We start from the raw sequence: 243,319 nt of genomic DNA on the forward strand, positions 1-243,319 counted from the left end.
CTTGGGGGCTACTGGGTTCAGACATATATAGAACCCCAACTTTCAGTTATGACAAAAGCCCTCTATGAAGCCACAAAAGGGGGAAAATGGGATCCTCTTATATGGGGGTCAACTAAGCAAAAGGCCTTTGAGGACATTAAACAAGCACTCACCAGTGCACCTGGATTAGGGCTCCCTGACCTCACAAAGCCTTTCTTTCTGTATGTCTATGATCTGTCTGGAGTAACTGTGGGAGTTTTGACTCAGATGCTGGGGACATGACACCGTCCAGTGGCCTATTTGTCCAAACAGCTGTACTTTATAGCCCAGGGCTGGCCACCATTTTTGGGGGGGCCCTTGCAGCCACAGCTCTTCTGGTATCGGAAGCTGATAAACTGGCCATGGGACAAGAACTGGTTGTCAGAGTTCCTCATTCAATTTTGACATTGTTAAAATATAAAGGACAGTATTGGTTGACTAATGAAAAATTGGTCGAATATCAGGGCATGTTATGTGAAAACTCACATATCTATGTTGAGGTCGTCAGAACTCTAAACCCAGCAACTTTGCTGCCCATTGGACCTGGAAAACCTGATCACAAATGTGTTGAGGTCATTGTTGAAATGTTCTCCAGCAGGCCAGACCTAACAGACCAGCCTCTCGAAGATGCTGATGCAGAGTACTTCACAGATGGAAGCAGTTTTATAAAAGATGAGGTATGTTTTGCTGGATATGCAATGGTCACTCTGGACTTTACTGTCAAGGCAGAATGTCTGCCTCAGGGAACTTCAGCACAAAAGTAGAACTTATTGCTTTGATTCAAGCACCTCAGTTGACAGCAGGAGTCTGTATGGATATTTATAGACTCAAAATATGCGTTCGCTACCTTCAGGTTCATAGAGCCTTATGTAAGGAAAAGGGGCTCATTAACTCAGGAGAAAAAAAAAAGGCATGATGTATGGGCAAGGAATTCTTAAACTTTTGGATGCACTGTGGGCTCCCAGGAAAGTTGTGATTATATATTGCCAAGGTCATCAAAAGGGAAACACTGTGGTTTTTCAGGGCAACCCGAGAGCTGACAAAAAGGCCAGGTTAGCTGTCTGCAAGATACGGGAAAAAAATCCAGTCCCAGGTTTAAATGCTGCCCTTCTGCCTGGCCGACTAGCTAACAGAATGGGAGCCAACATACTCCCAACATGAAAGTAAGTGCTTTAAGACTGAGCAAGAAAATTTTCTCCCAGGTGAATGGTGGAGATTTTCTGATGGCTGGAATAGCCATCCGGAGTTTCTAGCCCCAGCCTTTATCAAACAGTTTCGCAGGAAAACATGTTGGACATACAGCACTTGAGACAGTTCTGAGTCAACATTTCTATGATCCCCAGCTCACAAACATCACCTGGATGATCTGCAAACAATATGAGGTTTGTGCTCACAACAATTCTTGTCAGGAGCCAAAGCTTTCACCAGGAATCCAAATTATAGGAGGAACACCTTTTAAAGACTTGGAAGTAAACTTCACTAAACTACCATGCTCATGGGGCTATAAATAACTTTTGTTTTTTTGTGAGTTCATACTCCGACTGGGCGGAAGCCTTTCCCACCGGCACTGAAAAGGTTAAGGTGTCCCAATAATTATTGGCTCAGACAATGGGCCAGCTTTGGGGCAGAAGTGATACGATTACTAACCAAGAGTTTAAATATTAGATGAAAGTTATGTACTGCCTATAGGCTGCAGAGTTCTGGTAAAGTTCAAAGGAAGAACAGGACTTTAAGGCTCAATTGGGTAAGCTATATCAGGAGACTTACATTGTGATGAACTTCTCCCTATCACACTCCCACTAAGAGGACTGGATTCTTTTCTTTTGAGATAATATATAGGAGGCCCCCACCTCTTATTAGGGGACTACAGGGAGACTTAAGAGAGATAGGAAAATTAACCCTGAGTCGACAGCTTCAGGTCTTAGGGAAAACTTTACAGGTTCTCAACCAATGGGTTAGAGAAAGATTGTCAGTGAATTTGACCCAGGTGCACACTCCTTCAAGCCTGGAGATTGAATCTGGGTCAAAGAATGAAATATTCAGCCCCTAAACTTCTTTGGAGGGGCCCTTTTAATGTTATTTTATTCACCCCAACTGCAGTAAAGTTTGCAGAGATAGGTCCCTGGATTCACTACACCAGATTCATGCCTGCTCTCCAGATGCTGCTACGCCCTTGAAGCTACCCTGAAGAAAAAGGAGCACCGGAGAAGCTTTAGGATCAGAAGGACAACAGCCCTGCTCCAGTCACACCGGAAGCTGACTGGTTTACACACGGCCAAAGTTTGAGGAGACTACGGCTCTGTTTCAACCACACAGGAAGGACTAACTGATCAATACATCGTGAAAGATAAACTTCCCACCAGGATTAATGAACTCTTTCAACCTCTGAGATAGTTCTTATACAGTAATGCATTGCCACTCCTTGCTTCTAGGTATATACACAGTTCTCTGTTTGGTTTTAACTACTGGTTTGTTAACAGTAACTCCTAACTGACTGGACTCTGGGTAACAAAATTTCACTTATATTTTTTTTATCTTGCTTATATAATTTTCCTAGGATTTGTTTGGTGTTATTAGTTTGGCTTTGTTAATTCATGCTGTTTAACCTATGCTAACCAAAGTGTTAGTCTATTATTTAGTTTGGTTTCCTTTGATAACCTTAAGAGGTTCTGCCCTACTCCTATTCCAACCATGGAGATCATGTGAACCTTGTGTCAAGACAATCTACTATATCTAAGAGGTGGTAAAACATATATTTAGGACCTGTCCCACCAGAGGTATGTTATAGATGGATGACGGTTTGGAAAGGAAAAGGTCCATTGAAAAGAAACTTGATTTAGGAGGTCACCAATCTTGAGGGGAAGGTAACTGGCCACCCCAGAGGATTATTGCCACTTATGGTCTCACTACCTGGGCACAGAATGGCAATTGAAATTATAGAACTCCTATTTACATGTTAAACAGAATTATTCACTTATAAGCTGTACTAGATATTATTATTAATAAGACTGCCACAGCCTTTGACCTCCTAGCTATACAACAGATCAGATGCAAGTGGCTAACTATCAAAACTGCTTGGCATGAGATTACCTACTGGCTAAGGAAAAAGAAACATGTGGAGAGTTCAACAGCTCAGATTATTGCATCCAAATGGATGACAATAGCCAACCACACAAGAGAGCTAGCACATGTGCTCATTCATACCTAGAAGGGCATTAAAGTTTGGGTCCCAAACATGCTTTTGGGAGATGGTTTTCAACTCTTGGTAGATTTAAAAGCTTAACTGGTGTAATGGGTATTCTGCTGTTAGCCTGTTCATTGCTCCCATATTTGGCTCCACTGTGCATTAAAACTATTGGGTCCACTGTAGAAGCTGCTGTTAAAAGGATGGCAACAACTAAGGTTTTGACATTGTATAAGACTTTAAGCCAAGATAATGGTAATGATGCTCTTAAATTTAAAGGATTAAATTATGGGGAGCATCATTAAAGGGGGGAATTGAAGTGGCACCCCTTTTCTCCACAGAAAAGCCCTCTTCACCATGGCTAATTTTAGGACTGTCAGCAGAAGAGTCCATTGTAGATAAACTTCCTATTTTCGTGTCACCCTGTTTACTTAACCACTGGCCGAGAAGATACCAGCACTCCAGGTGCTGGGCACCCCCTTACTAGTTTTTCACAAACATGTATCCAGTATAGTACTTTGAAGAAATGTGCAAACAAGGCCTCTGGCCTTGAGCTGGGCTTCACAGGGATGTCTACATTTTTAAGATAATTTACAAATGGGCTCCATGGTAACAGCTGGCAGGGGGAGGAAAGAAAGGGGAGAAGCTCTTCCCTTCTCAGGTGTTGTTCTTGAAGAGTTAACTTGCCCAGAACAGTGAGAGCAAAAGCTGCTTTTATGTGGACTTCAGCAGACTGTGAACTTCTGAGCCCCTCCCCTTACACACTAGGTATAAAACTCTGAAACTCCTTGAACTCGGGGTTCAGGGGATTGATTGATTACAGCAAAGGCTGTACACTCTGAGCCTGGCTGCAGCCAAATAAAACTGTTTCCTGCTATCTTGGGTACCTTGCCTCATTTGTCCCTATAACAGTAGTTTCTAAATAATAACTTTGTTTTTCTATTATGCAAATAGGAGTCTTTATTTATGTAGCATTTAGTATAAGAATGCCTTCCAAATCACCAACACATCCTTTCACGAACCATCTTTGATGAAAAATTAAACAGATACTAAAAGAATTCATAGCTAATGGACAGATAGAAATGCATTCAGGAACCTGAATCAAGTTGAAAATTTGCATTGGAAAAAGTGCACCTTTCAAAAATCTGATTATGAAGTAATGTGAATCATTGAATACTACATAGAAATGAATGAGGTATATCTAGACATGAACATGCAAACATACTTATTTTTCAGAATGTTTGTGTATGTGTGTGTGTGTGTGCACGCATGTGCACACATGCATGCATGGGTTTAAAGCATCTTATGATATGTTAAAGGGATCCAGAAAGACAAACACAAAGATCTATAGAAGCCAAGCCTGTATTGAAAATGCAGAGGGCCATGTGTGGAGGAGAATAGGTGCTAAGCAGTTTATGTTGTGGTTACCAGTGTAGCTATGAAACCTTTTAAATCATTGAGTGGGTCAAACAATAAAACCAATAGACTGGCAATATCCAGCACCCAGTGGTTTTATTTTTTGTGGATAAGTATCTTTTTAAACCAAACTCTTTACCTATTTCTTTACATATATATGCTTGTTCATATATGAGAAGTAAAACATCTGTAAAGATAGATATAAATTGTTTAAAATTCGGACTGTTAACTGGTGCTTACCTTTGAGAAACAAAATCCACCAAGGAGGATTGGTGAGAGAGTGTTAAAAGGAAACTTGCATGTGTTTCTCTATTGTTCTATTCTCCACTTCTCTATTGTTTGACCTTTACAGTGGGGACGAAGTCACACATTAAAGAGAATTGTGCTTTATAAAAATTAAAATGTAATTCATAAAGTTTGAGGAAAATAATGATAAGAATAGATAAAAATCACCCTCAATCACAGGTATAACAGTTGATCACTGTCTGAGTGTGTTTGGGCTGCCATAACAGAATACCATAGACTTTGACTTAAACAACACACATTTATTTTTCACAGTTCCAGAAGCCAGAAAGCTCAAGGTCAGAGTGCCAGTAAGATTGGACTCTGGCAAGGGCCCTCTTCTAGGGGGGTGGATGGCCACCTTATTGCTGTGGCCTCACATGGTGGAGGGAGAGGGAGCTTTCATGTCTCTGCTTTTTCATACGTAGATACTAACCACATCATGAGGCCCCCCACACTAGTGACCACCTTCAAACCTAACTACCATTCAAAGGCTTCACCCCTTAGTGCCATTCACATTGGGGGTGTAAGCAAATTTTCTGTGTGTTTGTTGAGAGGGAAGCCAAGGATTGAGCCCAGGGCTTTGCATGCACTAGGCAAGTACTCTACCACTGAGCTACCAGCCCCCCACCCCCAGCCCTCAACATAAAAATTGGGGGGGGGGCTGGGCACAATAACATTCAACCTCTAATAATAATTTTTGGTATATGTTGAGAGCCACAGCCGAAGGGGGCTCCAGCAAAACTTTCAGACTGCCAGCTGATGATTGGCTCACAGCGCCCCAACAACTTCTAGCTGATTGGCTCCTCTGCGGTGATGCTCATTGGGCTGTTTCCCTGCCCTTTTAGACTAAGGAGCTGCTCATTGGGGGACTTTTTTTGGCTCCGCCCACGCGACCCAGCCAATCCGCCTCAAGAGCAGGAGGATTGTGGGAGGTGGAGAGGCTTGTGGTTTTGGGGAGAGGCTTGTGGGAAGCCGGTGGTGGCAGTTGGGCTCTGAGGGTTTTTCCTGAGGAGCTGTTTTTTTTTGGCATGTGTAGTTCTAAAAATAAAGTTAGTTTCTTTTGACAAGTGGCTCCTGATTGTGCCCAGCCCGACTGTGGCAGGTATATTTTCTTCTTATTTTTTTCTAAGTATATTTAAAACAGTTTAGATAGTACCATATGTACATAGTTTTAAATTTATTATGCATTATTTTGTCTTCATTTTAGTGTATTATTAGTATAGATTCATGTCAAAGAACATATCATTTGAAAGAGTTTTTATCCATATTGCTAAAAAGCTTTCCAACAGGGTTGATTAGATTTCCAGATCTACCAATAAGTATGTAAGGTAACTTGTTATACTGTACCTTTGCCAACAATGAGAATTATCAATTTAGAAACTATAAAAGATGCCATCTGATTATTTTAAAACTTTAAAAATGAAATATGTAAAGATACACACAGAGAAGTGTATGGTTGTCCCAAAGCAAGTCCACCTGAACAACCAACATCCAGAACACCATACTCAGAAATCCCCCTGGGCCCCATTGTCACTACTCCACCAGTAAAACCACTACTCTCACTGTTTTCTTTCCTGTTTTAGTATATTATTCTACTTTAGAAATCCAGTATATCATGTGTTTATCTAGTCTAGGACATTTGGATGGCTTTCAATTTTGGACCATGAACATTTCTGTGATTATATGAAGATATTTTTGATGGGCATACATATAGAGGTGAAATTCCTGGACCACAAGGTATGCCTATGTTCAGCTTCAATAGATACTGCCCAACAGTGATTTCCAATATAGTTCTTTAATTTAGATTTTTCCCAGGAGTGAATAAGAATTTTAGCTTCAAAAAATTCTGGTTAATACTCTTTTGCATCTTAGCTAGCTTGCTATGCTGGTTTATCATTGTGGCTTAATTTGCATTTCTTGGTGTTTAATTCTCATTGAACTCTTTTTTGTAAAGTTACTAGCCATTTGTAGATATCTTCTTTTTAAATTACTTGAATATTTTGTCCACATTTCTATTAAGTTGTCCATCTGTTATTGAACTGTGTAAGCAATTTTTATATTCTAGATTTGACTCCTTCTTCTGATATGAAATATCTTCTTCTACTGTTTGTCTTCTTACTCTTTAGGGATGTTTTTGATAAAATGATATACAGCTTAATAGACTCTAGTTTTTCATCTTTTTCCATTCTGATTTATGCTTATTGTGTCCTTTTGAAAAGAGTCTCTCTCTACTCCAAGATCCTAAACATATTCTGCTTTTATTAAATATGCATTTTTTGATATTCACTGAAATTGTTTTCCTTTTTTAAAATTTTATTTTGGTCTTTCATAATTTCATTGTCAACTCTTGTTTTTTTGTTTTGTTAACCAGAGAGTGAACCTAGGGGCGCTTAACCACTGAGTCACATCCCCATCCCTTTTTGTATTTTATTTAGACAGGGTCTCACTGAATTGCTTAGGACCTCACTAAGTTGCTGAGGCTGTCTTTGAACTTGTGATCCTCCTGCCTCAGTCTCCCAAGCCACTGGGATTACAAATATGTGCCAACCCTTGTTTTTTATAGGCATTGTTACAAAAACACATTTGTATTTTTTATAAAATATGTATATAAGAAAAATTTTGCACATTGGGTCCTAGTTTTTTGTAACTTGTTTGCTTTGTAATTATCAATAATAAATAGTAAAGTCATCAAATCATATTATCTTTTGTGACTTTTTCCGTTTAGTTTAGGTTTAAAAAGTTTTTATTATCTAGTTTTTAGAAAAAATGTTTTTGCTTTGTTTCATTTTTATTTTGTTTTTCTTCTTTAAATTTAGTTCTTTGTCAAAACCCAATTGAGTCAAATGTATGAAAGATGATATATTATGAGCTCTGTAATGTTTTGAACAATCAATAAAAAAAATTTAGTTCTTTGATTCATGTAGGACTTTTTCTGGCTGATATATAAGGTGAAAATTCTAAATTGATTTATTTCCTCCTAGACTTTTAGAGGAATTTTCCCTTTATTAATAGGGTAATTCTTTTTTGAACTGATTTATAATGCCTCCTTTATAATAAGTTGAGTTAGTTTATACACCATAATTAGCTTCTTATATATCTGCTCTGATCCAGGATTTATATATCAATTCTAATGCTATCATATAGGTTTTCAAAATTTTGTGTGGCTTTATTTGTTTTTCAGAGTTTGTTTTGGCGAGGCATGCTTTCCTATTATTTTTCAAACATTTTGATGGTAGTAATCTGTTTACTCTTCTGGATCAGCTTTAGAATTATTTTATTTTTTAGCTCCCCAAAAAGTTCTTTGAGATTTAAGGTTAGAATACTTTAAATTTATGAGTTAACTCATGGAGTCTATTTCCTTTTCCTCTCAATATTTAGTCTTCTGTACCAGGATGGTTTTTATACCTCTACAAAGCCTCTCTCTATGTGTATAGACAGTTGTATGTATATAGGTATAGATTCCACGATAATTCAATTTGGATATTTTTTTGATTTATTGTTGACTCTTGATCCACTCCCCTGCTAAATGCTAGCACACTGAAGTTCCAGAAGGCAACTCCTTCCCAGGCAGGTGGAGGCAGCAAAACCTTCCCAGTGGGATGCTTGCTCACCAGTGTGCTAGTTCCTGGAAATGATCCTCTGCCCTTGAGTTCCCAGCCAGACACAGGACCAAGAATGGTCACCATCAATATTTAAGGTAGAGTGAACAACTGCAACCAGTTGGCATTGACCCCAAACCAAGCAGTGAGATCAGATTTGAATGGAGGCAAGAAAATCCAAACCAATTTGCTTGGACTCACTCCAGTCGCTTTACTAACTTTGCTGTAATTCAACCCATATTTCATACAGTTGAAATTTTCGAACCCGTTTATTGTGTTATGGCAGCATATTACATATATCTAGCAGAGAGCTGACTTCAATTGGCTATATTGCAAGTATAAATATTAAATACACAGATAAAAAGTAATTTCTATATTTGGGTGAGGGAGAGAAAAAAACACACCTGATTGTTTGCACCACAGTTAATCCTCAAATTCTGAATTATGTAGACATGTGTGGTTTATGAGAGGACATGCATGATGCTCTGTCCCACGAGCTGATGTCAGATGACAGCCACTGCCCTTCTCCTATAGAAAGGGATCAGCTCTGTTCTTCAGTGTCTTACATCACCACTTTCCATGCACATTATCTACTTTACTGTGCCAGGTACAGAGTTAGGATTGCTATACCTGTGCTGCTTCGAGAGTACTTTGTAAAGATGTGTCAAATACAGGGGGTGGTGAACTCCTTTGCCCAATCTGAGAGCCCTCAGAAAGACCCTTACACATACCTCATTCTACTCAGGTACTACAGGTTTCACACTGTTAGAAATCAATTACTTTCATGGGCTAAACATTCCTCTTTCTTTTCAGATGCCATTTAACATATAACTTGTTTTAGGAGGTATAAAGTCATTAACACCTTACTTGGAAATAGTTCCACAAAATTAAAGAAACTGAGAAAATGTGAATGCTTAAGCCCTGGGGGATGGGGAAGTCCCCTGAAAAGGGCTGAGGAGGAGCAACGAGAAGTATGTAAAGGTCAACTATTTTGTGATTTTGCCAGGCATAGGCCTTAGGTTTAAAACCATGACTTTATATAAGTCATATATTGCTGAGGGCCATTACCAAGTAGGAATGACGCATCGAAATTTCCTTGCCAGCGTACCCCATGTTAAATGGACTTGCCTTGGAAATTCGCTATGACATTGCATGTGTGTTTGAGAAAGGTGACCCTGCTCAAGGACCAGGGTGGATCCAGGTTTAGGGTGTATCCTGCAGGTTTTAGGAGGTATCCCGCTCCTTGGGTTTAAGGCATTCCCAGTTTAAGACAAGTTTAGGGCGTTCCTAGTTTAAGACAATCTGGGTTTAGGGAAGTTCCAGGTTTAAGGTTATTCCTGCTGGGAATAGGGCGTGTCCTGCTGCCTGAGTTCCCGTTGAGTTCTCGTAGAATTGAGAAAGTATTTGGGACCTGAATTGTGCGGGCAGAACTTGGATTTCCCCAGAACATGTTTGTACAGGGCCGGTGTGAGTTCTGGAATAAAGAATTGCTGTTTGAATCTACAAGGTGTGAGTGGCTCGTGATCTTGTGCCCAGCCAGATTGCGGCAATATATATGTTTATTGGTGCTATTTCAACATAGTTTATATGTTTACTTAACATGATGAATAAAACTTTAAACATTTTTATGTCCCTTTATTTTTAATTTAATTTTATTCCTTCCCCACCAAGAATTTATTGACTATTATTGTAAATCCTTTATATTTGAGAAAACTAATGTATTAGTTAGGTTTATCCAGAGAAACAGCTGTGTGTGTATATATGTTTGGCAAGAAAGATTTATGTTAGGGATTGCCTCACAGTTACAGAGGCTGGCAAATCCAAAACATACAGGGCAGGCCATCAGGCTGAGACCCAGGAGGAGCTGATGCTGCAGTTCATGTCTAAAGGCCATCTGCTGCAGAATTCCTTCCTGTTTAGGTGTGTGTGTGTGTGTGTGTGTGTGTGTGTGTGTGTGTGTGTGTGAATCTTTATACTACTAAGGTTTTCAACTGAATGGATGAGACTCATCTACATTATTGAGGGTAATAAGCTTTATTCAAACTGAGTGCGGTGGTGCACATCTATAATCCTAACCACTAGGGAAGCTGAGGCAAGGGGATTGTGAGTTTAGCCCTAGCAAAAGCAAGGTGCTAAACAACACAGTGAGACCCTGTCTCTAAGTAAAATACAAAATAGGGCAGGGGATGTGGCTCAGTGGTCAAATGCTCCTGAGTTGAATCCTTGGTACCCAAAAAAAAAAAAAAAAAAAAGCTTTATTCAAAGTTTGCTGATTAATATGTTAATGTCATCTACAAAAAGCACTCTCAGACGTACTAGAATGTTGGATCTAACATCAGGGCACCCTGGCCCCACCAAGTTTATACATGAAATTAACCATCACAACAAATTTCCTAAGTCCTCCCTAAATTCTCAAATTTAACATAATGCATACATAAAAAAGCTGAAGGCTTGCTTGAGTTCACAATGCTGGTAATGGCCAAGCTTACTTATTACCTAAGTGAAATGATGCTATTCACTATAAATTCAGAACAACTTCGATCTCTCTTTGTTAAATTAATGATTTTCAATTTCTTAGGTCACAAGACTTCCTTACACTAAAATCATTGAGGACTGCAAAGAACTATTGGTTATATAGGTTAAACTGTATATTTATCACACTTAACAGTAATACTGATAAACTTTTAAATATTACCCATACATATAAAAATAATAAACTCAGAAAATATCAGCATAAACATTTTTATTTCCCCAAACCAAAAGAAAAAATTCTGAGAGGAGTGACACTATTTTACATTTTTAGAAATCTGACTCAATGGAAGGCAACTGAATTCTCATTTCTGTTTCTGCATCGAATTTGTTACTATTCATTGTTTTGTTTGAAAACAATTGGGTTTTTGCACAGGTATGTTGTTAAACAAGGAAAAATATTTTATTAGCCTCTTGGGATACCAGGATATTCTCCTGCTAGACTGTGCACTGCCAAATAACCATTGTTTTTCTGCCAATATTTCTTTTTAAGTCAAAATAATGTTCCAAGAAAAGGTGGCTAGTTTCGCTCACAAGGCAACAAACAATCGCATCGAGTCTGCAGAACATGCTTGAAGAACCTCTGTGCAGTCCTGGCACAAAGGAGGAAACAGTGGGGAATGTGGCCAGAGCATGGTACCCATGCACACTCTCATATAGCATTAAATGGAGTGGAAGTCTAAAAGGCTGGTCATGCTGTGGTGATCAGCACATGCCCCCTCCTCCTTGACTTCATATCCCTCAGTGCTCTTTGACTCCTCCTGACCTGTTAGGTTTCCACAAACTGCTTGGCAAGACCAAGATTCCAAGACCTTCTCACCAGGAACCGGATTTTGAACTTGGCCACCTTCTTCAAAAAGAAGCTGGATTGGAGCTTATCCAGCTTCTGACCCCTTCCTTATGACAGTGTCACTTGGATTCTCATGGGCTCTGTGATATTTGAGCCCAGTGTGCAACAATTTTTTGGTTTTAGAGATTTTGTTTTTTAATTTTTTGGTTGTGGATGGACACAATACCTTTATTTTATTTATTTATTTTTATGTGGTGCTGAGGATCAAACCCAGTGCCTCAAACATGCTAGGCAAGCACTCTACAACTGAGCCACAACTGCAGCCTGTAGAGGTTTTTTTTAAAAAAGAATTTGTGATCCAGAAATGGAAAGACATAATAGTTCTAAATGTGGCCAGTTCCCATCTTTAAATCTCCAAATAGCTAAACAAAGCAAAACAAAACAAGCAAACATACAAAACAACAACAACAAAGAATCCTGCCCAATAAATAGCATCTTTGGTGATATGGGAAAAAAAATTTTGCCTTTCAGTAGAAAACACACATTTTCTGTGATGTATCCTTCCAAGGTATTGGATTATAGTCCTGTTTATTGTCTTTGTAAGTTATAGATAAATGATAGATACACAAATTTTATCCTGTCAGCTAGTATTTTAATTGGCTTCCTCCTCCTCTGGAATATTAATTTTATTTATATTTGCAATAATTCTGTGATATTATAAATGTTCCTTATTGTTTAGACTGCGTTTTCTATTACTTGCAGCCAAAAGCTGCCTAACACATCCCCTGTGAATGGGGTCATTAATACTTTTCTGACTATTTCACGGGACTGTTCAAAAGCTCTTTGAAAGGTATTTGATGTATAATAAGTGTCAGGTATGATACATTAGTTTACTGAATGCTTAAATATCCACCTCTTTGTGTCCAAAAATTAGAAAAGAAATTAGTTCATACTTATTCGTTCAAGGCTTTAACATGGCTGCAGTTTCTGTTTATGATGCTAATCTATAAAACCTAGGCTCACTCACCTACTTGTATTTAACTGACTATTGGAATTCAAAGAAAAAGTGTCAAGTAGAAAGGCCTTTATTGAATGGAATATTAAAAACACAGTGATCAATACTGCAAGATTTAATTTACCCTGGTATTACATTACTGGCATATCATCATGTTTGATTATTTGTCTCAGTACTGCAAGTGGTTGAGTTTGTAGCTCACTGGAGAATTGAGTACTTTTTTGTAGCCAAGTATCAGAGACACTTCTGTTATCTCTGAGTCCACAGACAAGTGACCATTTATTAAATCCCTTTTGAAGATGACAGTTACTGTAGAACCCTTCTCAACTCCCATCCCCAAATTTGGAGGCATTTGGAAATTAGAGCTTAAACCTTCTTGTTTGTCTAAGTATATTACAAAACATGGGTTTCCCTTTAGGGTGACAAAATGTGTCCTTATTGTTTAGACTACATTTTCTGTTAATTGCAGCCAAAAGCTGTCCAACACATTCCCTTTGAGTGGGGTCATTAATAGTTTAATTGTTGTTGTTGTACAAAATTGCAAATGTGGTAAACATCACTGAATTATACTCTTAAAATGGTTAAAATTATAAGTTTTACGTAATGTGCATTTTATCATAATAAAAATAATAACTAAAATAAACAAAACAAAATATTTTAACTTGCAGCTAGTTTGAGAACACCTACATGAGAAATACAGAGTACATCTAGGAAATAATGAATTTCAAGATAAGAGTTGAGATATCCAAGCTTGATCTAAGGATGATCTTCCAGTTCATAGAGAAGGGTAGGTGTTCTCTGTCAGCAGATTGTCCTCTGGTCAAGCACTATGGGTAAGAACTCTAAATCTTCAATAAAAGAGCATCTTCAGCCAGTTAAACTAACGACTCCTTTGCTACTGGGATCCTAGTGTGCAAAGCTGCAAAACTCCTCAGAAGTGTAGGCAGCCTGTAGCTTGTGTAGGTCACCCTGAAGGACCATGGAGACAGCCCTTTCCAAAACCCATTCCTGTCTCTGATCCTATGCTGTGTCCTATCTCAGGTCTAGACAGGTATGCAGGGTACCTTTGGGGGAAGTTCCAGAGCATGATGGCCAGAGTTCACACTGGCCAAGTCATCAGTTCTGCATTCACCAAGCTGCAGAACAAGGAACATGTGTTTGAGGCCCTTCTCAAGGCCAAGTCTAAGTTCCTTGGCCACCAGAACATCTACATCCCAAATTGGTGGGCTTTACCAAGTTAATACAGGTTAATTAGCAGACATGGTGGCTAAGATGGTTATTTTATCAAATATTCCCAGTGGTAGAGCCTGCACTCAAGAAGACTTTCTCTGTGTTGCCCCTTTCTCACTCAGTCCAACAATAAATCCTACTTCATGTCCAAAAAACTAAGAAATAATAATAAATAAAAGAATAAACACAAACTGGAAGAATGCAATTCACAGTGACCCTGAAAGGCTTTGACGGATTCTTCCTCTTCAATTCCTATTGAAGTACAGAATGAAGAGGAAAGGCAGATACAACAACAACAAACAGAAAACCAACCAACAAAACTATCAGAATCAGAACAGAAGAATGGACTCCAATGAAGATCTAATCAAAGGAAGACTGGGCAGAGGGGTTCTGCTGGAATGACGGCAAATGGGAGAGAAATAAATGAGTCTGGAGGACAACTCTAAAGTCCTAACAACCTTATAATAGGTCATCCAGAGATTTAGAAAAGATGAAAATAAACAGTGGGATGCTTTTTAGACCTCTCGAGCAGCTTTTTAGAGACATCACTGAAGAAATGAGAGTCTTCTGTTCTAGAAGGGTCCTCCGAGAACCAAGCAGAAGAAGTGAAAAAATAAAAGCAGCCCTTGACACATTCTACTGAAAAGTCTGAGCTGTATGAATAAAGAGTATGCCCTGAGACCTTACAATCAGAAAAAAAGGGAGCAGATTACCTATATTGATCAGAACTACCAACAATATACTGTAAGGGAAAACAGAGCAGTTCTTTATCCAGCCAAGCAAAATCAAGAATGAGAGAAAAAATATTTTCAGATAGATAAGGACTTTAAAAATTGATCTCCACAGACTCTATGTGAAAGAATAACTTAAGGTTGAAGTTACCAAAATAAACAATAAATCCAAGAAAGAGACAGTCATGGGATACAAGGAAAAATGAAAAGAAAGCACCAATAAAACTTAAATTGAAGTTCCAAACAGTTCTTGAAAATATGGATAAAAAGCTTAAAGCAATTGCTAAGAAATTACTCCTAAGAATATAAAGTCATTACATTAAAGATAAAAACTACTACTACAACCCATAGCAGCACTGTTCAGTAGAAATATAATGTAAGATGTAAATATGAGTTACGTAAATAATTGTAAAAAGTTTTTTGAGGAGCTCTATTAAAAAGAGCAAAATAAACAATTTGAATTAATTTTAATAATGTATTTTATTTAAACTAGTAAGCCCCAAATCTTATCATTTCAAAATTCAATCAGTGTAAGAATTATTAACAATATATTTTATTTTGTGTTTGAAATCCAGCATATATTTCATATTTACAGCACATCTCAATGCAGACCAACCACATCTTCAGTGCTTCTGAAGAGCTTTATGTTTGTCTAGTACCATAATATTATATATCCTGGATCTAGTGTTAATAATTCAGGTGATTTTAAGAAAATAAAGATATAAGTAAGGAGTTAAAGTATGCCAAGAGTCTTATCTTATTCTCAGGACAGGCAGCAAAATAAAAATCCTGACAATGTTAAAAATTAATATTAACCAATATAAATATAATATGTAAGTTCTAATGCATTAGAAAATAAAGCACAACCAATTTAATAAAAGAAAGTGAAAATGAAAAAAATAAATCATGTCCGATAGTTGTAAAAGTCTAGTTCATATAAACTTTGAAATACTGTGCCATAGTTAAAAAGAGTGAGGTGTACCATGTGCTAGGCATCTCTGTTGGTGCCCAGTGAGCCTTGCTCACTAGCATTCACGTCCTTGTGTAACACTTCCTCCTCAAGAGTAGGTTGGACCTGCCAATTGTCTTCTGATAAACAGAATATGAGAGAAGTGATAAGGTGTCACTTCCAAGATTAGGTAACAAAAAGACTGGTTTCCATCTTAGGTGCAATCTCTCTGGGAACATCACTTTGGGCAAAGCCAGCTGCCATATCCTGAGTCAAACCACCAACCTGTGTGTGGACCCATGTGGCAAAGTACAGAAGCCCTCCAACAAGCACATCCATGAGTTTGGAAGAAGACTCCCATCTCACTGTCATCGAGCCTTCAGATGAGACCACAGACTCAGACAAAAGTTTGGCTGCTACAGCATTGAGAGACTTGGAGTCAGGGTGGCCCAAAGAAGTTGCATCTGAAACTCATCCACCCAATCATGCAGTAGTAATGCTTGATGCTTTAAGCCCCTAAGGTTTGGAGTAATTTTTGACAGGAATAGATACTAATACAGTATATATGAACATTAAATAAAAAGCCAATCGCTGTTTAGTACATGTAGTAGGATCCTATATATATTGAAAATGTAGAAATAAAATTGGATGCAAGGTAGACAGAGAAGGATTTATTACAATGTGATTATTCCTACCTTTCCTCAAACTTATTCTCCTTCCACACACTAAGGGTTTAGTTGCCCAGGCAGAGGATGGAAGCTGCAAGCATTAGCGAAAGAATGTGCTTGTCTACACAGTGAAGAGAGAAAAGAAGGAAGGAGAGAGGGCAGAGAAATACACACAAACTGGGGCAGAAAAAGAGTCTTGTGATCTCTCACATGAGACCTCTCAAGCAGCTTGAGAAGTATAGCATGTGGTGTGCATTGAGGGCCATTAAGGGTTTTCAAGAGATGGGTACAAGGACCAGAAATGCTTTCTAATTAATATTTCATGGATCTAATTAATATTTCTTTGACTTTAACTTTATTCACAGACTGGCTCTATGGAGAATTGAATTTTATTAGGATGATGTATGTGCATAAGTAAATATCGGCACAAGAAAACCTTGTAAGAGGGCTGGGGATGTGGCTCAAGCGGTAGCATGCTCGCCTGGCATGCGTGCGGCCCGGGTTCGATCCTCAGCACCACATACCAACAAAGATGTTGTGTCCGCCGAGAACTAAAAATAATAAATATTAAAAATTCTCTCTCTCTCTCTCTCTCTCTCTCTCTCTCTCTCTCTCTCTCTCTCTCTCTCTCTCCTCTCTCCTCTCTCACTCTCTTTAAAAAAAAAAAAAAAACCTTGTAAGAAAGCAGTGAAGGACCGTCTAGTCTATGTTACCCTGTATTTGCAAGTTCACTAGCAACCCTGTATTGATAAAAACCTGAAGGAACCATCACTCTAAAATCTCTGTGATGGGTCAATAGCACAAAACAGCATCAACAAATACTATATAATTCTTACTGATTGCTGTGACACAGGCAGGGGTGCATGCTTGTGGTGCCAGGGTTGACATGGACAATGTGAGACAGAAGAAAATGGGGGACCATGGGTAACAGAAAGGCCTTTTCTAGGGACATATGAAACATGTCAAATTCATGGAGGATACTTGAGGGGTGCTGGAATGTCAGCTATTGTGTATTGTGGAAGAATCAAAGACACTTGTTTCTTCAATGACTTGTGACCAGTTTAATCCAGGATTGCAAAGCCTGCAGAAATAAGAATGGCACTTTCATAGGGTTACTGACAACCCTTATGATCTCCTGACAATGATCCGAAGGCTAATAATAGACTATGTCAGTTCTAGGGGCAGAGAAACGGGAACTCTCAGGCACTGCTGATGAGAGTATAAATTGTCAAAAACAGAAGTACTTTGTAGTATTGGGCAGGTTGACTTTTTAGTTCTCTGGAGGAAAGTAATTCTTCTTCCACACTTCCACTCCTACATTCCCCAAACATCTTAGCCACCCTTTGCCCATGAAGGTCTGAAAAACCCCAGACGCATTTAGTTTTCTCTGGTATAATAACAATTTGCTGAGTATCTCCCTTCTGCCTGGCACATGGCATTCAATCATCCTACAGTAAATGTCCCTGCCCATTAGTTATTATGCTGGCAAAGGAAAGAAAACCCATCTAGTGATCAATCAGTGACAGTGTTGGGCATATTGCTGATGCTAGCTACTACTATCAAAATACAAAACTGCATAGTCCAGGAAAACTTTTCTTCGTGTGTGTGTGTGTGTGTGTGTGTGTGTGTGTGTGTGTATATATATATATATATATATATATATATATATATATATATATATAGAGAGAGAGAGAGAGAGAGAGAGAGAGAGAGAGAGAGAGAGAGAAGAGAGAGAGAGAGAGAGAGTGTCAGGGTCTGGCTATGTTGCCCAGATGGCTCTTAAACTCCTGAGCTCCAGTGATCCTTCTGCCTCTGGCTCCTCAATAGCTGGACTACAGGTTACACCACTGCACCCATCTTATCCATTTTTTCTTTAAAAAATATGTTCATCGTGCACTTACTACATGCCTAGCTCTGCCTAGGTTCTAGGGGTTAAAAAGGTCAGCGAAAATCCCATCACTCAAATATCTTCAAATAGGTACATGATATAGATTAAGCAGCCATACAAATTAATATAAAAATTAAAATATTGATATAGTGAGAAAGGAAAACAGTGTTATGAGGCTTTAGAACTTACTAGTACATGGGATTCAAATCTAATTGGACTCCACTTGCAGCTCCTCTTACCAACCACACTTTGCCTCCTGCAAAGTAGCCAGAATCATAACCTAAAGATGCTATTGCCAATCTTCCCTCTAAAATTCCCTTTTCTTCTTTGAAGTTGCAGCAGAGGTCTCTCTTCATGCATCACAGTTCTCATTGCTGATATAGCAGCATGACGTGAGCCTCAGATTCAGAGATCCCTGTTCAAATCTGCTTTGTTACTTTCTATCTCTGACAAAGCCATTAGACCTCTTTTGGTTCTCGGCATCCTCACCTTGTAAGACAGGAATTATTTATAGTACACGTCAAGAATGTGGAACATAATATACATGCAATAAACAGCTATACTAGTTGCAGCTGAGACTGTTGTTGCCTGTAAATATGGAATCCTTATCCCAGGAAAATAAGGTAGTCTGTCCAGAATTAGATCCATATTTGATGTTTATATTAGAATTTTATATCTGATGTTCATGAATTTTTTCTTGAGATAAGAAAAAAGCAATGAAAAACATATATGTATGAAAGGGAAGGACAACACCTTTGGTGCTTGTTTATAGAGCCATTGTTTTCTGCTAAAGAAATCCATTTGAGACGCTTCCAGCTCAAGCACTTTGGCTGTATGTTTTGGCAGCAGTCGAGGGAGTGGTGTTGGGGCTCTTAAACATCCTGTGTTTCTGGAAAGCTGGAGTCAGGGTTTTTGTTCCTGGAAGAGTGACGTTAGATTGTCCATTTCCATCCACTAAGTCTATTATCCACTGATTGCAATGCATCTCAACCCTCTGGAGATATTTGGGCATCACTTCTATTACATTCTTGGCTCCTGGCTACTGCTTTTTCAACACCTCAGCTTTATCCAGATAGCAAGTGCTGCAAATAAATCTACATAATTCTGATCAGTTCTTTGGAAGGAGGATATGGTACTGCAAGTGGCTCGTCTAACAAAATGGTCAGGGGAATCCTAGACCCCTCAAGCTAGAAAAAAATGATAGTGTTTATACAAGGTCTAAATTCTGCCAGTTGCTCCCTGGCTCTGCAAATTACACTGCTGACCAACCTCTCTAAATTTCAGCCTTTTTATCTTGGTTTGCCATGCCTGACATTGTTTTAGGTGTTAATACTGTAGCATAGGTATTATTTCCCCCATTTTCATATGGAAAGAGTGAATGCGATTCAGAGTTTAAGCTCAAGGCCAATATATTTGTTTAAACTAGTGTTAAACAAGTGTTTAAACTAGGGTTTCTCAACTTCAGGATTGTTGACATTTTGCACCAGATAATTGTCTGCAGAGAGGGGGTACCCTCTATTGTTTAGCAATATTCCAAGTAGATGCCAGTAGCATCTACACTGACAATCCCCCCCCCCAGTTTTTTTATGCTTTAAAAAAAATCTGTTCTAATTAGTTATACATGACAGTAGAATTCATCTTAACACATCATACATAAATGGAGTATAACTTCTCATTCTTCTGGTTGTCCATGATGTAGAGTTACACAGGTCATGTAATCATATATGCACATAGGGTAATAGTGTCTGATTCATTCTACTATCATTCCTACCCTCATACTCCCTCCCCTTTCTTTACTCCTCTGTCTAATCAAAGTACTTCTATTCTTCCCTAGCCCCCCTTATGTGAATTAGCATCTGCATAGCAGAGAAAAATTCAGCCTTTAGTTCTTTGGGATTGGCTTATTTTGCTTGGCATGATGTTCTCCAGTTCCATCCATTTACCAGCAAATGCCATAATTTCATTCTTTATGGCTGAGTAGTATTCCATTGTGTATATACCCCACAATTTCTTTATCCATCCATTTGTTGAAGGCCACCTAGGTTTGGTTCTATAGTTTAGCTACTTGTGAATTGAGCTGCTATAAACATTGATGTGGCTGCATCATTGTAATATGCTGATTTTAAGTCTTTTGGGTATATACCTAAGAATGGGATAACTGGGTTCTATTCCAAGTTTTCTGTGGAATCTCCATACTGCTTTCCATAGTGGTTGAAACAATTTGCAGTCCCTCCCGCAATCAGTTTTTACAACCAAAAATATCTTCAGACATTGGCCCAGTGTTCCTGGGGATCAAAAGTGATCCTTTTACTCAGGTGGAGAAGCACCTTTTTTTTTTTTTTTAATCTAGGTCTTTTGGGCTCCAAAGTTCATGGTCATTCCACTATATTGTGTTATCATTCATCTATACTATGTGATCTCTTTATTTTCATTTTTTTTGTCTAAAATTCTATTTATTTTTTATTGTTAGTTGTTCAAAACATTACAAAGCTCTTGACATATCATATTTCATACATTTGATTCAAGTGGGTTATGAACTCCCATTTTTACCCCATATACAGATTGCAAAATTACATTGGTTACACATCTACGTTTTTACATACTTTCATACTAGTGTCTGTTGTATTCTGCTGTCTTTCCTATCCCCTACTATCCCCCCTCCCCTCCCCTCCCCTCTCTCTACCACATCTAAAGTAACTCATTTCTCTCTCTTATTTTTTCCCTTTCCCCTCACTTCCTCTTATATGTAATTTTGTATAACATGAGGGTCTCCTTCCATTTCCATGCAATTTCCCTTCTCTCTCCCTTTCCCTCCCACCTCTCGTCCCTGATCTCTCTATTTTCTAAAAGAAATTTAAGATCTGGGTTGTAGCTCAGTGGTAGAGTTCATGCTTAGCATACATAAATCTCTGAGTTTAATTCCCAGCATCAAAAAATATTTTTTTTCCAAAAATAATGTATCATAGTTTAGCTATGAGGTGTCCCCCAAAACTCCTGTGTTAATGCAGGAATGTTTGGAGGTGGAATGATTGGGTTGTGAGAACTGTAAGCTAACCAGTTCACCTTAGTTGAGGGCATGATGTCCTGCCTCATCTTGGGCCCAGAGCAATGGAGTGGGCCAGCTATGGGCTGAACCTCTGAATCCATGAGCCCCAACTAAACTTTTCTCCCTTTAGTTGTTCTTGCCAGGTATTTTGGTCACAGTGAGGCAAAGCTGACTAACACAAAATGTAAACAAGTTTTTTTTCATGTTTTAAAATAGTAGTCATCTATTATTATCAAAAATGGGCTTAAACCTAACTATGAAGTCAGTAAATATTGTCTTTGGTTATGTAGTTACCCCCCTTTGATCTTTCAGTCTTTCCGTGATCCCCACTTTGATTTCTTTCTACTTACTCCCATACTAGGTGTCCACTTTCCAAATCAGGGACAATACTTCTGGGCCAATATGGCCAACATCCCTGCCATGTCACTGTGTTGTCTCTGTATGTTTGTCAACAATATGGAATCTCCATTTCTCCAATATGAACATTAAATACAAACGTGGTCTCTCCCACAGCAGCAAAAGCTACATTGAACTTATTTTCTTGCTAATTATTAAAATATGAGCAAGTGCTTAAAAACATGACCCCTTTGATTTATATTTCATGATGATAGTGACAGTTATGGGGAAGTCAGAGAACTGAAAAGAGATGACTATCAAAATGATATACACTGTTGAAGAGTAGGACTCCTTTAAATAACAGTGGATATTCTGTATTGACCTATATGGTAGCAAATAGACTAGTGAGCACTAGTGAGTTAGTTCTAATGACATTGCACTGTAAATGAAAAATACACGCTGCATTTCAAAGTTTTAGTATCAAAAATAAATAGTGGCTCATCAGGATATTTTATTTGACTACATGTTAGAAAGACAACTTTTTGATATATTATATAAAATGTTTAAATTTTTTTAACAAAAAACAGTGAATACATGGAGTCATTATTGTTTGGTTTGACCAAGCCAAGCTCTCACTGACATGTTGCATTTAATTCATTTTCCATTACTGCAGTGAAACACCTGAGGCTGGGTACTTCATAAAGTAAAGAAGTTTGGCTCACAGTTTTGAAGCCTGAAAGTCCAAATAGGTCTGTGGCAAAGACCTCCCTGGCTGCATCACATCATGACAAATGTGGAAGGACATGTGAGAGGGAGTGATAAAAACATGTCAAGACTGGAAGCCAGAGAGTGAGACACAGGATTAACTGGGGTACCATGAGAAGTGCAATAATCTCTTCGTTGGACAAACTCCCAGTGGCCTAAGGACCTCTTACAAGACTCCCAGTCTTAAAGCTCCCACTCCTCTTTACATTGCAACACTGGCAACTAAATTTCCAATGCATGAGCTCTTGCAGAACAAACCACATCCAAATCATTTCCTGTGCCTTGGGCATACTTTGAGCAGCCCTAGGAAGTTTTCTACACCTGCTCCCTCAGGCTAACTAAACATTTCCCATCAAAACATTTTCCTGAAAGAAGCTCTGTGAGTTCTGCCATGAATACACAGCCAAGACCATAAAGACATCCTTGAAAATACATGTGCTCAGCCTGCTGTTGGCAAGGGAAGAATGAGTTTATTGATCAAGAGGGTTAATGTGTAGACAAGCATTTTTCAAGTATAAAGAAGATATGCAGAAAAGAGTGGCCCACCTAAGACTCCCATCTTTAGAAAGTCTGGCTTGAGTGGCATCTGGGAATGGAGATGTAGGGAGGGATTCCACAATTCCTTCAGTGCTCAGAGTGGTGTGAAGCATTTGTACAAAGGAAGTTTAGGCTGAGCATTCGCCAGTCCCCCCACTGTCTACATTTGCAAACCAAACTTTAGGTTTTTCATTTTTGTTTTGTTTTCCAGGCATGAACCCTACAATCTAAATCAGTCATGGCAGCAATTTCATCTTGGCCCAAGATGGCTGTTAAGTATGAATGTTCATGTGACCAATTCTGACCAATAAAACACAATGATGACCAGGGTGGGGGCTTCTGGGAGAGCTGCCAGACTTATAGAACGGATTCAAGGAAAGGGGTTGCTTTGTGCCTCTGGTATGATAGTTTTCTGGACATGTATCTTTGTGATTATTTCATCTGTATCCAATTCAGACTGAGGAGGAGCCCTCACAGTGAACTGAGCAGAGCCCGAAGTCAGAATCTCAGTCTCTTGCTGACATGTTTGAGCCACCGAATAAACCAATGCTGAAGTCACTGGATCTCCAGACTTGGTGTGTGGCATAGCATAGCCTCTTGTTTAAGTGTTTATTTTTTTAACTAAATTTCTCTTACTTACCGTCAAAGTATCCTAGCAGACAAGGAAAATGTGATTCTACGACCTGTCAAGTGAATTTAGATAGTAGTTTTGAGGAAAGTATACTTGTGCATATGTTCAACAAATAATTTATGGAATGTCTTTTATGTCAAGGAAAGACATCCAAGAAAAATAATAAAATAGAAAAAGAGCTTATAATCCAGATGGGATATAAAATGAGTTTGCAAATAAATGAGTCATCCTGAATCATATGAGATACCACAATATAATGTTGCTGTTATATAAAAACATTCTTTTATTACAAACATTACTCTGAGTTTAGGTTATTAAAGATATAAGTTATTCAAAAGCCTCCAGCAGAGAAATCATCATGTTTCACTGTCCAGAATTGGGGCACATGCCCATTCTTATTTATTTATTTATTTATTTATTGGGGGTACTGTACATTGAACCCAGGTGCACTGAACCACTGAGCCACATCCTCAGTGCTTTTTATTTTTTATTTTGAGACAGGGTCTGGCTAAGTTGCTTAGGTTCTCACTAAATTGCTGTGGTTAGCTTTTTGTTGTCATTCTTTTTAGTTATACATGACAGTAGAATGTATTTAGATATATCATACATACATGGGGTGTAACTTCCCATTTTTGTGGTTGTACATGATATGGAGTTACAAAGGTTGCATATTTTTATTTGAACATAGGAATGTTATATCCAATTCATTCTACTGTCTTTCCCATCCCCCCCCCCAATTACCCCTGTCCAATCTGGAGAACCTCTACTCCTCCCTCTCCCCTACCTATTGTGAGTCAGCATCCCTATATCAGAGAAAACATTCTGCCTTTGGTTTTTTGGGGGGATTGGCTTATTTTGCTTAGCATGATAGTCTCCAGTTCAATCCATTTATCAGCAAATGCCATAATTTCATTTTTCTTTAAGGCTGAGTAATATTCCATTGCATACATGTACCACATTTTCTTTATCTGTTCATCTGTTTAAGAACACCTAGGTTGGTTCCATAGCTTAGCTATTGTGAATTGAGCTGCCATAAACACTGATGTGGCTATATCACTATAGTATGCTGATTTTAAGTCATTTGGGAATATGTCAAGGAGTGGGATTACTGGGTCAAATGGTGGTTCCATTCCAAGTTTCCTGAGGAATCTCCATTCTGATTTCCAGAGTGGTTGCACCAATGTGCAGTCCCACCAGTAATGTATGAGTGTGCCTTTTCCCCCACATCCTAGTGAGGTTGGATTTGAACTTCCAGTCCTCCTGCTTCAGCCTCCTGGGATTACAGGTGTGTGCCACTGCAGCCCACCCATTCATATTTAGAACAGTTGATACAAAAGGTCAATACCTGCCAAGACAGACTGAGCTTCTGGAAGCAACCAGGATGGAGCTTGTAAGATCCAAGTGTTTTGGGTCTGCTTCTTATCCTGAAAGGAGTATAGCTATCAGAGGTAGCTGGTCTCAATCCTTAAAGTAACACCTACTTATGGTTCAGGAGCACTCTAGCCATAACCTGGTAGACACAAATGGTCCAGTGCAGAGTGTGCCCAGAGCTAAGGCTCCTTCAGCATGTGGTCATATTATGATTTCCTGTTTACTCTTAGTTGGAAAGTGGTTGCTCAGATACCATCCTAATCGAGGAAGAAGTGATTTAAGCTTATGAGATAAAGAAGCAGGTTTTCAGACTCTTATTAGCTCAGTATATAATTATTATACATGTCCCTTAGAAATGTGGCTCTGTAATGTGGGAGAGGATGGGGAGAGTGATAGGCTCCAACATCACTATAGCTACTTCCACTAGTGCAAAGCTTGAGGAAGCCAATTTTCAGGATTGTAGACATGCTGAATATTTTAACAGAGTAAATCCACCTTTGAGAAAATAGATGCTTCATTGTAACATGATTAAAATAGAGATCAGTTAGTTTTTTTTGGAGAAAGGAAGGCTTATTGAAAGGGGAATTATTTTAAAAAATAAATTTATATAAATATTTTCCTTTCCCTGGGAACCTGACTCAGCTGATCACATTATGACTTTCAATTCCTTTAGTAATTATGAGGCAGCTACTATGAGCTATGAAGCAAAAATCTAGCAAGTTCAAGTTACTTGCCTAAGAAGAAAGAACTACTAAATGGAAAAGGTAGATTTAAATCCAGCTCTTTGTATTCAAAGTTCAGTTGTTTCCATGATGATACAAGTTTAATTGATATCATAATGTTTTTCAAGGGTTTTCACAGTCTTTACGATGATCATATTAATGAATTCATGAAATTCAGTTCATAGTTATAGAACATTAATTAGGAAAGCATATACAATAACATATCAAAAATAGCATTCGTGTATATGGTCCCTAAAATTACAACTGCATGAAAAAATGTTAGAAGGAAACTTGAATAATAAAAACAAAAAGAGTTTTTCATAGTTAATGTGATAAGCAGCTTCATTTCCTTGAATTTCTATTATTTTTGTTTTGCTGTTATTATTTTGTCATAAAATTGTTTTTGCAAGAAATACTGATGTAAATCAAACACTGGAATCAGACTTTCTTCCCCCATTTCATAGTATCTGCAACTTGTATTCATTTGAGAGGTAAAGAAAGGATTGTTGGTATTGGTATGCCTCATATTGAGTATATTGTCTTCACAGAAAAGTTTATTTTCAGTTCCCAAAATTCTCTTCATTACTTTAACAGTTCGTAAAAGCCAAGCAAGACAGGTGCAGTTTCTTCCCCGAAGTGCTAATTTCCTCTGGGTGTGATATTCCCATTGCTGTGGATCAGTAGGGAATTGTGGGTCAGTAAGAAGTATCAAGGAATACAGAACTTTTTTTTTAAATGAAACCATAAGATATAAGTCCTATCAACTCTATGGAGAAATGAAGAGCCTAACACAAAGGTGAAACCCCACTGCAAAAAAAAAAAAAAAGCAAAATATGTATACCCAGGTAGGATTTCTAGTTTTCATTTCACATAGGGAAAGGTTGATAGGAACCGGGCTATAGCAGAGTAGAAGCAGCCAAACAAAGCTCACTTCTCAGGTGTCTTTTGATGTTTGGCAGAGTTGAAGTTTGCCTTCTAGGGAATAGGGAAAAATGTTGAAGTGCAAAAAAGACAAAAGTTAGTTACTTGTGGCCATGGTGATCATAAAGGAGATAGCACCTATCTGATGTGACGTTATTATTAGATCATCTCTAGGACCTGGCCACTGAGCAGTCACTGCCCATTGGGCCTGGCATGAGCACCCACCTCTAACTCCTCACCCAGCTACCATCAAAGTTCATTCTTTGGGATTCTTTTATCTTTTCTTTCTTTCTTTTTTTTTTCAACTAATATATGAAGGCTCACTAGCTGCTAGATATTGAGATGGATATTGGAAGATTAAAAGCGTATATAATCTTCTAACTTGTAATGCCTATAATCCAGTTAGGAGACAGAAATTAACCAGAAAAATCACAAAAACAAATAGAATATAACTTTGGTAGGTCTACTAAATTTTGCTCACCCCCCCCCCAAAAAAAAAGAAAACCAAAACATTTCAACCAGGGCAACAATCAGTTCAATGGACTGATTGTTGAAAGTCAAGGAGGACTTCCCTGAGGAAGTGATGGCTGAATGAGACTTAAAAGATGAGCCAGCATCAACTGAATGAAAAGAAGGGAACAGCACATTTGGCGAAGGGGAAGGGAACATCATGTGCTAGGGCCCTGTGTCAGGACAGAACAAAGTTCTAGGGGCAGGTGATGTGGAGAGGAAGGGCACAAGCTGAAGCTGGTAGATGTCAGGGCTCGTGGGATCTTGAGAACCATGTCAATAGTCTTGTCTATATCTTATGAGCAATGGGAAACCATGAAAAGGTTTCATTATCAGATTTAGGCTTTTTAAAAAAAATCTCTTTACTTCAGAGTACAGAATGGCTTATAGAAGGGCAAAAGTAATTCCTGGTCTTTTACAGTTTTCCAGGCAAGAAATGGTGTTCGGATCAGCATGGTAGCTCTTGTGGGTACAAGAGATGGGAACTTGGAGGGATTCATGAAGAACTAGGTCTTCTGAGTTAATCTTTACAAATTGAAACACACTAAAAAGGATGTTATGTTTGGTGAGGTATCCCCCAGAAGCTCATGTGTGAGACAATGCAAGAAAGTTTGGAAGAGAAATGATTGGGTTATGAGAGCCTTAACCCAATCAGTGAATTAATCACTTGATGGGGTTGAGTGGTAACTGAAGGCAGGTTGGGGGTGGCTGGAGGGGGTGAGGCAGGGAGCATGGTGTGGCTTTGAGGTATACATTTGTATCTGGTAAGTGGAGATCTCTCTTTCTCTCTTTCTCCCCGCCCCTCCTTTCTGATCATTATGTGAGCTGCTTCCCTCTGCCACACTCTTCCACCATGATGTCCTACTTCACCTTGAGCCCTGAGGAATGGAGCCAGCTGTCTACGGACTGAGATCTCTGAAGTCTTGAGCCCCCAAATAAACTTTTCCTCCTCTACGGTTGTTCTGGTCGCGTCCTTTAGTCTCAGCAGGGAAAAAGCCGAGTAAAACAGCAGATGTAAAATATATAACCTTTTTCTGCCAGCGTATTTGTTGAAGACTTGGAGGAAAAGACACAGTGGGTGCTGTGGCTTGGCTCACTCAATTTCTAATCCGACTTCCCTCTAATGTGTCTTCACATAGCACAAGGGCTGGGAAGATAAAAAGTGCATTTCCTAGCCTTCCTTGCAGATAGATTTGCAGATGTGGTTTGGAGCATACCAATCAGAGGCATTCGTGCAAAACATGAATTTTGAAATGATGTAATAAGGGAGAGCAAGAGGCTTCGAGGTGTATGTTTTGCTGGTGTGGCTTGTAACAGAGGGGTATGCAGTTCTACCAAATCCTTCTGATTTTACAGGCAGACTCCTGATAGCAGTAGCAATCTCAGCAGCCTAACTTGACAGTGGCCTAGCTTTCTATAAGTGGGCTCTTATTATACTTAGTATTTATAGCAGGTAATAGTATAGAATGTGCATGTGCTTTAGAGTTAGTACTTAAAGATAATTGTTAGCCTGACTTTTAAGGTAGTTTGGTCCTGAAGGAAATACTATCTCATGGTTTAATGCATATGACATGATATTCCTCTGCCTGTGTTATTTGATTTTACAAGTATGCTACTGTAGTACAACATGCTTAAAAAACTGGTTCTGTCTAATGGTTTGGAGAAAGCTAGCCTATTGTTTCTAAAGCAATCTAGAACATCCCAGCAATTTTAAACATCTGACAAAAATGACTCATTTAGAATTAGAATGAACTGTGACCTGTAGGTTCACCGATAGCCGTTGTGAACCAGGAAACCTAACAATGTGGCAACTTCCTTAACAAGTAATAAATTTTACTGTAATAAATATGAATTTTTGATCAAAAGTTAAAAATGTCAACAAAGACACGGAGGAAGTGACTCTTGGTTCCTAGTTCTCAAAATAATTTCTCCTTTCTCTGAACACATTTTTGGTACCTTTCTTAGGACATTTTCCATTTTTAAAAAACTTGTATTATAGTTATTTATATCCATGTTTGATCTGCCCCAAAGATGAAACTATAAAAGCAAAGAGGGCAGGAACACCCACTGATTCACCTTTTGATCTCTTGACGTGCCTGCTAAGAATGGCTGCTCATACAAAGGTAGTAGTCAATCTATATTTAATCAAGGAATTGATGAGTTCTTGTGCAGTTCTTGTCGTGAGCTTACTAATACTTTGGAAGACTGCTTCCAAGGTATTCCTGTGCAATGAAATGCTTTGATTCATTTTTGTAGATACAGTGAAGGAGGGAGATGCGTGGGAGTGTACAGCATGGGGGGAGGTGGTATCACTGCTCCAGACATGGCAAAAAGAGGACCGCTTAAGACTGTAGGAGAGCCAGCCTCAGGGTTGTATGATTATGCTCAATATGTTGGAACTCCCTGGGCCTTGGTCCCCTACTCCTCTGTAAAACAGGTTGATGAGGTAATGACTATAGTTCCTTCTTACATGTAAAATCACTATTCCAGAAAATTGAGAGTATTAGAGATCTGAAAATTCTCTAGCTCTGGGATAGCAATGTAGCATCCTCTTAAATGCTGATTCTTATCTATCAGTAATGGCTTCTTGGAGCACTGTATTGAGAAGGATTTAAAGGCCCTATCTGAACTTAGTGAGAAGGTCAGCCTTGACTTAATAATGTTGTCTTCCATGAGGCAGGGAAAGGAGCAGCAGCAAATAAGTCAAAATATGCCATTCCTCATCTAGCTCAATGCCTTCTCTTCTTGAGAAGAAAACGAAACAAGAAGCTCATGTTCTGAGCTTACCATGTGCCAGGCACCAAGCAAATGGTTTTTACACAAGATTTTTTACTCCTAGACAATTAGCATTATCAGAAGCTAGCATTATTATGATTCCCATTTTACTGCTGAGGTTTAGGGAAGCACAATTTGCCAGAAGTTCATACTCCAGAAACTCACAGCCTTAAGCAATTGCTTATACTGCCTCCTAATCTGTGGGTTTTGCTAGGTGCCACATCCTCAGCCAGAGAACATCTGGCAAAATCTGGAGACTTTTGGTTGTTACAATTGGAGAGAAGAGGGTTTTTCTTCCAAGTAGTGAGTGGAAGCAGGGAGGTGGTTAAATGCACAGGACAGCCAATCACACATCAAAGAACCATCTGGCCCAAAATGTCAGTAGTGCTGAGTTGAGAACTCTGTGCTAAGCTATGTGGCAATTGTTTTTAGATAGATGATCAAACTCTGTAGACCAGTAGGTACAATTACGGTCTCCACTGTACGAGTAGAAAAGGTAATTTCAGAATCAGGAAATAGTGATGATGTAAAGATAGGATCCCAGGCAAGTCGATTCTAGAGGCCTACACTCCATTATGATCAGTTTCCTTTACTATCAAAACACACAAACTCAAGCAGCACCTGCTCACCTATTTTGAGATTTCAGATGCTAAAAATGCTCAGCCAACTGTGAAAAATTCCCACCACTGTGGGAATGTCTCCAAAGATAAACAGTATTTGTCCAATAGTTCAAAGAAGAAGGGACTCTAAGAACTCTTACTATGCAACCATTGATCTTTAGTAGATATTCAGATCATTGCTTTAAAATGAAACTGAGGAGAAAGCTAATTTTAGGACATTAACAAGCTTTTTCAAGAATAATTAGCTCTACGTGGGTTTCAACTTTAATTTTTTTCCCCTTTTGATTGTAGGAGCTGAAGAGCCTAGAAGCTTATTTAGGAGTAGAAGAAGAAATGAAATTATGAAAAGACACAGAAAGTTCCTTTTTTTTTTCTTGGAGGCAAGACACAACCTGAATAACTCTTGCATCCTGTCCAATTAACTGTCATAAGTACCAATAGGGGAAACACACACACACACACACACACACACACACACACACACACACACACACACGCCATTTGAAAGAAACTGAAGAAAAAGCCAAGAACAGGCTGCTAGTTTAAACAAGGTCCTACAAATAAATTCCTTTTGGACATAAGCTTGGTCTCCTGCAAAAAAAAGAAATGCTGATGGGGGAGGTGGATGTGAAGAGAGGAAAAGAAAAAGCAAAAGGAAATAGCTTGACTGAGGAAGGGGGCGGGAACTGGGACTGAGCGAGTTTCTAAAAGAAGTGTTATTGGAAAAGAAAAGGAAGGTTGGGAAAACACGATGTGAGCAGCTGGGGTGGGCAACGTGCCTCCTTGAATTCAGCATGAATGGTTCACATGCCTGCCAGACACGTTCTTCGACCTGAGTTCCTCAGGTGTTGGGGAGTGCTTTCGATACTTCCGAGTCATTCAATTTGAAAATTTCTCCAACGTAATTAATTCTTCGTGTGCCAACGCGGGCAGCATGACCGTTCTGCAACATCTCAACATCTCGGGATTCCCCTGTGCTAGATCGCTGCTTGCCAGAGGGCCAGACAGTCCCAGACGTTACGCGACGGCGAAGGTTCCAGAAAGCGGAGAACCGAACATGATGAATAAAGTGAAGATAGCATAGCTGCAGGAAGAGCCTCAGAACCTTACTTTGGGGTCAGTCTGGGGACTGGAAATGTGCTGGTGGAGATTGGAAACTGAGTATTCTGGAACCTGTCAAGAGCCCAGCCTAGCGAGCCACAGGCATTGCTCAGCTCTGTGAAGGAGGCCAGATAGGTCCACGGCAAGGTTAAATACCTTGCACTTGCGGTACCCTGTACCTGGAATGCTCTCCCGGAAGACTGGAAGCGGTAGATTCTTTTCCTACCTCAAGAATCTGCATGAAAGCTACCCTTGCTGTCCAGCTCCCCATCATACAGATCACTACTTTTGAAAGCTCTACATGGCCTTCATCCCAGTGCTAATAGTTCATCAGCATTCTCTTGTTTTTAAATATATGCATAGTCTCTTGTTCATTGTCTGCCTTCGCACTAAAATGTAAACTCCCTGAGAAAGGAAGCCTGGTGTGCCTTTTATCACAGGTGCAGGGCCACCACTGCTCCTAGCACATAGCAGGCGCTCAGTAAGTGCATTTTCCTTGCCAACCCCGCCACCTGCGGCACCTGATGCGTGTGCAGTCTGCAAACTGACCCCAAATTATCAGTTGCTTGCATTCGAGCTGGGATGAAAGGAGGCTGAGGAGCAGTTAAATCGGGTGGACTTCCCGGTCAATCAAGAAGCTCCTGCATTTCAAATTGCAACCGTAACGCAACCCGCGCCCCCCCAACCCGACCAAACAACCACTCTCTCCTCAAGCCTCTCCAGGCACCCAGGTGCGAATTGCATGACTGCCTCTGTAGGCAGGGTTATAGTCTCTGAGCCCAGTGTCCCACACCAATTCTGTCCTTCGACACCGGTGCCTACCGTCCTCCTCTCATCACGTATTTTTTTTCCCATTCTTTGGCTCCCTGCCTCAGTCTGACTTTAAGTGATCAGGTGTTTGACCACCAACGTCTCCTGGAATCTTCTTTACCAGTGCCTCCACATCGACCTCATTCCTCTCTCTTTTCATTGCCCGGAAACGACATTTGACCAACATTTATACAACGCCTACGACGCGCAGGCACCGCGCTGGGCGGACGAGAGCCCCCGCCCCGCCCCTCTAAAGCTTTCAACGCCCTCCGCCCTTCCTACTTGTCCAGGTCCCCAACTCCCTCTACGCGTCAAGAAATTTGCCCGCTTCTTCCCAGGGCATTGCCCCACCTCGTTTCCCGGAGCGACTCCTGATTGGTGGTAGTGGTGTTATTCCGTCGTCCCTTACCCTCTCCATTTGGCCCCGCCCCCAGGGCTGACCGCAGGCTCCTCCTCTTTGCTCTCGCCTCTTGCTGGCTGCTCAGACTAATCGCCAGGCTGCGCGCTAGAAGTTCTGGGCAAAGTACTGGGAACTGATAGCGCGTTCTCATTGCCAGCGAACCTCCCCGGACAAAGGGACCTCAGCGCCAGACGGCCAGTGCGCAGCTAGGCTTTTGGTCCTGCTATCAGTCCTCAGTGGCGGTCGGCGCCTGAGTCTCCTAGGCTGATGCGGCAACTGTCAGCTGCTTCTTGCCGGGCGACTTGAGGAGCTGGATTTGCCTCCTTCCCGGTTTGTGAGCAAACCCTGGAGCGGGGCACCGGGGGGACGAAGCGGTGTTCCCGGCGGCAGAGCGCGCAGGTAAGCGGTGGGGAATCTGCTTGAATGGAGCTGGAGGGTGGTGGGGGTCCGGCGGCGGCGGCGGGTACAAGAACCGTTGTAGTTTCGGGGGTCGCTGCCAGTCCCAGAGGACCGCAGTGTGTTTCCTGTTGTCTGGGTAAGAGCCATCCAGTGGGATACACCTGAGACAGGGAGATCGTTCTTGGTGTCGGCTGTAGCCACCCCCCCCGGGGGGGGGTCGGACCCAGGTGCTGTCCTCTTAGTTTTCCGTCAAGGGACAGCTTCTGTGTGATTGACGGTGAGAAGGAGCTGAGCGCAGGGGACTGCGTGTACTTGCTGGAGGATGCGGTGCAGGGAAGCTGTCCCGGGGAAGGGCCAGGCGCCGCTCCGGGGCTAGAGGCACCGGAAACCTGTTTAATTGGGCCAGTCGCGAGGCTTTACCACATCCGTGAGTTGGAGCGCGGCAGGCAGACCCCAGCGACGCCCCACCGCCTTTCCACCTCGGCTTGCTCCGCTCCCCAATGCCTAGGTTGGGGACCAAGGGACTGGTCCCTTCGGACTAAAAGGTGCCTCGGGGAGCTTTTGTAGCCTCTGGAGTCGCTGATGACACTGCCATACATCGCCCAAATAGTTCTTAAGTCAGACGCCCTCCCTAGATTCTCTTAGCTGAAAGGGTTGTGAAGTTGTCACTTCCCATGTGCCTGGGAACTATGCTGAGGCGTTGGAGTCTCCATAGATGTTGCATTAACCCCGCAGGTTTTGATTACTGGGATGGGGCCGTTTAAAAATACTATATTTTAAATTATAGCTGCTAAAGATATACTTTTAGCGGCAGAAAAAAAAGCACAGGTCTAATATCTATCTGATCATCCACAGTCCACCCTCAAGCATCATACAAGTTGAGGTCCCCCTTCTGACCAAAGTAGACTAGCCAGGTAGGCCTGGGCTGCAGTGCATCTAGGCTAAATGACCTTCTCCTCCACCAACTCCAAGCCACCCTGTTTGCTATTCCTTCTCCCTCCCTCTCTCTCTCTCTCTCTCTCTCTCTCTCTCTCTCTCTCTCTCTCTCTCTCTCTCTCACTCACTGAAATGATCTTGGTTTGTTTACTGCCTTCCCCTTTGAGAATGTAAGTTCCAGGAAAGCAGAGACCTTGTCAGTCTTGTTCATTACTTAATCCTCAATGTCAAGAATACTGCCTGACACGCAGGTTTCCAGTACATTTTTATGGAATGAATAAGTGAAAATTTCTCTGTAAATATGAGAAAAGGTGATTTCTTAGCTGATGATGATTCTCTCTTTTTTTTCTGTTGGGAAAATTAACAAATAGCAGTAACTATTATTGAAGAGCAATAGTAGTTAACTTCCAAGATTCGTATGCTAGGAACTTGGTGTAGATTATCTCATTAAACATTACAGTAGTCTTATTAGCTAGGTATTTTTTATTGATGCATTATAATCACACATAATAGTGGGTCTCATGCCATATTCATATATGCATTTAACATGTTTTGATCCTCATTTCCCAATACCTTCCCTTTTCTTCTCCTCCTCCCTCCCCTGATCGACTTGCTCTACATTACTGAACTCTCCTCTATTATTATTACTATTATTAGTGTAATTAGTACTATATGATTTTATTTACAATCAGTAGGATTCATAGTAGTATATTTTGAATCAGATGGAAAATTAAGGCTTCATCAAGTTAACCAATTTTCCCAAAATCATCCAGGCAGAACCAGGATTCTAGCCTATTTATTATCTCTTTGTTGTGCTGGGCCACTTCCAAGAAAACTAAAATATGGTTTCCACCATTACAGTCAATAGGCATTTAGCTATTTATTTATTTATTTATTTATTTTTGGCATTTAGCTTTATTTATAACAAAAGCTATTGTCAGCCAAAAGATTTGTTCTTTTATCTTTGAGCTATATTTTCAATAATAACTAATAGTTATGTTGTAGGCCAGATACTACCTGGCTGCCATAGGCTATATTATCACATTTAATCATCACCTTCATAGACAGAGTTGTGGTATTATCTCTGTTTTTTAGGTGAAGAAACTGAAGCTAGGTTCAGGAATTTACCCAAGGTCAATACTAAATTGCTGAGCTAGATTTTATTAGTTTTTCAGACTCTAATCCCTTAGCTCTTTCCACTAAATTATTATGTCTCTTGTCCTACTATTTAATTGGATGTTAACTCATACTCATAGAACCCAGTGATAAATTGTATTAAAGCTGTCTGAAGTTGGGCTGTAAACTTTCTGGTGGCAATATCAAGTGTCTAGGTGTACTGTTTTCTGAGTGTTGAGATTCTTACTGCCATTGATTTTTGTGGTTAAGTGTATGGTTTGTGGGCCTGTAGATTGGAGGCTTTTAATAGGGAGGAAAGGAAATCCTCCTTTCACCTAATCTAAAGAGAAATCAGATTGCTTTTACCCACTGTGGTAAATGAATTCTGAACAGTGGTGCTTTTTACCTTTTAGGGGAAGTATTGGAAAGCCATATGGAGAACAGTTAGAGACCATTAATTCTGTAGCAGCCTTTTAGTAAAATAGAAGCATTTTAGTGTTTTCTGCTCTTATGTTGAAACTGAGGGTTGGAGAAGTTGGGAAAGAGTGTCATGGTTACCTCCCAAAGGGCTAATGGCAAAAGAGGGCACGGGGAAGGAAGTAGAGATCCCTTTTTCTTCTACTTCATTCCAACTTTGGGGGTTAGTACAATGTTTTTCCTTGTACCAAGGTCTGGATAATCCATTTTTATTTATAATGTGCTTCTCAGCAGTACTGTGGTTTCTGATCTGTCATTTCCATTTCCGGAGTGCTCCAGGGAGGGCTGGCATAGAATGCCCATGGAAGGTGAGGGCGGGTGTGAGACACTAAGGAAGATGGAAGTTCTTAAGAGCCTTAATTGTCAGTTGTTTTTGTTCCCTGCAAATTTCTTTCCTATCTGCATCTATCGTCAGCTTTCTGGCCCTCTCTGGAAACTTCTTTCTAGACTTTCCAGTTACTACTATTGAGATCACATTCAGGTCAGTGTCTTGCACATGGCTCCTTTTCTACCGTACCTGTATCTTAGTTCTGCCTCTTAGGGACTTTGCTCTGCTCTGAGGTTGCCTACAGTAGGATTTTTCCTACCTTTCTCTCCTTCATGGCATGCATGATCAGATAAATTCCTTAAGTACTAAAATATTATTAAAAAATTATTGGGTGGCTTATATAGTTCATAATAACAGCAGCAACAGTTGCTGAACTTTCATGTGCTAGATGCTAGCCTAAATGTGAATTTGTATTACTACATTCAATCTTGAGAGTGACATCAAAGAAGGTGCTACTAGACCCTTAGTCTCCAGATGAGGCTAGGGAAAGTTAAGCTTATGTTCACTTGGCAACCAATAAATGTTGGAGCTGAGACTCAAACCCTTAGTGCTTCTCTGTACCCATTAAGTGGACTCCTTGGCCTAAAGTCAGGATTTAGCATCCTAGGCTCAGCATCAGCCTTCACTTCATCATTCTCTCAATCTTGTGTCAGTACAGTCTGAACTTCATTCCCCAAACATTTTGCCTTTGTCCATGCATTTTTGTTGCCTAGAAAGCTCACTCTCTCTCTCTCTCTTTCTCTTTCTGAAAACCTAACTTTTTCAAGGCTGAACTCATTAACTACTTCTGTCATTATAATTTCTCTGAACATTAAAAAAAAAAATGAGTCAGAGACCCTTATCTTTCATTCTGAACAAAAATCAACTCAAAATGGATCAAAGGCCTAGGGATCGGACCAGAAACTATGCAACTCCTAGAAGAAAGCATAGGGTCAACACTCCAGCATATAGGCACAGGCAATGACTTCCTCAGTAGGACCCCTAAAGCTCAGGAAATGATGCCAAGAGTTAAATCATGGAATGGCATCAGATTAAAAAGATTCTATGATAAGTATATGAAATAAGTATATGAAAAGAGAAATAAGAAATATGAAAAGAGAAACTTACAGAATGGGAGAAAATCTTTACTAGCTACTCTTCTGACAGAAGATTAATATCCAGAATATATAAAGGACTGAAAACTTAACACCAAAAAAAAAAAGACTCTAATTAATAAATGGGCAAATGAATTAAACAGACACTTCTCAAAAGAAGAAATACAAATGGCCAGCAGATATATGAAAAACTGTTCAACATCATTAGCAATTAGGGAAATGTAAATCCAAACTACACTGTGATTTCATTTCATAGCAGTCAGAATGGCAGTCATCAAGAATACAAACAACAATAAATTCTAGAGAGGATGTGGAGTAAAAGGAACACTACATTGTTGGTGGGATTATAAATTAGTACAGCCACTATGGAAACCAGTGTGGAGTTTCCTCAAAAGACTAGGCATGGAACCAGTCTGACCATAGGACTACCTTATGCCACTCTCAGTGTTTAACCGAAAGAATTAGTCATCATACTATAGTGATACATGCATATCCCTGTGTATAGCAGCACAATTCACAATAGCCAAACTGTGGAACCAGCTTAGATGTCCATCAGCACATGAATGGATAATGAAAATGTGGTATACATACACAATGGAGTTTTATTCAGCCAGAAAGCAGAATGAAATTATGTCATTTGCAGGAAAATGGATGGAATTTGTTAGTGAAATAAGCCAAACTAGGTCAAGGGTCACATTTTTTCTCTCTTGTGTAGAAACTAGAGAGGAAAAAGGAAGAGAAAGGTGGGGAGGAGTGTCATGAAATTCAAAGGAAGAACAATAGAGAAAGGTGACCTAGAGGTAGGAGGAGGGGAGAGACAGAGGGAACAAGTGCTGGGGAGTGATATTGGCATGTACAAATTATATTGTGTGCATGTACAAATACCTAACAATTGATCCCACCATTATGTACAATTTATAATGCACCAACAAAAAATGCAGAAAAAGAAAAAATATGAGTCAGTCCTTAGTTCCATTTTTTTGATCACTGAAGGTGTCCTTCAGCATTTTGTACCTCCCCTCCTCTTGTCCTTTTGCTTAGTTTTTTATTCAAATGAACCCACCCTTATAGATTTTGCCCTGAAGGCAGAGGAAATGTGTATCATTCATGTTTCTATCCCTCCTATCACTAGGCCTAGTGTTCTACCCATAGTAGGTACTCAATTTGAAAAAAATATTAAATAATTATATTTGGTTTCATTCTGTTAGGAAAAAAGTGGTTAGAATATTCCATTTTTGTTTTCTATTTGTTAATCCACAGTATTTTAAAGTCTTCATCAGTTTATGATGAAGTAATAGAATTCCTGATTAAATCCATGGAAAGCACTTATTCTGGTTGTCCTCACCTTTGGACTTTGGATATATTGTGAGGGAATCACAAATTCTTATATGTAACAAACATTGTAGAATAAATATCTGTGGTAATGCTATTATTTAAAATATATTAAAACTCGTGTGAAATTCAAACTAAATTTTTGTGTTTGATCAATTGATTAATGAGTATTTTACATATTTCATTAGACATATAAGATCTTGAGATCTCTCTGAATCAGCTTCAGATTCTGGCTTCATAATCACCACTTATCATTGATTCTGTTTTTTCCAGTCTTGTTGAACTAAATGCAGCAACCCATCCCTACCCTCAGGGCCATGCTGGATGGGCTTTGGCCCCATAGTTTTTGCATGATCTTTTGTCCTTTTCATAATCTTTTCCTCTTCACTCATATCCTTCCGTTCATTTCCTCTCTCATATCACATTTTAGCATGGAATACAAAATGCAACCTGTAGGAACCTTCCTCTACCTCCTGCTGACTTGGAGTTGGAGAATGGCCACTGTGTTCTGTGCCTACCCATTTAATGCATAGCAGTCATTGTACTGTTTTGTAATCAACTGTTGGTCATTTGTCTGAATCTTGCCCTAAACCACCGTTCTTCTTTGGTTATTTTTGCATTCTAGTGATCTTCTTTGGTTATTTTTTAATTTTTTTTTTATCTGCATGGACCCTACTTCCAAAGTTTCTGGACTTGGGGTGAGGAGGGTTGGTGACTGGAATTTTTTTTAAAGGAGTTTTATCATTTTGATCAGTTTTATAGCTGGATATTATTCTTTTTTAAAAAAAAAATTCTGTAGGTGTAGATGGACAGCATGCCTTTATTTTACTTGATTATTTTGGTATGTGGTGCTAAGTATGGAACCCAGTCCTCACCCATGCTAGGCAAGCACTCTACCACTAAGCCCCAGCCAGAGCCCCAGATGGACCGTATTCTATTGTGTGAACATAATATACTTTATTCTTCTACTTCTATTTTTAAAAATATAGGTGTTTTGATAAGTAATCCACATATCACATAATTCACTCATTTAAAGTATAGGATGCAACGATTTTTAGTACAAAATCAGAAAGTGGTGCAGCCATCACCATAATTGACTTTTGAACATTTTTTTTAATTTTTAAAAAAATTAAAAATTTTTTTTTTATTGTTGGTTGTTCAAAACATTACATAGTTCTTGATATATCATATTTCACATTTTGATTCAAGTGGGTTATGAACTCCCATTTTACCCCATATACAGCTTGCAAAATGACATCAGTTACACTTCCATTGATTTACATATTGATATACTCATGTCTGTTGTATTCTGCTGCCTTTCCTATCCTCTACTATCCCCCCTCCCCTCCCCTCCCCTCCCCTCTTCTCTCTCTACCCCCACTACTGTAATTCATTCCTCCCCCTTGTATTATTTTTCCCTTTCCCCTCACTTCCTCTTGTATGTAATTTTGTATAACTCTGAGGGTCTCCTTCCATTTCCATGCAATTTCCCTTCTCTCTCCCTTTCCCTCCCACCTCTCCTCCTTGTTTAATGTTGGTCTTCTTCTCGTGCTCTTCTTCCCTAGTCTGTTCTTAGTTAGTCTCCTTATATCAAAAAAGACATTTGGCATTTGTTTTTTAGAGCTTGGCTAGCTTCGCTTAGCATAATCTGCTCTAATGCCATCCATTTCCCTCCAAATTCTATGATTTTGTCATTTTTTAATGCAGAGTAATACTCCATTGTGTATAAATGCCACATTTTTTTATCCATTCGTCTATTGAAGGGCATCTAGGTTGGTTCCACAGTCTTGCTATTGTGAATTGTGCTGCTATGAACATTGATGTAGCAGTGTCCCTGTAGCATGATCTTTTTAGGTCTTTAGGGAAGAGAAGGGGGATAGCTGGGTCAAATGGTGGTTCCATTCCCAGCTTTCCAAGAAATCTCCATACTGCTTTCCAAATAGGCTGCACCAATTTGCAGTCCCACCAACAATGTACAAGTGTACCCTTTTCCCCACATCCTCGCCAGCACTTATTGTTGTTTGACTTCATAATGGCTGCCAATCTTACTGGAGTGAGATGGTATCTTAGGGTGGTTTTGATTTGCATTTCTCTCACTGCTAGAGATGGTGAGCATTTTTTCATGTACTTGTTGATTGATTGTATGCCCTCCTCTGAGAAGTGTCTGTTCAGGTCCTTGGCCCATTTGTTGATGGGGTTATTTGTTATCTTATTGTCTAATTTTCTGAGTTCTTTATATACTCTGGATATTAGGGCTCTATCTGAAGTGTGAGGAGTAAAGATTTGTTCCCATGATGTAGGCTCCCTATTTACCTCTCTTATTGTTTCTTTTGCTGAGAAAAAACTTTTTAGTTTGAGTAAGTCCCATTTGTTGATTCTAGATGTTAACTCTTGTGCTATGGGTGTCCTATTGAGGAATTTGGAGCCCGACCCCACAGCATGTAGGTCGTAGCCAACTTTCTCTTGTATCAGATGCGGTGTCTCTGATTTGATATCAAGCTCCTTGATCCATTTTGAGTTAACTTTTGTGCATGGCGAGAGAAAGGGATTCAGTTTCATTTTGTTGCATATGGATTTCCAGTTTTCCCAGCACCATTTGTTGAAGATGCTATCCTTCCTCCATTGCATGCTTTTAGCCCCTTTATCAAATATAAGTTGTAGTTTTGTGGGTTGGTTTCTGTGTCCTCTATTCTGTAACATTGGTCCACCCGCCTGTTTTGGTACCAGTACCATGCTGTTTTTGTTACTATTGCTCTGTAGTATAGTGACTTTTGAACATTTTATCACCCTACTTTGTATCTGGGTGGTTTGCCTTTTCTATAAAGGAAGTTATACAATATGTGGCTTTTTGTTTCTTCTTCTTTCACTTAACAGGTTGTTTTCAGGGCTCATCCTTATTGTAGCAGAAGTTAGTGCTTCATTTATTGTGTGTGTGTGTGTGTGTGTGTGTGTGTGTGTGTGTATAAAATAAATATACTAATATATAATACAATAATATATAAATTATAAAAATATCATGTTGGATTTACCCATCTGCCATTTGGTGGAAATGGTTCTTTTTTTTTTGAAAGTTTCCCTGAGTACATGAGCTTACGCATACACAATGAAAACTAAATTGGAAATTCCTTTGAGTCTTGTATCTTGGAGCTAGAACCATGCCTGGCACAACATAAATGTGTAATAAATACCTGAATCAATAAAACATTTTACTAAAAATAGGACTCTTTTGTTGGGATTTTTAAAAACAAAATCTTTTTTCTTTTTTTTCCTTGTGATGCTGAGTATCAAACCCAGGCCTCAGAGATGCTTTAAGCAGGCACTGTACAACTGAGCTACATTCTCATCTCTAAATCTTATCATTAAAAAGAAGTCCTGAGAGTTGATTGCTTAAATCCCAGTTTGAACAAACCAACTGTTTCAAAACAAACCAAAAAGAAATAATCAAGGAAATTTATGAATATGGATGGAATGTTACAATTTTTAGAATTTGCTTCAAAGTGGTCCGGGGGTAGGGAGAAATGATGGAGGAAACAAGGCTGTCCATGAGTTGATGATTGCTGAAGCTGGACAACATATTCTGTAAATTTAATGACCTTCTTTTTACTGTCCATAGGTAGTCCTTGGCTACGTGTGGCCTTTGAGCACTTGAAATTTGGCTAGTAGTTATTGAGAAGTGCTATAAGTGTAAAATACACACTGAATTTTAAAGATGGGATGTAAAAAAGAATGTAAAAACATCTCAATGTATTTTGTTGATAAAATGTTGAAATGATATTTTGGATCCAATAATATATAATCAAACTAATTTCACCTGTTTCCTTTTACTCTTTTTTATTTAGCTACTCTGAAGTTATATTTATATAGCTTGTAATACATTTCTATCAAATAGTGCTGTTCTGTATTTTGTGTGTGTTTGAAAACTTTCATAATGAAACGTTTCACAAATCAAAGACATAGGAATTTGTTTAAAGAGTCTCCTTTGCAGAAGCTAAGAGTAGGCAGGCTATGACTGTCCATGCTCATTGCCGGGCTTATTTTATCTATGTGAAAATTATAAAAATGTTTTACAATAAATGGAATAGTAGCTTAAAAATAGAAGAATTAATTCATTGGTTATTTATCTAATTCTTTTGTATTGAAGTTGATGAAATATTTCCTTCATCTTGGAAAAGTATAGAAAGTTGAGTGGTAATTTCATTGTATGTAGACACACAGTTGAAACTGAATTTCTCCTGAAACTGAATTTCCCCTGGACTAGCTTTATAATTGCCTCTACCTAAGTAATCTGTTGTTTGTTTGGGGGCCTGAATATGATTATTTCTAAACTGCCTCAGACCCACTTGAGTATGAGTGGAATGTGGTTCTTTAATAATAGTGTGCAGATTTAAAGCTGAAAACCAAATTGTGTTCACATAAAATTTCTTTAGATGAAAATTATGTTGCTATGTGGATATCTACATTTACTCACAAAATAACAGCAGGAACAGGAAACCTAGTTCTCTGAGGGGCCGAGGGCTAGATGAACAATCTTGGAGGATATTCTCATCTGTGATTCTGACACTGCGAGAGTGGAACTGAATTGAATATCAGCTCGAATGCCAAGCAGTTGAAATGCACAGCTCCATGAGAGATCAGCAGAGGGTCACAGTCTGTCAATATAAATAGTTTGCTACTTTTTTTTTTTAACTCTTTACAGTTAAAGTTCTAAAATCTTTTTTAAAAATGTTACATGGTCAAACACTTTTCTCAATATTACATTTCTCCATTTATGTATTAAAATGTACTAGCATTGATTCCCATCCTTGTTTCTTGTCTTGATAGCAAATACTGTAATATTCTCAAGAAATTTAAAATTGTTTAAGCCTATCAAAACAATATTCCTCTTCAAATCATTGGTAGCTGGCAGTGATCTTAAATGTTCAGAGGCAAAAACTAATATATATAATTTGAATCTCACAAATGCCATTAAATTTGAAGTAAATGCCTCCCTAGAATCAAAATATGTACTAAGATTTTTGTTCATGCATTTTATAGCTATTTGTTGAACACATGCAAAATGCCTGATACCAGGCTGGGAGCAGGGGATACCATGATGAATTAGAGGCAGAGTCTCCCTTCAAGGACTTTATAGTCCAGACTGGAGACAGAAATGTTAAACAGAGAATTCATTAATTACAATCGTGATATGTGACTCAAAGGGAATGAGTCTGGATTTTAATTGAGACCCCAGGGAGAAAAGTTCCATTTTTTTCTTTGGCTTATGATTCAGGCTGCAAGAATCTGCATAAAGAAGAGAAAAGAGGACGTGACTAGGGAATCCTCTGGGGGGGGGGATGAGATGAGCAGAGTCCTGACCTTTTGTGTCTCTCTGGGGATTGCAGGAGGCCATGTGGAGCTGGGGAGGAGGATGGTTTTAACTCCTCTTCTAAGAGTTTGAATTGCTTCCTGTGATGCTATACACAGGTTTGGTTTTTTGCTGATGGAAATTGAATCCAAAGCTGTGTTTGTATCACCTTTGTAGCTGAATCTGAATGAGATATAACAACCTGTTCTCTGGTATAGTCCTGAAAGTAGGTGGAAATAACTCACTGGCTCTGATTCTAGCAAAGCTCAGTTGTCTACCATCTGAGGTGAATTAGGGATATTTGAAAATCTGAAAGAATATAGGGGAAGCTCACTTGAGTTTTTCTCACAGGTTCACGGCTGCTTTGAGCTAATTTCTAATGAATATAGAAGTAACAGGTTTGTTTCCTTGGAGCTTGTTGGAATCATTAGGGAATGGGGAATCTTCCTGCCTTTAAAGGTGATGATGATAATTATAAAGAACAACAAAAATAACAATAACATCCAGTAACTGATGAGAAACTATCATGTGTCAGGCTGAGTGCTTCATTAGATCTTCTTATATAGTGGTGGTTATCATTCTAGTTAAACAATAGAGAACAGAAGTTGGGGAGTAGTTGCTCTTTGGCTTTCTGACACACATTTACCCTTCCTAATTTCCGTTTGAGAAATCTTCCTCGCCTCTGGACACAGTCTGCTAGGACCAGAACAAGGAGTCTCATTCCCCCCAGCCATGGGTGGCTCTGTGTCCAAGATGCTTCTTTTTGGACACTGGGTCCAAAGCCAAGGATCTTGGAGATTCTGTAGTGAGTATGCATTCTGACTAGACTGTTTCCAAGTGTACATCATATGGTCTGTTTTCAGTCTGTGGAGCTGTGTCAGGGCTTGCCTTGAGCTTCTTTGTAGTTCCTTGAATTGATATTTTTCTAATACATTTTCCTTGGTTTTGTTTGCCAGATTGGTTTTCTGTTCCTTCCATCCAAAGAAGCCTATCACATGCTTATAGAGGGCTAAATAGATTCCCTGTGTTCACAAAGTGAGCAAAATGCGTGTGTGCGTGCGCGCGCGCGCGCGCGCACACACACACACACACACACACACACACACACACACACACATATAACCAAAGGAGCTCAGGAGCAGTGGGAGATACTTTTGCAGAGAATTGGACATTTGAGCCAAGTCTTGAAGGACACACAGGATTGAGATGAAGGAACATATAGAGGACTTAGTAGAAAGGACATTTCTAGGCAGAAAGTGTAGGATGAGCCAAGGTATAACACTTTAAGGATTAATGAACTCTCTAGTTTGATGAGTGGAAGGACTGTTTAGATGGGAAAAGTGACAGAACATGCACAGGAATGAAGAGGTAAGTTGGGGCCCAACTGAACCCCACAGTACAAGTCTAAGGACCATTCTGAACAAGGAAGTGACATCATGGGAGCTTTCTCAGAGGAAAGTATTCTGGTGATGGTAGAGAACATCAGAGGTTGGGAGTACAGGCACAAGGTGATGACACCTGAATGAGGACTGTCACATTGGAAGAAGAAAGACATGCAATATTGAAAGAATAGAACAATAGCCTCTAGGAATAGGGACTGGGAGAGTGGGTTGAGGGAGAAGGGAAAGATGATACCATGGTGGAGATTATTGTGTTGGTATCATCAGGCAAAACATAAAATTGAAACTTTATGTCACACTTCCCACCTAAATAAATTCCATGAGATAAAATATTTCATATTAAAACAACTAGGAAAAGAAAATAGAATCCCAGTTCAATAATAATGGAATAGAAAATTCTTTCTAGATATGACACAAAATCCAGAAGGTATAAAATAAAAGATTGATTCATTTGAACATTTGTAATTTTTATAAGGCAAGATTTTTTTAGTTATGTCAAAAATGTAGGAAAATAATTGCAATTCATATCATAAAGATCTACTTTCATCAGTATATTAAAAAAACTAACAAATCAATAAGAGAAAGCTTATTACTCTGGAGGCAAAGAATATGAACATACAGTTCACAAAATGGTCTAAAAATATCTTTTTAACATATTAAAACTTTAACCTCATAAAAAAGAAATGCAGGTCTGAGGTTGTGGCTCAGTGGCGGAGCACTTGCCTAGCATGTGTGAAGGCACTGGGTTTGATTCTCAGCACCATGTACAGTAAATAAAATAAAGGTCCATTGACAACTAAAAAAAATTTAAAAAAATATTTTAAAAAAAAGAAATGCAAATGAAAACTTTAGTAAGATGCTATTTTCCACCATCAGATTGGCAAATATCAGAAAATGTGATTACAGTGTTGGCAAAGGTTTGAGGAAGTAGATATTCATGCAAAGTGTATGAATTGACCCAAGGTCTGTAGAGAGCCATTGGTGGTATCTTTCAAAAATCAGCAATAACAATTCTAGGAATTTTATCTGATAGATATGCAAATGCACAAAATGATGTATGTGCAAAATGATGTATTTCAGTGTTTGAACAAACAAAAATAATTAATTTACATCAATAGTTACTAGCTAATGATGATGCAGTTAAAAATAAGGTAGCTCTACACAGGTACATACATAAGTATGATATACATGTAATATATACAAAGGTATATATGATATGTACCCATTTGTTAAAAATGTATCCACATACAGTATATTTTACATGTATACCCATGCATGCACATGTACATATATTTATAAATATGCCAACATATACATAAAGCTGTTGGGCTGAAGCCAGTTTACACTGCTTGAGAGGATCAGTTGTGGCTTCTATTTCCAAGCTGGTGTCTTGAGTTGGTCTTATGAAATCAGTTGTATGGGCATACTTACTCCATAGATATCAACACACAGGACCAATCAGGTTGTTTTGTTTTTATTTTTTCAGCATGTGGGTTGATAAACATTTACTAGTACACACTAGTACACTTATTTTATATATATATATAAAATAAGAGATATTTTATATATATATATATTTTATATATATATATATAAAATATCTCTTGAAGGTAATACAGGAGATGGGTAACTTCAGATTCCCCCAGGAAGAGTAGTGGGAGCTGGAGGACAGGCAAGAGATTGAAATGGTACCTTTTGAATTTTGTTAGAGGTCAATATGTTACTGAGGTTAAAATACACATATTAAATACCTTCAGAATTTCAGGTCTCTGCCTTATTTATGGCACCAATGATTACTGTCAGGGAGAATAGAAAGATGAGGAGACCTTAGGGGAAAAGAATGTTCTGGTTTTGAACGTGCTGAGCTTGAAATGCTGTGGAGGAGAGATGTCCAGCAGCAGTTCAGGAGAGAGGTGCCACTGTGATCAGCGCTGGGTCAGCAGTTTGGCTGAAACTGTGACAGTTGAGGTTTCCAAGGGAAGCCCAACCTGTACAACCTCAGGGACAGCTTCCAGGAGAAAACGGGGTGTATGTGGCATCTTGGGGAAGGTAAACTAGGAAGTAGGCAGGGGAAGGGTAACTAGCCACACAGGCATTGGAATCATAAGATCATGACCATGTTTTTTTTCATATCATATCTACTAAAAGTGAGACACTACTTTCTATTATTTTTGAAAAAAATATCACTGATTTAACTCTCACAACCACTCTTTGGGCTGTTTTTGTGATAACCACTGCATTGGGGTGGGTAGTCATTCCACACAATGAAGCAGAAATATCCTGGGAGGGATATTAGTGGAGTAGGACTTAGGAATGTTGTACAATATCAAAAGGTAGAGAAGTTGGGAAAGAAAGATACTTCTGGCGGAGGGGAATGATGAGCAGAGACAGAAAGTGGGTTATACTTTGTGGTTGGAAGTTAGGAATTGCTGGGAACCTGATAGGGGTGTGTGGCCAGTTAGCCACCAAGTGTTTTGAGCAAGGGGTTATGTGTTCATCGGTTTAATGAGTAGTCAGATACAAAAAGTAAATATTGTTATTACTGAAGCACTTATTGTATGGTCACTGGGGAGAAAAAAGATGGTTGGAGACGAGAAAAATTACCATAAAATTTGACATAGGTACTGCAGATGGCCTATGAATACAGGCATTTGTAGCCTCTGAAAACAGGTGCCATGGGCTACTACAAAATCTTGGCTGGTGTTTTGATTTAAGCTGAACTTGCCTTTGTGGCATTGTAGTATCTTTGTAAGTTATGCAGTAACTTCTGGAATGGAGATTACTCTCTGGAACACTACAACAGGGAAAATAAGCAAAGTAGAAGTGAATAAAGAAATGATTATTTGTTGATGTATTTTTTATACGTATGATTTATTTATGAGTTGTGCCTGAGAAATAATGATGCTCCTCACAAGGCACATGCGTGCCCTGTGTTTGTGCTTAGAGGAACGCTGTTTGTACCAGCAGCTTTTCTATCTTATAAGCACACATATCCACAAACAGAGTATAACATTTCCCCCAGATAGATTTTCAGCTCAGATTTTCTTTAGCCCAGCGAAGTCTTAAGTTTATTGCGTGTGTGTTTAAGGAATGGTGTCAATCATAAGGTGTGAGAAAGAAAGAGGATAAAGGTCATGCATGGCCTAAAAACATGGTTCAGAAACAGGACTGCATGCACCTCTGTGCAAACCCCCGAGTGTAGGGTACTCCTGACTTGTAATTCCTGTTTTTCTAGACTGCAATCCCACAGGCCAAAATAGCATTCCAGTTTGCTTGTTACTTTCAGTTCTGTGTTATTTGTCCCTTGATTAAGGGACTAGAAGTTTCTCTCTCTCTCTCTCTCTCTCTCTCTCTCTCTCTCTCTCTCTCTCTCTCTCTCTCTCTCTCTCTCTTTTTTTTCCTTCTGGCATCCAAAAGTCTTGTTTTTCTAGGTGTATGTGGCCAGATGCAGCTGGATGTTTATATAAGACAACTAACTGCCTTTTCTAACTCATAAATTGCCATTTTGGTCTGAAAAATGTGAGAGACCAGAGGACAGAATGTGGGAATTTGAGTTTTCTCAGTGTGAAATGCGTGGTCCCAACAGGTGCCATAGTTTCCTTCACTGTTAAGAACCTTCCATGTTCTAAGAAGTAAGGGACTTGGAACTTGCCACAGATGGTTAACTCACCCTGAAGTTTAGCAGGTTGTGGATGTGCCTGCATCCCTGTGGATAGTGCTGCATCTCTTTAGTCAAGTGTTAATAGATGTGACAGGGACTGTATAGGAAATAAGAGCCAGCTGGAGAAGTGGGACCATGTGAATAGGACACGCAGTGATAGGTGTTTTGTGGGCAGATTTCTAAGCTTCAGCAACACCAGAATGCCCTTGAGGACTTGTTAAAATACTCATTGTGGGTCCTACCCCTGAGTTTTGGATTTAATGGGTCTGGAATGGGACCCAAGATTTTGTATTTCTAATAAATTCTCAGGTGATCCAGAGAATCCTTTATTTTGAATAGTATTTCCAAGTCCGTAAGTCACTTTAGTAGGCTTTGCTTCTGCTCTTGTTTGGAAGTGTGCTCCAAAGGCTCATGTGCTGAAGGCTTGGTCGCCATCCTGGGACACCTGTGGGAAGTGGTGGAACCTCTAGGAGGTTGGGCGTAGTGGGAGGATATTAGGTCATTGGGGGCATGGCTTTGAAGGGGATATTTGGAGGCTGGCTCCTTTCTCTATCTCTTTTTGCATCCTGGCTAACCCAAGGTGAATAGTCTTCCTCTGCTACATGCTCCTACTGCTCTGCCATAGGCCCAAAGCAAGCAGGCCAAGTAAACATGGAACAAAATCTCGAAACCCTGAGTCAAAATAAACCATTCCTCCTCTTAGGTTGATTTTTCTCAGTTGTTTTGTCACAGTGATGGAAAGCTGACTAACACAGCCTCTCAAGACCACAACTGTGAGGTAGGCAAGACAGGTATTAACTTTGATAGGCAATTGGAGAAAAGCAGACCAAGGATAAGTTAGTAACTTACCCCAGGGATCAGTGACTAAGCCAAGACTTGTATCTAGACTTTCTTACTGTAGATGTAACGTACCCCCCCCCACATTTCCTTTAAAGCTAGTAAAAGGCTGAGAGCTAATCTGCTCTGGAAACACTCAAAGCTTGTCCAGGTTTGTTTGTTTTAATCACACCTTTCCAACACAAAAAGAGCTTTTAATTTTAGAACAGTTTCACTGTTACAGAAAAGTTATGAAGATAGTACAGAGAGTTCTCTTATGCTCTAACCTGTTTTTTCCTATTAGTAATATCTTACATTAATATGGTACATTTGTCATGATTAATGAACCAAAAACAATGAAGTTAAACCCATACTTCATTTAGATTGCCTTGGTTTTTGCCTGGTGTCTTTTGACTATTCCAGGAGCGCATCTAGGGTTCCATAATATGTTAGTCGTCATGTCTCTTAGACTTCCCTTAGCTGTGACCGTTTCCTGGATGTCTTAGCTTATTTTGTGTTATAACATTGTACTTGGAACTGGGTAGTTTGTGAAGAACATGAATTTTTTTTCTGCCACAGTCTGGAGACTTGGAAATCCAAGATGAAATCACTGCCAAGTGGTGTGGGCCTTCTTACTGTGTCTTTACATGGCGGAAGGCAGAAGAGAAAGCCAGAGGACCCACTCTTTCAAGTCCCCCCCCCACTTTAATAGTGGTATTAATGTAATAATGAGGGCTCCGTTTTCATGACCTAAACACCTCTCAAAAGATCCACTTCCCAACACTGTGGCATTGGGAGTTAAGTTTCTAACACATGAATTTTGGGGGACATTTTCAGACGATAGCATCAGGCTCTCCCTATTTTGGTGATCTTGACAATTTTGAGGAGTATCTTGTAACTGTCCCTCCACTTGGATTTGTCTGATGTTCTTCTCATCTTTAGAATGGATTACAGGTTTGAGGGAAGAAGATCACATAGGTAAGGTGCCATTCTTGCCATGTCACATTGAGGATTTGTCCTCTCATGATACATTTTCATGTGCATGCTGACTTTTATAATCTTGTTGTGGTAGTACTTGTTAGGTTTCTCCCCTATAGAGTTACCCTTTCCCTCCTGTTTCCATTCTTTACTCTTTGGAAGTAGGTCATTGTGCACAGCCTGTGAAGTGTTAGGCTCCCCATGCTTGAGGGTGGAGGAACTATGTAATAAGTTATTTAGATTCTTCTTCTATGGCAGATTTGCCTATTCTTTTCTTTTGCACTTATTAATTTTTTCCATTAAGCCATATTTATATCAGTATGAACTTATGGGTATTTATTTTATATTTTGGTTTATAGTGCAATAATATTTATTCTTCAAATCATTCCAGCTTTGGCAATAGGAGCTCTTGCAGTTGATTCCTATGTCATTTTGACAGAGCTCATTATTGTGGATTTTTTTTTTTTTTTTAGCGTGTCCTTACTTTCTGGCACTATAAGGTAGTCTAGGCTCATTTTGTATATTTCCTGTACTTGCTCTAGAATCATTTTGTTTTTAATGTTGACTTTGATCCACTTAATCAGTCTTACTACCCACTACACGCATAGTTTTACCCACTGTGAAAAAACACAGTGAAATGCCACTCCTAGTTGACCAGGACCAAGTCCTCTGGACTTCTAGACCTGTGCCCTTTCTAACACTTCATACTGGCAGATTCTGTGGCTCAGGACCAGCTTCTGCACACTTCTACTTAACCCAGGTCACTTGCATAGACAACCAAATGTGAAATCTACTAGATGTCCTACTGCTTAGCTGGAGCAGATGTCAGCAAAAGGAGGCAAAGGGTACTGACCAGATTCCTCGGGGAGACTGCAGTAGCAAGTCTGTGAATGGAGTTTTGTAATGATGAACCCATTATAGACTCAGAGAATCCAACACAATCTTCTTTTTTGCTCTTCTCATTAGAGGAAGATAAATTCAAGAAAGAAGTGAATTCAAGCAGCAAAATCCTCAAATTTCACTTCATCCTGGGAGCCACAAAGGCAGAACTGAACAGACAGGTTTTTAATGTCCTTAAAGCTTAAAATCACTTGGTATTAGGATCAAGTGTAAAGAATCAATTATGCCAAGAAGTGCATTTTCTTCTGTGAGAGAAGAAATAATGCAGTCCTCCAAAGGCTCCTAAAATGCAGGGAATAATAAGGGACAAAGTGATTTCATATTCATTTCTCAGAATGTTCCATTTCAAAATATTTTAATTTTTTTTTAATAACTGAGACTGGGAAATCTAGCTAAAAATTCCTGTAAAGGTTTTTAAAGGAACTTGCAGCCATAATATCTTAAGACATTTGTTTCCAAATGACAGAAGTGCATCCAGCATCAGGACAATTAAAAGAAATGATTGGCTTTGTTTTAAAAAGTTTAAGAGTCTTGACTAGCTTCAGTCAGAGCTGGACCTAGGGGCTCATATTATGTCTTTTGTTTTTCTCTTTTTAAGATTTATTTATTTTAATTAGGTACATATGACAGCAGATTGCATTTGGATTCATTGTACACAATTGCAGCACAACTCTTAATTTCTCTGATTGTACACAATGCCACCTCCCAACTCATTTCTTCTGGGTCATTCCCAGGCAACCTTGTGCATGTGGGTATGTCTCAGCCACTACTGTTCATTTCTTCCATGCTGAGCAGCTCCATCCCTTTTACAGATGCTTATTAACTCTGATTGCTCCTGCCTGGGTCATGCTCCTAAACCTGAACTGGTGGTTGGGGCCAGGGTTATCAGGGTTGCCACTGGCCAGGCATGGGTCACATGTCGCTTGTGGATACACAGAAAAATTGTGGTGCTGGTACCAAATGGGGCAATTGGCTTAGCAGACAAAACTTCTCTGCAGAGTTGTGAACACCTGAGAACATACTCAGCTCTGATGCAATCCATGCTTGCTTATTGAGTCCTTTACCAAGTGACTCAATTATTTTGTGGACTTCTGAGTTCTTCTAAGAGACCTCCTAGTTATTCCTTGATTAATGTGCCATCTTGCTTTATTCTATCCAGGTTGCTATAACAGAAGACATAAATTGAATAAGTTTATAAATAACAAATATTTTGCTAATAGTACTGGCAGGTGGGAAGTCCAAGGTACTGGCAGATTTGGTGTCGAGGGCCTAAGTTCTATGGATGGTGACTTCTAGCTATGTCCTCATATGGTGGATGGAGAAAGGCAGCTGCCTGGGGCCTCTTTTGTAATGGCACTAATCCCATTCATGAGGGCTCCATCTTGATAATCTACTTACAGGTGGGTCAAAGTCCAAAGAGGCACCTCCTAACACTATCCCCTTGGCAATTAGGTTTTCAGCATATGGATTGGGAGGGTCAAGGATACAGACACTTGGACCATAGCTCATCCTCATTGAATATTGCTTCTTGCTATCCCCCCCCTTTTTTAAATACTTTTTTAGTTGTACATGGACACAATACCTTTATTTTATTTATTTATTTTTGTGTGGTGCTGAGGATCAAACCCAGTGCCTCACACATGCTAGGCAAGCACTCCACCACTGAGCCACAAACCTTGCTCTTCTTACTATTCCTATTGCTAATTTCCACTAGTTTTGGCTAGATCATGGTGATCCTCTTTTCTGTACCCGTTAAACCAGGTCAGTATAAGACAGTGTATGTCTGTTTTGGGTTGGATTGTTAGCATAGATGCTTGTGTCATTAGGGAGAAGAATATAATTTTGATCTTCTTTTTTCCATCATGCCTTTATTAGCTCAGTTCATGAATGGTTAATTCTAATCATTCTCTCTATAAGGAGAGAAGAATTTTTTTTTAAAAAAAATCATTATTTGGACCAAGAATTACTTGTTTCATATTTTTAAAATTTTACTTGAAAGTTTGGTTATCCAAAACCCTTGCTTGTTTTCCTGTTGCTACCTGTTGTTCTGCCAATTTCACGGCTTGTTAGCACCTATGGCTGAAGGTGGACAAGGTTAGAGGGAGGGGGTGTAACTAACATCTTGGTAGCATTCCATCTTTTTCTTATTTCTCTTTGTGGAGATAATCTACTTAGTGGTGTTTCTGGGTAAAACCAGTTTCTGTACATTGACCAACTTATGAATTGTGAAGGATTAGCTATGCATTTCAGTTAACCATCTTCTTGGTGTCTCCTTTTACAGCAGGAAGTTGAGAGTCATCTGTGAGCTCACCTTACCCTGGTGGTTGCCTAGACTTCAGATCTTTTTTATTTTCTTCCCTCTTGCATCCTATTGGAATCAAGTTAAAAATGAATTAATGCAGGTTCAGAAGGGGGTAAGTGTTTGGGTCTATTCATCAGTCTCAAAGTGCCTATTATTTTGATATTTCACAGCCTAATGGAAAAAAATTTTTTAAAAATCTGTCTCCATTAGCACAGATAATTGAATTTGCTATACATTGCTTTTGTGTTGCACAGTTTCTCTGTTTATTTTATGCCCTGCTTGGCCAGTTCAGCACCATTGGTTTTTTTTTTTGGTCTTCATTTTAAATCTCCAAAGTAATTATATCTGGGCTATGGTCAAGAATCACAAAAACCATTTTGATTAGGCTTCTCATTCATTTATATACCACACAAGCAGGGCATGGCATTGTATTATGTGAGGATATTTTTAGAAGACTAATGAGGTGGAAAGATTTGTGTTTTATTTCCCTTAGTTTTCCTCTATTCAGACACCTGCATTTGCCATTAATTACTACTCCCGTGGTGTGTGCGCTCTTTCTTTCTTTGTCTGTTGTGCAGTATTTTAAAATAATATTGGGAAGAAAGCTGGGTGCGGAGGCACATATCTATATTGGGATAAATAGTTGTATTTTTTCTCAGTAGTTCAACAAAAACTTCTTTTAAAAATAAAAGCTATTTTGGTACCATTTAAAGGACATTCTGTTCTTTTCTCTTTTTTCTCCAATCTTTGCCTATTCTCAATAGCTGATTTCCTTTGGTCACCTCATTTTGTTTCTTAACCAAAAAATTTGAATTCCTGCTTTGTTTCATAAATAGAAAACTGCTTGATTTGAGATCTCTTGGGCGAAACAAGTGCAAGTCAATTGGGTTTTGCAAGTGGCCAATAATCAGCACAGGATTAAAAAACATTTATTCACTAAAGACATTTTAAGGGAAACATACCCTGTTTTGGGAGGTTTAGCTTATTGCTTTTCTATTATTTTAGATAAGTTTTTTAATTGAAGTATAACAGACATGAAGAAATGTATACAGAACATAAATGTATAGTTTAATGTGTTTTATAAGATGAAGATATCTGGGCTGGGGTTGTGGCTCAAATGTATACAGAGCGTTTGCCTACCACTTGTGAAGCACAGGGTTCTATCCTCAGCACCACATAAAAATAAATAAATGTATTGTATCCATCTACTACTCAAAAATTTTGAAATTAAAAAAATGTGAACATATCTATGTAACCAGCATACAGATTAAGAAATATCCAAGTCCCCAGTTCCCATCTCTACTCCTGGTGGGTAATTTCGCTCTTGATTTGTAACACAATCAGATTAGATGTGTTTAACTTTAAAATTTATATAAATTGAGTCATATAGACTCTTGAATGTGTAAGGTTTATTCATATTTTGGTGTGCAATTGTAGTTTGTTCATCCCCATTACTGTTTGAATTCCACTCTTGGAATATGCCAAATTTTATACATTTTACTGTTGAATTTTGGTTCTTCCCACTTGATGCTACTGTGAATATTCTTGTACCTAGCTTTTGGCGATATACATATGCATTTTTATCAAATATAAATCCAGAAGTAGACTTGCAGGTCACAGGGTTGGCATATGTATAGCTTGATTGATTCTCCAAACAGTTATCCAAATTTACTGTGCAAGTTTACATTTCCTCCAATAGTATATGAGAGTTCCAGGTGCTCTACATCCATTCTTGGTATTTCCTGATTTTTTTTTTTATTTCAGCCATTCTGAAGAATGTTTAGTGGTATCTTGCTATTTTTAAGTTGCATAATCTTGATTAGTAAAGAAGTCAGCCATTTTTTCATAGACTTATTAGGCATTAGTACATTGCTTTATAAGTAGTTTGATCTCACTTATGTTTTTAGTCATGTAAGTCATAATCAGTATTAAAACAACAAACATTAACCATTAACACAGAGGGAAGATTTATCAGTCTTAAGTTGTAAGATGAGCCTATAGGCTCAAAAGCAAGTCTCCAAATCTTCACTTTATTTTATTATTCCGATCAGTAGATTTGCATTGCTGTTTTAGATGTTTAAGAACACATATGCAAAAAAGAAAAGAAAAAATTCAGTCTTTCCTTCTAATTGAGTCTTCCATCTCACAGTAGAGTGAGTGTGCTGAACATCATTGGGGATGCTCAACCACCAAGAAGCACATTCAGGTATGTGTCACAATGAAATGATACTTTTTTGAAACTTTGAAACTGAACTCTGGGCACTCCAGAGAAGGAGAGGAGGTTTAAGTTCATGGGCGGAATTTAGGAAAACTTCATAAGCATTGAAATGCCTTTGAAACTTGACTGTCAAAAAATTTTTATTAAGCAAAAGATGGAAGGATCCCCAAGTATGGCCCACTTGGAGAATAGCAAGTAGCTCAGGGTGGCTGGATCATAGGATGTGCAGTGGGTTTTAGAGGAAGAAAGAGAGTGGAATAAATTTTTTTTAATATTCAAAGAGTGACTACCAAAAACCTTATTACAAAAAAGTAAATTAAAATACCATATTTAAATTAAGATACCATTTTCTATTATCCTGCTGGCTGAGATTTAACAACAATTTTTGGTAAGAGATTATGATAAGTGTGTCGAAAACAGTCTTCATTTATGACTGGCAGGAGGATAACTTGCTCCAGACCTCTATGGAGGGTAATCTGGCAATCTTTTTCAAAATTCTCCGTTTAGAAATGTACCTTACAAATATGCTTGATGTGAACAAAATGTTAGTATAGTAAAAGATTGTAAATAAATTAAACATGGGAGAATATTAAATAAGTTATAGTCCATTCATTCAATGAAAGGAGAAAAAGGTGGCTGAAGGACAGGAATGGGAAGGAGACTTTTCAATGAATACCCTTTTTCATCTTTAGACTTTTGAACCCTGTGAATGCATTATCTATTTAAAATAAATAAAGTTGTTCCTCCTTCCCCAAAGAGGAATGAGATCATGGAAGACTGTTAATCATAGTGTAATAATTATGGATATACACAATGCATACATTCATATACATATATACATATATGTCTGCTTTTTTAGGATTTACAAAATCTGCTCGAGTGCATATCCTCCTTTAATTCTCACAATAACCAAGTGAGGAAGCAGTTTTTATTTGTTTTGACAAAGGAGAAAGCTGAGACTCAGGTATTTTAGCAGTTTACACAAAGTCTTTCAGCAACTGTTAAAATTGAGAACATCAAGTGGATTGTTTAGGAAATCACTTCCTATAATTTGGTTATTAAAGGAACAAAAGTCAGGTCTGAGGCTGTAGCTCGGTGTAGAGTGCTTGTCCTGTACATGTGAGGCACTGGGTTTTGATCCTCAGCACCACATAAAAATAAATAAATAAAGATATTGTGTCCATTAAAAAAATATTTTAGAAAAGAACAAAAGTCAAAATATGAGAGTATTTTAGGCAGCATGAATATATACCAAATAACAGTAGTTGCAGACTAATGATTTGAGAAGTATGCATCAGCAATTCAACCTAGATCTGTGCACCCTATTACCATGTAATCCAGTCTCAGCTGTTCAGCCTAGATTAAAGTTTGGTTTCAAACTCACTTTCACTGGGTGATAAAGCTAGAATTCATTAATAAAAAGCAGCCTAATGGCTTCATAATTTTTTGCTTAATGCAACCCCCTGTAGACTGGTGAGGCATATTTACTACTACAATCCTCTATCTATCTTTCTTTCTTTTTCTTTTGATCAATGAGAAGGCAGGCATTGGATTTGTTCCCTAAACCTTAAATTGATGATGGTGAATTTTTTCTTTTTTTGTCTGTTCTGCCATGTTTCAGCAAAGATCACGTGAGTGGATTAACGTGACTTCAATAGAATTGGGCCCCTTCTTTCAGAGTATTAAATTCCTCTTTTATCAGAAGCAGTGGGCCTATTCAAGTATAGAAACTGGAACTTTCTAGAACATTTAAAATAGCAGTTCTACCTCGTCGGTCTTATTTGACCTTCACAGTACTGGGCAAGGCAGAGAGAACATAACTTATTTCATTTATACTGATGAGCTGCCAGACCTGTAGATGTGAACGGATGAGTCCAGAGTCTTGCCACTTTGATTGGTCCAACAGACAATGAACCCAGGCACTAGCAATTCAGAAGGACAAAGATAATTTATTTAAAAACATAATTTAAACAGACCAAAGGAACTCCATAAAAAGAAAATTAAGAGAAAACAAGCTGGATTTTCCCATAAAGAAACAAAACAGCATATCTTCAGTGAACAATAACATTTTACTCCTAAAAGGAAATTAGGTAAGGAACCAAAGGCAGATGGGGGGGAAAATAAAAAAATTTTAGAAAAGGCCACATTCACAAGGAAAAATGCAAAGAATCCTAAAGTTTTAAGTCTAATAACAAGACCAGCTTTACAAGTACAATGTCATCTTTGAGAAGTGGGTGTCCTGTGTGTGCCAAAGACAAAGCAAGGAGTCCATTTGTCAGTTAGGAGATGTGGAAAAGGTAGTAGAGGTTCCAGTGTAACAACAAATACACGGTGTGAACAGATGGGAAATAAAGCCTGAGTAGAGAAAATGGATGAAGGATTATTTTTTGAAGATAGGTCCATTCTAGTCTGAGTAGTCTGATTGTTTAGTGAATCAAGCAATTCTGTCTTTGGGCATCTTGTGCAGATATGGATATATCTGAGAAGAATGGAACAGGGTTAGTTATCTGGTAAGCAGCTGGAACCCTGGAGGCAGGGTCAGGGATCATCCTGGGACAGGCTTTGCAGTATTTCTGTTGCAGGACAGTTTTATGGAAGTCTTCATGATGCCACAGGGGTTCATGGAAAATGGAAGTCAGCACTGAGTTCATACCCAGCTGTTGGCTGTGGGCCACCACCATCCTATAAAGAATCCTCAAGTATTTTCCATGGAGATGGATCCAGGGCCTGGTAGAAATGGATATTTTTATTAATGATCTGGAATATGAAGTGAGAGTGGAAATTATGCTTTTAGTTTGCAGATAGTACAATAAGTTGGTAAATCAGAAGTAGATGGGAAACAGCCTGAGCTCATAAATATAAGGACAGGGATATCTCCAAGAACTAGTTGGAGCGCAAAAGATCTATAAGGTCACAGTGACCAAGCTGCACAACAATAGATATGCTGAAGGAGCTTAAATGATTATATATTTTTAAAAACATTGCTTCTGTAGACCTTTATTGAATGTCAACTCATGTGTCAAACCCCTTTATAGGTCTGGGAATACTACAGTGTACAAAGTGCCCACCTTCATGGAGTTTGCATTATAAACAAATATTTATGCCAGGTGCTAATAAGTGCAATGAAGAACATTAAAGCATGGCTAAGAAGGTTGGAAGGTACAGATGACCAGGAGTGGCCTTTTGATTTTACTTAGAATGGCTAACAACCAGATCTCTGATAGGTGACATTTGGCAGAGACCTGAAGATAGAGGAATCACAGACTTCATAAAAGTCTATGTAAAGAGTTATCCAGGTGGAGGAAATAGGAAGTGCAAAGACCTCGAGGCCACCTCAGTAGCCTGTCCTCCATAGAGCAACTAGGGAGCATCATTGGAACAGAAGCCTTATGAGGACAAGAACATCCTCTGTCTCATCTACCACTGTAACCCCAACAGCAGAAAAATTCTCAGCACATTGTAGGTGTTCAATCTATTTTTGTTGGCCAATAAATAAATCCCAGAATAACAAAGTGGCAACCAGTCTCATTATGGGAAAGGTTTTTTTTTTTTTTTTTTTTTGCCTTATTGATGGAGAATTAACTGGTGAATTTGGTACTGGCTTTAAGCAAATTAATGAATGAGCTCTAACTATTTATTAATTAAAAATAACTTATGGGGATCCTCTTATATGCCAGATACTGTTCACATGCTGTCAGTATGTATAGCCATGAATAAAATAAAATCTTTGCCTTCATGAATCTTCCACTGTCTAAAGCACATTATGGACTTTTGAGATCATGGTTATAGAAAGTGTAAGCTCATTTCCCTCACCTTCCCTGTGTCCTCCCCCTCCACTTAGATCCAACCCTTTAATACCATCAGCAAGAATCCTTGGCTAGAAGGACTACTTATAAAACCCAATATGATTCTTAGTATGCTATTTTGAAAATACCCTTTCAGAATGTCTTCTACTCTTATATTTTTCAGATATTGTTGATTAGTCACCATTTTCTTGTTTAAACTTACAGATTTGAACTTAAAGAATGTCAATGCAGAATAACTTTTTATTATTTTTTTAGGATCTGTCTTAGTCCATGTTCTGTTGCTATTACAAAATACCTGAGATGGGGAGTTTATAAAGAACAGAAACTTTTGGCTCACAGTTCTGGAGACCAGAAAGTCCAAGAACATGGTATCAGTATCTGCTCAGATCTGCTTGGCATCTTGCAAAAGTCTTTTTGGTGCTTTGTAATATGGTAGAGGGTATCACACGGTGAGAGAGCAAGCATGCCAGCTTGGGTCTCAGGTCTCTCCTCCTCTTCTTAGAACCTCATTAATATCATCATAGGGATCCCACCATTCTGACCTCATCGAATCCTAGTTACCTCCCAAAGGCTCTACCTCCAAATACTATTAATATATATATTTCTGGATAAATTTTCCAAAACTTTCAAATCATAGCAGGATCCAAGTCTTTAATTCTCTTTATTGTGATATTAAATGGAACCTAAGCTTATTTATAGAAGATGGGGTAAGGAGAATTGCAGAACTTGTCTTTTTGTACTCCTCTTTCTGCCACTTTTCCCCCTAAGCTGTATGAGAGAATTGTTTAGACAGCACTGAATAATTTGGAGGGAATGGAGAAAGTACTGCTTCTAAATACTTTCTTTGCAGAAGAAATGCCCAGGTTAAGTGGGTCTGATGTGTTTATATAAATTCAAGTCATGTAAATGATTCTTGGCATAAGAGTAGCTGTAACAGCCTTCATAATTATACAGAACTTTAGAAGCTATTTTTGTTTGATGATTTACCTTAGAACTGGAAGGTTTTTACATCCTTATGGAGAAAGGATTAAAAAGCAACAGTCTTTCTTGGTGCAGAGAATAAATAATAACTTCATGTCTAAAGATAATTTCATTTGCAATAATGATACTCCAGAGTATTTGACTGAACGCATTTTTCAGTGCTTACCAGAGCAGCTGAATGGCTTCTGGGGATTGGGTGGTGGTTTGGCTTGAGTGACTGTGTGTCTCACATGAAATCCATAACTCTTAGAGAAAGTGGAATACCATGAAATAGGCAAGAAGGTCTGGGAAGGAGAAGTTTCATATGGCCGCTACCTTGTGTTACCCAGACTCTTTCTCCAAGTATGTTTAATATCTGAGGAGTTATCTCAGACTGTTTATCACTCCTGTTAGATTGATTAGCATGAAGGTTATTTTCTTCAGGAGCTGTTCCATCTGACATTGTGTAGCAAAAGCTGTCCTGGATTACATGCTACATTCTTCTAGGTGATGTCGTTGAACATTTTATTGGAGTGTCAGGTGGCACTGACCAGTTTTGAAATGGAGTCTCAATTGTACCTTGGTCTAAAGTGACTTCTTTTTTTCTTTTCTCTTTTCTTTCTTCCATTAATTCGTATAGCATCTATTGAGCATCTACTGTGCCAGGACCCGAAGTAGGTAATATACAGATCTGCAGCATCTGTATAAAGTGATCCTCCAGAAGTGAGGTGTAGCTCATGCATACACTCAGCATGTATGAGGCCCTGGATTCAGTCCCCAGCACCCCAAAATAAACAAAGTGAACTTCCTTCCTATGAGCGACTTAATCAGTGATAGAATCCTGCTACTTCCTAATGTGCCTAATTATTTTTCTGATTATGTATTTGGTTTTCATACTGAGAGTAATAACAAATGCTCAATTAATAAACTTATATTTAAAGGGAATATTGAAAGTCTGATCATCATGCAATAGACTTGCTGTTCTTTAATTAGAAACATTTAAACCTAACTTCTGAGCAACCTTTCCTGCAGGGATAGGAAATTAGATCTTGCTGATACAATTTTCCTTGAAAGAAACCTAAAGGATGAGTTGCTTGGTTTGGAAGGATTTGAGCTAACTCCCTAGCAGAGCTGACAAATGGTTGGGTATCAAGGATTGAGCTGTAGATGTTTGCCAGAGGATTTAGGATGATGAAGCCAACTATTCCAGTGAAGGTTTCAGTCTTTTAATATTTTAAGGGAGTATGATTTTGAAAAGCCCAGAGTTAGTTTAAAATGAGATGTGGGAGGGGAAGAGATAGTGGGAATTGGGTGGGAACCCTGATGGTGGTCTTATTTATAGATTCAGCTAATGGTTTGCATACTGTTAGGGCCAGGGAACCCTGAAATGACCTCACCTTAATCTTCATAGTGTTGATGTAATGCAGAGAGCTAAGAATGTTGTAGGATTTTGCATAGGGAATATACATATTCCTGGCATAATTTGTATTGAACTAGATGAACAATTTAAATATCTAGTCTTTAGAGTTAGCTCAAACAAGAGTGTTTCCTTATCAGTAGAGCAACATCTCAAATTTCAAACAATTTCAGGTTATTCTTCAAAGGTATTGGAAGTATTTCTGAAGTCTACTGGTACACACTGTATTGAGTATCAAGCGACCTAGATAACCAAGTCTCTGGTGAGCAGTTACATGACGTTGGGGCAAATCCTGAGTCTCGTGGGACTCAGTTCTCCATCCCTGAAATCAAAGGTTGGACTACTTACAGTTTGCTTAGCTTCTTACTCACACCCAATATTAACCTTGCTGTTCAGAATATTGTGTGCCATTCTAACGTTTGTGTAGTTCAAGTGCCCCTGTCCATTGCTTCCCAAGGGTTTACTCATGTCTGAGTTCCCTTTTCAAAGCTTCAACGAACAGCCTGGAGGAGGCCCCTCCACATTCCCTCCTGTTCTTTCTTTTAGTTATTCAGGAATATAATCCAGTTAATAGCATCCCCGAGAAGTGTTGCTATCAACAACACCAAAGCTCTCTACAGTCTCATTCATGCCTGAATAAAATAATTCCTTTTGATATTTTTTAAAAAAGTGAAAGCACTTGAGGTCTCACTGAAAGTGTTTATTTATTCATACTGAGGTGCCCCGTGGGTGTTCCATCGCATTCTGGAGAGCCTGTGAAGCAGGTTTATGCCTAAAGTGTTTGTCCCTGTTTATTTGTATTTGTTTAGACTGAAATTAATGGAGAGTTTTTCTTGCAAACAACAAGGATCATTAAAACGGGTTTCTCCATGTAGTGCTTTTTGTCAGCCCTTACATGGAAAAAAAAAAGTAAAAGAATATATATATATTTTTTTCTCTAAGCTCAAGGTTTTCATCTTTACCAATAAACTAGGGAACTTGAGGGAATAGAAAGACAACCTCTGTGTGTGCTCATGGTAATAAAGTTTAAATCATAAACACTAATGGTCTTTTGGCTTTTGCAAAGTGAATTTCTTTCCCAGAACCCAGCATGTTTTTGGTTTTTGCATCTGCATGGGCTTGTTATGTACATATGAATAGTATTTAGTGACGTTTTTCTTTTCTTTTCTTTTCCTTCTCATCCCCATCTCCCCCACCCCGCCCTTTACTGGAAGAAACATGAAGTTAAACATAAATTCTTTATAATTGAAAAATGATTTTGCTTTTCTTTTTACTTGAGTAAGGACTTGCTTTTATTTAAAGGCATTTTTGTTCTTAAGAAACTTGATAAAAAGACCCCATAAGGGTTCCTCTCATGTTAGGCCATTAAAAAAAAAAGATTTTTACATAAGATTTTGATTGATTTCTTTCATAGTCTATTTCTATATTTCTTTCCTCACCACATTTGATTATTTGATCTCTTAAATGCCACAAGTATCAATAATTGGTGTCAGAGCACTTCCCTAGCATGCATGAGGCCCTGGGTTCCATCCCCAGTATCTCAAAATAAATAAATAAATAAATAAGGTTTACCATTATGTAAATATAAAACTGAAAAGAATTTTAAAACTCAACATTCAGTCTGCTTTGATTGTTACTTGACTTTTAGCTGTTGGACATTGAAGTTTAAATTGTGTTTTGTGCTGATTCCGGTTCCAAATTCCGTAACACTTTAATTCTGAACAGACTTGTTCTTAATGGCCCATTTTCTTTCCTTTTACGCTCCGATGAGATTTTGATTGATCTTAGACCAAAGTTTCACATGTTTTGTGTGTTAAACTAAATCGTTTCTGCTGTGCCCCTTTTAGGAGCTTCAGTGAGTTTAACTTTTTCTGTCTATGTTGAATGTCAAGTCACAAGTTGTTAGAAGGACTTAAATGAATAGTGGAAACAGGCACTTTGATTCTTTAGAACTATCCTTTTACTGGTATGTGTGTGTGTGTGTCTCTATTTTTGTGTGTATGTGCCTAAGTGAGTGGATATTTGTTTCTGGAGCCTTGATTGAATTACTGATGTTTTTCTGATTAAGAAATGCAGTGTGACCATGTTACGAGTTTCCTTAGGAACTTTTGTGCTGGCACTCCATGCTGTTACTGAGTAAATAGTTTTTATGGTCTAATCATTTATAATAGAATTTCTGTGGGAAAAATGGATTGTGAATTCCAAGCAGTTGATTTATAAACATGTGTTTGAAGCATAAAACATTGCTTCGCTGGAGACTGTTTGAATAGTTCATTTGGAATGGGGCTTTGTTTTAGTTCCCCTGAGTCTTCCCTGGTTTTGGTTCTTATGGAAAGCAGAGCCTAAAGCAAGGATTTGGGTGGAGGTAGTTTATTTGGGAGGTGTTCCTAAGAAGCCTGTAGGGGAGCATGGAGAGACCATGGAGGTGGAAAAGTCCATTTATCAGAGTGTTGTGAAGGTTGATGCTGGAAGTAATCTGATTCCACCTCCAAATTCCTTCTTTCAAAAGATAAGAACTAGAGCATTTACAATTACCCTTTATCCCCCTGTTCTGGGGCCAGGTTCAGACCCTGGGAAACAGAGATGGGATCTAGGCAGGTAAAGAAGTGAGGCATGGTTGGGATAGTAGACATTCTTTATTCAAGGGCAGCAATAGTCCCTGGCCATGGCTCAGCTCTAGCTTCAGTTCCATTTAGCCCCCTGAGCCATTTCCACAGGGCTTTTTTATATGCAGGCCAAGTAAAGAAGGCACTTTGCCAACAGGTTACATAAGTGAGCACATGCTCACAAGCAAATGTTTATGACCTTGAGTAGATAGTACACTGAGTCAGGGTGTTTGTGACCTTGGCTACATACAAAAAACATATCCTTCAGGAAGCATCCTCAAGGCTACCCATCTTGGGCCTGCCCAATGTCCCCAGTCAACGTGTGCCCTGGGCAATTTGTGCTCCACACTTCTGAGCTGTACTTGCCTTCAGGCTGGTTGGTACCCAGCTTCAGAGAAGGCCCCAGAGAACAAGAGACACCTATACTTCCCACCGTGGCCATGGCTAAACTCAGAGCTGGACTGAGGAAACATGACAAGGGACCCCCCAAGAGTCTTGTGGCCAATACCCAAAATGGGTTGATTATGTACAGTAAAGCCAATCTACTTAACGAAATCAAAGACTGTATTTATTGTAAGCTCCACCATTAATTTATGTACCATTAAAAAATAAAATGGACTGCTAAGGAAAGAAAATATGTTGCCAAGTCAGTCTTAATTATGAGACACTCAATAACAGAGATATTAAATGTGGGGAGAAGCATGTTCTAGAATTGATGAAACACAGTATACATAAGTAATACGAAGCTATGCTGTGGGTCTGTACGTCCTTTCATGGAAAGCTATCTGGAATACATTAAGTGAAAACTGCAGGTTATAAAACAGTATGTAAAATGCTGTTCCATTCATATGAAGAAAAAGATTGATAAATTCCAGGTGGATTTATACTGAATTGCTAACATTTATTTTCCCCAGCATGGTAAGATGATTAACAATATTTCCGTGGTTAGAATCTACATAGTACCATAAAATTAACAAATAAAAAAATATAGAGAGGTCCAGAGAAATCATGGTTTGTTTCATCTGTTAGTAAACCATTGACAAATCATGAAGGTCAGGTCTAAACCCCCCTGGATGTTGTTCAATTACTCACTGTTTCTGTTGACCAAGGAGCAGCATTGGCATTAGAAACAGCTGGTTTCCTCTGATGAATCATATCCAACCATACACTTTGTATACACAGAAAAGCTTTTTCCTGGGGAATCCCGCTAACTACCTTTCCAATTAAGATGCTTCTAACATCTTTCCCCAGTCCTTGATAACAGAGGGCTTAGTAAGACTAGCTGACTTCAATAGGCAGACAAATAAGTAAAGATATAGAATTTGGATCCTGAGACCTTTAATGGATGACTTGGAAATTATTTACTCAAAGAAAAAAGCTGGAGACTTCCTCTTCCATAGAATGGATAATAGTATGTTAGGGTTAGAGGAAAGAATCTTACATATCATCCAGTGCAGTATACTACCTGGGTCTGTAATCTATACAACTTTACTGGCAAAAATCATTTAGCCTCTGAAAGGTTTTTCAGAGACTCAATATCATTGCATCCAGTTCATTCCAGCTATGAGTTTTCAACTTTAGAAGGTATTGTTTGAATGATGAAGTTCTGCTTGCTTTTACTTCTACCCATTAGCCTTAGGCCTCCCTTCTGAAGTAGAGTAAGTCAGATATCTTCTATGTAGCAATACATCAAATATTTCTTCTGAAGCAGAATAGGTCTGATGTCTTCTGTTCAGCAATACTTCAAATATTTGAAAATAGAAATCTTGTCTTCTCTAAGCCTTTCTTTTTTATGTTAGCATTCTCAGACTTGGAAACCACTGGAGAATTTTCTGTCTCGCCTTCAGTAGCTCAGGGAAGTTGTGATTCTATATAATGTGTCCTTGTTGTTAGCTCTAACTAATGGAATTTCCTGTGGGCCTGTGAATTTGCTATATGGTATTTGATGAGTTTTTAAAAATTTCCATCTTTTATTGCCAGTAAAGTATTTAGAAATGAACACTAGACTGAAAAAGATACTTATTGTTCTTAATGTTTAATCTGTGATACATTCTCTTGCATCTTTAACACAAAGTAAATGGAAGGGCTTTGGGGTTGTTTACTGTCTGCCAGTCAACTGTCAAATCACCAACACCAAATACAGAGTCTGGTGCATGGGTAGTATGAAATGAATATATATATACATACACACACATATTTCAGTTGAATATACATATGTATTTATACATAATCACACATGTTATTTGTGTTCAGATCATAGATTTAGCATGTAGTTTACATCTTTTTTGGTGGAGGATTGAACTCAGGGGCACTTGACCACTGAGCCATATCCCCAGCCCTATTTCATATTTTATTTAGAGACAGGGTCTCACTGAGTTGCTTAGCTCCTCACCTTTGCTGAGGCTGGCTTTGAACTCTTGATCCTCCTGCCTCAGCCTCCCAAGCCGCTGAGATTACAGTCATGTGCCACCGCGCCCAGCTAGTTTATTTCTAATGTTCAAATTTCGGGAATTATTCTGTTCTCTACTTAGAAATAGTGACTCCCGGATATTTTTGGCAGTATTTGGCCACTTCCCTTCCCACATAGGTAGGGAAGTTGTTAGGGATAAAACATTATGCTAGAAATGCTCCTAAGAGAATCATTTCTTGTGAGTCACCTTGGCAAGATATTTTCTGTGAAATTAGAGTTTGTGACTTTCAAGGGCCGCCTGTGGGGAATGACGCGAAGGTTCCTGGTGCTTCACCAGAGCCAGGTTGCACAGGTCTGTGGGCTGTTACCTTCTGTAGATTGTTGCATTATGCCTAGAAGGGCTTGGTTCAGAGAAATTCCTGTCTATCTTCTTCTCTGCTTTAGTACATTTTTGGAAGGAGGATAGTGAAAAGAGATAGAAGGATAGTGCATAGTGCTATCCTGCACATTTGTAGGAATTCAGTTTTGATTTAATTTTTAGAATCCTAATAAATTAATCCTGTAATTTACAGAATTATAGGAGTCTTTCTTAGAAGAGTCCTTGGAATCTTGGGGTTCACCAGCCTGGGATGGGTCAGTCTTCTCTAGTACACGTTGACTTGATCATTGTCAGGGGTGGGGAATCTTGACTTTGTTTTTGGATAGCTCTAAGTCTTGCTGGAACTCAGCAGTCCAGCCTCCTGTTGAAAACTATTTTAGTGATTCAGAGATATGAAAGGGGCAGGAATAATAACAGCAACACTCATCCTCTTTACTTTGAACACAGCCAGAGGGCAAGCCTTTGTTGGATGCCTTACTGGGTGCTATGCGGAAGAGAAAGAATGAAGACAGTTCTGATCCTCACAGAGCTAACCATATAGATGGAGTCAGTTCCTCTCTCTTTCCTCCTCTCTCCCCCTCTCACACCCTCACATCCCCCCACAACCTGCTACCATAGCTCATGAATCCAAAATATGTGAACAGTGATGTGAGCAAAGCAGAGGAGGCAGGAATCCTACTGCCTGGAGACTCGGAAGGTGAATGGTGAACTTGCCCTTCAGAAGTCGGCAGACTCTTATGGTTGGTGGACTTTGGTTGCTTGAGAGTCCAAAGTCCAAAAACTGTTCTATAACCTTCTTGTTAAGCTAATCAATTAGTTAACCTTAGCCTATTTAATTAAAGAAGATATTTGTACTGAACAAATTAACTGATAAAATTAACTGATTTCCTTCAAAATGACTCATGTCTAGAACAAGGTGTTATACGGAACTGCATTTTTTAATACACTGAATTAAGCTTACTCTTTTAAGTACCATGGCAGTTTTTTTGTTTTTTTTTTTAATCACCATACTGATGAGGGTTTAGCACAATGTAGAGCATACCTAGCATGCAGGAGGTCCTAGGTTTTATCTTTAGCATACACACACACACACATACACACACACACACACAGTGACCCAAAATTTACCTCCCATTTTAGGTGGGATCTGTGTACTCACTTCTTGAATATAGGTTTGCTTGTGACTGCTTCAACCCTTAGAGTAGGGCAGAAATAACTTTGCGTGACTCCTAACACTGAATTGTTGAAGGTTGTGCAATTTTTGCCTGCTTCCCTTGGGCCAGTAGTTCAGGGGAAGCTAACTGCCATGCAGAATAGGAGTACTGTGATGGTCAACGGTCAACGGGTGTAGGTCAGTGGGAGAGCACTGAAGGCCCTGGGTTCAATTCCCAGTAGAGAAAAAAAAAAAAGAAAGAAAGAAAGAAAAAATGACTGAGATTTCCATTCCAGAGAAGCCATGAATAGCTGCTCTAACCTACAACCTCAGCTCCCAGCAGACAACCAGCGTCAATTAGCGGCCTTGTGGGGAGCCACCTTGGACACCCACCCTGCTGAGCCTTTCCATGATTTCAGCACCACCTAGATTCTGACGGCAGCCCGTTGGGAGACACTAAGTAAGAACGGCCCAATGTTTCCTGAATTCTTGACTCCCCAAATTAGGAAGCAAATAAAATGTTTGTTTAAAGCTATTAAGCTTTAAAATAAAAATATTTAAAATTGAATGTAATTCACATCTCTCTCAAATGTATTTTGTACCCTACTTATTCTTGAACAGAGCCTAGACATAGTTAGAATCTCTTATGAACAGTGAGAGTCTTACAGTGTAATTAATGCACTTATGTCCTCAAGCTTTAAAATGAGTGGCAAAGGGACTCTAGACTGCTCAGCTTGTCAGAGTCTTAGGTGTACTTCCAGTTTTTTTTTTTTTCCTTTACTTGCTCCAGCAATCATTCCACGGTGTCTGAACATGCCCCCTTCAACATGTATAACCACATTTGAAATAATTGTATTCTAACTCAGGTATTACATTTTGTGCAGAATGTTTTCAATGAATATTTCGTGAGTTCTTACTTTGTGTCTAATATTATTTGATATACTAGATGAGATGCTGAACTTCAAGAAAGCAATGATTTTTGTCATCCATATGTCCCAGTTCTGAGAATAATAGTTGATGTTCTGTAAGTCTTTTGTTGAATGAATAAATGTGTTCGGTGGTCAGAACACAGACTTGAAATAGATTTTGTTCTTAGCAGAGCAACAAGGATGGAGGAAGAGCTGGACTCTTTTTTTAATATTTATTTATTAGTTTTAGGTGGACACAATATCTTTATTTTTTAATTTTTATGTGGTGCTGAGGATCGAACCCAGCGCCCCGCGCATGCCAGGTGAGCATGTTACCGCTTGAGCCACATCCCCAGCTCCAAGCTGGACACTTTGTTGTGGGAGAATGATTAAATTAGGGGGAGGTATTTATCCTGGAGGGTGAGGGAAGAGTTGCTTAAAGAAGCAAAGAATTACCCTGTGGAAGAGAACTGGTGCTACTTAGAAATAAAATATTTTTCTTCTTTGTCTCTTTATTATCAAGTTATAGGAAGTATCAAGTCTTAGGAGGATATTATCATCAAATGACCTGACAGGAGTAGGTTTGGAAATACTCAAATACAAGAAAATATCCAATCCTAGAATTCATCAGAAAAAAAAAAATCAAATGTTGACCACTTTGGGTCAGAATTATTGCTTCTTACTTCATGGTTTCTGAAATATTTTTTGACAATAACATGGTAGGTGTAGGTTACTCATTCATTTAAAATGTCAGTAATAGAGAGGATAAGAAGGACTTTATGGAGGATTTACATACCTTGCCAGATGAGAAAAATACAAATCCGACTTGTAGTACAAACCTTTGGGTAAAAGGGCACACAGAAGAGCCTTTGGTGTTCCATGTCTTTTAAGGGAGAAGAGGGTCAAAGTACTGAGATTTCAAATTCTTATTTTTATTTTTATTTTTTTTAAATGTTTTATTTTTTAGTTTTCGGTGGACACAATATCTTTATTTTATTTTTATGAGATGCTGAGGATGGAACCCAGCACCCCGCGCATGCCAGGCGAGCGCATTACAGCTTGAGCCACATCCCCAACCCCTCAAATTCTTATTTTTAGAACATGAAGTTTCAGTCATTGATCAGGTTAAGTTTAATGGGAATGAAAAAGACTTTGAAGCTCTGATTCAAAGTCTCATGTGAAGTTTAGAAAATGCTACAGGCATTTTTGTAACCAGAATGTTGCATCTTAGAATATAAAGATTCCTGCTGCCTCTGAAATTTTTTGTGTTTTAAAAATTTTGTTCTTTTGGATACACATGACAGTAGAGTGAATTTTGACATAGTACACATACATAGAGTATATCTTATTCTAATCAGGATCCCGTTTTTGTGGTTGTACATGATGTAGAGTTTCACTGGTAGTGTATTCATATATGAACATCGGAAAGTTATGTCGGATTCATTCTACTGTCTTTCCTATTTCCATCCTGCCTCCTTCCCTTTATTCCCTTTTGTCTAATCCAAGATTACCTTATAATCTTTCCCCTCAATTTTTTTTTAATAAATTATCCTTCAGTTTAGATTGACAAATTTTAAATTTTGTCCTTAGTTTTCGTTGCCTATTAAGGGAATTCATTGACTATTTTCCTCCTATTTGTATTGGGAAGACTGATTAATTAATGGATTCTCAATTCATGTGTTGTCTCTTCTAGTATATGTTTAATCTGAAACATAAGGTAAACTTTACAGGCTGAATTCTCAGGTGGAGTACAATGATAAGTGGTAAGAAGACTCAGTGGACTGACCCAAACCATACCTGCTTAGAATATAAGAGTGACATTTTTAACAGTCCATCCTGATTTATTTTATTGACTTGTAGTGAGGATATTATCAATACCGGGATATGTGAGAGCTGTTCTTACAGTCACATTTTCATTTTATTGAATTTTACTTGCCTGGTTTATTTCAAAATTGAATCTATTTCTTAGCATGACTCTAATATTAGATGGGTTTCCTTGGAGATATATATAGATGCAGAGTTATAGTGCTAACCCTGACCTTATCTAGTTTAATGGAATTCTTCTTAGAAAAGTATGTTTCTCCTTGGGTCATTAAATTATCCCACAAAAGCAAAATTAGAAACGATGCAGGTAAGAAAGGAGATGGTACATTCCTGGTAATGAGTATGGTGCTTTCTTGCAGGGAAGGTGGGGGTGGAGACAGTGGAAACGACAGTGTTTTCAGATGTCATTCCAGATGGGTTTTCCAAAAGGAGAGACTATAAAGATCAATGAACCTGGAAAATCCCAGTCCTGTCGCCAAAAATTGCAGGAATTTGTATGCCTGTGGGAAGAGAATGAACTTGCAACTGGTATTTTCTACTTATTATTAAGAGAAAAAGATTCTGCATTCTCATTCGTAAAACTTGAAGGATTTTAAAGAAGTATAGCTGGAGTTTGGAGGGAATTTGTGACATCGCAAAGATGTAAGAATTATTTGAACCGATTGATTCATCAGAGAATAGACACATTTAATATTGGATTGCCCAATACAGGTGTGTTTTGTAATGCTGAGACCCAGTCTGAGGAAATGCAAACTGATATTTGTCATACATAAATGGTGAGACAGATCTGGCACAAACATTTGATAACCATTCTTGTAGTCCTCGGGCTGTTTTCTTTAGTCATTTTCAACAAATGTGTCTTCAGACAGATGTGTTCACATCTGTGGGGATGCATAGGTCCCATTTTTTTTCTGCCCCCTTCCTTTTTGTTTTTTAAATGACAAGGCAGTGAACCTGCTGGTTACTAAACACCAGTGTAACTCTCCCAGAGGGCCAGGAAGCTGGGCCTGGGAATGTCTCCTGCTCTAGAATCTTCAGAGGGGACCCAACTTGAAGCTAGAAACCTTGCTTGCTATTTTTGATTTTTTTTTAATGAAATGGTTAAGTAAACAGACTGAAATGTTTTCTGCCTTTCCTTTCAGCCTCTAAGATTGAAGCAGACAAGTACAGGTCACCTCTGCAGGATGAGCATCCTGGTCTTGCTCACTGTCGTGCCTTGCTGTGGTCTGACAGAGGGAATTGGGGTGGGAGGGGCCATATTCTCAGCATGAATATGACCAGGGAACCATAGAAGGGTATATAAATCAAAGTCCCTGGGCTGCCATAGCCAGGCTAGGTTACAGAGGGATTAATGGCTTATAGCATAATTTAATAGAGGAAAACTTTCTCAGGTCACATTTTACCTGGATGTTTCTTAACATCTTATCCCCCGAGAAGGAGCAGCAGTGCTGCCTAGCTCCTTAAGCTCTAGGGTTGTGCAGTTTATAAGACAGTCTCGTACCATAGCTGCAAAATCTGAATAGTAGCAGGTCTGTTATTGTTGTTATTTTTCATTAGCTCATTTGATGGCAAGATCTGCCCCACCCTGATTTGAGACTATACATCCTACTTAATAGAGATGTTCATACATATTTATGTGTTTGGCTATGAGGTGCTGGTCTAGGTTCTGCTGGGTGTTATAAAATATATGACACGTATAACCTGATACCTTTTTAAAATTTAAGGAAATATAACAATTCTAAATATTTCAGGGTCTTAAATTTTCAGAAAAGGGATTGAAGACTTGCACCTAATAGGAAGGAAAATGGCCACAACCAGAGAAACACAGAAACTTCTGTACTTTGTATTTGTCCCAATTTCAAGTTTTTGGGGATTCTAAATGCTCTCTGATTAAGCAGCTGAGGTCTGATTTTCTATTCTATTGGTGGGCAGTGTGGATGACAGTGGGACAGAGAAGTCTCTGTGAATGTCTAAATGCAGGAAGTGACAGAAGCAAAGTATCTGTGTGAGAGGGAACAGACCTGGCTCTAGTCCCCTACCTGTGATTTAAATTTGGGTTATGGTCAGGAGCAGTGGATTTTAGTTGCATTTAGAACTATGTGTTGGTTTATATTGGTTGCTTAAAAAAATCTATATTTAGATTGACTATTTAGTACTTTTGGTCTCGTTCATTCCATGTTGTATGAGTTCCATTCAAGTAATTCCATTAATTTCTTTATAAAGCTCTGAGATATAAACTTCTCTTGAGATAGTGTGAAGGGGAGGCTACTTGAAACAGTTGGATCCAGCAGACATTTCCATCAATGCCCCAAGTGTGTGGGGCAGATGCACGGCAAGCCTTGTGGAACAAATTATTCCTTCTTGTTCTATTATATGTCACATAGAAAATTGTGAACAAGATACAGCCCTGTATCCTTGGAGCCAGCCTAGCTGCATTTAGGATAAGTGAAGAAAAATGTGACAAAGTTGGAGAAGAAAAACTGAGTCATAACTTGTGAGAGAGGACCTTGAATGCTACCACTTTAGACTTTTTTTTTTTTTTTTTGGTGCTGGGGATAAAACCCGGAACCTTGTATATGCTAGGGTACACCTCCACTACCCCTGAGCCACACCCCAGCCCATGACATTATTTTGTACATCACTAGTTTATAAGTTTGGCATGTAGAATTCCATACAATGACATATTACCTTCAAATAACCAAGTGTACTAGTGCTAGGTGAGCTCTCTTCTACTAGATGCTGTTATAGACAAGGGGAAACAGGTGCCAAAGTTAGAAAAATTTAAAGGAGAGAATGTTAAAGTGGAGAAAAATATTCATTGTTATCTCTTTTTGTGTTTGAGAATAGATTGCCCTTACTTGGTTTTGGTGAGGGGACCACCATGCCCCAGCTCATGGACTGAGGAGCTGTAAGAACTCAGCCAGTGCTCTGGGAAAGAAGGAGTTACTTCAGGTCTCTGCCAGAGGAGTGGCATGATCAGGGCTTTAGGAGGGCTAATTTGGTTACTGTGTGTGGGATGCTTTTGAGTGGGGACGGCCCAAACTTGGCAAGCTAGGCAGGAGCCGTTGCAGTCTTCCAAGCTAGAAACAATCCTTGCCTCCTGAATCTGTCAGGTAACAGTGCGGATAGAAAGAAAGGAAATGCAGGCAGCAGGGACTTTAAGAAGCATCTGAGATGCACTAGATAGCTACTCTCATCTTATTCCTCAAGGGTACTTCTCAATTGATAAGAAGGAAGACCCAATGAGGAGGAGTTGTCTAACAATAGTCTGGGTTTCCTGATTTTTTTGTCTACATATTATATGTTGTTGTCTACCTGAAACTATTACTAAGACTAATAGAATTCTTCTTAGAACTAGAAGTATTGAAGAATGGTGTGTGGGGTGTGAACATCCAGCTCGCTACGGTCTCCTGCTTGCCTCTGATCCCTGAGTCTGCTCTTTTCCTCTGCCATGTCCACTGGGGACTCTGCTGATGGACATCCCCATTCACTGTTCTCCCTCTGCTTGGTTTCAGTGACTTCCCACACCACCTCAGCAAACCCCGTGTGGCCACACCTTAATACTTTCACTTCTGTGATGGTGATCTCTGAAATTCCCTTCCTATCTTACAGCCTTCCTTGTGTTTCCTAGATGCCTATCTGCTCTCACTTATTGAACCTGTTCTTCAGACTAATTACGAACAAACGTATTCCCTTTTTTCTCAGTCTGTGTGATTTATACTTTCTCCTCTGAAGTGTCTGGATAGTTAACCATTTTGATGAACTGTCACTGGTACCAGTAATTTTTCTCACCCCGGGTATTGTGTACTCAGATCTCTCTCCAACTCAGGTTCAACCCAGAGCCTACTTTTGTCTTTGTATTTACTCGTTAACTCTGATTATTATCTCCCTTACAAACTTATGATTTAATATTAACAGAAGCCCTTGATATTACTTAGAAATCTTTTGGCAGATGCCATTTCTGTACCAGCTATTTTACACTGTAATTACTACTTTCATATTATTACTTCTCCCAGATCCAGTAGGATTGAAAGTTTGAGACCAGTCTAGGCAACACAGCAAAATCCTGTCTCGAAATAAAAAATAAAAAGGGCCAGAGATATAGCTCAGTGGTAGAGGGCCCCTGGGTTCAATCCCTAGTACATCAGCAAGACAAACTTTCCTCTGCAGTTTCATTTTCAGCCTTTGCACTTGTCTTCATTTCATCTAGGTATAGAGGATACTTGGAAGAAATAGACCAAATTTTATTTACAGTCCATAGAGTTATTGATTTCTCTCCCCTCCTCAGTAATTAGATTGAGATATTCCATTCTGTCCTAGCTACCTCCCGTGGCCCCCTGATGATATCCTGGCCTGTTTATAACTTTTGTTGACTGCTAGGATGATTTTAGGCTCAAGTAGCAGAAAACCCAAATCAAAAGAAGCTGCATAAAAGAAGCATAGAAGTGAGGCAGTTCCAGAGTGGCTTAATTTGGTGGCTTGACACTGCTATTAAGCACCCAGCTTACTTAGTCCTTCCTCCCTGCCATTCTCAGCATTTACCTGCCACCCCCCCCCCAAACATTCCCCAGGGTCCCACTGACCAGGACTGCGTCATATGCACTTGCCCAAGCTAATCAATAGCAAGGGAATGGGCTTCCCTACAGAGTTAGGGTTGTTAAGATTTACATCCTAAACAAACGACACTCCTCAAGTATGCAGCTTCCCAATAGCTAAACAAAACTGGAGTTTTAGAAACCAAGAAGCACAGAGAGAATGGCTATTGGACAATTACCAGAAGCTTCCACAACCCCTTCCTCCCTTCTGAAAACTGCTTCCTTGAATTTGGACAATGATTTACTTCCTTCTCTGAATATTCTCCATGTCCTCTTTCCTTCATTGACTTTTTCTCTTTTTTTCTCTTAAATCTTGGCTTTCTTGGTATATTGACCTCATGTCTCTTTTTGTTCAGTGGTGGCCCTTGGGTATCTTAATAATTTCTGTGATTTCATCTGGTATGCTGAGGTTTCTTAAATCTGCATTTCTCATTGACCTCTACCTCTTGAGTTCCATTTGTTTTCTTATTTGTTTTTGTATTCTGTGTCTTATTTAATTATGTCATTCACTATGGTGGATGGATACTGTTTCATCCCATCATGTACTTTTTCCTTAGTAACAGAATGCTTTCCTCCTTTCTGTCTTTCCTGGGTACATTATGTCGAAAAAACAAGCACCACACAGCAGCACCCTATTGTCCAGTTTCCCTTGCAGCTGAATGTGGCCATGTAACTATGGTCTGGCCTATGTGTGTGACTTAGGAGTATTGTATGGGACGTCCAGGTAGGCTAATAAAAAGAAAGCTGTTCAGATGAGATGTGTGCCCCCTTGCCAATTTTTCTTCTTTTGGCTTTAAAAGTTGATGACCAGAGTTTCAAAAACTGTCTTGTGCCCTGTGGTGATTGTCTGTCTGTCTATCTATCTATGTAGTACTGGGGATCAAAACCAAAACCTCATGCATGCTAGCAAGGGCTCTATCACTGAGCTATATCCCAAAACCTCTGTGATGATCTTGAAGATAGAAGTTGGGGCAGAAGGATGCTGGATCGTTTGTGACCATTGAGCTACCTTATCAATTTTGGAATGTTTACCCCTGGATTTTTATATGCAAATATCTAAGTTCAGGCTGCAATGGCAAAACACTCTGAACTGGGTAATTTATGATTAATAGGAGTTTATCACTTTTGATCCTAGGGCCTGTGAAATCCACAATTAAGAAGTGATAGATTTGGTGTCTGGTAAGAGCTCTCTGCTTCATAGATGGAGCGTTCTATGTGTCTCCACATGGCAGAAGGGCAAGACTGGGGGGACTCTTTTATAATCCCCGTCATGAGATTATGACCCAATTACCTCTCCAAAGCCCAACCTTCTGATGCTGTCACAGTGGTAATTAGATTTCAGTGTATGAACTGAGGGAGTGGGGGACACAAACATTCAGACCATAGCAGCAAGTGAGCCTTGTCTATTTGGCCTACAATTTGCAGTGAAGGGTGAGGGGGTGGGGGATGTCTCTGTTAATTGCAGTTAAATGTATTTCCTAACATACAAACATTTCTATTCTTGTTACATAGTTTAATTATTCTAAATATGGGTAACAACATGGAAAGTGGAAACTCATGTTTTACCTATGAGACTATCACCTGGAACTAGTTTAGAGAATAATTTGACAGTTAACTAAGTAGCTTGGTTTAAGATGTTTCATAACTTATTGTACCATAAACCTACAGTTCTATTTTAAGATGTGCAAAAGTGTCATATATCTTTATTGAGAGGTATGTGTGCTTTGTTCACTGTTGTATTGTTTTCAGAACAAAAGTGGAACCTAAATGTACGTAAATAAGATAGATAAATAATTGTGGCTTATTCAATCAACTAAATTCTATAAAGCCGCTAAAATGAAACAACTAGAACTACCTGTATCATTATGGGAAAAATCTCAAGAATAATGTTGAGGGCTGGTGATGTGGCTCAAGCGGTAGCGTGCTTGCCTGGCATGCATGCTCGCCTGGCATGCGTGCGGCCTGGGTTCGATCCTCAGCACCACATACAAAGATGTTGTGTCCGCTGAAAACTAAAAAATAAATACTAAAAAATTCTCTCTCTCTCTCTTTAAAAAAATAAGAATAATGTTGAGCACAAAGGCCAAGTTTTGGATTATATACCACTTATACAGTTAAAAAAATTAAATAAAAATTGATTCATTGAAATTCTCCTCTATCACAACTGCTCATGCTGCCCCTTCCGGGGACTTTTTATCTTTCACTTGCCATACTGTTAAGAACTCAATCATTGATCTTCCTGTTCTATTCTTTCAATTTTAACTCACTTTTGACACTGCTAGCAAGCTACCTATCTTCTTTAAAACTCTGTGTTTCCTACTTCACATACTGTAATGAAGGCAACCTTTTATGGTATTCCAGATGGTTTCCAGAATCCTGTCCTTCACATCTTCCTGAACCTGTTCATACCTGCTCTCCAGCAAGCCCTATGCCTGTAGGCAGTGTCTGTAACTAAAATGACACTCCCTCATGCTTGCTTTCTCCTTTGCACCTGGCAGAAGCCCAAATATAAACTTTTGAAACCCAGAACCAGAATCCTTTCTCTAGAATCCTTCCACTTTCCCATTCTAGGCAGATTTGGTTACTTTTCCATATATTCCCAGGACTTAATTTTCACTGGCAGAATGGGCCTCGGCTCATTGTATTACACATTTGACCTTGTTAAGAACAGGATTTTTGTTTCATGCAACTTGAGGTCCTGGAGCGCCTTTGACTGATTTTAGCACATAATTTGGAGTCATAAAAAGTTGCATTTTTTTTTGGTAGATTGAGAAAGGAAAAGATAGCTTTAAATTACAGTCTGTATGTACTTCCTTTGAAAATTTCTTATATACTTGAACACACTGGACTTCACGGGGAAGGCCTTTTCAAGTGCATTTTTAATCAGAACCGGTGGCTTAAGGACCCTTCATTATAAAGTTGATAGAGGTTGTATTTCGAGAAAGAGAGAGGAAGGATTGTGCTGAAGATAGTCAAGTTAGCTTTCAACCAGGAAAAATCTGACAATGAATTAAGTGGTGACAAAAAGATTCCTTCTTGAAGACTATATAGGCCTTCTGTTTTTGGTCTTCCTTCTGCTCTATTAAAGTAAGTTATTCTTACTACTTAAAAAGTAAATATCAGAAAACATAAAATAGAATATACAGAGGAAAATTAAATGTTGGTGTTTGGGGGGAAATTTTTCCCCCTGAACAGATAGAGTAACATGAAGAAGGGATCTTTCTGTAATTGCTGTTTTGTAACTTGTTTTTAAGCTAATGTATTGCATCAACCAATTAGACTGCATCATCATTCTTTTAAAATTGAGTCAGAATTTATAGTCTGAATTATTTAAATTTTAAGTATATAACATAACCATCTCCCAGATCAAGATGTAGAACATTTCTAGAACTAAAGGCTTTCTGTAGTTCTTTCATGGTGATGGAACAGTTTTGAATCTGGGTTGTGCTGGAAATTATATCAATTTATACATACTATACAATTTTATGAACTATACACAATACACACACACATAACATACATTCAATGAGTTCATTCAAAGCTAATGAGTTTCTGGGTAAGCTCTGTAGCTTACTATAATCTTAGCAAACTATGTAGTTCGGTCTAATTATATTGTACCAAATGTTAATTCTCTGTTTCTGTCTATGGCAATATGGAAGATGCTACCTTTGCGGGTGCTGGGTAAAGGGTACACTGGATTGCTCTGTATTATTTTCACAACTTCTTGTAAGACAATAATTACTTTTAAACTTAAAAAACTCATGTTTGGGGCTGGAGTTGTGGGTCAGTGGTAGCGTGCTTGCCTAGCATGCATGAGGCACTGGGTTCAATTCTCAGCACCACATACAAATAAATAAAATAAAGATCCATCAATAACTAAAATTTTAAAAAAAAAACCCTTATGTTTGTTTTACTATTTTAATGGATGTCTCATAAGTGCACCACGAATTAGTTAACCAATTTTCTATTCATCTAGGTATTTTCTTGTTGGTTTGTTGGTTTGTTTTACTAATACGGACTACTTAGTGATAAACTACCTTGTACATATTTTTCAAAAGGGTTATTAAGATGAAAAAAGCCACTGCATTACTCCTTGCCGCAGTCTGGCTGGGCACAAATCACGAGCCACTCAAGCAGGAACAAACTTTATTTCCAAACTCCACCAGCACACTCCCCAGGAACTCTCCCCAACCATCCATGCTGCTCCTCCAGGAACACACCACACACCAACCGGAACTCACCAACCAACGGGAACTCTTCAGGAATCCCCGTGAGAGGTCAACAGGAACTCAATGGGAACTCCCCGAGAACTCAAAAGTCATCATCTTAATGGCTCGATGGCGTCACCTCTCAACCACTACTTCTGGCAAAAATGCCATGCGTCATCCCGACTCGGCTGTGGCCCTCAACAACTCCTGTGATTCATTTTTTGATGTCTAACATATCACTTTTAAGACCATGCATTAGATAAAATGAGGCAAAACTGCAGGAGGGATCATTAAGTTTCCCCCAGAGAAAAGGGATTTCAGCAAAATTGTCATATCTGGCTTTTCCATCTGTCTCTCCAAAAGTCCAAGCATATGGAACCCTGAGCCAAGGAATAGAAGATAATAAGTGAAAAGTCAGCCTAATTCCAACCCAGGCCATTACATTGTTTCTCAAGGGTGAAATATGCCTAGAAAACATTCATTTACACCTCAGGTAGGCGGCAACCTTGGCTTCACAGTCTTTATTTAGATGATAAAGCCATTTAGCAATATGCTGTTTCCCTGCTGTTGTCATCCTGACTTCTGATGATTTTCAGAAGACTGGCCTGGCCACAGGCTGAGACCTGGGATATTACTATTTTTGGTAAATCATGCATCATATGAGGATCGTTTTCCATTTGGGCACAGCAGTTGATGAAGGTGTTTTGCTTGTTTTGTTGACAAGTACTCAGCTCACTTATTTTCTTTTACTTAAGATTGTGTCTTTGATCCAAGGAACTTGAATATTTGTCATCAAAGCTTATAATTCAGACACATGATAGGATTATAATGAAAGGCTCCTTGCTTCTCAGTATCTTGCAAAGACAACTTATACTTGTCAATAAGATCAGTGTGGCATATGCTGTGTTTATCTGTGTGATTTTTGAATAAAAAGTTGTTGAGTTGATTGATGCTGGTGTTTTTCAAATGAGGCCTGTATTGAAGTGGTAAGATTTAACTTTTCAGATGAAAATATGCTATCATATGATGTTATTTTCCATAGCTTCCAAGGTTTAACTCTTGGCTCCAGCTGAGAAAATTAATTTGTTCTTAGATTCTTGTTCTTAGATTCTTTAGGCCTGTTATGCATTGGGTCTATCTACTTTCTCCCATAGAATGTTTCTCTGTCACATTCTCTCCCTTCCTTCTTTCAAACATTGCTTTTCTCATTTTATCCATGTGACTATTTATAGACCAAACTGATATGATGCCAACAAATAATAGTATTTATTGTTTTATCCCTTCTATTTATGCCACATATAATATGTATGTATAAGTATGAATATCTTATATAGGTATGTTTTACTAGATATTTGGCTAAAATCCAAAATTTCACAGCAAAAGCAGACAGATGTGAGCTTTGTGAATTGCCCTTAAGTTTGCTTTTCTCAACTGGGTATGTCCACATCCACTTCTGATCAAAACTGGGAGCGTAGGCAAATACTTGCCTTGATTGGAATGTAAGACCAATAAACTATGGAGAAGTCAATCTTCTTTCTCTTTTATATAATCAGCTTCAAATTTTGCTCAATGAATAGTTTTCTTTGGGAACAGAAGCTTAAGCAAAAATATGATTAAGGATCTAAGTATGTGTCTTGTGGGGTGAATCAGGCTGGGTATTAGACTAGTCTGTGCCTGTCAATATCCTTCATGTTGTCCGCATGGTTTTGTTCTTCTCATATTCTGCTGCTTCTTAACTATTCATACATTTAATCTACTGTTTTGCACCTGAGCTTATTTGGTCAACGTGAAGCCTGAATCAGAACCCATCAAGAGAACATGTTCTAAAGCAGGTTTGCATGGTTGTTTTTAACCTTCATAGGTCTCTTTCTAGTGTCCTATTATACTAGGACAGTGTAATAAATTGTCAAGCTGAAATGCCTCATACTTGACTCCCTTTTGGGGAGCTTACAAGTGATACTAATGATCCTTCCCTGCTTGAACATGTGTAATTGAATGCCCCTGTTCTCTTTAGTCTCCATTGTAACCTTGAGCAGTGAAACCCCCTCTCAGCTGGGCCCCAGTTTGCAGGCATCTGCTGGCTTGGCCTGTTATTACTCTGTGAATCATTGCTGGCCTTATTAAACTATTTTGGGCAGCAGCCTTTCCATTCTCCTCCCGTGAACCGTGAACCGTGAAGCCTGGAGTTGCAGCAGCAGCAGCCTCAGGTCCATGTGGAATTTGAATCTGAAAGGGAAGACGGTTCACTGGTTCCTAACCCGCAGTCTACCTCACAGAACAGTGAGGTGGGGAGCTGGTCTGCTGGGGCCACTTCCTGTCTTGAATTTTGTTTGTTTTAAAAAGTGATCTCGGAAAAGCCATTCTTGACTGGCATCTCAAATGTTTGCATGCCAGGCTGTGTGCTGTGAGTTTGGGCCTGCTATAACAAAATGCCACAAACTGAATGGCTTATAAACATCAGGCGCTTCTCTCTCACCGTTCTAAACGCTGGAGTCCAAGACCAAAACACCAGCAGGGCTGGAGCCTGGACTTGTTTCCTGGTTCATAAATGATGCTTTTTGCTGTGTCTTCACAAGGCAGAGGGACAAGGTCCCAGTTAGGGGGCCTCTTTTCTCAGGTCACTAATCCCATTCATGAGGTCTTTGTCTTCATGACTGGATCACCTCCTGGAGCCCACCTCCCATTGCCATCAAATTGGTAATTAGGTTCCAGCATATGGATTTGGGGAGCCATCAACATACAGACCTCTTTGTTCTTTTTTTTTTTTTCCTCTAGCATATTCATGATCCTGGTTGTGTTGGAGGTGTCTTCTCTCTTGCATTCAGACTGCCTCAGTTCCACAGACCCACGGTGTGAACCTGGGCCAGCAAAAGCAGCACAGGACCGTGACAAAAAGGGGTCCTACATTCAAGTCCCAATGATGTGGGGCAAGAGACAGAAATTGCCAACGCTTTCAACAGAGAAAAATATACCCAACCTCACATGGTAGCATAAGGACTTTAGGACAAGACATGCAAGAATCAGTTTGTGGGAAAAACCTACCAGGGGTTAGAACCAGTCTATAGAGAAAGTCTTCTGGCCTTTATTAAGGAGAAATTGTAATTCATCTGGTCTAAATGTTTCATTTCACTGATTAATCACTGAAACCCAATGACACATTATTATATGTGGAAGAGCAAGGTCAAGAACCAGATTTCCTGACTCCTGGAGCTTTTCCTTTAAGGCACATAGATTCACCACAGGTTGTCCATACAGAGCTGTTCTCTGCCTCTTTGATGAGTGTAGTTATTGTTCATCAGAAAATATTTTTTTCTATATGCTTTATCATACTTCATTTTCTTACCCATTAAAAAAAAAAAAGGAAAGAGGGTATTAGTTTTCCATGGCTACTGTATCAAATTAGTGGCTTAAAGTTCTGGAGGTGGAAGCCTAGAATCAGGTGTCAGCAAGCTCCACTCCTCCTGGGAGGTTCCTATGGAGAATCCACATCCTACTATCTCCATCTCTTAGAGGCTGCTGGCTTTCCTTGGCTGATGGCCCATTCAGACCTTCCCTTTTTCTCCTCTGCTTCTGTAATTAGATGTCCACTGCTGCTCTGCTGTCTCCAGCTTGTAGGACCCTTGTGATTAGATTGGGTCCACCTGGATAATCCAGGATAATCTTCCCACCTCCAGACTCTAACCTAATCATATCTGCAAAGTTCCTTTTGCAATATAAGGTGACATTCAGTGGTTCTGGGGATTAAGACATGGACATAGGCTGAAGCTTTTATTCTGCCTACCACAGACAGATACCTGCCTTTCAACTCAGGATTCCCAAATGATCTCTTTTCACCCACAGCTCTGAATTTTTCCAAATTAAGTCACACTTTTCAGTCTGTTCTCATATGTTTTTCTAGCCAGGCACTCTCCTCCCTCTGTGCCCTACAAAGAACACCTCCTTTTAGAATAGACCTATTCTAGAAATGGAAGGCGCTTGCACCACGCACTCAATGACTGTTCAAACTTGTCAGCTTACCCTGATGTGAAGGAGGTGATAGTTGGGGACGGGATGTCTGGGGGCATCCTGCCCTCCCACAGCTCATTTTCTACCTCTGAACATGTACTTCCTATGAGAATGTTAAAGAATTTTTGGAATTAAAAATAGTCATCTTCACATTCTGTCATGTTTGAATTTGGCATTTTGCTTTCTTGGTTTTGGCTATTGGTCATATTTGAATTCCTGTCAGTAGAAATCTCATCAATGAATTCATTCAATCAGGAGTCCTTCTTCTAAACCCAGGTCCCTTAGCTCTTTAAGTGTCCACACCAGGCTTTCAGGTACCTGGATCTCTTGGGACTGTGAAAGCTAGAAGAGCATTGTTCTATAAAGTCTGGGAACATAACTTATATCAGATTTCCAAGAGGTTAGTGACCCAGGAAAGGTTAATGATGAGTGAGTTGGTGGTAGGTAGATTATTTTCTATTTTCCCTTCAGGTAAAAAGGCTCTTGGAAATGTACTGCATACAATTTTTAAAATGTGTGATCTTTTTTTAGCAGCAATTCAGCTTCCCCCATTCATATTGAAATAGACCTCCCACTGAAGCCCTTGTCTTTTTTACTGTCAGCAAGAAGAGCGTGATTCTGTTTCTGCTGTCATGTTGTGAGATATCTTTAGAACAAGATAGGGGAAACCTTTGTTAAGTGTAATCTGAATCTTGGATAGGCAATATATAATTTGTTTGTTTAGACAGGAATTGAAGATAAAATGTGTGGGATTTTTTCCCCCCACCTCCCTACAAGCACCAGATGTTTTATTTGCAATTTTTTTTTCTTGGGTACATATGTCTTTGGAACTGAAAAAGTTAATTTCCTTCAAAGTCTTGCCCTGCTTTTCCCCTCACCTTTGATTACTACCCTTTCTTCTAACTCCTTAGCTTCCCTCATAAGGAAATAGGACGTTTTCCTTCAGCATTGACTTGGCCTTCACTTTTCCCTGTTCCTTGCCTAATGGAGACCCAAAGAGACAAGGATGAACTTTTGGGTTTTCTGTTGAATCACGATGCAAAGAAAAGACCACTGACTCCAATTTTAAATCGAATTAAAGCAAGTTTGTATTGTAAACACGAAGGTTGGCCAGTGACTGTCTCTCCCAAAGCTGGGCTAGAGATCAGCCCAGCTCTCAGGGAAGAAAAGGTTTATATAGCACAGAAAGTTACCCAGGGGGTGTCTAGGGAACTTAAAACTAACAGGATTCTGGCAAACGTGATACAAGGTATTAATGATCAACATGGAATAAATTCAGATCCCAGCATCAGGATCTATGAGGCGCCACTGAGGTTTCCGAGAGGGTGTTATCTGGTCAAGGAGAGCCAGGCATGGGTGAGTTCAGAGCACCGGCAGGAATTCCAAACAAGTTTAGGAATCTCAGTAATTTATAGTAAAACAGAAAAGAACTTTTCATGACTTTGTGACTAGATGGCTCCCAATCTAAAAATGGAAGTAGGCTGGGTTCATTATTTCCTTAGTTTCCTCAGATTACTAGACATGAGGCTTAACATTAGTAAAGAAATATTACGTAAGCATAAGGCAAAAATATATGAAATATAACGATTTGTTAATTGAGTCATTCCATAAAATTTAAAGCTTAGTAAGCAAAACTTAAATGACCAAAGGTGATTATTTTTGCTTTTGGAGTATTTTTTTAAAAAGGTACAATTTGGGGGCTGGGGTTGTGGCTCAGTGGTAGCACGCTTACCTAGCATGTGTGACGTACTGGGTTCGAGTCTCAGCACCACATACAAATAAATAAAATAAAGGTCCATCAACAACTAAAAAATATTTTTTAAAAAAAGGTACAATTTGAAATTAAGCTCAGATGACAGCTAAAGGGATGAAATAAGGTTCAGTGATTGACAGATCAACTTTGAAGCATCAAGCAGAGGGAGCCTTACCTTGAATGTATATTGAATAAAATCTTCCTTGATCAATTTCTCTCTCTCTCTCTCTCTCTCTCTCTAATATTTGGAGATAATTATTCCTTGGGCATTAAATAGGATATATACAAATTCTTTTTGAAAACTGTGGGACATTATGCAAAAATGTTTACTTACAAAAGAACTGTGATGTTTTTGGCAAAACTGTTTTGTGCTTATTTTTATTTAGAACAAGTCTTACCTATAGGGAAAAATGAGATGGGAGAGTCTTTGTGGCATTATGTAACTATTAGTGACAAAGTTGTTGATAAAATTCAAGATTACAGATGCTGACCAGTGATCTTTCTTAACCTGTTAGCCTGTGTTCTATAGCGAGAGAAAAAGTTGAATAAAACAGGTTTGATACCTACAGTAAGGAATACCTATATACCCACCAGCATGACTAAAATTAAAAAAACTGAAATACCAAGCATTGACTTGAAGATGGAGCAGTTGGAGCTGTCAGGCCTGGCTGATGAAAATATGAAGGAATAGGCAATTTGAAGAACCATTTGGCAATTTACAAAGTTGAGCTACCCAACAACCCAAGTTCCGCTCCTACAGTTTTTCTATACAGAAAGACCTATGTACAAACGTTCATAATAGCTTTATTATAACAAGTTAAAATTGGAAACAACTCATCTGTTCATCCATTGGGGAGAAGAAGAGTTGTGGTGTACACACACACACACACACACACACACACAGAGGAATACTAGTTAGCAATGAAAAGGAAAGGACCACTGAAACAAGGAAGAAAGTAGAGAAATTTATAAACATTGAGAGAATGAAGTCAGATCCCAGAAGAGTATAGTTTGCGTTATATGAAATCCTAGAAGAGGTAAAACTAATCAATAGTGATAGAAATTACAGAGGTAAGGGTCAGAGCTGATTGCAAAAGAGCATGAAAGAGCTTTTGAAGGAGGCAAAATTTTCCATTTGTTAACTGAGATGGTGATAACATGGGCATACACATTTGTTCCAAACTCATCCAACTGTTCACTTAAAAAGAGTGCATTCTGTCACATAAATATGCAAATATTTTATTGTATAAATTATACCTAAATAAAGATGATTTTTAAAAAAGAGGACAATGATAAACGTAGGTGTTGGATTCAAATCATAGCTGGCATAAAACGTACAATATTTTTAAGATGTCATTGAATTTTCTCTGGTTCCGCTTTCCCTCTGAAATCTGTGGCCCTTCTGTTACTGTCCCCTTGCCACAGATATAACTACAACCAAGTGTACCACTGTGAAAAAAACTGAACAGTCCGCCCGTACACATTTCCATGAGCAAGTAACTTCTGTGCCTAAAGATATTTTGCCAACTTAAGCAGCAATCATGGGAATCATTTAGAGCTTCAGTTATTAATTCTTCTGTAGTTACCAAAATTTTACTAGCATAACTATATATGCAAATAAAATACCCAAGAAATGCCAAATGCTTTTCTGTTCTCAGGAGGAAGTTTAGAGGATTTGTAGACTGAGTAGGTTGAATTTATTGCCATATTTTCTGCTTAAAAATTCTAAGAATAAAAAACGTTGGCATCACAGTCAGTATTCTGAGTCATATTTTAAATCCTGTAAGCCTGTAGCTTAGAAAAACGTTATTCAGAAAACTCTAAACTGCACATAAAATATATCTACATTTTGCCAATTCCCCTGCTGGCTTCTGTCTTCAGAATTTTCTCTGGGAGATGACTAGAACTAGAAATGAAGGCCTGTGAGTTCCAGACGGGAGGTGGAAGCAGCTCTGCCCTTCACTAAGGTGACACTCCCCCCCCCCCAAGAGCTTTCTCTTGTCCTGTGCCCCAGGGTGATTGAGTCACTCTTGGAAGCCAAGGCTCAGCACAGGAAATCTAATTGAATAAAATTAGTGATTATTTCCATTCAAGTTTTTTTTTCCCCTCAACTAAAACAATAATGCTGTCAGTCTTCCTTGTTGCCATGTTAGTTACATTGTTTTCACATGTTGCATTTATTCATGTATCAATAATTTATTGAGCTCCTATCAAATCACACGACAGATATTTTGCTAGGCAGCAGAATATAGAAATGAAAAAGAACAGTGTCTGTCCTCCAGGGGCTTACAATTCAGTGAGAAGACAGACATGCAAGCAAGTATCTTTATTATAATAAATCGAATTGCTAGGATTAAGTCTGTGTAAGGGCAGCCTGGTGGGCTCTTGCCTGGGAATGCTAGGAAGGGATGGGTAGGTGGCCTCCCTCTTCTGAGCTGCAACTTGTGTGGTGGCTTCTCTGCTGTGTCTATAATGAAAGTGGCAATGGCTGTTTCAAAGACCCTTACAAAGGCTGTGGGGAACTGCAGGTGTAGTTGGAAGGTAAAAGGTAAGATTTGTAGGCATGGTATTTGAGGCTTGTATTTACCCCAAGTTGTAAGTTGGTAGTCATGCTATTTAGTAATCTCTAATCATTCCCCAACTCTCCTCCTCTCCCCTATGTGTGTGTGGTACTGGGGACTGAACCCTGGGGCACTCTACCACTGAACTATACCCCAAGCCCAGTTTATTTTAAATTTTGAGACAAGATCTTGGCTACCCTCAAAACAATCATCCTGCCTCAGCCTCCTGAGTAACTGGGAGCCATGTGCCACTATGTTTGGCAACCATACCTTTTAATCATTTGGAAAACTTTTTGAAATGTTTATACCTAGATCCCAGGACTGTTGAACTAAAATCCTCAGGAAGAGGACCTGAGCATGTATTTTTTTTAATGTCCATACATAATGCTATTCTACAGTCAGATCACCTGCAATTTGTACGTGATGAACATCTATTAAAAAAATTCAAGCACTGCCATAACATGACCTGACAGGTTTAAACTGAAAACTGGTAAACTTTTTATGAAATAGCATCTAGCTTGTCAGCACTACTTCCATAGATGCAAATACTCACTGTGATCTTCCTTAATTCTGGAAACCTTGAAGGAGTTGTTCTAGACATGAAGAAATACTCAGATCCCAGCACCTTCGTATACCCAGCCTGCCCTGGTGCCCACCTCATACCACCCGAGCCTGCATCCGCATCACACTACAGAATGAGGCTGGCAAGCTTTCAAACTATCAGTGCTGGCAATCCATGTTGAAGGATTGTTTCAATGAAACAGAATAAGCTCTGTCTTTCTAACTTCAGGTATGCATCCTGCCTTCAAAGTCATCCATGGAAACCATGACAGCTATTCTAGGCATCCTTTTTGCAGGTCACAAATATGCATTAAACAATGGCTATGGGTTGTACGTGTCACATCATGAAAGTGTGAAGGAGAAAGCCTGCCTAAATGTGTCACTAGCAGAACTCACCTCCACACCCTGTGATTCTGTGTGCTACAAACAGCAATGAAATACTCTCATCTGAATAGCATCTGCATTTTCTGCCCTGAGAAGCTGGAAGATCGGTCTTGTAGGAGGGCTGTCCTCCTTAGTTTACCTTGGGAGAAAAACCATCTTTGTAGAACTCAGTGAAATATTTGTGCCATTTGCTTCCAGCAGACTTGCCCACTGGCCACTTAGAAGGAAGGTAGATTTTGTTATTAAATGAGAGGGTCAGGCAAGAAAGATAGGGATACCACATCAGGTCTGAAAGTCTTTGCGATGTTTCTTCTATTCTTGAAGAGCTGTCCGGCCACGTATTACTCCACATAGGCACCATCCACAGTGTTCCAAGTCTTGGAGGACAAAGTCAGATAAGCCTGCCTGAGTCAGCCCAGATGCTCAATGCGTGTTGGAAGGGCTAACAGAGGGGAGCTGTTACATGGCTGTAGGTAGTAAAGAGTACCAGGGATATTTCTGTCTCAGCTTTTGGCTCCTTTTGGTTCACCCCTGTGCTCACATAACACCTACATCTTTAGTCATGCCATTCAGTAAACTTCGATAATGTTTTTTGAATGTCAATTATGTGTAGAGTTATACTGTGCCCTTAAATTGGAAAGACCAGAAGACTTAGATGAAGTAAGGAACCGCTGTGCCTCAAGGGACCACTTGATGTGTGCTAGGCCAGGGAGCTTGACTCTCCTTAGTACATGCACACACAAAAACAAATTGTTATGATTTAGATGTGGTGGTCCTCCAAAACCCTCATGTAAGACAACGCAAGAAGTTTCAGAGGATAAATGATTGGGTTGTTAAAATCTTAACCCAATTAGTCAATTAATTCCCTGATAGAGATTAACTGAGTGGTAAATGAAGTGGTAGGGCATGGCTGCAGGAGGTGGGATTTGGGGTGTAGCCTGGGGGTATATATTTGTATCTGGCCATGGAGTTTCTCTGTGTCACCTGATCCCCGTGTGAGCTGTTTTCCTCCACCACACTTTTCCACCATGATGTTCTGCCTCACCTCGAGCCCTGAGGAATGGAGCCAGCCTTCTGTGGACTAAGACTTCTGAAATTATGAGCCCTCAAATAAACTTTTCTGCTGCTACTGTTGTGCTGGTTGGGTCCTTCAGCCACAGCAGCAAAAAAGCTACTAAAACACAAATGAGGGGTGGGGACTATAAGCTCAGTGGCAGAGCGATTGCCTAGCATGTGTGGTTCAATCCTTAGTATCACATAAAAATAAACAATAAAGGCATTCTGTCCATCTACAACTACAAAGGAATTTTTTTTAAAAACCCACAAATGAAAAACAGGGCACTTCTATCAGGAGGAAGAACAAACAGGCACCCTAGCCAGGCTAAAGCCATTCCTGGGCAAAACCATGAACAGCTGTAGGTCTAAATGTCTTGGAAGAAAAGGGACCTGCCAGGTATCACATGGCCTTCCTACTACAATCAGATTGCTGAGCTGCTCATTTGGGCCTCAGGATGGCTGATTAAGTTGGAGGTAATTGATGTTACTAAAACATTTAAAAATAGAATTGGCTGCCTCACAAGGTAAAATGTTGCCCATCAGAGTAAAATTGTCCTACAATCTGGGCAGGCAGTGAGGAAGTATTTACTAAATAAATGTCACCATGGCAATAATGGGAAAAAGCTTAACTGGATGGTAGCGGTTCATGGAGTTAGTTAGTAATTCTATGTAGGACTCTGTGCTAGATACCATAGTACTATGAAAGTCATAACTAAAGGAAAACAAGTACAAAAATATATAGTGGGCTGGGGGGTAGGGGTAGCTCAGTGGTGGAGCACCAGCTTAGCATATGCAAGGCCTAGGTTTCATCCCCAGCACCAAAAATAAAAAAGTATATAAGGATAGATTCTCACTGCCTTTTTTCACTCTCATTTTATTTTTAAGTAAATATATATATATATATATATATATCATCTTGAGTTATATTCTCATTATACAAGTTGACAATACAGAAAAATTTAAAAGCCACATGTAGCCTCCTGCCATCTCTTTGAATATTTCCTTGTGATCTTTATTTTATGCCACTGTGTGCTTTTATATTTAGCATTCTTTTTCTTTTTGAGAAAAAGGGAAAAGAAGGTTTATTGCTTTGCTTGCAAAGGAGAAACACAAGGGGACTCATATCCCAGAGTCTGTGATTCTGCCCATCAGCAGGAACAGGGGGCTTTTAAAGAGGTGACTCAATGGCTACATTCCATGTGTTCTCTGTTGGAGTTGTCATTTTTGAGATCTTTTGGCACCATCCCCAAAGTCTGGATTACTTTATTCCTATGATGGGTGTGTACCGGGACAGGTGAATCTGCCTAAAATGGGAAAGAAAGGTAATCCTGTTTCCCCTGAGATTATGTAGGAGGAGAGATTAGAGTGGAGCAGAGAGTAGGAGGAGAGATTAGATGTGTGGCAGTGGCTGAGCAGCAAGGGCTATATTCAAAGCATAAAATTGATCACTGTTACATTTCTCCACTTCATTTCTACATTCCATTTCTGTGGTGGGGCATGGACAGTATTCAGTGTCAGAGCAGTCCAGGGGTCCACAGTGGCAGATAGCAGGTGACCGGACAAGGCATACATAGGGCAGAGATCATGCTAAGCCAACAATAAACAAGACAAAGCATTACTTTTTTTGTGAACAGTTAGCACAAAAGCAATTAGTATTCCAGCCAGTCTCTGAAATCCATGAAGACAGTAACTCATAATCATATCAGTGGAAAAACAGATTGAATTTATCAAGGAAGATTTGTAGGTTTAGGAGATCAGGCTCAAATTAACTCAGGACAAACTTGTAGCTCTAGAGTCCTTTGTGATCATTATTATTAGGCACTCCCACACAAGAACTCTTCCTTTATGTCTCTAGCTTTACTTACTTTTGGTAGAGCTGACACCAGTGTACATTTTAAGTTACACTAGAAAATTGTTTTTCCTTTTAAATGCCCATGTAGGACTGCAGCATTCTTAACCGTAAATATTTGTAGGAAATATTATTCACTGTATAAAATAATGTATTCTGATCTTAGTGCTTGACTTTTCTTCTATTGTGGGACAATGAGGTTTCATATACACTTCTTTTCCCTATTAGAAATATGGAGTAAAAAAAGTAAGAACATTTTTTAAAAATTTATACACAAGTGGCTAAATAGATTCACCAAATATTTTTTATCCATGTATACTGTATACTCCACAATGTGTGTCAACATTGGTGATCCTTTTCCTCACTGGGTGTTGATATTTAAAATTATTTTTCTTCATTTTGTAAGTGAAAAATAGTGTCAGAAATGGGATCAGGGAAGAGAGGGTTTTATTGGAGTATGCAGGGTGCAGCTCTGGAGCTGCAGGCAGGCAGCAGAAAGCACCTGTGTCTTGGTGGAGTGGGGGACTCAGCTGTGAGAGAGGAAGCCCAGCAGGCTGTCTCTTCTCCACCAGCCCCACCCTCTTTGTGGCTTTGTCTGCCTCAGCCTCTGTCTCACTGCCTTTGTGTGTGTTGTCTGTGTCTCACTCTGCATTTCTCTGGATCTCTTGTCTGTCTGCTCCCTCCCTCTCTCCCTCTCCCTTTCTCTGTCTCTCTCTGCTTTTCTCTCTCTTTCCTCCTCCTTCTGTTTCCCCTCCCACCATCGAATTCTTACATCTGCTTTCCCGGCACATGGGTAGAAATAGCTGTCCCTGTAGTTCTGCTTGTCTTCAAAGTCTGCCCAGGTTCCCATGTCCAGCTTCTAGACTCTGAGAAAGAGGATCTGGTTGGCTCAGCTAGGTCAGCACAGGAGCTGCCCTTTGGTGGTGGCCCAGGGAAGTCCTGAGGGTGGTAGATACAGTGTGGGCTCAGGTGCTGGGGGAGAAGAGGCTTTTCTGGGCCCCAGTTGGCTGTCTTGCCACGCAGGGAGCCCTCAGCTGGCATGTCCTGTGCTCCCGTGAGCACCTGGTGATCATCGCCCACAGTTGATGGAAAGGCTCCCAGATAATTAGGTTTGCTCTTGCTAAAGAGGAGGGTGTGCTTCTAGCTCTGTTACTGTAGGTGTGTGGGGGTAATCCTGCAGAGTATCTCTAATATTTGTTTTTCCTTATTTATAGGTAAAACTATAAATAAGTCAGTCTACTCCCCCCTGTAGCCCCTGCCTTGATGCTACTAAGGTAATAAGCTGGTTTTGGATTTCACATTAGCCCTGTAGTTCTTTTCGAGGAGGAAGAGTCATCATTTTCACCCAAAGGATGTGGTGGAGGAGACAGGATTGGACTGAGATCCTCCACCTGAAAACCTGCAGCCGAACACCGGGAGTTACATCAATATGAGGCTTGGCAGGGAGGCTGTGAGTCAGGAGCACGGGACAGGCTGGAATGATGTAAGCCTGGAGGGGAGGGCAGAGCTGGCCTTCAGTGAAGTCAGAGGAGACCAGGAGGGGACAGGGAGCTGGGGGGAGGAGGGCTCAGGTGGAGCTACTTCCCAGCTTTCACTTGGGGCCTGCTGGGATGATGAATCCTGGGGTGCATTTTTATGTCTCAATTATTTCATGAAAGATACATGTTTGTGGAACCAAACTTTCCTTTTTAGATTTCCAAATTAGGAATAATTTGGAAATAATAATTTTATTTATAATAATAATTATTATTTATATAATTTTATTATGCAGCCATGCAGTTCCCTGGTGAGGGGACTGATCCCTGGTTAAGGACATCAGGGCACGAAGAGGCAAGTAAGCATGAAGTCACACTGCTGGCAAGGGCAAGCCTGCCTTTAGCACCAAAGTTTGGGTTCTCCCCAGTCCACCTAACTGCCCCTGTTGGGACTTTCCACAACACAGTCCAGACAGTGGAGTGTTTGTGTATAGTCATTATTATCTCTTTTACCTCTTTTCTATTTCTTGCCTGCATGGTTATCTTTTCTGAGGCAAGGCTGATCCTGTTAATCTCCACCACAGTGTATGTAAATTACCCCATAATAATCGAAAAAGATAAATATCACCCACAATACTAAAGATGTAAAACATACAGAGGTTGCACAAGTAGTTTGTAGGTGGCCGCTGCGTGTCACCCTCTTTGCTGGGTGACAAAACACAGTGCCTGGATTGGCCGAGGAGATACTGGGGAGTTGCTGGAAGTTACTGATCCTTCCTAATCTACTTTTCATGTGTCTTCTCTATGCAATGTATTTTTGAAAAAAAAAAAATCCAGCAATTTGATGCTTTCTGTGAAAGTTGCACTTCCACAAAAAGTTTTTAAAAATCCCATAATAAGAGCTCTCTTTGGGCTGGGGATGTGGCTCAAGCTGTAGCGCGCTCGCCTGGTATGCGTGCGACCCGGGTTCGATCCTCAGCACCACATACCAACAATGATGTTGTGTCCACCGAGAACTGAAAAATAAATATTAAAAAAAAAATTCTCTCTCTCTCCTCTCTCACACTCTTTAAAAAAAAAAAAAAAAGAGCTCTCTTATTTGCTTTCATTTCCAAATAGGCAGAAATTAGAGTCCAGGGACAGTGGCAAAAAACAACCAGCCCTCCCAGGCTTCGAGGACCCTTATGAAGGCATTGTAGGTCTGAATGGGAAGGGGTGGGATTTCCAACAGGCACCATGCCCTGTGTTTGTCCATGAGCTTAGGTTACATTGGGAAAGGTGGGACAGAGAGGGTGCAGTCTTTTCACTTCCTGATGGGACAGCCAGGGTGCTACTACTACTGAGCTACATTCTGGAGTTGAACTCGAAAGGCATTTTCCCCTAAAAGAAGTACATTAGCACTGTGCTTTGAGTACATTGCACAGGCTTTTCTGGGTTGGCCTGGGTGCATGACCACAAACTAACCAATTTCTATGGGAAAAAAAAGGGTGTAGGGTGGTTGCATAGTTTTAGGCTGGTGATTTACAATACCTTTTGGAGCACAACTTCTCAAAGGTTGGCATTGTCTCTGCTTGCTCTTTATATCTTGTGCTTTTGACTGCAGACAGTGCAATTCAGGCTTTTCATTAGTTTGTATTGTGTGCTTTTGACTATTGGTGGGTTGGTTTGTGTGAATATGTCTGCATTCCTTCCGTGTATCTATTTTAAACTACATGTGGTATTTCTGAGAAGTAGAGTTGTAACTTTCTTTTTTGTAATGCAGGCCTAATGTATCTACAGGCTAAATGTAAAGCAAATATACAGATTGAAGATCAATTGTTTTAGAGTGTGAAGGTCATTTTCACATCACATTCAGATTTTGCTGTTAGTCATTCTGTATTTCAGCTGAGTCCCTGGTTGAATGTAAATAGACCTTCAGAGACCTAAGCTTCTTCAGAGATAGCTGCTTCTATTTCTTCAAAATAGAAGAAAACCTTTGAGACCAGGTTTTGTTTCTGGATATGACTTCAATGACCTTTCAGATGAAGATGTATTTGAATCCCATGATGACTAATGCAGCAGCCAGGGTTGATAAGTCTCCTAATTTGCATGGGTGTTTCCATGTGTACAAGTTGACTTTGACCTTTGACTTTTGCTATTTCATTCTTTTCTTTCCATGAGTTCACTACATGGTATAGATATAGAAGCTGTTTTGTGTGGACTGATCTGAAATTGTAGGCTCTCATGTTGATACCATGTTCCTCACTGGTTTTCAATTGTGCATACTATTTTAAAGGAGTCTTCTTGGGGTTTCCAAAACTTTCCTGTTGGAGTTTTCAAGGGATTTTAAAAATTGAGATCTATTTCACATATTATAAACCTTACTCTTTCAGTATGTCAATATTTTTTTTTCAGTATACTCACAAAATTATGTAACCATTTCTCCTGCCTCCAGCCCTTGGCAAATGCTAATCTACTTTCTGTCCCCACATATTTTCTTACTCTAAACATTTTATACAAATTGGATAATAAAATATATGGTCTTTCTCTTTGGATAACTCCACTTAGGATAAACTTTCAAGGTTTATATTATAGCATGACTTAGTATTGAATTCTTTTTGTGGATGAGTAATATTCCATTGTACTGATATTCTACCTCTTATTTATTCATTCACTCATGGACAGACATTTAGATTTTCTACTTTTTGGTTATTATGAATTATGCAGTTGTCCAAGATGTTTTGAGGACCTATGTTTTCATATGTTTGTAATTATATCTGGAAGCAGAATTGCTGGGTCATATGGTAATTCCCAATTTAACATTTTGAGGAATTGCCAGGCCATTTTCCAAAATATACATTCTTACCAAATGTATGAAGTTTCCAATTTCTTCACATCCTTCACAGTATTTGACACTTCTATTCATTATTAATATTTTTTTAATTATAGTCACTCCAGAGGATATAAAGCAGTATCTCTTGTGGTTTTGATTTGCATTTCATTAATGTTAATAATGCTAAGCATTTTTCCATGTGTTTATCAGTCATTTTTGTATCTTCTTGGAAGAAATATCTATGTAGTTATTTTCCAGTTTTTAAAATTGGGTTGTTCTGAGGTTGGGAATATAGCTCAGTGGTAAAACAGTTGCCTAGTATGCATAAAACCCTGAGTTCAATATGTAGCACCCCCCCAAACAATTTTTTTTAAATGTTGAGTTTAAGAGTTCTTTATAAAATCTGCATAATAGACCCTTGTTAAACATATGATCTGCAAATATTTTCTCCCACACTCTGGGTTCATTTTCTTAATGTTATCCTTTGAATCATAAAAGTTTTTAACTTGGATGAAATCCAGTTTATCTCCCCCCACCCCCTTATTGCTTGTGGTTTTAGGTGTCATACCTAAGAAAGTGTGACTTAACCTAAGGCCAGAGGGAGTTACTCCTATGTTTTCTTCTAAGAGTTTTGTAGTTTGTAGTTCTTACATTTAAGTCTGTGGTGCATTTTGAATGAATTTTTATGTGGGGTAATATAAAACTTTAATTTCATCTAACTTCATCATTCTGCATATAGATATCAAATTACCCCAGTACCATTTGTTGGAAAGGCTGTTCCCTCCCCACTGGATTGTCGTGGTGCTTTTTTGAAAAATGAACCAACCATAGATACACACACAGTCCCTGTCTCTTGCCAGTGGCCCTGGGTCATCAAGAAGCCAATGCCAGATGTGGCCCTTCACTCTTACATTTCCTGAGACATGTGCCTGATAAACCTTTTTTCTTTATAAACAAAAATGATTGTCTATGAAAATAACAGTGTCCCCGTTTTATGCTGCTGACCTGTCTGTCTTCATGGCAGTCTGTACTGCCATGAAGATTGATTCCTATAGCTTTGTAGCAACTTTTGAAATAAGTACGAGTCTTCCTATTTTTTATTTTTTTTTATGACATTGATTTCCACCCATCACCCTCACATGCTTTGAGGAATCTTTTCTCGGTCCTCATCAATCATATGTGAAATGTTATTTCAAAATGGCCAGAATTCAGTTTCAGGTCTGACCTTACTATTCTTGTGTAAATGGTTTGGATTTAGACGGAATCAAACATGTTTCAAAAGTTTGACTAGTAGCTCTGTCTTGGTTTCTTTACTATAAAATGAAGCTTAAGACCCTCATCAAAAGATAATCCTGGGAACTAAATCATGTAACTTAAGAGCAGCTGGAAAAGGCTTTCCTTGTCCCTTTTATATGGTTCTGAATTCTTCCTTAAAGTCAGACTTTTTTTTTTTCCTTATAGAAACCATTTTCTTCAGAGCCATCAGATGGTATTATTGAATTTTCTAGTCTCTTCTGTGATATTATTTGTAGTGTAGTGTTTCAAATTTAGTGCACTAAATGTCTCCAGTGTCTAGAACTTTACCTAACCAATATAGTAAGTGCTCAATGAACATAGGTTAAGTGGATACTAATGATCCTGTTTTCTTGTTTGCTTGCAGAAATATAATGCTAATTGCTTATACATATATATGTTTCTAGGTAAGTTGAATGAATATTTAACCACAGATCTCATTAGTATTTGCCACAAGATTTTTCTATGAAGTTTATCCAGTAAGCTTGGAGTTTTAACTTTCTTGAGGGGTGCATCTTTCTTATAAATGATGGAGAGAAAGATCTGATCCAGATGGGTAGTGTCAGACAGATACTGAAGGAATTGAGTCTAGATAGTAAACCTTAGAAGACAAGTGGGTAGAGATGAGGATATGTGATAATGAGGGACTGAAGAGGGTCTTTTAGGAAGGATGGAGTCAAATAGAGAAGTGTGGTCTAGTCTCAATGAATGTTGTTTATGGTCATGGTTTCTCATGACTCTCGAGATCTCCCACATCTAGTATTTAGAACTGGTATTTAGCAGGGTACATTTTAAATAATTGTGACCCAGAGTAACACCTTCGTTTTCCAGACTTGAAGTCTGATTTATTTATCTTTTTGAACTGACATTTCTAGGAAGGATCATATCTGCTGATCCATAACATGGAAGCTGGCTGTTGTCTTACTAGGAACTGTCACAGAAGTGAGAACTTAAATCATGAGACAGAAAACAGAATATCCATGTGTTATTACTGGCTGATGTGAACCTGATTTACAACCAAGGAATGATGCCTGTGCTTGTTGAGTTATTTTGTGTATTGTGGATAAACCACCCTCTAAATTGAGAGTTCAAATCCTTTCATGGACTCATGGGATAACTGAGTTTGAAAGCAATTCAGGATCATCAGGCTGAAGGAATGTTGGTAGATGAGTAGGAGTTGCTTCAAACAATGGATTCCATTGTCAGATAGCTTTAGAATGAGTTCAAAAAAGATAACATGTTTGTGTTTTGTGGTGGTTGTTATTACTGTTTAACTGCAGGATTTCTGAGAGCTTTTAGTGTGCCAAGAGAGAATGTAGGAGCAGCAACCTCCAAACTGTTATCTTGCTAGGAACTGTCTATGGGGGTCTTAGTAGCAACTGGTCTATGGGGGTCTCACTCCCGCTGCAGAGAGATCCTTGAGAAACTGGTCTTTAGCGGGCTACATTTTAAATAATTGTGACCAGGGTAGCACCTTCATTTTTCAGACTTGAAGTCTGATTTTCTTTGTCTTTTTGAATTGCCATTTCTAGAAAGGATCATATCTGCTGATCCATAACATGGAAGCTGACTGTTGTCTTACTAGGAACTGTCACAGAAGTGAGAACTTAAACCAGGAGCTACAATTAAAGTGATAAAATTCTGTATATGTATATTACTTATAAAATACTCCTAAGATGTAAATATTTGTTATTGTTTTTAACCTGATACTTGTATAGATCAGTCTCTGTGGTATGTGATGATCTTGATCTAAAGCACTCACAATTTCAATTTCCGCAATAACGCCTTGAGAGAGGGAACAGGAAGAGGATAGAATAGGACCTATGAGAAGTAAGACCACTGACTTCTGCTGTGGAATGAACAAAATGTGGACAACTAACATCTTTTTTCTGGGTGGCAGATAAGCTTGCTATGACTGGAATGCATTGTTATAGTTCTACTATGTTCAGTGGCAGATGCAGGCCCTAGCCATTCCTTGTTACTAAAGATTCTTCCTTCTTCCCTCCCTCTACCCAACACTTTCTCTTTCTTCTTCCAGGTCATCTAATAGGAGTTATTTAATTTTCTTTAAAAAGAAAGATATGTGTGTGTATGTGTGTGTGTATGGGGGCGGGGGAGGAAGTGTGAATGTGTGGGTGTGGGTGTGGGGGTTGCTTGAAGGCATCTGACTTCCAGTCCATCCAGTCTGTGTGGTGGTGAATGTCACCACTGTGGTGTAACAGCCGCAGGGATGGGATTCCCAGTGTGGGTAGTTTCCATTTACACCTCTAGTTTAAAAAGCCAAAATACCATTTTTTTTTTTTAATCTCTGTTCCTGGGAGGTTTCTGTATTAAGCAGGTGGTAACTGTGCACAGGAGTGGTATTAAACAGATTTTCTTATTTTGGAAAGAGGCCTGTAATGTTTTTCCAACAACTGTGACACAACCAGAGAAAAGAGACTCAGAACAAGGAGGACTGATGGGGTATTTGAGTCAGAATCTGAGGTTAGTGAGTGCTGGAACAATAAGAGAAATAAAAATCAGGTGAATATTTTAAGAAGAAAAAAAAACAAACCAGAAAAGTAATTAATATTTTGTTTTAATTTCAGCGATATGTCTTCCTCATTTTGAAAAATCGAGCAAAAGAAAAAAGTTCAAAGGAGAAAGTAAAATATTATTCCAAAATCCCCACCAGAAAATAACCAGCATCAGCCTTTATTTCAGCCATGTCTCTGTGTGCATAGTGAGAAAGATTATGATAGAGGATGGGTAAGCAGTGAGCAGAAATAATGGCATATAACTGAGTTCAAACAAAGCCTAGTTCCAAAAGTCAAGCATTCAATTTTATTTTACTGGACCTTAAAGAAAGGAAAATAAATTTCCAATCTTCTGAAAATAATTCTTTGTCATAAAATTATGTGTTCTTAAGTTTGGAAAAGAGACTACCAAGAGGTTGGTAGGCATGGTTGGCTGAACATAACTGGATGACATGATGAATGATCTGATGCTTCCAGGTGTTTGATGCTTGCTTTATTTTTGTTTTGTTAGGACTCATGCTTCTAACATTCAATGGCTCTGATTTCTATTGGTTATTGCCCTACTTATTTAATCCCAATCAATACACGGTTAAGCATTGCTTATTTTTGTGATGGCTTCTCATTTGCGTATTTGGCATTTAGAGGATTTCTGTGGTCAGTAAGGTTTGGCCCAGGTGCGGTGTAGCTGTAATGGCAGCTACTCTGGATGCTGAGGAAGAAAGATCACAAGTTCAAGGCCAGCCTCAGCAACTTGGGGAGTTCCTGCCTCAAAATAAAAAGAGAGGCCGCGGTGGTGAGCAAGGAGCTCCCTGGCTGGGCAAGGAGGACAGGCTGGTGAAGCCCGCAGCTAGGACCCTGAGGTTGGCTTTCACATGTAGGTGCTGAGCTGGGCCATTGAGCAGCGGGTGGCCTGGGCAGCAAGGCCTCCTTGGGCTGCCTTGCCCTCAAAAGAGAATGGGGGCTGGGTCCAGGTGGCCAACAGGGTAGGAGGTGCACAGGCCCGCTCACTGGTGCAGATGGAGGTAGCATGGTGTCCTCTGTAGAATCTGGTGGTATTTAGAGGACATTATCATAGGTGACAAGTTCTAGTTATTACAGAGAATTCCATGGACATGTGTTACCAGGAGCTTAAAGACGCAGAAGAGAATAAACTCATCTACATGCCCATTTTTAAAAAAATATTTTTTTAGTTGTAGGTGAACACAATATCTTTTTCTTTTAGTTTTTTTTTTCTTTTTTTTTTTTCCTAATGAGATGCTGGGAATCCATCCCAGTGCCTCATGCATGCTAGGCAACTGCTTTACCACTGAGCCACACCCCAGCCCTTACATTCCCAATTTTAATGAATGTATTTCTGTGGTATAAAAATATGTTGAAGAACAGCTACCAGAGCCAATTCCTGGATTCAGCATGGTGGCTTTCACTACATTCCAACACCATAAAGACCAAGCAGTTGGTAATGTGTTCCTCAGGCTACTCACATTTACAGATTTTTTTCCCAGCTTTTACATAAATGTTTCTGGACTACAGAAAAGGAAGTCCTGGGACTGGATTTAAGCAGTGGCTTAGTGGTGACTGTATTGTGCAAATCATCTTCTATGCCAGCTTCCCAGGACAATCTGCAGCACCAGGTCCCACCTCCAGGCAATGAATAGGATCATTCTGGCTGTTACTGGGTCTAATAGACTCAGAGAGACTTCAGGTAATGACAATAGCAGAGTCCATCTCAGACTCTGTTCTGCAGCCCTAGTTTGTGTTAAGTATTCATGGGTCAGAAACAGTATGACCTGACCTTCAGGAGAAATGGATCCATTTCTCCTGACATGCTATCTTATATTAGTGCTTCTCTCCCTATCTAGTCACCTCTCTGGTGCTTGAGTCACATCTCTCTGATCAAGCCCATGCCAGCCATTCCACCTGGGGGACCTTTCCCAGGACATGTTGAAGTGTCTAGCCAACACGATGAACCCTTTTCTTCCCAGCAGGCTTTACATGAGTCCTTTGTGCACTCAGCTCTTTTACATGGGTCAGAGTTTCAGCCCTTTTCCCCCAATGGGGTTTTTATTTGGGAGTATTTATCTACAGAATTACTTGAGCAGGCTGCCTATCCTAAGATTACTCTATCTTCTTTGATGACAGCTTGTGTTGGTTGGAGGGATCAACTCAGAGAGATGTATTTTACCTAAAAGCTACATGTGAAAATCAACTTCATCCTTTTTTTTAAAGTTTTTAGTTGCAGATGGACACAGTACCTTTATTTTATTTATTTATTTTCATGTGTTGCTAAGGATGGAACCCTGTGCCTTACATGTGCTAGGCAAGCATTCTATTGCTAAGCTACCACTACAGCCCACAATTTCCAGTCTTAACATATGTAGTCCTTGTAATACTGTGTCTTGCTGGTCCTAATGCAGTCCTACTGTTTCTAGAAGTCTCTTTCAAGCATTATTTTTTAAAAAATTATTTTTATATTCACATACTCAGACAAACTTAGTGGAGATATACGTGGAACTTCCATGATTATCCACCTAAAGATTAAAGTATTATGTGCTGCATGCTTTTTGGTTGTTAGTTCTGTGAAGGTAAAAATGCTTTTCATGGTGTTACACCTGTTTTACTGGCACCCATGAATGAATGCTGTTCCTGGAAAGAGGCTGAAGCATGTCACGTGTGTTTGTGTATGTTTGCTTAAAACCATTCTGTGTAAATTGGTTGGGTTTTCTGTTGAAGTAGGTGTCACGTGTGTTTGTGTATGTTTGCTTAAAACCATTCTGTGTAAATTGGTTGGGTTTTCTGTTGAAGTAGGTAGGGACTCTGCAATTTCTCCTTCCTGTGAGAATCTCTCCTGCTAAGATAGTGGTCACTGGTCTAGTTCAGCATGAGTAGGAGGCAGTGGACAGCTTTACTGATCATCTGTCAGTTTTGGTTTAATACATTGTTTGGTAGATTAATAGTGATCAGAAAACATGTATGTCACATACCTGAAAAGAAGAAAAAAAAACAGTTCAATTCCCAATGTGTACTTATGATTTCATTTTTTATAGTCAAGATAAGAACTTGTGATGACTTTTCACTTACCTGTTCTGGTTTTGAGGAAGAACTACATAAGTTATGTGTCTTTCTGTACTAATGTGTTATTTATTGCTTTTTTGTACCATCAGTAAAATTTGAGGTGTTTTGCAAGAACCATCAATCAATCAATCAATCAATCAATCAATCAATCAATCAAAAGGTATGGGCATGGATAGCTCATTGGCAGAGTACTACTGGGTTCAATTCCAAGTACCACCAAAAAAACAAATATTACCTTTATTTTTGAAAGAACTTTTCTGTTGCCAGATTATCTTCTAAAGATGTGCAATTTATACTCTACTAGCAGTTTATGAGAATGTTGTTCTGAATGGGAAACTTTTAAGGATATCCACTTGTCTCATATGGTGGAATTATTAAGTTGGGCAGTGGATGAAATAAGTTTGAGTTGGTAAATTGGGCATCAGATTGTGAGAAAACTTCAGTGTTGGGAATTAGCTGTTTCCTTGGTGAATTTCTTATTTCTTTGCCAAATTAACAACTTTGCTGCAGGCCAAACTGTAGCATTGAGTAGTTTTATTGAACTTTCTACAACTTCGTTAATTCCCTGGGGACTCTCTTAAAAGACTGCTCACCTTTCCTTCTTCACTATAAAAAGATAGCTGGCTGAAGACTCTTTTGCCACTTTAAGAAGATAGAAAGTGGTAAATGTTTTCATCTACTCAGAAAATTGGCAACTGATAACATTTTATTTTTGTTGTTCTAAAATATAATCTTTGCCTTATCTCACAGGCTATTGTCTTAATATTGAGCAGCCACCATAAGCCATTTGTAAATGACCTATGAACTCTACACACTTTTTTGGTAACATTCCTAAATGGTTTTCCATTGAAGTTATATGAACTGAGGATATGAGCCTTTCAGGGCAGCTCATCCCTGTACCTATGAGTTTAAACTTGGCTTATTACTAAAAAATCCCTGCTGAGCTCATGTTGAAACCCATTGCTTATTTTACCCTATATATCATTTTATCCAGACAGTAAAATGAATGGGAAAGAAAATTGCCTGGATGTGACTCAATACATTGAAGTCTTGGCCAACACACTTGGCAGTGGCTCAGCTGTACCCCAGCCATAGAAGGCAGAGGGAAGAGCACACCTGGAAGGTATTGTCATCTCGTGCTAACAGAAAATGGGGAGGAAATAAGCAATTTAGAATGCTGTTGCCTAAAAACTGTGTTGTCCTATACGATAGCTATGTGCATTTAAATAATTTAGAATTAAAAAAAACTTGAGCTGGAATTATGGCTCAGTGGTAAAGCACTTGCCTTACCTGGCATGTGTGAGGCATGGGTTTGATTCTCAGCACCACATAGAAATAAATAAAATTAATTAATTAATAACTAATTAAGGGCTGGGGATGTGGCTCAAGCGGTAGCGCGCTTACCTGGCATGCGTGTGGCCCGGGTTCGATCCTCAGCACCACATACCAACAAAGATGTTGTGGCCGTCGAGAACTAAAAAATAAATATTAAAAAAAAATAACTGATTAAAATAAAAGTCTATTGACAACTAAAATGTATGTATACATATAAATTTTTTTAAAAAATTAAATAAAACTTAAAATTCAGTTTCTTAGTTACACTGGCCCAGCTACCTTTCAGGTGCTCAGCGGCCACATGTGCCTAGAGGCTATGGTATACACAGCACCTAAATTCTATTGGGTAGCTCTGGTCTACACACAGATCTTTTATTTCCATGATCATTCAGTGTTTGCTCTTGACCTAATGAATTGGTTGCTGTTTTCCTCTGACTCCCTCTGCTTTCAATCACAGAGACATCTAAACAAGTTATTTTTTGAAAGAAAGTTCACTGGTCCTTTGGGTGCTTGAGGAAGCTGGAAAGCTGTGATTGGTGAACAGCTGAAATGACTATGTAAAGCTCGTCTAAAGGAAAGCAGCTAGTCTTAAGGTGATAGTTGATAGTTCTGTCATTAGTTGCTAAGAAAAAAATAGGCTTACAGACAAGGCAGACTGTTTTTGGCCTAGCAGGGCAGTTCTTGCAATAATTGTTTGTGTTCTGAGTGGTTTTCCCCATGACCTCTTTGCACTATTTTATATAAGAATGTTTACATTTTTATACTCAGTTTCCACAACTTAGTGGGTTAAAACAATGACAAAATTTATTTAGCCTTCAGATCTGCAGTTTGGGCTGACCCTGTGAAAAGAGCAGGTTTCTGGGATGGTGAGAAGGCTGGGAGCTAGAACATTTGAAGGTTCACTCAGTTACTAGGAGATGATATTCAGTTCTCTTCCAGGTGGGCCTCTTCATATTGGCTAGCTTGGCGTAGCTCACATCACGGTGGCTAAGTTGAAGGGAAAACATCCTGAGACAAGAAAGCATCCAGTGAAAGTTGTATTGCCATTTTTTACCATGGCCTTGGAAGTCGCATAGCATTATTTCTGCTATAATCATGAGGCCACCCAGATTCAGAGAAGAAAATACAGACTCCGCCTACCTATGAAAAAGGGTCAATGTCGTTTTGTTAGAAGAACATGTGGCATGGGATATAATTGCTGTGGTCATCTTGGAAAAGAATATCTTCCATGCCTGGTAATGATGAATCAGAACTGGCATCAGCTTGCTCTTAGTCAGAAATAAGCCTTGAAATCTGGAGACCGGGTACATCTCATTTTATGACCGTCAACTCCTCTGCACTGGGACTGCTTTGCTGTTGGGTGTGAGAGCAGAAGGGAGTTGCCTTTGAATGGCATTTGGAGTCTTTTGATGAAAGATGCTATCTAAATATTAAATGGGCATTAAAACACTCTCAAGGCACTAAGTTCCCTAACTTAACTGATATTTGCAGTGAATGTTTGATGGAGAGAAATTGACAGTGAACTTTAGGGTCCTGGTTGCCAAATTTGATTTTTAAAGTTAACATGCTAGAATCCAGCTGGAATTTTAATACATTATTCACCCATGACATTTTGAGTTAGATTTTCTTATTTGCAATAGATATTCTTATTTGTAATTTCCGTTATCCATGAGTCTTGTAAACTTCTAAAAATTATGATTCATGTTCACAAATTTTTAAAGTTCAACAGATGAATACTTTAGAATTTTTTTCCTACTTTTGAGATAAAAGGAGTTGTAAAGGGGCTGGGGTTGTGGCTCAATGGTAGAGTGCTTACTTAGCATGTATGAGGCACTGGGTTCAATTCTCAGCACCGGCTATAAATAAATAAATAAAAGGTCCAGCAACAGCTAATATATATATATATATATATATGTGTGTGTGTGTGTGTGTGTGTGTGTGTGTGTGAGATATATACTGGTTATCAATTTGATAAATAAATAACCTACCAGCTACCAGGTCATGTGCTAGTTTGTAGGAATTAAAACCAAAAAGGAATAAGATAAAGTCTTCATGTTGCTACTTATTCATATACTTTACTAGGGAGAATAAAATAGTCATTGCAGTTAACATCAGTAACAATCTAACAGAGGCACTTCTGAATTTTTCTTGCCTTTTATGCGTAGTCTACCAAAATCCACCCTAGCTTTTTCTTTTTTAAAAAAAAACTTGTTCTCTTTGCCTTTTCCTTCTATTTCTTCTTAGAATTTTCTTTTTCCAGATTGTACCTTTAAAAGTATCTCATGTTCATTTTCTTGTAGTCATCCTTCCCCCAAGAGTGAGTAAAACTTCCTGTGTCCCTCATTCTCCCCACTACCTTCACTGCATGAGTGATTTTCTTACAAGGTATTTTTATTGCTCCTACAATTTTGGAAGACTATACCCCAAATAGAGATATCTTGGGAACTTAGTTTTATAGTTTGGTTTAAGCTTAGACTGTCAGGCTCAGGGTGATTTTTACTTGGGTGGACAACAAACTGGAAGTGTGTCCATCTCATACATTAACCACCAGGGTGTCCAGTTTCTTGTTATTCGAGTGTTTGGCTGACAGGCTTATCGAGGGTTATTCATTGTTAGCTGCAACAATTTTTTTGTGTGTCTGAAAAGATGATAAGTAGATTTTTCTAGGAGATGGAGAAGTTTTCAAAAATTCACTTTCACATTTTATAGTTATTCAGTTGATAGTCTCTTTCAGATAAGTAATGAAAGGCCTGGTGTGGTTCCAATTGTTAAAACTGTCCTCTGCTTCCACAAGCAGTAGTCAGTTAAGGAAGGGTAACACCACCCACTGATAAAATTTAAACCACCAGATATTATTTTAAGTTCTTGGGTGGTGCTATCTTTTCTTACCCTTTAAACTGCTAAGTCACATCCTGCTTTGCATTTTAATTTGGTGTAAATTAGATGCAGCAGACACAGGTCTGGCATTAGATACTCAAGTGAAATCAAATACCAAAATAAAAGAAGGTGATTCTGTGGAGTAAATATATCCTTTCTGGATGCAAGATTATGTTATGGCCCTGGCCCAACCCTCACTGTGCACCAGAATCACCTGAGGAAATTCTTAAATGCTCCCCTGATCCTTGATCCGAAGAGTGGCAGGAGGCATTGGAATGACGCAGGGCTGGGCCTTGGAATTGGGTAGAGGCTCCCCAGGGTGATGTTGTGGTGCAGTCAGGGTTGAAAAATGTCTCAGGAGGTTGCACTTCTAGCCTTGCCCCCAACATTGCCCTGCACATTCTTCTGAACCCTGCCAGATCCCACACCATGTTCAAATTCACCTCTCTGCCCTTGTGCTCACAACTCTGCCCACTGAGCTCTTCCCATGTGACCACCTATTAGACCACCCACCTCTGAGGTATTCTGGTTTGTTTCCCTTACACACATCTTCTTCAGAGCGGTGCAGTCCTTTAGTTAAGCTTCTGTCACTTAGTTTCCTTTGCTGAGGAAGCTGTGAACTTGCAGTAGGTACTTTCCAGATACATAGTGGGGGATTGAATTTTCCTCAGTGTGACTACTCTCCTTTGGCAGTCAAGAGCACACAGGATTCCATAAGTGTTTCTTTTGAGACAGGGAAGAACAGGTTAGAGTGGCCACACAGCAGAGTAGGAGGAAAACTCAGGCCATTTCTGATTCTTCCAGAAGTGAAGGGATTGTCATCTGACCAGTGAACTTACACCCTCCAGTCAGAACATTCAGTCATCCAGACCCATGGTGACTCTTGGGACCACAGGTAATGTGAAGGGGGCTGTCCCGCTGGGGAAAGTAAAGATGACGTGAATGAATTCCTAGTCTTTGAAGAATGTGGGGTGATTTCAGGAGAGGATAATATATATATACTCAGGACTTGGAAAGAGGTTTTGCTTTGTTTTGTTTTTGTTTTGGTGGGGGGAACAAATAAAAGTATTAGCAGGATTCTCTTTGCTAGGGACTCTGATTCTGATGCAGGAAGACAATCAGGGAAGGAGTCGTTAGCCACTTCCTGTTGTAGGGCAAAGATGTGACCCAAGTTTCCTAATTTTAAGCATGCTAACTTCCTAGGGCCTATATTATTTGCATTAAACATTTGAGAACTCAACATTAAATGGTTTAAACAAGATTGAATTTTATTTTTCTCTCACGTTACTGATATAGCTATTTTGGGGCTGGTGTGGTGACACTAACATCCTCAACTAGTAGCTTTCATTTCTGGGTCCAGTAGTCACCATCTCCTGGTCCCCAGGAGAATCAGGAGAGTGCAGAGAGAATACATATACTTCTCTTTTTAGGATCATGAAAGAAGTATAACTTCTACTCACATCTTATTGGAGGTACTTAGTCATAAGGCACAAGATGGAAGAAAGGTAGAAATGTGGCTTCTTATTAGATAACTATCAACCCAACTGAAACCTAAGAGCTTATTATTAAAGAGAGAATGGATATTGGTGGACAAGAAGCCAAGGCATGAATGGTAATGTACCTAAATATCAGATCTTCAAGCATCAGCTCACTTACTGGCTTGAATAAAAATAACTAAATGTCAAAAGAAACCTTAAATGTGCCATGAATACCATCAAGGTGCAGTAGGACACTGAAGGACTTGAGGAGTTGTGTGGTATTTTTACCTTTCAGAGGACAATAGAACATGATCTGGAAGAGGATCTGGAAAGTGTACCTATAACTGTTGATAATGTTTTATCAACAGAGTTGGCAAGTGTTGATCACCAAAGGTAGTGTTGACAGAGTTTAGTCTGCAGGGCAAGTTCTTGCCATGTTTTGAGGAAAAGTGTATTTGGCAAGAGACTCTTGTTAAACTTATTAATAGAACTGACCTGAAATATATAGCTCAGGATACAGCTCAGAGATAGAGAGTTGCTGTGCTGGGTTCATCCCCAGTATAAAAAAAAAAAAAAAAAAGCGAGAGAGAGAGAGAGAGAGAGAGAGAGAGAGAGAGAGAGAGAGAGAAAATCCCTCAATGATGCTTATAGCTATGTATCCTAAAAACATCTCAGGTAGGTCATAGGAAAACAAAAAAAGAAAATAAATGAGGGGCTGGGGTTGTGGCTCAGTAGTAGATTGCTTGCCTAGCAGGTGTGAGGCACTGGGTTTGATTCTTAGCACCTCATATAAATAAATAAAATAAAGGTCCATCAACAACTAATAAAAAGTATTTTTTAAAAAATAAAAGAAATGCTATCTCTCAGAGTCAAAGACAAAATGGTAAGGCAATCTCAAAAGGAAGATATGGTTAAAATATTCTGAAATACATACAAATACCAAGAGTGACTCAAAATACAGGAAACATGACTAATACTTGGAGGTACTGCAAAAGTAGAGCAGGAGTCCAAAAAGAGAAACAAAACCATTTAGGGGGAGGGGAAGGGTTGAAAAGAGGTTTCATGGAGAAGGTAATGGTTAAAATGATCTTTGGAAGATGGTGGAAATTTCCATAAATGGGAGAGATAAGTGGGTTAGGAGGGTGCTCCATGAAGGACTAGCTAGGATACAGGGTGCCCATATAGGTGTGATGCAGCTGTGGACTGGAGGGAAGGTGTAAAGAGTAGAATGGCAAAGAACTGTCTAATCAAAGCCATGGGTGTGGGTAAGATTGCCAAGAGTTAAAGCTTGCACAAATGTCAGCTAAAATGTAAGTGAGTGATGGCTGTCAAGGATCATGATTAGTGCTTCACATGCATTATTTCAGTTCATCCTACGGAACCCTAAGGGCTTAATCCTGTTAACTGTGCCTGTTTTCAGGTGAGGAAACTATTCAGAAGTTTAGCAATGTACCGTAAATAACAGAAGAATAAGTCCAAAGTCAGCTCAGTATAACTGTATCCTGGAGGGTTTTGCAAGCCAGGCCTTGCAACTTTTATTTATCCTGTAAGCACTGGGACTTTGGAGCAGGGGAAAGAGCTTGGGGGATGAATTGGACAAAATATAAAGTGGATTGAAGTGATGAGAGAGAAGAAGTAGAGCCGATTGCCCAATGGGGGTCTAAAATGGATTGGTGTTTGAAGAATATAAAATAAATTGGACGTGATGAGGTCAGGGTCAGAGAGAGTTGCAGTCTACAGTATTGGGGAACCTGGGAGAAGTTTGGTTGGATGGAGGGGCGATAGGTGTCTTAATCGAGTCCAGGAAGTCCACAGCAGGTATCAGCATGAGGAGTGAGAAGTTTGCTCTTGGATTACCAGTAGGTTAGTAGGCTTGGTGTTCCAGTGATCCATCCAGGGCCACCCAGCTGCTGTGGACTAGAAGGAAGGTAAAGAGCAGAGTGAGGGACAGTTGCCTTAGTAAAACCATGGGCATGGATAAGACTGCCAAGAGCCAAAGCTTGCACCAAGAAGTGGAGGAAGGACAAAACTTTACTAAATGCCTACGTAACTGGGACAGATAAATAAGAGCCAGTATACAGCACTTGAAGGTGAAGAGGATGTTAGTTTGCATCTCTATATTCATAGCAGCACTATCCATAATCGCAAAGATGAAACAACCTCAATGCATATGGACAGTTGAATGCATTAAGAATATAGTATGTAGTCTATGCATACAAGGAATGGTATTCAGTCTTTAAACAAAAGGAAACTAATTCTGCAATAGGCAATATTGATGACCCTGGTGGACATTGTGTTAAGTGATATAAGTCGGTCACAAGAGTACAAACACTGCATGATATCACTTATATATTTGAAATAGTCACATTCTGAAAAGCAGAGAGTAAAATGGTGTTTGCCAGAGACTGGTGGGGGGGATGGGGGAAGGAAGCAATGTGAAGTTTTTTGTTGTTGTTCGCCTTTACAACACTGGGGATCAAACCCAGGGCACTCTACCACTAAGTTATACTCCCAGACCTTTTTACTTTGAGACATGGCCTTGCCAAATTGCTGAGGCTGGCTTTGCACTTGAGATCCTCCTGCTTCAGCCTGAAGAGTAGCTGGGATTATAGGAGTGTGCTGCCACCCTAGTTAATGATACTGTATTATACACTTGAAAGCTGTGAATTTCATATTGTGTTCTGACCATAATAAAATAACAAATTATCTATCACATATTTATTATATTTAAGTATATAAAATATATTGAATGATTATATATTTGATATTAAAAATACATTTAAATATATATTTACTATTTTATCTAAATAATACAGTATGTAATGTAATATAAATATACATTTGTGTATTTATTTCACACATAAATATATAAACAGGAGCTAGCACAGTGAACTGCCAGGCTCATAGTCCAGGAGGCCCTGAGGAGTGCTGCATGGGCATGCTGAATTATGTCTGCAGAGTTGACATCAGGAGTGAACTGATGCTTACCAGAAGTGGTCAAAAGTCAGAAAACAGTTTTGCAAACATGTACAGATCCAGATGCACAAGTAAAAGATAAGTTTGTGGACTTACCTTATGACAAAACATCAAGAGTTAAAAGGATTGTTCCCCTCTCCCTTATTTTCTGTCTCTTTTCTAAGGAGAGGTGCTAATTGCGGAAAGCAGGCTAACCTCAGGAGTCAAGGGGTGAACTCCATAACAGGGAAGGGGTAGATGTGCATCCAGCAGAGTCCAGACACACAGCAGGGATGGAGTTAACCTGTCTTTTCGGAACTTCTGATGGTAAACTGTGAGGGGTTTGAGATAGATATTGGAATCCTCAAATGGATGAATGCTGTGATGATGAATAGAAAGAGAAAGAAATTTCTGAAATCCCTACACCAATTATTCTCAACCCTAATTGTACACTGGAATTTACTGAGGAGTTTTTATAAGATACTGCTGCCCAGGTCCTGGCCCCAAGTTTTTGATTGACATGATATAAGCCTAAAGACATTTTTTTAAAAACTTTTTTTAGTCCTTGGTAGAATCTGTCTGTCTGTCTATCTATCTATCTATCTATCTATCTATCTATCTATCTATCTATCTATCTATCTGCAGTGCTGAGAACCAGACTCAGTGCCTCACACATGCTAGGCAAGAGCTCTACCACTGAGCTACACCCCCAGCCCAAGCCTGAAGACATTCTGACAGGCATCCAGAGGTCAGAATCATAACTCCATACTGATGGATTCTGTCCATCTGCTGCAAAATTCTTGAGTGCATTATTACTAAATAAGTGAGTTCACATGTAGGAAGGGACTCAGTTTAGGTTAAGACAAGATGTGCAGAATTACCCTAGTTTCCTTTTGTGGTTAGGTTACTAGATCATAGAAATACCACAGATGGAGCATGTCTTGTTTCTTCAAGTTTATAGGGGGGAGGGTCATTCTCCAGCCCAGGAACTTGTCTCAGGTAGGATCTGTATGGAAAAAAATCCCAATATCACAGGGTTGATTGATTATTTATTTATTTTTAATAATTTCTCTCATTGTATGTCAAGGACATAAACCCAGAGGTCAGTATAGGAAAATCAGTTCTTAAATATTGGAAGATTCAACCCTTGGATGATCTGACTAGAGCTAGGTGTACACATTACTTTTTAGACCATGTAATGGTGGCTCTTATCCCTGGTTCTGCACCATAATCACCTTTGAGGGGTTGGAAACACCAAAACCTGGCTCCACCATAGATTTCAAGGTAATAAAGATATTAGGGATGTGGCCTAGTCATCAGCATTTTTAAAGTTTTCTATATAATTCCAATATGTAGTCAGCGTTGTGATGCATGCTCAACAAAGTGTGGACAATACAGAGAGAAAGCATTTGAATCTTTAGGCTCTTAACCGCTGTCTTCGCAAGGGAAAGAATTACTGTAAAAATGTTCTGTCAGGGAGTTATTTGTCCTCAATGGTATAGGAGTGGAAACTTCTTTGGATTCTGAGCTTCAGTCTTCATCCCCCACAACAGTCAGATATTGGCTCTCTCTACCAGACCATTGATCCTGATCTGCCAGTGCTTCCACACAGAGGTCCCAGGTCACTTGTATGTATCTGAGGTTATTATAATTAGAACATTCTAGAAATTTCTGATCCTGAATCTCTGGTCTGAGGCACTGGAAGCCAAATAACCAAAGCTCTACTTCTGATCATGTAATGTTTTTGAGATCAAGGTGTTTCAGAGGCTGCCACTTCTAAAAAGGTATATATCTAGTATTAGAATAATTCCTTTTACCATAAACCAGAAATGGATATCCCATTATCAATTTTTTTAGTGGTAATTCAGGACATAATTTATTTCTCCATTTTACTGAGAAATTGAAAATTAATTAGAACTATGTGCCTCATGATCTTCATGAGAGTTATTTTCAAACCAAACCAAGTATAGACCCCCAGATCTAGTGGATTCATAAATAGCTATTTTATATGCCACTGTTCCCAATCTACTAGTTAATATTAAGTTGCTTTTAAAAACATCCAAAGGTGATGAATTATGTAGCTTTTAAATTTCTGCATTTGCCTTCATCCAAAGTAAGCATGCTGTTTTAATGATTTAAAAAGTCTGTTCACACTTGTGGTATGGATTTGGGAAAATGTTAATATGTTGGCAGATACAGATATTTTAAAATTCTATAGAATCCTTAATTGTTTTTGTTTGAAAGAGGGGCATAAGTTCTTATCTTGGGCTGCATATGCCAGGAGAGGAGAAAATGGAATTCACATCTGTTGGGTGGTTATTCTACTCATTGTCTTCATTTTCTCATTTAATCCTCACAATTTCCCGAGAAGTAGATATTATTATTTCCCATTTTATACAGGAAAAAAAGATACCAGTGCATTTGTCAAGGTGCAGAGTTTGTAATAAGGAAGCACCAATTCAGACCAGGTCTGGCCCCTTCCCAATGTACATATGTGGTATATCTATATCTATCTATCTATATCTATATCTATATCTATCTATCTATCATCTATCTATCTATCTATCTATCTATCTATCTATCTATCCTTTCCATCTTTTTCCAAATGGTGTCTTCTAAGTGAAACTTTCTATTTAAAAAAAATCTTAACACAGAAATGGCAGGAGAAATCAAACAGGTCAGAACTCTAATATATACTAACAAAATTTATACTGTCTGATAATTAGAGGGAGGTTATATTTGTTTGCATTTGTGCTGAAAAATGTAATCCTTTTAACCATGATAATTGGACTTTTGTAACTGCAGGTATTATTATTATTATTATTATTATTATTTTAGAAATCATCTCAATCATCTCAACTATGATTGACTTGCAGATATACCGGTTAAGCTCCTACCTAAAGCGCCCATAACTAAGAACTCTCAGATGTCTATTTTGAACAGAATAAAATGTTTTTCACCACAAAAAAAATCTTAAAATCAACCTGTGTCATACATTGATTGCCATTTATTCTTCCTCATTTTTTATATCTTTTTTATTAATTTTTTAAAATTTATACATGACAGCGGAATGCATTACAATTCATATTACACATATAGAGTACAATTTTTTATATCTCTTGTTGTATACAAAGTAAATTCACACCAATTCGTGTCTTCATACATGTACTTTGGATAATCATGACCATCACATTCTACCATCATTTCTAACCCCATGTCCCCCTCCCTTCCCCTCCCACCCCTCTGCCCTATCTAGAATTCGCCTATTCCTCCCATGCTCCTGCTCCCTACCCCACTATGAATCAGCCTCCTTATATCAGGGAAAACATTTGGTTTTGGGGGATTGGCTAACTTCACTTAGCATTATCTTCTCCAACTCCATCCATTTACCTGAAAATGCCATGATTTTATTCTCTTTTATTGCTGAGTAATATTCCATTGTATATAAATACCACATTTTTTTTTTATCCATTTATCTACCGAAGGGCATCTAGGTTGGTTTCACAATTTAGCTCTTGTGAATTGTGCTCCTATAAACCTTGATGTGGCTATGTGCCTGTAGTATACTGTTTTTAAATCCTTGGGGATAAATAAATAAATCCTTTGGGGAAGAGAGAGAGCTGGTAAATGGTGGTTTCATTCTCAATTTTCCAAAGAATATCCATACTGCTTTCCATATTTATGGGCTGCACCAATTTGCAGTCCCACCAGCAATGTATGAGTGTGCCTTTTCCCCACATCCACACCAACACTTATTGTTCTTTGTATTCATAATAGCTGCCATTCTGACTGGAGTGAGATGAAATCTTAGAGTGGTTTTGATTTGCATTTCCCTAATTGCTAGAGATATTGAACATTTTTTCATATATTTGGTGATTAATTATATATCATCTTCTGAGAAGTGTGTTTAGGTCCTTGGCCCAGTTATTGATTGGGTTATTTGTTTTCTTGGTGTTAAGATTTTTGAGTTCTTTATATATCCTAGAGATTAGTGTTTTATCTGATGTGTGAGAGGTAAAAATTTGCTCCCAAGATGTAGGCTCTCTGTTCACCTCACTGATTGTTTCTTTTGCTGAGAAGAGGCTTTTTAGTTTGAATCCATCCCATTTATTGATTCTTGATTTTAATTCTTGCACTATAGAAGTCTCATTAAGGAAGTTGGGGCCTAATCCGACATGTCGGAGATTAGGGCCTACTTTTTCCTTCAGTTAGAAGCCGAGTCTCTGGTTTTATTCCTAGGTCCTTGATCCATTTTGAGTTGAGTTTTGTGCATGGTGAGAGTTTTGTGCATGGTCATTTTGATGCATATGGACTTCCAGTTTTCCCAGCACCATTTGTTAAAGATGCTATCTTTTCTCCAATGCATGTTTTTGATGCCTTTGTCTAGTTTAAGATAATCGTAATTTTGTGGGTTAGTCTCTGTGTCCTCTATTCTGTACCATTGGTCTACCAGACTGTTTTGGTGCCAATAACATGCTGTTTTGGTTACTATTGCTCTGTAGTATAATTTAAGGTTTGGTATAGTGATGCCACCTGCTTCACTCTTCCTATTGTGGGTCTCTTATTTTTCCAGATGAATTTCATGACTGCTTTTTCCATTTCTATGAGGAATGCCATTGGGATTTTGATTGGAATTGCATTAAATTTATACAGTGCTTTTGGTAGTATGGTCATTTTGACAATATTAATTCTGCCTATCCAAGAGCAAGGTAGATCTTTCCATCTTCTAATGTCTTCTTTGATTTCTTTCTTTAATGTTCTGTAGTTTTCATTGTATAGATCTTTCGCCTCTTTCATTAAGTTGATTCCCAAGTATTTTATGTTTTTTTTAAAGGCTATTGTAAATGGGGTAGTTTTCCTCATTTTCCTTTCTGAGGATTTGTCACTGATACACAGACATGCCTTTGATGTATGGGGATTGATTTTTATATCCTGCTACTTTGCTGAATTCATTTACTAGTTCTAGAAGTTTTACAGTGGAATTTTTTGGGGGGTCTTCTAGGTATAGAATCATGCCATCAGCAAATAGTGCTAATTTGAGTTTTCCTTTTCCTATGTGTATCCTTTTAATTTCTTTCATCTGTCTAATTGCTCTGGCCAGTGTTTCAATAACTATGTTAAGTAGAAGTGGTGAAAGAGGGCATATCTGTCTTGTTCCAATTTTTAGAGGGAATGCCTTCAACTTTTCTCCATTTAGAATGATGTTGGCCTGGAGCTTAGCATAGATAGCCTTTAAGATGCTGAGATATGTTCCTGTTATCCTTAATTTTTCTAGTGTTTTGAACATGAAGGAGTGCTGTATTTTGTCAAATGCTTTTTCTACATATATTGAGATGATGGTGTGATTCTCCTCTTTAAGTCTATTGATGCGATGAATTACATTTATTGATTTCCATATGTTGAACCAACCTTGCATCCCTGGGATGAACCCCACTTAATCATGGTGCACTATCTTTTTGATATGTTTTTGTACTCGATTTGCCAGAATTTTATTGAGAGTTATTACATCGATGTTGATTAGAGATTGGTCTGAAGTTTTCTTTTTTTAATGTGTTTTTGCCTGGTCTTGGAATCAAGGTGATATTTTCCTCATAGAAAGAGTTTGGAAGTGCTGCCTCTTTTTCTATTTCTTGAAATAAATTGAAGAGTATTGGTATTAGGAAAGTTCATCGCATGGAGTTCATTCCTTAAAGGAAGAAAAAGTCAACAAATAAATGACCTAACATTACATCTCAAAGCCCTAGAAAAAGAATAACAAATCTACACCAAAAGCAGAAGACAGGAAATAATTAAAATCAGAGCTAAAATCTTGAAACAAAAGAAACAATTGAAAAAATTAACAGAACAAAAAGTTGGTTCTTTGAAAAAATACCAAGAAAAGCCCAGGACCAGATGGATACACAGCCGAGTTCTACAAGACCTTTAAAGAACTAATACCAATATCCATTAAAAAAAAAAATAGAAATCCATTCTCTTTCCCTAATGGGAGCCCCCGATGGTAGATCTTTGAAAGTCTGTGCCTATTGTCTTTTAACTGAAACACCAAGTTTCACCAGGGCCTGGCCCATCACTTATCACAGGTGTAGGTGTCAATGGTAGAAAGGACACAGTTCATCTCTGGTTTTGCCTTGGCCTAAGTGCTTCTGGTTTTTCACACTGGGCATGGTAGCCTCCTAGATTTAGAGGAAAGGGATAGTTATAAGTCTTCTACTCTTGAACCTGGTGTTGTGTTGGCATAAAAGCAAGTCTCCAAACTCAATTCCACCACACATCAAATACTTGTAATAGACAGATTGCACAAAAGCAGCCATAAAACCTTTTCAGTCCCTCCAGGCACATTAACAAGGACTTGCAGGAGAGATTTACTGGGCAAAGCCCAGCTGGTCCAGGAACTGTTTGGAGAAGCTGTAAATGATTTTTTTTTAAATATATATATATTTGATTTGGAAGGAAGGTAGTCATGCACTTGAAAATGTACATAAATGTATGTGCACTTAAGAGCTGTGCACTTTACCATATCAAAGTTATACCTCAGAAGACTGGTGGAAATAAATTATCATCCTGAAGTTATTCACAGTCTGTGAGCAGGGAAGCTATTCTATTTTGTTCAAACCAGCAAACTCCTTGAATGAGACGTTTGCCATTGAAGGGTCACTGGGCAGGGATGAGAACCACACACTCTTTCATAAGCACTCACCTCATCATCTTAGATCCCTGAATCAGTGGCCTGGGATCCTGTCCCCACACTCTTCTGAAGAAATGTTGTCATCATCATTTTTCTAGGTTAGCACAGTGAAGATGGCTACTTGGAATAGAAGACACCCCTTCTTTTGAGGACTCCCGCCAAGTCCTTTCTCCTTCAAAGTCTTCTATGGTGGATTCAATGGCTGCCTGTGTCCTAGTGGCCACCTTGGTGCCTGGGATACCTCATACTTGGGCTACTGCTGCCCTCCTTCTTTATTCTGCCCCATTTAATTGTAACCTTTTCCTGGCACTCAACTTCTTTTGCCCTTTAAAATGGCCTCATGTGGCCATTTTAACTAAATTTCTGATAATGAGACTAGCAGAAAGTTTTGGGGGTTGAAATAGATACATTTTCCTGGGCAATAATACAGGGCTCTGCCCTGGAGATGGATATGGGAAGAGCTTCCCTGGAGGAGGAGAGGGAGGCTGCAGTGCTGGCAGAGGCCTTAACCCTAAATGCCAACTTGGATGAGTACCAGTTTGGCCTGCGCACAACCTTGTAGTTATTCTCTCTGAAGTTGGCAAGGCCAAGAGATAAAGAAGACCCTTTTTATCAGTTGCCTCTAAGGGAGGGTTTGGGGGTGGCAGTTGTGCTGTTTCTGCTTTGGCACAGTTTCAGAATTCCTGTGACTTTCGCTTCACTGCTCAGTTCTCTCACCCTGTTTCATAATTCACACACTCTTCTTGCCCCACATTCTTCCTTATCAGAGCTTCAGCTGCAAAGAAAACAAAACAAAAAACCTGCCCACACAAACAGAAATCCTCATCCACCTTGTATATGTTGTAGCAATGGTGGCAGACATACACACACACACACACACACACACACACACACACTCACACTCACACACACACACACACACACTCACATTCTCAGTCATTCATGGTTTCTCTCAAGTTGTTTTTTCTCTTCCTTGCAACAGCAGCAGCCAACACTGTTATTAAATTAATATATCTTTGCAGCTTCTTTTATCAGTTTTAAACTAGATTAATTTGCTCCTAATTCAGGTGCCCTTAGTGATGTTCTCATAAGTAAAGCTTGCTTTATGGAGAGACTGACGTTACTTTGCTGCTTTTATTCTTATTTATGATTGGATCCAACATGTAATAGATACAGATTGTGGGAGTGGAGGTTTGAGGGAGTGTTTGGTGGAGAGAGTTAGATGGCAGTGGACTTCTATGGCTATAGGTACCTTAATTTTCTTTCTGAGATTTAGATATTTCTCCTCATTGTTTTGGTTTGAGCTTATGGCTTTAACATACTCATTTTTAAAGATCTAAATATCAGAGAAGGCATAGGGATTTTAGTATTTAATAATTAACCAAAAGTTTGGTATCTAACTAGCTGGTTCCTGGACAGTTATTTGATATTATTTATTTAGGTACTGGCGATTGAACCCAGGATGGTCAACCACTAAGCTATATCTCCAGCCCTTTTTATTTTTTTGAGGCAGGGTCTCACTATGTTGCACAGGGCCTCAATAAGTTGCTGAGGCTGGCTTTGAACTTGCGATCCTCCTGCCTCAGCCTTCCAACTGTTGGGATTACAGGCTGCGCCACTGCCCCTGGCTCTTCTTTTAAAATTACACTCAGTGAACATAGTAACTGGATGGATTAAATAAATTTCTTTTAGCATTATTAATATGCATGGGAAAGTTGTAGAACTTACTGGAACTTAGTGTGTTAAATAAATATCCCTGGCCTTCTGAAGCCAAAACTAAATATATTAGTTACCCTTAACCCTTAACATTGTGGATGGAGGTGGTAATTCTGGGGTTCCCCTCTCTGATAACTGAGAAGGCCTCCATCAGATAAGACTCTGAGATCTGCAGAGGTGGCAGGTAGTGGCCCAAGTGATCACTTGTAAGGGGAATTCCCTGTCCTTCCTGGTCACTGCCTTTGCCACCCCAGGTTGCCATCTGGGAGGTTGGAATTGTGCTATAGAAAGGAATTGGGCAGGGGTGGGGGGGTTGCCTCTGGCTCATGATATTCTCCCTCCTATATCTTTCTCCCCAGCTTCCAGGTCTCCAAGATGGGGTAACAGCTGTTATCACCATACCTGGCTAATTTGGGCTTGCCAGTTTCCAGGACCATGGTTAAAGGACTAGGATAGTGCCCTGATTCAGCCTCTAGCCAGCTGTGTGATTGGGCAGATGACAATTTCACAGAGACTCAATTGTCTTCTCCATATAGAGATAATATTCTCCCATCAGCCTGTTGGTTAAATGAAACAGCATTTGTGGGAGTCCTTAATGTAGTGCTTGGCAGTAGGTTGTATGGAGTCAATAGTCATTCTTTTAATTATTGATATGCTAATAGATGTGGAAATTTCTGCTTGTCCCCACAGTTTTTGTTATATCATGTTACAGATTTTTTTTTTCTAGAAGAAAAGCTTTTGGGAGAACACATCTCCAAAGCACAGGGATTTATTTTGTTTTGTTTCAAAAAAAATTTTTTTTAAATGTTCTTGCTTGTTGTTTTAAATTTTTTTATTTTATTTATTCTAATTTGTTATATATGACATCAGATTGCAATTTGATTCATATTGCACAAATAGAGCACAATTTTTCATGTCTCTGGTTGAACACAAAGAGTCACACCATTCATGTGTTCATACATGTACTTAGGGTAATGATGTCCATCTCATTCCACCATCTTTCCTACCTCCATGCCCCCTCCCTTCCCCTCCATTCCCTTTGACCTATCTGAAGTTTGTGTATTCCTCCATGCTCTGCCCCCCATCTCCATTATTAATCGGCATCTTTATATCAGAGAAAACATTCGGTATTTGGTTTTTTTGGGATTGGCTTACTTCACTTTGCATTATATTCTCCAACTCCATCTATTTACCTGTAAATTCCATGATTTTATTCTCTTTTAATGCTGAGTAATATTTCATTGTGTATATATACACATTTTCTTTATCCATTCATCTACTGAAGGGTATCTAGGTTTGGTTCCACAATTTATTTATTGTGAATTGTGCTGCTATAAACATTGATGCGGTTGTATCCCTATAGTATGCTGTTTTTAAGTCTTTTGAGTATAAACTGAGGAGTGGGATAGCTGGGTCAAATGGTGGTTCCATTCCCAGTTTTCCAAGGAATCTCCATATTGCTTTCCATATTAGCTGCACCAATTTGCAGTCCCACCAGCAATGTATGAGTGTATCTTTTTCCCCACATCCTTGCCAACACTTCTTGTTGTTTGTATTCTTAAATAGCTGCCATTCTGACTGGAGTGAGATGAAATTTTAGAGTAGTTTTGATTTGCATTTCTCTAATTGCTAAAGATATTGAACATTTTTTCATATATTTGTTGATTGATTGTATATCATCTTCTGAGAAGTGTCTGTTTAGGTCCTTGGCCCATTTATTGATTGGGTTATTTGTTTTCTTGGTGTTAAGATTTTTGAGTTCTTTACATATCCTAGAGATTAGTGCTCTATCTCTATTAGTGATAAAAACTTGCTCCCATTCTGTAGGCTCTCTATTCACTTCACTGATTGTTTCTTTTGCTGAGAAGAAGCTTTTTGGTTTGGATCCATCCCATTTATTGATTCTTGATTTTAATTCTTGCGCTATAGGAGTCTTAAGTGGGGGCCTAATCTGACATGATGGAGATTTGGGTAGCGTCTCTGGTTTGATTTGTAGGTCTTTGATCCATTTTGAGTTTTGTGCAAGGTGAGAGATAGGGGCTTAATTTCATTTTGTGGCATATGGATTTCCAGATGTCCCAGAACCATTTGTTGAAGAGGCTATCTTTTCTCCAGTGTATGTTTTTGATGCCTTTGTCTAATATAAGATAACTGTTTTTATGTGGGTTTTTCTCTGAAAACACAGGGATTTTTTTTTAAATTGTAGTTTCATATGCCCAATGTTAAATTCATCTTTTCAACAACTTTCAAGGGTATAATTTAATGACACTTAGTACTATTACAATATTGTTCACCTGCCATAACTATCTATTTCAAGAACATTTTCATCATCCCCAAAGGAAACTCCAGTAAGCTGTCATCACACCCCCCACACACACACCCATATGACCACTAATCACCCTCCTGTCTCTACAGATTGCTGACTCTGGATATGTCATATAAATAGAAACATGTAATATGTGGTCTTTTGTGTCAGGCTTGTTTCATTGAGCATGGTGTTTCAAGGTTCACCTGTGTTAGAATGTGTATCCTTTCAATATCTGAATACTTTTACATTGTATGACTTTCCCAGATTTAGTTCCTCATTCATCATTTGATGTACGTTTGGATCATTTCCACATTTGGCTATTGTGAATAACGTGGCCATGAGAAGTAGTCTACAGGTTTTTATTTGAATTCCTCTTTTCAGGTTTTTTGGATACATACCTAGACATGGACTTGCTGGATCATATGATAATTCTATGTTTACATTTTTTAAGTAACCACCAAACTGTTTTTTGCTATAGATGTACCAATTTCTGTTCCCACCAGCAATACCTAAGAGTTCCAATTTCGCCACACCCTTCCCAACACTGGTTTTTATCTTTCTTTTTAAAATTATAGCTATCATAGTAGATGTGAAGTGATGTCTCATTGTGGCTTGGGATTTTTTATGATACTGATTTTGTATGTGTCTCAAATTTCCATATTAACCTTCTTAAGCCTGTCGTCTTACAGAACTGCATGAAGAACCACCTATACAAAATTACCAATAAGAGGAAAGTGAGATACATTTTTCCTTGATAGCCTGTACCTAAGCATCAAGGCTTTGTCATGTGTAATATGAAGACACTTACATGATTTATTAGAGAAGACATTTAGGTCTCTGACTTCTCTCTAATTGCTTTTCTTTTGGTTTTAGGGATTTTCTCTGGGCCATCTAAAAATGCTTTTTGAGCATACTGGATAAGAGCTGACCTATCTACCTGTGTGGGACCTCCATCCGCTCAACTCCTCTGTCTTCTGATGGCATTTTGATTGCATTGAGGCCAAGTGACTGACAATGAGTGATGAAAAGAACCTTGGTGTGTCCCAGAAATTGGTCTCACCTTCAAGGAGCACAAGTAGCTGCTCCTCCAAGCAGGGAAGTCGACAGGTAAAAGTTTGACTCTTGCACATTTAAATCACCAGAAAGTTTAATGTGTTAAAATGTGTACATTTGCTTGGGAAATCCTTTTCTCAGTTTAGGAATATTTGTTTTCTTGTTCACTGTGTGAGGAGAGTAAATTCTACACAACTTGAATCATTAAGCTTGTGTGCCTAGCTGGTGGAAAGAACTCTCCTCGGCTCTTTGTATTATTTTATTCAATCTTTACAACTTCCCACCAATGTAAGTATTAATATTCCTATTTGCCCCATGAGGAAGCTGACTCAGACCAGGTTACTTGCCCAGGGACACACAGCTAGTAAAGAGCACATGAAAAACCAAGGTTGTGTTGGGCCCCAGAGCCCCACTGTATACCCTGCTAACCAAGATAAACAACAATCACTTTTCCAGTAATTTTAATATCCACCCCCCACTTCCTTCCCCTCACCAAACCTCTTATGACAGCTTGTAACCACAGACTGCCCACGATAACTCTAAGACTCATTTGATTTACTTTACTAGTGAGTTGAGGGAACCTAATCAACAGAAAAAAAAAATGGTCAAAAGGAATTAAGTAGGAGAAAGAACACACAAAAACAGAGGACTGAATAATTAACTCCTAAATAACTGTCTGGTAATTCTTATGATGTTTCTTGGTTTTCTTTCTAATAAATGTCTGCTGGCAAGATCTGCTGGTTTTCGATCAAAGGCAGCAAATGCACATTAATCATATGAGTCTTCCTCCTTCACATACATAGAGAGAGAAGAGGCTGCCAAAATGCTGGATTTACAACCTGAGGAGTCTCCGAGCCTTTTTAGTACTCTGGCTCTGTTGGCATTGCTTTTGCCCCATTGGAAATTCTGGCCTAACAATTCGCCAAGCGTGCTCACTTCCAGACTTAAAAGCTACAATTGAACAGCCTCCCACCTCAGGCACGTCCATACTTTTATGTCACATCAGCATGGGGCTTTCCATTTGAACATTGCCTGGGACAGGGGACTTGCTACCCACGAATCCCTGATTCTAAGCAAATTAGAGTTTGCTATGGACTTGACACCTGGGAGCCCTCCAAGATCTCCTTTGAGGGATTTAGAAGGACATTTTGTTAAATTTGTCTGTGTTTGAAAAAAAGACTAAATTTAGTTACTGGCTAATGCCCCAGGGCTCTCTGGAGTTCAATTTTCATGAAGCTAACTATGCTTATCTGCTTCGCCAACTTCCACAGGGTTTTTCTCTCCCTGAGCCAAAATTCTGGTTGGGATTAGAGCAGAATGTGTGATTTCCCTTATCCACCCCATTCCCTTTACTCCTAGTAGCATCTATTGTGTCCTTTGATAAAGGGAGAGAACATGATTCATTGAAGTAGCAGGTGCTGATAACGCCAGAGGAGTTGGAGCCCTTCCATGACATTCTCAGGCTCGATACTACTGGAACTTTTTTCAGTGTATTTGAAAGCAATTTGGTTTTCATATTTCTTTCGTTTTTTTTTTTTTTTGAGGTTATATCATAAAGGGTAAAAAATATATCACAAAGGGTAAAAAGAGGTATGCTTGATGACTCAACTTTTTTCTGATTTTGAAGGTTTGGTCAATGATTCATCCAATGGTCATCTTCTATATTTAAGATCTCCCACTTTAATATGAGTGTGATATTGCAATATAAATGTAAACACTTATATTTCGTGTGTGGCAGAGAAGGTAGAGAATTTAATGTTTAATTCCTCTTTAGTCTGAATTTAGTTATAATGCTCATGTTTGATTTTTAAAAGCCATTTACTTGGGCCATCTGCTGTCCTAGCCTCTGTTAATGAAGAGTGTTCTGGCCCAGGAGAGACTTGAGTTTTCCCCTACATGGGCACCTTGGCAGACCATGTCAATTCCACCTAGGGCTGGGTCGAGATTCTGATTGTCCTTCAGCCTGTCACAGGGTACAGGGACCTCACAAGTTCTCACTACCACTCTGAGTGAACACAGCCGGAGCTGGTGGTCTTTTGGTTGTTAAATATGGTGGTGATGACACTGTATTTCCAGCCACATCACTGGAAAGTACAAGTTATATGTGTAAAAGTTCAAAATTTCCATAGTAAGAAATTTAATTTGAGGAATGTTAAAACATAGCTGAATATTATCTGTACAACTTCCTCCTAGGTTTTAAAACGCCAGTGTAAAGTCATTTCCAGGGTGCTCTTTTCCTTTCGGCTGAAGGGGATTCGTCTGATGTTGATTTTTATTGGCCGTGGTTTGTGGTGTTAGTTTTTCTTATGTGCTTTGGAATTACTGTGAGAGCCTTATCTTATGTTTGTTTCCTATGGATTCTTTCAATGCACTCACCCTGACCCATTTAGGGATTTGATGTTGCCTGTATCCTACCTGCAAGAATCCTGGTCCAGAACCCAGTCTTATGCTTGCAGCCAGGGCTTGCTCTTCCACGGTGGTGATGGACTATTCAAGGTCAAACACCAGGCCAGTAGTCAGCGTGGCCCAGGTCTGGTTGAGAGACTGTCTGCCTCCTCCCACCTCCCTGGGCAAGCAGAGTTTTAAAGCCCCCTTTCACTGTGGTGAGGGGCTTCCCTCTTCACTGAATTCTGGTGGTGAGTCTGAACCTTTTCCTGGGGACATTTTTAGCCCTGTTGGTCCACAGAAATAAGCTATCGAATACCCCTGCCTACTACATTTCTATTTGTTTTCTACTTCATGGAGATGTTTAAACTATTTTGTCATGATCTTTTCCTTCCAGCTTTATTAAAGTATAATTGACAAATAAAAATTGTGTATATTTACAGTGTATGCATGTTGTTTTGATATGTGTATAACTTGTGAAATGACAACATAGTCCAGCTAATTAATGTATCCATCACCTCACATAGTTTTATTTGTGTGTGTCTGAGGTAAGGACGTTGAAGATCTACTCTCATAGCAAATTTCAAATACAGTTAGTATCCACAGGAGTACTGATTCCAAAACCCCACAGATACCAAAATCTGAGGCTGCTCAAGCCCCTGGTATAAAATGGCATAATATTTGCTTATAGCTTGAGCACATCTTCTTGGGTACTTTAAATCATCTCTAATTACTTATAATATCTAGTGTGATATAAGTTCTGTATAAACAGTTGCTAGGCTGTATTGTTTAGGGAATTTTTCTTTTCAAATATTTTCAGTCTGTCGTTTGTTGAAGCCAGAGATGCAGAATCTGCAGGGATAAGTGCATAGAACACAGTGTTATTATCTACAGGAACTGTGATGTAGAGTAAATCTCCAGAATTTATTCTTGCTGTTTAACTGGAACTTTGAACCTTTTGGCCGTCTCCCCATTTTTCCAGCCCCTGGTTCCTGGGAACATCACCCTACTGTCTGACTCTCTGAGTTCATCTTGTTTAAATTCCACATTATAAGTGAGATCTTGCAGTATTTGTTTTTCTGTACCTGGCTTATTTCTCTTCAGATAATGTTCCCCAAGTTCATCCATGTTGTCACAAATGACAAGATTTCCTTCTTTTTTAAGGCTCAGTAATATACTCTATGTGATTGTGTGTGTGGGTACAAATCACATTTTCTTTGAAGATATGTAGTCTAGTTTTTTATCATACAAACATGGAAGATTCCCAGGTGCTTGTAACTTTATATATATTTTTATTGTGTTTGGAATGGAGGTGGAAGTTAAGAAGGTACACTACATGCCCAAACTTAAAACATCATGTGCATGAAAGATTTCTCTTTTTAAATAATTTTTCTTAAATTCTCACCCAGCACAGCCAGGTAATGATCAGGGTTAGCCAAACTTTCCCTTGTCCTTTCTTTTCTGGAATTGAACTTGAACTTGTCCTTTGTACCTACCCCAGATCTTTTCACATATAACGTAAAGGTGCTATGCATTTTTGTATGGCTACTGTGCTATCCATATATCTATGTTAAAGGATCTTGCTTCTTGAAGGAGAAAAAGAACTAAATGAAATTACCTAGGCTAGCAGAGGAGACATTCAGTAGTTGTGGGTTAAGTTAATGAATGAATCAGCATGCAGTTGCTAGGTAGAAAGATTACTATTCATGAAGCTTTGTAGATATAGGAAGTGGGTTTTGGGAAACCTAAGTGGGAAGAATTGCTATTTAAGGACCTATACAATGTGAGTAATTCCAGTTTCCTTTTGTCTCTTTCCCCCTGCCTCCTTACATTTCCTTCCTAGAACTTTTCAAAGTAACACATTTCAGAAGCTCCATAAAGATGAACAAATATGGTTAGTCGATATTGAAAGAGTTCTAGAGCCCTGGGCTTTATTTCTTCAACTATTATCTGGATAGAACCCATTAAAAGGCCCTGAGCAGGAAGATGTGAAGTTATAAAGGGCAGGGCAGCTGCACAAATCTTTACAAATAAGAAATCAGCTCTGATTTCAAAGACTGTGGGTTGTAAAGAGAGCACCATTCTTTTTATGTTTTGTTAGCATTTGGCATGAAAATCAGAAACCAGCAAGTAAATCCTGCCAACATAGTTGACAGCTGCTTCACTTACCATTTCAGGGGATTTGCTAGGTAAGTCTCTGTACAGTTCTGTAGTTCGCTCTTGTCACCCTGCTTTCCCTAGGCTAATTGAAGGTTGCATTTGAGCTCTCCCTGGGTCACCTGATGGAAATTTACTTATGCAGGCAATTAAATTATGCTGCACTCTGGTAGAGCATACCCAGTCCAGGCTCAGTGCCAGAATCCATAAGGCAGGTGAGTCGAAACGGGGAGAATTTGCCAAGTTTTGAAAAGTGCATTAAAGCTGTAATGTTCAGGTGTTTATATTTTCAGCTGTCAATTGAAAAATGCTTAGTCCCATTGATTTCCTTTTAGTTCATCATGTCTTTGGAAATACTGAAATTTACCATCTTTCTTTTGTTAAGTATGAACTGAATCACTGTCACTTTGTCCTAAGATGGTGTCTAAATTCATTGACTGTTGCTATAACAAAATTCCTGAGACTGGGTGATTTATTTAATTATTAATTTATTTTGGCTAGGAGCATGGTGCTCATCTTCTCATGAGGATCTTGTCCTGTTTTAACTCATGGCAGAAAGTGAAAAGGGAACATAAGGGGCAGCCTTGCTTTGTAACAACCCACTTTAGGTGACTAATCCAGGGCTTGGAAGAGAGAACTCACTCCTGAAGCAAAAGACATTAATCCTTCTTAAGGACCTAATCACCTTTTAAAGGCCCATTTCCCTACACTGCCATAATGACAATCAAATGTTAACCAGAGCTTCAGAGGGGACAAACCATGTTCACACCACAGTTGAAGGTCATAGAAGATGAAGGCAGCAAGCATGACTTCTGGAGCCAGCCAATGTGAATTCAATCCTTGGCTGTTTATAAGATGGTTGTCCTTGAGCAGATTACATACCCCTTCCGTGCTTTGCTTCCATGTAAGTTTGTGCATATTGCTTAGTTAGAACAGGGTCTGCATGTAGGAAGTCTATGGAAGTGTCTGACAAACTATTCACCCTCCATCAGGGGAGTCCTCAAACAGCCCTGCAAGTGACTGCTTCCTTGTTGCCTCCTCTGGCTGTGAGGTGGGTGGCACCTGCAGAGACAATTTGGCCTGTGTCCAGGCTGCACTGAGAGGAAGAGTCTGCAAGCAACCCTAAAAGTTAAAACCATCTGATTGCATCTTTACAGCTCCTCAGATCCTTTCACACCATCCTTCAGAGTGTTAAATCAACCCAACCAGGCTGCATTGTTTTCTATACCATGGAAAGAAAATGTGGCTCAGAGATAGGAACTGATGTGTTCAGAGTCACATGACTGATAAATGGTGGGGAACCAAGCTACTGTCCTATTGGCGGTCACTGGATTGTTTTTTGTTTGTTTTTGTTTTTGCTTTTTAAGAGCTTAGAAAGCTTCTTTAGAAGCTAATTTCAGTTCCTTGTTCCTTATATAAATAAGCATTTAGACAAGACTCCATCAGCCAGCACCTCTTTGAATGCAAGGTCAAGACTAACATGAATGAGAGGAGCAGTCTGTGGCTTCCTATTGCCTGGAGATTTTTCTGGTGGACCCATCAGAGAAGAATTAACTACATACTTCTTAGTTTTCCCATTTCTCCTTTTATGGGCTTTTTACTCCTGACTGCCGACCTTTTCTCTATTCCTCTGGTTGTAACATTGTACCCTAGAGGGAGGAAGGGCAAAGAAATAAGGCTCACTTCTCAATGTATTTCCACATTAAGTTTTATAAAGAAGCAACATTTGACATTGGAAGAGGTTAAAGCATCAGCTGAAGTGACATATTTGAGTTGTCAGGGTGTCTTTGTTCTTTCCCAAGTCCACAAACAACCGACTGTCAGCTCCATTCCCGCTTGGAAGAGCAGGAGAAATGAACTTCTAAAATACCTCTGGAAGCTGCCGCACTGTCTGTACTATTCTGCAGTTCCAGAATAACAAGCTGCAAATATATATTTGGGTGCATTTTAAAAATATTACTTTGATAAAAACTACATTAGGTGCTTCAAGAAAATGAACATACCTGTTCATGGTTGGCAGTGGCCATGGTGCAGGATGCAGGAAGGAAGGATCCTGATCCAGATGTTTTGGTTGGCAGTGTGACTTACCAGCTGTGCGGTTACTGGAATGCTCTTGAGCAGCTGTGGGCAAATGTGAGCTGAACTGACTCAACAGTTCTTTCCTGGGGAAGGGAAAGTTCACTGTAGTGATTTGATAATACTAAAATGCTAGCAACCCAGAAGTGACAGTGTAAATAGGACAGAGGCCAAACACAAGATCCCTAGAATTATCCGACATCCCGCTAAGGCCTACACCCTCGCCTGACCACTAAGTCCAGCTATTTCCCTCTGCACTTGTACACAAGCTAAGGAGAGTCACATTCCTGCCTTATCTCTGCCTCATGTTCTCTCTTGCCCAAAGTGAGCTGAAAGGTATCCACCAGAAGGTCCACCCACATATTAATTCCCAGAATCCAAGAGCCTTTGCAGGTATAACTAACTTATGGATCTCGAGCATTCTGAATTATCCAGGTGGCCTTATTGATAAGTCTTGTAAGAAATATGCACAGGAGGAAATGAACACAGAGGAGAAGGTGGTATGGAGATGTCGGAGGCAGAGGTCATCTGGAGTACCAGCTAAAGGCCAAGGTACACCACAGAATGCCAAGAGCCACCAGAAATTGCAAGAGTCAAGGGAACAAATCTCCCCAGATCCTGAAAAGGATCATAGTTCTCCAATACCTTGTTGTTGGATTTTTGGCCTCTAGACTATTAATAAACTGCTGTTGTTTTAAACCATCAGGTTTGTGGTCTTTTGTCAGGGTAGCCTCAGGAATTGGACACACTCTACTTCTCACTCTGTGTCAGTTTTTTCTGAGTCCCAGCTTGAGCCCTTAGTCCTAGCTAAGGGGGACATAGCCTTGAGAATTGTGCCCTCCTGAGTTCTAGCACCAACTTTGTTTGAATCTCCCATTTGGCACTCACAGATTTCAACTTGGGGTGTCTATTTATTTTTAACATTTACTAGCTTCTTTGGCAATTGGGTTTACATCTTTGTGTCTCTATGCTGAGCTTTAGACCTTCAAGTAGGGACTTCCCCCTTAAGGAGAAGCCAGTTACAATCTGGACTGTACCCGACCTAATGCTAAAATCATTCCTTCTTTGATTTATAAGATTTTGCTAGATCTTAACCTGTCACTAAGTTCTCATTATGAGAACCAGTTATTTCAGAGTTCTGTAAAAACCAATCACTGGTGATTTGGAACAAAGATAAGGAAGAGTTCATTGTACTAAACTTATGCCACCTACACCTAATCATATGTGCATTATCATGCAGCATGTGTGCCTACTTTGATTGTAAATTTCAGCTCTGGAAAAGTAGTTTTGAGCACACACCGTTATCAGCTGGTACCATCCACCGAGGGAGTGAGTTTTCTTGGTTCTAAGAGCACTGTAATTGGAGTGTGAAAGTGTTTTATCACAGTACAAAGTCTGTATTTTGCTCCAGTGCTCAAACACCAAAGGGCAGGGCCCTCCCATGTGCCACTAAAAGATTCTACTTTTTAAAATAAAAGGCATTAAAGGTAAAATATTAAAACAGTGCTGGAAGATATAAAAAGCAAAAATATCCCCACCTTCTCCCCTCTGGCCCCAGACACATTCACACAGGTATTGGGATTGGCGAGTCCCTGTCCTCATGTGACACACACCCAGGTGTGGTGCATTGGCCCAGACTTTCCTGCACAGGTAGGTGCCCCTGTGGAAAGAAGTCAGTCTTAGGGATCCAGGAGGGGTGTTGAGTTGGAATCAGAAGCCTTGGAATTCTGGCTCTCAGAAGCCCCTCACCTAATTTTGTGGTCCAAAGCAAATCATTTTGCTTTTTGATTTACTCATTTCTAAAATGAAGAAATCTGGATAGATGAGTTACATATCTCTTTCATACTCTGAGGTTCAAAACAAGTATTCTATAACTCTATGGTGGGGGGCAGGGGCAATCATTATAGTATGCCTTGAAGCAAAAAACAATCCAGAAGAGACCCTTGAGTCCCGTGGTAGACAGCATTTTCCTGTCATCATCATCTTATTGAGAGTCAGATTTCTTCCATTGGGGAGAGAGTTGTGCTGGGTGGGACTGAGGTGGGCAGATGCCCCTGGAGGGACTCTATCATGTCCATGTACTTCTAGGTGATCTATCTATCCAGAGTGGACGTTTGTCTGAGAGGTTCTCTGTGTGGTCTAGACCCTGCCCACAGGTGGTTTCTACCACTTTATTAGTAATCTTGTGCAAGCTACTTTGGAACTTTGGTGTTCTCATTTGTAAAATGGGATTAATAATACTCTCAGATTATATAATTACCGCAGAGGCACATAGAAAATGTTCAATAAATAGTAGTCATTATTTTTAATACTATCATCACTCTCATAATCACAACTATAGAGACCCCATCACCACACTAGTGGACTATATGGCTACCAGGTATGGAGTGGAATTCATGGATGTTTCCATCTTTAGTAGAAGCTACCGCTCTTCAGAGGACTCGGTGATGGAGAAAGTGCATAGAAAAGGCTATTCATAGCCTTAAAGGGCTGGATACCATTAGGGAATATTTAACAATTAAATAACCTCCAGATATATCTGAGAAACCTAAAAATGTACCAATGTAAATACAGTCATAAATGCTGAGTGAGACTCATCAACAGGGTAGAAATTGTCATTGTATGTGTGATAATTTTTTTAAATAAATGCTGTTTTAATTATAAAACCATCTATGATCAAAACAGTTGCAGTAAGCCCTTTTTCTTTTATTTGGAAATCCTAGATGGGAAGGAGTTCAGGTGGCACTCCATGAGACCTGACAGCTCACATGTTTCCCCCCCCCCCATTGTCATTATCCATGTCAATGATATCTGGCAATGACTTCTTTTCTTCTCCTCGTTCCTGTGCTTTCTCAAGATTTTCCCCAAAGACCAAGTGCATATTCTCCTATTACATAAGTAATTAAGGCAGTAGTGTTTGTGGGGTGTGACTGATTAAGAAAGAACACTGGAAACACTTTGGGGCCTGTGTCGTCTGGATATTCGTTTCCCCAGCTCTGGTGTGTGTGTATAGGGAACCACATCTCTGCACAAGGGAGAGGAAGGACAGTAACTCCTGGCACATGGTGGCTGCTCTTTCCCGCATGGCCTTCAAAATCTGAGCAGGCTCTTTATTGTTCAGTCTCTTCTTTTCTTGGATCTTCTCACTTAGATCCTAAAGTCAGAGATTGTACCTGAGCTTACTACACTGAAGCTAATGCTGCTATTTGACATATTAGCTAATGTAATCAGATAGTCTGTCTCTTATGCAGAGCTGGAATCCAGGACCTTATATCTCCCACCCATTAGTCCTGGTTTTATCGTTGGAGTCTAAGTCAGATCCCAATTCTTCAAGACAGTCTGATTTTCTGGAATGTGGTTACTTTCAGTGGGCTTTGGATCCAGGAGCAGATGCAGAACCTCAGCACCCTTCCCCACACCTCTGATTGGAAATGTGCATGTGATGTCCAGGTATTCAGGTGCACCTTGCAATTTGAGAAGCACTGAAGTTCGTCTCATACACCACCCCTCCCCTTCATGAAGTTGTTGTTGCTGCTTCTTCTTCTTCTTCTTCTTCTTCTTCTTCTTCTTCTTCTTCTTCTTCTTCTTCAGTTGCTAATACTATCAGGCCTGCTGGTGGTCAAAACATCTTGAGAAAAAAGCATTTCATAGGCAACACTACCATCTTTCAGTGTTTGAAATCTAAGTACAGACTTGGTCTGACATCAGAGTTCTATTAACTGATGATAATCTTATCGACAAGTATTTCCATATGTCCATAGTATAATCACAAAAGGGACTATTTATGATTTTTATTCTTTCTTTGATAGGCTTTACAAGATCACAAATGCCTTTGAAGTTGATCAAAACAGATTAAATTAGGCTCCATGTGATTTAATACTGAGTATGGCCTGTGATTTTTAAAAACCTAACAGATCAAGCGATTGGAACTACCCACTCTCTAATCAGGCCAGATAGAGGCAGCCACAAACTTCTCTCCCAACATTTTCAGCTGCAGAAGAATGAAATTTTAAATCATTTTCTATTTCTGACATCACTGCAAAGGCAGCAACTGAGAATTCAGCATTTGAAAGGTGCCTAGGAGCTGCACACTGTGCAAACAGCTGTGCTGGAGGGAAGTGCTTTCAATTCGTGCACTCAGCAATATGGAAATGAACTTGGCCAGCTCGTGAGTATGAATAAATGCTTAGCTGCCTTTCCAACCGCAAAGCAGTTTTCTATCTTTGGCACTTTTTAGACATTCAGTAAAACAGACTGAATTTAATGCCAGATGACAGGGCCAAACTGTCTTCCTTAAACTCAAGCAAAAACCCTAAAGCCCCAGCCCCCTGTCATATTTCTCTCTCCATCTGATATTTATGATGCCCTTTCAGTGTGACTCCCATATCATGGGACATGGGCCCATCTGCCTTGGGCTGTCAGCAAGGCCTTGATGTCTAAGGTGGCCCACGTCCACTCTTCACAGTGTTTCAGGATTTTCAACTCAAGGTGCATCTCCTACTCCTGGCCACCGGGTTTGTGGAGGACAGCAGGAGCCACTCACCTGTTAGCAAGAGATACCTGCATCTCTTTTTAAATTTTTTTTTTCTGTCCTGAGATTCAGCTCATTTAATGCCTTATTGAAATACGACACCCTGTGGGACACTTTTTATTTCCCCCGTCCTCAGATTCATTCAGTAAATATTTATTGAGGGCCTATATTTTCCAGGTAATAAGATTATAATGAATAAAGACAGATTATAATGAATAATGCATGGGACCCACATTCTCAGGGAGGCGGACAGTGCAAGCAGGTTTGTGTTAATGCTGACCATCATCAGGAATGAGAGAATTTCTACTGGGAGAAGGAGGCTTGAAGCAAAATAAGAATTCACTGGGCTGAGATAGGGATGGGGCAGGCTTTGTAGATATTAAAGAGTGCATGAGGAAGGTTTGGCAGTCTTTGCATGGGTTAGCTTCCTGCCCCTGTGTGGTAGGACCACAGGACAGAGAGCAGGATCCCAGACCTTATTTGTCTCTCCCCACAGGGCACTGCTTCTTAACTCCTATCAGTGGTTTTGGGGGTCTTGGTCACTTCCTGGATTAACCCACTACTATCCCCCTACTGCCTAGGATTCACTCCTTGTTTATCATTAGAATGTATGTATTCAAACTACAGTAAAGATGCAGCATGCTAGAATATGTAGCAGAACAATTAAAACTGTAGTCTCTGCAGTCAGATGGCTGGCTATACCACTAGGTATACTTCTTGTATCGGAGAGATCATCTAATTCTTTTCCTTAGTTTCCACATTCAAAAAATAAGAATAGTAAAATCTAACCTTGAAGGATTATGCAAGGATTAAGCATGATAATCCAAACATGACATTAATATACTGACATATAATATATACTTAGCATTAGCCATTGTAATTGCTTCATTCTTTCAATATATTTATTAATAGTTACTATTCAGTATTTTAGGAAGTAAAGAAGACAGAAAGTTCTTGCTTTCATAGAGCTAGAAAGTTTTCTCTAATAATTTTATCTTATTATTATTTATGTAGTTTTTTCAAGCAACCCCCCCTGGATAGTATTTCCTGAGACACTATTTTGTGTTTTAAATCACATGCTATACAGAATTGAAGATACTGCTTAATACTTACTTGTAAGTTAACTACCTAGTGCCATTTACTTGATTTGAGAATTGAATCTATTTTCTTGGTTGAAGACAAGAAAAAGTAATAAGCCAGGAGAATTCTCCAAGTTCCTATTACATGCATAAGACTTTTCTGAGATTCTAAGCAAATTGAAAAGATGGTCCCTATAATAATTTAGAAAGAAAAGACAAAGCACTGGGGATACAAATGGAAAAAAAAATCATGAGTTAATTAAATGCTAAATTATCTGGTTATGGGCAGCAGTAACTATTATTTACAGGAATACCTGACTAATGTGGTTTAGATAATTTAGAAATTTAATGGAAGGAGGTAGAAACAGAACTAAAATCTTGAAGAATTTACTTGGATGGAAAAGCTCAAGAAAATTCTCAGAGTCTGAGACAATGTAAACAAGTTACAGATGTGAAAATAAGGATGAACACTATGTCATACTCATTTTCATATTGCACAAAGGGTAGGCAGCAATAGAGCCTGCAAATAAAGGGTTGTTGATTTTAGAAGAAGTGGGAAATCAATCCATGAAATCAATTGAGAGCCTTGGTCAGGGCTGGGGTTGGGAATACAGAAGAAGGGACAGAAATAGACACTTTGCTCTGTGCTTCCTGGCTATCATGAACTGCTCAGCTTTCCTCTGCCATGCCATTCTGCCATGATGTTCTACCTCACTTTGCACCAGAGCTATGCAGTCGGCCTACCATTCGCTGAACTTCTGAAACCCCCAATGCTCCTTATTGAACAAAATCAACTGGAACTCTGATACAGGAAAGGCCACTAATGTAGTCAGCAGAACAGAGAAGTGAAGGGTGCTCTAGAGGAGAAAATGGAAGATACCTAGCTTAGTGTGTGTGCACATGCACTCATTCATCACCAAAGGATCAGTGGTGAAAGAGATGATCAAAGACCATGTCCTGGGTATTTACAGTATTTCCCTCTATTGGTATTTCTCTTCCTCTAATAATGTGTAACTTATTTTTTTTTTAAAGAAAAATTTGAAGATGGAACCAATAGGACTTAGTTATAAGAAGATATTAAAATCCTTTCAATTTTCAAAGGGATTTCATTTACACTGTGTCCTGGCCTGGTATTCTTTCCCACAATAGTACACAGAATCTGTGCCAGTTCATCAGCCTTTCTTAATCCCATCATCCCCTTAACCAATGTCCTCTTATTGTGAGAATTTTAGTGGCCCCTTTACTCTCCTCAAATGGAATTTGCACACATTTTTTAAACTCTCAACATCATGATTTTCTGTAATATAAAAAAAAATTCAAAGAATGTGGTTAATATTAAAATGTACTTTTCCATATGTAAAAGCCTGGACATGTCCATACCAGAAAACTTAATGAAGTGGTCAGATACTCCCTCATGTAGAATATAGTTATCATGAATGCAGACAACACAGGCATGTTAATAATATATATATCATGGCCTTCAGTGATGTGGTTTAGACAAATGGTGGGTGAAGCTTGGTAAGGTTAAACAAAAACAAAAACAAAGTATGTACTGTCTTCCCTTATTCAGTACTTACTTGCATTCCTGAGAATTCAGAGTGCATAAAAACCCTGCAAAAATACATTGGTATATGTGTGAAACAGTCCACTTCTACACCCAAGTGATTTGAAGCAGACTTTTACTTACAGAAATGTCTAAGAACACTTGGAAAGGCGGATGGGGGACAACGTTTTCATTGTGCGAGACTGAGGCACGTTGAGATGTCTTACATTGTCTCCTGGCTCACAGCCATTAGGTACCAGACATCTCCCCATCACTGTGACAGACACAAGTGACTCCAGGATTCCACAGGCTCAGGGGAGCAGCCCCAGCCCACTGAGAACCACTGGGGGTTGGGGACTGGCTGTCAGGTGTCAGCCACCAATTCAAGAATGGTGACACACAAGCAAGCTGGGGTGGGAGGATTTGGATGTGGAGCCCAGGAAAGGAGTTGGCTGCAGCACTTTCTCTCCCAGCCAAGGGAAGCCTTCACTTTCTTAAATACTTCAAACTTAGCTTTTCCAACTTGGCCACAGTTTCAAGATCTGAGCCCAGGTGGGAGATAAAATGAGGAGGAAAAAAAGGACATTTTGTAAGGAAAAAAATGAAGCAAACCTTTTTTGACTTGTTTATGTTAAAGGCCAACATATTTGCCCTAATTCCCTGCTGTCTTCGTTGGCTCACTGGGAGGAATGTACTATGTCTCAAGAATTCAGGGGCAATTCTAGTTCTCATGTGAATCTTTGAAATTATTTTGAAATTTAATTCTTGTTTTCCTTTAAATTACAGGTGTGATTTTATCCATCCCCCCACTTTTTGTGAAGTATGCAATGACAGCTAATCCCCTTGGCATTTGCTCTGTGCCCAATGGGAGGTACTGAGCAGATGTGCATGATTGCTTAGTATTAGCACTCAGCAGGTTGCCTTCTGCTCAGCAGTCTTCAGACAAATCCAAAGGGCTTGATCCACTTAGAGTACTTTACAGAGGATTTGGAGCCTTCAATTTACATTTAATAACAACACTACACACAACATGTGAAAAATATGGGTACATTGTACCTAATTTGTAAATAGTCATTTGGCCCATAGATAATGTGCTCACTTCAAGTTCATGGCAAATAATAACATTCCAAGAGTGTGAATCTATTGACAACCTTATTCCAGGACCATGATTATTCACTTGCCATCAGATACCTGCTATTCACAGGATAGCAGGTTAGAAATCATGAGGAAATCATTCATAAACGTCTACTCTCAAGGAGCCTTTTGTCCTGTAGGGATGATAAACCTATATATTATCATAAATGAATGGCGAGCCATTGGAAAGGAAGATAGCACATTGATGGAGTCTCTGTCCACCTCTGGAGGAGATAGCATTTTTAACTTAGGAATCTTAACGATTCATTAACATTTAGACAAGCAAAACACTTTAATTTTGAGGAATGGCTTTCTGGCTAAAATACATGTGAGCATAAATTTTTGTGGTTTTTATGTAATAAGAAGTGTGGCTTCCCATCACTTAATGATATGCTGTCTCCAACTATTGTCTGGATGTAATTAAGTGACTTTGAATAATTGGCAATAATTGCTATGAAGAAATCTCATTCAAAGTTACTAATCTTTCTGAAAAAAAAATTCTCTACATTGAAAGCTGAATTGTTTTTTTCTTTTTTTCCATCAAAGAAATCCCTTTCATAGCTCCATATTCTGGGAGACCTCTGTGGATTTCACACCTCTGGAATGTACCTTTAATTCCATTCACAGTGAAAGGCAATCAGATAGGAGGTGCATAGATCTGTCAGGATTCTTAGAGAAATAGCTCAGTTGCTAATGTAGGAAAGAATTCTTGTTATAGAAAAAGTATTGGGCTTGACGGCAATGTGGAATCGAGCCACTGAGGACTTCTCTCCATGTCCATTCCCACCCTGTGAGACCATTTGTGTCCTGGGACCTGAATGTAACTACCTTTGCTCCTTGGTGCAGGTCCAGGCTTACTGTCTCTCTCTTGGCACCTCTGGCCTCTGCCTGGAGGCTGGAGCTTGGACTCAGAGCAAGGTAGTCAATGTGAAATCTTGGCCAGGTAGGAAAAGACTTATAGCTGATCTGGATGGTAGTTATGGAAGTGTGTGTAAACTCTAGTTGAACTCTTCAGATACGTACATTTCATATACACTATATCCCAATAAAAAGCATACATAATACTTGTAAAAGTAACTCTCAGTAACTGTGTTATTGCTGATTTTGGTTTAATCTTATAACTTAGCAATGATTTATGAATTCTAAAATAAATTTTCAGAATTCTTAGTGTTTTTGAAATTAAAATTTGTTTTCAATTACTTGAAATTACCTAAATAACCATAATGGAAGATTAATTGCAACAACTGTTTGTATCTCTTCAAAACTACAAATGACTCAAAGAGAAAAAAAGAAGGTAAGTTTTTGAAAATGAGAAAAAAATTTATTTCTGGAAAAATAGGGTGAAAACACCTGTTGCCAAATCATCTGTTTGATGCTTCAAGATTTTCATTACTTAAATACTCAACTTTGAACACAATTAATTGTCAACTAAATTATTATTTCAGTCAAATTGTCATGCTTGCTAACTTGCATCCAGTCTCATAATTTTTGGCCATGTCTTAAGCCAACCCTAACACACACACACACACAGATCCTTCCCATCCTGATGCCTGTAGATTTTGGTTAACATCTAGACTGGAGTCTAGTGAGTGAACAGTAATTGTGTGCTGATGTCAAGGTGAACAAAAATAGAACTTGCAGTAAAATCTTTCCCTTTAGCTGTGGTTGTCAAGGTTCAAACACAAAAAAGAGAAAGGAACATTCCCTTCTAAAAGAGGACTTAAAAAAAAATCAAATTCAATGCCACTGAATGATAACATTAAATCTTTAAAGTCCAAGGACTGTATGGAAATTAAATTCGAATTTCTTTTTCCCAACAAACACAGCCAGGCTCATCTTTGATGGATTTTCTGATTGTATGAAATGCTTCTTTATGTCATTATTTTTTTAAAGATAGATATTTAGCATGGACTCTTTTGTTGGAACAGGACAGCTGGGAAGTGGTGGAAGGACTGAGGGGGGAGATGAATTACACCCAGGAGCCGCCTGTTCAGAAAGGATTTTTGCTGAAAAAGAGGAAATGGCCCTTAAAAGGCTGGCACAAGGTAAGACATGGGCCTTGGCCTCTCCTTTACATGTACCCCCCCTACCCCACTCAGCACCCAGTTCTGGGGCACTTAAACATTTGATTTGAAGTTGAAATTTGAGAGCCGGACGGGGATGCTTCAGTGGAACATCTCAATGAATTGTACTTTCTTCCCCCAGAGATTTTTCTACCTCGACAAAGGAATCTTGAAATATGCCAAGAGCCAAACGGATGTAAGTCTTCTCATTGGTTCAGCATGCCGCTGAAGAATTCTGCAGGGGTATTCGACATCATCTCAGGAGTGAGAATGTGTACAGTTGAGGGTCACAGTGCCCTGAACTGGAAGCCACAGAGGGCAGTAGTTTCTCCAGGAGGAACAGAAGTGCCCGACCCCTGCTGTCTTGTCCCTGGGTTCTAGGTGGGCTCAGTCCCCCTGTCAAGTGGAGGTCAGGGATGCGTCTAAGACCCCACCCACCATGACGCCACGGGTCTGTTCTGGTCTTAGAGGTTTTCAAGTGGGAAAGGACATCCTTGCAACTAATACGATTGGCATTCCCACTCTTTATAGTGACTGAGGGTCTTGGCAGAAAAGGCCCTGGCCAACAAGATGTTCCTCTTGGAGGTAACACTAGGCAGTCACCGCGTAAGGGCTCTAAATGGCCAGTAGGCCTGCCCCTGGAGAGTCCTTCTCTCTGCCATTCCTCCCCTCCTAGCCTCCTTTAGCCTCCTGTCCATCCTCTTCCTTTTAAGTCCCTTATAAATGAACGTGGACACCAGACATTAATTCAGCAGGAGCCAGTGCAGCAAACAGGTTCATTCCTTGTCCTGGGAGTCAAGCCATGGGATTTGGTTCCTTATTTCCTCCCATACCGGCTGTGAAAACTACTTGTCACTGAACCTCTCTGCACCTCAGTCTCCTCCTCTGTGAAGCATGGAGAGTGCCTCCTACCTCACAGAGTGAAGAAGACAGCGTGTGCACAGTGCCGAACTCAGTGTTGGTCACACACGTGCTCCAGCAGTGGTAGTGTCTGTGTTAGTGGAAGCGGGAGGGGAGGGGAGGGGTGGGGAGAGTGGGGAAAGTGACTGTCACTTATAACACCGTGATTCTCAAGTGACCCTTTTCATGGTCTGTAGATAGAAAGAGAAAAGCTGCACGGCTGTATTGACGTGGGGCTCTCGGTGATGTCTGTAAAGAAGTCATCCAAGTGCATCGATCTTGACACAGAGGAGCACATCTACCATCTGAAGGTGAGGCTGCTTCCCACGTGCTTTCTCCTATGTGCAGAGCCCTTTTGGGGGTTTGTTTTTGTTGTTGTTGTTTTTGTTGTTTTGATACAGGGTCTTGCCATGTTGCCTAGGCTACCCTGAACTTCTGGACTTAAGTAATCCTCCTGCCTCAGCCTCCCAAGTAGCTAGAACCATAGGTGTGCGCCACTGCCCCCAGTAAGGTTGTGCAGAGCCCCTTTATACTGAGGAGGGATTGTCGGTCACTATATAGTCAGTGCTGCCTTTTGGATATTCAGCCAATGTGTAGATATTCATCACCAAAGTGTTCCTAATGGACCCAGTTGATATTATGATGGGACCGTTCTCCATTGTGTAGAACATTGCTTGAAGGGTTAGCATTCTTCTTATCTCATCCCTCAAATACCACTCCTCCTCTCTAGTGATTGTGCAGTGATCGATAACAACAACAACAAAAAATCATGTTTTCATATCACTTCTCCACCTGCAGCACCATCTTTATTTATTTATTTATTTATTTATTTTATTATTAGTTGTTCAAAATATTACAAAGCTCTTGACATATACCATCTTTAATAAATAACCATTTACCATAGGTTAGAATATGTTCCCTGAAATACAATATTTAATCTGTGGAGCCCTGTCTTACAATTTCAGCTAACTTTATAGGGATCCCATTAAAATTCTCATACTATAGAGAAATATCAGAAGTTTTTTCTCTTTAAGTGTGAGTCTCAAATCTGTTTACCTTCTTTTCTCTCCCCTAGAAGTGGTGTAAGAAGTTAAAGCATGAAGTGTGAGATCCAGAACTAGTTAGATCCTGACATGGCTGCTTACAAACTGTTGAACTTTGGTTAATTATTTAATCTCTGAAAGTCTGTTTTCTTACCTAAAAAAAAAAAAAAAAGTATTATAGTCTAAAGTGCTCCTCTTATAGGGCTACATATTAAAAACTGGCATAATGTCTGGCCCACAGTAAACTCAACAAGTTTAGTTACTGTTTTTTATTATTAGGTGGAAACAGAAATTGAGAAGATACTAAGACTTTTCTTACTTGGCCAACTTACTTTGGATTTGGGGCTGAACTTTAGGAAAATAAAAGTGCAAGATCATGAGCTCCAGATCCTAATGTGTCCCTGTCACCTCCAGCATGTGCATGATGAGCAACATGGGCCTAACACATGCATGTATTTGATTGGCTGGGCAAGACCGTCAAGGGCACCCTGTCCTTTAGCCTCACCAGAATCTCTGCATTAGCTCACTGTAAAGCAGGGTTTCTCAACCTCAGCACTGTTGGCGCTGTGAGCAGGATGATTCTTTATTGTGGGACTGTCCTGGGCATCATAGGATGTTTAGCAGCATGCTTGCCTCTTGTTTAACCCACTGAATACTGACGGTACCCTTCTAAGTGTGACAATCAAAAATGTCTCCAAATATTGCCAAGCGTCTCTGGGGGATGAAATCACTCCTGCTTGCAGATAACTAGTGTGAAGTGATGGGGGAACAACCTAGAATCTTGGGGGAAAAAAGTAAAGGACAAATATTAACCCCAACCCTACCCCAAGCCCCATTTCGTAGTCAGTTTCTAGAAGAACGGCTTAGGTTATTTTTCCATGTACTTCTAGTTACTCTTTGTACTGTGTTTTGACATTGCCAGGAAATATTAGGTTCTTATTTATATACTTTTCTAGTTAATAGAATAAAAATAATAATTAACTCCTAATTTTTAAAGAGTTCAAATGTCTTAAGATACATTGAATACTAATATCATGATAAATTAAATTTCTGTGTTTCACTTTTGGATCTGTTTGGCTTATTCTTTCTTCTGAATATTAGCTGAGGCTGTGAGTGTTAGGGTGTAGTTACCTGAGGGTTCTAGTTCATGGCTTCAATGTCAGGTCCTCCAGTCCACTCTCTCATTTTATAGACGAAGGGTCTGGACAACAGAGAGGTCACAGAACTGTCCTTCCATAGTCCTGGAATTATTGAGGGGCTGGAACAGAACCATGTCATTTTTTTAATATAGTGCTTTCAGTGCTGTTTTTCTTCTACCTTGTTTAACCAATAAAAGATGAGTCACAATGAGCACTTTGGCATTAAGGGCCTCTGAAAGTACATCAGTGCAAGTATGACAAAAGATTTTCACAAAATTTCTCTTAACCACAACTGGGAAATGAAGTGCATTTCAGGAACATAAGATAGAGGAGACACCAAGCTGATGTCTGTCTGTGTTGTTTCTTTCTGTAAACGACACATGGGAGCCTTGGGTCCTGTAGGTGCTGCTCCTCATCCATACAGAAGCCAATCTGACAGTTTCTCGATGGATGATGCCTCCGATGCTTATTTATCTTGGAAGTTAACCAACCAGGCATCCTTTTGGGTTATTTGAATTTGCAGCTTCATGAGTATTTATGCCCTAATATGCAGGTGTTTATCATTTTTCACCTTGAAAATATTAGTATACTCTCTCACACACAAATATTGACTTTTAAGGAATATCTATGGTACATGGGTGCTTTCTCTATTCTTTCTAGCATTTTTATGAACATTTGAAATATTTTCTAATACAAATTATGAATTACATTCTTCCCAGGAATTATAAATTGATAGTCACTCATCTGTGAAGAGAATGACTAAATGTGTACGCAATAAATGATGATTATGCTTCATAACACTTTTTCAGATACTCTTCTTTATCTGAGAGTGGGAAAAACATTCTTTTAAGTAATTTTCACATTCATTAACATAACTTTTCAGCAATATCCCCTTTGTCAGAGTAGAAGAACAAGGTTAAATATTTTAGAAAGAATTTACTAATTTATTCCAGTTCAGAGAGGATTAATCTGAAAAGTTTGAATTGTAAGAGTTTACAAAGAAATATGGTGCCAATAATATTCAGAGGGGATAGGAAAAGCTGGGACTAAAGAATCCGAAATGCTATAAGAGACAAATATAAATTTCAGTTTATTTGTTGTTTAATATAACTAGTACTGTTTTGGTTTCTTTAAAATAGCATAACAAATCTGGTGCAGTGGCACACTTCTATAATCCCAGTGACTTGGGAGGCTAAGGAGGGAGGATTGAAAGTTTGAGTCCAGACTGGACAACTTAGTGAGACCCTGTCTCAAAATAAAAAATGAAAGGGACAGGGCTATAGCTCCATGGTAGAGAACCCTGGGTTCAATATCTAGTGTGTGTGTGTGTGTGTGTGTGTGTGTGTGTGTATGAAATATATGTATATACACATATGTCATTGAAATACATATTTATATAAAAATATATATACAAATACTTGAATGTATGTAACAACAATTGGACCCTCACAACAAAACCTAAATATATTATTTATGAGGACAAGTGTTACTATTTCCTCCTCAAACTTCTTCCCATGGAGCACAAGAAATGTAGTCAGTAGAGGCTATTTCTACATGTGCCCCATTATAAAGAGCATGTGAATACTGACCTCAATTTGATGAATATTTTTTCCTTTTAGCAAGGGACTATCTGGTTTCTTCCTTTCAATTGAACTCATTTTAGGTGAAGTCAGAAGAAGTCTTTGATGAGTGGGTATCCAAACTTCGTCACCATAGAATGTATCGCCAGAATGAAATCGCCATGTTTCCACATGAAGTTAATCACTTTTTCCCAGGGTCGACTGTCACAGATTCTGCACCTGGGACATTTGACTCCATTTCTAATAGGAAGGTAATAAGTGTTCTGCCAATAATGAACATGAAAGGGGAATAATGAACTTTGAAGAGGGAGGACCATCTCAAGAGCTAGGTCTCAGGAAGGGTTTGAGGGCAGGAACAGGGAAGTTGGGCTGGTACTTAATTATTCTCTTTGTCCAGTGAGTTAGAATCCAAATGAGATGAGCATCTGTTAATGGTGTGAGAGTATATAAGGAACAGCTCAATATTCCAGATCTCTGTAGCAGTCTTTTGACCAGTTTGACCTTGATTTTCTTACCTGGTTGTAAAATGCAGTACATACATGTACAGTCATTTAGGATTGCAGAATATTTTCAAACGTTTATATAATTACTTTGGTATTACCATTTGACAGGAAAAAAAAATAAGGACCATCAGCTGAGGTCTTATAGCATAGTATGGCCAAGGTGGGGTGACAGCCAAAGATATAAGGGCCTCCTGTGTGAGATTTTGCTAGAAGCTTCTTCCCATTATAGGCAGATGGTGTCTATTAGCAACTAACCCACTCTATTATCCTTTACCCTAAAGTGTCCCTACTGGGCTCTGTTTTCATTTATAATGTGCTCTTGTCATCTGTGGAACAGCGTAGCAGTATATCAAAGCAGAATTCATTTCAAACTGGAAGCAATTTATCATTTTCTTGTGGTGGAGAGACACGAGTTCCTTTATGGCTACAGTCTTCAGAGGATATGGAAAAATGCTCAAAAGGTAAGTGGCCAGAAACCTTGGCTTCTTTCTGTCATGGCTCTGAACTGATGCTGGTTTGTTTACCCTCAGATGAATTTGTGACCTTCCCTTCTCTAGTTTCATTTGCTAATATTCTGTCTCATTTGCTAATAACCTATATTCTGCTAATTAAGGTTGCACTCATTGCCAACAAAAGACACTTTCCTTTCAGACCTTTTCATCCTTGCCTGTGTGTCCATGAGACAGGTTTGCTTTTCTAGTCTTTTGAGTTTGATACCTAACTTCCACCTGGGCCCATGAATCCGGGTCTCCAGGGCTTTGAACTGCATGGTGCTCTCTCTTTTTATAAGTGCCAAAAATGGTTCTGATGCACCTTCATGATTAAGAATTAGTGTTCCAGAGGTGAATGGGTGACCAAATAGAGAGGCCCACAATGTAGGTGTTGACTCCCTTGGCTGCACATTAGAATCATCAAAAGAGTTTTAAAATGCAAGAATACCTATGCCTGGGTCTCTCTTCAAAAAATGTTCTTTAAATTAGTCTGGGGTGGGTGCCTGGTGGCACTGATTTTCCAAAGATCCTCAGGTGATTTTGATAGGGAGCCAACATTGAGCCTTCCTATCACAATGAATCTCAGTGTCCTTAAGTTTAATTAGCTGAGACTCATCCAAAAAAAAAAAAATGATCACCAGTGGGACGGGGGAAGTTCTGATTTAATTGTCTAAGGGTGGGACTTGTACATATGCAATTAAAAAAAAATGTTTCCAGTTGGGCATGGTGGTGCACACCTTCAATTCCAGCAACTGCTCAGGCTGACAGAGGAGGATCCCTGGGCTGGGGATATAGCTCAGAGGTAAAGTGCCCCTGGGTTCAATCCCAAACAAGAAAAAAAAAAGTCTCCAGGTGATTTTAAAGCAATAATTTAGAAAGATGTTAGGTGTTATCCTTGAAAATTGGTTTCCATCTTGTTGAATGTAGATATTATTTCTACTGAGCCATGGATGCTGGAGGCTTTACCCTTCCAATAAACACCATTCGTGAACTTCCCTGAGTGATAGCTTGGTGAAGTGGTCCCTAAAATGTTGCTTCTGCACCAGCAGCATTGGCCTGGCAGGGAAACTTACTAGAAGTGCAGATTCTCAGGCCCATCCCAGATGATCTAAATCAGAAACTGGTGGAACTCAACAATAGGTGTCTTAACAAGTTTCCCGTTGTTTCTGATGACACCAAAATTTAAAAGTCACTACCTAATTCCTTTGGGCCTTAATTCCCTCAGCAAAAACATCCATAAGCATCTAGTAAACAGCCAGTTGTGGGCTCTTTTAAGTTACTGATCAGGTCTGAGAGTACTCTTCTATCATGTCAGGTCCAACTGCAGAAGCTCTTCGTTATCCTCATTCAGGTCCATGATCAACACATCCATTTAATATGTATTGGGTCTTTACAAGTGGGTATCAGTATCCTATTATTGCAGGATTATTATGCTGGGCTAGGTTATATGGCTCAGCGGTAAAGCGCTTGCCTAGCACGTGTGAGGCCCTGGGTTCGATCCTCAGCCCCACATAAAAATAAATAAAATAAAGGTATTAGGACTGGGCTTGTGGCTCAGTGGTGGAACGGTTGCCTAGCACACATGAGACACTGGGTTTGATCCCTGGAACCATATAAAAATAAACAAATAAAAGTGTGAAGATTTTGTGTTCATCTACAACTAAAAAAAATTAAAAAATAAACAGAATAAAATAAAGTTATAAAAGGATAAATAAAGGCATTGTGTCCAACTACAACTGAAAAATAAATATTAAAAAAATAATGCTTGGCTGGGGTTGTAACTCAGTGGTAGAGCACTTGCCTCAAATGTGTGAGGCACTGAATTCAGTTCTCAGCACTGCATATAAATAAAGTAAAGGTCCATTAACAACTAAAAAAAATTTTTTTAAAATAATAATGCTGCTGGCTGATTTATTTTGTTCATACTATAGGCCATCTGAGTACTCTGCATGTATCAGCTCAGTTAAATAACTCTGTCAACTAAGTGTGTACTGATTCCCAGTCTCTAGATGAGGAAACTGAGTCCCAGAGCAGTAAGTCATTTGCCCAAGAATCACAGTTCATTAAGTGGATTCAAACTAAGGCAGCCTGATTTTCCACTAAAGTCTACAACCTTTCCTGTAACAAAGGATCTAAAGTTTCCTACCTGTACAGATAGAAACTTTAATATACAAAAAGAACAATCTCTGGTGCCAGCACAGTGATCCCTTTTGCTGGTAGAAAATTGTAAGCATTCCCCTTTTCTTCCCTCACAGACCTGGCACACTGCCATACTTACCTGGTGGAAATGAGCCAGCTGCTACAAAGTATGGACGTCTTGCATCGGACGTACTCGGCTCCTGCCATCAATGCCATCCAGGTTAGCTCAAGCCCTCCTCTGTTCACCTTCTGGCTTCTGCCTTCCTTTCTCCTCCCCAGCCTTTGACTAACAATGGGTGTTGTCTGGCCAGTTGCTTGAGCCAAACTCAAGGGGATGGAAGTGGTCACTTTGCTGGGCATTTATCCCTATTGGTTTGGTGGACCTTACTGTCTGTCCTCTCTTTCCTGTTTTGAAACAAAGGGTGGAGTTTTTGAAAGTCCCAAAAAGGAAAAAAGATCACACAGGAGGTGGCGGTCCAGAGCTATTGGCAAAGATACTAAAGGAACGCTGCAGGTAACCATTACTTCTGCCAGCAAGCTGCTTTCCTGCTGGATCTGCATGCCATGTGCTGGGGCTACTTGGACTTAGATAGAACAGACAAGTGAATGCTCTGGAGTTGTTCTCTCCGATACTGCATGTTGAGACATGAGCTCATCGCTTAGACCCTCTGAATAGTAGTTTAAGCTTGTAATGGGTATTGGGCAGGGGAGAGAGTGTTTTCTAAGGGAAAATGGCATGGATTTGGAGGGACTGCCACCATTTCTAGGACTTTTGGTTTTTCCCCTGTAATGTTTAGCCTGCCTGCCCTCTTCTTGCTTGGGTGTGTCCTGTTTTTGTGGCTGCTGTGACTCCATGCTTTGACTCACCTCTCCTGCTGAAGCTCAGTGGATTTATCATCCCTCTGAACCCACAGGCCTCAGTCTCTGAGCCCAAGACATTGTTGGAGCTCTCTCTTGCTATTTTTCTCCAGACTTTCAGTTCCCCACCAGAAATTCACTGTGTCATTCTAGGAGCTGTCTTTTCCAATGCACAGCTAAATCACAGGCCGAGATTTGCATATTACATATTAAATAGCATTACATATTACATATTAAACGGCAACATTGTTAGAATAAAAACAAATCCTAAGCTTTTGGATCTGATGTACTCTTGTATGTACTCTTTGGATCAAAGCACTTTATATGTTGAACTTAAATATTTTCAAAGTAAAGAATGTTCCATGCACACACGTGAGAAGCTAGTATGTTTTATAGAAGCCCCAGTGCAAATAAAGAAGAGCATTTTAAAACCTATTCATTATTAGCATCTAGTTGCTTGGTGATGATGGCAGGAGGGAGGAAGGAACTGAGTATAGCTGTCATTTTCAACCCATAGCTTTAATACTTCTATCATCTCCAAATGAGTATATGATTTTTTTCACCCATTTTTATTTCATAAGAATCAAGTTGCTGTGGAAAGTTTTCTCCTGAGTTTTTATTTGTTTTTCTTCCAAGTTAACACTCAGTAAGTAGGAAGACTTCCCTAAAAAATGTTCTTTCCTTAATAGGTTCCAATCTTAGAATCAAGCACATGTTCTGAACAGTCTGCATCTGAACCGAAATCTCTCCCTTTGGTGTCACTTTAGGTCCCTAAACCTTTTTCTGGCCCTGTAAGACTACACTCCTCCAATCCTAATCTGTCAACACTAGATTTTGGAGAAGATAAAAATTATTCTGATGGTTCTGAAACCTCATCAGAGTTTTCTAAAATGCAGGAAGATCTGTGTCATGTTGCCCATAAAGGTAAGTGAGCTTTCCTTCTTTTTAGTGTGTTTGATGAATGTGTTCGACACATGCCTGAAACTGGAATGTCCTTGGAGAGCGTGTCATAGTTGGTTCATTTTCTGCTCTATTAAGAACGTGAGCAACTTAATTTTTATTCATTTCCTTGATAGTGGAGGTGTATTCGCATGTTTCCTTTGAGAAGAGACAGGGAGATTGTTTGCTATAGAGTTGACAGAAGCCCTAGATCCAACAAACTGCAAATTGAAAATATTTCTCTAAAAAAAAAAATCACAGCTACAGACTTTTGTCATTATTCCCTAAACAATGCAATATAAAACTATTTTCCCAGCATTTACATTTATTAGATATCATAAGTCATCAAGAGATGCTGTAAAGTATACAGGAGAATGTGATACTAAGGAATGACATATTCTAAAAGCTGGGCAGTTCACTTTTCTGGAGAAAAATATGATATTATGCTTCAAGCATTTTTTAAAATATGCCTATCAAGCAGTTTTACTTTGAAGAGTTCATTTGTAGCAATTAGTTAACTTAAAATTTATCCAAGTAAGACTATCCACTATAACACTATAGCATGTTTCTTTGAATCAAGAGTTAGAAATGGGTGTTCAACATCTTTAGCTATTAGGGAAACACAAATTAAAGTCATTGATGAGATAACACTGCACACCTATTAGAACAGCTAATTTTTTTAATGCAGAACCAAATACTGGTGAGATACACAGGAACAGAATCTCTTATATATTGCTGGTGGCTGTATTAAATGTTAAATGGTGCAGTGCTCTGGAAAGTAGTTTGGTAGTGTTATCTAAAACCAAACATACTCACCATACAACCCAACATTCACATTCTTGGGTGTTTATCCTAGAGAAATTAAAATTTATGTCCATGTAAAAACCTATACTCAAATGTTCAGAGCAGGTTTATTTGTGTAAGCCAAAGACTGGAAACAACTCATTGTCTGTCAACAAACAAACTGTTAAACAAACCATGTTACATCCCATAATATAATGGAAAACTGCTGGGCAATAAAATATTTAAATCTCTGTTGCAGAGATGAGAGACCAGAGGCTTAGAGAAGCTAAAGGAGGATCTTGTGATTATAAAGTAGCCAGCCTGAGACTTGAATCCCAACTTGCCGGACCCCAATTTATATGCTCCTTACTTATAAGGGTGTTTCACTGACCTTACAGGAGGTAGCCATGGTTAATTTTTATAGACATGGAAAAGATGCCCACAGTGTGTCATTGCATAAAAATGAAAGGTTACAAAACATTGTATAGGTATGGCCCCATTTTTCAAGGAAAAAAATTGATATATGCCTGGCATACATAGGTACACTAAAAATTCTAGAAGTGTTTTCATAATGGAGGCTGAAATTACAAGTACTTATCATCTTTTTTCTTTAAATTTTCATACATTTTAAACTTTTCTTAAAGAGAAAACATATTACATTTTTAAAGTAACCCATTTTATGTTTTTTACAGATTCCTCCCTCAGATCCTATCTTATTCACCACTAGAATGTCTCAGTGTTTTAGAGGATAAAATTTTTTTTCCGTCTATAATTATTTTGCTATTATACAGTCTGTCTGTAAATGTGAAGGGTTGCCTGGCCCACCCCTTAAGAGCTTTTTAAATGCCCCTTGGGCATTTTTTAATATTTAAAGAAACAGTTACATTTAGAGCATTTTAGGTTTATGGGGAGGAAATTCTTTTAAAACATCATTACTTTTTAATAATATGCACTGTTTTAAATGAAAAGTCGATGCCTCCCTACTGCAGGGAAAGACCTTGGATTTTATCCAGGTGGCAGAAGCTGCTCCCTTGTCAGGGCAGAGGTTCTGTGTAGAGTGGCTCCATTCATCTGGTCACCTGATCACCCATATAATCTCCACATCTCTGAAGGTCTGTAATGGACCCCCAGCCAGCTGTCTTTGGGGGCTCTGTGAAATCAGCTGGCTGCAGAGTCACCACGTACCTCAAGGAGGTCAAAGTTAGTGCTGCAAGAAAGGTCTAAGTGGCTTATTCAGCAACATCCTCATCCCCTGGGCTGTTGGACTGTGAGTTGCACAGGCAGCCTAAGGAGCTGTGTGCATTCACACTTGCAGGAAGTCTCCTCCTGGACCCTACTTGTGGGGCTTCAGGGAATAGACAGCTCTCAGATTTGCTGGTAGTCCTCTGACTGACATGCTTTTCTGCTTTCACGTCTTCAAACTCAAGCATCTTGACCTGTCTTCCTGTGTACGCCTTGTTTTGTTACTGATGGGGCCTATTGCTTTTTCTTTGCCAGCATCCCTGTTCTAGGGGGCTAATTTTGAAGCAGCTAAATTCCATTGATGTAACAGTCTATGTGACCTACTTGTCAAATGCATCTGAATTCTCCTGGTTTTATAGACCAAGTGGAACCCAACATATACCTATCCTATTATTTAAAGTCCTTGTTAGACATGACAAGCTGTGAACTTGATTTTTTGATATATTGTTGAACTGATACTCAAAGTTCAAGCTTCAGGCTTTGTCTGTTGACACCTGTATAAGCAAACAGATGAAAATATACCAAACCTAAAAGCCATTATTTTTCTTTCATATATTAGCTTTTACATTTCCCAAAGTGTATTTTATGAAATACTTTACCCATAAAATGATTAAAACTTCAAACAAGAATTGAATGATTTAAAGTGTTTGGAAAATACGGTTCCCTCTGGATTCACACAAACTAAGTAGTCAAGACCCTGAGAAATCCTACAGCAATGAAACCTGATTTTTTTTTTTTTTTTTTTTTTGGTACTGGGGATTGAACTCATGGGCACTCTACCACTGAGTCACATCCCCAGCCCTTTTTGTATTTTATTTAGACAGGGTCTCTCTGAGTTGCTAAGACATGATCCTCCTGACTCAGCTCCCTGAGCCTCTGGGATTTCAGCCACCACGCCCAGCATAACTCAGTGATTTTGAATGTTATTTGGGAAACTCTCTACTCCCCACCAGCTATTAACAACCCGGAAATAAAGTCCTTGGGAAAATACTGTAGGAAGCACGGTGACTAATAAGCCTATACTGACTGAGCAGGCCACCTCTGTTACCAACCACCTGTGCATTCCTGGTTTACCTTTCTGCCCTCCTTTGCTTTATCTATTAAGTGTTCTAAAATAGCAGTCCTGACTCTTCTATCATTGTCTTCTATGATTATTTTATGCTGAACAGAGAGAATTCACACCGTTGCTTACTGTTGCAAGGTTTTATGAGAGACTATTCTGTTAGCAGCAGAGACAGAAATGGCCAAACTTGGTAAAAAGATTTAGGGTGAGAAAGCAAGGAAAAGGATGGGACTAGAGTCAGGGTTCTCCAGATGGAAGTGGATATTCATGCTCTGCCATGGAAAGGAAACAAGACTTGAATTCTTTTCCAAGAGGTGAGGGAAATCCTCATTTATAAACGTAAAAACTTTGGGCTGAGGCTGGGGCTCAGTGGTAGAGCGCTTGCCTAACACGTGTGAGGCATTGGGTTCAATCCTCAACACCACATAAAATAAATAAATAAATAAAATGTTAAAAAATTAACTTATGAGTCATCAAATAAGCCATAATAAAAACTAAGAAAAAAATGAAAAGCTAAAGCACAAAATGAAATTACATTAACTTATTGTTTTATTCCTGGAGTCTTTTCTTGCATTGAGTTGTAATTGTCATTTTCTGAACTGTTTTAAGTATATGGATGCCAAGTATGCCTCCATGATAACTCTTTCATGGATTAAAATGTATTATTCATAAATTAGAATTCAGTATAAAGCTTGCTGAGCAATTATATTCATGTACTTTATCAGTAAATCAGTAAAATTACCTAACGTATCTAAGTCAGTTTGGATGGAATATGAATTAGAAAATATTTTAGAACCATGGATATCCTATGAGGTTTGAAACTTAAGCAGATTGCAGAAGATTAAATCATCCAAAATATTTTAAGAATATTAATATTTTAGGGACCAGGGCTGTAGCTCAGTGGTAGAATGCTTGCCTCACACCATGAGGCACTGGGTTCGATCCTCAGCACCACATAAAAATAAATAAAGATGTTGTGTCCATATATAACTGAAAAAATATTTTTAAAAAAGAATATTAATATTTTAAAGATAACTCAAATAAAAAAGTGGTTTCTATTAAAAAGAAAAATAGTCCTACTGTGTTGAGTGTTGATAGTGTGTTTTCTCATTGTTTCTCTGAAGCACTCCTGAGATATAGGGATTATCCAAATATATAGGTGTGGAAACAAGCATTTGTCCAAAATCTAAACAGCAATTAAGCATTAAAGGCAGGATTTAAGTTCATGTTTGCCTCATTATAGACTCTATTTCCCCAGTCTCACACTGCCTCTCCAGGGGTGGTGTCCATGACATTCATAACTGTGTTCCTCAAGATCTTATTCCTTCCTGATGCTAAAAAACTGCTAAAGAAGGAACATGTTAAGAAGTAGAGCTCTCAGATCAGCTGTTGCCACCCAAATATGCCATGTAGTATAATCTCACCAATAAAAGTCCAACTCACTCAAAGTACGACACAGAAGCCTGTTGCAAGGGGAACAGTGCTGACCACCAAGGCTCTGTTGTGTGGTGCTTGTGCTGTTCTGCTCTGTGGGTGCAGCTCACATCACCCACTTATGCTTAAGTCTTACAGCCAAAAGTCCCACTCTCTTAGTCCAGCAAGGGGGGCTGAGAAATGGCTAATGATAACCTGGGGGGAGAAAATGAATAAACCGAAGTCCCATAATTGTCTTCTGAAACTTGAATACCCCACAAAAAAAGGAAGTGGTCCTGTTTTGCAATGAGAAGAAACCAAAGCAAGTGTCTTAGGAACAGGAGGGACTAAGTCCCAGAGCAGAATATACTTGCTTCAGAAGATAGCAAGGACTCTGAGAAGCGTGGGCCTGTAGACCACCTGGCAAGGTCTTTGTGGGTGGGGAGGGACTGTCATGCTCTGGTGTAAGTGGCTCTGGTGCTCTTTGAGGTTCTTCGTAATTCTGTCTCAGACTTTCCATGTGGCTTTGTTTATTAGTGTCCATAGATACAGTATTCATTTGGATTTTTATTTATCTCTAATATACTTAGAATCAAGTTGGAAATAAGACATTCCTGTCACAGGAAATATCCCAGGCCTTTGGGATCCTGTTCCTTTGACAATTGACTTAAATATGTCCTCCATGAGCAGCCTCAAGTCATTACTCTCTGTGTGCTACATCATTCAGTGGCTCTGAATGGCTACTTTATCATCCTCTGAGTGGACCTTAATGGTCATTTAAGAAATGTAATGCAGAGGGATCTAGTCTCCTGAACCCCTTTGTCAAATGATTGAGGAAGAGATTTCCACCTTACAATAAAATATAAAGAGTATATGAGTTCCCTTCTGTTTATTTTATGCTGCTCACCACAGTCTTAGCTATACATTTTGAACCAAATAGTGCGTATTCTGCAAGTTTCAAAATTTTAGAAAGGAATCTTCTAGTTTGGTTGAAAGTTTTGCTTTGTAACAGGGCATATAAAAGCCAGAAGAATTGATTTAGGAAAGTGGCAGCCAGCTGAGTGATACAATTATTTTATTTGGAGGAATAAATGTAACAGTGAAGAAACAGCCACTCCCCTAACTCCTAGGGACCTATTGAGAAGGTCATGGGGCTCTTCCATGATGGAGATGGGGATGCTTAGCCAATGGGACATCAAAATCATCAAATGCAGCGAGATCACAGCATGGCTTATTGCTCTCCTCCGGAGGCTGCTCTCTGGCTCAGTAGACTCTGCCCAGTCCCTCATTCATTGAATCTCTACTCAGTGTGCAGTTATTTGCAAGCATTATCCTGGCAAGAGATATTCTGCTATAGCTGCTGCCCACATCAGGAGGCTGTATCACCACCACTTTTACCCTCATGGATGTCTCTTCATCATCATCACTATTATTATTGCAGTAGCATTTATTATTTATCACATGCCCTGCTCTGGGTTAAGTGCCTTAACTGTATTATCTTGTTTGTCCTTATAGCAGTCTATAAAGCAAATGCTGTTATCATCCCCATTGCATGTGGGGAAACTAGGGTCCAGGCCTCATATACTTGTCTAAGGTCATGAAGTGAACAAGTGACTTCTCTCTTTGTTGATAGAAGCAGCACCATTTGTGTATGTGTGTGTGTGTGTGTGTGTGTGTGTGTGTGTAAATTGCTTTTTTGTATTGTGACTTTCTAAAGATGCTCTAAGTTCATCACTAAATGCACCACCTCAAACAAATTCAGAGAGAACACATAGATAGGTTCTCTTTGCTGTTCTCCTTGCTATTAAATGCAGAAAGTAAGTCAATAAAGTGTATTTAGTTTCTGTGTTACTAAATAGGCCACTCTTGGATAACAATACCTCTGAAAGTGCAAGCCCATGGAATCCAGTAAATGACAGGTCATTTGAGAAGTGTGTCTCCATCTCTTCCTTATTCCTGCCTCTCTAAAACAAAACATAATAAAGGACATTGGAAAGATAATATTCAAATGTGATATCCATGAACAGTAATTTAGATGACAATTTCCTCGTCCTTAGGAGGTAATTTGTGCATTATGTGATCAAAAGCTGATGGATTTTTTTTTTTTTTTTTTTTTTTGCTATATGTGTTCATGTTTTTCAAAAACTTTAGTTCAAGCATTTGAGTACCTAATAGGGCTAAAGTCCTGTTGTACCTAAATGATCTTGAAAGTGAACAGACTGGCTGAGTGCCATAAGTTGAAGTGGGGACTCTGGTCCTGCAACTGTATTCTGAAATAATTTTCAAATTTCCAGGAAAGTTGCAAGAATAGTACAGAGAGCTCTCACATACCGTTTACGAGGATTTACCATTTTTATTTTGCCACATTTATTTTTATCACTGTCTCTTTTTATATACACACTTTTATTTTTTGGAAGCATGTGAGAGAAGGATTTATACATATGTCATTCTTTATGGCTTTATACTTTAGTTTAGGTTTCCTGAACATAGGGCTACCCTGTTACATGGCCACAGTGTAGTTATCTAATTCGGGAATTGTAGCATTAAAACAGCACTTCTTATCTATTCTGCCTTCTACATCAAAATAAAATGTTGTCAAAAGTTACATGTCGTTTTCCCCTTGGTGCAGGATCTAATCCATGATCATATATTGCATTTCATCTTCTTGCCTCTTTAGCCTCTTTAATTGGGAGCAGTTCCTCAGTCATTTTTTTTTCTCTTCTATAAAATTGATACTTTTGAAGAATGCAAGCCAGTTGTCTTACGTTTCCTCATGATCAAATCCAGATTGCTTACCCCTGGCTGACATTCACCAAAGAAGATGCTGTGTCTTTTCCAGGGTGTTCTATCCAGAGGCACCCAGAGCCCGCTTAACCCTCATTTTTAATTCATTGTGATCACCTGGTTAAGGGGATGTCTAGTTTCTCTGCTGCATTCTTACCATACCCAGTAAGCCTTGTTCTTAACCATTTCTGGTCTTTAGAGATTACAAACAAAATAAAACGAAAAACTGCTGGTCATTGAGAATCTGTAAATCAAAAAAAAAAAATGGCAAATGTGCATATGTGTGTGAAGTTTAAGATTTTTCTTTTTTCACACAGTTTTAGATCCTTAGCAAAAGATATAAAGAATTCCCATATCTTCTGCCCACCTCCCATAAAGGCACAGCCTCCCCCACAGTCAGCACCCACATCAGAGTGGGACAAGTTACATTTGAAGAACCTGCATTGACAGGTCATTATCACCCAGAGCCTGTGATACATTGCAAATGTGTCTTTTAAAAGTCCATGTAGAGGATATTTTTTTCTGCACTCAAAATATTTGGGGCTGTTATTTGGCGAATTTTTTTTTTTAACAAGAAAAACATTTTACTGTATTTTGTTTTCAATTATGCCACTTCCTTTATTCCTTCTCATTATGATTATATCTTTATAGTTTACTTCGCCTTAAGGTCAGCTTTTAATACCATATCAACGGAGAGAGAGAAACTGAAGCAGCTGATGGATCAGGATGCCACCTCCTCCCCTTCTGCTCAGGTCATCGGTCTGAAGCACGCTCTGTCATCCGTAAGTTACATGTCTGAGTCACAGAAATGCCTGCAAACGTGTTCTGGCTTGTCAATTATTATATTTTCCATTTCCATGGTTCTGTTGAAAATTCATGATTTTCATGGTTAGGTTGAAAATTCAGGAGAAAACCAAGCAAATTATCCAAATTACATTCTGACCTTTCCTGAGACAACACTTATTCAAAAATAACAAAATTTACCCTACCCCCAATCTTAGTAGCTAGTATTTTATTGTGTGTTAGATTCCTTTAGTTCTCTCCAATTTATCTTAATTTTTCTGTTTCTATAAAACTCTTGTTGTATATTTGTGTGTGTCTCACACATTTGTTAATGCTTACAAAATCTAACAGTTTGGAGGAGATTTTGAGCACCCTGAGACACCACAAGCTTAAAGTAGCTTAACACATGATAGGCAACAGAGACAAATTTCTAGTTGACAGTCTTATCTTCTCTACGGCAAAGCACTGATCCTATTTATTGCTCTTTCAGAGACACAAAAGTTATTTTATTTGATTACATAGTACAAAACATTTAGCTCTCCCCCCCCCCCATGGGCACAAAGAGAAGAGTCACACAGGAGTGTCTGTCAGGTAATCATGGTGAAAGGAAAGTGTAACAGAAAAATCACTGTCAAGGCTTCAGATGTGTTTCAGTAAGCCATTCTGTCACTCCACTCTCCTTTTTCTCATCCACTTTAATTCAAACCTCAGCATAGTTGGGCTTGATTGATGTGCTCTGTTTGAATAGCTGAAGTTGTCTGGCCCTCCACCTGTATCCATGACAGCTAGAGAATTTCTGAGACCGCACACTTGTATGCTCCGACTCTTCGCTCATACTTTGAAATTCCTGCTTGAAAATGAGAAAGTATGTGTGCACATATGAAATTACCATCTGAAGCAGATTCGAGTTTTCTATTTCAGGTTGGGTAGGGAAGATGAATTTTAGGATCTTGTTATGAGATGCTGAGAGAAAATGTCCACTCATATTTTCTATTCATTTTGTGGCTAAGAAAAGTAATGTTCTTGATGTAGTGTTAAGGACGAATCCTTTGCCATTAGTTCTTATAATTAACAATTCAAAGAATGCTATCTTTGGAAGAAAAAGTAAAAAGAAAAAAATGATATTGGCTTCAAGTCTTAGTATTATTTTAAGGTCAGAGAAGCACATCCATTTGGATCACAGTGAATAGCCAGTCACACAGGGTTCCTATTTTGGTTTGAGAGCAGCAGAGTGGTTTTGTTTTATTTTATTTCTTTTCTTTCCTTCCCTTCTCTGCTTTCTTAGTGGTACAAAATACTTCTTATTGTTCCCATTAGATTGGCTCTTGGTGCACTAAGTGCCTCTTATGGGTTCCTCAACATTCCCCCCCCACACTCATCTCCCTCTTCCTGGCCCCCTCTCACAGAGTCTGGCCTCATCTTGTTAAATTGCTTGTATGGACATCAAGACATACCTGGCCATAGTTTCCTGGACCAAAGTCATTTTCATCTTTGCTAAGGAATTCTCTTTCACCCATGTTCACAATTTTGGAAACTTAAGATCAAACAGGACAATCCTTTTTTTCCTTTTTGTCTTGGATTCCTGATTTGATCCAAGATTTTTTTTTAAGAGAGAGAGAGAGAGAGAGAGAGAGAATTTTTAATATTTATTTTTTAGTCTTTTGGTGGACACAATATCTTTATTTTTATTTTCATGTGGTGCTGAGGATCGAACCCAGTGCACCATGCATGCCAGGCGAGCGCGTTATCACTTGAGCCACATCCCCAGCCCCTGATCCAAGATTTTTTAAAGTAATTGTTTTTTAAATCATCTCAAAGCTATCAGAAAGGATAGGCTGGTGCTCTACAAGTAATCTTGGTTTGTTTCTTAGCTCTGCCTGTGGTTTACAAAAGAAAGAGAAGCCACTAATATAACACAATTTCTAGGCTAAACTAAGTGCCTAGCCACCATACCAGTGATGTATTGACCAGAATGAAGTGAGTGCCCCAAAGAGATGTCATTGTAATGACCCTAGTTCTTATTCGATGTGTCTTAAATGAGCCCTGAGGATATTCTTTTCAGTTCTAGGGATCAAATCCTGACCCAGTGCTTTCTAGGCGAGGGCATACCACCGAGCTATCATGCCAGCTCAGTTCTTGAGGATTTTTAAACAACCTGTACCTTCCATGGATACTAAAACATCAAGCCAAAAACCTCACTGAGATCCAGGCAGTGGACTAAGCTCCTAGTGGGTGGGCCTGCAGGCCCTGACAGCTGGGAAGGTCTCTGAGCTTCTTAGAAGAGTCAGACAAATGGGATGGATCTGTGTAAAAGCAACTCTGGAGCTGATTAAGGGAGTGTTGGGGGACGTTCAGGAGCATTCATCCTTATCCAAAGACAGATCCATTTGGAGACTAGCTGGTCAGGAAGTGTGTAGGAGGATCAGTGAGCAGGAGGCATGTTCCTTTACCTTTGACCAGGTCTCTCCTATTTGAGAGGCTGATGGAAGGAATGGGATTTGCACAGAGGAGAGTAAAAGAGGTCCCATATAGGTTTCTGTTCCCATGGTCCATAAATCCTTATGCAGGTAAGTGAGGTTTGTTTATTAAAAAAAAAAAACCTTAGTCATGAAAAACAAATAAAATAATCAGCACCTGTGTTGGAAAAAGAGTAAAATTAACCTTCTGTGTCCTCCTTCCTGGCACACTTCCTAAGATTCAGTTTAACTGGTGTGAAAATTAAACCAATCCTAAGGTGGGAGTGGTTTCTTTTCAAGGATGAGAAAAGCTTGGAATCATTGCACAGGAGTGGGGAGGGAGGTATTGGTCAAAGAGAACAAAGCCAGTTGGGCAGGAGGAGGAGATGCTGTGAGATCAATCACCACTCTTAATAAAAGCTGGTGGTGCCTGTGACTTCCCTCTCTGCCGCCCTCACTAACTCTCCTTCCACTCCTGGAGATGAGAGTAGTGAAGAGCAGCATTTCCAGGGTTGCGGGTTTGTTATCTCCTGGCTCTGAGACTGGCCTCCAGAGGATCAGGGTGCTCCCACATAGTGCTTCTGTGGGTACCTGCTGGGCTGCTCAGAAACATCCATTTATTAACAGAGCCCCACTATTTTTAACATGTTCCAGGCCCTAGCACAAAACACAGATCTTAAAGAACGCTTACGCAGAATCCATGCCGAGTCTCTGCTCCTCGACTCGCCCGCTGTTGCCAAGCTGGGTGACAATCTGGCAGAGGTGGGTAGGTTTCTTGCCAGGTAATGTCTCTGCAACCCTCCCTTCGTGGGATGTCCTCTGTCCAGTCGCATGGCCTTCCTACTGCACCTCCTGAGTGGGCTGCCTCTCCACCACCAGCAGCTGCGGTCACAGCTGCCACATGGACTGGATTTTCGGGATGCAAAGCTTTCTTGAATGTATGCTGCTAAGCACATTTTTAAATTGTGTGTCCCCCAAATTCATTTTTCCTTCTGTATTTCTTCTTCTCATTTCCCTCCTAAGCATCACCCCTTTTGCTAGCTAGGTGTTAGGGGAGTGGGAGCTTTGGAGAGGTAAACGTTTTTCCTGTTGTGTCTGCAGAAAACTAAATTTCTTTGGCCCATAGCATGCCAGCTCCTTGACAACTTCCTTCTTTTGCTTGAAAAAGTTGCTGCTGTCCCCTCCTCCTCTTCCTGCAAAATTTCTTTCCTTTATGGAACACAGCAGCTATGTACTCTGAGGGAAAGAATATTGCATTACAATTGAAGTCTCTTGGTCAGAAAAAAGTACATTAAAAGTCTTTTCATTAGATTGGAGACTAATGAAAAGACTTAAAATAAAAAATAAGGAACATAATAGACAAAGGGTTCTGTGCATATGAATAAATTTTTCTTTCTTTTCTTTTCTTTCTTTTTTTTTTTTTTTTTTTTGTACAGGGTATTGAACACAGTGGCATTTTACCACATCTCCAGTACTTTTTGTTTTTAAAGACGAGGTCTCATAAGTTGGTACAACTGGCTTCCAACTTGTGTTCCTCTGCCTCAGCCTCTTAAATCACCGGGATTATGTGCAGGCACCACCCCACCTGGCATAATTTTTTTAAAAATGTGTATCATAATCTTTCTTTTATCTTTTCCTGTCTTCAAAGAAAACAAAACCCTCACACAATTTCATTGTCCCATGGGCAGCTCTTGGATTGAGTGATGAGAAGAACAGAGGCTGAAACCCGTCAGGATAGAGACCACAAGGCCACAGTGTCTCCCTGACTGAAGCACATGCTGTGTCACTTGCTTGCAGGACCATTCATCTGACAAGAGGGCAACCCTCTGTGCAGAGGCTCATGGCTGAGGTGGAGAAATGGGATTCCTCTACAGACACACCACCCCCTCCAAAAGATCACTTTTCAGTTATTCCAGCCCAACTCTAAAGTGTTACCTGCAGGACTTAGCCCCTTAGTAGTACTTACACTGGTCTCCTTTTGTGGCCTGTTCCAAGACATGTGCTCACCAGGTGGGGCCTCCTCAAACCTGCCCATTCACTAAAGGCAACCTAGGCAAGGCTGCAATGGGCGTCACTGAGGGTCATTCATGCCAACACCAGGGCAATCGTGACTGTTCCTAAAGACAGCTTGTCTTTTCCATAGCATTATCATGTAAATTACATTTATACATTTAATAAATAGTTAAATAGATAACCTTCATTAATGTCTTCAAGATTTTATGCTCAGCATGTGTATTCGGGGCTATTTGTGTTTTGAGATGGAAATTCAAATCCCAAGTCTTTAAAAATCTGTATTTTTATACTAACATAAAAATCCATATGTTTATACTAATCTCAAAAATAAGATACCTGAAAACTTACATGTGGTTAAACTGTCCTTTTCAAACTCACACCTTCTGGATCAGCCTTCCGGAGTCTTGGCTCAGTGATGGAGTTGTCTCATTTATTTCCTGGTTTAGAGATTTTTCTTTTCCCATGAGTTGTCCTTTTATGCACACAGTGACTCAGGCTTACTTTGCCAGCAAGGGGAAAGCCATTGTTGCCTTCAGGAAATAAGCACTGGAGGAAGTAGAAATGAAAGTTTAACTCAGTTGATTTTTGTAGATAACTCTCAGACACCTCAAATACTCTGGAATGACAGCCCCCAACAGTGGGGGCGGCCCAAGGGGCTCAGATTCTAGGGTCTTTAATGTCTGTGCTTGCTTTCTGTTAGCAGCGCAACTTACCCATCTTTGATGTTGGATCTGACTACCTGAATTCTAAAATCCCTCTTTTCCTGTCAGAAATTATTTTCACAACCTATCGAGTCCCTCCTGTTTTAAATTCCTGAATGTGAAAATTTGATATTATTGGGTTATCAGTGCTAAGATGATTTTATATTATTTTATATCCCAAATGAAAGGCTGAATGACTTTTGGAGGTAACAGCCTTCTACGTACCCCTCACCCTTCTTCAGTTCTGGGGATTGAACTCAGGGCCACTCTACCACTGAGCTACATTCTCAGCCGTTTTTTATTTGATTTTGGGATAGGATTTCACTAAGTTCCTGAGGCTGGCCTTGAATTTGTGATCCCCGTGCTGCAGCCTCCCAAGTTGCTGAGATTATCTGTGTACACCGTGCCTTTCATATATCCTTTTGCATTTAAAGTGCAGTTATGAGACTAAAAAGGCAAAAACTTTTTTAAAAAGTCTGAAAGTGAAGAAGGAAACTGAATTATTTTAATTGCCTACCTGCTTGGTGCTGCACTGCAGGCACATTTAAATGCATCATATCCCAAAATCCTACCCTTGACTCTGATTTTAGAGATAAGGAAAATAAAGCCCAGAGAGGTTAAATAACTTTTCTGAGACACACAGATTTTAGAAACAAAGCTGGGATTTAAATCCCTATCTGATGGGGCTGGGGTTGTGACTCAGTGGTAGAGCACTCCCCTAGCATGGACGAGGTCCTAGGTTCGATCCTCAGCACTACATAGAAATTAGTTAATTAATTAAGCCAAAGCACGTTTGCGCTATAGCATCACACTGTCATATAATGAGGAAAGGTATGCCACACCGGAAAATAAATTAATCACTGAAGCTCCAGTATTTAAAATGAGATGGTGATGCTATAAGAATGGGACAGCATAACTCTCCCAGGCACAAACACTATTTTATATATAAAATAAATAAATGAGAAAGGGATTAAAAGCCAATGGAGAAGAGATAGATTACTTAATAAATTAGGTTAGTGCAGATCAAAGCAATTTGTGAAGAAGTTGAAGTCTTTACATTGCATGTTAAAATGAATTGCCAGCCAATTCAAGTTAAATATAAAAATTTAAACTGAAAAATATTGATTTGAATATTTATCAAACTACTAGATCAGGGATAATTTCCTAAATTGGGAAGTACTTTAAAAATTGCAAAAGTAATGTTGACTAGATTTGACTATTTCTTTTAGGAAAAAAATGGATTTTGTCAAAAAATAGAAAGGCTATGAAAAATATTTTCAGTGAGAATGACAGGCTTAGATGATACTAAATCAATGATAGTGTGCTTAATATGCAAACAACAAACAAATCATGTCAAGTACCTTAAAACCTTAGAAGTAAATGGAAAAAGATATAATGCAGACAGTTGTGGGATTTTTTTTTTTTTTTTTTTTGGTACCAGAGATTGAACTCAGGGGTACTCGACCACTGAGCCACATTCCTATTCCTATTCTGTATTTTATTTAGAGATGGTCTCACTGAATGGCTTAGCGCCTCACCATTGCTGAGGCTGGCTTTGAACTTGTGATCCTCCTGCCACAGCCTCCTGAGCCACTGGGATTTCAGGCATGCACCACCAATTGTTTTTTTTAATTTTTTGCTTTTAACTTTTGTATTTCAATTCAGCCTTACATCCCTTCACTACTAGGATATGTTATAAGAAAAACATGATTGTGCGATTTCTTGTGTGAACACTACCCAGTGTACGTATACAAACCTTGATGGGACAGCCTTCTACACACCAAGGTTATATGCTATTAGCTATTTTAGAAATGTTTTATGATATTGCATTTGCCTTTTATGTTTTCTTGCTAAAATCTAAGACACAAGCACCCATTAGCGTAGGCCTATGCAGAATCAGAATCGCCAACCTCACCGTCTTCCACTTCTACATCTTGCCATAGAAGGTCTTCAGGGACAGCAGCAAATGTGGTGCCATCATCTCCTGTGATAGCAGTGCTTCTGAACCTTCCTGAGGACCTGTCTGTAGCTATTTCACAGTTGACTTTTTATTTTTCATATATATATATATATACACACACACACACACGTACACACACACACACACATACATATATGTGGGAGGAATACAGTCTAAAATTAAATAAAAAGGGTCATAAATAACCCAGTAAAATAGTCATCAAGCTCCATATGCTGTACATAATTGTATGTTATGCACTTTTATACAACTAGCAGCACAGTAAGTTTATTTCTCCACCAGCAGCATGACAAACACAAGTCATGCCTAGCACTGTTACAAGAAAATGTGACATCACTAGGAAACAGGAAGTTTCCAGTTCTATTATAATCTTGTGGGACCTTTGACATAAATGTTATCCTATGATACATAGTTGTCTTCATAAATTCATGGGAAGGTACAGAGTAATGCAGAGGAAGGGCCCATGCACCATTTATCCTGTCGTTTCCTCACATCTCAACTCTACAGATCTTTTTTTTTTTTAAAGAAAAAAGATATCTAATCTACTGAAAAGTAAAACAGCTAACTTAGCACAGCAGTTCTAAATGGTGATATTCACGGCCCTTAATATAAGAATGTAAATAGGAGTTTTCTTACTTTTTAATGTAATATGTATCCTTAAACATTTTTAATAATTCTATTTCTGAAAATTTAATCTAAGAAATAATGAGATATGAACAAAGACAAATTTACAAAATGCTCACCATCGTTGTAAATCTGGAAACGTCTTTAATTTCCAAGATAGGGAATTGTTACTCTATAACACATAAATATGATAAAATATGAATTAAAGTTCATTATCTCAGAGAAGTTTTAAATGACCTGAGAAAAATTTATAGTATAATTTAAGCATATGTAGCAGACAGTATATGATAATGTACAATTTGATCCCAATTTTTCAAAATAAAAAAGGTATATACAAATATTTTAATTAAAAATATGTATACTAGTAAGCTAGTAAGCACTGCATCTGGGTGATGGAAATTGAAGTGATATTTATTTTCTTTACATTTTTCTGTATTTTCTAATGTGAATTTTTTTTTATCCTTACAACACATTAATATTGAAAATTTGATTTTGGTACAATGTTTGGGAAGAGTTTATAAATTAGATGTATGTGTGTATTATGTGTGTGTAATGATTAGTTATTTTAAAACAGAGCAAAGCTACACAAATTAAAAAGATTAGAGAGAGCTGGGTGTGGCGACCCATACCTATAATCCCAGCAATTTGGGAGTGAATGGTGGAAAGAGCACTTGATCCCACCAATTCAAGATCAGTAACATGCTGAGACCCATTCTGTCTCAAAAAAAAAAAAAAAAAGGATTGGGGAGAAATGTGTCCAAAAGTTTGTAGTAGTTATTTCAGTATGATAGGATTGTAAGTGTTTACTTTTTATATTTATTTAATTTTTTTTTGTAATGTAAATAATAGATAAACAACCACTCTTGTGGAGAAAAGGGAAACTATTGAATTGAACTGACTTTTTTTATTTTAATAAATGAGGCCCTGAGTTGTTCAGGAAATTATGTTAGGGGTTGGTGGCTACCGCTGTCCAGATGAGCTTTTTAAATGCATTCCTAAGAACTTGCCCTGGAAATGGGGGCACCAGAAAGGGTTAGGGGTTAAGAAGTGGGTTGAGCACTCCTAAAACCTGGAATGCTTCAAAATCCAAAACCTTTTGAGCACCAACATGATGCCACAAGTGGAAAATTTCTGACCTCATGTGACAGGTCTCGTTTTAAATACAAGTACACTAAAATATTAAATAAGATGAACTTCAGGCTATGTATATAAGATATATATGAAACATAAATGAATTTCATGTTTAGATTTGGATACCACAGGATACCTCATCGGTATATGTGCAGATTGAAAAATTGAAAAATCAGAAATCCAAAATACATCTGTTCCCAAGCATTTCAGATAAGCGATGCTCAACCTGTATTATTTTCAGTGTTGATCATCCAGGACATCCCTGTGACCCGTAAGTCAAGGAGGAGGAAGAGAGAGAGCAGGAGAGTGTAGTAATGAATTAATAAATAGCACAAGTAAATAAATCATTAGCATCTCATATGGCGGAGCATGTTGGAGACACAGGAAAATTTCACTGTTTAAGGAAGCATTAAGGAGCTTAACTATTATTCACTGCAGTGTCTTCACACTCAATAGCTCTGTGCCTGGCTCTTCTGAGGAGAAAGACTGTCCCCTTAAGATGATAGCTTTGAGAATCATTTATAGATTCTACAATGAACTCTGTCAGGGTAGCTTTTCTGAAGGCAACACGGATATTTAAATAGGTGAGATCTTTAAACCAAAGATCTCACCTATTGGGGTGTGTTCTCTACACCAGCCTTTCCAGCTAGAGATCTTTTATTATTCTTTATAGTCCTCCATAGCCAGCTAAGACTGCATATGGGGCAAAGGTCTTATTTAGGAAGAATCCAAGAGAAAAAGGTAGATATTTCCATGTGTTCTACAGTGAACACTTCCTAAAGGGACCCTGTGCCCTTTATTAATCATGAACTCTGGTAGGCCCTCGTGTACTAGCGTCCCTCCTTGGGCATAATTTATGTTTATGAGACACAGCAAGGTATCTAGAAGTCATTAAATCCCTGGGCAAGACATCTACATTTTGTTAGCCAGACTGTTCTGGAACTTGTTTAATAAATACACCATAATATAAGAGCAGCTTTTTTACCAACACAGTGAAAAATACCAGCCATCCAGAAGCCGAGGGGAATGATCTTCTCTGAATCCAAGGAATTAAATCATCTTGTTCTAAATCTGTTTTTTTTTTTCCCCTCAAGGTCTAAGTCAATGTCACCTCCATGAAACCATCCCCTAACCCAGGACCCCTAAGTAGAGTCAGTCTCATCTTCCTCTCTGCTTCTGTAGCCTGTGGTCTCTTCATGGTCTAGTGTGTTGGGGTGTGTTCTCTACACCAGCCTTTCCAGCTAGAGATCTTTTATTATTCTTTATAGTCCTCCATAGCCAGCTAAGACTGCATATGAATCAGTCACTTAATACGTTGGGTTGAATTGAATTTTTACTTCCAACAAGAGTAGAAATCACACTCCCAGGGTATTTACGTCTTCCCCAAGGACAAGTCTAGACCCAGAGGAGTGCAGGGTGGAAGGCTCTGTGCTCTATTGAGTGTTTGTATCCAGGCTTATACCAAGGATCTGGGGTTTCCTTCCCTTGAAGAGTCATTGTGGGTGGAGAGACAAAGAGAATTCATCTCACTTATCCATGAATAATGAATGATCTGCCACCAGGAGCACTTCTGGACCAAAACACACTATTTATTTGTCAAGGGACGCCTCAAAAACAGCATATTGGCCTCTGAGAGTTCACAGGGGCAGGAGAAAGCTGTATGGCTATGACCCAGCCATGCAACGACGTGCATTCGGCATCATTCAGCGGACTGCACCCCACACCCTGCAGTGGTAGCGAATAAGAGGATATGATTCAGAAAGCATTGGAATTTTCCCCTCTGTAACGGAACAAAGAATGGCCTGGACAGCCAATTTTTTTGCTGTGAGATTTGTGGCATGTGTGTGAGCGTTGATGATGCCTGGGTGAAGTTCCCTTTTGAGGAAGGACTTCATTTTCATTTTGTTTGTGAGGCTTAACACTCCTTGACTTTGAAGTGGACCTCTGCTTTGAGTTGCTTGTTTGCATGGGCCTGTGACCTTTGTGTATTATGCAATTCAATCATTTGTTTATGGAGATTCTCTTGAGACACTTTCTAAACATATTCATTTTTTAAAATTGTTGTTGTTTGTTCTTTAAATAGGAAAACTCCAGAGATGAAAACCGAGCTCTGGTTCACCAGCTTTCCAATGAAAGCAGGCTCTCCATCACTGACTCCCTTTCGGAGTTTTTTGATGCACAGGAAGTTCTGTTGTCACCAAGCTCTTCAGAAAATGAGGTTTGGGCATTGTTTTCAGCTAGGTGTCTTGAAAATCTCTTTTGTGGCTTTGTTGATTAACCTTTTCAGTAAAGATCTATATGTTGTAACACTAAACTGGGGGGTAGGGGGGCCTTAGGCCCCTTTTGAAGGTCCTCTCATAAGTCATACCCCAAACGCCTAAAATGAAATAATATACTAAAAGAAAAACAGTTGTAAAAGTGGAGAGTTTTGGAAACCTCCTTGTTTCTATTACTTAATTACACTTTTTTAAAATTGCAAGTTGATAATTCTGACTTCTACTTATTTAATAATATTTCCATTAAAGGGAAAGAAATTAGCATTCTGTATATTTTTAATTATTAAATATATGCTACATAATTTTATATTGTTACCATTATTTGGTTATTATAGAATTAATTTATAAATGTAAAACTGCTTTAAATTAATGTATAAAAATCATACTTTCTTGAATATTGCATACCATATTTAACATTACTATGAGTATGTGCTAGTAATATTGCCTCTTAAGTATAGAAGTAGTAATCTTGTTTATCTTGTTTGTATATTAATTCCCATAGAAGACCTTTTTTTTTTTTTTAACAAGAGAGTGAGAGAGGAGAGAGAGAGAGAGAGAAAACTTTTAATATTTATTTTCTAGTTCTCGGCGGACACAACATCTTTGTTGGTATGTGGTGCTGAGGATCGAACCCAGGCCGCACGCATGCCAGGCGAGCACGCTACCACTTGAGCCACATCCCCAGGCAGAAGACCTTTTTTTTTTTCACAGACAAATTGTAACTTCTTTTACCCAAATACTACAAATTGCTTTTTCTTTCTTTTTTTTTGGTACCAGGGATTGAACCCCAGGTGCTTAACCACTAAGCCACATCCCTGGCCCTTTTTTCAATTTTTTATTTTGAGACAGATTCTTGCTAAGTTGCTTAGGGCCTTGCTAAGTCGCTTAGGCTGGCTTTGAACTTTTGATCCTCCTGATTCAGCCTCCTGAGCCACTGGGATTACTGGCATGTACCTCCACACCAGACTCTCAGACACTGACAAAATTCTGAAATTGCAGTCTGAATTAATAAGACAATTAATAAGAGTTTTCATAATAACAGAAATTTTGAGTTTACTTGCTATTTTTCCTTGTAAGAACTACCCAAGAATATATAAGAATTTTAATAACAGGTATTTTCCTATGAACACTGTCTAGGCAGATGAGTGTATTAGCCTCTATGAAAATAGCATCCAAAATTATTTCTATAGATTTGTAATGTAGGATGCAGTATATTTGATCGTTTAAAATAAGGGGATTATAAAAGTCTGGCTTTTGTTTATTTTCATTCTGATGTATATTATTTCTTCTTTCCCATAGATCTCTGATGACGACTCATATGTCAGTGACATAAGTGATAATCTTTCCTTGGATAATCTCAGTAATGATTTAGATAATGAAAGACAGACCTTGGGTAAGAATTGCATTATTTGATCTCTGAAAGTTAGCATCTTCATGGAATCCTAATAAGTATACATAGAATGCCTGCCACAAATAGAACTTGAGCAGCATGACATAAGAAAATTAGCACATGGCCCTCACCCTCCATGGTTTTACAGTCTAGGTGAAGAGACAGCACACACACTTGAAAGAGAAATTCGTTTAAATAACTTTGTCTGTTTTTGTGAATTTTTATTTTATAAAGTGAAAGTATACCAGTTTTTATGTGAGTATCTAAACATGATATAACAGCTGTCCTTTAGGCAGTAAAATGTTCTTTCAGCAAACGTTATTAGAATATAGCCTCTTTCCTTTGGGAATCTAAGAGTTTTAAATATTAAAAGATCTAGTGTAAGAGGTAATTTAGTCAGATTCTTTAAGATAATTTACTTGAAAATAACACACTTCCCTCAAGGTATCCTAAGATGTCCCCTTATTACTGCTTGATTGCAAGAGGGAAAGATATTTCTTAATGCTAGTTTGAACTGTGGGGTACAAGGAGAGTCTGGATTTTTCCAAACAGGTCTGATGGAGGACTTTTCATGAGCACACAGAAGCCTGTTTAGGAAGGTGCCCTTGAAAGAATCTACCAAGTAATCATTTCTCTGCACTGGTCCTTGTAGCATGCAGAGTTCAGAGGCCAAAGTCTGAAATAAAGAATATGGTCTAGAACCTGAGACCATGCTGTGCTGGCTTGACAAGGGCCAGGAGTCTCTTAGAACAAGTCAGAGCTGGTTCACTCTGACTTATTATTTATTCTGCTAGTGTTGCCCTCACTTAAACAAACACTGGGCAGAACTGAGCTTTCTTCTTTGTATTTGAATACTAAAAATGTTTGTTCCTCCATTCTTTACAGACATCCGCTAGGGAGGATTAGATCTCTAAACATCTTCAAAGATGGATGTAGAAATGAAATAACTTTTCTGTCCTATAACCTTGTTTAGCCTATAGGAGAAAACAGGATTGAATCAAGGTCTTTGTACATATTACACTTGAATTCCTTGGAGCCCATGTAAACACTAGGTATTTAGAATGTTTCCTATTAATTTCTTTCTCAAAAAGATTACCTGGCACATGTGAGGATCAGTCACTGTCTGAGTGCTTAGAGGAGGTTAAGTGGCTAAGAATATGGATTCAAGTTGGTTAGCCAACTCGAGGTCGGCTGCTCACCACCTATGTGTGGCAGGGCAGGTTGCTTAACTTCTCTATGCCTCATTTTCGTCCTCTATAAAATGGGAATAATATTGCTGTTTACCTCAAGAGGTAGTCATAAACAATAAATGAGAATAATATGTGTAAAATACTTAGAAGACTGACATTCACAGTTTAAAAAGCAAAATATGCATTAGCCAATAGTAGTGGTGATTATGGTGATGGAGGAGGATTTCAAAATTTAGATTAGCATAATCAAAGAAAATATTTTGAGACTGCCTGTAAAGCTGTTTTTAAAAACTAATGTCAATTGTAGCTACTTCCCTGTGTCCTATTTTTCCCATATAAGCTAGTAAAACAAATTTAACAATTAATTGCTTGCATAGATTTACAAGGGACTGCCAAGTAGAGACCCAATTTTGTACTCATCTGTTCATCAAAGCAACTTCTTTATTCAGAGTTATTTGCTTTATAATGAGTAAGTGTTAAATAAGTAAATATGTACATAGATATATTGATAAGATATATTGATGTAATGTAAAAAGATATCATTTTAAAATAGGCAATGTTAGGATGAGAAAGGAGTTTCAGAATATGAGGCAAAGGAAAAGATCAATAAATTTATATATCTGAAATGTAAATATTTCATTTGCCCAAAACTTCATGGATCAAATTTAAAGGTAAAGGCCAAAAGGGGATCTAGTTGTAAAGCAAATAAAAAGATGAAAAGTTATGGTTTAAATTTGTACACAGGAAGGCAGACAATTCAGAAAAAAAAAAAAAAGCAGTGTTCATGACAGCATTTCAGACCACATTAGAAAGTTCTTAAATGTAAATTAAAACAAGAAAATAGCATCGTCCATCTAACAATGTGACAAAAATTAAAAATGAACAGTGACAAGCAGAAAGGCCTCGGGAGATGAATATTCACATTTGCTGTCAAAAGATGAGGACATTGTTAGACTTTTTGAAGAGCATTCTGATTGTATCAATCAACAGTCTAAAAATTTCCAGTCTCTAACATAGTCATCAGGCTTCTCTATATGCGAAGGAAATAATCAAATAGATTACTAAATACGTGAATGTTCACTACTGACTTTTTGTTTGCTGGTTTTATTTTGTTTGCATCATAAGAAAATATTGAAATGAATCTAATAGTCCAACAGAATATGAATAACAATAAATCATGGCAAATTTATAATGTGAAATACTTTTGTGGTTATTTGAAATGATGTTTTAGAAGAATTTTAAGTAACATGGGGAAATACTTCTGTTGGCTGAATAAGAACATAAGACTATGCATATGGTTGGAAAAAACACTAAATGAAGATATTCGAAAATATAAATCGCTGCTGTTGAGGGTGGCGGGTAGAATAATGGATGACTGTTATTTCCTTTATTGCTCTTCTGTACTAAACACAATTGTTTTTATCAGAATTTGAAGTGATTTTTTTTAAGTCTCTTAAGTTTTTTATAAATGTAACCTGCTATAGTCACAGAAATCCAATTTTCAGTTTTATTCCGAGTGTATAAAAGCAATGAAGAACTAGCTTTTGAGTAGGAACTTAAAGGCTTCCCTATAAATAAAGTCCATGAGTTTTCATTGTAGTAATTTTTGGTAGTTAGGGAAGTAGGTAGATAGAGGGACTGGGGACTGAACCCAGGGCCTTGCACATAGTAAGCATGTGTGCTACTTCTGAGCTACACTGCTAGCCCTAATTTTTGATATATAATTGTTCAAAATTCTTTTGCTTATTTTTGGCTTTTAGTCATGCTCCGGTTAACTGAGTTGAATAGTAAAAATGGATTCTTGATAGGTTAGCTTTTATTGGTGGATTTAAAAATAAATAAATAAAAGGCTTTGAGAGACAACCAGGCTGCTTTCCCTTTCAGGGCCTGTTCTTGAAAGTGGTGGGGAAGCAAGGTCCAAAAGAAGAACTTGCCTGCCGGCGCCAGGTCCCAACACCAGTAACATCAGCTTGTGGAACATTCTGCGAAACAATATCGGGAAGGACCTGTCCAAAGTGGCCATGCCAGTGGAGCTCAATGAGCCCCTGAACACGCTGCAGAGGCTCTGTGAGGAGCTGGAGTACAGTGAGCTGCTGGACAAGGCTGCACAAATCCCCAGTCCCCTGGAAAGGATGGTGAGGATCAACCTTCCCAGGTCACTGCGCAGCCTCCGTCCTGAGGCACGTGGCCACTAACCAGGCCCATCAGAGCCAAGATGGTGGAGCTTAGAGACGCTGGTCCCCTCTGGCTCTCATGTGGCTCCTGAGAGAGTTTCATTTCTCCAAGATACCTGCTGCCCTCCCCTCACTGGCCAGGATCTGGGTTGGGAAGGGGCCTCTCTGAAACAGCTGGCACCTAGGGTGGTTCTGCTTTGTGGTTTGTGCTTCTGCTTTCTCCAGAAGCTTCCATCTGATGGTTCTGATCAGCTTGGCTTGCAAATCATGGCCTTCAGGCTGTCATCATGTTTATTATTTTACTGCCTTGGGTGAGCAGATTTTAATTTCTTGAGCAGTTTTTCTCATCCAGAGTAAATTTCCCTAGAGACCATTTTTATTTCTGGAATTGTCCAATCAATTCCTAAGTTTTTGGAAAATATCATTCATGGAAGAGGTTTTTACATCAGAAAGATTTCCTTTTTCCTCCCTCTTATACAGGGAGTTTACACAACAACAGCAACTTTATTCTTGAAACCACTGAAAAGCTTTTTCTGACTTTTGTTGTTTTGGCTGCTGCACGTGTGACCTGGTCAGTGGTAAGGACCTTGCCTGCCTGGGGCACTGAGACTGCAGAGTCCTCCAAGTGCAGACTTTCTCTCCCAGGCACACTTCACAGACCTCACCCTTCCCTTGGTGGAAGATGAAATCTTTTCTAAATGCTAAGCATGCTGCAGTTTTAACCCTCATGAAAACTTCATTACTTCAGGGATTTGAAGATTAAAGGGAATCTCATGCTGACCAAAAGAGACATCCCATTCTCATTCCATTCAGGCTGTGGACCCCCTCCCCCATCAAAGACTTTTTTGATACTAATGATGATAAGGATGGAAGGAAAAACAAGCTTTGTGGGGTTTTTTTTTTTTTTAAAACTTCTTTGTTTCTTTTGCCCAGAGAATTTCTGCTGTAAAAAGGGAAGCAAATAGTTTTTAAGGCACATGTTAAAAGTGGACATTGTGGACAGTTTTTTTCTTTAAAGAAAACAATTGACTTTGATGGTGAAAGTATTCTTAAAGGTATTTCATTCTTATGGCAATTTACAAACCTTTAGAATGTTCAGTTGATTGATCCATGAACTTAACCTTGAGCCTGAGAAAAGGCTTCACAGCTTCCCCAGCACAACCACTGAACTGGAGCTTTATTGTGGGCCTTGTCCTCTGTTCTGGGGTTACTATATTCTCCTGTGTAGATGCTTTGTTGTGTCACCAACCGGAATGGAGGTGCTTCATTTTGCCTTCCCCTGTGCTCCCTCCCCACCCCTCACATCATGAAAGTCTCATTTATCAATTTTTTCCATTTTAAATTGTTAAAGTGATTCAGAATCATTCAGCATTCCACAAAGACAATGTGATGTTACTGTTTCACAGGTTAGAAACACAAAGCAGAGAAAGGAACAGATACCAGGTTTCAAGAACACAGGCAGAGTGATATTCCATTGTGTATATATACCACATTTTTAAGTCCATTCATCTACTGAAGGGCATCTAGGTTGGTTCCACAGTTTAGCTATTGTGGATTGTGCTGCTATAAACATTGATGTGGCTGATCCCTGTAGTATGCTGTTTTTAAGTCCTTTGGGTATAGACCGAGGAGAGGAAAAGCTTGGTCAAATGGTGGTTCCATTCCCAGTTTTCCAAGGAAATCTCCATACTGCTTTCCATATTGGCTGCACCAATTTGCAGTCCCACCAGCAGTGTATGAGTGTGCCTTTTCCCCCACATCCTCACCAACACTTATTGTTGTTTGTCTTCATAATAGCTGCCATTCTGACTGGAGGGAGATGATATTTTAGAGTAGTTTTGATTTGTATTTCTCTAATTACTCAGCAATAAAAGAGAATACAGTCATGGCATTTGCAGGTAAATAGATGGAGTTGGAGAAGATAATGCTAAGTGAAATTAGCCAATCCCAAAAAACAAATGCCAAATGTTTTCTCTGATATAAGGAGTCTGACTCATAGTGGGGGTAGGGAGGGGGAGCATGGAAGGAATAGGTGAACACTAGATAGGGCAAAGGGGTGGGAGGGGAAGGGAGCGGGCAGGGGGTTAGCAATGATGGTGGAATATGATGGACATCATTATCCGAAGTACATATATGAAGACATGAATTGGTATGAACATACTTTATATAGAAACAGAGATATGAAAAATTGTGCTCTATATGTTTAATAAGAATTGTAATGCATTCTGCTGTCATGTAGTTAAAAAGTAAAATCATTTAAAAAAGAAAAAGAATACAGGCAGTCACAGGTAGGACTGATATGAGTGTAATATGAGTGTACAGAATTGCTTTTTTTTTCCAGTGCTGAGAATTGAACCCAGGGCCTCATGCATGCTAAGCAAGTACTCTACCACATCCCCTACCCATGAGTTGATTTGTATAATCTATCTAGCAGCTCTAGAGCAATCTGTGGCATGAGGTGACAAGGTGGATCCTGTTACAGGAAACACCCAAACATTTTACAAAAGGAAGTTAAATGACTCATGAAGATTTATAAAAAGCTCTCAGTTTTTCTTCAAAATAAGAAATTTCATTAGCTGGGCACAGTGGTGCATACTCTTAATCTCAGTGACTCAGCCAGCCCCTGACTTGGAAAATAAAGGTCTAGGGATATAGTTTAGTGTTAAAACACCCTGGGTTCCATCCTTTTAGTACTATAAAAAAGAAAAAAGAAACTTCATGAATTGGGCTGAGAATAAGAAATATTGAGATCATTACAACTCAATATTAGGAGTTGTAATGTTAAACTGATACTTTAGTTTAATTTTTTGGCAAAAAGGAGAGAGAGAGAGAAAAGAAGAAGGAGAAGAAGAAGAAGGAGGAGGAAGAGGAGGAGGAGAAGAAAGATAATATCTCTTTGATGCTCTAAAAGGGGGCTGGTAATGTTGAGGTCCTCACAGTGAAGGCCATGAAAAGATTTTCTCATTTCATGTTCACATATAGTTTCCCTCCCAATTTTTTTTTTTAATGTTTTACTTTTCCTCCCAGAAAATCGGAACTTCAAAGCCACTATATTTTATGCTGGTTCCTCAGAGGCAGGAAATGACTCTTAAAGATTTCCCTTGGACTAAATGAATTTTTAGTTTTCTATAATATCAAGTTGTGATTGGTCAAATTTGTGATGCTTACTCTTGAATTTTTGGAGGAAGTTTGGCTTTTTTTTTTTTTTTAATACTCTGCCCTTGTTACCTGAAACCATGACATCGGGATTCCCAGATACTGTTGGACCTGAAAGTACCAGACTCCATTGAATAGCATAGTTTGTTTTGTAAATGTCATCCTCTTCATCACATCTAGTTTTTAGGCATCAAAATGAGTGGACAGTTTTAAATGTTTGCTTAATTTGTTTCTGAGCCAAAATTAATATTATTTAAACCAACAACTTTAAACCTATGTTGGTTTAATTGTCTTTAAATTAAGGATAAATTTTGGCTTCCTGAAATAAAACCTCCAAGACAGAAATCGAGGTTTTTATTTTATTACTTTGTGAAAAAAAATTCTTAGTGAGGCAGAAATAACCAAGTCCTCTCCTTTCTCTCCTAGGTGTATGTGGCCGCCTTTGCTGTATCAGCGTATGCGTCTAGCTACTTCCGAGCTGGGAGCAAGCCATTTAACCCGGTCCTTGGAGAAACGTATGAGTGCATTCGAGAGGACAAGGGCTTCAGTTTTTTTTCAGAACAGGTGGATATGCATGCTTTTTGTTTGTTGGGAGAAGTTGCTTATGCCTGCCATTAGATGTGCTTCTAAAATATTTATTTCCCACCTTTCACTGGCTTCAAAGCAACTAAGATAATTACAGTGCTTTGAAACATAAAGCCGGGGATCCATTTCCCTTTCACTGAAATCCAGCTACCATCTGTGGGCACAACGGTCTTAGCAATTCTGAGTGCTGGCATGGTTGCATGCATTAACAATGTCCTTTCTCTTGAGAATCATTAGTGAAAGGAATTTTCAAAGCATGAAGTACTTGCCCCAGTTGTAACTTAAAGATTAAAAGGGTGCCCTCTAACTGTCAGTTTGGTCACTCAGGGTGATGGTAGCACCAAGCCAATTGCATTGTTGTCAGTTTTGATTCAAATGGAATCATTCAAATGAATGATTCAAACCAGAAAGTTATTTATTGAACATATGTCGTGTGCCTGGCACTGTTCCAGGTGCCAAGGAATTACAGTGGGTTTGGAGATTGGGACCAAACAAGAATCCCTGGTCTCATCAAATGGGTGGACAAACATTATACTTACATGACTTGGGGTTCCATTAGGTTCTTTCCACATAAGTATTAGTACAGAGTAATACACAAAAGGCACACAGCTATGTTCAGATTTCAGCTCTGCCTAAGACTAGCTGTACAACCCAGGGTACTTAGCTTCACTGTGCCTTACTTTCTCTTTAAAGTGGAGGTGAAGATTGTTGTATGTGATGCGTAGCTCCATAGTGATTAAATGACTTACTGTCTCCAAAGCACCTAGAGCAGGGTCTGATAAGTGACATGTAAATACTCTATGCACGTTTGATGTCATTGTTGATGCATAATGGCATAGTATGCAGTAGTTTCATACTGGGAACATCCAAAGTATCTGTTGATAAGGAAAGTTGTTTAATTAAAACAGAGTGCATACATTCAGAAAATAAACAATCACCCTTGCTTACATCATTCATCAGCAATTGAGCATGTTTACCAGTAATATATACCTAAAGGGTCATCTGAGCGACACTAAAAATCATTGCTTTGATACATTTGTCTCTTCCCAATTCTTAGAAAACTGAAGGAAGGTGGGGAGAGTGGATTGCTGAAATATTCCTTTCTTCACTTATCTTGCTGCCCTCTTTGTCAATAGATTGGCATTATCAGGGGAGGGAGCTCAGAGGGAAGGGTAGTGTAACCATGAGATTCATGAAGATGGTACTTGTCTTAACTGAAAATGACAAGCAGTGTTCTATGGGAACTCAAAGAAAAGTGAATTATAATAATCCTAAAGCATATGATCAGTATCTTCCCAGTTAGGAACTAAAATAAGAAACTGAACACTGTTCCTGGGGAGGTAGTGGGTTAAACCAGTAGTTAAAGGGATAAGATGGTCTGTCTGATTCAAATTCAACTGGGTTATTTAAATACTGAACCTAAAATGGAATGAGAATAAATTAAAATATAATTTGGTTACTATGGCATTATATGCAGTCTTGTGGGAAAAACAAAAAAAAAGAAGGCCCAAAATAGTCCCAATCACAACAGACAATCAGGGTAGGATGAATAGCTATAAGAATGAGTAGTAACATGAGCTCGTGTAAAGTTTAGCATCATTCCTGTGAGCACTGATGGGGTGGTGCCCGATCATGATGGAGTCGTGTGGAGTTCACCCTGTAAGACTCAGATAGATCCAAGCTCAGGATCTGCTGGTGTATCTGCTGTGGTGGGGCTAGGATCAGAGTCCCCAGGGCATATGCACACATCCATGGAAAGACTATCACACAATGAGTTCCATGAACTGCATCCCAAAGAAATAAGCAAGAAAGACACATCTGGTTATTGTTAGTGGCATGGAGTACTCTAGAGGTATAAGATTTGTAGACCTTGCTTCAAATCCCAGCCACTTCATGTACTTGGGTGTGGCCTCATATCAGCTACTTAAACATCTGGAGCCTCAGTTGTTTCTATTATGTACGCAATAGGGGTGATAATACTTGGTTCAAAAGTTGTGGTAAGCCTTAAATGAAATGATACACTGATAATGTTCAGTGAATGATTATTGCTCTTATATTTAGAGGAAACACTCAAAAGTGCCTTTAAATATAAAATGTTGAGAATAGTAAGAGAAGTGTTGAAAAAGCAGAGATAAAATAAGATCTGCTATATCTATTCTTCTAGTTAGCACAGTTGAATGTCACTGGTAAGACAGAAAGCCAGCCATTAGGCAGCTAGGGATCCTCATGGCTGGCCAGCCTCACCATGGCAATCAACACCAGTCCCGATCATGATGGAGTCGTGTGGAGTTCACCCTGTAAGACTCAGATAGATGGTTCAAGGATGGATGAGTCCCTTGGGATAGAGTCACACTAGCTAAACTTACAAGAGACTAATGTATATGGTAGAATGCTCCTGCTGTATGTGCATTTACTGTGAAAAACAGACCTGTCATGGGAACCAGAGAGCTCTGGCCATTGTAAGCACTCAGGTTACATGGGAAGCTAAATGAATCATAGGTGAGTATGCAATATAAGTAATATGTGGCTGCCTTCTTCCCCCAAGATGGGAAGGGCTTGTGGCCATGTCCTTCTTCTTCTAACTAACCAAAGACACCAATTCAAAACACACATACACACACACACGCACACGCACACACTTTCTCCCAACCTTGTCTGTCTGTGCTAACCAGCTGCCTCATCCCACATGAATGCCTTCTCATTGAACCCATCTGAGGAGGGTGAAGGAGAATGCCAGAGTGTTTGTAGGTTTCAGGCTGATGCCTGACAGCTTGGCTGTTCCTGCTCCTGGCTCAGGAGACAGCCTGCCTTGTAGAGACAGCATCCTTCCTCTTGGGCAGGTGCTACCGTTCTGGAGTTGGAGGCTTTCTTTGCTTCCCTGTGCCTCCTACAATGAGTACAGGCTCCTGAATTACTAATGTAATAAACTGAGCAGTCCCCAAATCAGTATTTTTCATGAAATTTTATCCTAAGAAAGAACAAATGAATAACTTATCCCCAGGCTAAAGGACCTGGAGTAAACAACTGGGTTTTTCGACTGAGTTTTCTAGCTGACAGAGTCTCTGATTTGAAAAGTGACATCCATCTCTTTGCTCCCAGACCTGGTATATGTTGCTTTGTGGTTTGGGTGGGAGTGTGAATGTCCAAGGTAGCGAATGTCCCCAGAGGTTGAAGAGACGGCTACTTTGGAGTTCAGCTACATGGAAGCTTGCTTCTCCATGTTGTTTCTCATCTAAAAGAGTTAAAATCATGATATCAGTGACTCGTAGTCAGAAACCAGAGAAAGGCTCTTAAGATTTTCTTGTCACAGTGCAGTATTAGCTTTGTAGAGAGAGTGTTTATAATTTCAAACAAATACTTGATCTTATTTGATGCCCAGAATCGCTCAGTATGACAGGGTGCAGATGGGCCACCTTAAGAGGACCCCAAGGCCTGAGGATCGAGTTTCCAGTGTCTGAGATGATGCTGGGTTCCAGACCCCTCTTTCCTGTCCAATGTCCTTCCTCCCTAACTCTTTTTGGGGTCTCTTGTGTAAGTTTGGTTTTTGAGCTCAAAGCTACAGCAATTGTTGGTTGTGGATGTGAAAATAGTCTTTTTTGTATACTGTTCAGTCATGAGATTTGCCCTTCATTGTGATACCGGTCTTGAAAATCAGACCTTGGGCCCTTATCCCCGCCACCCCCTGTTGAAGATTAAACATGGGAGAAATGCTGAGGCCAGAGCCTAAGTAAATTTTATTTAAGAAACAGAGCAGAGAGAGAGAGAAAGAGGGAAACTCACTCCTCTAAAGAAACTCACTCACAAAGCTAGTGCCTGAGGGAGTGGGACTGTCCTACCCCCTTTTATGGATTTCAGGTTTCCTTTCTTCTCATGCCTACATAACCAAACGTAACCAAAAGGCTGGAAGAGAGTCACAGGAGGTGATTTCTCTGATGAGGTACCTCGGGAGGATGAGCTGCTGTCTTCTGCAACCATCAAGCTGTCGGGCCTGCTGGGTGCAGCATCCTGCTGGGAGCCTGGGCTAGGAGGGAGTGGGCCCGAGTGGAAAAAGCAGAGACAAATGGCAGGCACGCTGGCACTGCCACCACCCTTCTGCTGGGTCTGCTTGGCCTCCTCAGGCTGCTGCTGCTCACAGGGCAAATGAAGGGCAGGCTCACTGGAACACTTCTTGGGCAGACCCTGGGAGGATCTGCAGGGCCTGGGGAGGCCCAACCATCCTATGATGCATGGGCTTCAACTGGCACTCACAGCCCACCTCCCGGGTTCTCTGTAGCTTGAGCAGGAGGTATGTAGCCATGTCGTCATCAGATTTCTTATTTGACAGTGATACCTAGGTATTGTAGGGGTCATAACCCTTGCTGAACATAGATGTTATAATGGCGGGACCTGGGAGGTTGAGGAGTGCCTGATCAGAAGGATTGAGTGAAGATTCCTTGCCCTGGCTCAGCTATGGGTGCCCCATTATCTGCTCTAGGGTGGGCCTCTGCATGGGGTCCACCATCAGGCTCTCACAGATGAGGCTCTGAGCTCCCTCAGAAACATGCAGGGGAATGCCACACATTCCCTCCATGATCAGCTTCCTCACCTCCCGAGCAGTGTTGTCAGCATGAAATAGAGAAGGATGCCCAGGCTCCAGACGTTGGTGTGGGGGGAGCCTCATATTCCTCCTGCCCAACAACTTCAGGGTCAAAGTATAGGAGAGTGCCCCAGAACCTGGTCAGCTTCTGCCCAGCTGTGAATCAGGTGCTCAGGCCAAAGTCCATACTTTGCCACTGGTATCTAGCACGATGCTCTCAGACCTGAGGTCCTGGCACATGGTACCCTTCTTGTGGCAGTACTGCACGGCACATACGATCTGTCTAAAGAATCTGTGGGCTCCTCCTCTGGCATGCTACCAGGTTCCAAGATGAGGCTCTGTAGATATCCCCCACCTGCATGCTCCATGACAATGTAGACATATTTGATGGTCTCAATGACCTGAAAAAGCCGGATCACATTTGAGTGGTTGAAGCCCAACATCAACTTAGGTTCAGGTAGGAAGGGGAGGTTTCAGGCTGTTTTTGCCATGACCTTCAACACAACCTCTGTCCCAGTGACTCAATGGCAGGTAAGCTTCACCTTGGTGAAGTCCCCTTCCCCATTGCCCTGCACAACTTCATAATGGTCCATGAAGGTGGGCTCATAGGAGCCTGGCCCCTGCAGCTCTACACTGTTCTGACACTCTCACTGCTTATCCTGAAACAGAACACCATCTTAGGGTGCTAGCTTAAAAAAAAATAGTAATAATAAACCAAAACAAAAACTACAAAAAACAAAAGCAAAGAAAAAAACCCCCAATATCCAAAGATGACAACCATGTACTTAAGGACAAAAACCCAGCTGCAGCCACTCTCTTATATACCTTCTCTTTGAAATTCCCTCACAATGGCTCCTTGTCAGGTCAGGGCGAGAAATGACCCAGTCACACCCGAGCATAACTTTCAGCAGTCATCTCACTTTTGGGCCTCCAGGACCTTTTCCACTTTTATAATAAAAATAAGAAAGGACACTGGAAGGTTTTTTGCTTCACTGTGTTATGGAAGCTGATAGTTACTTGTTTAGAATTAAGATTTGTGGGATACTTCAGTAGTCTTTTCATTTTGAGTCAGAAAATCTGTAATGCCTTTGTGACCTTGGAAGACCTCATCATATCTACACTAGAGATTTCTGCTTCTTTGCTGCCCTGCAGTGAGCAGGTTTACTCCACTGGGCCCTTCCCCATAATGGATGACCTCACCTTGGGCAGAGCAATGGAGTCAGCTGTCTGTGAACTGAGACCTCTGCAACTGTTTGCCCCAGAGAAGCTTTTCCTCCTCCAAGTTGTTCTTGTTGGATGTTTTGATTACAGCAATCAAAAAGCTAATTAAAACACAGCCATACATCATTGTGCCCAGCTGGAAAAATGTACTTGTGGGGCGGGGGGTGGCATACACCCCTGTACAGTGCTGGGAACTGAACCAGGTCCTTGCACATGCTGGAGAATCTCTCTTAATGTGCACATCCCATCCCTGGCCTCGGAACTTCCTGGCCTAACCAGCTGTCAAACTGTTACATTGAGGCTGAACTGTCAACAGGAATTTTGGAGATACACATATTCAAATGACAGCACCTGATAAACAAGAGCCCAGGGAGTTGGTCCCCACTAGATGTGCCCTGTGTGAGGGAAGTCCTTCAGGTTGCACTGAAGGGCCTTAGATAGGAACTCAGATCTTGATGAAGCCAGAAAGATCCCTGGTAAAGCAGATTCATGACAATTATAAAAGCTAGTGCTACTTTAGTTTTCTATAAAATTGTAAGAGAATAATGTATCAAAACACCCTGATTTTATTCTATGGTATTGAATAAATACCGTATATAACACTGTAACATCAGTAACTGAGGGGCAGGGTTGGAGAGGTACAGCAGCTGCATCTGTACCCTACTGAAGTCATGTTGCTATAGATTCACATCCGAGTGGCATCTCTTTCTGACATTAAATGGAACCCCCCATGGGAAGCACAAAGAAATACTTGTAGAGTTTGCCCAAAATGAGAGGCAAGGCAATTTTCATGTTTTACTACAATATCAACTAAATAGGAGGGAAGATAATTGTATAATGAAGGAAGTCACATTGGATCAAAACTTGTGCTGCTCTTCTTATAAGGACACTAACCATGCTGAACCAAGGGCCCACCCTGATCTCCTTATAAGGACACCAACCACACCAAACCAAGGGCCCTTCACCCAGCTTCCTATAAGGACACAAGCCAAGTTGAACCAGGGCCCCGCCCTTATCTCCTAAGAAGGACACAACCACACTGAACCAGGGGCCATTATAAAGATCAAAGTCCTGCACATGTCAAAACTTCTGTTCTATAAGCACTTCTTCTAGCCTATGAACTATCTTAAGTGAGAACATGCCCTAGATCTTATTTAATTTTGGATGCCCAGCACCTAACCCCTAGGAGTTTTTCACTTAATGTAATGTTGGTTATTTATTTTTATTTATTTTTTTGCCAATTGGGTGGGTGGATGGACAAATGGACAGTAGGTGATGGACTGACAGTCCTTTTATAGATTTTAGGTTTTCTTTCTTCTCATGCCTACATGACTAAAAGACAGGTGATGATTGCCCCTGTTGGAAAATGCAATCCTTCCCAACAGGAGGCGTTAGCAACCAGTTGATGGGGAAGTGCTATCTAGTTATTTCCTTTTTTTGATGATCAGCTATCTCTCCTTCTCCCCCTGTCCATTGCCACGCTATCCAAACTAACATAGGACTTTATTCTTTCCTGCTGTGGAATGAGGTGTGGCTTTTGTGAATGAGAGACTGACAGGAATGTCATAAACATTCTGTCCTGTGTCCCACCCCTGGGCTGTTCCACCTCTGTGGCCAGAAATGTGAATCAGTCTCAGCTTTCTAAATAAGCCCAGAAAAGGAGGACGGGGAAAGCACTCTTCTTCCCTTGCTGGTCAGGGTTGTTCCCTATGGGGCTAGCATGATGGCTTTGACCTTGCAGTTAGCCATACTGCTTTTCTCCTACCTTTGAGAAGGGTTTGGTGTTGAAGGGACACACAATTAAGCCATGATCTTGTAATCAATGGTGCCCCTGGAGCTGCTTAAGCTGTGACCTAAAAGTAGCTTTTCCTCTGTGTACATGAGACTTCAGTCATACAGATCTTTATTCAAGTAGTTGTAACCGTTTTCACACCCAGCTAACTACTGTTGAGAGTTTGTGCAGAAATGCTGAATGTGGTTATTAAGTTACTAAAATGCAAGGGGAAACCGTCATTGAAATGTGAGACTCAGGTGAGGTCTTTTCCGCTTTGCTCTCTTGACTCAATTCTTCGTCCTTTTCTGTTGCTCATTTATAGAACTCTGAGCATACTTTCTTGGCCAAATTTACAAGTGCTTCTCTTTATCTCTTTTCTCCTGGCACGAACGTGTGACCTGGGTGGATAGTTCTTTTACCTCTGGTGACAGTTATTTACTACTGATCAAAGTTAGTTGCATTGAAAGACCATCAGAGGGGAAATTCAATCTGTTCAAATAAAACTAGTAACAACCAAATAGAAAGCAACAAAGCCATTGCTTTGTGGTTTGCTACACTTCTAAGTCAAATAATCACTTTGTGTTTTGGATTGTTTTGCAAGAAGCTGTGTGTTTATGAGTAATTAACTTGGAACACAGGGGAAGAGAATAGAGTTGGCAGGTGCATTCTCACCCACATCAGCCAGTCTCCTTGGCATCATCTTTAATATCCCTGTGACTTATAATCCACATCCATCCAGCAGCAAACCCAGGGGCCTTCCTTACGAAGCCAGCCATTCCCACTGCAGGGCGCCACGGTGCTGCCTGCCAGGCCCATGCCTGGGTCATCAGTGACTGAGGTTTTTGCACTGGACCCACAAGCTGGTCCCATTTCCACACCCAGTTCCTCACACAGCAGCCAAAGTGAGTGTTCTAAACAGAAGCAAAATCTGTTCTACACCCTCCACCCACTTCTCAAATAACTTGGAATCAAATCCAGAATCCTGGCCATGCCCACCACGCACGCCAAGGCCAGCAGGTAGATCGCCTTACTTCTTTGCATTTTCCCCTCCCTCACCAGTAGCCATGCTGGCCTTTTTGCTGCTTCCCATTCATTCACACTGTTTTCCAGCCTTTGGCATCTGCAATGTCCTCTGTCTAGGATGTACTTCTCTCAGATATCCTCTTGATTTGCTTCCTTCAGCCTCAGAGTTTTCCGTTTGTTAGACAGTGCTATCTTGCTCCCCACCCACACCTCTATCCCTCACCCCCTGCTTTGTCCTCCCTAACACCTGTCACTACTGACAGATGAGGTGCTTACATGTCTTGTCTGTCCGTCCTTTTCTGCCCTAAAATATAAACTCTATTATGAAGGTGAGGGGTTTTGTTTTTGTTTATCATTTTATTCCCAGAAACTAGGACAGTGCCTGACACCTCAAGTCAGACAGTAAATGATGAATGACATGGGAAGAATGGCCCCTTGGTCCCCTCCCTGGGTGATTGTTTTCACCTGGTGTATGCTCTCTTTTCCATAAGCTGTCCTACACTGTTGTAGGGTGCAGGAACAAGGAGAGCTATGTAGCTCTGTCTCTGGGCAGTTACAGGAGAAAAGTGATATGTTTGATGTTTTTCTAAATCCAAAAAAGAAAAATGTACAAAATAAATACATCTTGTCCTCATCTGCTTCTCCTTTGACCACTAACTTTTATATAAAATACTTTCAAAGCATAAATCAAAATGATTATAGCAGGGTAAAGAAAAGCCTCATATATGTAAATAAATAATAAATTATAAATGTTCTTAAGAATTAGAAGAATTACAGTGAAGCTCATATAGGAAGAAAGATACACGTCTTGCCAGGTGAAGCAGCACACGCTTGTAATCCCAGCCACTCAGCAGGCTGAGATAGGAGGATCAAAGTTCAAAGCCAGCTTCAGCAAAAGTGAGGCATTAAGCAACTCAGTGAGACCCTGTCTCTAAATAAAATATAAAAAGGGCTGGGGATGTGGCTCAGTGGTTAAGTGCCCCTGGGTTCAATCTCTGGAAAGAAAGAGAGTGAGAGGGAGGGAGGGGGGGAGGGGGGAAGAGAGAGAGAGAGAGAGGGAGAAAGAAAGAAAGAAAGAAAGAAAGAAAGAAAGAAAGAAAGAAAGAAAGAAAGAAAGAAAGAAAGAAAGAAAGAAAGAAAGAAGTCATATAAATACTTGCACAGTAAAACAATATACTAATTGAGTCCTTAGGAATCCTTATAAATTAGGAATTGCTTTTCTTTGGAGAGAAGCAATGGAGCAGGAAGCCAGAAGGTCTGCCTCTATTCGTCTTATAGGCTGAGTATCTCCTCTGGGGCTGAATCAGTTCAAACTCAAAAGCATCTATTGCCTTTTTGGGGGGGTCCTGAATTAAGATATAATAATAAGAATAGAGACCAAACCAAATCCCATATAAACAAAGACAGGTTAGGTTATGTTCATTATTCAGTAGAAAGACTGCCATCACCAAAGATTAAGGGATTAACTCTAAGTTATCCCTTCCCCTGGGCATTCAAACTATTCAGAGCCTTAGAATCATATTTCCAAATTGACTGGCATCCCCTGCCCCCTGTGGTGCTGGGAGTCAGAGAGGATGATGAGAGCAGATATTAGAATCACAGCATTTTGAAGCCAAGAGAGATCCTAAGACCTCATTTACAGAGAGATAAATGAGATTCAGAGAGGTGGGAAAGGTCAGATTCAAAAGATGCTTTCTTTAAATGTTCGCGGAAAGGGACTATAATGATGTGCAGTGTCTTTGAGAGGGACAGGAGCTCCACTTTGAGGGGAGACATAGAAAGGCTACTGGGACATAGAGAAAAGAGCCCTGGATTTGGGACTGCATGCTGCCTATGTCACTCATTAATGGTGTAGCATTGAGCAAGTCTTGTCTGACTTTCTATTTATAAAATAAAGTGAATGAAGATAAAAGGTCACCATGAGAACCAGGTGGAAATACTCTCATACACTCAAGAAAAATTAGAATCTAGCCTCTCCCTGGTCCTGGACAGTATACAATTCTGTACACATTTTAAATGTGTGGTCTCTTTGTATAGGCCATCAGTGGCGTTAGTCCTGTTTTACAAACAAGGTAACTGAGGCTGAAAGGGATTAAGAAATTTTCCCAAAGGTACACAGACAGCAGATGACATTGCAGAATTAGAACCAGGATTGGTGGGACAACAGAAGGTCTCCTGATTTCTTGACCCTAGTGCAGCCTGTGGTGCATGATCCAGAAACATTTCACAAATAAGTGCTCTTGGAGGAAATGTATTTTAAAAAAGAAGGCATCCTTGTAAATTGCCCCAGAAAGCTTTGTTAACTTCTTAAAAGCAAAATGGTGCACATAAACCATTCTCAAAGACCCATTTAACCTAAAGGGGAATCAGCAGAATCACTGATACATTAATGTTGATATTTAGTCATTTGGAAAGCATCTTTTGGGCCCATCTAGGGCCATTCTGCTAAACATTGGTTTATTAATCTGGCATGATAGTTTTTTTTTAAATCAAAGTTGTATTTTATCAGATGTATATATAGTAGCATAATAGCCCCTTCTTTTAAATTGGAGGATTATAGTTATACCTAGTAATCGGGTTCAGTCCAACACAATCCTACAGCATGGAATTCAATTTCAATTCACGTTTCCTGCCTTTTCTGTCCCCTCTTCTCTTCCCTCATTCTCCTTCTTCTACTCTTCTGGTCTTTCTTTCACTCGTCTATTTATTTATTTTTGATTGGTTCTTTCTACTTATGCATAAAGGTGAAATTCCTTGTGGAATATTTTATATGCATATAGCATGATTTTTAAAAATTCATTCTGTGCTTCCCCCCACACACACCAGCCCGCCTCTCTCCCTATCTCCTCCTTCTGCTCTATGACCTTCCCTATGGCCTTATGATACCTGATTCTGCCCTCCTCCTTCCTTTATTTTGCTTATCCCTTGATTTTCTGACTCTGATAGGTCATCTTTTATAATTTATATGGACAATCTATTTATCCTGTTTTATGGGATTTACTATATTGCAGAATACGTGACCAGTTTTTATATACTCTATTTTGCTTTGATGTTTATATTTGGCTAAATCTATAACAGATGCCAAGTTCTTGAGTAATGCTATAATGCTTACCTCCCCCATTATTATATTGTTTCTGTGGGATGAATATAATCTACTTTATAATAATCCACTTTAAAATATGTCTACATTTTTGGGAGAGAGGAACATTCCCTAAATTTCCTCCCACTCCACAGTGGGGCTGGGAAGTGGAGGGGCAGGTAAGGACTGTCTGACCTGGATTTATTTTTATGTGATCCCATGGTTTAAAGTTAACTCTGCTGTTTTCATCGAACGCTCTCTGGGTGGGAGAAAGGAGGAAGGAGATGCAGCATTTTGTAATATGAAAGCACTTCCAAGTGGTTGGATTTAAAAAACATAAACAAAAATCAAAGGCAAACACAGATTTGCTTTTATAGGACTTAGGTTTCTAAGTTTAAAGTGAAAATTTCCCTGGAAAATCCCAAAGGACAGTGAGGGACTGTCATTCTTAGGCATGTGGGAGCTAAGAGAAACCAAGTGACTGCACACTTGCACCCCCTACGTCATAGAGCAGCTGGAGGTTAAGTTCCCTGAGTCACGTGAAAGATTACACTCTGTCAGTCTTTATCTATACTCCTCTCTGGCCCAAGTGGGTTCTGCTGCAATCTACTGGCCACACATGTCTGTGATGTACACAACTCAGGGTCACTCCATCCCTGTGTTCTCCACCTGCAGGAGTGGGGAGCGCAGAGCAGGTTTCAAACTCTGTTCCTCTGCACAATTGGGGTCCAGATCAAGGCAAGTGGCTATGCCTTTGATATCTGAGGTCCTTTTCCTCAAACATAGCGTTTAACATGAAACTTCCAAGCACTCTCCCTGGGCTCAGCAGATTTAACTCTTGAAAAGTGCTGGACTTAGTATTCTGAGTGTTTTATGTGTTTGAAAACAGTGTACACCTACTTAAAACTTTTTTTTTTGGGGGGGGGGTAAAAACAATTTGAGATAAACCAGAAACACTGGTTTCCCTCTATTTCTCCCCTAACTACCAGTGTTTAAGGAAATGTTACTTAATCTTTCTGGTTTCAGTCTCTGTGTTTACAATATGAAGGCTTTGGGATAAATATTCTAAACTTAAGGTATTACTGCTAAGAACCAGCTAACTTAGAGAATTTCTGGAAACACTACTACCAGCATGTTTCACCAAGCGCTGAATGATGGTGACAGAACATGTTCCTTGAGTATTACTAAGATAACAGGAAAATGGAAGGAGAGCCATTTTCTCTTTATCTTCTTAATTAGTGAGTAAAACAAGTAGTGACCCTACATCAAAAGGTAGTCTCTATTGTAGGGATTTTCTTTTCTGGGACATAATTACTTTTTTTATTCAAGATACTTTTATTTTGACAAAAAAGAAATACATAATTCTTAACAGCTAATGAACTTTTCTATAATTGTTTAGCTCTTTATTACAGAAATTATTCTTTTTGAAAGTTATCTTGGGAGGCTGGGATTGTGGCTCAGCGGTAGAGTGCTTGCCTAGCATGGGCAGGACCCGGGTTTGATCCTCAGCACCACATAAAAATAAAGGCATTATGTTGTGTCCATCTACACCTAAAAATAAATAAAAATTTTTTAAAAAGAGAAAGTTATCTTGGATCAGTCTTCTTGTAGATGATTTGAAAAGAGGCTAAATTTAATGAGGCTAAATCAGCTTTTAAAGCACTTTTCAAGAGTTAAATCTGCTGAGCCCAAGGAAGAGTGCTTGGAAGTTTCATGTTAAACGCTTTTTCTTGGACATCTTAGTTAAAATATTTGCCAGCACTTTTAGAAAACCTAAAATACCTGGTAACCAATGTCAGATCATTTGGTTTATGAATGGTCAGTCCTCAAATGACTGTTTTTATTTTTACACCTTTTAAAATACCTCTCTATCTTCATCATTTGCCACTGGGACACATTCCCAGGGAAGCTTCTAGAGGTTTCCAGAGATTTCCATTAACAACTTTCTACACCCTGATCAAGCTGAGCAATTCACAGCTGACTGTATCAGGAGTGCCCTCTTGAGGACAGACTTGTTGAAGGAAACTACAGAAGTTTTCTTTCAGTGAAGTCCCTGTACTTTGTGTCATATCACAGATCAAGGAGAAAAGAAGATATTTCATGATATGCAACATTTTGTTCATTTTTTTTGTTTTTGCCTTCTGTCTCTATTAGGTCAGCCACCATCCACCTATCTCTGCATGTCACGCTGAATCTGGAAATTTTGTTTTCTGGCAAGGTAATGTGCTAATATATTTGACTTCCATTTTATGTAATGATTATAGATTTATTTGATTCAGGAATTACTATGAATGCTTACTAAGATCAAATAATCCCAAGACTTAGGTCTCTTTGGAGGACCTGCTCCACTTGACATTCTCACCTCTTACTTCTAAAGAGTAGTTGATATTTGTCAATTGTTTATTGATATTGAGTGATTTATTTTAATTGATATTAGTTTGATATTTTCAAAAAGATTATTTAGCTTTTCCCTTTAAAAAAATCCTTCATCTTTGTCAGTTTGACACTATTTATTCCTGTAACTTTTTCTCTATTTTATTCCATGGCTACTTGTCATGCCTCTCTTATTTCAAGAGATACTAAATATTTCCCGGTATTTATCAGAGTATAGATAGCAAGGGAAGTTTTGCTTTCAAAACATTGAAATCTTACTTCTGAAATCACATTTTATATTGATGACTTCTTTTTCATTTTAAGATTGTCATTCCTAAAATTTTGTTCAATTTATATTTTGGATGGGAAAGGGTAGCAAATTGTTGTCAAGAATAAACAAGGCTGTAAATATTTCTGACATGGGTGAATTCATTTTACTAACATCTTCATTTATTAAAAAATAAATTGGAATCTACCTTAGAAATAAAATATGAGCATCCTGGGTTTTCAAACAGTGAGCACATGTCAGTTTTTAAAGCTTTTTTCTCTGCTAACAATGATGTCACCTGATTTCCCACAGTGCCTACAGATCTTTGTAAAACTCAAAAAGTACAAAACAGTAGGCTGTGACTCCATTGCCACCCCCTTCCTCAGCCACCCAGTCCCTCTCTCTGGAGATAATTGATATGATCAGTTTAAAGTACCATGGCTTCCTTTCTCAGTCTTTGCTGTTAAAGTTTAAAATTGAAGCTTGATTTGAAATCTCTCTACCTTTCATGAAACAAAACTCTCTGGAAACAATTCTCCTAAGGTTTCTAATGTCCTAATTGCTAAATCTCATGAATAACTCTTCTTTGCTATTTTGAAGTTATGTTTTTTTGTTGTTGTTGTTCATTTTTGCTTGTCCATTTAGTGGATGGGGTCTTCTCAAGGTAGACCCTGTGTGCTCCAGGTGGGCCACAGTTTCCTCCTAGACTCTGTTCCTAATCATCCTTTTCCTGGGCAGTTCTTCCTCCAACCATTTTCTGGACAATTCCATATATTTTCAAAGTTCAATGATTCTTAAATCTTTTTTTATCCAATCTGACATTTCTCTGCCTTTTAATTGTGTTGTGTAGATCTTTACACTTATTGCAATTATAGATAGAGTTGTGTTAAACTGTCCTCTTTTTATTTGTTTTCTTTTTGTCAAATCTCTTCTTTGTTTCCCTTCCTTTTTTTCTCCCTTATTTTGTATTAATTGAATACTTCCTGTAACTCTGTGTTATTCCCTTTGTTGGTTTATTAGCTATACCTCTTTGGTTAGTTTAGGATTTGTATTAAATATTACATATTACAATCTATCATCAAGTAATGTTATTTCACATATAGAATGAAAAACTTAAAAGTATACTTCCATTTCCCCTCTTCCAACCTTTGTGTTGTTTTTTTTGTGTGTATGTGTATGTATATGTGTGCTATTATTGACATACATTTTACTTATGTATGTTATAAACCATACAATACATTATTAGTTTTTATTCAACAACCAGTTAGTTATCTTTTTATTGTTTAGATCAAAAATGTATATATATTATATATATACAAATTTATATATATTTTATATATATGTATCTATATATATATATAATTCACAGACATACCATACAATTCACTCATATAAAGTGCACAATTCAGTGGGTTTTATTCTTTTTTTTTTCTTGTTTCTTTTTTTTTTTTTTAAGAGAGAGAGAATTTTAATATTTATTTTTTAGTTTTTCGGCGGACACAACATCTTTGTATGTGGTGCTAAGGATTGAACCCGGGCCGCACGCATGCCAGGCGAGCGCGCTACTGCTTGAGCCACATCCCCAACCCCTCAGTGAGTTTTATTCTACTCAGATTTGTGTGGTCATTAGCACAGTTAAGCTTAGAACATTTTCATTACTCCCAAAAGAAACGTCTTTAGCAAATACTTCCCCTTCCAATTTCCCTCAACATCCCCCATCCTTAGGCAACTGCTCATTTACTTTCTGTTTATATAAATTTGCTTATTTGGGGCATTGCATATAAATAGATTCATATACTATGCAGCTAGCCACTCCTGGTCTCAGCCTTATCTCTCAGCTGGACCCCAGCCCAGGCTCACACTGGCTTCCCTGCTTCCTCTAATCGTGTGTCCTGGATTGGTACCACCATTCATGCAAGTTAGAAGAATCTGATATCATTCATAAATTCTCCCTTTCTTTCTTGATTTCTATATAATTTTCCACTAAGCCTATTTCTCTTCCTTTAATATTTATTGGACAACTGCATATCCCCACGGCTATTGATGATTCACTTCATTCCTGTTTATGCCCTGGGCGATTACAGTAGCCTCTTGTTGACTTGTTTTTAATCTCTTCGACCCTTTTTCCATTCTCCACATTGCTTCTATTTGTCTTTGCAAGGTCTGTATCCAATCACATGGGTTTCGGGTTTATTTTCCCTCAGTGCACACAAACCAGACTTCTCACAGGCTTATAGAGTTCACTGGGTTTTTGTTTTGTTTTATTTTGTTTTCCTCCCTCCATCTAAATCTCTACTCTTCTCTCTGGACAACCTTGGACCTATAGGACAAAACCACATGCTACTCTTTTACACCGCTGTCTGCTTGAATAAGCTATTTCTTCTGCCTTAAGCTGCTTTTTCTCTGCCTGGTGAACTCCTAAACATTCTACCAAGCTTCATTTAAATGGCCCCTTCTGATGAACCTCTTCTGATGCTGTCTTCAGACATTTTGGTCATTCCTTCCTCTCTAGTTCCATTCAGTTATAACACACTCAGTGAGTACCTGGGCCTCTCTGTGTGCTCATAAGTTGTTTCCACTTCTGTCTACCTTTCATGCTATTAACACTTCCAAAGGAAGAATTTTGTCTTATAGTTTTAGTTTCCCTGATTGTCTTATGATTTTCTAGGTACCCAGTTGGTACTTACTGACATGAGATATTTTCCTATATAATAACTGATGATTGTTCTGTATTGTTGTTGTTCATTTATCTAGCCTGAGAACTCTTTGATCTACCTTACTGTCTTACTAAGTATGTATTATTTGGCATTTCATTTCAGATGTGAGATGGAAAAACAAATTCTGGGGTAAATCCATGGAAATTGTTCCTATTGGCACAACCCATGTGACTCTGCCAGCGTAAGTTGTTCTTTTGTGATTAGGAACTTTCTAGAAATTAGGGCCAAGAACCCACTTTAGGGATAGGATGCCTGCCAACCCTATAGCAATGAGAGTATGATTTTTCTTTTAATCTGTTTGACAGTGAGTTCAGATATTTCTCATTTGGGCAGTCTCATTTTTTTCTTTCCCTCAAGAAGAAACGCCTCTTGCAGAACAGGTTTCTCTGAATAGATGCTTTTTAAAAATTCACTTCTACCCTCTAACAAGGTTAAGAATGGTAGTTTTCTTTAACATTGTTGTCTTGCCTCACTGTCAAAAATTCCTTTTTAGAAAGACATGGTCTTAAAAAAAAAGAAAGAGACATAGTCTCAATCTTGCAGAGATTATTGATACTTATTTATAAAGCAAAATGAGTATGACCAGGGGTTATGGAACCAGGCTGCATCAATTCCCATGCCCTCTCTGCCCCTTGCTCATGGTGGTCCTCCAACAGGCTGCTGCCTTCCTTTAACGTCAGCAGCTCCTTCACTTGCAACATGGAGACAACAAACCACCTTCTTCAAAGGGCAGTTGTGAAGATTCAATAGATAATATATGTAAAGCGCTTAAAATAGTACTTGGCACATAGCAAGTGCCACCCAAGTGTTTTTTTTTCTTATTACTGTCTCTTCATAGTTATTGTTTAATTCCATAAGTAAAATCAGAGTGTTCTCTCATTGTATAAGATATAAATAATAGATGAGTAGCAAATTGTGTAAGACTCCTGTACCTTCCTCCTGCCTTCTTCCCTGTCCTGGATCAATAACTTTACACAGGCTGTTCCTGGCTCTGAGCTGCCTCCTTCATCAGAGGAGGGAGCAGGAGACTCCAGGAAACCACAGCTTCTAGCAAAGTCCCTGGTGGCTTCCAGAGTGCTGTATGGCAGAAGCTCCTCCTTGAAGAGCAGACACTCAGAGTGCCCGCTTGGCACAGTCGGTGTGAGGTTCCCCCAGTGAAGGGATGAGTGACACTCTGCCAGACTTAGTCTGTAATGCAGCCAGTGTTTGTATCTGCTGCTGCCTCCTCTGGGAACCATTACTACTTCTCTTCCCTCCTTTCTAGTTTTGGAGATCATTTTGAGTGGAACAAAGTGACCTCTTGCATCCACAACATCTTAAGTGGACAGAGGTGGATTGAGCACTATGGAGAGATCGTCATCAAGAACCTGAATGATGATTCCTGCCACTGCAAAGTGAATTTCATAAAGGTAATTCAGGGGTGGGGGGCTCTCTGAACATTGACCCTGGAAGGGCTGTGGCAGAGCTGGTGCCTCAGGACAAAGGGCATCTGAGGCATTTGTCACCTTCACCTCTGTGCCAACACATAATCAGAGCCAGAGGCTGCCCAACCACAGCCCCACCTTTGTTTGTCACCTGGACAAGGGCCAAGGCCCATCCTATCTTCTTTCCTTCCACCCTTACTCTCCTGTGATCTGTCCTCAGCACAAAGCCAGAGAATGCCTTTTAGAATACGTCATCACGCCCCAACGTGGGTGCACCTTGAAAACTTTATCCTACATGAAATAAGCCAGACACAAAAGGACACATACTGCAGGTTCCAGTCACTTGAGGTCCCTCAAGGAGTCAAATCGGAGAGACAAAAAGCAGACTGGTGGCTGCCAGGGGCTGGTGCAGGGAGGAATAGGGAGTTATTTAATGGAGATGAAACGTTCTGGAAATAGTGGTGACAGCTGCACCACATTGCAAGTGTGTCATACCACTGATCTATACACTTGGAAATGGCTACATGGGAAGTTTTATGTTTGTATGTTTTACCATAAGAAAAGTCATGCTACATCAGTCCTTTGAGCAAAATCCTCCAGCAATTTCCATCTGCATCCTTACCACGGCCCACGGGGTGCTGCACAGTCTGCACTCCCTATCCTCAGCCCTGTGCACATTCACTTGCACATGTGCATGCATGACACACACACTCATATATACACACCACCCTCACCCCTTTCCAACCTCCGCTCCTACTACCATCTCGTCCTTCCTCTCCATCATTGGGCCACTCTGCCTTCTCTCTTTCCTCAATTCCTTCTTCCTGGGCTGCTCCACCCAGACCCTGATATCACGACCCAACCTGCCGGTCACTCTCTTTCTCAACCCATTTTCTTCACAGCTTTTGTTGCCATCTGAAATTGCTCTTGTTTTGTTTTCCTACTCTTCATACCCTTCTCACCATCCTCTACAAGAGAAAAAAACTGGGTCCATCTTATCATCTCTGCTGCCTGGAACTGGTGAGTGCCTGGCACACAGCAGAGGTCCATCATACTCAGAGAATAAGTGGAAAGATTGGTCAGATTTTTTTAAAGACATATAGAATAGTCTTTTTATCTTTCAACTGCTTTGATTTGAGGTTTCCCTCCATAGTCTCTCCCTCCTTGAATCCTTCTTGCCCTTGAAAATCTTTTGCACTTAAAATGGCTTTAAAGCATTATCCTCCTCAATGAATATTTGCATTTAACTAAGATCAAAATCATGAGCTGAGTGATGAGGTTCCAGTTGTGGAATTTCACACAATACCTCTCTCTCTGCTCTACCTGTAACCCGTAGGGGACACTTATGATAAGATTGATTAGAGTCTTTATGATATTCTGTAAGTCAAATTGGGTTATAGAAAGACATAAAGCTGGTAATGACCTTATATTTGGGGAGAAATAAAAAGGACCCTATCTTGAAAGCTTCACCTAAGCTCTCTGCAAAAAAGAATCAAAAGGCAACCTGGAGCAGGAGTATATTACCTCTTGTCCAATGCAAGATCTGGATCGCCCAATTCTGAATATTTTCCCCAAGGAAATATGCTCAACTCCAACATCTACCATCCACCTTGTTCTCATCCACTTTGGTAGTTATGAGAAATGAACACTGGACCTGCCTCCAGTGCTGAAAGAGAACCTGATGCTGGTTACCTATGGAGTATGGCTGGGCCCCTCTGTGGCCTCCCATTGAATTGGCAGCATTGGATCTGTTGGCAAATATCTCTAGGAGAAAATCTGACCTTTGCTTCATAATCAACTTAAGAACTTAAGGACAGTTGTCCCCCCGCCCCCCGCACCACCTCCATTTTTGTGTGACTGGAGAACTCATTTTTAAAGTTTGGATTTGCCTCTGAGATGCTGTTACACCCTGCCCTTCCTTCCCATTTTTACCACAGCCTGGGAATGGAGAAACTGAACCACCAGAATATGGCCTGAAAATGCCACTCAACTTTATTGGTTTCCAAATGTGGATTCTGTTTTCAGCTGAAAATAGTGCTGGGATTTTTGATTTATGGAGAAATGCCTTCTGTTCTTTCATGGAGATTTTAAAGGGCAGCCAGGTAGTTGGGAAGAATTGAAAAAAAATCAACTCTAGGGAGTTGGAGCTCCCTCTTCTGGTTGGAGTGTGGTACTGTACAAAACCCACAAGACGGAGCTGAACTGGGCTGGGGCTAAGCTGGAATGAATGGAGCGCGAGGCTGCATCAGTCACTGACGGCAACCAATACACAGAGAAAACGTGGGTTGTGCACGTTCCTGTGATCTGAACGAGCAGTGCTAATTTTGGGGAAAAATAATAAACTGCAAATGTAAGCAACATTATCCTTGATTGGTTTGCAAATAACTACTTCCTTTAAGGAAAAAAATATGAGTTACAAATTTATTTCTTCTAAATTGTAGTATTCAGATGCATAGTGCCCTAGGAGTGAGTCACAAAGACAGCCATAGAACAGCTGCTCCATAGGAGGGGGCTTGTGAACCAAGAATAGAATTGAGCCTTTCATTCCTACATTGCATGTAGGGAAGGTAGGGGGAAATGTATCTTGCACAAATGTTAGAAATCCAATTACAAACCAAATAGAAATTTAAACACTGATTTTTACTAAATAACTAAAGTTATTATTTTTAAAAAATATTTTTAGTTATAGATGGATGCAATATCTTTATTTTGTTTATTCATTTTTATGTGGTGCTGAGGATGGAACCCAGTGCTTCACATGTGCAAGGCAAGCACTCTGCCACTGAGCCACAACCTGAGCCTCTAAAGTTATTATTTTTTATTTTATTTTTTTAAGTTATTATTTTTTAAAGAAAAAAAAAGCCTGAACCCAGGCATAAATGCAGACATGTAGACCAATGGAAACAGAATAGAGAACCGCAAAGTAAATCCACACATTTATAATTAACTGAATTTTTGACAGATACCAAGAATACACAATGAGAAAGAACTCTTTCTTAAATAAACAGTGTTGGGAAAACTGGATATCCACATGCAAAAATAGTGAAATCAGACCTTTCACTCACCTCATATACAAAACTCAAAATGGATTAAATACATAAATATAAGATCCCAAACTGTAAACTGCTCAGATAAAGCTTAGGGGAAAGCTCTATGACAAGGATCTGAGCAGTGATTTTTTTTTCTTTCTAAACTAGGACCCAAAAGCACAAGCAACAAGAGAAAAAATAATAAACAAACAGATGGGTTTTAACAAACCAAAAAAACTTCTGCACATCAAAAGAAACATCAGTAGAGTGAAGAGTCAACCCTTGGAATAGGGGAAAATATTAGCAATCTGTTTACCTGATAAGGTGTTGATATGCAAAATATATAAGGAACTGAATAGTAAGAAAACAAATAATCTAATTTAAAAATGGGCAAAGAAGCTAGGGATATACTTGTCTAGAATGTACAAAGCCATGGGTTAAATCCTCAGCACAGGAAAAACAAACAAACAAAAAAACAGACAAAGGACCTTACTCCAGATAAGCTACACAAATTGCCAACAGATACATGAAAAATGTTCAATATCACTAATCATCAATAAAATGCAAATTATATCTCACTATGAGATATCACCTCATTCCTCTTAGAATGACTATTATCAAAAAGATGAAAGTGTTGGCAAGGATGTGGAGGAAGGGGAACACTTGCACACCCTTGGTCGGAATGTAAGCCAGTACAGTCAACAGGGAACACAGGATTAAGGTTCCTTAGAAAATTAAAAATGGAACTCCCATATGATCTAGCAGTCCCAATACTGGGGAAATATCCAAAAGAAATGAAATCTTTATATCCAAAAGACATCTGCACCCCTATGTTCATTGCTGCATTACTCATAAGAGCCAAGATACAGAATCAGTCTGTGTCCATCAACAGATGAATGGATAAAGAAAATGTGGTATGTACAAGCAATGGAATATCATTCAGTCATTACAAAGAAAATCCTATCATATGCAACAGCATGGATGCACCTGGCAGACATGGAAGCGAAGGAAACTAGGCACAGAAAAGCAAATACCACATGATCTTACTTATATGCACACTTTTAAAAAGTTGAACTCAAAGAATCAAAGAGTATTGGTTGTTACCAGGGGTTGTGGATGAAGGATCAGGGAAATGTCAGAGGACACAAAATTTCAGTTAAACTGGAGGAATAAGTTCAAGAGATCTATTGTACAAGTGGTGAGAATAGTTAATGATGGTGTACCATGTACTTGAGAGTAGTTTCACATGTTCTCAATGAAATAAATATGGGAAGCAAAATATGTTAATTACCTTGATTTAGCCATTCCACATTGTATACTTATTTTGAAATACTGTGCTGTACATTTTAATGTCGGAAAAAACAAACAACCCCAGACCTGGCAAGCCATATGCAATATTTGGTCTAGAATCCCTCTTAGCGTTCATTCTCTTGCTTTGCTTTTTCTTAATATGTGTAATAAGCTGACACCAAAGTACTACACAGACAACTCTCATTTGCATTCTAGGCAAAATACTGGAGTACTAATGCCCACGAGATCGAAGGCACTGTATTTGACAGGAGTGGGAAAGCGGTGCACAGGCTCTTTGGGAAATGGCATGAGAGCATCTACTGCGGGGGCTCCTCCTCATCCATGTGCCTCTGGCGAGCAAGTGAGTTTCAGGGCCCATTGACCCCAGGCACACAGTAGGCAGGTGGACGGGGCAAGAGGAACCACTGTCCCACAGGAATCAGTTCCATTCAGTGTCTCCAGTATCTACCTTCTTTGAATCGGGTTAGAGGTATTTGCTCTTCTTTCATTCACCTAACCGTCCCCCCAGGTCCTTACCATAGCACCGCAGATGCTGCCAGGTCCTGGGTTCTCAGCCCCAGAATAGGCCCCTGCCAGTCAATGGGCAGTCGTGTGGCCCACACACGTGACTGTGCTGGGCACTACCAAGGAAGGTCAGTGAAGTGCAAGAAGTCATCCTAGAGTAAGGACCAAGAGGAAAGTGTTACTGGGAAAAGCGACTTGGGGACTCTACAAGAGTGAGGATCCTGCTTTGACCTAACCCATGAGCTGTGCTGACCTCCCCTGTGATTCCAGAAGGTCGCTGCCTCCCTCAACATGTCCCACAATGTTTAATCACCTTCATATCTGAAAAATAGATTGTTTCCAAGTAGGGGCATGTTGTAAAAGCTCTTAGGATGCTTTGAGCTGATAAAAACCAAAAAGAAAACCACTCATGAGTAGCGTAAACCATGAGGCTATGTGCCATTGCTTACCAGTGAGAGAGGGTGGTGGCCCTGGCTGTTACATGGTCAGTCTTACCTGGGACCAAAGACATAGATCAATGGAAGCCCATCCTGCCTCTCTCAGTGTGCCATGGTGTTTCTTCTTGTGGATTTTAAAAGGTTGTCACAACTCAATATCTCATCACCATGTGACTGTGCTTCAAGCAGGGAGGAAGGGGAGGACAAAGAGCTGGGTTCTCCAGTGCTTCCCTTTCCTCAGGAATGCAGTATTTCCTAGGATCCCCAGAAAATATGTCTTTAGATCAAGTCAGCAGGAAATGGGCCCAGACTTGTTCTTGAAACGACGGTCGGCAGGAAGGTGGGCAGGAGAGATTCAGATGGACGTGGGTTCATCTCTTGGGGAGGGTACAATGCCACCTGAACAGAATCAATGTTCCTCTGGCAAGCGAGAGAAATGAACATAAAGTAGGCAGCCACAGTGAATGGCTCTTTCAATAGGTGGCGGCCACTCCTTTCACCATGGCAGAGGTCACAGTGCGGCTGGAATGACTTGTCCCTGTGGTTAGCTTTAGAGGCATGCATGAGATTTTGCAAGTGAGATAGTCTCTCTCTTTTGCATGAAGTACCCAAGATGAGAACTATCAACCTCTCTGGATGTTAAAGTAGAGTCTTGACAGAGTAACACTATTGAAGCCGCCATTGTGATTCCTAACTTCATGTCTCCTCATTGGCTATGAGCATCCCTGGGCCATCTTTAAGAAAAACCACAGGCTGGGTTTATGGCTCAGTGATAGAGCACTTGCTTTGCATGGGTGAGAAACTAGGTTCGATCCTCTGCACCACATAAAAATAAAGAAAGATATTACGTCCATCTACAGCTAAAAAAAAATACTAAAAAAAAAAAAAAAGAAGAACCACCACTATCTTTGCTCTCTGGTGTCTGGGGGCTGGGGTGGAAGACACAATAGAAGGCTTTGCTATTATTTTCATGCTTAGGATACACATTGAATTGGACTAGTTACAAAGAGGACTTTCTGAAGCTTCAAAAAGTGAATCTTCAGAAAAGTTCATGGAAAGCATTTTTATTTATACATATGAATAGCGAGAGTTAATATGATAAGGGTTTTATTAGTCTACATTTGGCTTACCTGATATAGAAACTTGGGTGTGTTTAGCTTGGTTTTTCGCTAGAATTCAAGTTGGCAATATTCTTAATGATTTTTTTTTTTTAAAGTTAAACATGTAAGATTTTAGGGGACAAGAGTTGGTGAAAAGAAAGGCAGTAATGGAAGAAAAGAAGACTATATACTATGGTTTACTGATTATGTACTATGGTTCAACACTGTTCCAGGTACTGGGCAGTTTCAGGAGAGTCTGACATTACTCAAAGAAAAAATGGATTCTCCCCAGGCATGGTGGTGCACACCTGTAATCCCAGGGGCTCAGGAGGCTGAGACAGGAGGATCATGAGTTCAAAGCCAGCCTTAGAATGTCGAGGTGCCAAGCAACTCAGTGAGACCCTGTCTCTAAATAAAATACAAAATAGGGCTGGGGTTATGGCTCAATGGCGAGTGCCCCTGGGTTCAATCCCTGGTACCAAAAAAAAAAAAAAAGAAAGAAAGAAAAAGAAAAACAACGAATTCTTAAGAGGAAAACTCTAACTGGTCAGGGAAAATAGACCAGAGTCCTTTTAACCATGTTTATTTTCATAGCAAATTATATTAAAACAAACTGTATGGCAACTTCACAGCATTGTTTCAATTCACTGTAGGACTGAACAGAGTTCTTACCCCTGTAGATAGAATATTAACAGAGAAGAAAATTTATACAGAAATACACAGCACCTATTTGTTAGTCAGAATATTGTAATCACAATGGAATGGTTGAGAGCTAAGAGAGAACAATTGTAGCTGGGCTGAGATGGAAAAAGTAAAGGAATTAAATTGTAATCTAAATGAACTGCAAGTTAGGAGTGAATGAATGATTTATTTATTTTTTAGATCCCATGCCAAAAGGATATGAGCAATATTATGGCTTCACACAGTTTGCATTGGAGTTAAATGAAATGGACTCATTGTCAAAGTCTTTATTGCCCCCGACTGACACTCGGTTTAGACCAGATCAAAGGTAAGGATTTTTTTTTTCAGATCTTTTTCTCTGGAGATGTAAAAATTTTAAAAAATTCTACAAAAAGTCATATTAAACAACTTTCAGGCCACCAAAGGAGACTGAGCAAGGTAGATAATGTCGTAGAATCAGGGATGGGAGGCTAAACAATTGTGTCATGGAAGAGTTGGAGACCAGCTTCGATCTATGTGTGGCACAGCCTTTATTTATCAGTAGCTCCATTTCTATGGAAATATAAAAAGAAAATCTTGATTTGAAAAGTTTCACTGCATGTAATAATTAAGAACTTCTTGTCTATTTGAGGGGTCAGGAGACCCATTTTGAGAACTAAGTTATGATACTAGGTTTGCTATTAACAAGCCGTGTGATATATGATAAATCTCTTGATCCTTCTCACCTCAGATTCCTACTCTGTGAAATGGAATAATAATCTTGCCCTTCAGCCATTCTAATTAAGTCTCAAAATCCAGAAGCCAAAAGAAAGATTACCTCATTTGACTTTATTAAAAAAAAGGAAAAGAATTTTTTTGTGACCAAATAAGTAAAAACATATAATCAAGGCTGAAAGATAGGTGACTGATAGAAATATGTGTTTACATCTCTTACTGTGAAGAGTAGCAACACTGTAGAAAGTAACAGGCATAGGAAAATGGACAGTGTACAAAATACACAATGCAGATTTTTCTTAAACATATGAAAAGAAGATCAGCCTCCGTCATGATATGAAAATGCTAACTTTAAAACCACCTGGACATATCATTTCTTATCAGATTGGTAAAAATTCTAAAATCTGATATACTCTGAGTAGAGAAAAGGTTGCTCGTAGCATGCAGATGGGAATGTGAATTGCTGTAATCCCTATAAAGGTCAGGTTGATAACATATAAATTACAGACTCACCCTTTAACCCAGCAGTTCCACTTCTAAAAATTTTTCCTCCAGATATGTTTCCCCGGGTGTAAAATGACAGATGCACAAAGTCATTCATTGCAGCATTAATTGTAAATTTTAAAATGAGGAACTAAAATGTCTACCAACAGGGAATTGTTTGAATAAATTAACTTAGAGCCATGCAATTGAATATTGCACTGCTATTAAAAATGAAGAGGTCTAAGTACTATCATAAAACGATCACCAAGGTATATCGTTAAGTAAAAAGGAAAGCAAAAGAAAAATTCAAGGTTATAGATCATACTGCAGTATGCTACCATTTGTGTTTTTAAGAGGGAGGGAGGGATAAGAACATACATTTATGTTTGCATAAGTATGCATAAAGAATCTCTGGAAAGATCCCCCAAGACACTAATAATAGAGGATTGCCTGTGGGAAGGTTGGGGAGACATAATGGAATTGGAGACGATAGAGACTGAGCCCCAAATTCCCTTTTATAGGTACAAGATTATGATCCATGTCAAGATCACCAATTCACAAAATAACCCTCTCTACCTCAAGATAAGGGCTGGGAGAGGAGTCTTAGAAGTAGGAGAAGATTCTGAGTATCTAGTCTTGAACACGTGGAAGTTTAGTAGTAATGATTGTTATGTTTTCTTGGAAATACAATCCTTCACTTTTTTCCCTCGATGCCTCAGATTTCTAGAAGAAGGGAACATAGAAGAAGCTGAAATACAAAAGCAGAGGATTGAACAGCTACAGAGAGAAAGGCGGAAGGTCTTAGAAGAAAATAACGTGGAACACCAGCCTCGGTTTTTCAGGTTTGTGCGTAGATCCAACGTGGGTTGGGAGGTCCGGCTACATTTCGTGCTGCTGGGCTGGAGAAAGAGAGCAAGAGTTTCCCCTCCCCAGACAACAGCTTCTGGAGGATTTTTCTTCTCCAGAATGGCAGAACCCTTCTCTGTGCCAGGGCCTGACTTCTGAGACATTCTTGGGTTGGACTGGCACCTTCCTTTGTGCAACCTTAGCTCCTTCCCAGCACCCTTGCAGGGCCTCACCCTGTGGGTGGAGTGTTTCAGTAGATGCTGTGGAAGAAGCGAGGGCAATAGTCAGAGCTGGTTCCATTACCAGGCCAGCTTAGGTTGGTCACCCACATAGATGTATTTTATACAATGATAGAGATAATGCGTGATTGCCCCACTGTACCAAAGTGGAATTCCAAGGGATTTCACTCTTGAATGGAAGAAATTCCAATACACTTGGGCTTGGATTTGGAATATTTTTAAAATAACTTGCTAAGAAAGTCTTATTTAAAACAGATATTTTATTTATTTATTTTGGTACTGGAGATGGAACCCAGGGGCGTTTGAGCACTGAGCCACATCCTCAGCCCTTTTTATTTTTTTATTTTGAGACAGGGTCTTCCTAAGTTGCTTAGGACCTCGCTAAGTTGATGAGGCTGAGCTTGAACTTGCAATCCTTCTGGCTCAGCCTCCCAAATCACTGGAATTACAGGCGTGGGCCACCACAACCAGCCTAGCCTTAATTTTTTAAAAGAGGTATGAAAGATCTTAGGTCTTCACTGTCCCCATCCCCTTTTAAATTTTAACTGAGAAGAAACAAAGGCCCAGGGAATTGTAGGTGATTTGACACAGGACCCAGTGGAACATCCCATTTGGGGACCTGGCTCTCCTGACAACGTGGCTGGAGCTCTATATGGTTTAAGGTGGGGTTTTTGTTGTTTGTTTTTGTTCTTGTTTTGTTTTATTCAAAGTTAATAGGCATACACATACCCAGCTCCTGCTCTCCTCCCACTGCATCCTGCTCTCAGGACCCAACTAGTGTTGTATTGTTGTTTGGGGGTATTTTATTTGTTTGCTTGCTTTTAATGGACAAATAAAATAACTTTTAGAAGGATTTAGCTACTAATCTCTCAGCAGCATTAAAATATATATCCCAAAACATCAAAACAGCAACAAATAATGTTTCCATCTCCACAATATAATGGACTTTTTCCTTAAGCTAATGTTCTTTCCTCCTACTCAGGATATTAGCAATTTAAGATCACACCACTAGAGTTTTATCCTGAAATATTCACAACTTCATTTAAGCATTTTCGAGAGATGCCTTAAATTCCTTATTTAAAAAAAAAAAGCATATAGAAAAATGGATAAGTTAACAGTTTAATCAATTGATTTACTGACAAGTTAATGAGATATACACGTACCCTTAGCTATAGTGGTACTTTTATTTTTTTCCTTCTTAAATCATCTAGCCTCATCTTAAGAGAGAGAGAGAGAATATTTTAATATTTTAATATTTATTTTTTAGTTTTTGGCGGACACAACATCTCTATTTTATTTTATGTGGTGCCCCACGCATGCCAGGCAAGCACACTACCCCTTGAGCCACATCCCCAGCCCTAGTCTCATCTTTTTTTTTTTTTTTAAAAAGGAAAATCTATATTTACAGAGACAGTCATTACAGTGTATTTTAGGATCATTTAAAATTGTGAGTAGCCAGACGGTCTTGGAGACTAGTTAAGGAGATTCATCAAGTGCACCTGATATAAAAGCACTAAGAATGGCCTTACCAAGTCTGGGGAGCTCTGTGGGAAACGACTGAACATTCAAAGGCAAAGTGTGGATGTAAGGCCAGCCCTGTCTTTACCGTCCTCTAAAAAGGACATCTGGGATGGAAAAGGATTGGAAACCACCACAGTCGGACAGCCAACTCTCATTTTCCTTTTGGCTGTTTATATAATCACTTGTAAAAATTGTTTATAAAAGGATTATTATTACAGTGTAGTACTGGATGGGGAAGATTTTTTCAGTAGGAGAGTTGTTCAGCTATCGCAGTCCTCCTTGAAACTGTTCAAACTAGAAACCTGGCAAAGGGCTTTTGGAGAGGAAAATGAGGGCTTGGGTATTACTGTCGGCATCTGTCAAAGAATAGTGAAAATATCACTGGAAATTCCAAGTGGAAACTGCAGCTCAGACCAAATCAGGCCTCTTGGTACCACAGTGAACTATCTGACACAGACTGGCTCATTTGAAACGTGTCCCTCTATTGGGATAGGGAAGCAAGTGTGATAAAAATCTATGTTCCTGAGAATGTGGGGGAACTGTGCTCCACTTTTGCTCCTAAACATGTGATAATATCAGTGAAAACTATAAATACACATGCTCTTTGACCCAGCAATGCTAGTTACAGGAATTTTTTAATGAAACCTATACTTGTACTTGTGTAAAATAACATATACTTTATTTATAATGGTGAGAGTTTGAAAACAACCCAACTGCTCACCAGTAGGGCATCACTTAGAAAAGTGTGGAACATCTTACAACTCTTTAAAAGAAAAATCAGGAATCCCTTATGGCTGGAGTCACCAAATTTTCCTATAAAGAGCAAATAATAAATATTCCTGGCTTTGCATGGGCCATAAGGTCTCAGTAGCAATTACTCAACCCAGCTTTCACATAAAAGCAACCACAGATGATACTGAACAAATGCACATGGCTGTGTCACAGTAAAACATTATTTCAAAGACCATCAGGGCTAGGAATGTAGCTCAGTGGTGGGATCCTTGTCTGGCATGCATGAGGCCCTAAAAATATGTATCTAGGTGGAAGGCTATATTTGATCCTTGGACTGCAGTTTGCTGAGAAATGATCTCCAATATATATTATGTCAAATACTCCAGGTGCTGATTACTGTCTAATACTACCATTATGTAAAACCTGGAGAGGGTGGAGTGTGTATATGTGTGTGCATGGAATATTTCTGACATAATGAAGCTGATAACATCACTGTGTCCAGTAGAAGAATTGGGAGGCTGGGAGATAGGACGAGAAAGAGAACTTTGAAAAGCTACGTTTTCTTTCGTGTCTTTTGAATTCCAATCTATGCAGTATATTAACTATTCAAAAAAGTAGTAAATCAAGACCATTCTCTGCAGACTCTTGTGGCTTCCAATCCTTTCTAGCTTTATTTTGTTTTAATGTTAACTTATCATCCTACGATCCTCCTCGTGGATGTGTAGAGATTACACAGGTCATCCCCAGAGTGGTGGCTGTCATTCCGGCCATGTTTTATATACCACACTTCCTCCACCTGTCCTTCTCTCAGAAGCACCACTTTTCGCAGCCTCCAAGTTTCAGAAGTTAAGGGCAGAAATTACAAAATGGTTTCCAGGCTCCCAGGCTCCCCACAGTTCCAGTACTGGACTATCAGGGAGGTCAAATGCATGAGAGAATGATCGTTAGGAGGAGGGGATGGAGAGGAGGGAGAGAGAGAAAATATGAGAATGCTTTCTAGAGTGCAAGAAACTCTTTCCTCTTCCACAGGAAATCCAGTGACGACTCTTGGGTGAGCAACGGCACCTATTTGGAACTTAGAAAAGATCTTGGTTTTTCCAAACTGGACCATCCTGTCTTGTGGTAAAAAAAAAAGTAAAGAAAATGAAAGATTTGTGAGGGTACTTCTCCTGTGTTTGCTCCTAGAAGCAGCACAAACTGTGTCTATCTATTTAAAAGATATTATCTAGAATGATCACTTGTGCTTAGCTTAGCATTGTAAGTATTTAAGTACATATTTTCTTCTGTGGGTTTCTTTACAATTTCAAATGTTACCATGATTGTTTATATGAATACAGAACACCTCAATATTTCCTTTTATATATAAACTATTTAATAAAAATGAAAGAATTGAATGTTAATGTGTGGGTTTAAAAAAAAAAGAAGCTTTAACACTACTTTTCCAAAGGTTAGGGAAAATTCAAATTAAATTTATGCCTTATAAAATTATGTTGGAGAAAAATAAATCAAACTCTCCCAGGTGCATTAAGAAATAAGAACACCCAGGGTTACTCACCCATGTGTAAGCTACCCAAGTTTAATTTGGTAGCTAAGATATTTTTTTGCCTCAGACAGCTCTTGAATTGCTCAGATGAGCAATTCTGCTGGTGCTGGACTCTGAAGAATATTTTCACTTGCATTTTAGTGGTTAAGAGGATGGTATAAGATTAGTGGACTGTATGTTTTTACATAAGATGGATCTGGCACCTTCTTGAAGGGGAAGTATTTGAGTTTGTCCTTCCCTTTAGTTTTATTGCCTTATATACAGAATTATACCCTCTTGCTCAGAGAAATTGTCCTTAATTCGAGAAATCCCCATTAATTTAAAGTCCTAATGACATCCCAGAGAGGTAGCAGGAATTTTTTCCTTAGTGAGAAAGCTCAGTCCTTAATGAATTAAAAAGTGATCTCCTGCTTCCCATCCGACTCCTTTGTGGCCTCCTGTTTGACCACAGGTCTATGGAGTATGGAATGTCCCTGTTTAGTAAAAAACATACAGTGCAATGCACACCTGAGTTTGACTTTCTAAAAGTTTAGCGAGATAACGATTGTTTTAAATAACTCAACATATTTTTCTTAAATACTATCTGGTATTTTCTACCTCTTAATAAGCATTGTATTTTAGATCTTGTATAGCAAGTTTGACCATCTGCCTTATAGATAAATGTAGAAAGTCGATGTTGTTCTCCTTTTGTTTTGTCTTCCGAAAAAGCTTTAAGTGTCTTACCCCTTTCCCAACTTTCTTCTCATTTGTATCACTCTATGAGTTCTGCAGCAGTCTTGGATAATAGATTGTATCTACTGATTCCTTGAAGTGTGTTATTTCATATTACAATAATATAATTTGTGCAGTGGTTGAATTGTGTTGTCAGAACAATTCTAACTTCTGTGCAGTTTACATTAAAACCAAAGTCTAATTGTGAAGCCTTTTACTCGGATGATCATAACAATCCTATGAAATATGTCAAATGTCATGATATGCTAAAGAGATTTCTCCAGAAAACATCTTTAGATATATAAAGAATTTCAGAACATGTAGAATGATTAGAGTGAAGAGTAAAATAAATAACAGGAAAAGTATGCATGATTTTCTAATGTCACATCAAATAGCCAATTGGACAGCATCGTCTTTTCAAAATGGAGAGTTATATAAAATGGATCAGTAGCCTTTTGGAGTCTGCAAGTGACTGGCATTTTAAAACAACTCATTAAATATTGGATTCATTTATTCCATTTTATGGAGATGTTAAAATGAACACAGTGTGAATATCATTTCCATTTCTAAACAGCTGAATGACACCATCCAATTCTTTGGTATGTCCTTTGTTCTTTTTCTTTTCGAGTATTTATCCAAATTCTGCTCACAGACAGGAGGAAACAGGCTGTAGATTTAAGAGTCCTCAGGGGAAAAACAAATCTAGTTTTCACAATGTGAGGATAAATGTAGAATTTTAGTAACACTGGCTGTTAAATAGGCCTGCTCCACAGGCTGAATCAAAAACAAAACAAAACAAAACAAAAAAACTCAACAAACACAGAATGTACAGCCTGAATGAATGTAGCTTTGTCACGCAGAATTTGGAAATTTTTAATTGTTCCAATATTGTTATTTCAAATGATTGTGTGCTTTATTTTGGAATCGCAAGGACAAGTGAACCAAACATCACCTCTGTAGTCATCTTATTTGAATTGGGAGTAGAATGAACAAAATATGGTACTGATCAATATGCAAATTTTAAAAATCTACTAGTCAGTAGCAGGATCTTTATAAAAAAAGACTTTCCTGAGATTTAAACAGCTTGTGATGCATCCTCATATTCAAATCTAAAAACTTCCTTGGAAGGGGAGGGTGGCATCTTTTTTCTTCTGTTCCTTCTCTCAGAAGCACCTTTCCACCAAATTTGTACGTCTAGGACTCTTACATTTTTAAGATGAATAAACAGAAACATGGCATTGTTTGGGAAGAACTGAGGTAGAATTAATGTCCTGGACTCTGAATCTCTCAATTAAATAATACCCACCTGTACCATTTGAAGTACGTTTTAACCTCAATTTTATTTATAAAATCTCACCACCTCAAATTTATGGTAAATTACACACATATTCTTGGAAATGGGACCTTGTGCAAGCAACCATCCTGCGCCTCACTGTAGCTCCTCCCTGCAGCTAAGTGGGTTCTGGAACTAACTGAACAGGTGGGAGTTTGCTTTAGGACATCTGTGCAGTTACCTACCCAACATCCTTTCTGGTCTTCATGGGTTTCCTTGGAGACTCCAGGAGAAAAAAATACAAACTGATTTTTTTTTTAATGTTGACTTCATTTGGGATACTGCTGTTCTCATATAATGCTTTAATTGCTTCCAATAAATCACTTACCTGGGCCTCAAGCACATTTCTTCATCTGAAGTTTCCAGATTGATGAGTGACCTTGTTCTATGGGTTAAACCTAAAAGAAAAATAATAAAGTGTTCACCAGGCACTTGGACCCTCATTCAGGCCTACCATATATCCTACCAGTTATATTATGGCCTCTAGCTGTTGTAGAATTCCTCAGACCTTTTAGTCTTGAGTAGGAGCAATAAGAAGTTGTTCATATGATCTTAGGAATACATTAGTTGCATTAGTTACAATGTTTTGGCATAATTTATTTGAATGTCTTTAATTTTTATATTAACATCAGCATAAATCTATTTTTGCTAGCAGATGACAGCTATTTTCCTTCTTCATTGTATTAATCTGTCACTCAGTGTTAGTCTTTCTGTGTAGGAAATCTGCATCATCTAAGCATCTGCAAATTGTGACAGTCTAAAATGAAAAACAGTTGTGGAGACTTTGGTTTTGGGGAATGCAATGATCAGAAGTGGCTTATTTATTTTCTTAATGATGATTTTTATCTTCCACTGATAGCCTCAGAGGACAATTTTTTTTAACGTGGATATTTGTAAATCTTCCATTTAACCATTTGTAAAATTATGTTCTGTCTAAATACCACCTTCCTATTCCCCTGACTCCCCAAAAAGCTCAATAAATTTGTTTACCCTCCTCATGTAGCTAGTTGACTGAATAAATAACATGAAAAAAATACCACCTTTGTCTCTGTTTTTCTGGGTTATAGGCATTTGTGGTTGATGGAAAGAGACAGAGCAAGACCCTGGCCTAGGCTTTTTCCAGAAGAAACACAACAGCTTACCCAAAGCAATGGGGGTTGGAGATCAGAACATCCTGGGACACAAACTCAGAAACCACAGAATTGCCAGAGTCTTGGTCCTAACATTTCTCATAATATCACAAAAATAGATCTTGAGACACCTGGAGCCCTAGGCAGGTCACCTTCAGTGCCAAAGAACCCCATCTGTTTACCTTACTGTGCCATGGAAATATTGTTTTCTGTGTGTGTCCTAAATGAAACAGGGAAATTCTGACTACTTACACCGGTTTAATGGCCTTTACCAATGACTAACTCATCTTATTCCAATCCCCAAAATTGTGTTCTTTGCAATGTAGGAATACCCTTAGCACCCTTACTAAAGTTCCATTGGATTCTGTTAGTATATGATGTTATATATGTGCCAGATTGCAGAGTAACACACATAAGTCACATCTCTTCATCCTGAGACATCTAAAGGGGCATCAAGTGCAATCCATAAATCTCAAATGGAGAGAGAGAGAGAGAGAAAGAAAGCAAGCTATAAAAGATGTTTTGTGAACTGAAGTTAGTGAAATTTGCATTGAATTTTCTATAGTTTGGATCTTGGATGTCCACAAAGGCCATGTGGTCATCAGCCTGTGGTACTGTTAGGAATTATGAAACCTAAGAGGTGGGGTCTAGCAAAAAGAAAGTTAGGACAATGGGGGCATGTCCTTGAAGGAGTAGTGGAACCTTAGCTCCTTCCTCCTCCTTTTTGCTTCCCAGATAGGATGAGGTGAGCCACGTTCCCCATCATGAACTTCTGCCTTGCCACAAGCCCCAAAGCAATGGAGTGAGCTGATTATGAACCAAATCCTCTGAAACCATAAGCCTCAATAAATCTTTCATTTTTATAAGCTGTTCGTCTCAGCTATTTTGTCACAGCAATGAAAAACTGATTATCCTAGAAAATTGGTACTAAGAAGTGGGATTATTGCTGTGGCTATACCTGACCATGTGATTCAGAAGTCTGTGGAATTGGTTTGTTGGGGGAGTTTGAAAAATTTGGAGAAGCAGGATAGAGAATGCTGTCAGCAGAGCTTAATGGGTAATTCTGGTGAGGATTCAGAAGACCAGAATGCTGATAAGAATGCAGACTTTAAACGTTAATGGGGTTTCAGATAGGAATGAGGACCTAGTTGGGAATTAGACTCTTTACAGTGTGGCAAAGAACTTGTATGCATTTTGCCCATGACCCGAGATTTGTGTGAAGCTGAGTTAAAAGGATGGACTAGTTAATCTGGCAGAGAAAATGTAAAGGCAGCACACCATGCAGGTGATGGTATGGATATGACTAGCTACTTTTATAGTGAGAATCAGCAGCAAAAAGCAGAGTGGAAAGATTTTTTAAAACTCCAGATTAGTCAAAAAAAAGGAGCACATTTAAAGTTGCAACCAAGGAGGGTACAGTTGCTAAAGAGATTAACACCTTTAGAAAGGTTGCACCAGGACAACAGGAAAGATGCCTTGAGGGCATCTTGGGAATCAGCAAGACTGCACCCATCAGAGGCTTAAAGACTTGTTTAAGAAGAAAGCCCAAGATGCCTTGCTGACATAAAATTGAGTAGGAAACTATTTCCCCAGGATTTATTTTTTTCTCATATTTAACCACCCAGGCACTCCAAAGCCACTGCAGCTATGGTTCAGGTGGACCTGACTACTTCTCAAGCCTGTGGCAAACTATGGCATTGTCCAGCATGTGATGCTGGTTTTGCAGCCATGCATACTGTAAGAGTTGTGGAGTCATGGAAGCTTCTACCAACATTTCAAAGAAAAGCCTGGGAGGCCAGACAATGTGTGGAAGGGTCAGAGTTCCTTCAGGTAGCCCCTGAGAGGGCGATGCATGAAGCTATGACAGTAAAGCTGAAACCACAGTGAAGACCCCAGGAAGTCAGAGATGCCAAGAATGTGGGATGCCTGCCAAGAGAAGCTAAAGATGGTGTTCAGAACTAGCCCAAGAGAAACGCATGTGGGCTGCAGTTGGTAATGTCATAGGGGTGGCTTGTCCAAGTTCTTTGGGGCTCATATCATACCTTCATGAACTGCAGATGCTGGGCATGGGGATACAGAATTTAATTTTTACCCTATGGGTTTTGGTCTGCTTTGATCCAGTTTCTCCTTCTGTGTTCCTGTTCTTCCTTTTTGGAGTAGGAACGTTTAAATTGTGTCACTGTATCTTGGAAATATGTAACTTATTTTTTGATTTTTTTTCAGGGACTCATAGCTAAGAGTTTGCCTGAGTCTCAGAGGAGACTTTGGACTTAGACTTTTTTTTAACATTTTTTTTAATATTTATTTTTTAGTTTTAGGTGGACACAATATCTTTATTTTTATGTGGTGCTAAGGATCCAACCCAGTGCCTCATGCATGCTAAGTGAGCACTCTACCACTGAGCCGCATCCCCAGCCCCTGGACTTGAACTTTTAAATAATGCTGAATGGCTAAGACTTTGGGGACTCTTGGAAATGAATTGAATGCATTTCATATTCAGAGATGGACATGAGCCTTTGGGTACCAAAGGTGGAATACCATAAGTTGGATCTTAAATGTCCTCCAAAAGCCATGAATTGTAAGATTGGTTGCCAGCCTGAGGCACTATTGGAAGTACCTTTAAGGGATGGGACCTAAAGGAAGGAAATTATGTATTAGGGATATGCCCTTGAAAGACTTATTGGGACCCCAACACTTTATTCTTTCCCTTTGCTTCCAAGTCAACTTGAGGGGAGCAGCTTTGCTTCGCCAAATACTCCCTGCCATGATGTTCTGCCTTGTTACAGGTCCAAAAGCCACAGAGTGAGCTGGCCATAGACTGAAACCTCTGAAACTGTGAGTCTAAATAAATCCTTCCTCCTTATAAGTTCTCTATCTCTGGTATTTTGTCAAAGCAATGGAAAGGTGATATAATCATGAAATTATTGCCAATTTTATTAGAACATTTCCTATTGAATTAAATCTGCCATTAAAGGAGAACAATTTTCTAGCATTATTCAAAATAATGTTATGAGCACTAAATGAAAAAAAAAATTGGGGAGGGGGGTGCATACCATGGGTTGAACTGTGTTCAATTCCCTGAAGACACTTAACCACTGAACCACATCCCCAGCCCTTTTTTTTTTTTTTTAATAATTTTATAAAGACAGGGTCTTGCTAAATTGCTTAGGGCCTCACTAAGTTGCTGAGGCTGGCTTTCAATTCACGATCCTCCTGACTTAGCCTCCTGTGCCACTGGGATTACAGGCACTACAGTGCCTGGGTAATGAAGTCTCAAAAAGGCAGCCTCAGAACATTTCAGTATGTTACTATTAAAGCATCCTAAGATGGTGACTTTGAAGAGGCAATAAAATTTGCAAATACAAGTTTCAAGGCATTAATTTAGAAATTTAATTATATTTCTACTGATACCAATAAAATACTAGCATTCACATAGTTAATGTCATCAGTCATCAACAAATCAGAACATCACTCTCTCCCTAGCTCACACCGGTTAAGAATTTCTTATTGTAGACTTAAGTGTTGGAGATTCCCTGAAGAAAACAGCATCCATTTCAGATGGTTCAAGAGACTTAAGGCATTATGTGTAGGATCTCATGAACAGGTGTCAGGTACTGAGAGATTAGCAACTGTGAGATGTTGTTACTGCCTCAGCAGTATCTGGAGCTCCTAAAGAAGAGACAGCCATCAGGAGTTGGCCTTTTGGAGGAACCATGCCACTTTGGCCAGAAAATGGAAAGCAGGTATAAGGAAGACCTATCCCCTGTCTCCTCTAGTCTCCACTTTCCTAGCAGTGCCCCCTAGTGGCTGAACCCAAGTCAGCACAGGAATTCCCAGGGTGCATCCCTTTCAGCTCAGTCCCTAGGGCTAGGAAGAGAGAAGCAAACAAGAAAAAGCACCCAGACCTTATAATCACCAAAACCCGAGCTTTCAGAAAAATTTCCCACAAGCATAAGAACATTGAAGAGGATAGAATTTGTTAAATGACTTTGGCTCCCATTTTTTTTTTTATCAAAGGTGACTTATGACTAACCATGCCTCTTAAAAATTCTTTGGTTCTCCATAATATCATTATCATTATAATGTTTTTTGTTTTGTTTTGTTTTGTTTTTGGTACTGGGTATTGAACCCAGGAGCACTTTACCACTGAGCCACATCCCCAGTCCTTTTTATTTTTAGTTTTGAGACAGGGTCTCACTAAGTGGCTGAGGGTCTCACTAAGTTGCAAAGCTGGCTTTGAACTTGATCCTCCTGCCTAAGCTTCCCAAGTCTCTGGGATTACAGGTGTGTCGCACTGTGCCCAGCTACTGTGAGCTAAGAGCAGGTTCTCTTTTTAACTTCCATAATTTAAACTAACATCAAACTGGGAAAGGTACACAAATGTAAGCAATGATTCTCAACTTACGTTAATCAAACTGGGAAAGGTACACAAATGTAAGCAATGAGTCTCAACTTACGTTAATTCACACTCAAAATTCCCCACAAAAATTCCCCCAGGTAGTTCAGACCCAGCCATCTCCACACAGTCTGTTGATCAGCAGTTGATCACCATGTAGTTGGAACCCCACCCTCTAATTTCGTGATTATCCTAGGACAAGTGTCTCTCTAGAGACCCTTGTAGGCAGAGAGCACCCAGCAGCTTCTCTGATGAGTCTTTTAAAACATTTATTGAACCAGGAATGGTCCTAGACCCAGACAGGAAGAGGTGACAAGGTCTTGAATAACCTGGTGACTAGAATGAAAGGAGTGATGGGCCTCACAGGGAACAGAGTGGAGAGGACTTGGCAGCCAGGCAAGGAGGTCGGGGAGTCACAGATGACTCAGGGTTCCTCTCCATGCTAATTAAGGCACCACACTGCTTCCCAACTCACGTCACAATGTAATTTTTGATATGTCACAATATCTGGTGTTTCCTCAGCCTTGGAAGCATGAGACAAAGGGTGAGGAACAGAGGTGGGCAGCACTTAGGTGGTCAAGGGACCAGGGGAAGCCAAAGAAATTATGCCCAAGAACCTCATGTCTTCCGTCTCTGCCATCAGATTGCCATGACTTTCAATGTCCCCCCACCTCCCATACCCATCCAAACACAATCTTAGGGAGGAAAAATGGAGCAACCTAAGAGATAGATCCTCTGTCCAAAAGTAACAGAATAGACTGCTTAAATAACAGATTAGACTACTATTTTTTATTTTTATTTTTTGGTACCAGGTATTGAACCCAGGGTGCTTAACCACTGAGTCATATCCCCAGATTTTTTTTTTTTTGAGGGGGGATAGGTTCTAAATTGCTTAGGCTGGCCTCAAACTTGTGATTCTCCTGCCTGAGCCTCCCAAGTTGCTTGGATTATGGGCATATACCACCGTGCCCAGCTTAGATTATATTTTTTAAACAAAACTTTTATTGATGCAAAACATACACAAATTTTTACCATTGTAACTTTTCTTTTTAGGTACTGGGTCTTGAATCAGGGCCTTGTACATGTTAGGCAAGCTGTCTACCATTGATCTACACATCCCTAGCCCCATTTTACCCATTTTTAAGTACATAGTTCAGTGGCATTGAATCCATCTGCCAAACTTTGTTTTTAATCATTCTATACAGAAACTCCATACCCACTGTGTTAAACAAAATTAGGCCTTAAGTTAATTTTTTCTTGCTAACAAATAAGTAACAGGCTCATAAGGACTAGATTAATTATTGACAAGATGACAATTAAATTTTTTTCACTTCTGTTATAGTGTGAGCTACAGTTTTGCAATTACATTTTGAAAGCCTACAATAGCCCCATTTAGGCAATCCTCATTTATCAAAAGCTTTCATCAGACCAGAAGTTAAGCAACTTGACCAAACTCTCCACAACTCATTCACATCAGTGGGGATGAGCTTATGTCTGTCTTGTTTCCAAATCTAGTTCATTGGGCTATGAAATGCAAGTGGTGTGATGCCAACATTTTTTTCTCTTCAAGAACAAGCACTTGTTCTTTAATCTTAGTTCCAAAGGTTTCCTTAGGTCTTTGAAGTAGACATAGACCTGAGGAAATCTAATTTGCCTCAACAGCCAATGGAAAGGATACAATTAAAGTTCTCTGTATGCTATCACTCTGTAATCTTAAGAACAAGTAGAAATGTCTTTGGTCAATCAGTAGACATTTATGAGCACCAAATTTGTCACAGACACAATCTCTGGAACTTACCTACATACTGCAGAATCTGCCTTAAAGTAGTATTTTTATTTTTTAATCTTCAAAGTGGGAAATTATATGCTCATCTAGAAGAATTGCTTTGCATATGTACAGCAAAGGACTATGGAGTTGAAGAATTGTTGGAGACAGAACACTAGAAGGAATGAGCTAGAAAGATAGGAAGTGGTAGTCCAAAACTGGGATAGTTACAATTTTTAAACAAAGTGGGCTATGGGATAAATAAATCTTGAAAAGCTGTGTGTGTGTGTGTGTGTGTGTGTGTGTGTGTGTGTGTGTGTGTATGTGTGTTTTGCTGGGGATTGAACCCAGGACCTTGTGTATGCCAGGCAGGCACTCTGCCAACTGAGCTATATCCCTAGTCCAAAAAATCTTTATGTTTAAGGAAAAGATGTGATCACTATTTAATCAGTATTTCTACAATATTTTCTGTGTCAGGTACTATGCTAAAAAAAAAAAAAAAACACTATTTTAGTCAGCTTTCTTGCTGTTGCAACTAAAAGACCAAATAAGAATAATTTTAAAGGAGGAAAAGTTTTTTGGAAGGCCCACGGTTTCAGAGGACTCAGTCCATAGCTTCATTCTTTGGGGCTCAAGGTAAGGCAGAACATTATGGCAGAAGAGTGTAGCAGAGGGAAGCAACTCACATGTTGATCAGAAGCAGACAGAGAGACTCCACTCACCAGATAAAAAATATACACCCCACAGGTGTACCCTCCAATGCCCACCTCCTTCAGCCCACCCTACCTGCCTTCAGTTACCACTCAATTAATCCCTAAGGGGATTAATTCACTGATTGGGTTAAGGTTCTCATAACCCAATCATTGCTCCTAAACATTTTTGCATTGTCTCACACATAAGCTTTTGAGGGACACATCACATCCAAACTCTAACAAGCACTTTACACAGGATGTAGTGACACTGCAACTCAAGGTACAGCATTCTGTCCCAGGCACCTGCAAGCTCTCTTTGGGAAAGGCCCAAGAGTAAAATCTCAGGCTCTGGGACCACCTGCTCTCTATTATTCTGAGCTCCGCTGTTGTAACCTGAAAGTGGCCAGAAACAAGGACATCAATGTGTGTTTGTGTTCCAATAAAGGTTTATTTACAAAAAAAAAAAAAAAAAAGATGTGGCAGGCGCGACTTGGACTGCAGACTACAGACTGCAGTTTGCTGACACCTAACTGACCTTAAAATGTGGTCTGCAGTACCCATGGATAAGTGTGCAGAAATCTTTTCTCTTGAGGTTTCCAGAAAGTACTTTCTAAAGTTTAACCAAAGGAAGGAAGGGTCAACTACTGTTAGGATCCAAGAATCACATACTGTTAACAATGTGAGTCTTGGGAGGGCAAGTGCCTTGGCCAACTTCATCTAGAATGATAGCTTCCCTCCTTCACAGAGAACACATAACAGCAATTTGGGCAGCCCTCCATGCCTGACCTCTGCTGACCTTGACATCCTGCTTGGAATTCCTGGGGAATTCCAAACCCAGTATATCCAAGGAAATCATCTTCTTCCCTGCATAGTTCACTCCTCTGTTCTCTGTCTCAAAAGCTCACACACACACACACACACACACACAAACGGATGTAATTTTAGACCCCTGCCTATCTCTCAACTTCATTGAAACTAAGCCCTGCCCCACCTCCCTGTGAAGCTCCTCTCACACCCCACAGCCACACAGCTAGCTGTCCTCCTCAGTTCCTACCTGGTAGAATGGAACCTCTCTCTGAGTCCCAGCTCCATCCCATCTGAACACTAAGCTGCCACCAGAGAGTTTTCTAAAATCTGGTCATAATTAATCTGCTTATCATCCTTCTTTGCTCAAAACAGCTCAGCATGACTTATATGTCACATAGCAGTCTCAAGCTCAGCCCTTGGGCAAAAAGATCAGATTTGAATTCTGGCTCTGCAGTTTTCAACTGGAGCAGATCCCTGAGGGTGGTTATGAGGGTCACTGATGTTGCTGCCGTATGTATATGGAGCTCTGGCTCCCTGTGGGGCACTGTTCTAAGGCTCCATGACTGTCCCTATGTCACACAGGAAGACTGAGACCTGCGTTACGTCACTTGTTGACAATATAACCCTGTTGAGTCAGAATGTGAACTCTGTAACCCAGGACACGAATGCTCTTAGCCTTTAAGCCAGCAGTTCTCAGAGTGAGGTCTGGGGACAGGAGCCTTACAAGAGATATGTAAGCAGGGATAAACTATTTTCATAAAAATATTAAGACACTATGTACCTTTTTCATTCTATCACAAGAATAGAATATTCTAGAAGCCATGTGGCTACATGACATTCGAGATCGCAACAAATTAATGCAGAAGCAAATAGAAGAATTCTGCTGTATTTACAAGACTATAAAGCAGTGCTATTCTTTCCTCTAATTTGCTGGTTTAGTGTTGTTGGGTTTTTTGGTTTTTGTTTTTCACTATAGCTCTATTTTATTGAAAGTTTTTGGGTTTTTTATTTTATCTTTTATGGTTGTTGTTTATTTGTTTTGAGGTTTTATGGAGTTTTGTTTGTTTTTATTTTTTGGTACTGGGGATTTAACCCAAGAGAACTTTACCACTGAGCCACATCCCCACCCCTTTTCATGTTTTGAAACAGAGTCTCGATAAGTTGCTTAGGGTCTCATTATGTTGTTGAGGCTGGCTTTGAATTCATATCCTCCTGCCTCAGCCTCTGGAGCAGTTGGGACTACAAGCACACACCACTGTGTCCAACCAAAGAGTGTTTTTATGTTAACATATAATAGGCTTATTGTTGGTGTTTTGAATTAATTAATAATTTTAAATAATTTTAAACTTCTTAGTTTGAATTCCTAATATGATATATATTAGTAGATATAACCCATATAAACAGAAGCTCTTTGAAGTTCTTAATAGTTTTTAAGAACATAAAGGTGTCTTGGGACCAAATAGTTTGTTAAATGCAGATCAGAGCTATACAGAATATATGTAATGTATAGCCCTAAACTGCATATTATATACGTAAATTGCTTATCATAGTGCCTAATGGAGAATGGTGGGGTACATGATTTTATACATTTTAGTACTATTTTTATGACTATAGGTGCACACACATTTAAATGAATGGCTAGCCTTTTATGAGATAAAAGGAAATAATTTGCATTAGCTTGGTACAGAAACTAAATTACTTGGAGCAAGAAGTGGGAATAGTGACTTAATAGTGAGATTGAATGAGTACCCTTTTGGTTGTCATGTCACCATTTGCTTAATAGAGCTGATAGGTGCTGCAGGAGGTTTTAATTAAGGCATTAATTTTGACTGAATTTTTCAATGACATAAAAGCAAATCCTACAGGCCTATAATCCCAGATACTTGGGAGGCTGAGGCAGGAGAATTGCAAGTTAGACCCTATTTCTAAATAAAAGAATTTGAAAAGAGCTGAGGATATAGCTCAGTGGTAGACTACACCTGGATTTAATCCCCAGTACTGATGATATCATCATCATCATCATCATCATCATCATCATCATCATCCTGGTGAGGGGTTGAAGACTTGGTTATAAACTAAAACACAGACTTTGCTTCAGAATAAACAATAGTGGTAGCAGGGGCTGGTGATTGCCAATACCTTTATAATTACTGAAGCAGGATGATGGATACAATAGAGCTATTCTATATTTTCTTTGGTATAGATTTGACATTGTTTATAATAGAAAGTTAAACTCAGGAACTAGCTGATAAATACAATCTGAGTCTGCCCAAACCCTGTCTGTCTTCTCATTTCTGAGACTTTTCTTTTCTCAGAAGTACGTCCACCACATCCACAATCACCAGTCCCCAAGAGCTCATCTTTACCACAACTCAATCTTGGTAAAGATTCCAAGAGGCAGAAGGATGGGAGGGAGGGCCACGATGTTAAGGAGTTCCTAGAAGCCCTGGATAGTCTTAAAGTATCAAATTCTACTCATTTCACATAATTGTATTGATTTTGTGCTTTATTCAGCATTCTTCACTACTGTGACCAAAAGCCCTGATAAGAATAATTTTAGAGAAGTAAAAAACCTCCTGGTTTCAGAGGTCTCGGTCCAGAGAAGGCCAGTTCATTCCTTGGGGCTTGAGGAGAGGCAGAACATCATGGTGGAAGAGGATGGTGGAGGAAAGTGGCTCAGGACACAATCAGAAAGTCAACTGAGGCTCCACTGGCTAGATACAAAATATATACCACTAAGGCACACCCCCAAGGACCCACCTCCTCCAGTCATAGCCTGCCCACCTTCAGTTACCATCAGTTAATCTCTCATCAGGGGATTAATTCACAAATTGGGTTAAAGCTCTCATAACCCATTGTTTTTCCTTTAAATCTTCTTCAGTTGTCTAACATGTGAGCTTTTGGGGGACACCTAACATTTAAACCATAATATTTTATTTTTTGTGTTTTTCAGTACTGGGAATTGAACTCATGGTACTCTATCACTGAACTATATCCCAAACCCTGTTAGACCAGGACGCAAGAAAAGACCGCTGACTCCAATTAAAATCAAATTAAAGCAAGCTTATTATTTCGACCGGCCGGGCTGCCTTTCCCTCCCAAAACAGAGGGAACAAGACAGCCCTGCAGCTTTCCTGCAGCCCAGCTTTACAGCCCAGAAAGTTACACAAAGGGGGGTTACAGATAACAGAACTCTGACGAGCATCACACTAATGGTAGTTTACATTTTTTGCTGGCCCCAACATCAGAATTTATGAGGACCATTAGAGCCTCAGAGAGAGTCGTTGTCTGGCCAGGGAAGGCCAAGATTTGTGAGGTGTCACTAAAGTTTCAGAGAGGCCAGTCTTGGCAATTTAGTGAGATCCCCTGTCTCAACATAAAATCAATCAATCAATCAATTAAGGGTTGATAGACCCAACCTGATCTTTTATTAAATTGGGAGCCATCTTGCCACAAAGCCATGAAAAGATAATTTCGGCTTCACTATAAATTACTGCAAATTCTGAACCTGCTTGGAATGCCTGCCCGTGCCTTGAACTCACCCATGCCTGGCTCTCTGACCAGATAGCAGAACTGGCCTCTTGGGATTCTCCTACCTTCCCAAGTCACTGGGATTTTATGTGTATGCCACCCTACACAACTGATATTGCTTTCTTTTGTTGTTGTTATTCTTTTTAGATATACATAACAGTAGAGTGTATTTTGTCAACGCTGCTGCATTCTTGATAACATGATTGTAGGCAAATTATTTTATCTCTCTGCCCTGCCCATGTCCCACTGGAGGGTGGTGGAAATGGGGTTCCCCTCAGTGGAATAAGCTGGCCGAGAAATAGAAGCTAAGAGAAATAAAACCGTTGAAAAAAACACAGAACATAGAAAATAGTTTCAAAAGCGGGGGCAGGCAAGCTGATCAGACAGATCGAGCTTCTAGCAAAATGACGCCTGCATCTGCTTTATTTATATTGGGAGACATCAAAGAGATTCCATAGAAAGTTCTTTTCCAAAAAAAGGTAAAGGTGGGCTGTTCAGTTCCTAACAGGTGGGTTATGCCCATTTTCAGAGCTACCATGAGGACCTTCCTAGCAGAGTGGAGGGAAAGGCCACGTGCATTGGGCAGTCTATTGTTGTAGGAGAGCCACAGATAGTATGCCAGGCCTATCTCTCCCTGGCTTTCATGGTGAGAGAAGGTCCTCATGTATTTCATGGATGGCTTCCCGCATCTCTGTTACCAAATTAGTTAAATGGGGATAACTACCCAGATTTCATAGTACAGATGATATATCAAAAAAATTATCTAGCCATGTGCTGGACACAGAGCAGATGATTAAAATTCAGCCCCTTCCCATTTCCTGAGTTATTAAGAAATCTGAAAGAAGTTCTCTGCCTTCTTAGACTTAAAATAGAGATAAGAACATAATGTGTCTACTAATATTTTATAAAAAGATGAGAAGAAATTACCATAAAACCTGGCATTAGAATTCCTTTTAGAAAAGGAGCTGTCTTCCCTGGGATAATTAATTTGTGGGTAAAATATGACACTCTGAGTATGGATCAATAGAAGACAAGGAAACCAGAGAGATGGCAAAATCCCAGGGCCACCTATTGTGCAACATTTAGTTGCTTCCTTTGCTTTTGCTTTCTTGTAAACTCTACTTCCCCAAGCATTCAACATCTTCCAGGCACATATGCGTAGTGTGGGTGGTATTTATGTAAATGAAAGCCAGGGGCTACATTCCATATCTGGATCAGTTCCAAAGAAACTGGGTAAGCATGGGTGAGATTGCAGATCCAGCATCTTGAAAAGAGAATTGAGCATGAGATTGAAGTTTTGGGAAAGCAATGACATCTTTCAGTAGATCTTGGTTCTAGTTCAAGGTGAAAAATGGATTGTTACAAAAAAAAAATCCCATCTTAATACTTGTCTCGAGGGGACAAAATTGCGACATATGCAGTCTAGGGGGAGAAATAAAGAATGTCCACATACTTCTGCCCCTTTCAATGCTTTATTCACTCAAATTACTCAATACAATTTCACTCTATAGGTTCTTAGTCAAGAAAATGACAATCCTTAATGCTAGGCACTGAAATAGACATAATCAATTAATAGCAAACAATTCTAGATTAATTAATTCACAGCAAACAATTCTAGATTAATTCTAAGCACTCAAACACACTTAATCGTGACAGGCTAATGACAGACATTCCCTCTGCATGCTAAGTTCAAAAGCCTTAAGCCTTAGGCTTTATGTCCAGCAGATGCACACTCACTCAGACCTCCGTGACCAAGTCCAGAATCAAGGCAGGCTTTTCCTGGTGTGAAGTGGATGACAGTTGAGGAGAGGGTCTTAGGGAGATGTTGCAGTTTTCACCAGGTCCAGAGGAGGCAGTAGAGGCGGTAGCAGTGAGGATCATGCAGAGGATCAGAAAAAAAAACGATGACAAGTGATGGGATGTCAGGACCTCATCAGGCTCTCCAGCTTGAGTGCATCCTTGTTTCAGCTGGCTGAATCTCTGTTCATTAGCTCTACTATTTATACTAAATTTTGGGGCTTTTGACCATCCTCTCAATCCTTATCAGTTACCACCCATTTACCCTGGGGTCAGAAACATTTGGTCTTGTGGTCTTTACCCAGATCTTCTTGCCTTTCCCTCTTATCAGGCAAGGACAGCCTGCCAGAGGCTTCACTCTGTTTATCAGGGTGAGGGGAAGTAACTTGTCTGAGGCCTTACTTGAGGACTCTGTAGGTGTGCTGGTGAGACTGCAGGTTTCAAACTGGAGTTTTAAAATGGGGTTGCTTAGGCTCAGGCCATCCTCACAATACTAAAGGAGGATTGGTTTAAAACCAGGACCTCGCATACTTTCAAAAGAGATTTCTGGCGAACTGTGTTAGGGTGCACACCTCTAAACCAGTTACTTGACAGACTGAGGCAGGAGGATGACAAGCTCAAGGTCAGCCTGAGCCTTAGTGAGACCCTGTGTTAAAATAAATAAAAATGCTAGAGGATGCAGCTCAATGGTAGACAGCTTGCATCACATGTGCTAGGCCCTGGGTATAATTCCTAGTACTACAAAAAGAGAGAGAGAGAGGTGGGGGGGAGAAGGGAAATTTTTGCATCTCAAAGACAGATCTAGAAAGCCTGGGGAAAATTAAAAATAAAAAGAGATCAGAAACTATGAAGAAAAAAGCAAAGAAATGGTTATTCTGGGAACAAAGGAAGATGTGGTTATGACATTTGAGCCTTCTGATAACCTCAGGAAGTAGGAGTCACAGAACTTTCCATAGCTGACAAAAAGAGTTATACCAACTCAGAAGAGCAGTGGATTCTAGGAAGTATTCATCTAGGGATTATAGTCCTCCAAATACAGTTGCCCCTTGGTATTCATAGGGGGTTGGCTCCAGGACCCCCACAGATACCAAAAGCCATGGATACTCAAGCTCCTTTTACAAAATGGCATAGTATTAGCATGTAACCTATGAACATCCTCTCAAATTCTTTACACCATCTCTAGATTACTTTTAATACATGATACAACATAAGTGCTATGTAAATTGCTGCTTTACTCTATTGTTTAGGAAATAATAAGAAGGAAAAGGTTGTACATGTTCAGTACAGAGACAATTTTTTCCCCAGATAGTTTCAATCCCTGGTTGATTAAATCCACAAACACAAAACTTGCAAATACAGTAGGAGTCCAGCTGTATGTGTTAGTCCCCTAGCTCAGCCAAAGCCAAAGTGCAAAGCCAAAAGGCCATCACTACTAAGAAGCAGAAGGTCTCTTAGAACACTGGAGGAGAAGGGAGCTCTACTGACAAATTCCAACGTGATTAAGACTGTCAAATAGATGTAAAAGTTCTTTAGATCTGCATAACATATCTAAAACTAGGTCTCCATAAAACATACCGAAAAAAAGAGAACCAACTACAAATTAGTAAATGGAAGAACAATGTGAATTGCTATCAATGTGAATAAAATTAAAATAAATTAGTTATAAGCCTTATTAAAATGAAGGTCATAGATTTGTGGATTTATGATTTGAACTAAAATGTAATAGCTCTATCAAACTTCACTTTTTAAAAGTGTGCTTCAGGAACCAGCTATTTAACTTGAGCTATCTTAATCATCAAGCAGAGTGATAACCCAAATGAATCAAACAACGATGTAAGATTATAAACACTGAGTTCACTTATACCCAAAAGGCTCATAAGCCTGAATGGAATTGAGATTCTTAAAAATATATATTATTGGGGCTGGGATTGTGGCTCAGTGGTAGAGTACTTGCCTAGCACGTGCAAGGCACTGGGTTCGATCCTCAGCACCACATAACAATAATTTTTTTAAAAATAAAGGCATTATGTCCAACTACAACTAAAAAAAAAATTTTAAACATACATATATATTATTATTATTATCATCATCATCATCATCATTGATGAGTTTCCAGGATACTAACGATGGACTTTTCAGGGATGAGGGTGGAGAAGAGAACAAGCTTATTCTATTATTGAGTTCTGGCTTGAACATTCCCTTGGACTTGTGTCCTCCCAAAGCAGGAATCTGACTAGGGTTCAAAAGCATGGTGTTCCCTAACAATGCAATTCCCATCACCTCTATCCAGCACATAGGAAGTTGGCCTCACCTCATCACCATAGGTTCTTGAATGTTATTTATTGGATTTTCACTGCTTGTGAGAATCCAAGTCTCAAACAATTAGACTCTTCACTTTTTACAATTAAGTCTCATCTCATAGCATTTTTTTTTTTGGTGCCAAGAATTGATTGAACCCAGGAACATTTAACCATTGAGCCACTCCCCAGCCCTTTTAATTTTTTATTTTGAGACAGGATCTCACTAAGTGGCTTAGAGCCTCACTAAATTGGTGAGGCTGGCCTCAAATTTATAATCCTCCTGCCTCTGCCTTTCAAATTGCTGAGATTATAGGCGTGTACCACTGCGCCCAGCCTCATAGCTTTTTCATAATTGAAAGATGCATTACCTAGAAGAGGCAGTCAGAAAAAAACACCCAAATTGTAGCAAGTAAGTTCTAGCAACTAGAATGTCTGCAAAATTACTAAACTATGCAGAAATCCATTCCTACAATTCCAATAGCTTTTGCAAAGATTTAAAGCCAAGTTAGTCATGGAGACTACTAGAATCTGATGAGAAATGTGTCCAAGAAATCAACAGATATCACTTATTAAGCACCAAATGTATGCCAAGCACTGTGCCAATTATCTCTAATTCACAACCACAGTGGATTGTCCATTCATTCATTAATGCATTCAACAAATATTTGTGGAGTGCCGAATCTATGAATAACATTGTATGGGATCCTGGGGTAGAGCAAAGACAGGCACTATTCCCCCTTCATGGCACTTACATAAAACAAACACTAAACAAATAGTAGCAAACAATAAAGTACAATTTAGAAAATTTCTAAACAGGAGGCAGCCCCATGAAGAGTTGGGGACAGCGTAGTCCCTTCTGAGCAAAGCCCTGTGGGGAGGAGTGCAGCCTTTCTCAGCCTTTGTGAGGAACTGAAGGAAGATGATGAGCCACCTCCGCCACAGAATAAAGGCAGCGATGGGCAGGAGTCAGATGATGCAGGGGATGGGGATCCTGTATTTAGGAGCACAGGTTATTGAAGGGTTTCTAACATGCCAGCTCTTTCCAAGGTTTCCCATGGTGGCATTTATTATCTTGGAGAATGTAACATCCCTTGGAATCCATCAGAAACATACTTTCATCAGCATGTGAAAGTTGGGATAGATGTATGTTAGTCAAGCTTCTTCATCAGTGATGATAGAAAATTTTTTCATATTAAACAAAAATGCCAACTAATTGTTAATGAAGAATTTCCAGCATAGACATGGATCCCTTAAAACATGTGATCAGCTCTTTCTATTTCAGCCCTCATAACTAAGGGGCTGCTGCACATGAATTCAGGGAAAGGGTACAGTAATAACAGGTTCTAGCTGTTGCTCAAAAGCAAGTTTGCAGCCACCTCGGACCTTTGCATATCAAGTGAAGCTGCAGCCACCATGTGAGCCCTCCTAAGAAAGTCTTTATACTCTTTCCTCAGCTCTTTGAGGCATCGTCCTGTATCCTTCAGTCACTGACCAGGAGTATAAGTTGTACATGTAGAATCGTTAGCTGTGGAAGGTCCAGCTGGGGTCCAGGTTCTTGGCATCTCCAACAAAGAATTGAGCAAGACACACAAGAGCAGCCATAGCATAGCTTTATTGAAAGTTACGTACATTCCACAAAGTGGAATGGACAGAGCAGGACAGGATGGTTCAAGGCTCAGGTGTCTGTCTTCTCTTATACCCTCCCTGCAGACCTGATTGGAGGTCCTGCCCCATTGGTTCCTATTGATTATTGTATTTTCACCTAATTAGAATACAGAACTTCTGGGTGAGTTGCTATAGTGAAAAGCCCTCCAAAGAACTTGTGGCTAAGATGCCATGGCAATGTGGGTGGCAAACAGGTACATTGAATATACCTGGTTGACACCTTGGTATATTCTGCCATCTTATCATCCTCAAAATGGAGGCCCAATGAGTCTAGAAAGTTGCCCAGGGTCACACAGTCAGTGAGTGGCAGGATCAGGATGCAGGCCTAGTTACATTCCTACGGCACCAAGAAACCTGTTACAGACTCCAAATAAAAGCATCATTAATGTGTCTACTGTGAATCCAAGAGCTCATAATAATTCCAACCAAAGGTCACTTTTCCAGGGAGTCTTCACTTGGCTACTCTATCAAAAAGTCAAAAGCTCCCCTGACACCCACTATATGACTCTTTGGTCCCTTCTCTATTTTTTGCCTCTTGGCATTTACCACTATCTAATATACCTTATATTTTATTGTAAAGATCTTTATCTGTGGTTCTCTGTATTTGAATACGACATGCATAGCTGTAGTATTTGTGTGTTTTGTTGTTATTGTCGTTGCTTTGTTTTCATTTATCCTGAAATTTCTAGATCTGTGGTTTGGTATCCAACATTGATTCAGGAAATTCTCAGTTATTATTTCTCTCAGTCCTTACAGCCCTTTTGGTCTTTTCTCTTTCTCTTTTCATTCTGGTAGTTCCATTATGCCTATGTTAGATCTTTTGTAATTTTCCTATCAATTTTGAAATTCAGTAATTTTTTTCAGTCATTTTTCTTCTTCCTTTTAATTTTGGAAGTTTTTGTTGACATATCATCAAGCTCAGAATATTTCTTCTTTTCTCAGCTGTACCCCGTCTACTACTGAGCCCAACAGAGGCTGTCTTCATGTATGTTTCTGTGTTTTTAATCTCTAGAATTTTGTTGTTGATGCTGTTCATAGAATTCTCCTCTTTCTGCACACATTACTCTCAGGTTCTTCTGGAATATTTCCTGACACCAGCCAATTCTCCTAGTCTCCAGCTCTGGCACCAGCTGGGCATCAATATTTCAACTCAATTTTGATACCAACTCCCAGAGTTAGTATAGACAGGTGAAGGGCTTGGTCCTGCAAGGTTGTCCCCACTTTAGACACCACTTATAAGGTCCAAATCCCCAATGAACTCCACTCTTCTGTCTAATTTGGCTGCAAGTTTGGAAGTTCTTTCAGCTCTCTCCTCAGGTTCCATAATTTGCTAGAATGACTCACACAGAACTCAAGAAAAGGTTTTGCTTACCATTAATAGTTTATTATAAACATTCAACTCAGGAATAGCCAAATGGAACAGATGCATAGGGCAAAGAACAGGGGAGGGGCGCAAAGCTTCCATGCTTCTCCTGGCACAGTCAGCACCTTGGTGTATTCTCCAACTGGAAAGCTCTTTGAACCTAATAGGAGTTGATTGATTTTTTTTCCCCCACTTTTTTTTTCTGGATGCATTATAGTTGTACATACTGATGGGATTTGTTGTTACATATTCATACATGCACACAATACACACACACAATACACAATATAATGATTTAATTTGGCTAATATCACTCCCCAGACTTTCCCTATTAGGAGTTTTTATAGCATGATTGATTAAATCATTGGTTTAATCTGGGGATTTGGCCCAATCTCCAGTTCTGTCCCCCTCCCTGATGATGGGGCTGAAAGTTCCAACCCTCTAATCACATGGTTTTCTGTTAGTCCCCATCCTGAAGTTACTGAAAGTCACTTAGCCCAGAGTTATTTCATTAGCATACCAAAGATAATCTTGTCATTCAGGAGTTCCAAGAGCTTTAGGAGTTCTGTGCCAGGAAAAATGAACATAAACCAAATGGTTTTCTATTATAGTGTATCTGTTCTTGCATGTTCTTTATTTTTTTCCGTCACAACCCTTCGCATATTGTCATAGTTATTTTAAATTCCTGATCTGATAATTCCAACATCTCTGCCACATCTGTGGGGTTCTGATGTTTGCTCTGTCTTTTCAAACTTTTATTTTTATATTTCAGTATGCTTTGCAATTTTTTGTTGCAAGCTGGATATAATGTGCTGTGCAAAGAAACCCTGGTACATACCTTTAGGGTGAGGTGTTGAGGTGTGGGAAGAAGGGCCAGCCCGATGGTCCTATTACTGTTACAGATGGCACAATACCAGCCCTGAGGAAGAAGTTAAGCTAAACCACTCATTGCTCCAGAACTATCTGGAGACAAATTGACTGGAAAAAAATTTTTTTTTCAAAGCCAGCATCGAAGGAAGATGGAAGAAGCCTGTTGTTTCAAAAGTTGTATCTTGGAAATCTCTGAGGGTGAGCAGAGCTTTTAAAGGATGTTCGAGATACTGGGGTGCCACAAGGAATCAAACACGTGCTTGGAAGTAGCTTGGCAAGGCAAACTTGACTTCTGCAGAAGGAGGCACTGCCCACTGAAGTCTGCCAAGCAAGCACACTCGGGCCAGCAGTCCACCTGTTTTTGTCCCTAAGGGCGGCACCGCACGGCCCATTGCTCTGATAGGAGGAGCTCGGGCTTACATTCCAGGTGATTGGCTAATTTTAAAATTTTACATTTAAGGCTAAATACTATATTCTGAAAATAGACCACCAGACTTCATTTCTCACAAGGAGAAGAGGCAGAGAAGTGAGACAAAAGGCAGGAAACTTGTGGATTTAGTTAGCAGGTGTTAAACAGGCTTGGGGAGGGGAAATCTCTATTCTTAGTGTCCATGGCCTGGGTTGGGTTTGAGGCAAGTCCTTCAGATTACACCTCAACAGGGGGAAATTGCTAACAATTTCTAAAATTGCTAACAATTTTCCCTTGTTTTTCCATACAGTGGTGTCTTTCAAGCTTCACAGACCACAACAGACCACCCCCTACCCCATCAGTCTGTTTCATTACCCAGTCTTAGCTGTGCCCCTGGGCTGTGAAATTCACAACTGCTTCTCTGTCCACTACTCCACCTAAGTGATACAGAATGGCTAAAGGGCCCTGGAGTTGAATAAGAATCTGATAAAACCGCAATCATTTAGGTTTCAGTAAAAGAGTTTTTTCTTGAAGGCAGTTCTTGTTAAGAAGAACTGAATGTTCTGGAATATTTCAAAATGGCTACTTTTCCCTCCCCCTGCTGAAAGCGAGAGGGATTTTTTTTCCTTTGATATTTATGGTAAGAAATTGGTAAGAGCTCTCTCCTAGGTAGAATTCACAGTGTGGAAGGCTTTTAACTCAGACTTGTCCATTGTGAGCCCCCAGTGGCTGTCAATCACAGGTGGGGCTTTCTTGCTCCAGTATTGGTTCCTAGGGGTTTCTCCTCAGCTCAGGTGTGATGCTGTGTCTGTCTCCCCATGGCAGTGGTTTGCACTGTGACCTCACTTCCTCACAGATCTAAGCAGGGTTGCAAATTTTTTTTGTACTCTGTTCAGTTTTTCCCTTGTTTTTCCATACAGTGATGTCTTTCAAGCTTCACAGACCACAACAGAAACCAAAGTGTTATCTCTTTATTTGTCCTGCTGATTGTCATTTTGTTAACAACGCTGTTTACCGGTGATGAGTCCTAGCTTCCCCAATGCTGAAGTATAACACCAGAGAAGCACACTGAGGCAAGTTAGAGTGGAAAGTAGAAGCTTTATTAAGGACAGCAGAAAAGACTTCTCCAGGAGGAAGAAGGGGACCCAAGAGGTGGAATCCATAGAAGGGGGGAGGTCTTCCCTCTTTTGTAGCTAAGGTCTTCTTTCAGCAGCTTTCCTGCATTTCTGTCCATGTTCCTGTCCTTTGTTCTGTTATCTTGCAGTCATAGAATATATGTGGGGAGACCCAAAAGGTGAGGGGCAGATGGGCCAGAGGAGTAATCTGGGCTGGAAGGGCCTGGGGCCCCTTCTGATTAGCTCCTGCCTGTTTGCTTTAGCTGCTTCATTAACATTTCTTTAGAATGGGCTCTGGGCCTTGGGAACATTAACATTTCAATTTCCCCAAGTTCTACTCTGCTTTCCTGGGCTCCATTCTCAACATGGCCTTCATTTTCGATTTTACTTGATATTAGACCCGATTTACCTAACTATACTAACTACCTATCTTTAAACCTGGCTTCAATTTCACTCATTAAAGGACGAGCTCTATAAAAGATATTACGTCTGTCGTCTACAACTATTTCTCCAGTGCCTGGCACCTACTAGGGGTTCAATGAATATGTTGAGGGAATTGTCTATCTTCGTTCATTCACTGAACTAACAAGAGAAGACATAATGCAACTTACTATAATACAATTCAATATAAATGCTGTCTATGTTTGAACTGTTGATGAAAATCATCTGATAAGCAAGTTAACTTGGTGAGCTTAGACTGCTTTAGGGCAATACAATTTATAGCATATCATGGCACACAGAGAAAATAAAACCATTTGTACAATAATTGGCCAAAGTCTCACATCTCAAGGGTGCAAGGCTTCTAGGCTCACAAGTCACCTGTGTGCTGCACTGCGAAACTGCTTTAAGGGTAATGTTTAATCTACCAAAGAGACCAATCCATTGGACTAGGTCTATTTAAATGGTTCCCAAGGATGAAAGAAGAGCTGAGGCCAAGAAAGGGGTAAAGAGGTGCAGAGAGAATCTCTAAATGCCATTGTCCCATTGTCATACAAAGCCTTACCCAATCTGGTCTCAGCCTACTTTCTGGTCTTATGTGGCCACTCATCCTCCAAATCTTCATAAACCTCCCCTTCTGCCCTACCTGCTCCCCAATCCTCAACCTAAAACTTAAATCACCAATTCCTTTTTTTCCCCCCAATACTGGGGATTGAATCACCAAACTATATCCCTAGTCCTTTTTAAAAATTTTTAAGTTTTGAGACAGCATCTCACTAGCTTGCCCAGGCTGGCTTCAAACTTGTGATTTTCCTCCCTCAGGCTCCTGAGTCACTACCATTACCCACCACACCCAGCCTCAGTTTTACAAGTTCTTTGTCCATCTTTTCCAGGTGCAGCCCAGTAGCTGTGTTCCTGCCTTCCCCAGCAGAATCCCCTCCCCTGTGTTCCTGGGTCTTTAGCATACAGCACTGCGTTTGCATTTCTCCAGAATTTTAAAAGACTGAAGTAACCTCCTAAGAGACTGAGTTTAACCTTTAATTTTCAGGTGAAACATATGGGGCCCCAAGAAATAGAAGGGCTGTACTGGTCACAGGGCCAGTTGGGGGTGGTCTTGGGACACGGGTATCTTGGCCTTCTGCTTTTTTGATTACCTAATTTGATTTCTTTGGCTAATAATGACACATGATAATTTATAATTTATTGATGGGTAAGAAGAGTCTCATTGGAAAGTCTATATGATCTGTAGCAACAACCAGATGGTCCTTAATAAAACATTAATAAGGCAAAAGCAGATGGCATTTAATAAAGTATTATATAAACATGTCTGAAAGCCATCCAAAGCAGTTTTTTTCTGGACTTCTTGGTAATGGAGAATTATCAGACAAGACATAAATTGTGATGTAAGAAAATGTTTTAGGTTTTTGAAGATAATAAAAGATTTTAAATTAAAAATTTCCCCAGATTTCTTAGCCCTCCAATGTGAATGTTTTCGTGGTGACAAGGGAGAAATAGAATTTCAGGAACTTTCAATCATACCCACTGGGCTTGTCTGGGTCCACCCCTATCAGTCTGTTTCATTACCTCTCCCAGGTGAAATTGCTGGGTTCTTTTAAAGCCCTTTCAGCAAGTCACTCTCTAGTAGTTGTACACTTCATAAGGACAGTGACTTGCCTTTATTCAGGTATACAATAAGTGCACAACAATGTTTGCAAAATGGAATGGAAATCTAGGGAATCAGAAACTAATAATAATACCTACCATTCATCACGAACTTCCTGGGTGCCAGGCAGCTAATTCCAGCAGCCCTGTGAGTTGGATATTAGTGTTACTCCACTTAACAGGTGAGAAAACCAAGGATGGGAGGACAAGTAGGAGGCAGGAATGGGACTCAAACTTAGCACTTGTGCCAATTCCTAAATCATGATATAGGTAAGTGTTAATCAGATGCTGGCAGTGACAGTGGGGTTTGTTTGGTATTTGGTGGCATTGATGTTTTTCTCATTTAGTATGAAGAGGCAGCAAGGGAAGATGGATTTGAAGAAAGCAACCTTACCTGAAATTGGGAATTTCTGGGAGCCCATTTCCTGTTGGCTGCCTGCATTCCTCAGAGAACCAGCCTTGTGGTGAGATGACAGGCACAGTTCTTTGGGAAGAAAAGAAGAAGAAGCTTGAAGATTTCAAAATATAGTATCAGGAAAAAAGAATCTACTAGTGCCAATAGTTTGGGGCAGAATGAAACATTTTATAGTGTCAAAAGTGCCCAGGTGAAAGGGATTCAACCTCCAAAGTTATTTTGTATTTCATTGTTCAGACTAAGAAATGAATTGACTTGGTGCGTTGGCAATCAGTCAGATGCCAAGATACCTTTCTTCTTGCCAAATTGCTTCCTCCATTGCAATTAGCCCCTGTAAGGACCTTACCAAATAGCAAATGTGTGTACAATTCCCACTTTCCCCGTCCAATTACAACTCAGCTAAGAAGTTTTGTTGGTAATAAATTGTTTTAGATGAAACACTGCTCTTGCCATCTCTCTCCAGTTTCTCCAAGTGTTCTTAGATACCTTTAAAACAGGTGGAGGGTTAAAGAGGGCTCAATTTTTTTCCACATATTTTTATTGGTGCACTATGGTTGTATGTATTGATGGGATTTGCTGTTATATATTCGTGCATGCACATAATATCACAATATAATTTGGCCAATATCACTCTCCATCAGTTCTTTTTTTTGTTTTTTAGAAATAGAATGTTTACACAATCTGAAAATATATTATTTAAACTTAATCAGTTTAACTATCTGAGGCTGCCTTGTTCGAGATTCTTCATGAAATCTCTGATTGGAACAATACCTATTTATCCTTTCAGAAGCATTTTGTGGCTGAGTTTACTATGGCTCTGGGAACCCAGTTTCTTTTTTCCCTGGACCCAAAGACTACTTCTATCCTTCCTTGTAGTCAGGAGGTACCCTATGACTGACTTCTGGACAAAGGAAGGTACGTAAAAGTGCTGGCCGTGTGCAAGGATATAAATCCCCCATAAGCTGGGCATCTCCAGGTCTTTCCTCATCTGCCTGCTGGAGATACCTGTGCAAAGAACCCTGGCAGCCTGGAGTGAAAAATGGTACAGCTTCCACCAGCTTGGTTCCCGAAAGAACAGAGACTAATCTCCTGTACCCCCACCTCCCACAGCTTAGAACCACCTTTGATTGTTTACTGAATAAAACAAAAGTACTCTTTGAGTCATAATCTGGGTGTTTATTTGTTTTCTCAGTCAGTTTACCCTAATTTACTTTTCTTAATTAACCACCTTTGGTCCTCTATCATGTTACATGCCCCAACCCCTTATTCCCGACACCTGGACATTGTATTTCTTACCTTTTATCCTTACGGTTTCTCTGTCTGCCTTTCCAGGTAGACTGCAAAGCTTTGTAGACACAGAAAGCCTGGACCACATTTCCCTAGCTCATTCTTATGGTTCTCAGTAGTTAATATAATGCTTGGCATTGAATACAACCAGAATGTCACTCTAAAATATGCCTCTTTGGCATAATAATTATTTTTGAGTTTAGAGCAATTAAGACCAGCAAACAGGAAAAGTTCTCTTACCTTCCAACTTTTCTGCAAAGATAGGATATAAATTCTCCTTTCCTAGAGACTCATACAGATCCTTATCAGCCCAAAGAAGACTCCAGAAGAATCTGCAAGTAAACCTTCCCCCACATATTTAGTTTCCTCCTATGTACTTACCTTCCCATAGTATCCCACCTTTGGAAGCTGAAATTGCTTTCTTTGATCCTGTTATTTCTCTACAAGTTCATTGTTCTTTGTTAAATATACTATGTAAGCCAGAGTTCTAAGCCATTATTTGCACTGAGTTCTCTCCTCAGCAATGTGCTTTGTACACATTAGTAAACTTCTTTTTCTCTTGTTAATCTGCCTTTGTTGCAAGATCCCCAAAAGAATAAAGGTGTGGGGAGGTGAACTTTAGGCTTCCCTATAGCACATGGTAGATCCTTAAGAAATATTTGTTGAATTAACAAGATGTTGAATGCACGGACAATAGTGAAGAATAATAATAATGGGTTGAAAAAAGCTTGCATAGCTCTGTATTGTAATACTCCGAATATTTCTGTAAATCTGACGTCTGGTGGATGTCTTCTGCAAGTCTCCTTAATGCTGACAATGATATTTGTTTCTACGTGAACAATGGGAAAAATATAAGCTTTTATTAACTTTGTTTATTTAATGCCATTCTCTATTATAAAAACAAGTGTGGTTATTTTCTTTAAAAAAGTGTGTGATTGAAGAAGCCTAGAAATGCAGAATAGAACTCCTTTGAATTGGGGCTTCATTCAGCTATAAACTGCTCTGGAGGTTACATTCTGGGTTCTCAGGGGCTAAGTCATAGGCCTCAAAGCTGCTGCCTTATTTCTTGGAACACCTACTTCTGGAGTTTTTGGAGCCCTGAGCCTCTGTATGAGAAGTATGACTGCCCTGAGACCACCATGATGAAGAGGCATATACATTGGGGCTCTGACTGATAACCTGATTGAGATCTGACTTCCAGTCATCCCTGCCAGGGCACCAAACATAGGTTGTTATGGTCTGAGTGTTGTGTTCTCCTCAAATTCATATATTGAAACTTAATCACCATTGTGGTGGCTGTAGGAAATTGTCCTTTGGAGAGCTGATTAAATCATGAAGATGGCATCTTTCACCATGTGAGGACTCAGCAAGAAATCCCCATCTATTAACCAGGAAATACTGAATCTGCCAGGATCTTGATCTTAGGACTTCCAGCCTGCAGAACTGTGAGATGCGAATTTCTGTTTGTAAGCTACCTGGCCTATTATGACAGCCTGAATGGCTGAAGACATTGATGAAGCCATCTAGACCCTTTGGACCAGGCTATTTGCCTTCCTTCAGCTAAATTGCTCTGAGTGACCCCAGCTGATGCCACATGAGACTGAAAAAAAAAAAAAATTGCTCAACTAAGCCTGTGTGAAGTTCCAATGTGTAAAATTAGGAGATATAACAATAAAATGGTGTTGTTTCAAGTTACTAAGTTTTGGTGGTAGTTTGTTATGCAGCAGTTGATAACTGGCAAAGCAAATTACTTCATCATTCCTTATTTACTCAGTAATATTTGAGTTGAGAATTTTAATATTGACAATTTTGGCTGATCATTTGTTGATTGCCAAGTGAATTTCAGTTTTTCTCAAGTCAGTATCTGTATGTTGCAGTTGAACAAGAGACAGTTGGGAAACTGAAGAAGACTTAATTCTGGACTATATTTAATCCTTCATAAACTTTTAAATTTTATTTCTTGCATCCATGGTACTGTGGATTAATCCTAGGACCTCACGCATGCTAGGAAGCCCCTAGCCCCTTTCATTTTTAAAAAATTTGAGACAGAGTCTCCCTAAATTGCCCAGGCTGGCAATGATCTTATGATCCTTCTGCCTGAGACACCCAAGTAGCTGGGATTATGGGTATGTGCCACCATGCCTAGCTAAACTTTTTATTTTAAAACTGTAATTGGTAAGTAATATGCATTGGCAATACAATCTCCAGTTTAGAAAGTACTTTTGAGATTTAGGGGGAGTAAATGAGATCAGTTTAAAAATATATATCAATGTATGCCAAATTTTATTATAATTTATGTTAGTAGTAGTTATGTTCCTCTGGGAAACAGTTAATATGGTAAGAGGCACATTTACGCAAAGGTGAACATTTTTTTGCCTTAACTTAAAGGCAATTTTAACTATAAAGTAATTAATTGAGGAAAGAAAACTTTTATTGAGTTCTACTATGTGCTCAGTAATTACATAATCTCATGACAATACTCTAAGTAATTTTTAAGTGGGAAGTCATGAAGTTTTCCTAAGGTCATTCAGTTAGTAAGTGCTGGCTGGATTTGACCCAAATCCGACTCATTCAAAGCCTATGATTTATCTGTCCATAGAGGCTATTCATTGGAAAGAGTCCAGGTTTCCAAGAGTAGCTTCCATAGAATTAGGAAGTAGTTATGACAGCCAGGCAGAGGTGGTTTATTTATGTGTTCATTTATGAAATATACCCTGTTAAGTGAATTTTACCAATTTTTGCTGCCATTTACATATCATTTCCTATGTAAAAACCTGGGGATAGCTGGGTATAGTGGCATATTCCTGTAACCCCAGCAGTTTGGGAGGCTGAGGCAGGAGAATCAAAGCCAGCCACAGCAACTTAGCGAGGTCCTAAGCAACTTAGCAAGACTCTGTCTTAAAATAAAAAATAAAAAGGTCTGGGGATATGGTTCAGTGTTTAAGTGCCCCTGGGTTTAATTCCCAGTATTAAAAAAAAAAAAAAGAATCCAGGATTGAGTAAGGAATACCCAACACATCACTGATATGTTTCAGAAATTCTTCCCCAAACTTCTTCAGTACTAGGGATTGAACACAGAGGCACTCTACCACTGACCTATGTCTCTAGCCATGCTTATTTTTATTTTTTATTTTGACACAGGATCTCACTAAATTGTGGAGATTGGCCTTGAACTTGCATGCTTCCTGCCTCAGCCTCTTGAGTTGTGGGATTATAGGCATGCACCACCATTGCATGTTTCACAAGTTCTGCAACTTGAAACATCGTTTATATTTAATGAATCTTTTGAAAAGCAAATATGACCACCCCAATTTATCTCCTTGGAAATTGTTTCCACTTTCATTTTGCTAAGACAATATACCTATGATGGAGTGAGAAGACTGGGGTTTGATGTTTGGTTTGACTTACTTTTTTCTTTTTTCTAGTTCAGCCCAAACCTCCCATCTTATTGGTCCATCTGAAATCTTTAATAATAATAATAATAATGTTAAAAAATTATGGTTTGCCATATTCCTCCACCTTAGACAGGGAGAGTAGGAGAATAGGGTGGAGGGAGTGTTCCTTGAGCATAATCCGTCTTTCCCTCCCAAAGCTCAGGGCAGGTTCAAACACTGCTGAGTGGGATGTCCTCTACTGTGTTTCCTATTTTTTTGGGGGGGGTTGTTTGTATTCTATGGTGGGTTAAAAACAGGTGGTGCCAAGAGAGCTGGGTTAAAGTCATAGCTGTCTCTCCTAGGTAATTTCCAAGTTTGTGCTTCAATTCTCTCAGTTAACTTGAACTTCTAATTGGCTGTGAGGATTAAATGAGTCAATTATTGCATGCAGAGAAAGTGCCACATGCATTTTAGCTGCTAATACTATTACTATCTTCCCCAGGTATTTAATTTAAAGGCATTGGATAGGACAAAAAGAGTGAATGAATTTTAAGTCACTAAGTAATCATTGCACCAAAAAGCTCAAGCAGCCCCAATTACAAATGGCAACCTAGCTAGATGGAGAACTAGCAAGATGGCAACCATGAAGTGGTGGAAACTGCATGAACATGCTGTTCATGAGGATGTTCTTAAGGTTAATGCCCTAGGTCAGGAGGCAATAAGCTCTGAGAACAAGCTAGTCATCACTTGTCTTTTTATTGTGTGCTGCTAGAACAGAATTCCTGAGACCCAGCAATTTATAAAGAGCTGAGATTTATTTCTTACAGTTCTGGAGGCTGAGAAGTCCAAGGTCAAATAGGGCTGAGTAGGGTCTTCTTGCTGCATCATCATCTCATGTCAGGAAGATTGAAGGTGGGACGAAAGGGAAGTGGGGAGGAAGGCAGGGAGACAGGAGGAGGAAGAAAAGTGAAAACAGAAGAGAACAGGGGCAGGAAGAGGAGGAGACCATACCTGTAATCTCAGTGATTTGGGAGGCTAAGGCAGGAGGATTATCTCAGCAATTTAGTGAGACTGGTCTCAAAATAAAAAATAAAAAAGGATTGGGGATGTAGCTAAGCGGTAAAGTGCCCTTGGGTTCAAGTCCCAGTACCAACAACAACAACAAACAAACAAACAAACAAAAACCCCCAAAGAAACAAAAAACCTGATTCCCATGATAACTAATTTACTTTGATAATGACATCAATCCATTCACAAGGGCACAGCCCTCATGATGTAATCACCTCTTAATGTTCCTACCTCTCAACACTGTACACTGAGTATTAAACTTCCAACACGTATACTTTGAGGGACACAATCAAACCTTAGTATCACTACATGATTTTATTAAGACAGAGAACTGATAACATCCACGAAGTCTCTTAACAAGTCTGGGATAGTGCTTCCTCTTTCTTTCAATACCTAACTGCATTGGCAAGAGAGGGAACCCCAAGGGTCCACAATTATTTCTATTTATTCTATTTATTCATTCATCCAACAAGCAGTAATTGTATGCCTACCATTGCATAGATGCATAGGATCTCACAATGTAGCTGGAGAAACAAGAAGATTCATTCCTTAATTCAACAACTATTTACTAAATATATACTATGCAAATAAAATTCTAAGTTTAGAACTGGGTATAGTAAACAAAGCAGACAAAAATCCCTGATGGAGCTGACACTTTAGGGAAGAGAAGAATAATATATGAAATAAGAATTATAAACTCAGCCTAGCTGATGGTTATAAGTGCAAAGCAGAAACATAAAGCAGCAGAGGAATCAGAAGTGTTCCTGCTGGTGTGTGTGTGTGTGTAGAGGAGCACTTTTCAATGTCCATAGCCAGAGAAGGCTTCACAGGTGGGTAACAGCAATGTAGAGACAGGGCACAAGACATAGCCCTGCCTCCCACTTTCTCCCTGCTTGAAGGCAGCCACAAAGTCTTTCAAAGTTTTCTGAGTGCAGAAATATTATTTTCTCTTGTTTAATGCACAAGAGAACATGATTTATGAACGCTGACTCAAAGGTTATAATTTTTCAACTCAGTTAAGCAGCAAACAATTATTACAGCTGTGCTCGCACTCCCTCCTTCAGGATTTACCGAGTACCTAGTCTGTGAGTGAGGTTTGGTTTTGCCCTCAAGGAACTTGGAGTCTAGTTTACTGC

The 243,319-nt window shown here is 39.3% G+C and overlaps 1 protein-coding gene, 1 long non-coding RNA gene and 1 pseudogene across 6 annotated transcripts; 2 read left to right on the forward strand and 1 right to left on the reverse strand.

Annotated features, from left to right (window-relative positions):
- Positions 1-13,701: 13,701 nt before the first annotated feature.
- Positions 13,702-13,827, forward strand: LOC120892095 (small nucleolar RNA SNORA70; annotated as a pseudogene).
- Positions 13,828-32,894: 19,067 nt separating this feature from the next.
- On the forward strand, positions 32,895-213,135 carry Osbpl3 (oxysterol binding protein like 3). 5 transcript variants are annotated; one of them, XM_078039955.1, is made up of 24 exons: positions 32,895-33,246; positions 104,746-104,874; positions 123,979-124,212; positions 140,992-141,108; positions 141,269-141,322; positions 142,224-142,337; positions 145,872-146,039; positions 146,629-146,752; positions 149,038-149,141; positions 149,343-149,435; positions 150,547-150,703; positions 158,655-158,785; positions 161,897-162,004; positions 169,773-169,907; positions 171,265-171,358; positions 174,430-174,680; positions 178,302-178,439; positions 192,288-192,351; positions 195,594-195,672; positions 196,756-196,900; positions 201,451-201,595; positions 204,179-204,305; positions 205,894-206,016; positions 209,542-213,135. In XM_078039955.1, the coding sequence occupies exons 3-24, from the start codon at positions 124,120-124,122 to the stop codon at positions 209,636-209,638; spliced, it is 2,661 nt and encodes an 886-aa protein (XP_077896081.1). In that variant the 5' UTR covers positions 32,895-33,246; positions 104,746-104,874; positions 123,979-124,119; the 3' UTR covers positions 209,639-213,135. The 5 variants fall into 5 exon arrangements, with proteins under 5 accessions (XP_077896081.1, XP_077896080.1, XP_077896082.1 ...); XM_078039954.1 differs by lacking the exon at positions 104,746-104,874; XM_078039956.1 differs by lacking the exons at positions 104,746-104,874; positions 149,343-149,435.
- LOC144375372 (uncharacterized) lies at positions 127,357-128,807 on the reverse strand. Its single transcript, XR_013435104.1, has 2 exons — positions 128,713-128,807; positions 127,357-127,395 (listed from the first exon to the last, which is right to left on the reverse strand). It is a non-coding gene; the product is annotated as an uncharacterized LOC144375372 (long non-coding RNA).
- Positions 213,136-243,319: the final 30,184 nt, after the last annotated feature.

The sequence above is a fragment of the Ictidomys tridecemlineatus genome, chromosome 2 (genome assembly GCF_052094955.1).
Source record: "Ictidomys tridecemlineatus isolate mIctTri1 chromosome 2, mIctTri1.hap1, whole genome shotgun sequence".
NCBI lineage: Eukaryota > Metazoa > Chordata > Mammalia > Rodentia > Sciuridae > Ictidomys > Ictidomys tridecemlineatus.

Coding starts and splice junctions, on each gene's coding strand:
- Osbpl3 (XM_078039955.1), top strand. CDS start 124,120: ATGAGTGATGAAAAGAACCTTGGTGTGTCCCAGAAATTGGTCTCACCT. Junction 149,436..150,546: donor ATACTAAAGGAACGCTGCAG/GTAACCATTACT, acceptor GTGTCACTTTAG/GTCCCTAAACCTTTTTCTGG. Junction 158,786..161,896: donor TGAAGCACGCTCTGTCATCC/GTAAGTTACATG, acceptor AACATGTTCCAG/GCCCTAGCACAAAACACAGA.